General features: G+C 44.5%; 7 protein-coding genes and 3 non-coding genes across 15 annotated transcripts; 6 read left to right on the forward strand and 4 right to left on the reverse strand.

The window, feature by feature from the left end:
* The first annotated feature begins 22,484 nt into the window (after positions 1-22,484).
* On the forward strand, positions 22,485-25,717 carry NMUR1 (neuromedin U receptor 1). Its single transcript, XM_005142331.3, has 2 exons — positions 22,485-23,379; positions 24,643-25,717. The coding sequence occupies exons 1-2, from the start codon at positions 22,485-22,487 to the stop codon at positions 25,044-25,046; spliced, it is 1,299 nt and encodes a 432-aa protein (XP_005142388.2). The 3' UTR covers positions 25,047-25,717.
* Positions 25,718-42,644: 16,927 nt separating this feature from the next.
* NCL (nucleolin) lies at positions 42,645-50,368 on the forward strand. Its single transcript, XM_031043010.2, has 15 exons — positions 42,645-42,866; positions 43,533-43,640; positions 44,259-44,544; positions 44,871-45,017; positions 45,279-45,458; positions 45,678-45,761; positions 46,003-46,138; positions 46,384-46,520; positions 46,974-47,100; positions 47,245-47,378; positions 47,719-47,854; positions 47,954-48,105; positions 48,604-48,730; positions 49,145-49,374; positions 49,555-50,368. Exons 1-15 carry the CDS (start codon positions 42,849-42,851, stop codon positions 49,635-49,637), a joined length of 2,085 nt encoding a protein of 694 aa, XP_030898870.2. The 5' UTR covers positions 42,645-42,848; the 3' UTR covers positions 49,638-50,368.
* Positions 45,858-45,927, forward strand: LOC115945367 (small nucleolar RNA SNORD82). The gene has a single exon (XR_004079729.1). It is a non-coding gene; the product is annotated as a small nucleolar RNA SNORD82 (small nucleolar RNA).
* LOC115945368 (small nucleolar RNA SNORD20) lies at positions 48,211-48,287 on the forward strand. Its single transcript, XR_004079730.1, has one exon. It is a non-coding gene; the product is annotated as a small nucleolar RNA SNORD20 (small nucleolar RNA).
* LOC115945366 (small nucleolar RNA SNORA75) lies at positions 48,900-49,038 on the forward strand. The gene has a single exon (XR_004079728.1). It is a non-coding gene; the product is annotated as a small nucleolar RNA SNORA75 (small nucleolar RNA).
* A 1,915-nt stretch (positions 50,369-52,283) lies between the features above and the next one.
* Positions 52,284-60,121, reverse strand: B3GNT7 (UDP-GlcNAc:betaGal beta-1,3-N-acetylglucosaminyltransferase 7). The gene is made up of 2 exons (XM_005142305.3): positions 60,047-60,121; positions 52,284-55,728 (listed from the first exon to the last, which is right to left on the reverse strand). Exons 1-2 carry the CDS (start codon positions 60,055-60,057, stop codon positions 54,531-54,533), a joined length of 1,209 nt encoding a protein of 402 aa, XP_005142362.1. The 5' UTR covers positions 60,058-60,121; the 3' UTR covers positions 52,284-54,530.
* Positions 60,122-82,827: 22,706 nt separating this feature from the next.
* Positions 82,828-152,469, reverse strand: ARMC9 (armadillo repeat containing 9). Of its 6 annotated transcripts, none has more exons than XM_013131030.3 (26): positions 152,244-152,469; positions 152,047-152,135; positions 150,253-150,378; positions 149,666-149,836; positions 148,586-148,741; positions 145,810-145,896; positions 144,567-144,588; positions 136,934-137,091; positions 133,880-133,978; positions 126,465-126,500; positions 119,173-119,207; positions 117,872-117,983; positions 116,865-116,957; positions 115,518-115,608; positions 114,562-114,685; positions 112,712-112,851; positions 111,828-111,904; positions 109,788-109,862; positions 108,912-109,002; positions 107,921-107,979; positions 101,388-101,492; positions 100,076-100,191; positions 95,291-95,412; positions 92,099-92,231; positions 87,261-87,433; positions 82,828-83,960 (listed from the first exon to the last, which is right to left on the reverse strand). In XM_013131030.3, the coding sequence occupies exons 2-26, from the start codon at positions 152,095-152,097 to the stop codon at positions 83,938-83,940; spliced, it is 2,475 nt and encodes an 824-aa protein (XP_012986484.3). In that variant the 5' UTR covers positions 152,098-152,135; positions 152,244-152,469; the 3' UTR covers positions 82,828-83,937. The 6 variants fall into 6 exon arrangements, with proteins under 6 accessions (XP_012986484.3, XP_030898916.2, XP_030898915.2 ...); XM_031043056.2 differs by having other exon boundaries at positions 101,388-101,495; XM_031043055.2 differs by having other exon boundaries at positions 111,828-111,899; positions 112,662-112,851.
* Positions 152,470-160,249: 7,780 nt separating this feature from the next.
* Positions 160,250-231,117, reverse strand: PSMD1 (proteasome 26S subunit, non-ATPase 1). Its single transcript, XM_031042998.2, has 25 exons — positions 230,969-231,117; positions 228,637-228,680; positions 227,502-227,575; positions 227,086-227,255; positions 226,103-226,308; positions 224,694-224,837; positions 223,525-223,751; positions 221,855-221,915; positions 220,003-220,140; positions 218,754-218,842; positions 218,011-218,089; positions 217,054-217,227; positions 216,006-216,117; positions 215,439-215,635; positions 214,755-214,850; positions 214,142-214,206; positions 187,341-187,455; positions 184,486-184,602; positions 176,934-177,036; positions 171,546-171,715; positions 169,765-169,857; positions 168,128-168,220; positions 163,271-163,417; positions 161,293-161,447; positions 160,250-160,462 (listed from the first exon to the last, which is right to left on the reverse strand). The coding sequence occupies exons 1-24, from the start codon at positions 230,982-230,984 to the stop codon at positions 161,301-161,303; spliced, it is 2,877 nt and encodes a 958-aa protein (XP_030898858.1). The 5' UTR covers positions 230,985-231,117; the 3' UTR covers positions 160,250-160,462; positions 161,293-161,300.
* On the forward strand, positions 195,228-205,564 carry HTR2B (5-hydroxytryptamine receptor 2B). Its single transcript, XM_005142306.4, has 3 exons — positions 195,228-195,858; positions 202,159-202,359; positions 204,424-205,564. Exons 1-3 carry the CDS (start codon positions 195,549-195,551, stop codon positions 205,299-205,301), a joined length of 1,389 nt encoding a protein of 462 aa, XP_005142363.1. The 5' UTR covers positions 195,228-195,548; the 3' UTR covers positions 205,302-205,564.
* Positions 231,118-232,376: 1,259 nt separating the features above from the next.
* Positions 232,377-239,573, reverse strand: C6H2orf72 (chromosome 6 C2orf72 homolog). Its single transcript, XM_034064259.1, has 3 exons — positions 239,046-239,573; positions 235,923-236,039; positions 232,377-234,705 (listed from the first exon to the last, which is right to left on the reverse strand). Exons 1-3 carry the CDS (start codon positions 239,563-239,565, stop codon positions 234,614-234,616), a joined length of 729 nt encoding a protein of 242 aa, XP_033920150.1. The 5' UTR covers positions 239,566-239,573; the 3' UTR covers positions 232,377-234,613.
* Positions 239,574-244,446: the final 4,873 nt, after the last annotated feature.

Genomic DNA, 244,446 nt, shown 5'->3' on the forward strand with positions numbered 1-244,446 from the left:
GTGATCCCTCCCCAGCCAGCCAGCTGCATCCCACCGTCACTCGTATAGGAAGCTGGAGACCCGGGGACTGCTCTCACAGAGGCGTAGGGCAATTAATAACTCGCCTAATGACAAGCAGGAGGAACTGGTCATCCCTTCCCTCTGCTGCTCAAGTACCTGCTGCTCCCTACTGTCCTCGAGGCAGTCCCAGCATGTCCTTTCCTACACACTGTTTCACACAGGGGGTTTTACTGTGTGCCCCTCTCCCCCTCAGTGTTCTCTTGGTATCCTGCCCCACTCTTAGCTTGGGGTCCTGCCTGCTCTAGCTGCAGAGCCCCGGACGGAACAACCTCTCCCCTCAGCACAGATGGCCCGGGGGTTCCCTATTATTAGGGGAAAGGGAGGTGAAACCTACTTGGGAGGGGCAGAGAGTCCCGCTTCCCGGGGGGGGGGACGGGACACAACACGACACACACGAATGGGGCTGTATATCTGTGGTGCAACTGAATGCTGCTGCTGGGGCATTTATGGCAGGGTGTGTGTGTGTGTGTGTCATCTACATCTTGGAGAGGGGAGAGCTGGTGGGGCACCCTGTCAACAGCACCCCTGGAAGCAGAGACTGAAGGGCGGGTGGAAGAAATGGGTCTGGTAAGAGCAGAGCTGTGCCTTGTAGGTAGGTGGAGGGGGGTGCTGGGGAGCAGAGACAGGGGATACACGAGACAGCAGCACCAGGAGCAGAGCTTTGGGGTGGGTGGGAGAGTATTTCAGCGAGGGGGTATGAGACCCCATCTCCCACTGCAACAGGGATTGAGGACGGGGGGTTCAGAGTCCTCCTCCAGCCGCAGTCCTAGTCCCTGTCCCCCGGCAGCGGGGAGGGGAGCACGCAGGCCCCCCCGGCTGGGCCCCGAGGTGGCGGCCCGGGGGAGCTGGAGGCATCGGCGCAGGGCGGGCAGAAGCTGAGAGCAGCGGCGCCGAGACCGGCTCCGGCAGCCCTGCGGTGGATCAGTACCTGGCGGGCTCCGGCCGCTCCCGCACCGCGGAGGCTCCAGTACCTTTGGGCGACTCCGCACCCGTGCAGCACGGCACCTCTGATACCCCATGGCGGCTCCGCAGCCCAGGCGCCGGGCAGAGGCTAAGGAGGCAGCGGCCACAGCCAGGCAAGCGGGGGGTGGGGGGTGCCGGCCAGGGGCTCAGCTCCCCTCCGGCACCCCCTGCCCGTGACCCCGCCGAGGACAAGGGGGCACCCCGTAGGGGATTCAGGCGAGAGGGTGGTTCCCCCGGGTGGCAGGGAATGCATGCGACCCCTTTGCCAGGAAGGGGCCGGATCCGGGATTTGCAAAGAACAAAGGACCGGAGTGGTGGTGGAAAAATACCGCCGGGAGGGGAGGGCTGTTCGGCTGCAAACCGGGCTGGGGGCGGCCGTGCGTCGTTCGAGGTTTGTGGGGGTTTCAGGGCACCCCACCCTCAGCACCCCTCCGTGCTGGGGTGGTTGCTCGAAGTTGGGGGCTATGAAGGGGCTTGCAGCCATCCCGACGGGGTGGGGGGTGAGTGGGCTCTGCACCTCACCCCCAGCCATCCTGCCGCAAGTTGTGGGGTACAGAGGGGCTAAAATATTTGCACACGGGTTAGGTGGTGCAGAGTGTCTGGAGCGCAGCAGAGAGGGATGAATGTGTTTTGGCATGCAGGGCTTTGCAGGTCTCTATGGGGTGGATTTAGGGGTGTCATTGTAAAGGAAGGTGGGGGTAACACTGGGGAAAAAGGGTGCTTGGGGGTCAGATGGGGCATTCTTGGAGCTGGTATTACCCCTTCTATATGCTGGTGGCAGAAATGCTGCCGATGCTTGCCTACACAACAACCCACCCACCAGTCTGCCAACCATGTCTTTATCACAGTGCCCTCGCTGTGAACCTGGAGATGGGGAGACTCCAGAGAGCGGGCTGTGCTCTGAGGGTACCGATGCTGCAGAGGACATGCACGAGGGCAGCGCTTCCTCTTGCGTGATCTCTGCTGCCTGACCGAGCCTAGCAAAAGGAGATACTGTTGCTGCTCTGCTAGCCCGAGGTTTGCATGGCCTGAAACAGGACTGGGAGTTGCCACCATGCATCCAGAGCCATTTCCCCAGCGGGGCTGGGGTGGGTGGGAGCCTGCAGTGTTAAACGGGTTGCATGCAACATGCTGCGGCTTGCTGCCAGACTACAAGTCCCGGTGTGCTCTTCTGCCTGCATGCTGGTGCTGCAGAGGCCTCACAGGGAAGGTGTGGGGAGCAGCTTTTCCTTTAGCCTGAGACAGGCAAAGAAGCACAGTGCCATGCAAGGATGGGGATAAGGCGGAGAGGCCATGCTTTGGCTTTGCTATAAGATACAGATTGGCCAGAGCTATTGCAGGCTGAAGAAGAGGTGAGAAGACAGTCTAGGGTACATGTCTGGGAGTGTTTGCCACATGCTTTGTCTCTGTGGCTCCAACCACCACGTGTCCCCAGGTTCTAGCAAAGGGAAATGGGAGGTCTGGTAACTGCCCCAAGTCAATCCATGCCACTGCATGCTCCGTGTCTGGAACAGCCTTCTCTTAGGTCCTCCCTGAGCCACCAGCATGTGGGTATGGCCAGAGATGGAGCCATGCTCTTTCTTTGTGTCAGATGGTCCTACAGATGTGGTCCTCTCCTGATGAGGCATCTGCTCTGCTGATGTCTGTGGGCTTTTCCCTCCCCTGGCACAATGCCCTGCAGTATGTGGGGATGCCTCTGTGTGTGCCCCGGCTCCTCTCCCAGCCCCCCGATCTGCATGGTTCACACGTGCCAGCCAGATGCCATCACTGTGCTGCTGTTGCTGCCCCATCCCGGCCCCCCTCTCCCTCTTTTTTACCCCCTCCACCCTAGAAAGGCTGGCGCCAGGCTGGCAGCTGCTTTCTGCCCTCCTGCCATGCTCGCCAGGTGGGTGGCATCTGCTCACCCTTGGGTGGGGAGGAGGATTGGGGCAGGGCGAGGTGGGAGCAAGAGATCAAGGCGAGGGATAAAGCCAGGCCTATTTTTATACTGCAAAGTAATTACCAGAGCTTTCCAATCCTTAATCTGCCGAGAGCACCCCAGTGCGATTGGATCCCTCTCTGAGCCTGGCAACAGTTCTCCCATCACACGTCTCCTGCGTCAAAGCCCAGTAAACTCCCACACTTGGGCTCACACTGGGATGCGTGTGCTGTGGAGCTGCCAGCATGTCTGTCTCCACCCTCAGCATTCCCCAGCCCAGGAACAGGAATGGGGACCCCATTTTGGATCCTGATTTGCAGCTGGGAGGGGATGTGTCTCACTGCCAGCCCCAGTGCTATGTGGTGTATCCTTGATCACCCTTGCTCAAGTGCTGTGAACATCTCTGTTCCTACACCTTGCCTGGAACTGGTGGGTAGATTTGGGTCCCAATCCTGTGAATGCACTAAACCTCTGTTTTCCCCTACACCTGCTTCCCAAGGGATTTTGTCTGTGGTTAGCGGCCCCACACAGCACCCATCCAGCTTCGTTTCCTACTGGCAGAGCCAGGGTCTGCGGTGCTCCTCTCCCAGCCACTTGCAGGGCGGCTCTGACCAGCAGTGCCAAGTCTCGTCTGGCACCTTTCCCAGCCTCTCCCCATCCTGTCATCGTGCCAGGGGGTTGCTGAAGAACCTGTTCCATAGCTCCTGCCATGGGGGAGGAAATGGCAGGTGGTGGTTGCGGCAACACCTTTCATTGTGGGTCTGGGGACTGCTTAATCTCTGCCTGCCTGCAGCCAGCTCTGGGGTGAAGCACAGGAATTTGTCAGTCTGGGGAGGGAGGTGAGGGCTTGGGATGGGTCTCACCTTCCTCCATCACCCCATCCCTGGTGCCCATCAGCTCCCCAGCACCTCTCCCCAGAGCCAGGCTGGGTTGTTCAGCCATGCTCCACGGTGGAATGGAGAGTCTTTTTGTGCCACAATCCCTCCACTCAGACCCTGTGGAGTTCACAACACCTTTGTCAAATATTTGGGAGTATCCCTCAATCCATCTATCTCAGGGCACAGCAGCAGGCACAAAGTAAACTTCATAGTGTACCAGACGTGGTGTCCCCAAAGTGCTGCCGATTCATGCCATGTGGAGGGTAAGCTGCCCCCGGGGCATCCCCAAGTGACCCAACCAGTGTCCCTTCCCCCTGCCTGGCAGGACCCAGTGGGATGGAAAGCCACTCTGGCTGCAGTCCTGCCTGAGCCAATGGCCATAAAAGGCCCTGAAATGGAGGAGCTGGATGGGAGGCCGAGCTGTTCCTTAAGCCCAAGCAGGATTGTCCTGTCTGCCCACGCATGCAAAGCTTTCCAGGATGAGGGAATGGGAGGCTGGAATGGGGAGAGCAGCCCTGGCAGTCCAGAGCAAGGTCAGGGGGCTGGGGCACCCGGAGCTCCCCTCTGCTTCTCCTTGTTTCCTGGGGTGGCATATTTGTGCTCTGCCCTAAGGTGCTGGGGGTCCGCATCACCTCCCACTGGAGTTTGGGCAGGGATAAAACTGCCTTTTCATCGGGTACCTGAGCTGTGGGGTGGCAGGGACTGGGGAGGGCTAGGGGCACGCAGTGGGCTCCCCCGCTGTCCCCCTGCCACCTCTCCCCAGACAATGGCCACCCTTTGTTGGGGTTTTATGTGCCTGGCCCCCTTCCCCAGGGCCCAGCTGGTGACATTTTACCACCTCCACATTCACATGGGGATTCAAAGGGCATAGATGCGCTATGAAACCACAAAGCGCAGCTTCCCCCCACCGCCTTTCCTCAGCATCCCTAAGGAGGCAGGGTCGGGATTCAGGGACGGGATGCACCAGCTGGGAACCTCCCTCTGGGGCAGTTTCAAGTGCAACCTGCCAGTTCCTTGGGGATCCTTCCACCCTCCAGCTCTTCCCCTGCCATCAGACTTCTATCCCTTTGCGACCCTCTTGAGGTCCTTCCCCCCATCCCTGGCCCAAGCAGGGTTGGCGTGTTGGACGTCCACTGATGGCAGAAGGAGGGAGACAGAGTGGGCACCGTTTCCAGGCTGGTGATGCTTGACCTTTTGGAGCTTGAGCCATGTGGGTGGTACCCACCTCTGCCCCACGGGCATCTGGCTGCCAGTGATGCCCAGCAGGGTGGCGTGCCAGCCCTAGCATTGCCCTGCACTGCTGGGTGTAGCCACTTTGTGAGATATGCAGTGGCCTCTATTCCTTAAGAAGGGTCCCAGTGTGCAGGCATCCCTTCCTTGCCCTTTCCTTCCCACTCCCAGGCCTCTGGGGGTTTTTCCTCAAGGACCTGGGAAAGCAGCCCAGTTTCTCCTAACCCGTCATTGCTTCCACAGGGACAGTGGGAATACAGCCTGTAAACAGACAGGCAGAGAGCATGAGTCACAGTGACCGAGAGGGAAATAAATGCGCGAGGGGAATTTGCAGCATGTGTTGGGTCATGGGGATGAATCCAGCCTGTCCCAGTGATGGTGAGTGACTGGCACGTAGGTGCTTTCCTGTGAAACCGGCTGTCCCGGGAAGGTGTGGTTATCCCACTGACAGGGCTGTGTCCAAGCGAGCAGCAAAATGGAGATCCAGCTCTCTTCTCCCACCAAAAACATCCCCTGATCCTTGCTGCTGTCATTCCAAGAGATGAGCAGTCACTGTCCCAGAGACAGCTGTTTCAGCGAGCAGCACCCTACCCATAGAGCCATACGGATTGCATCCCTTCTGAAAGTCACCCTGCCATGGCTATTTTTGGCTGGCGGCGGGGCCGGAGGAGTTGGCTCTTTTCCAGCCGCTGCAGTGCACCCGTCTGGGATTACGTCCTTGGTGGTGGGTAGTGCTTGGGTGAACAGGCTGCCTTCAGCATCTCCTCTCCCTGCTGCCAAGTACCTGCCAGCTCCCTTGCCCGTGTGTAAAGCAAGAGTGCTATCTAGTGGCTAATCCCACTCGGGGATATCACTGACACTGGGAATTAACTTCTGCAAAGGCCTTCAGTGACACGGGGCACTTCCATGAGTGTAGCCTTATCATCTGAGTTTGTGAGCTGGTAGACCAAGGTGGTGAAAGGTACATCCACGGTAAAGAAAAACTGCTCTTTACCTTGGCTGCACTAGAGGCTGGAGGGACATCCAGGGCTCAGAGCCACGGGGGAGGGAACATGTTTGCCAGGGTGAGGGGTACCCACATGAGGTGGAGGAAGGATGCACCTTACGGAGGATGAAGGGTGCGCACAGTTTGCTGGGGGGGGGAAGACAGGAAGCACCTCATGCCAGATGCTTCATCCAGGACATGCTCCCATCCGGCTGCACCCCGAGGAGCCCCTGGCCTAAAACATTTTGTGCTTCTCGTTCAGGAGCCGCTGCCGCGATGTCCTCCACGGTGTATCAACCCCCCCAGCAGGGAAGGGGGGCAGTGCCGAGGTTAGTGCCCCCCGCCCGGGCAGAGCTGGGGTGTGTTTGAGCGATGCTTTGGAGGGTCGTGGGTGATGAACTGCCCCATCTTACCCCACAAACCGCCGTGGAGGCCAGTCGGACTCATTCCTCATAGGACCTCCCCCATGCGGTTGTCCAGCAGCTGACGTCACTAAGTTATGCAGATTTATGAGCGTTAACCCTTTCGCCGCGGGTCTCGGGGGGATGTGAGGGGGTCCTGCCTCCCGCCGTGCCCCGAGGGTTGCCGTGGGAACCGGACAGGGCTTCTGATGTCACCAAGACCGTTGCTACGCGACCGGTCGGCTCGCCCATCCCCGCGTGAGGTCACTGTCGCCATGGCGACCAGCCGGTGAGGCGGGGGGGGGGGGGGGGGGGGGCTGGGAGGAATGCGGGGCCGCGCAGAGGGCGGCGGGGGGGCGGCCCGGGGCCGGAGCCTGGCAGACCCTCTGCCCCTCTCCGCAGTCCCCGGCGGCAGACAGGGTGCTGCGTCCAGCCCGAGCGGGGGGTGGGGGTGCCCTCCCGCGGGAACAGCTTCACTTAAAAACAATGAAATAAAGGAAAATAAAGGTTGTTTTTTGGCTCGGCCTGAGTTACTATTTTTAGAAATCCTGGCGGAAAAGCTACCCGTGCCGGGAATAAACTTCCACGGGAAACGCACTTCCCCTGTGGAAACAGGCAGCGGGGGGGCTGTGCTCTATGGAGAGCAGAGCCAGGGTGGGGTTCGGCCGGGCCCGGGTGCTGAAGCTGAATGCCAGTTTCTGCTCTAGTCCCAGTCCCCGTCATTGGACTTGTAAAGCCTTGGGTCTTACATTTCTCACAATTTGCATTCCTTCTGGAGGCAATTTGTTCCTAAACCCTGACATCTCCTTCATGCAAAGGAACTGAGCTGCTCCTTCCGAGGCACAAATTCCTGCTTCCCTTCTGCCACTGGCTCTAGGACCCCAGCTGGGCCAGGCAGCATCGCAGTGGGTGGTTTTGCTCGGCTGGGTGGGCATGCCCCCTCACTGCTCCTTTTCCCTGAGAACATGTCCTACCCCTCCATTGTGCCACCGCTGACTTTGCTGCCCTATCCGGCGCTGCCGGCGATCCCGCTGTCCACAAAGTCATGGAGATCAGCAGCTTCCTCCACCTGGGGATTTAGCTAAAGCTACTTAGAGCCACAGAGAGTGGGCAGCAGCCAGCTTGGCTGGGTAGAGGAAGACAGAGAAAGATGGGATATGTGGCCTGAGCCCTCTTAAAGATGCTGAGTGGGAAAGGGGTTTCCTGGGGCTAATAGCTGAGCATCTCTTGGTGAAACCCTGGGTCTGGCCAAGCCGAGTATCCCACAGTGTCTTACCCCCAGCTTTCGTGCTATTTCCAAAGCCCCCTGGAGACCTTCGAGCCAAATCTCTGTTCTGTGCAGGCGAGGCAGAGTGACAGGACAAGGGCAGCCCCCGCTCGCAGGGTGCTGCCAGTCGAGATGTAGGACAGGAGCTGGCAGATGGAGGTGGGCAGACAGAGGAGCGTGAGGCTGCTCCCAGACTCTCTTTGCTGTGACGGGATCTTGGCTTGCTGCTGGTCAAACAGCAGCTGAGTTTAGTGGGGCTGGGGGTGCTGTGGGGCTGCTGTGGGAGGAAGGAGGTGTGGATGGGATGGGAACAGGGATGGGGAGCTTGTGTGACTCCCCAGTGCGAGGGGCAGCTAGGGACAGAGCAGGGATGGGCTCACCTGTTAAAATCACAGAGATGAGGGGGTTGGCTGGAGCTGTTGCTGGGGACGGAGCAGGGGGGAGAGGAGGCTCACAGTACATTCTGCAGTACATGTCTGTTCTGCCAATGGCTTGTGGAGCACTGCTGGAACACGCTGAAGCCCCTGGACTGCTGTGGAGACCAAAAAGTAAAATTCCCTACCGAGCCTACACAAATATCGCAGCAGGCAAAGCTGTGAGCAGCAGAAAGCCCCCTACCCTGATAAAGCACATGGGACAAGAGGGAGCTCCATTAGAGAGACCCTAAACCCACTCTGGACTCCCCAAAGTCCTCTCTGGAGGCCTAATCCTCTATTAATGCACATTGCCTTGTGGGGAGAGTCACAAGGGAAATTATGGCTGCAATGGGGGGAGAGGAAGAACCCCATACCCTTTGGGAAGAGTTCAGCAGATGTGTGTGTGTGTGTGGGCTGTGGTCAACAGCTCAATGTCCCAGTGGAGACCAGGGAAAAAATGCGTTCCTCAGGAGTCAGCATTGGGACTGGTGCTGTTCAACATCTTTGCTGGCAAAATAGACAGTGGGATCAATCACCCTCAGTAAGTTTGATGACAACAGGAAACTGTGTGGTGTGGTAAACAAACTGGAGGGAAGGGATGCCATCCAGAGAGACCTTGACAGGCTGGAGAGATGATCCCATGTGTATCTCATGAAATTCAACAAGGCCAAGTGCAAGATCCTACACCTGGGTCAGGGCAATCCCAGGCAGAAATACAGGCTGGGCAGAGACTGGATTGAGACCAGCCGTGATGAGAAAGATTTGGGGTGCTGGTTGACAAGAAGCTCAATATGAACCAACAGTATGTGCTCAGAGCCTGGAAAGCTAGCCATGTGCTGGGCTGCATCAAAGGGAGTGTGACCAGCAGGTTGAGCGAGATGATTCTCCTTCTCTACTCTGCTCTCATAAAACCCCACCTGAAATACAACGTTCAGCTCTGGGGTCCACAAGAAGGATGTGGAGCTGTTGCAGCAAGCCCAGAAGAGATCAGGAAGATGATCTGAGGGCTGGAACAGCTTTTCTATGAAGACAGGCTGGAGAAGAGAAGGCGCTTGGGAGACCTTAGAGCAACTTCCAGTAGCTAAAGGGGCTAGCAAGAAATCTGGAGAGGGACTTTTTACAAGGGCCTGTAGTGACAGGAAAAGTGGGAATGGCTTTAAACTGAAATAGAGTCGATCTGGATTAGATATTAGGAAGAAGTTCTTCATTATGATGATGGTGAGACACTGAAACAAGTTAACCAGAGAAGCTCTGGCTGCCTCATCCCTGACGGTGTTCAAGGCCAGGTTGGATGGGGCTTTGAACAACCTGATCTAGTGCAAGATGACCCTGTCTGTGACAGGAGAGATGGAACTAAATGATCCTTAAGGTCCCTTCCAACCCAAACCATTCTATGATTCTATGATATTCTTTGGAAAGAGTTCAGCAGATGGGGGAGAGGGGATCTTGGTCCATAGCCACCAGCACAGGGCTGTACTGGAGATGAATGAGAGCCTGGTTGACTGGTGAGAGGTGTGGGGTCCAGTAATGCTGGTGCTGAGCCTGTGCAGGATCAGCTGAAATCAGCATGTGGTTTAACCCAGGTGATTTACAGGAATATCATTATCACAGTCATTATGATCTCAAGCCCTCTGTGATAGCCTCCAGTCTGGCCCCTTTTTACACAGGCTATTGGGACGGGACAGGATGGACAGAGCCCTCACCTGCCAGACCTTGAGCAACAAAACCTGGTCCACACTGAGCCACCCCAATGTGTCCTGCCAGTGGTTCGAGGACCAGGCAGGATCCATCCCTCTGTCCCCTGCTCCCTTGCATCCACCTCACCTGCCACTTCCTCCCTGCTTTCTGGGGGAGCGGGCTGGGGTTTGTTTGGTGGGGAGGTGGGAGGTTCTGCCCTGTAGCAGGGAGGTGTGTGCCAGGCAGGGTGGCTCTGTGCACACGTGAGCCAGGTGGGGCTGGTACAGAGAGGTGGCAGAAGTTGAGAGCAGGGGATGAAGCAGAGAAACAAGCACCAGGTTTTAGACGCTTCCGTCTTGTTTTGCATCCAGAGTAAAAGCAGGAACATCCAAAGCTGGAGGGATGCTGAGAGGAGCTGCTGCCAAGGAGCTGTTGCACAACCCTTACCCTAAACCCCCTCCACGAGTGGAGCACTGCCAAAAAAGCCTTCGTCTCTTCTATGCATAGGGTCACACAGCCCTGAGGATGAGAAGGTCCTGCCATGCCACCCTGCCTGGGGACACCTCTCCGGGTCTGGTGCCATCGTGTGGACACACGACGCTTCCACAAATCCCTTATTCCCGTCCCTGCGCTTCACAGTCTTCCCTGGTGGCACGGACAGGGCTTGGCAGGGCAGCTTTCCCAGGCTGTCCTGAATATAGGGAGAATTTCTGTCCCTCTCCCAACACCCCATGTCCACCAAAACTTTCTTTTTCACATTCAGGTACCAGTAGTGCTCCCTCCCTCCCCACCCCATTACCCCCACTGTTGTACCCCACCTGCTCTGGCCACCCCCAAATCGTGACTTTGTTAAGGAGCCAAGCTCCTACTGACCAGGTGAGGACCACCCCCCGCCAACTCCCCTAGGCAAGGGAAAGAGGGCAGAAAATGGCACAAGTGGTCATACATGGAAGAATAGGATGGGGCTGAGAGGAACTGCTCTGCCCCCTCCTCCCTGAAAGAGGCTGTTCCCTGCAAGCTATCCCCTCTCTCCCCTTTTACACCCGTTATCCTCCCTTTGTCTGTTCCTTCTTCCCTGTTTTCCAGCAAATCCCACACACCTCTCCACGGACAAGACCAAACCTGCTCCAGGCTCCCCTTTGCCTAGGGGGGCAGGGTGCCAGCATGTACCCAGGGTGCCCCACTGCCGGCTGCACCCCTGCCTACCTGTGGGCATCACTACCCCGGTCCCTGGGGACTGCAGCGAGCGGTCACAGTCCGACTCCCCCAGCCCAGCCCGCGGTGGAACAAGGGTGCAGGCAAGTGCCTGCCCTGCCCGGGAGCCTCACACCGTCGTGGCCAGCTGGTGGCTGGTGATAGCCCGTGTCTGTGGGACACACAGAACTCCCGCGTGTTCCCACCAGAGGGAGCCAAACTGCCACGAATAGTGGTCACTGCCGCCCATCATTGCGGCGTCGGGTCGCCAGGCCACGCCACAGCCCTTGGAGAATAAACCGGAACTGTCACCCCTCCATGTGGCTTGCAAAGCCAACCTTCCAGGAAACCCCCTTTCAGCTGCCGCACAGCCCGGGGGAAAGCCCGTGTGTCAAACCCTCTGTGGCACTCGCAGCCCCTGGGCTGGGGGGGCTGTACCCCTCTGCCAGTGCTTTTCTCCAGCCCAGCTGCCTGTGCAATAAATCTGGGGCCGGTTCTGTCTGGAAACAGCAACTGCAGCAGCAAAGAGGATGTTCCCCACACCTTGGGGCAGCCCCAAACCAGAGTCCAAACAGAGTCCGACTCCTTGGGGTAGTCCAAACTCAGAGCAGGGATGAAGAAAACTCTGTTCATATCACTTTAGGGTGGATGGAATTAACCTGAATTAATGCAGATGTAAGTACCAGAAAGGGATGGTTTGAAACGAAGTTGTTGGTGATCTTGGAACAGCAACTCATGGTGTCACACCAGAAGCTCTTTCCCATTCACACCTCGTCATTTCCCAGGTTTGAGTAGCATCAGACATATTATTGGTGGGAAAAAGGAGCGGGATGGAAATAACCTGCCAGATGGGGATGGGAAGTGTGTGAAGGGAGAACTGGAGAAAAAATATTGCAGGCAATGTTGCATGGTGCCAGGGGAAAATCTCTCCCATTTGCCCAGCATTTGCTCGTTTATTTAAAGCCCATCATTAGTGGCAGCCATGTGGGATGGAATTCACGCCAGTACTGGACAAATCAGGTACCATGTTATGGCCATGTGTCTGATCTATCAAAGTACTCTCCAAATTCCTGTTTTCCACTGAGAAACGGTGCTTTCTGCAGCAGCCAGGAGGTCTGGGGGTCCCAGCCCCTCACCTGCATGAGGGAGATTCTGTGCACTTCAGTGAGTGGAGCTGAGAGCAGGGGCCTGCCATAGTTTTGGCAAGGAGAGGCTGTGGGCCAGGGCAAATCATGCATAAATGGGCTGCAGGCCAAATCCAGGCAGGTAGCACCAGGCTGCCAATCAGCATTGCTGCCAGAACAGCCTGGTGTGGCTGGGGAGAGGAAATCCTAGCCAGATTTGGCATTTAATCCTGTCTTCCTAGTGGAGCAGCTGGAAATGCCCAGCTTTTGTGGACTTCGGGGCATGGGAAGCAACCAGAGGCCAAGACACTTCTGGGAGGCCACCAAGCCTGGCTGGGAAGCCCCATTCAAGAGCTCCAGGGCCAGCAGGAGGGAAACTCTTTCATGGACTGAGTTTGTGCTCCAGACATATCCCACCAGCCCTAGAGGTGCCAGAAGCAGGGTGTGTGTGCCCCAAGTCTTGTGATGGGCTAGGTGGGATGGGAAAATAGGAAACACCTATGTGTGTTTGGGAAACACCTCATGGAGGGAAAAGAGAATGCAAGTATTTCCTTAGAACCACAGCAGCAGGTGGGGACACAGAGGGAAACTGAGGCATGTGAATGTGGACTGGTGGGATGGAGTGGGACAGGGCAGCTGAAATGTGTGGATGCACAGCTGTCCTCAACCCTCTCTAGAGCTGCTGGTGAGGGTGTTATTAGGTTAGTGGCTGGTGAATAGAGGGTTAACTTAGCCTGGCCCAGCTGCTGGTGATTCCCAGGGCTATAAAGGAGCTGATCGGTTGGTGTAGGGAGAGGTTGTAGGAAGGTTTAATAGGGTGTGAAGGGGTTCCTCAAGACTTGGCAAGGGGATGGTACTGGGGCTGTGCTGGGGTTTGGGCAGAAGTGAAGGTGCAGTCAATCATCCCAGAGCCTGTTGCCTAGTTTGGGAGCATATTGTATTGGACAGCACTGGGAGTTTTGCTGTGTGATAGGACTGTGCCAGCTTGATGGCTTTTACTCACTGCCCTGCTGTAGAGGGGAACTGGATGGGCTAGATCTGCTGTGATTGTGAGATATGAGTTTGGGGTTATTCTCAGTACTTGCAGGTGAGATGTTTAATTATGCATTTTGGTTTCTTTCTGAGCGTGAAAATCAGCCTGAGAGTCTCTCATCCCTATCCACTTAGAGGGAATTATCATCCCTAATCTTTTTTTATCCCCTGGGTGTCCCCAAGGTCTCCACTAATAGCAGGGTAACTTTGGTGCCTTGCTGTGGTCCCCCAGGGTGGGTGTCATCTGGATATGCCACCTGCACGTGTCTATTTAGCCTGTTAGTGCCTGTGTCCTCACCTCTGGCTTCATGACTGTACGTGTCACAGCATATAGGTGGGCAAGCCATGGAAAGAAGCATTAGCCAAAGGTAATTTCATCTTGGAGGGTTGATTAGCTGGCCTGAAATGTAGTAAGCTGTCACCCTTGTGGGCTGTTGACAGAGGCAACTCCTTCCTGTCCACCTTGGTGACCACTGCTCACTGCCGGAGAAGGCGAGGTGATACCAACAGCTCTGAGAAGTGCAGATGAGCCCTCTGCAAAGCCCAAGCCACGGCATTTCTACTTCTTGCATATGCTGATGTGATAAACTTCATCCATCCCAGAACAGAAATCAGATTGCCTGGATGCTTCAGTCCTCCCAGCCCCTGCAACAATCTCCCTCAAACAAAGGGCAGTCAGGCAGGCTATACAAGGAGTTGGGAGCTCACCCCAGAACTCTCCTCTTATCCCGGTCCAATTTCCTGTAGCAAAACACTACAAGTTTCTCAAGGGGCTGGGTCTGCCTCTCTCCTTGGTGCAGCCTGAGCACGCCCTGCTCTGCAGCACAGCAGCACTGCTGGCAGCTGTCTCTCAAAATTGTGCCTGTGCTCAGAGATGCACCCAGCCAGCTTCACCAATTCACTAGATCCCTTCTGCTCAGCAGGCAGGAGTATTTCAGGCTGTTTGCTCACATTTGGTTTTGGTTTGTTTTTTTTTTCCTCCTGGGTTCAGGCCACTTTCATTCATGCTAAAGTTGCTGCATTGGCATCCCTGAGAGTTCATGGTGTGCTCTCAGCTTTCATTCTGCCTAGCTGAAGCACACACTTTCTGCTGGAAAAATTTGGAAGTGTGTGCATGGTCCCACTGTTTTGGTTTGGTTTAGTTTAATTTATCTTTTGAATGAAGAACAATCCTGAAAAAGTTCAACTCTGAAGTTTATCAGTTCCTGGAAAGCAAGGCTTAGTGTAAAAATCTGTCCCAGGACCTGCAGCAGAGCATGGTACTTCTTGCATAGAGAAGATGCAGGGAAAGCATCTTGTCCCACACCTGGCAGCTGAGCTCTGTGGCTGTGTGAAAAGGGCTTTGAATGTGGCATGGTGGTTCTATGAGTCTGTATGTAGGATTGGCAGCACCCTTGGCTACCAGCTGGGTAGGTAGGTGCTGGGGCCTTACCGGGCACTCTGAGCCCACTGCTGCCAGGAGATCCCCCCACTTCACCATCAGCATCAGGATTCATACTTGGTTGGTTGAAATGCTGTGTCTGGGGTGTCTGTGGACATTTCAGGTGACTGAGTGGCCTGCTCAATGTGATCCTATCCAAAGCCTTCTCCCATCTCTCACCTGCTCCATGCAACTTTTCCTGTGCCCTGAGAGAGGATGCTGCTGATGTGGGAAGGGCTCCCTGCTCTTGTCCCTGAAGAAGCCACTCTTCTTATCCCCAGCCCTTTTTTTCTCCCACTGAAAAAGTAAAGGTGCTAGCAACCAGTGTATGATACTTCCACCCTCCTCAGTCGCCAACCAGCATGCTGCAAAAACATGAAGCAATAAGAAAAATTGTGGTGCTGTTACTGTGACAGTTAAGTTGGTTCTGGTGGTGATGGCATGAAGAATGAGGTGCTTTCAGCAGTCTCTGTACCTGCCACCCCTATGGCCCTGTCCCTGCTCTGTGCTGGACCTGGGAGATGCTCATTTGCAAATGACTTAAAGGCAAGCGCTGCAGACCCTGTTATGAGTTTCCCTCTTTCTAGCCTACATCTCAGTTTGCTACCCTGTTTGTGTTTCACTGGGATGTTGTAGCTGGTTGGGGTTTTTTATGGCTGGAAAATCTGATTTTGACTCAGAGAGTGAGTCACTATATGACAAATGGGACCCCACCACAGAGATGTTATTTCCTTGCCTGCTGTTCTTTGCAGACAGGGTTTTGTAGAACTTGAGCAGCAGTTTTTCCTTCCAGCTGAAAGCCTCTTTCCAGTCCCATTTAGAGGCTTATGAATTGGGTTCTGAGAGATACATGTAGGCAGGAATGAATACCTACCATGGGCTGGGTGGGAAAGGTAATAAGAGTTCTGGCAATCAATCCTCAGAGTCCTAGGGAGCACCTTAAATCAACCTGTGAATGCAAAGTGGCTCTGAACCAAGGGTAGGGGAGAGAGGCTGTCCCTGTGCTATGCCATATTTTTCTTGATAACTCACAAAGGAGAAGGCTTGGAAAGGAAGAAATAGAGCACACAAAGTGACTTCTTGATGCTTGGGAAGATGTCCTGTGGCCATACTTCATTCTTTTAGAGAAGGTCTTAGAATCATAGAATAGTTAGGGTTGGAAAGGACCTTAGGATCATCTAGTTCCAACCCCCCTGCCATGGGTAGGGACACCTCACACTAAACCATATCACCCAAGGTTCTGTCCAACCTGGCCTTGAACACTGCCAGGGATGGAGCATTCACAGCTTCCTTGGGCAACCCATTCCAGTACCTCACCACCCTAACAGTAAAGAATTTCTTCCTTATATCCAATCTAAATTTCCCCTTTTTAAGTTTTAACCCATTACCCCTTATCCTGTTACTCCAGTCCTTAATGAAGAGTCTGTCACCAGCATCCCTGTAGCCCCCCTTCAGATACAGGAAGGCTGCTCTGAGGTCTCCATGCAGCCTTCTCTTCTCCAGGCTGAACAGCTCTAACTTTCTCAGCCTGTCTTCATACGGGAGGTGCTCCAGTCCCCTGATCATCCTCGTGGCCTCCTCTGGACTTGTTCCAACAGTTCCATGTCCTTTTTATGTTGAGGACACCAGAACTGGACACAATACTCCAGGTGAGGTTTCACGAGAGCAGAGTAGAGGGGCAGGATCACTTCCTTTGACCTGCTGGTCACGCTCCTTTTGATGCAGCCCAGGATACGGTTGGCTTTCTGGGCTGTGAGTGCACACTGCAGCTGCCTCATGTTAAGTTTCTTGCTGTGGCTGAGGTGATCCCAAGTTCATCATGGGTAGCTGGGATATTTGCAGCTGGTGAAATGCTCCATTAGGTGTCCCCTGGCTTGGCTGTGTTGCTGAGCAAAGGCAGAACTGGTTTGACCAGGTGCTAAGTCCCTGCTGCCCATCAAGAGGGGCAGCCTTTTCCGTGGAGCAGATTTCAGCCAGAATAAGGTAATTCCATCACGGCTTGTACGCTGCCCCTTGGGCTCACAGAGCACTCTGCTATGGCCCTGGGACCTGCTGTGGGCTGCTTCTAGTTCTCTCCAAGCTGGGATTTTACAGGCAAAGAAAGATGTCACAGTAGCTGTGTCCTGAGTGTGGGGCTAGGGTCTGCAAGACACACACACATCTCTTTCTTGCAGCTGCATCTCTCCTGTCCAGGTACAAAATGCCATCTCCATCACTGGTGACAGTATCTGCTCTGCTGACACTACATGGAACCAGTGTCAGACAGGAGCTGAAGGAGGTGGTGAGGGGGAGGCAGGAAAATTTAATGTTACTAGCAAAGCCCTGGCTGACAGACACATCTACAACATCAGTAGCATCTTCTGCATCTCATGCTTTTTTGCCCTTGGGTGATTCATCCTGGCCTTGGTAGAAACACATGCTGTCCAGCATTGTGCTGGATGGGGGATGCAGTGCTGGGGCTGTGTGGCTTCTCATTGTAATGTCTGGCTGCAGCCAGCCCTCATCCTCCTCCATCACTATGAGCGGCACAGCCAAAGGAGCACCCCTGGGTGACACGGCCTGATGGGAACCTGCAAAATCCCAGTTCTCCTGCCAGGTGAAAAAGCATTTCAAGTCTGTGCTAGCCCTGATTAGCAGAATTATGGTTGCCATGGTGCCTGAATACCTGCTTAGAGAGTGCCTGCCTTCCCTGGACCTCCAGCAGACCTGGGGGGAACACGCTGTGGAGCAGAGGCCAATTTTGCTGTTCCCTAGAAAACTGATCACTTTTATCCCAGTGGATGTTGAAATGTGGTGTGTGGGTTTTGGGTTTGTTCTCCCAGCCCCACCTTTCCTTCTTTCTCCTTTTAGCTCAGTTTGTGGTGGAGGAAAAATGCCCTTTCCCACTTATTTCTCAGATGAACTGTGGGGCTTTAGGTGCAGCAGTTGCTGCAGGGAGAAATCCTGGGCTGTGAGCAGGGTGTCCAGGGTACCAGCCCTGCATCACCTAGGGATGCAATTAGCTGTCCTAGGGGAGCAAGGGCTCTTTCTGGCTCCTTTGCTGGCTACCTGCACCCTGGAAAGTGTGCTGGCAAGTTATGACCAGCTTAGAAAAAGGGACGTGGAGATCTAGAAAGAGCTGACACTACTGGGAGAGGTGAAGATGTCACCTGCTTGGGCTGTGCGAGAGGGGATTACAATGCTGACATGAGATTTTGGGAATGAGTACAGCTTTTATGCAGTGGAAAAAGGCCTCTTGGTAGTTAGTGACTGGAAAAGCACAGGGTAACAGTGGCCAAAAAATATTACTGGAGGAGGGTGTCCCTCACCGGACAAGGAAGTGTGGGTAGGCTCTGGGGCTTAAATGACAGCAGCACTGCTTTGGAAAGACCACCCTGCTGGTCTGCATTCACCTCTGCCTACGTTACTCCAGAATAACCCAGATCCAGGTCTGAGTGGCCCTTCCTTGCCTTGGGAAGATTTGCAATACCCTGTGAAGGGGCTGCTCATGTTTGCTTCAGTGACAGAGAGGGATGCACCCTGGGGGTTCTTTGCTATAAGATGGTATGGAGAGAATAAGTGACTGTGCCTCAGTTTCCCCTCTCAGATGCAGTATCACTCTGTGGCTTGGTGGTTTTTCTGTGCTCAGGACCAGAGGGTGTTAATTAAAATGGCAAAGCAGGGGAAGGAATGAGGAGCTGGGGCACAGACAGCTCTGTAAAAGGCTGTGCTGGTCTGCCCTGCAATTACAGTGAGTGATGTGCCCTTGAAAAGAGCTGGGAGTGGAAGCAGTTGGCTATTAAGACTGCAGCTCTCAAGCTTCAAAGTGTCTGGTTGTTTTTTTTTTTTTCTTTTGGCTTCTTCATTCTCCTGGCAATGCTGCAGAGCCAGCCTCGCTCAGCCACTGTGTTCCAGCCTTAACCCACATGTGGAGTGATCCACATGGCAGGGACCTCTGCACTGGCTGGCTTGCTGGGAGGGATGACTGCACAGCAGGGAGTGGGAGATTGGAGACATCCTTCAGGCTGGAGTTGCGCAGGGAACCTTGTGTGTGCCTCTGGCTTGCCTACATACTGCTAAAGTTTCCAGCCCAGAGAACCCTGCTGCCACCCTGGGCAGGGTTAATGTAATAAAGTACCTGATAAGGGTAATAGGCTAAAGGATCATGCTTTCATGTGCGGTTCACCCTCTTTAAACAGTAGAGGAGCAGCAGCAGAAGAGGGGTTGCCACCTCCTGGCTACTTGGTTTTTTAGAAAGTTGAAAACCAGATAGCACTGAAGCACTATCAGGCCTGCAGAGCCTTGGGGGAAGGGGCTGTAGGAAGAAACAGATGCTGAGCAAAAAATGTAATGTGCAGTCTCTGAGAACTATCAACTCTTCCCAAAAAATTATGACAGCAGGTAGTGTGGGAACAGTGATTGAGGCCCAAGTTATGTGGGATACTCCAGCAGGCTGATGTGAATGGTGAAGAAAAAGGGGAGGCGAATGGAGAAAGATCCCCAGTCCAGTGGTTCTGGTGTCCCAGCAAAGCAGAGGCTGGGAAAGCTGGACCTTGGGCAAGCAGGACAGAGACATCTCTGGCCACCTGACAGCCAGGGTCTGGCAACTTGGGGGGATGGATGGGCCCATGGTTCAGCTCTGAGAGAACCCAGCTCTGTTTGGTCCTTGCTCTTTGCAGACCAGGGGGGCCAGAAAGCAAGGGGAGGCAGATGAGAGATGGAAGAGAAAGGATGGCAATTCAGAGGTTTCCAGGAATGCTTAGTCCCCTAATGCAGTCCCTCAAGTGAGCTTTTGCTCAGGCTCCTGCTGCCTCAGCAGTACAGTACAACCTCTAGCACTACCGTACTGCCTGAGCACTAGCATGGATGCCCCTGCTTTGGGCATCCCCTGGGAAAAAAGCAACCTGTGCGCAATCCAGAGGCAGGGACAGAAAACCCTGCCCATCAGCTACTCTTTCTGGCTCCGCAACCCAGGGGTTGTGGCCTGCAATGTGCTGGCTCCCTGGCACTGTTGCCCAGGCCAATATCTGCTGAGCCAGCCCTCCTGAGCCCCTGCCAGCATTGCCCAGCTGCTGTCCTTGTATCCTGTCCCTGTGTTTTAGCTTGTGTCTCTCCCCGAAACAGGTGAGGTTTCATTACCTTTGTCACTGCCATAGCAGCATGCATCACCTCTTCTCCTTCCCAGTTTTAGATTCTATTTCCAGCTTGTTGGTTTCAAGTAGGGTGCACAGGGGCCAGGTCGGGTACTCTCAAGGCTTTCAAGATCTCAGTGTCATATCAAAATGGGTAGAAAAAATATCTCCAGGGCTTTGAGGGATCAGTTCCCACTGTGTGCATCACCCCTTTGGGCTGCTCCAAGGCACATTGTCCCCATCTGCCAGTCCCCTTCCCTTGTTACTCTCCTTTGGTTCTATTTCATGAGCCAATAGGGAAATGGAGTGCTGCATCCCCCTCAGCATGCAGCTGGAGCCCTGCAGCCCAAGGGTGCTCTGGAGCAGTATGTGCTGTTGACATGGGTGACTCCCAAGCAGGGGCTGTGGTGGGTGCCTTGCTCAGCCTGTGCCCAGTGGCTCTGGGGACATTTGCACCCAGACATATGTTGCCAACCATCTCTGCTTGCAAGCAGGCTCTATTTGCTTCTTTCTGCAACAGCAGTGAGGCAGGGATACTTCAGCAGGCACCCAGTTTCCTGGGAAAGAGGGCACCAGTGGGAACTTGATGCCTCAGTTTCCCCCTCGGGCTGTGGAAGGGAAGAGGAGTGACTGAACAGTGCTGCTCCCATCTGCTATGTGCCCTGGCATCAGGACGGGGATCTGGGTGTGCAGGATCTCAGGGGCAGCTGAAGGCCACCAAATCCAGGCAGCTCTTGGCAGTGCGATGCTGGGCTTAGTGGTGCAGTGAATTGTGCTGGGACTCAGCCTCGGTGGGAGGGGGGAGCACAGGGCTCTTTCTCTAAGATCCCTGTCCCACCTCATCAAATGCAGCCCCAACGGAGGCTCTTCCAGCTCTATCCTGCACGGCTCAACCAAAAACCTCCGAGGACAGAGCTGGGACAGCCCGAATGGAGGAGGGTCCTAGGCATGCCAGAGCCCTTCAAGATGTCAACCCTGGGAGAGCACAGGGTCCCCCTGAGCCCTGTCACCCTCGGAGGGGATGAAGGGACCGCTGCGGGTACCTGTGCCAGCGGTGCTGCCCATGCCGCGGGACGGCAGTGCCCTCTGCCGCCGCTCTGATCTGTGCGCCGCAGCCTTCCCGGTGTCACCCCCTTACCCTGACCCCCACCCGCAGCTTTTCCCCATCTCTGAGGGTCCGGGGCGGGCTACAGCGCCCGATCGCAGCGGAGCCGGACAGCCCCCGCACCGCAGCAGCCAGCCCGGCCGCTCGGCAGGCGGGGCGGAGCCGGGGGGGCCAGCGGGGTGCGAGCTCGGGGGAGCGCCGTCGGCTCTAGGCTGGGCTCGGACCGGTAAAGCACGTGTTAGAGGAGAGAGGAGCTGCGGGTGGAGCGGGGACACGCAGCCCTGCCGCTCGTCGTGGGACGCAGGCACGCGTGAGTTTGTGCATGCATGTATGTGTGCATGTGTGTGTGTGTGCATGGATTTGTGTGCATGTGTATGTGCACGCATGTGTTTGTGCATGCATGGGTCTGCATGCTGCTACAGAGCAGGAGTATTGCCCTGTGACCAAGGCGTATCAGCAGATGGGGTGCCAGCACAGAGGATGGGCAGGAGTGCAGACAGACTGACAAACAATGGGAACAGGGAGGAAGCAGATCCCAGTGCAGAGCTAGGGGCAGCAATGTGAGTGGAGCAACATACTTGCATGAAAGTGTGACAGAAGCTGTCTGGAGCCACCTGTTTCACAGGGGAGTGACTGGGTGACCCAGGGTTGCACATCTGCTTCTCCCTTGGATGAATCTGGACAACTGCACTGTGTGGGCCACGATTCCTGGCAGTGGGGCTGATCCATGCATTACTCACCACAAAGACCACACAAATGGCAAATACCTGTGTTGCAAAGGCTGCTGGTGGGGCTTGAGATGGCTGCACCACCGTCCACTGGGATTCTCTTAGAGGCAATGGAGTTTATTACATTAATGTTATTTCCTCCCTCTTTCTGAAGAGCATCTTCTTGCCAGTGCTGCTTTGCAAGCAGCGACTCAGCCCTCCATAGGGATAGGGTCTCAGCACCAGGTTTTGCTTGCCCAGTGGTGGGAGAGGAAGTCCCCAGCACCCCTGTAGCTTTCCTGCCAGCCTGTCGGCTGACTGAGGACGAAAGGCAGAAGGTGGGTAAGGGTAGGCGTCTGAGCTTGGAGGGGAGAGCAGCGGCAGGATTTCATTAGCCTGCCTCTTAAGGCAGTGAAGTATCCATTCCCTCCCACGCTCCCTCCCCAGCCCAACCTCATCCGGCGCACGGGTGGTGGGACCTGAGCCTTCATCTAGATCTGCCCAACAAGCTGTAAGTCCTTCTTGGGTTGGAAAATCAGTTTTTCCTTCTTGCAGTTTTATGGTTGCACTGTCAGCCCCTTTGCACAGCTGGTAGAGTTGGAGCTGGGATTGACTTTTGGGGTTGGCTTTGGGGCTGTGTTGTGCTTTGCTTCAGGAGCAGGGAGAGAGGACAGCCCTGCTGACATACCTCCAGCAACAGGGGAAAGGGGCCAAGGTGGGCTGGGGAGCTGCCAGTGTTACTTGTGCATGAGAAATGGGACAAGGAGTGCTTGGTGTCGTGGAAACCATGACATTTGGGAATCCTGGAGACAGGTTGCAGGGAGATTTTGGGTTGTTTTCCGAAGGAAAGGCTGAGGCTGGGACAGGATGGGAGTGAGGGTGCAGAGCTGTGGTGATCAGCAGCATCCTGACACCAATGGAGAGAGTGGCAGAGGGAGCTGGGGCAGCAGAGGGGTTGGGAAAGCGTCCTGCAGACCTCCCTGTCTCTCTTCAGCAATGAATCCCTACGTCAATTGCTCTGGCCCTGAGTTTTCCCTGTCTCAGCAAGACTTTCCCATGGAGCCTGTCAGCCCTCATCTCTGCAACAGGACTCACCCAGAGACCTTGTTTGACCCCAAGGATGCCAATCTGACAGAGGAGCAGCTGCGGGACAAGTACCTGGGACCTCGACGGTCCAGCTTCTTTGTCCCAGTGTGTGTCATCTACCTGTTGATCTTCATGGTGGGGGCTCTGGGCAACATGCTCACCTGCATTGTCATCCTCCGGCACCGGTTCATGAGAACACCCACCAACTACTACCTATTCAGCCTGGCCATGTCTGACCTGCTGGTGCTGCTGCTGGGGATGCCACTGGAACTGTATGACATGTGGAGCAACTACCCCTTCCTGCTGGGCGCCAGCGGCTGCTATTTCAAGACACTGCTCTTCGAGGCCGTCTGCTTCGCCTCTGTCCTCAATGTCACGGCCCTGAGTGTGGAGCGCTACATTGCCGTGGTGCACCCGCTCAAGGCCAAGTATGTGGTGACCAGGAACCATGCCAAGAGGGTCATCATCACCATCTGGGTCTTGTCTGTCATCTGCTCCATCCCCAACACCAGCCTCCATGGCCTGCAGTCTCTCTATGTGCCAGGACGGGGGAGAGTGCCTGATTCAGAGATCTGCACCCTGGTAAAGCCGCGCTTGACCTACAACCTCATCATCCAGATTACCACCATTGTCTTCTTCTTTCTGCCCATGGGGACCATCAGCATCCTCTACCTGCTCATTGGGCTGCAGCTCAAGAAAGAAAAAATGCTGGAGGCCCTGGGAGCCAAGTCTGGCAGCAGCCATGACTGCCACAACACCCAGGGACAGAAGAAAGTCAAGAGGAGGCAGGTCACGAAGATGCTGTGTGAGTTTGACACTGGGGAATCCAATTCTGGGGATGGGAAGAGATGGGGTATCTCCCAAAGCTGTGCTGGGAGGATGCTGAGGGGAAACTGAGGCATGGCCAGTCCAGAGTGCTGAGGCTGGGTCATCCCAGAGGAAGGCTGCAGTGCTCACCTGTGAGGTGTTGGGGCAAAGGCAGATCTGTTGGATCCATTTCAGTGGTGAGGATTGCTCATGCCCAGGGTGCATGCTACCTCCCAGCCATAAGACCTCCGTTCCTTAAGGACAATGTTGAGTAAGAAAGGAGGTGGGTTGGGATGGGGGAACCTGCTCCCTGTCCCCCAGTCCAGACCTTGCATGCTGGTGGTGGTGGTGGTATTTCCCAGAGGAGCACAATTCCTACCCAGCCCTGCAGCAATATCCCAGGGCCATGATGCACAGACCCATCGCTGGACTGGAGCATCCCTCCATCCCACTGCTTTGCACTCTTGCTCCCCTCCCCAGCACCATCCCTGCAGCCTCTGGCCCTCTTCCCAGCAGTGGGAGCTGCCGCTCATTGGTAGCTGTCTCTCCCTGGCATGCTGACCTCTGCATGCCCCCAGCCCCATGATGGCACAGCGATGGCAGGTTGCCTGACCCAGTCCATTGGCAGGGCCAGGGCTGCCTTTCTGCTGTACCTCAGACAAGTGGTGACTCCACTTCCCCCAGCACCATGTCTGGGAAGGGGACAAAGGAGGACTTGGCCCCACTGTGGCACAGAGGTGCTGTGTGGCATGAGTATGGCAGGACAGGGGAACCAGACACCACCCTACATCACCCTCTTTCCTCTCCATTGGAAAAGCTGGGTTATTAAAACAAACCAAAACCAGAGCTCAAGGGAAGGGCACAAATAGCTCTTTGCTCCTTGGACTTTGCCGGTGAAGGTGGCAGGGTTCCCGGAGACTCGATGCCCACAGGGGCATCCCTGACCTGTGCTGCATGTCCCTAGGACTACTGCAGGGCCAGCCACCTGCAACAGGGAGCAGAGACCCATGGCACAGCAGTGCCTGGAGCAGCCCTGGCAGGAGATAGAGAGGAGATCCTGTCCAGAGCTCTAGCCCCTCCACAGCAAGTCAAAAAGACACTGAAGGAGCCCTTCCCCTCTCCCCATTCCTTTCTCCTATGCTTTTTTGTGTGTTATTTGCTTTGGCCAAAGCTGAAATGGGGCACTGCTTGTCAGGGACTGGAGATCCCTGGCGGAGGAACTCCACTCTTCCAGTAACACTGGCTCCTCGGCTCCCCACAGTTGTGATCGTGGTGGTGTTTGGGATCTGCTGGGCCCCCTTCCACACTGACCGCCTTGTCTGGAGCTTCATCTCCACCTGGACGAGCCATATGCTCCATATGTTCCAGTACGTCCACATCATCTCTGGTGTCTTCTTCTACCTGAGCTCAGCTGCGAACCCCATCCTCTACAACCTGATGTCCACCCGCTTCCGGGAGATGTTCAAGGAGGTGATGTGCCACCCCCGCCACCGTTTGCTGTGGTCACGGAAATACTCTCCCAGCATCACCCATGCCACCACCCGCAGCACCGAATGTGAGCCCATGCCCAGCACCAATGGGCTGCCCCTCTCCGATGCTGAGGAGTATGAGCTGGAGGAGGTGGAGAGAGGCCAGCCTACCACCCATGCAATGTCCCTCTGCTGAAGAGTGTAAGGATAGAGGGGAGCTTGACCAGCTTTCCTCCGCACCAGCATCCATCTGACTCTGGTACCCATCTGGCAGTGGGGAGCAGGGTAGGAGTCATGCAGGGGTCCCCACCTCTCTGTGCTATCCTCCTTGTATGTGAAGGCTGGTTTTCTCAGCAATGCTGCTTGAGGATATGGCAGTGGTGGCTGTGCTGTGCCCTGGATGTATTGCACCCACTGCATTCAGCACCAGGGCTGGTTAAAGCCAGGGCATCACTGGTGGTGTGGGAATGGCTTCTACAGCAGGGATATACCAGCAATCCCCAAAACATCCCATCCCTCTCAGCCCAGTGAGGTGAACCCATGGATGCAGGTGTTGAGAGTCTCAGGCACCCCAGGCTGTTTTAGGACACCATGCTGGACAGGACCCCCAAGAGGCACTTGTGCTAAGGCTGACACTCATGGAGGTGGGAGAGGTTTGCATGGGAGGAAGTGGGTTAAAAATGGTCTGTGGGTACCTTCTCCCCCCAAGCCTCCTCAAGGGTCTCTGGCACTGATGCACCCCTGATTTTCTTGCACTTCAGTGATGCCAACCGGTGTCTGCCTGCAGTGTGCCAGTACAGCTCCCTGCTCCCAGCCTTCCTCTGGCCTCTCATCTGCAGCCCCAGAGGGCGAGAGAAGCAGCACAGCTGCTCCCTCCAGAGCTGGAGACTGCAGGGGAAAACACTGGACAAGAGGAGCCCCAGGCTGCCTGCAGTGCCCAGGCACATCTCCATGCCTGTCCCCCTGCCACATGAATACACCCTGTGCTTTCCTCTCTGACCTGCATCTGGTGGGTGCCCCCCTCCTCTTCCTCAGCCCGCCATGGCCCTCTGCAACCCTGGGGAATGCAGGGAGCCCTCCTCCATCCCTGCCTGCACGGACCTCATTGAGAATTAAAAGAAGCTGTTGGACTGATTTGTGTCCTGGTTGTGTCCCTCAGGACCCAGCTTTGCTACCAGAACAGGACTGAACCTGAGCCATCCTTCCAGGGGGTGATGGGCAGGCCATGTTACAGGGCTTTCTCACTGGCTTTGCCTGTGGGCTCTGCTGTCACAGTGTGTCTACAAGGCTGGGTGGGATCGGGGCATGGCAGGGAAGGTGTGAGTGAGATCCATGCACCCTTCCCCATCTCCAGGATGCTCAGGCTGAGCTGGGATTGGGAACATTGCAGAGTGGGAGCTGCCTCTGAAACAGTGACTATCACTCTGTCCCCCAATATGTGGCTTGGAAAATGTCACAAAAATGCCAGGGAGTGCAGGTTGGCTGGTCACGCTCTCCCAGGCTGGAAGGACCCATTGATTTACTGTCTGAAATCGATGTCACTGGCTTCCCAGCATATGCAAGGTCCTCCCACAGGATCAAATATTGAGTCTCTGAAATGCCGCCTGAGGGGCTGTCCAAACAGCTTGAGATCTTGCCTTACATGACTTCCCCAGCTCCAGTTCCAGCCAGCTGGGGAAGCTGCCCCAGGCTCGACATCCCATGGCTGTGCCTCCGAGCAGGACAGATGTGCCGTGGGACTTGCCCAGGGACCTGAGCAGAAATACTGGGGGAACAAGCTCTGGGCAGAGCGCTTGCAGCTGCTACTCTGCTTCCAGCCCCTCCAAAGCACATCACACAGGGCCACAGCCAGGCCAGCGACCAAGAACAGGCAGGATCTGGGGCTTGCAAACTCCCCCCCACCCCCATTGACCCAGTCCCTGGCTTGGGGGCAGTTTGGCCAGCTTCCCCACTCCCCATCCCCACAACAGGGTCTGCCGTGGGCAAAGCCATACCTCAGCTCTTGTGGGGTCCTGCTGGGTGATGCTGGGTGAGGGAGAGTGTGGGGCTGCTGTAACTCTGCCCTTCGGGGTCCTGCAGGCTGCTCACAGCCTCTCTCTGGAGGATGTCAGCGTGGCCAAGGGCATTGAATCCGTCTATTTCCTTCCCTCTCCAGCTCCCAGCATTGATGGTCCTGGCAGGGGACAGTCGTGCATGGCTTCTCATCACTGCTGCACGGTTGGACATGACTGATGCCTCCTTGGTGGCCATTATTGCCCCATCTCACTTCACCCAGACACTTCCCCGACTGCATATCTCCAGGGAATGGCTTTTTAATAGGAGGTCGATAGCATTCTATTATGTAGTGACAGCCACCTGCGTGAAGCTTCAGGGTCCCTTGTGCTGCCAGTTGAGAGGATGCATCCCCCTGCTCATGAGTATCTGGGCTGTGTGAGGATACAGCTGTAGCTGCTGCAGCTCAAGCTGTTTGGTCAGTGCCAGAGAAAAGTGTGTGTGTCCACAGGTGTTTTTTTTTGAGGGGAGGGAACCCTGGGGCTCAGCACAACTGGAGTGGAGTTCAGAACAGCCACTGGCTTTGCCTTTACCCACCTTTATGTCCCCCACTGCCATCCCATGATCTGGGACTTCTTATCCTCCTTAGCTACTTCAAATCCTCCTTGCTGAGATGCAGGAGGGGAGTGTGCAGCAGAGGCCCCAGGGTGTTGGACAGTGATGCTGGGCCTGAAAAGCACCACGAAGTCTTGCCAAAGCCACATCCAGTGATGCAGCATGGCTGGTGGCACCTCCTGGGTGCAGGCAAACTGCCTCCCTGCCCGGGGTTCTGCAACGGCATGTGGAGACAACCCAAGTCCCCTGGTACCACATGCCAGCCGAATTCATGAGAGATGCTGCAGTCCAAGGCTCCCAAGCAAATCCTTTAATCCCACAATTAATTTTAGTAACAGCTGCAGCCAGGGCATGAAACCTACTGAAAAAGGAGCTGATCTCCCCAGGGACAGTGGGTTCATTGAAAGAGTCTGACACCTCTGCCTCGCCAGGAAGGCAGTGGCTGCTGGCTCCTGCCTCCCTCAGGGTCGTTACAGCCCGCAGGAAGGGCATTACAGAGCCTGTTTGTTCCGATGCTCCTCACTGCTCTGCACCCCTGTGGTCAGCCTGGTCCCCTGCCACCTTCCCGGTGTCGAGAGGGATTACTCCTGCCTGGGAGGTGGTATGGAAGCAAAAAGCCCTGCAGGGGGAGGCAGCAGAAGGCACGGATGGAGTTGTTCCTGCTTCTCCAACCCATGTAACTGGCTGGGGTGATCAACCAGCACTCCAGGGTGGCTGTGGCAGAAGAAGGATCCCAAAACACTGCCTGGGAGTTCTCACCAACTAAATGATCTTTTCAGGACTCAAGAGAGCCCAGAGGGGACAGAGCAGAGGGACATATCAGAGCTGGGGAGCTGCTCAGGGCCTTCATTCGGAGCTGGATGAAGCATCTCTCTGTCCCTGCAACATGGAGCACGTGACAGGGTCAGGCTCCACGCCACCGTCTCCTCTCCAAACACTTAATTTCCAAAGAGCTGTTCCCCAAAAGCTGTCCATCTGTCCTCCCAGATTTATAGCAGTGTCTGTCCAACAGCCAGTTCCTGTCTAACTATCCGCTCCTGGCACCCAGGGGAACCCTCCTGACCTTGTTCCCACTCAGCACCCCCACAGTGAGCACCCATCTCTCTTCCATCACCCCCAGCTCTGCTACTGGAAGACTTCCTCTCTCCCAGCAGCTCCTGGAGCTGTTTTTCACCCTGCTAAATGCCCTGAGTGACACAGTACCTCTGGAGCTTCCAATGAAAAGATTTATCACTGTAGCTTTGAGGATTAAAAAGCAATCCATCTATGAGGCTGCTCCAGCCTTGTAAGGCGCTTTTTTTTGTGTGCTGTGGTTGTTTGCAACAGGCATGGGATGTTGTTTTTTTTCCTCCTTTACTGAGCCAAACTCAAGTTTTACAGCAATTGCCTTGTGTATTTGGAGTCATGATAGATGGCTCCAGAGAGCGCCAGCGGATTTTTTGCTGCCCCTCTTCAGTAAGCCAAGGGAAGGGTTGTTTTCAGTGTCCTTTGCACAGCCATGGTATGGGGCAAACTCATAAAGCATACATTTGTCAAAGCCCTTGAGTGCCTGGGAGCGAGTGATCCCTGTCTGGGGCCAGGTGGGGGGGTGCATTTGGGCTGCCTGGCCATGGATGTGGCACAGCAGCCTTTCCCACCAATATCCCAGCCTTTGTGAGGGGAGCAGGGAAGCAGGAAAATGTAAATGTCAGGAAACTGCAGGATGAGCTGGGTTTGAGCTCGGCACTGATCTAGGCTGTTTTTTGAACCGTATTTCAATTCTTCCTCTTACTCCAGTGGCAGCGAAAAGCTAACACCTAGTGCCTACTGGTGATGGGCAGCATAGAGATAGGCAGGAGCACAAATGGACAGCAAGAAAAATAGTTATGATTTTATTCTGCTGCTCAGGGATACCTGTGGGCTCAGGTTTTAGCCCAGTGCCAAAGACAGCCCATATTCCTGACTGGCTCCTCAGTGGCTTCCCAAAGAGGCAGGGCTCACATAAGAGCCAGCTTTCCAGGCAGCCAGGGAGGGTAGGAAGAGGTGGTGTAGGGAGCACAGCCCATCCCGAGGGTTTGGATGGAGTACCTCAGCAATGGCTCCAGTGCTTGGGTTGACTTGTCCATGGTGCACTGTGACTGTCACCTACACTTGGGATGGTCTTCTCCACATCACAGCAAATTCAACATCCCTGGAGGGGCCAGGCCATGTACAAGGAAGGGATGATCTCCCCGTATCCCACCTCTCCCCATAGTAGGGTACTCAGGGAAGGGACACACTGGGGTTACAGGGGCAAAGGGCATCTCCAAGAAGTGAAGGTCTCTGTGTTGTTTAAGGGCCTCCCTGCCCGAAATCCCACCGTTCTTATGGCAAGGTAATAGGAAGGACAGATGTGCAATGCACAGTGCCCTTCCCTACAGCCTAGCAGCAATATGCAGGGACAATTTCACGGGCAAAGTGGCCCACTGAAGCCACTGGGCACTTCCACAAGCATCACCTGGGGCAGGGTTAAAACTCCACTGCAACGGTTTAGAAGAGACAGTCTGTCTGGTTAGCCCATGCCTTCTGTCCTGATGTGTTGTTGCTACAGATGACAAAATTTACATCAGAGGAGCCTGCGTGATGCTTAATTTGGTTCATGGGAACACTTTGGTTAAGAATAAAAGTGATGCATAATTAGCACAGCAACAAGTGGATTAAAGCTGGATGGATGGCAGAACTCCCAGGGCAGGTAGGGACTACTAACAACTGGCTGTGAGGCTGGGGGATAAGGCGCAGCCCAGAGGTCCCCCATGATAGCTGAGCAGGTCCCTGGGGCTTGGGGAGTGCAGGTGGAGGATCCTCAGGGTGACCTGGAAGACAACAGTCTGCAAAGGGCTTCTCCACTGCCCACAGAAGCCATGCTTACTATCCCCAGCACACATGTCCTATGGGTCTGCCCTGATCCTCTGTGTGAGATGCAGAGGATGGAGGCACCAGCTCTCAGGTCCTCTCTGTGGTGGAACAAATTCCAGAATGAAGAGGAAAGCTAGGATGTCCAGACTGGAAAAAGCTAACTTTTATCTAGTTTTATGTATATTTAGGACCAGCAAAACATGAGCATAAGTTCTCAAGGGCAGTGGTGGAGTCCTTTGAGGAAAATGCCTCCCCACAGATTGGGTGCTTTTCCATAAGGTCAGCTGCTCTTCAAATGTGCTTTTGAGAGCATTTGCTTCTGCTAAGTACCTGGTCTGTGTTACAGAGTCAGGAAGGGAACAACAGCCCTTGCTCCTCCACTCCACTGTGCCCAGATGGCATCTTCCCCTCCCTGGCACACAAAGCATCCAGCAATACCTGCACTGACCCCCTCCAAACTGAGTTTACAATGAAAACAAGTAAAGACTCAAGACATGGACCAGTGCTCAAGGCTAGACCCCAGCTGTCTCTGCTGTAACATTATTATAGTGGCAGACTTTAATTACAGGGTTTTATCGCTCTTTGTGCTTATCACAGCAACCAGGACAAGTTTGTCTTCTCAGCTCAGGACTATTTAATGTGGCACATTGGAGAAAGCTGTTTGAGAGGCATTTGGAGGCCAAACACATCTTTCTTGTTATCTTTCTGGGGCAGGTAGAGCAACTGCCTCACATTAACAACCATCTCACACTGATGATGCTGAGACCAAGCATGAGACATCCCCTCCTGCCCCAAGAGTTAATGCGCAAGATGGTCCCAGCTGGCCCTGGGGATAAAAGCCAGGCCAAAATCTTGATTTCATAGAGGCATCAGCCGGGGGCTGGCAGGATGGGATGACACAGGGTCCCAACGGGTATTTGGCAGAGGCAGGGTTGAGTGGCTTCTCCAAGCAAGCCCCTCTCCATGCCCTGGCAGGGGGGCAGGTGCCTGCAGGCACAGGAGCTGCCATGAGGCAGCAGAAAATAAAGAGATGGAAATAAATCTGGTTTTCCTCAGCTCTTGTGCCTGACCTCTACAGGGACAGCTGATGGAAACCCATTGCTGCCTGACAGTTGCCTGCACATGCTGGGAAAGAAGCTCAGCAGCACTGCCCTCCTTCATCCACCAGCCAGATCCCAGCCCAGGAATGCTCCCAGGAGGGGGAAATCCCCAGGGAGCTACTGGTTTATGGCAAGTGGTGGACAAGATCCCGCTTTCCTCAGGGCTTTTGGCTTGCTCGTCAAAGTTGCTTTCAGGCAACTTTAACCCCCAAAAATAACCCTACAGGTTGCCTGTCTCTCTTGGCTGAGCCAGACCCTCCAATCCATCAGTCTCGTGTCCTCTCCCATGGCAGTGGCCTCAGCAGACACATGAGTGTCTCCTTCCCCACCAGATCCCACTGTGGCAAGCATGTGCTTTTCAGTATCCTGCTTACAGGTAGAAGTGTAAGCCCTGACTCCACTATCCCATCACTGCAGATCTCATGTTACCACCAGCCCCAAACACTCCCCTCCCCTGCACACCAACTCTCAGCTTGGTTTAATTCCTTTTATTTCACATCCCATGCTCAAAACAGCTGGGATTAATTTGCTGCTGCTGTCACCAGAAAGAAATCAAGTTAATGACAAGAAAGTCATTATCATTTAGGAGATCCATCAAGCCACGCTGCCATAGTAATGAGGAACAGGGGAAGGTATTGCTGCTGCCTGTCCTGGTCTTCTCTCCCACACCTACAGCTCTTAGTCATCCTAGGAGCCCATTAGCAATGCCAGGCTCAAGCTGCCTTTCTCCAGGTACTGCCTTACATTTGCACCATGGTCTGGGTCCCTCTATTTAAAAGCCCTTTGCTCCTCAAACGGTTTTCCAGAGATTTCTGCTCTGGTTAAAGGAAGATTCAAATCTCTCTCTAGCTCTTCAGTTGACAAACTCATCCTGGTTTCAACTCCAAACCTCTCTGCCTGGGCTGATTTAAACAACTGTCTTTGCACAGATGGAGAAACAAATGGTTTGAGCTGGGTTTCATTTCTATTTTTCTGTGGCAATCCCACTCACAGGCAGTGAGTCCATCTGGCAGGAGCCTGAAACTCAACAGCAGCAAGTGCCATGCAAAAGCATCGTCTGTATGAGCAGGGAGCCCCACAAGATGAGGGGTGGGTGAGGACTTCTTCAGCCCCCTGCCACAGAAGAAGGACAATAGATGAAAGGGATTTCTACTGACTGTGTGGTGGATAGTTGAATTAGATATACAGCAGGAAAAAAGCTGAAGAAAACGCAGTAAATTGTGTTAATGGGACTGAAAAGCACCTGTTTGCACCCAGTCGGGCTGGGTAAGTGTGGCAATTGAAACATTTAAAGGGGATTTGTGTCTCTCTGCTGATCATGTAACTGGTACACGTAATGGAGTTTAATCCTATTCCAGAAGCCATAGGTTGCAGTAGGAAACCACACACCCTTGGAGCTGAGATTGGTCTGATGGGTCATATCTGCAAGCATCTCCTCCCTTGCTTGGAGCACCAGCCTTCAAGAGGTGTCTGCATTCTTTTGCTATTCCTCCCAGCTCCTGGCCTGCTTCCTTACCCCAGAAGTTTAATATCCCCAGAGTGGAAAAGGGCCAGAGCTGAACAGAACCTTTGATTGATGCATGTGCCATTTTATTCTGCATGTGTAGACTGAGAGAGGATGGGGTCAGCACTAAGACACCCTGGGCAGCACTCATGATCTTCCCTCAGAACGTACTCAAAACACATTTGGGGATCTGCAGTACCATTCAGGAGGTCCCAACACCCGGCTTTTCTGTCCCAGTGATAAATTTGGTCACAAAGCCTGGCCGTGCTCAAGCCAGGAATTGGGACAATTGAAAACAATAGGAAAGACCAAGCCAAGCAAATCTGGTATCCTTTCAATTTAGCACACAGAGGGAGCTGGAGCGTTTCCAAGTACAAGCTGCAGGGATATGTGGTCCCACCACAGCCCTGCTCTTGCCAAAGGACTTGCTTTGGCCATGTCCCCTCCTTGCTGGTGAGAATGGGTCCTCTCCTGTGCTACATGTGAATTCACAGGTCGCCCCAGGGTAACTGGTTTTGGCAGCTGGGATGCTCTTGGGTGTGATGGGGCCAATGAGCACTTGCCGGCATTTTCAGGACCTTCTGGTTTGATTTTCTCCCATCCAAGAGGCTGCTCTGTGCCTGGTGCCAGCCCTGCAAATCCAGGCTCATCCCCCAAGAAAAGGATTTAATGGTTTTCTGCAGAAAAAAGACAGGCACTTTGCTGTGAACCATCACATTGCTGCTGGTGGCAGCAACTTTGCTCATGGCTGGCATGAGGAGTATCTTCTTTCCACAGCTGACAGCAAGGGCAAAAAGGTAGGAAAAAAGATCCTGATTTTGTGCAACCTGCCTTGGGTCTGAGGCAGTGGGAGGAAAGAGAGATGACTGAATATCAGTGAGCAAAGTGGGACTCTCCCTGCTTGGTGCATTTTTACAACCCTAATTCTTTCAGTGCTAAATGCATCTTTTAATACCTAGAAGGTGAAGGTTTAGGCTATGCAGCACTGCACAAATCCTGCATTAATGACAGCATGAGTACAGCTTAGTGCTCTTTCAGACTCATTAAGGTCTGCCTTTAGCTAGTTTTCAGCAAGGCTGGTGTCTGGGGCAGGGATGTGGGATATGCTTGTCTCTGCTGCCTTTGCCAGAAGTCAGAGCAGCTCTTAGCCCCCTGTGCTTGGCCAGTCTGCATGATCATTTCATTAGCGCAAGCACAGTTTTTGGCCAAGGCTTTGGCAGAAGGTTGATGGCGATACCATGTTAACCCCTGTGCTGCCACTGCCCCAGTTTGTGGGAGGGCTCGGGCCAGTCGCATACAGAGTCCACCTGTCTCCTCTCTGTGCACAGGCAGCCTTCACCTGCAATGTGATGGAGCTGCTTGAAAACTGAAGGCCAAGGAACACTAATTTAAATAAATAAAACTGGAACCACTGTTGCTAGAGACATTTGGGCTTTCCCTGAAAATTCCCCTTTTCCTTTTGGACCTTTCTCCCAACACACGCTCTCCTGCAAATGGATTTGCCCCAGCCCAAGCTATGGCTCATCCACCAGCAGCAGGACCAGTTCAGATTCTCCTCAGCCAAAAGACACGGGGCAATGCAGGAGCATCAGTTAATTACAGCAAGTTTAGGCACAAGGCTACAAGGCTCATGGCCCAGAGAGTGCTGTGTTTGGTACCTGTACCAGTGATGATTCATTTTGCCCCTGAAACAGGGTGCAGATCAAGCACAGCTACATGGCACAAACCCTGGCCTCTTCCCACTGCTGTATGGGAACATCCTGAAGCTTCAGAGCAAAGGGGTGTGAAGACCCTAGCAACACACTTCCCTTACCCTCGCAGCATCCTCAGGAAACACATTTCACTTCTAATATCCCAACAAACCCTTAACAAAGCTGTTATATGTGCATACATACCAACATAGGTATGTATTTAGGCTAACTTCGGTCCCAGAAGGGCTTTTCTAGATGAGATGTGGCAGCTCACCCAGTCAGGGCTTCCTTATCTGGTCAGGTGGGAGACTGGGAGCACCAGGCACTCCTCTTTCTCTGACTCAGTTTCCCCTTCAGCCATTTCCAAAGAGCTGGAAGCACCTTATTCATTTCTGTGGGGCTGTAGGAAAGCCTCTTCCTTCTCTTTCTTTCCACTTTTTAAGGCTGTATAAAGAAATACACTTAAAGAGGCTCAATTTCAAGCCGTGAATTCTTTGGGAGAACTGCAACTTCACAAAGTTAAATCAGGCTATAAACAGTGCTCAGAGGTTACTTATCCCGCTCAGACTAGTCATAAAAAAACCCTTTTCAAAGCAACAGGGTACCCAGGAAGCCCAATTTCCCAGGCCAGGCAGAAAGTGCCAACTACTTGTAAATTATATTAATGGACATTTTATTGGGCAGATGCTGCGTTAGTGGACTATGGCATGGGGCAGAGAAAGTAACAAAGGCAAACGGTGCAGAGCCACCAGAGAAACAAATCAAATAAGGGTTTGACAGTGTGATCTGCCCTTATATTTGCTCAGAGAAAATTGCAAGTGTTTTTGGTCTTCGCGCTGGAGGCCAGGAAGGGCTGTATAGCCTGCCATTATCCTTGGGTAGGGGGTTGCTGAACACAGATTTGAGAGCTTAGTTGGAAATTGTGCTTCTGGTGACATTTTAGGCCATGTCTGCTCTGTCCCTTGAAGTGGCTGCAGGTGAGCTGCTGGGTTAACACAGCCTGCCACGGCTGGAGGGGCGATGCCTCACTCGTGGGGAGGTGGAAAAAAACACCGTTAGAGGATGGAATTGAGGAGGATCCTCTCTCCCCATGCTGCTGCAAGTCCTTCCTTCCTCCACCTTCTGTAAACATGCCTTATCCAGCCTGCCTGGACATGGGACTCCTGCCATACTCCCAGCTCTCAAATCCCCACAGGTGGGATGCAGCCACCACAGCAATCTCCAACCTTACTGGGTGAGACCCCTTGGGCAGTGCACAGTACCTGTGGGCATACCATGCTCAACACCACCTTTCCCAGTGAGCAAAGAACCCTCTCCAGCTTAGAACAGTGCTCACTCAGCCATGTTTTGATGCAGTTAATTGCAGGCAATATGCAGGCTCTGCCCTGTGCTCCACATCTTCTGCATAATAAATATGCTAAAGCAGCCAGCTAATTATTGAGAATATAGAGCCCAGAAGGAGGTGGGCAGACCCTGCTCATGCCTGCACGTGGCTTGTTATAAAAGGGTTCTTCTGCTCAGATTTATCTTCTTCCTGATCCAATGGCTGACAACATCCCAGACCTGTGCCAAAGAGCAGCTCTGAGGCTCAGAGCCCAGACTCCCATTCTCATTGCCCATCCATTGTGTGGCCAAGGGGATTTCCCTAGGGTAGGAGCTGCCTGCTCTCTCCAAGGTCCTTCTGGTCCTTCCCTGCTCCCTGAGAGAGGCTCTTCCTCCTGCAGGTTGTTACAGCACTAATTCAGGCCCTAAGGGTTTTCACTGCAAGCTCCCATCCCACATAACTATTATGCTGCTCTGGAGCAGCTCCTGTCCCTTCCTTGCCATGATATAAGTGATTATTAAAGCATTAGTGTTGGGCTGCTGAACCATAATATCTTTATAGGCAATTGCATTAGACATTTAATTACCTAGTGGGATGAATCGATAGGCTTCTTTCTTTGCTCTACAATTAAAACTGAGCAGGAGAGATGCAGTGTAATTTCCAGTCTGCTCTAAGCTTTCCCTGCCATTTCGTGCACAGGGAGATGAGCTGATGGCTTGTAGAGGATGGGAAGGAGAGGACTTTTCTCTAAGAAACCATGTTCTCGTCGCCCTCCTAGGATGCAGACGTCATAATCACACACTCATCCAGCTTAATGAGACACTGCTGAATTGTTCAGAACCAGGTTTCAGGTCTGACAACACCAACAGTAGGAAAATTATTGCCCCAAGTCTTATTTTTAACTGCAGTCACAGGAGGTTTGAAAACAGTGGGTTCCACCCTGCCAGTGGAAATTTCTGCGGTGAGAGCCGGCAACTGACACAGCCTGATGTGCTGTTGGGACAAGGCACAAACAGCCCAAAAGTGGTCTATGCTGGGGATATACTTTCACCCCTTACTTTTAACCTCCTTTTGATGGAGCATGCTGTGGAGGGGAGACTAAGGCAGACAGAGGATGAAAATAGGGTAGGCTCAGCATCCCTGGCACTGCACTGGTGACTCATGATCTTTCATGTTCCTTGGGCTCTTGGGTGGTCTATACAGCTCAACGCCAGCCCAGGTCACTTGAGCTCTGCAGGTACAGTCAAGTGGAAAGTGGACCTTTCCAAAAAGCTTGGCTCATGGCTGGACATCCCAGTGCAACCATGGTGGTTGCACCAGGGTGGCTGGTCATTCTTGCTGGCAAGTGGGGACAGGAGCTTTGCAGGCCTTGTGCATGGGGCTCAGTAACAACTTTAGCTGGGACAATGCAGCTCCCTGGGGAAATGGAAGACCATTTCCCACTAAGCTAAAGAAGCCACAAGACACACTTTGTACCAGCCCCAGTGCCTGTTTCCTAGGGCAGTTTAGACTTGGCTCTGCTGTCTGGGACCTTCCAGCTCCCCATCAGAGGCTGTGACATATCAGGGAAAGGTTATAATGGGGACACGTGTATGTGTGCTGGGGGCTGCAAGGGGGCCTTGGGATCAGCAGCACACTGGCTTTGCTCTCCCTGGTGGCATTTGGCTCTGTTCTGGGTTTGAAGTAAGGATGTGTGGAAGCTTTGGGCTCACTACAGCCACATGGCTCACTGCCTTCACTGAGTGGATCCAAAAGCAGGGCTGAGCTCAATCCTCTCTTGGATACAAATATTAAAATAGGGGGAAGGGGGAGTAGAGGGAGACTCCTGCTTTTCCAGGTTGGACTCAACAAAGATTTTTTTTTATTGATAATAAAAATGAATTAAAAAAGATCTGCCTGGTTTGGGTTTGTTCCAGGCTGAGCATCTGTCTTCTGCTGGCCCCGTGCCTAGGAGCTGCCACAGAATGGAAATAGCCCAACACAAACCTGTGAGCAGAGGGAGCTTCCAACAGGTAAAATGTGAGCAAGCTGAGGCAAAGCTCCTGGTCATTGCACCGTGGGCCTGTGCCAAGGAGTGGTGTGCTGAGCCACAAGCAGTTTGCAGATGTTTTACTTGAGTCTCTGGAGAGTTATACTCAGGGACCTGGTGCTTGTCTGGATCCTGTTATCTATTGCCCCAGTTCTGGGAGGTGAATAGGATGCACAGAAATGCCTTGTGCAAAGAGGTGCTTCCCCCTGTGGGCTGTCCCCATAAGAGTGCTGCAAAACCTTCCTGAGCACTGTGGGGCAGTGCAGGGACATGTGCAGTTGTGTGGGGTTGTGACATATGCTGGCTGCTGGCCTCGGATCACTGAACTGGGATCACCTGTAACTTGTCCCCAGGCTGATTTTCCTGTGGGTTATAAAGGCATTTGCATGTATTGCTTTGAAATGCCTCCCTATTCCCATCTCACCAACTTTCCCCATCCCAATGGAGAGAAGAAAGCACTCTCAAGCTCCCCTCTCACCACCTGGATTGCTCCATGTTTCCCTAGTCTGGTTTCTCTTTTCTCTCTCACACCTAACACAAGCCCTCTTTGTCCCAGTCCCACTTCACTCCCTTGCACCATTTTTTTCAGGGCTGTACTTGCTCCTCCTGCTGGGCAGAGCCAGAGGGGAGTCCCACCTGGCCTGGAAGAGGCTCACAGGCAGGCAGCAAGGTCCTGCTGCCAGCTCCAGGCAGGGGGTGTTAGGGAGAAGAACTGTATTGCCAGAAGGCACATTTCAGGGAAACTGGCTACTTTGGGAAATATAAAAGCTCTTTTTCTCTACAGATACCAGGAATGATCACTTAGAGGAATAGTCGAGGTCATGGAGAGATTAAATGCTACATGCACAAAACTCCCCATGTGAGTCACTGGTAATTTTCCTTGTCATGAACCCCAGGAAATTGCACAGACTCACCCAGGAGGGGTGTTCTGGGGTATCACCCACCACCAGCCAGCACTGCAAAGGCTGTATATGGCTCCAGGGGTCCATGCCAATCCCTGCAGCATCCCACCTCAAGAAAGGATGCTCCCTAAAGAAGAAATCACATACTCTTGCCAGGCACCTTTGACACCCATTCCTGCAGCCCACTGTGTCGTGATCTGCCCGTTTCAAGGCATGAGACATGGGATGGTGTGTGGCTGCTTGAATTAAATGCCATTTTTCAGTCCTCACCCACTTCATGCTCATCATCTTCAAGGGCTCTCCTCTCAGCATGGCCACGTAATTAAAAAAAATACTTATTTAGGGTGCCACACAGGTGCATCTCATTTTATGCTTTGCATTAATTAAGGGTTTGGGAAGAGCTTTCTTCATGCACCAGGTATTTGAAGAGACTTGTGTGGTTATGAAGAGAGAGTCCTGTTTGCCTGAACCCGCTAAAAGGGGGTGCTCAAGAGGTTTTAAGCAGTGCCTCAATCTGCGATAGGTAAATTTGTATGTTGTTTTGCTGTTGGGGTTTTATGTGTGTGTGTGTTGTTTGTTTGGGTGTTTTATTTTTTTTGCTATCGTCTTTGCATGTCATGCCCACATTGGGCTCTGCTTGGACCATGTAGTAGATGAACTGGGATGCCAGAGAAACAAGGTGGGGGAAGTTGGATCACATTTGATGGCTTTTCTAGTTTGTTTTCCTCTCTCTGAGCACCTACAGGTGTTTGTTTGAAGGTCCCTGATGGTTTTCTGGCAGCAAATGCCTGCACAAGCCCCAGGTTAAAACTCCCTCTCTTTACTATGCTTGGTTGCTGCTTATATCTGGTGGGTACCAAAGGTGGGGCTCGGCTCAAACCCTCCGCTGTGTCCAGAGCTCTCCTGGGCGGGATGGAGCAAGCAGGACGGAAAGTCCCTTTCAGCGGCACCCACGGAGGCGTGTTTTGGGGAGCCAGGTACCCCCGTGGGCTCCCGCTCGGGACGGGCGTTGCGGCCTTTTGTCGCCATCTAGTGGAAACACGCGGCAGTGACCAGGCACCGGCTGACCGGGACGCTTGGGGACAGTCGCTCCCCTTCACCTACAGCCCCAGCGGGGGTGTCCCCCCCGGGCTGGGCTTGCCTGGCTTTTGTGGAACCACATCTGCTTCGCAGCCCAGCTCTCTGCCAGCCGTGGGCAGTGCAGCCGAGCAAGGTGTCCCCAAGTAAATTTCCCTTAACCATGGAGTTACATTAATGCTCCCAAGCTGCAGACATGCTACCAACAAGAGACAGTCATAAAAGCACCTAAAATACATTTACTCCACAAATAGAGCTGTTAAACCTGCCCTTTTGGCCAAATGATTCCTCACTGACGCTGCTCTGCAGACCTCCCTCTGTACCTGCAGAGAAGCAGGGCTGTACTGTGCCGCTAGGACAGTCTTGCAATGTGGTGTCCCCAGAAAAAGGCTGGCCTTGCTGCTGCTCTGGCGTCCTCCTGCACACTGCTAGGGCTGCCCGGAGGTCCTGACCACAGGTGGGATACAAGGAACAGCCCAGCCTAAATCTCAGCACCTGCAGTACCACAGCTACCTTCCTCCCCACAGCACCCCTGGTCCCTTATGGCCACAGGAGCAACTGGCAGGGTTGGGATGCATCTAGACCTGCTCAGCAGTGCATGGGTTAATGCAGCACTGCAGGAAGCATCGGTTCTTGCTCCTCCACACATGGGTGCTGTGCTCCTTCCTGCAAAGGCTGGGTCCTGATACAGCCTCAGAGGTACCATGGCCAAGTACAACCTGCCAGCACTGAGCACACTGCTGAGAGAAGAGATGGAGTGCAATCCATACCAAAGTGTCCCCTGCCAGGGCTGGGAACCAAAGCTGGCCAACTGCCAGTGCAACCCTTTGCTGTTCACACCACTGGCACTATGTTACTACACACATGTGGTGTCCTGGCTGCCAAAACTGCCTCTGGCTGAAGCAACAGTTGTCCTTTTCCCATGGAAAACCAGCCCTCCTGCAGCACAGAGAGAAATGAAGGCCAGCCCCAGCACTGGTTGCAGAGCTGTACAAGCAATGGTAATACAGGATTTTGTTGTACCATGTGCAGGCATTGTAAGGAGGGTGCAATCAACTCTTCAGTTAAAAATTCCTGCCAGGCTTCTACTTCTATCTCCATCACCCTGCATGGCCACAGGGCACCCCAGGTCTGTGATATTGCTCCTAGGCACCTGGGGACAGCTCTTGCAGCATGCAATGGGACATGAGCCATATGTTGCTACTTCACAGGCAGAGTCCACCTGCCAAGGTTTCCCCAGGTGGCATCCTCATCTGCCTGCATATGTGATCAGGGCTAGGATGCTGGCTGTGTTCCTCTGTGCCAGCTCTCTCCCTGTACTGGCTGATGATGGCAGTCTCTCCACATGCTGGCTTACTGCTGGGGAGGCTGACTGATCCCATCACCTTCCCGTGATTGGGTGCCCTCAGCTATGGCTCTGCCTGTCTGGAAACTGCCTTACCTTACCCAGCAGTGGAGAAAGAGGCACTAGGACAGTCTAAGAGCCAGCCACAGTGTGCCGCTTGCTCTCAGTTGGCACAGAGCCATCCAGAGGTGTCCCCTCAAGGCCATCAGGGCCCTGCAGGACTGCATACATTGAGAGTCATTGGTGATTTATATTCTTTAAGGCTCCCTAGAATCTTGTGTTTCCCAAGTTAGGAACTCCCCGCAGGCAGGTCTCAGAAGGGCAAACTGCTATATGTAAGTCGAGCACCCAGGAGCTGGCTGGATGCTCCTGGGATGGAGGTAAGGCAGTGGGGAAACCCCACTAATAGGGGACACTCAAGTCTTTGGGGAACAGGGGCAACGGAACAAGTGCAGGGGCAAGGCAGCACTCAGGCCTGCCAGCAGATCGGGAGGTTAAACAGTGGTGCTGCATTCTGCCCTGGCGTCATCCCTGACTCAACATCATAGCCACTGAGGCAAAATTCCACAGGGGGGAAAGTTGTTGTTTTCTTTCAATGACTAAATACAGAAGCAATCACCAAGAAATCACAGGTTTATTTTTCCCCCATCTTTGGGCCTTTCTTCCCCACCAGCAGCCCATGAAGGGTGGAAGCTGCAAGATGCTCTTGTGCGAGCTGCACAACAAGGTCCTGGGGATGCTTCTTCAAGCTGTCCATGAGGGCTGTTGCCTCCCGAGGGTGGGGGAGGGGATGACAGCGGGAGCAGAAAGGGGTGGCCAAAGCAGCGCTGCACAGGCCCCAGCCCTGTCCCTTAGCCAAGGCCAAAGAACGAGGCAGAGGCGTGCTCAGGAGTTCCACTCCCGGAGCCGAGCTGCTGCAGGACTAGGGTGTGCAGCCAGTCCCGGGGCTGTGCACAGCGACTGCCGCCCGCGCTCCCTGCCCCGGGACACCCGGTATACCCCTACCGGCCCGCGCCTAGCTCCACCACGTGGCCCGAAGACCACCACGTGCTCTCCCACCACCCCGGTCACGCCCACCCACCGCTAAGCCCCGCCGCCCAATCAAGGCGCAGGCGCCGAGCTGCCGCCATCTGTACCGATGGCTCCCGGGCGGCAGCGTGTCCCCCCGCTCTCGGCCCAGACCTCACGCACTCGCTCTCTGCGGCGGCTGTAACGCGCTTTCCCGTTGGCTGATCGCAAAGCGCCACAGATTGGCGGAGGGGTCTTGAGGGACGGGGGCGGTGATTGGCGGTGCGGCGCGCACGGCGATTGGCTGGAGAGGGGGCGGAGGGGGCGTGGCGTGGCGGAGGGCTAGGCAAGCGAGCGGAAGGGGCCTGTGTTCGCTCTTTCGTTTCAGTCCCCGGTCCGGGTCGCCAGCGCTTCGCTGCAGCTCCCGCCGACCGCCCGGGGCCCGCTCCTGTCCTTGCCGGTTCCCGCCGGACGTGATCACTCTTACACTGAGACAACTCGGCCGCCGCCCCTGCGCCGCCAAGCACCGCCGCCATCATGGTGAAGATCACCAAGGTGAGGATGGCGGGCGGGGCCGTGCTCTGCCGCCCGGCGGGAAGCGGGAGGCCTCCGCCATGTCGAGGTGGACGAATAGTGATGGGGAAAGGGGGGCGGAGAAAGAAGCGGGGAGAGGGAGACGGGCCGCTTTCCCGCTGGCGTCTCCGCGGGCCGCGCGACGGTTTCCAGGCCTCCCATCCCTCAGCCTGAAGATGGCGGCGAGGGGAGGGGCCTCGCGCTCCATGGGAGAGGTTTCGAGCTCTGTCCAGTCCTGTTCTCCTCCATGTTACCGCGCGCGGAGGCCCGGTCGCGGGAGGGGGAAACAGCGCAGAAGGGGGGTATGGAGAGGGAGAAGGGGGGTGGGGGCGCGCGCCGCGTGCGAGCGCGCTCAGGCCGAGGAGGGGCGGGGCTACTTCGCCGTGCGGACACGTGGTCCACCGGGACGGTGCAAGCACGTGGGAGCGCGGCCTCCTTCCCCCCCTCCCGTCTTGTCGGAACCCTGCGTCCCCGTTGTCCCCATTACATGCCTCCTCACCGCGGCGGGGCCGTCGGGAGCCGTGGGGGCAGGCGGGACAGCCACGTGGTTGGGACAGTTGTCCGTCGGGGCAGCCCCGGAGTGTAAACGTGGTATTCGGTGCCGGGAGGAGAAACAAATGCCGCCTAAGAGGTCGTTGTTTCTTTCAGACCCCAAAGAATCAGATCAAACAGAAAAAAATGGCTCCTCCCCCGAAAAAGGTCGAAGAAAGCGAGGAAGAGGAGTCCTCAGAGCTAGAGGAAAGCAGCGGAGAAGAGGTGATTAATCTAGAAATGGTGTCAAAAGGATGCACGTGTTACAAAAATGCCATGAGGGTGAAGGGGTGCATAGTGTGTGACACAGAATCGACATGAATGAGCAGTTGGTGTCAGTCAGCTGGATGTGACTAAAGAATAAGCTATATGTCAAAAGAGAAAAGTGATGTTGGAGAAAGTAGCTTTGCTGCCCAGTCTGTACTTCCAGGCTCTGGGAAGTGCTGCTGGGATCTGAAAGCTGTTCTGGGATGGATAAGCAAGTGGGCATTTAATTACCCTAGTAGATAGACAATTGGTAATAATAGGATTGTCACACCTAAGTAATATGCAAGACTAAAAATTTCAAGCTCTTTAATTCTACCAGGGCTATCACTGGTCTTGGTTCAGTACCAGGAAATTTAGAGATACGTTAATGTTCCATAAACAGTCTGTTAAGAGTCATTAAAAAGCTGGTTTTGACCTTTATTAATTCCATAGAATAGGCAGTTATGGTCATTCAGCAGAAACATTTGAGTTTGTTTCTAAATGCTGTAGATTGTGCTTGCTATATATTTGTCTGACAGTGATGTAATAACAGTTTAAAGGGCCAGTGTGAGAATCTTGCACTGATTTGTATTTCAGATGATCCCTCTGAAGAAACCACAAAAAGTAGCAGTAACACCAGCCAAGAAGGCTGCCACCCCTGCAAAGAAGGCTGCAACTCCTGCGAAGAAGGCAGTTACACCTGCCAAAAAGCCTGTGGCTACTCCAGCTAAAAAGGCTGTTGCTCCATTACCAAAAAAAGCTGCTGTCCCAGCCAAGGGAGCAAAAAATGGCAAGAATGCTAAGAAGGATGAGAGTGAGGAGGAAGATGAAGATGAGGAGGAAGATGATGATGAGGAAGATGAGGAAGATGATGAGGAATCTGGTACGTTATTTTTTAAATACTTGTTCATCCTTGCATAAGTTGACTAAAACTGGTCCAGTTGAGTTGCTGAATTTCAGTACTATTAGGATTGAAAGTTTAGCATTAATATGCATGAGAGGGGTTCACTAGTTAAAAGGTGGAAAAGAAGGAAAAGTGGGGAATTGGTGAAGTTTGCAGGAAGGAGAACTGGGCACTCCATGCAGCATTTGAAGCATCTTCTAGTTTTCTGATCATTCTTCCCTGAACTTTGCCAAAATCTTGTGCAAGTACTTTACTAGCAAACTTTGAATGCTGGATCGTATGGGTTAACACTTGTGTTGTTGCAGATGAGGAAGAGGAACCAGCAATGCCTGTGAAGCCTACAGCCAAAAAGCCTGCAGCAGTCCCAGCCAAAAAACCTGCAGTTGTGCCAGTGAAGCAAGAATCTGAAGATGATGATGAGGAGGAGGATGATGAGGAGGAAGAAGATGATGGTATGTGGGATTTTGGAAAACTGACTCGAAGCAAAAAAGGGGAAAGAGCTTTTAAATATGTTGAACTAATAAGCATTTCTAGGGGAGCTAGAGGGGTTGTGTGTAACTTAATTTAGTGGGAGTGATGATGAGTGTTACTCAACTCCTTTCCTGAGAACCTACAAATTTAAGGAAGCACAAAAGATGCTATTTCACTTTGTCTTAGTCTGAGAAGGAGCTTAATCTTGAGTATGTCTGAAATCTTGTACTGAAATTGTTCAGAATCTGAAGATGAAGCCATGGACACAACCCCTGTTCAAGTGAAGAAGCCTACTCCAGCAAAGGCTGCACCAGTGAAGTCCAAGGCAGACTCTGAAGATGAGGAAGATGAAGAGGATGATGAGGAAGATGAGGATGAAGAGGAGGATGAAGAGGATGCTGAGGAGGAAAGTGAGGATGAAAGTGAGTTTAAATGTTTTTTGAGGCTGTAACTCTTAACAAGAACGATGCTTTAGCAACTTTTTTTGTCCTATCATGGTCTTCTGGGCAGAGGAACCGTTGCTGTAGTGACAAGACAAGACCTTATGCATGATGTGTGTACAGATTAATACTTCAGTATCGGTCCAATATAGGAAAAGTTGGTTTGTACTTACCAGTGGTGGTGTTTTTTTCTTATCACAGAACCTGTCAAGGAAGCACCTGGAAAGAGGAAGAAAGAAATGGCCAATAAAAGTGCACCAGAGGCCAAGAAAAAGAAAACAGACGGTAGGTGTTACGGGCTCATCAGATAATGCTTGCTGATGGAGCTGTTACTGGTGGGTGAGGCCTGTAACTGTGAAGTGCTGAGTGGGGCTTTTTTCCAGCACAAGTGATGATAATAAGGGACTTAATACTGAAGTATGATGTCACTTTTGAGCAGAAACTGATGTGCTAAAGGTGTCTGTTTCAGTTCTTCACACAAAAAAAAAATTTTAAAGCCCAACCTGATACATCTTTTCCTTTAAAGGGCCCACTTCAGCATTCTCCATCTTCGTGGGAAATTTGGTCCCCACCAAGGACTATGATGAACTGAAGGCTGGCCTCAAAGAATTCTTCGGGAAGAAGAGTATTGAAGTTTTAGATGTCAGAATTGGTGCTTCCAAGTGAGTTAATCAGTAGAATTTTGGTGCTAATTTCTTATTGGCAGTAATCTGTTTGGAGAGGTATCTCCCTAAAGGAAGAGCTGCCACTTCAGTACAGAGCTGCTTTTCTGCACTGCTGTTAGTTATGTGGGTCAGTTAGCAGTTATTTACTGATGATCTAACTTGACCAGTGGGGACCTCTTCTTGTTCTGTGTTCTCTGCTACTAGAGGTAGATCAGTTTAAATAGTAAGGTTTCTTCTTTCAGGCGATTTGGTTATGTAGATTTTTCATCTGCTGAAGATCTGGATAAAGCTCTCCAACTGAATGGAAAGAAATTAATGGGTTCAGAAGTCAAACTGGAAAAAGCGAAGAGCAAGGAAACTATGAAAGAAAATAAGAAAGGTACAGCCTATAACTCCAAATACCTGTGCACATCAAAGAAAAGTTGTCATCAGGTCGAGCAGGCTTACAGTGTTACTGATGGCCACTGTTCACTCTTTTAAGGCAGATCTTCCTGTTTGGGCTCATCATAAACAGTTCTCAAATGCTGACATATGGCTACTCAAGTTCAAACTGGAATATTTGGAAATGTGATCACTAGAAATACACTGTATGCTGGGGGCGGGGGGCAGTGGCTGGCTGAGAAAGAAGTGTGGCCCTTTCTGATCTTGATGCCTTTAAGAGAAGTACAGTGGCAGCCTAATTTCCATCATAGTTGTTTTTTCAGCTTATGAAAGTGTGAAAGCTTAGAGCGTTTTTTTCTGCTGGGTCAACTCACTGATTCTCACTAAACTGGCAGTGTAAATGAGAAGGGATTTTTTTAGCTGGTAACGTGAAAGTAACCTTTCTTTGCAGAGAGAGATGCCAGAACACTGTTCGTGAAGAATCTACCCTACCGCTTAACTGAAGATGAAATGAGAGAGGTGTTTGAAAATGCACAAGAAATCCGAATAGTAATGAACAAGGAGGGGAACAGCAAAGGGTGTGTAGCTGTTGGGTATTTGATGTTCCTTTGCATTAGGAATATAATTTTTGAAGTATTTTTCTTTGACATCCTTCCTTGCATTTGCAAACTTTAATCATTCCTGGAAGGAGGCATTTGCTTATGTGCTTTTCTGTGCTGCAGGATGGCCTACATTGAGTTTAAAACAGAAGCTGAGGCAAACAAAGCTCTGGAGGAGAAGCAGGGCACAGAGATAGACGGTCGTGCCATGGTTATTGATTTCACTGGTGAGAAGAGCCATCAAGACCATCAGAAAGGTACCTTTCCAAACCAAAAATGTGCATACGCTTAAGGTTTCATTTCACTTGTTTAAGAAGTTTGCTAGAATAGAGCAACTTGAAGCGCTGCAGGAAAACTGTAAGATAGCAGGGAGAAGCCTTTTGCCTGTCTTGTGCTCTGCATTCTGTCTTTGCTGCATGTTTTAGACAGGGGCGGGCAAATAGATGACCAAAACAGTGCCGCACTTTGCCTTGTGCCTCACCTTGAGGTGAGAAGGGGGCAGCAACTACTTTCGTTCTAGAGAGAGGGTCCTGTGACTAGAGACAGAGCTTTCCTCCTCCAAACTCGCATGCTTATAGCACTGAATTTTCTCCATAGGAGGTGGAGAGAGAGAGTCAAAGACCTTAATTGTGAACAACCTCTCATACGCTGCTTCAGAAGAGACTCTCCAAGAACTGTTCAAGAAAGCTTCTTCCATCAAGATGCCACAGACCAACCAGGGCAGGCCAAAAGGGTGTGTTGTGCTGTTCTCTCCTGAATTGTCATTATAAAGTACTTGGCTGTCTGGATCCCTTGTGCTCCCAGGCTGACCTAAATCTTTCTCTCCAAATAGGTACGCATTTGTAGAATTCCCCACCACTGAGGATGCCAAAGAGGCATTGAATTCCTGTAACAACACAGAGATTGAAGGCAGAACAATCAGACTGGAATTCAGTTCACCAGGGTGGCAGAAAGGGAACACAAATGCAAGAGGAGGATTTAATCGTAAGTGTTTGGGTTTGATCTTGAGACAGCTGTGGCAGGAGTGCACCATTCATATGAATGTAGGGCAGCATATCTGGATTGAAAGGCATCAAAAAGTGAGTGTGCTGGATATGATGACTGACTGTCTGAAATGCTGATGAAACTACTGCCGAAGTCCTCTAGATAGTCAAGTGCTGATCCAGCAGCATCTGTTCAGTTAGTGTTCCTGTTGGTGAGATGCAAGCATCTACTTAAAAAAGAAAAAGGAGGGGGAAAAGGGGGGGAATATGTATTTTGACAGTACCAGGTTGGCTGATGGAGATACTTCTGATATCAGGCCCTAACTACAGTCCTGAAAAGTTTTGTAGGACTACTTTAAATGCCTGAGCTGTTCCTTCAAAACCAACCCCTCAGCCTTGCCAGCTGTTGTAGGAGCCTACATTGCAAGCTGGCTGCTATGTTAAGTGGTGGCTACCTTGCTAGGGTTTAGTGATCTCTGAATGTATTCTCTTTCCATAGAACAAAGCAAAACATTGTTTGTCAGAGGCCTTTCGGAGGACACCACAGAGGAGACGCTAAGAGAATCATTTGAAGGTTCTATAAGTGCTAGAATAGTCACAGACAGAGACACAGGATCATCTAAAGGGTATGTTAAAACACCATTGTGGATTAGCTGGGTTGTAGTGAAGTCTCACTTCAACTGGTAACTGCGGTGCAGGGTGATACTCATGCTCATGTGAGTGATTTTTGAAGCTAGTAAGTTGGAGGAAACCAGAAAACAAGCTAGCATATGTCTTTGGGTCTGTTCACAGACTCACTTCTCAATGAGCTCCTTCCTGCCAACAAATCCATGGCAGCCTATGGATTCGCACGAGAAGAATATTAACTGTTCAGTACTGGCAAATTCACAACAGGACTCCATCCGTTGTGATCAGCCACTGCTCTTCCACAAGTAACATTGCTACAGCAGTGCAGGTGTTTGTTTCCGAAGGGGTTGCTATCATGTAGGTGGTGATACAGCTTTCAGAGTTTGATCATCTTACCTTAACCTGTTCCCTAGGTTTGGGTTTGTGGACTTCAGCTCCCCAGAAGATGCCAAAGCAGCTAAAGAAGCCATGGAGGATGGAGAGATAGATGGAAACAAAGTGATCCTTGATTTTGCCAAGCCAAAGGGTGAATTTCAACGGGGTGGCGGATTTGGCGGTGGATTTGGCGGTCGTGGTGGCAGAGGAGGAGGCCGGGGAGGAAGAGGTGGATTTGGTGGCAGAGGTGGTGGCAGAGGATTTGGAGGTAAGAAGAGGCAAACAACTACTTTTCTAAGGGGGCTTGCTCAAAAGTTAAATGGAAGCTGTTGTTGGGCTTGTGGTGTAGTGCCACCAGGGAGTGTATCATGTGAATTTATTTCCTGTCCTGTGTCAAGGTGGGTTGGGCAACCTGTAACTCTGCTTCTTGTCTTAACTTACTTTCTAGGTAGAGGAGGTGGCTTCCGAGGAGGCAGAGGAGGAGGTGGTGGAGAGCACAAGCCACAAGGGAAGAAGATAAAGTTTGAATAAACTTCCCCTTTCCTTTCCCTTCTGCTCTCTGAGACTATCTGAAAGGACTCCGGGGGTTTTTATTCTCCTTTGATCTTGGCGGAGCCTTCGGAGGACATTCCAAGATGGGAAGCAGTACTGTGAGCCGCTTGGAAGATACAGTTTTCATTTCAAGGAAGAGAGAGCAAGCTATTTTGACTGCTTGCTTATTCAAACGAACTTTTTAAAAAAAATGAGCGCTAGATGTGGGAATTTAACCCTTGTCTGTGAGTTGTCTTGAATTTATAATGTTTTACCCATGTACAAAAGGTTTGGATTTTTTTTTCCTATAAACTTCTGTAGCATTTTTGCTGTAAAAATGCAAAATGTTTTATCATTTGTGCTTCAGCACCCTGTCTTGGACAGATTAAAGGACCTAAACTGGTTCGTGTTACTTCTGTGCCGCAAAATGAAACAGGGTTGTGAGAAATACTGTCCTGGATCTCCTCTCTCAAGTTCAGATCATTACCGTCAGAGATGGGACCTTCCTGCCCTGCCTTCTTCGAGCCTGCCTCAGTTCCCAGCAGTGTATGTGTGCAGGGAGGAGTTAGGAGAGAGGAAGGCAATGGCTGAGGAAACTTAGTGGCTGTAACCACTCTTTTCTTTTAACTGCAGATGTATGTAATGTTGCATGCTAGCCAATTACTTTTTTACTTTCTTTTTACATGAGTAAAACAATCTTCTACCAAGGCCCTGCAGCTCAGTCACGCTGATGTGCATTGCCTCTTGTCCTTCATTCTAGATTACTTTTCTTTATCTTGAGTTGTCCTGTTGTAAGAAGCAAATAGATTAAAATACGGGTTTGGGCGGTATTAACCCTTGCAACCCTTGGTGCGAGTGCTAGTCATCACTAGAGTGGGGTTGAAGGTGCTGGGTCCTGGCCCACTCCTGCCAGCATGTTACTGGCCATTGTTTTTCAGCCAGGCAGTTGGCTGGTGTCCTGCAATGGTGGCTGTTTGGAGCAGTGCTGCTCTTGGGTATTGAATCCCCAAGGGGCACAGAAGGTCTGGGGCAGCTGGTGTTGTGGCTGCAGGATTTGGGTAGTTGTCAGCTGAACCCTGCCTTGGGCACAGGGACTTGCCTGTGCCCTGCCCGAGGCTTGTGTTTGCAGGTGGGTACTGAGCTTGAGCTCCAGCCCTGTCGGGCACCTTCGCTCCCTTTGTGTACTGTAGCAACACTGGGAACTTCATGCCATGGGAAATCCTGGAAAGCCCTGCAGTGCTCATCGGCTGGTCTGTTTCTCCGTATGGATTCCCAAGACAACCCACGGAGGTGAAAGGGTTTCTCTAAGGACAGTGTTGAACGAGTGGCGGTATTACTTTCAGCTTGCGGTTTCCGCTCCTCCTGAGGCCTGAGGAGAGGTCTGTGTTTCCCGTTCCTTCAGCTGCTTTCCCGCCGGTTGGGCATCAGCCATTTTAGAGCCGCCACCCGGGACCCGGCGGCAAATGGTCGGAAGCCGGCGGCAGGGGCGGCCACCAGGGGGCAGCACCTGCCCGCGCTGGAGCTGGGGCCGCGGCTACTCCGGGATGCTCAGCGCCGTCCCAGCGCCATCCCCGCGCGGCCGGGCAGGGCCCCGACCGCACCTCACCCACGTTGAGCGAACGGCGCGGGGGCCTTCCCGCTCCTGTGGGAGGCGGTCAGCAAACTGGTCTGGGGCTGCCGAGCCCTGCCCACCCCTGTGTCCCTGCCCTAACTCGTCTCTTGGCCTGCATTCGACCTCAGCCCCACTTTCACATCAGAACCTGGACCCTGCAGGCACTGGGGGACCTTGGATCCCTGTGAAGGAGTCCTGGAGTGGGAGGACACAGCTGGAGAGGAAAAGGGTGAGAGCATCCACAAGTGCATCCATTTAGCATTTTGCCTTTTGTCCCCACATGGGATTTTTTGTGCCATTGGGAAGCTGGCCCTGGTGGTTGGTGGCCCAGCCTGCCAAGTGCAAAATGTCCTGGTGGCCTTTGCTGGCTTCTCCACTCTCCATCACCTTGTTGAGCCCTGGAAACTAAACCCTCAGGTCCCCAACACTGAGGTGAGACCCACAGGATCACCTATGGCTTTCCTCCTCTTGACCCCAGCCAGGCTCAAACCTGTTGAGAGCTTGACACTGCAGTTGTGTCTCACTCTGCTCTGGGATCACCATGCTGACCCATGATGACATGTATCCCATTATGCTACAGCCAGGGCATGTGTCACCCTTTGATAGTGCTTTGGTTCAGGGAAAAACAGTGAGTAAGGTCCTGCCATGGAGGGGGTGATAGGGACAGCATGGTGTCGATCTCCTTCAGGGTGAGCAGAGGGTGACAGACAAACCTGGCAAAGCAGCTCTTCCCATGGAGGGTGATGTAAGAAGTTCCTCACTGCAGAGTGCCAGGATGATAAAGTTTACCTAGGTTTGAAATGCAGCTGGAGGGTTCATGGAAGAGAGAAAATATCTACCAGCCCTTGTTAAACACCATACCAAGTTCCACAAGGAAGCTGTGCCAAGCTGGAACAGGGCAGCCACAGCCCCCAGATCCCACTCCAAGCAGTGGTTTTGCCACTGTAGTCCATTACCAAGATTTGTTCCCAACCAGCCAAGCTGTTTGGTCAGCAGAACCCCACTAGCAATGACACAAGGCAAGGGCTTGGGGATGTTTTTTCCCTTCTCTTTTAACCTTTATTTAGAAACTACATTATTCACCAAAGTCTACAAGGTTTCTCTGTACAGGTCCCACCAGGTGAAGAGCAACACTGAGAGATTTCTGCAGGCAGTCCTGGCTCCTTGTATGCATTGCTACAGAGACCAAGAGCTATCCCTGCACATAGGATAAATATATAGCCCAATGTACTGTACCTGACATAAATTACTGAGTCAATTTGAAAGTATTTCTGAACTCACTCCTGTTGGAAGGAAGGAGGGATGGAAAAGCGAAGGGCACTTGCCCCAGGGACATGGTGCTGCTTGGTGCATCATAAATCACAGTATCACTGCCAGCCCCAGTACCCACAGTTGAGCCCTGGCAGCAACAGGCTCTTTCTCAAATTTGCATCTCATCTGAGCAGATGAGGGACATTTGCTGAGAAGTGGCATAGTTTGGCATGAAGGTGCCTTTTTGGCTGGTTTATGCCCCTTTTTTGTTTGTTTTCAGACCTCGGGAACGTACAGACTTGGGATAAATGAAACAGGCCCATTTCCAAAGCACATTTAGGAGAGAAAAAAAAAGGCACTGCACAGGGGGATGTTTGAGGTAGTCTAAATTTTTTCCTTTCAATATCTGGCACCAGGGAGGGAGAGAGAGCGAGTGCACATGTGTCCATGTTTTGCTGTGTGCGCTCAGGGCCATGGCTCTGTGTGCCCCCCCCATGGCATGCAGGGACATCTGTGCGTGCAAGTCATAAGCATGGTGACATCCGCGTGTGCAGAGCCTGTGCCCAGAGCTGGCACAGCAGCACCCAGGCACACTTGTGGCTTTGCACATGTCTGTGTCTTTGCTCACACCTGCAGTTGGTGGCTGGAGAGCATCCATGGCCCCTGTGTGGCCAAGTGTCCCTCTGTGTTGGGGGGGTTTCCACCACAGCAGGTGGCTTGCGGCTCCTCTTGACAGCTCCAGTGGCCCTTTCAGCCCAAAGAAAAAGGGCCATGTCTTGTGATACCACTCCATCATGCTCCTGGGCCTCATCCTTCAGAACAAACACTGCAACACCTCTGAGATTAGCAGCTGTGGGGCAAAACACCAGCCCCCTTTCACCTTATGCCCTTGAACCCCTCTCCACATTCCAGGGCAGGACCGATGCTCTCCAACCTGCCCTGGAGCACACAGCTTCCTGTAAAACCAGGGCTGAGGCCAAGCAGCCACACATGGGGTCTTTGAGGGCTGTCATCCCTGTCTGAGGCAACCCCACCAGGACAGCCCTGCTGCAAGGAGAGGGTCTCCCTGCAGCAAGTCCCCAGGATGCCTGCACCCAAGCTGGGGTACCAGGTGAGATAAGCCCCTGTGCTGCTGCAGCTCGGGCTATGTTTGTCTGCCACTACCTTGGCCAGGGTCAAGGGCAGCCTGCCTTGTCCCTTTCCTGCCAGGAGGAACAAATCCCTGAGGAATTTCGGCTGGGTACATTCCTCCAGAGTGCACGAACAGCAAGGCCAGCAGAGAGGCTAGGGAGCAGAGCACAGCCCAGTCTGGTGCTGGGAGCCAGCATCATGTGGGACCCTCTACTGAGGACAAAGATCCCAATCCCCTGACCACCTGGCTGAAACCCTAATGGGGGCTCAGGGCTGGTGAGGTCCAGCCTCAGGGGAGAGCCCCTTTTTGCAGCTGCATAGTGGGGACACAAGAGAGGACTTCAGCAGGAGGGAACCCAATGGTCACAGGGTCAGTGTCACTAAAACCTTGCATGGAGGAGTAATTTGAGATAATAAATAAAATCCCCTTGACTTTTGAGCCATAGGGGGCTCACGCACTTGTAAACCACTCAACTCCCTTGGAGCAGCTTCCCTGGATAGCCAGACCCTGAACGTCTCCAAAAAATACCTGTGCTACATCCCTCCCTTCCTCCCCCCATCCCACAGTGCATCATGCTCCAGTGGAGGGGGTACCTAAACCAGAGCAAAAACCCCTCTGCCCTTTCCCTCTCTCAACTTTGTGCTAGATTTGTCGTGTTGTTTTTTTTATCTCTTCTTTTTCAGTAACCCCCAACCCAGCTGGAGATAAGTGAACCACATTCCAGTACAGGAGCAAACAGTATTGCAAACCCTGCCTGCGAGTGCAGTGTCTCTGCCCTCCTTGCCCAAGAAGGAGATGTCCCTGAAGGATTTGTGTGCCACCAGAAGACATTCTCCCCATTTCAGAGCAGGGATCAGATGTCCCAGACTTCCAGTCCCAGCTCTCCAGAGAGACTGAGCTAAAGGACATTGAGTTTTCTTGAACATGTCAAGTTACTGTGGACCAAGTCCCACATTTGGAGCAACTCTGGAGGCAGCAGTTTATGAACCACCAGCACGCTCCGGAAAAAACATGGCTCCTTGTTCATCTTGCTGTTCTTGTTCTTCACAATGCCAAAAGTTTTGAAGCCCTCATGCCCAACAGGTGCTACATTAAGGACTTCCAAGCACATCCCTAGGAAGACATCGTCGATGGGGTACAGCTCCAGCGTCTCTGAGGTTTTGTGTAGCCTCTTGGCCAGGGGTCCATCCATGATGAAGCCCCCACCTCCTACATAGGGTGGGTAGTTGCTTTTGTTGTAGAGGGCGCTGGGGATGTAGTACTTGTTCTCCTTCTTCCGAATAGGCTTGGCCTTGTAGAGGACATCCCCCACGAAGAGGTCCTCTCCCTCTTTCTTGTCCTCCAGGAACTCCAGGATGTTGCTGGGATTCACAAACACATCATCGTCACCTTTGAAGATGAAGCGAACATTGTCACAGTAGATGTTCAGCCACTTCAGAAAATGGACCTCTTTGAGGGTGAGGTTGAAAAAGGTGTCCAGGAAATCCCACTGCAAGATGTCCCCATAGATGAGGTTCTCATAATCCAGCAGTTTCTGGTAGTTGGCTCTCTCCTCCTCCTTGGAGGCCGTGCCCAGCAAGAACAGTGTCCTGATCCTCTTGCCATCCACGTCCTTCTCCTGTCCCCAGGTTCTGCGGATGGCCTCGCGGCGGTCATGCTGCGTGATAATAGACTTGACCACAATGAGCAGGTAGACATCCCCACTGCATTTTTCAGGGTGGTTGATCAGCATGGGAAAGTAGCGGCAATGCCGATAGAGCAGGAACTGCTGGAAGTTGGGCTCCAGCCCTTTGAACCAGTCCACCTTGCTTAAGTTCTGATTGGCTGAGCAGTTGGTAGTGGTGACATCCCAGGATTTTGCTTGCTCTGCAGTTATGCTCTCCTCCTTCCCAGGAGCTTTCTCCTTGCTGTTCCAGAAAGTGCTGGTGATGGAGAAGGCGTTGTCTCTCTTCTGCGTTTTAAGGGGCTCCAGCAGGGGCAGGTCTTTCTGCTGCTGGCCCTGCGTGAAATGGCTGGGTGCCATTCCCCGCTGCAGCACTGTCACTGTGATCACCAGCAAGAAGGAGAGGCAAATGGTTTTGTAGATGGTCTTCTTCCTAAAGGGACAAGACAGGGGGATTATGGAGAGGAAACTGCAGGCTGCAAGAGGCCTGTCTGCAAAAGCACTTCCTGGAGAGGTCATGGGATGCTCATAATCTGTGTCCCATCACCCTCTGACAGGCAGCAGTCTTGTGGGAAGAGCTGCAGGACACTTCCATGTGTGCTTTTCCCACCTGCATCCTGCTTGTGGGGCAGCTCTGGAGGACTGCAGGGACAGGCACAAGGCAAATGGCAGGTGGCTGCAGTGTCGTCTGGTAACCCTACAACTGCACAAAGAACTGGGAAGGATTCATGGGAAAGAAGTAAATGGGTTGAGAGAGAGAGAGAAGACAGGCTGAGAGCTTCAGCAAAGCAGCCATTTCGGAGGAAAGGCCCAAGGGAAACCCCTGTTTCAGCCATCTGGAAACTGCAGTTTAGTACAGAAGGGATTTATCGTATCTCCAAAACACAGACATACTGCCTGTGGCCCTAGACTGGCATCACAAGTTACACAACACTGGGGAACCAGAGCAGGGAAGACTACAGGAGTCGACATGAAACACACGTTGCAGTTTCATTTCAAAATGGTAGATCAGGAGCTAAAAAAATGCCATTTGAGACAAATTTAAAAGTTCAGTGTGGAAAAGACATTCCTGACCCTGCAACCACCTCGGGATCCAGCATTTCTGGGGGTACTGTTGGATATTCTGGCCATCTTTCAGGACCCATTACTTCACTTCGCAGTGATAATAAGGAGCAGTGGACACTGCAGTTTTGGGGGCAGATTTCTCAGCCTGCAGCAAACCAGGTATCTGCATGTGCAGGATGTGCGGGGGAGTAGGGATGGTAAATCAGACTTGCGGGACCAGGCTGCTTCTCTCAACTGCTGCAGACCCATCTATCACCTAGGGAAGCTGCTGGCTCAGGGGGCAGACCCTGAAGCTCACCAGGGGCTTGAGCAGGATCATCCTGTGGTCTTTGAGACAGTGGGAATGCTGCACTCAGGGATTACTAATGCATCAGATACCACCCCCCCCCTCCCCCCCCCCCCGCTCCCAACCTGCTTTTCACTCGCTCTGCTGCTGTGGAGGAGACAAAATGCTTGTTCCATCCTTCTGCACTGTGCTACCCTGCAGTGCCCTGCTCCCCTCCACAGCTGGCATATCTGCACCCATTTCTTCCTGCTGCAACTGAGCTCCATATGCCCACTGGGGTCCTGATGGCTTCCCAAGGGCAGCCTCATCTCTGGCTGCTCCTACGTGGACAAGACACAAGGTGCTTAGCAGTCCCTAGAGCGCCTTTCGTGGGTGAAAGGGACATCAGCCTGGAAGTCAAAGGAGACACATGTGGCACCAGCCACCTGGCTTCCCTGTGCCTGTCCTCTTGGTGACAGAAGCATGTCCCAGCCCTGGTGCCCTGTTAGGAGCCAGAAAGATCCAAGATCGTCTCTACTAGGCAGATGGCACCTTCATTTGGGATAGTCCAGGGAAGGAGCTTGGAGCTGAAATCTGAAACATTTAGCCAGTGTAATTTCCAGGTAGCCAGAAAAAAAAAAAAAACAAAAACAAACCAAGCATTGAAACGTTCTTGGCGCTGGGGACTGGATTGTAATCTGCTGGGACACTGGGAAGCTGCTGGGGTTTTGGGACACAGGCTGCCCCAAATCACCTGCTTTATGGGACACCCCATATGTAGTCCCAGGGCTTCCCATGGCAGATGACAGCACTGCTCCTGGAGACTCTGGCCACCCTGAAATGCAGGAGCCCCAACTGGGAGCTGGGAGAACCAGGAGCTTTTGGGGGCTCCTGTTTCTGTCTTCACCCTCATTTACATGTGAAAGCTGTGATCACTAGTGTGGACTGAGAGAACAAGCATGGAAATAAGTAATTACGAGTAAATGGATAGATATTCCCCATCCGGTTTTATATGTGGCCACTCATCTGAGACTGATGAGGGAGCAGTTCTGATTAGATCTCACCATTCCCTTAACCCTCTCCAGCCCTGACCAAACAGCTCTGAGCTTATTCTTAGAAACCCTTCTGTCCCAATCGAACTGTAACCCTGCATAGCCAAGCAATGTTTGAAACTTCAGAATAATAGCAGAAATAACCCCAGTCACCCCAGCAGCACCTATCCCATCCTGACACCCCACCCCATCCCAACCCATCCTATCCTTACACAACCTCCTGCCCCAAGGACAACCCGTGATGGGGTACCCAGCCCGAAGGACAGCCAGTGTTTCCCTACAAGCCATGGGCAGGGAATTACTGATATAATTAAAAAGAATTTACATAGGTAGGGCTGCTGCTCACTCACACCCTTGGCAGGCGCTGCCTGACAGAGCCAGGAGCTGCATGGAGCCACTCACCCCATCACCTTCCTTGGGCCACTGCTTTTTATTTCAGCCAGGCAGAAAACACTGCCCTGGGGCTGAGGGGAGAGCTCTGTCTTTCTGTAAGAGGTGGAAGGCTGGGGTAGCCTGGGTACACCTGGGTGTATCAGTGAGGTGTTGCACAACAGCACAGAAACTTCCTTCAGCAGACACCATTTCCCAGTTCTCACCGGTTCAACATGCAATTTTTGCTCTGTTATAAAAACCTGTTTAGGATTTTTCTTATAGGTCTGACTCTGGAAACCACAGAGGCACCACTGGGTCCAACAGGAACCAGGAACCCAGCGGCTGCCTTCTCCTCCCAGAAACCCCATCCCTGCCCTGGCAAGAAAGTGATGAGGACTGAGGGGACCCTGAGCCACAACTGCAGGTGGATTTGAGAGGCAAAAGATGTATGAATCTTTTCTGATCTCGAGTATTTCTTTTTTGTGATGTCCTCAGCTGTGAAGTACTTTAGGAGGGAGAAATCATGTCGTGCTCTCCAGAGACCCCAGGAACCCACTGCTTTGCAGGAGGTGAGGGTGAGGGAAGTGCTTAAGGTTTGCTGCTATCTGAGAAATCACCCTGCTGAGCCCCAGCCCCTCCTCTGGGCACAGCCCTGGCAGTGTCCTCAAGATCCCAGGATACAGGGCGCTGCAGAGCCCAAGGTCGCAGCAACCCGTGCCCATCCCGGCTTGGCTCCTACCAGTGCCAGTCGGGACTAGCTGCTCCAACCGCCGGTGTCAGTGCCATCAAGAGAGCTTTGAAAGGGTCCCAACCTGCTCCTCCTCTTCCTTTTCTCCACCAGGAAAAGCTCAAAAGCCTCCCTATGAGACAGCCAGGCCACTGCTGGCTGAGCCCCGGCAGTTAAACATAAACCCCCAAATTAGAGGTGGGCAGGCAGTTTCCCTTTCAGGTGGTGATGCTTTAGAGCAGCGAGGCCCCAGGAGACTGGGGCTCTCCATCCCCAGAGAGGCACACAGCGGCTTTTGATCCGCATGAAAACCTCTCTGATCAGCTAGGGCTATCTATTTATTTGGATTTTTCTGGCCTCTCAATTAGACCCAGTCACTGAGCCGGCAGAGGCACTGCCAACATAGAGCCCTTTCTGTTGGTAGTGCCCAGGGCTGGGGAGAAGCGATCTTGTCTAGAAGCAGATCCTGGGCAGAAAGCACCCAAATGTCTCCAAAAGCAGCTGGGTGCAAGCGCCAAGTGGGGCCCCAGCTCACGGCGGTTCTCCCCAATCCCGGGGTACCCAGGGATTATAAAACATGTCTGGTTTAAAGTATGAAAGATATCTGGTTTAAAGTAAAACCAGTAACGGTAGAAAGAGCGGGCTGGGGAAGAGGCAAGAGCCAAACCACTGGATGATTCCTCCCGCCGTGGGAATCTGTCCCCAGTCTGCAGGTCTGGGTGTCCGCAGGGCCCCTCTCTCCCTGGGCACGCCACGCAAACCAGCGCTTTGCAGAGAAAGGCTAGGAAAGGCATCCCGGGGAAGGGGGGAACTGACTGCCTGCGCCTGCCCGATGCCCCCTCCCCGGCTCCCGCCGGAGCTCCGGTGCGCCGGGATGGTACGAGGTTTGCGCCAGGACCGGACACCCCAGAAAGCCTTTCCCGGTATACCCCGGTCAGGAGGGTAACACGGGGGGACGGGATCCCCTCCTCGGAGCTCTCTGAAGAGCCGAGCGGGATGGGGGGGCGTCCATCCTGCGACGGGGACAGACGGACAGGGGACAAACGGCAGACGCGTCCTTTACCCGTTCCCATGAGCATCCTCCTCACCAAAGCTGCCCCTTCCCCTCCAGCCGCCCCTGCGACACCCTGGGGAAGGGACCCGGTGGGAACGTGACCTCGCAGTCCCCAGGCTTCGAGTAGGACACAGCGCCGGGGCGGAGGACGGCAGCATGGACCACAGGGTTCCAGACAGTGCCGGAGCGGGGCTCGGGCTCCCCGTAGTCACTCACCACTGGAACATGCTGGGGGTGGGACGGGGCGGCCGCTGCGCTGCTGGCCGGGACTGCCCGCGGTCCGGGCGCTTCTCTCTGTCCTCTTCCTCTTCCTCCTCCCCTTTTCTTCTCTTCCCCCCTCCCCTACTTTTTCACTTTTCCCTCCCCTCCCTCTCCGAGGTGGAGCCAAGAGGGATGGCAGAGCAGGTAGGTTAACTCTTGCCCTGCCCCTCCGTCACCCCCAGCCTCCTCAGCAGTCAGAGCTGCCATGGGAAGGGGTTTAAAGGCGACACCCCACGATTCCCCCTGGAAACCCTTCCCGCTGCTGGTGGGACACCCATCAGGAGCTGGGAGCTCAGGGTGGGGAATGTCCAATCCCGGCACCCTGCAGGGTCTTCTGCAGCCCGGGCATAGTGTTCTCTCTGGGGTGCTTATTCCTGCCCCACAGCCGTAAATTGCAAAAGATCCCAGCTATGGGAAGGGGATCTCAGTGGTCACCAGGAGAGGTGCTTTTGGCAGCTGGGATTTGATCTCTGGAAAATGAATGTGTGTCTTTTCCGTTCCCCCCTGCTTCTCCTAACACAGGCAGGTTACTTTGGGATGAATCCCAAAAGGGAGCTGAGGCCCAAGCGCAGTTTCTCTGAGATCCCAGCTTTGCCTCTATACAAAGCATGGTTGGGGATCCCTAGAGCAATGGAACCCCACATCTCCTGGGACCCACTTCTTACCCAGGATCCTCACCTCTCCTTGGACACCCATCTCTCCACCAACTCCATTTCTCCCAGGACCCACATCTCACTCAAGATCCACACCTTGTCAGGGAACAACATTCTGCCAGGGCTCCCACCTCGCTGGGCACCCATGCTCCCTCCAGGACCCACACATCTGCTGGGCCCACACTGCACCTGGGAGGACAGAGAGTCAAGATGAAGTATTGATACAGCAGGAAGATGCCTGCTTGGCATGCCAGGACCTGTCTCATGGGTCAGATTCCACCAGCACCACAGACAGGTGATGTGTCCTTCACACTCCTCTTTCAGGCCTGATTTGAAGCAGTGTTTCACCAGCTACTGCAGCCATAGCAACATGGGACATCTGATTGCCCATTGAGAAGCTGAGATCAGACCTTCCTTTCCTATTAAGTGTAGTATTTCAGTTGAGGGTCTTTTCCAGCCATGAAAATAAGTCTCCATCGTTTCTGTAATTTCTCCCTTTTTGCCATCTTCCCATCCCCACCAGCCACCCATGTCAACCATGAAGCCAGGCTGGGAAGACTCCAGGAAATCCTTTGGATATTTCCTTTCCTGGCCAGCAGAGATATCCCAGTCCCTTTCCCTGCAACCCCTCTGCATTTTACACTAGTCAGGCTCTTCCACAGTTCTCACAACCCCTGGGACACACTGTGCTTGTCCTGGCAAAGGCACTTCTGTTCCAAGGCTGAACACACAGTGAAACCCACACAACCTTCGGTACTCAAGCAGCATTTGGTCCTGCTCCAAGAAAACCCCAAGTGCAGCCCAGTTTGGGGAGGAAAGTTGCATAGCTTTCTCCAGACCTGCTTCTCAATCCTTATCTCAGATTATCACTTTCCCAGGTGGCCTGCAGCTCTGTGTCCTGGGGGCTGTGAAGGCTCCCCAGAAAACACTGCCCAAACAGGCTGCACCAGCTCTGCAGCACCCCACAACCTTGTCACCACTAAAGGTCCCTACACACCTTCCCTGATTTCTTTGTAGTCTGTTCCTGTTGCCCACGGGGAAGTCTGTATCTGCTGAACTCATGGCCACAAGAAAACCGTGGCTGTGAGAGACACAGAGAAAGGCTGCCAGGGCTATGCTGAAAAGCCGTCACACTGATATCTGCTTGACAAGAGTGGGATGTGAAAGGGACATGTCTAATCCCTGTAACACAGGGGTTGTAGGTGCACACTGGCCCATGGCTGGGAACTCACCCCACTCTGCAAAGAGGGCCTCCTTGTGGAGGGGGACTGCGTTGAAGAACCTCCCCTTCACAGTCACAAAGGAATGGGAAGCGAAGAACCAAAAGCACAGGTACCATCACCTCCTTGCAACATGCCCTGGAACCATGATGGGGACAGTGATGGCAGCAGCATCCCCACCATGGGGAGCACAGACTGGAGCACATGCTGCAGCTGCAGGGGACACCCAGATGCTGTTGGTGTACGACAGGCTCCTAGGGCTCTCTGATCCCCCAGCATCAGCACGTACAGCCAGTAAAGCCAGCACCAGCCATGGTGCAGTGTGCCTGATGAGCCCTGCTCTCTCTGCAGCAGAGCCACTTCCATGCCTGGTGCAGGGCTCATGACAGCCTGTGGCAGGGAGTTCTGATAGCCATGCTCCCAGGTTCCTGCCTTTCTGACGGCTGATTCCCTGCAGGAAAGTGGCCTGAGCATGAGGACTTCCCGGATGCTCCCGTGCTGATGCACAGGGTTTCAGCAGGCCCTGCTCCCACCTCCCTCTGTGTGGAGAGATGCACGTCCCACTGAGTGAGAGCACTTGCAGACCTAGGGCGTGCTGCCTGTGCTAAACCTTACTTCTGATAGTCATTAAAGACTCAAATAGTGTCAGATCTGGAGCTAATCATGACAGATAAGCATTGCCCTAGGCACCCCTGGCACCACTAGCTCCTGTTTTAAGGCTGACTCTTAAGATGAAGCAGCATTTTTTACATTTGTTTCATCTTTAGATAGAAAAGTTTTGGACAAACCTGTGTTTTCATGCTCCCCAGCTTCACCCTGGGAAAGCAGAAAGCAGCAGGAAGGTTAAAACCAGACTGAAAGTGTTTTCTTTTTAAAAAATGAAAAGAAGTCCTCCTCCACAGACCTTCCCCTTGCCTCTTTCCAGCACTTGGCCAGAGCAGGTTTTATCTGAGCAGCCACAACCCCTCTGCTGAGACTGAAACCTGAAAAACAGAAACCTGAATTTTGTTGTTAGCCCAAAATCAGAGCCAGGGGCAGCAGCACTTCACCAGGGGCAAACCAGACACCAGCAGACCTCTGCTGTTTCTGCCCATCCCTGAATCCATCGCCCTGCCCCTCCTTTGCTGCAGCACCCAGCACCCTTACTTCTTAGGTCTAAGCCATTAGACTGAAATTTGGAGGCACCAGGTGCCTCTCTGGCACAGTTGGCAGAGCTGCAGGTGTCTGGAGAAAGGTTTTTGTGTGGCCAGTGCTGGTCAGGCATGGAAAAGCTGAGCTCCTTTGCCTTCAGCAGCACTGGTGACACCATGATCCTGTAAAAGCTGGCAGGGGACCTGCAAGAAATAACACAACATCATTGCATTGTATGGGGATGCAGAAGGGAAAGTGATGCACAGATTCCATCATCAGATGATGACATCAGCTTCTGCTGGCACCAGCCACCCCTGTGGCCGCCAGTCCCAGGACCCATTTGGAGACAGTCAGTACCAGTGCCACACACTCACCTCCCACCTGAGCATCACTCCCAGTGCCACCACCAGAGATGGGGGCCAGCAACCTGTGGGGACGTGAGGCTCCGGAGCTGGCACATAACAGGGCCACGGGGCATCATTTGGGCAAAGGGAAAGGGTGAGGACTGGGACGATGCCAAAGCATCTCATTTAGATGTTCTCAAAGCAAACCACAATCCTTTTTTTTGTTGCAAGAAGCCTCTTTCCATTTCAAAGCAGACCTGGACTAAAATGTTATATATATACATATATATATATATATAATTACAAAGAAAGCAGTGAGCTTTTTTTCATGAAGTTTATGTAATCCCAGAGGACTGGCTAGTGGCAAGATGACCCAACCAGTATTTTCCCACTGATTGTTTGGGTTTTGTTCCACTGGGAAAAGCTGTCCTGGTTTCTTTGCTATGGGAGGGGTTTGTGTTGTTTTCTGATTTCTTTCCATTCCAGCAAATTACATGTACACAGAAAAAGGCTCATCTCTTCTCCTGGCAACTCTCATACATCCTGGCCCCTCATGCAGTGCCATAGTCCCCAGGCTGGGTTTCCCACACAAGCCAAGGTCCTGTTGCCCCATGACCTGTGGGGACACCCAAACGAGCCCTCTCCTCCCAGACCTTTGAGTGCCTGGGGCAGGACCAAGGTCTCAGCCTGACCCAAGACTGACAGCAAGGGGTGGTCACACATTTAGGTTTTAGTTCATTAAAGTGCTCCCCTGTGACGTACCTTGTGGTGGGGAGAGAGGACAAGGCTGCTGTTTGTTTAGCTGAGCCAGACTCAAGGCACGTCACTTGCAGGCAAACATCCTGGATGTGATAGGACATGGAAAGTTGCTTTATCCCTGCACAGTTGTTTTCTAAGTACCTTTTCTGATGCTGTTTGGGCTGTGCCAGCAGGTAGAGAATAAACCTGGGAGACTCACCCAGTCTTGCCACGTAGAATGCTAGGGAACACAATCAGGGACCAGCACTGCCTCTATCCCAGCCCTTGTTCCCCTGGGCAAATTAGGATTAATTATTATCCCAGTTTATTGCTGAGTGAATACCACCAGCTTGGGAGCTGGGGCAGATGACATGTACTGGCCAGATCTGATGTGGGAGGCCATGAAAGACAGGCACCCCACAGAAAGCTCCCTGGGCGTACCCATCCTTTACAGGGCCATAAACTAGACCCTGAGCACAGGGTGGGTTATTTTACCCAATAACCCAGGGCCTTGCAGCCATTTCCATCCCAGCGACTCTGCCAGATGGGGACTGTGCTGGCTCCTGGGTGGAGGCAGGAGGAGGTTTTCTGCCCTCCCAAAACTGAGGTCTCCCACCTGCTCCATTGGCCTCATCAGCCGTCACAGTAACAGTGGAGGCTGCTGAAACACCTGGAGCCATAGCTGAAAGCAACATTTGCTGCCCTGCTTGGAATCACCCCCCGGGGATTTACATGATTGCTTTGCAGGGCAATGGCAGGGCCAGATGCCCCTGCTAGGGGGTCCCCAAGCCATTGATGCCCTCTGCAGCCCCAGCCTGCCTCTGGACCACCCCATGAGAACACAATGCTCAGGGAAGTGGACACAGACCCCACAGCTGCAGTGCTGGGGAATAGGAGGGTGAGGTGAGACCCAAGTGACACGGGCTCAGGGAAAGGCAGGGGACAGGGTGGTGGCATGGCTGATGCTGTTGCAGCCATGTCTGCAGGTGGGATGTGAGCTGGGGTTGGCAAGGAAGTGCTGCCCTGGCCTTTGTGCCAGGAGCTGCAGGAGTAGGGCAGGGGGATGCACTCAACACACCTGGGTAAGCAAAACCCTGGGGCTGGATCCAGTCAAGGGTTTGCCTCCTTGGGCTGCCCTACCTCAGTTTCCCCTGCAAAAAAGCCACCCTCCAGCTTAGGGGCTGCTGCCTGGAATGGATGCTGCCTCCTCTCCCTGGAAGATCTGTGCCTCTGGGATGCCTGGGTCTCCTGGGGAGCCCGGTGTGGCCCTGCTGTTGCTTTAAATTAGCAGCTGGATCCAGCTGTGACTGCAAGTAACCCTCACCGCAGCTTTGCCCAGGCTTTTAATGCATTTTCCAGTGGTTCCAGAGGCACTTGGCGGCAGTGCACAGGGGAAACCAGACTCACACTGGCAAGCAGTGAAGGGAGGGGAAAGGGAAAACATTTCCCTTCCCAAAGGAGCAGGGGGAGCCCAATACTGTAGCTCTGGCAGAGGGCAGGGAGAAGACAGCTTGTGGTGCTGCCTCTATGGAGCAATGTGAACAATCTTGTGGTTGAACATAAGAGGTCCTGGCTTGTCTTTCCCTGCCCAGTGTGCCCTGTGAGCAGTGCTTACCCCAGTGTGCCTCAGTTTCTCTCTACTCACCCAATTCAGCCTCACACAGAAAGATCAAGGTCTGGGTTTGTCCCGTGAACCTGTGGCAGTGAAGAAAACAAGCCCATGAAGACACAGGATGGAGAAAGCCTAGAAGAATGGGAATGTGGGGCCAAGAAGGGAGATGCGTTTGTGCTGCCCAGATTCAGAAAGGTGGGAGGATGTTGGTGTGCTTGGCCCTGTGAAGGACCCGTCCTGCTGTCTGCATCCAGAACCCTCCCAGAGAGCAAAGATAAAAGAGAGGGAACCAGGAGGGAGACACGCTCAGGTTGCAGGGTTGGAAAAGGAATGATGTCATGCCAATGCTGAACCTGCCTCCAGAGATGCTCTTGCCCATTGCAGCGCCCATGAGCCTATCCTGCTCAGCCTTGCCACCCTGACCATCCTGCAAAGCCAGACACAGACACAAGCGCTGGTTGGGCATCAGCCCACAGAAGCTGCTCTCCCAGCTCCAGCCCGGGCTGGGCTCAGGGTGCTGGCACGCTGCGCTCGCAGCCCTGAGAAGCTGGGCTGCCTGGCACAGACCCAGGAGCCACGAGCTGCGAGCGACGTGTTTTCCATCGGGCAGGAGAGTGCTCACCATGTCTCCCATGAGTCAGATGAAAAGGGCGGCTCTGGAGTCACCTGAGCTCAGCGGCTCCCTGCCCGCGGCCCCTCTCCAGTCCAAGTGGAAAAATATGCGGCCCCTGCGCAGCGCCTGCCGAGACCCTGCGCTGTGCCCGGGCCCCCTCCTGTGCTGGCAGACACAGAAACGCTCACATTAGCCTTTTTTGGCCAAATTGGTCCAGGAGGGAGGCAGAGGCGACTCAGACATCCCTGGCCTGTGCCTCTGCTCGTCATTAATCATCACTTGGCTGCTGCTCACTGCCTGTGCCAAACCTGGCCTCTGCTACAGCCGCTGGTGGGTCCATGTCCAGTAAGAGAAAGAGGGCATGTGGAATACAAAATTTCCCTTATTTGGCTGGGGCTACTGGATGAAGGCCATGGCAAAGCTCCCTGCTTCTGCATGTGCAAGAAAGGAGGGAAGCACCCAGCACCCCCAGTGCCAGCCCCAGGCAGGCACCCACCCTGTACAGCAATGATCCTTGCATGGACGTTGCTTCCCAGCCCAACTCAGGGAGCTGGTGGGAGAGGTGGCAACAGCAGTTTGCTAGCCTGGGAGCATTTTAGCCATGCAAGAGCCCTCAGGAGAGGAGAATAGAGCCGGCACACCCAGCTGCATTCCTGAGGTTTGGTTTCCATGGTGGGATGTTCACCCAACGGTGAAGTCATGCTGTGGGCTGAGATGGCCACTGAGTTAATGCATGGATCCAGCTCCTTCCCTTATTCACAGCAAGCACAGCTACAGCCCTGTGCCATCTGTTGGGATAATGGTTCTGCCGTGACTCTGGTGTTTCTAGCATCTTGGTCCAGGGAGGCTCCAGACACTGCTGCTGGGTTGATCCCTGCCTCACCATGGGAAATTGGCTCCTGCTGCAGGGTGGAGGAACAAAGTGGTGGCTCTCAGGGGTCCTTCCAGCCCATTTGTGTCATCGTGCTGCGCACCCTGTAGTATTTTACTTTCCTTCATCCTACTGCTGCCGCTGGTGACAACAGAACAGAAAAGCACCACCCTAAGAGGTCACTCATATAGGGCCAAGGCCTTGAAGATCTGCCCAAAGTTCGGGAGAGGTGGCTAAAGATGGGAAGATGGACAGCATGGAAAGAGGAGAATGAAAAGGTCCTCGGGGTGAGGTGGCAGGGGCAATCCCTGGCACCAGCAGCAAACAGCGTCAACGCAGAATCATAGAATAGTTAGGGTTGGAAAGGACCTTAAGTTCATCCAGTCCCAACCCCCCTGCCATGGGCAGGGACACCTCACACTAAACCATGTCACCCAAGGCTTCGTCCAACCTGGCCTTGAACACTGCCAGGGATGGAGCATTCACAACCTCCCTGGGCAACCCATTCCAGTACCTCACCACCCTTACAGTAAAGAATTTCTTCCTTGTATCCAATCTAAACCTCTGCTGTTTAAGTTTCAACCCGTTACCCCTTGTCCTATCACTACAGTCCCTAATGAATAGTCCTTCCCCAGCATCCCTGTAGGCCCCCTTCAGATACTGGAAGGCTGCTATGAGGTCTCCATGCAGCCTTCTCTTCTGCAGGCTGAACAGCCCCAACTTTCTCAGCCTGTCTTCATATGGGAGGTGCTCCAGTCCCCTGATCATCCTCGTGGCCCTCCTCTGGACTTGTTCTAACAGTTCAATGTCCATCTTATGTCGAGGACACCAGAACTGCACACAGTACTCCAAGTGAGGTCTCACGAGAGCAGAGTAGAGGGGCAGGATCACCTCCTTTGACCTGCTGGTCACGCTTCTTTTGATGCAGCCCAGGATATGGTTGGCTTTCTGGGCTGTGAGTGCACACTGCTGGCTCATGTTCATTTTCTCATTGACCAACACCCCCAAATCCTTCTCCGCAGGGCTGCTCTGTGGTGTTCTGCTCTGGGGCCCCACAGGTCAATGAACCAGAGGTGTGGTGCAGGAACTGCCTCTGGGACAGCAGCCAACAAGCCAGCAAGGTTATTCCCAGCTCCTGGAGTGATTTTCTGCAGGTCTAGAGGCACAAGAGCTCTCTCACGGCTACCTGGAGCCGTCAGCTGCCCTCCCTATTTGCTCGGCTGGTGAGATCCTGTGCTTTTGGGCTGCGGTTACTTGTGCTAGCAGGGAATTTCTTAGTGTGGGTTAGCAGGGTCAGCAAGGGTTAGCTCCTTTACAGTTCAGCCAGATAAAAACCCATTGAAAAGCATCTCTGCTTTGGATGCACCTCTTCACCAGCCACCACTGGATTGCTTTGTGTGCTCACACTCTCTGTACTAGTCCCAGCTTCCTGCTGTCCTCAGCAGCTTGAGGACTGAGGCAAGCTGAACCCCACAGGGCCTCTACTCTTTTGTTCATATGCTGATGTCTTGCATGAGCACATGATGCCTCTTGAAGACAGTAGGATGCTGGTAAACCTTGGACAAATCACGAAGGATCTCTTTGGGTGTTGGCACCCCTATGCACAAAGCTGTTTGCTTTCGAGATGGACTCAAACCTTCCTATGCATGCTTGTGTTCAATCCAAACAAAAAAAATATCCCTACTTCACATACAGCCAGATGAGGAGGTCCTAACTGGGATGTCACCAAAAAGCCACCTTCCCTTTAGGGGATGGCACTGAACCACCAGCAATGTCAGACGCAGGAGATGGGACGGGCTGCCTCCAGGGTCTGCTACAGCAGGTGACATCCCTGGGGATCGGGAGATGATGCTGAGGAACCGTAAGTGGCTGGCACAGCCTGGCAGCTGCCCAGGTGTGCATCAGCCAGACCGGGAATCACACAGCCAAACAGCCCGAGTTACAGCCAAAGAAAACCAGCAGCTCCAGGGCTGCTTTGCACCAGCCAGGGTGGAGCACCAGCCTTGCAAGCCAGTGCTTAGGGCACCAGAGGGTGACACAAGGCAGTTCCCCATCTTGAGGACCTCACAAAGCTTTCCCGGGCTCACCCAGCCCTTTCCCAGGCTTTGTTTGCTTGGCACATGAAGGTTAAGTGACGTACCTGGGGCACAGGTGAACCCAGCCTTCTCTGCCCCCTCCCCAACGCCATGCACACGTGCAGATTTTGTCACCCAAATCCCTCTGCCCCAACCTCCTTCTTTCCTCGGGCCCTTCTGCCTCCACTCCACACTAATGATACTCATTTCAGCACCTTTCTGTGGGGCGCTGGCCCCTCCTGCAGCAGCTCCAGCTGCCCTCCAGCCCGGGTGACTCACACTCAGCACACACTGAGCCCTTTCAGCAGCCCGCAGCCCCAAACACTGCCCCAGTCTTCCCAGCGCCAGCGTGCCGAGCTCCCCCCCAGAGCCTGCTGCCGGCATAGGCTCCTGGCCAAGTGGAGACATCCACACCCTCGCTAAGAGAGCGGCTTTCATGGCCGAGGAGCCGAAGCTCTCACCAGCATGATCAGGGCCAGGATGAGGCACAAGCAAGCGGTCGACCAGTTGGGATGGCCTCAGCCTGGGTCCCTTTGAGCAAGGGCCAGCAGTCTAAAAAAATAAATAGATGTATTTGAAAAGAAAAACCAGGATCACAAGCTCCTAACAGGACCGTTCTTGGCTCTGAGAGACAAAACCTGCCACGAGCGTTTTCCTCCCTTCTGCCCTCACCAAACTTCCTCTGACCAACAGTGGGGCTCTGTCTGCTGCACAAGGACAGGGGCAGAGAAGGGGCTCCTCTGTTCTGTTCCCTGGCTGGCAGTGGGGTGGGCATCACTGTACAAACCACCCCTGCACCTGGAAACCCTGCAAAAGCCTCCCTCGGAGGAGCCACTGTAGAAACAGTGTTCATGAGTTCCCTGGGGCCAGGGCTGCAACAGAAAGCCGTTGAGAAGCATGCTGCCGGTGGAACAGCACCATCACCTGCACTGCACCGGGTCCTGCCTGTACAAGTGGACATGTCTCATGGCCTGGGGTGAAGCACTGGAGACTGTGGAAATCCACACATGTTGCTGCAGACTCAGGTGGGGCTCAGACACACCCCAGAAAGAGCCTTACCCACGTTCCACAGCCTAACACCAGGGCTTTTCACTGGCACAGTCTCTCCAGCAAGGTATGCAACACTCCAAGGGGCACAAACTGAAAGATGAACTCTCGTGACCGTGGGTGACACAGCAGGGATGTGCACAAACCCAGGGGAAACCCCATGCATGAGATTGCACAAGTACCTCCTGCTTCTCTTTCCTTCCTGCCTCTCACAGCCTTTTCCCCTTCTGATTTTCTGATCTGTTTGGCACAATACCTGAACTGCCTAAAAAAATGTCGCAAACTCCTCTACAGGAGAGGCAGAAATGTGTGTGCGTGTGTCCATCTGTGCAGGGAAGTCATCATTGTCACAGCTCTCACCACAGATCACCCTGGGCAGCATTGGAGGGTGTCTGAAGTTACTGAAGCTGCATTGATTTACACCTGTGAAGCACATGGACCTCATCAAACCCACCTCTGGGCTAGGGGACAGGGCTCAGAAAAGGAGAACAACTCTGACTCAAAACCTCTAAGATGCAGGTGTCCAGGCTCCAAGGGAATCCCTGCCCAGGATTTGCTACTGACTCTGACGAGCCTCTACTCTTGCGGAGGCATGTCTTCTGGCAGGGGACAGCAGAGGGATGCTGCCCACAGGGCAAGCTTGTTTGTTATCTTCCAGAAGTAGGGACAGAGATGGGAAGACAGGAAATCTCAGGAGGAATGCAGTGTCTGAAGGGCTGAGGTGTGCATCGCAGCCACCCTCCCCTTTGGGTGTTTGCCAGGTTTCAGTAGCAGTGAAGTCCCTCTTCAGCTCCCTACTCCAGTGAAACTTCCACAACAGAGTTTTATAAGCCCAGAGCGAGCCATGAGGGTTTTGCAAGCTGTGCTTAACATGGGAAAGGTCACCCAAAAGCTGTGTTCCTGGCCATTACATCAAGCCACAGGTGTGTGGACACCACCACCAGTTACCAGCAGCCTTCTAACCAGTGGAAATGGTCCCACCGCCCCAGTGCAGAAGGACATTCTGGGCTCATCACCAGCCCCCTGAATGGTGCAGTGGCCACAGGGCTGAACTGCCTTGGAGCAGAGATCAAGTGCTGCTGCATCAGGCTGTGGCAGAAAAAACACCTGGAAAACTTTTTTCCACTCCCTCCCTCCATCCCTGGTTGTCCTTCCACTATTGCCTGGTTTTGTTCAGGAGTTGGGGGGTGAATCCTATCACCCCCTTAGCACAGCCCAGGGAGCATTTTGGGGGGAGGAGACCCATTGTTGGGGGGGGGGGGGGGGGGTAATGGCAGCTCAGCCAGGCTGTTATGATGCCGAAGGAGGGTGATGGCAGCCACGGAGGAACAGCTGAAGGATAAGACTTAAATATACACAGACCAGTAGGCATCCCAGAGCCCACAGGGACGCGGTACCCAGGCCCAGTGCTGCAGAAGTAGGGAAGGGGCCGGTACACATTTCCCATTCCTGCAGGCAGTGGTTACTGGGGTGGACAGGGGAGGAGGGAAGCCCTGCTACTGCAGGCAGCTCCATCCTGGGCTGGTCCTGAATCCCAGGTGGGTTCCAGGCCACTGGAGCAAGCTGGAGGCACCCACCATCCACTTACAGGGCTGAGGCCAGTATCTCCCCAGCTCCTGCTGGCCTTTGGAATCAATCATTCAGCAGCAAGCCTTAGGCTGAGCTGCAGCGCTGCCAGCAAAATTGCCTTCTTCATTGCTTGCAAAGGGAGAACCAACACACTTCAGACCCAGTTGCTTTTCTCAATAATCTGGAAAAGCAACTGATACACGTGTGGAGGAAGGGCAGAAGAATGTACACTGTACTTAAGGAGCTTTTATTTGTCACTAGTTCCTCCACCACCAGGCCAGACAACTCTAACCTGCTCCCTCTCTTGTGCCGGAATAAGATACTAGAGTAATACTCCAGAAATGCACTGAAACAACAGAAAACTGACCAGATGCTGCCTGTAGAAGTGTGTCAGGATAAAACAAAATTCAGGCTGCAAGCAAAAGGTAGATGCATTGGTCCGTGCAAGGAGCAGACATGCTGCACTTTTACTTTGCCCCCCATTACCTGTGAGTGGAAAGACCTGGGCTGGGTTTATACAGCCCTGACCTTTGGCATGGGTTCCATGTTCAGTGAATGCGAAGGAAAAGCCAGGTGCTATGTAGCAGCTCTTAGCTGATGCAGGTACAGCATGGGCCCAGCTTATATAGATGCAGGATCAGAAGTTTTGCAATGTCACTGTGAGCCTAATAGGACGTAGGAGCTATCCCTCCCTGAACAACATGAGTGGGGAAGACATGCAGTTGTCCTGACAAACAAAATCTATTTCTGTTCTTCAGGGTCACAAACAGTAGCTTCAAACCGTGCTTGGAGAAGAAAATAACATGACCAGTAGTAGTTTATGTTTAACATTTTAAATTTCCAGGCAATCTGCAGCTGCAGCTCCACAAGCACAGCACTACAGGTCTCCTGCTGCACCCTCCCTGTGCAGAGAGCAACCCTTTGGGCCTTCATCCTGTTCAAACCACTTTACGTTGCTGTAAGAACACATATAACAACACTAAGGGATCACAAGTCACTCCTACCATCAACAAACGGGAACCTCAGATTAAATAACATGGAGTGAATTACAAGCAGGACTATCCCTAGAACTCATTCTCTACATTTATGCAGTGTTCCTACCCGGAACCCTGCCCAGTCCCAGTCTCAGCTGCTGCACTCCAGAGAGGCTCAGAGGCAGCACCCATCTCCCATGCTCTGTCTCTTGCAATCTCCCTGTCTACCCTGAGGCAGGTGCAAAGTTCTCTCCAGGTTGGAAGGAGTTAAAACAAGGAGACAGTAAAGCTAGTACATTTGCATTTGGGACAACCATCCTGAACTGGAGCCACAGGGGTATTTCTCAACATCTTTGTGATGTTCAAGGTCTGAAAGTGGGTGTGGTGGTGTAGTTTCCATTCCTGGTTCTTACCTTAACTGGAACAACCTCAGTTTTACATTGAGTGTAATAGAAACTGAATGGTGCCAATACTATTAAAGGTGTGCAGGTCAAACTGAAAATTTGAGCTTCTGTAAGAGAATCTGTGCATACAAATCACACTGGGTAATAAACCTGGCTGAAATGCAACTTCTTGTCTATTTATCTGGTGTTACATTAGCAAACCAGAGATGTTAAAATTTTTGTTTTCCCCCTTCCTTTTGTTTCAGAGCAGAAGTCTGCACAGAAAGCCAGGCATAGCAACAGTGCATTCATGATTAAAAACACTGATAATCCTGCTTGGAGTACAAAAGGAGCCTGCAACAGCTCAGACAGTCAGACAGTGACAGTCTGATTTGGAACTGTTGCTGCAGTAGCAGGAACCTTTGCTGAACCAGTGTGGTTTTGCTCGCTTTGATCCATCGCAGTGTACAAGGGAATCACCAAAACAGCAGAGATGTTGAGAGAAAATCTTTCTCAGGAGTCCCTCACAGCTGGAAGCACAAAGACCCCCATCCCTGGTAGCCAGTACTTCAGGGCTTTTGGGTATCTTTCCCTCCTGTCTGAACTGAGGGTTTAAAGGTGCCTGCCAGGAACCCCCTGGAGATGGAGCAGACAACCAACAGCCCTCACTCCTGTCAGGGTTGTATACCCCACATCCTCCCCCCACCAAGTGTTCAGGAACCCCCAGTTTCTACTCTGATGGGTCTGTGTCAAGTAACTGTATGCCAGCCCTAGAGCAGCCACTTCCACCATCCACCCAGTTCCTCTGGTGCACAGCTGGACTCAGAACAGCTACCACCTCTCCTGAGTCTCACTGTCCTGCTCATAGCAGGCTATGGCCAATTCTGTGCAAAGCCTAACAAACAGACATGCACCCTGTCCTAGCTGTGGCTGGCACAGAGTTAATTTTCTCCATAGAGGCTGGTAAGGCACTATGTTTTGGATTTGGAACCAAAACAGTGCTGATAAGGCAGGGATGCTTCAGCTGTTGCTTACATAGCATGAAGGGCATCTCTGTTTCTCATGCTGCCTGGCCAGCGAGTGGGCTGGGGGTGCACAGGGAGCTTGGAGGAGACAGAGCAGGGACAGATGATCCCAACTGACAAAAAGGATATCCCAGACAATGTGCCATCACACTAAGCAATAAAAACTGGGAGAAATAAAGAGTAATGTTGTCTCTTTCACAAGTAACAGTTATGCATGATGTAACTGTTTCTGCTTTCCTGGAAATGGCTAAACACCTGTCTGTCCGATGAGAAGCAGTGAATGAATTCTGTATTTTGCTTTGCTGGTGCAAACAGCTTTTGCTTTACCTATTAAACTGCCTTTCAATTCACAAGTTTTCTCACTTTTAGCTTCTGCTTCTCTCCCTATCCTACTTGAGGGGGTGTGTGGTGGTTCATCCCCCTCACTCTCTCCTGGACCCATCTGCTTCCCGAAGAATTCCTGTTAGCCTCCGCATACATGCATGGGATTGGATGGCTGGCTGCCCCCCTGACCATTAACTCTACTTGCCTAACAAAGGCAGGGAGTACCACAGATAACAGGAAGGCCTGCATACTCCCTTATTGTATCAGGAGTTCTTTTGAGATGGTAAATCATTCACTCCTCACAAAGATAGGTCACCAGGATGAAAATTTACACTGACTAAAGCCAATAATTTATTATTACCCTGTAAATAGTGGTCCCAAGAGAGAGCCCCTCTGAGCTCTCTGGACTGCAGCAGGATGTGACCCAGTGATCTCCCTCTGAGTGGGAAGCCTCTTAGAATCCATAAACTCTTGGAGTTTATGAAATAGGGGGATCACCTGCCTGGGCCGTTGCAGTTGCTCCTTGACTCTCAACCCTGTGCCCCTTGAGGAATGCTGAGAAAGCTGATGTGAAGATATTATTACAAATATTACTTTTCACTGCATCTGAGGGAAATTTTTGACATATGTATGTGTATATATGTAAAGACATCTATATATCCATGTATCCCCATCTTACCGTGCTGTGTGAGTTTAAATAATTGTAAGTATATATATATATTAGCTTCAATAATCAAGTGTCTTAGAAATCTTGTGATTCATTGTAACAATACAAATTGCTGTTAAATTGCATTTGTCATCCTTAGACATAAACCATTGACCAAGTCTGAGACTAAGTCTAGATCCAGCCAAAGCAAGGGGTCCAGACTGAACCTCATGACTCAACAGGAGGATTTACTTATTCCCTATATTTCTTTAATTAAACCTAAACAATTGACCAGGTCTGAGACTAAGACTGGATTCAGCTGTACCTAGACTCCTCCCTGAGGGGAAGTTTAAAGAGCAAGGGGGCCTGCTCTGAATCTTACGACTCAACAGATTAATATTCCCTTACCCTTTAACCCCTCTACACAACTTTCTTTTAAGGAATTTAAAGTTTAAAGTTAATTTCCATTAGACATAAACCGTTGTCCCAGTCTGAGACTAGGACTAGGTCCAACCTCATCAAGGCTCTGCCAGGAGTTTAGGAAGCGAGGAGATCTAATCTGAGCCTTGTGACTCAACAGGAACGTCCCCCTTATTCCCATTTACCTTCAGTTTCTGTAGGTATTATTTCAACTCTGCATAAATCACTTCAATCCTATATAAATCATTAGTGACACAGACATGATCTCCATTCGTATGTAAGAGTGAACCTTGCCATTGAATTCTGTTGAATCACACATTTATAAATTTCCATTAAAATTACTCTTATTAGTATCTCTGACAGCGATTTTTTTAGTAATCCTAAACAGTTTCACACCAGGGGGGAATGACCAAGTGGCTGTGCAGGGTGAGTTAACCCACAACACACCCCTAAGGCTGTGGCAATAACACCTCCTCCACCATCTCAAATGTGCCTAAGCAAGGACATATTTCCCCAGGAGCTGATTTTCAAGCAAGGACAGGGTATTCCTGGTACAAACCACACTCACAGCCCAGAGGAAGGTCATTCAAAGACACACGTGGGCAACACCAGTAACTATGCCAAGCCGGAGGACCAGCTTCACAGAAGATAAGGCAGCTTTGCCCAGAGCAGCTGCCAGTCTTGGAAGAAAGAAGCAAAATATTCTTACAGTTCATCTAGCAACACGCTGTCCCATTCCCATTGCACAGATCTGGTTTGAGAGGCCTCTAATGAAGCCCAGAAGTCTCACTGCTGGCAATGAAGTACTTCAGTAGCTGTCTTGCCCAAAACTGTTCTCATTAGGAAGTAAGTTTTGCATAAAGCATCAGGGTCAGAAGTCAGAAGGTAAAGCCAATGAGAGATTTTAATCAGAGCCAGCACAAAAGGAAGGAGATTCCTGCATAATACAGAGACAGAAAAAGCTCTCCTCTGGGATCAGGTCTGCTGCAGGAAGACACTGTGGTACAGGTGACAGGAAAGAGGCTACAACGAAGCAAGCACCAAAATCAAGCCAATTTTCAGAGTTCCAGCTTGGGATGAATTCCTTTCAAAGCCTCTTTCACCTCTGTAATGCACAAACACAATCCAGCCTACTGGAATAATTCCTCTTGCAGGAAGAAATAAGGCAAACCTCCACAAACGAAACAAAACATTAGAGCGAGGGAAGGAAGCAGAGACAGGAAACTACAAGGATGCTCTTCAGAGAGGTCACTGCTGCAGGATAAAGGGCCAGATTTTTATGCATGTGCTGAGGTTCCTTCTGAAACCCATTTAAGGCACCTGAACAAAACTATCAGCTTTCTACAAAGGCTCAAACCATCCCCTGCTGCCAGCAAGAAGAAAGTGCTTGCAGAAAGCTAGCTGCCTCCTCACAGCTGTGCAGGGGAAGCTGTTGATCTCACCAGTAACAAGTAGTAAAAATAATGAGACATACAGAAAATATATTTCTTTTTTTTTAGATTGGACTCTACAGATGCAAATGAATTATTGTCACCAGAAAGGTGTAACATCACCTGGGCTGTGTTTGGTTCAAAAGCCTTGACCTGTGCATGACAAGGACCCAGGAGCCAGAACACCCGGCTGAGACTTCATGAAATTGGTTCTCATTGCTGCCATTTCTGGGTGACTTGGGAAGTGACTTACAATTCATGTCACTGTCTTCTGCTTTAGCTGCCGTAAGTGTGGCTTCAGAGAACCTTGGAAGCCCCAACAAGGTTTGTGGAAGTTCACAGTGGCTTAGACCCACCTTCCTGCAATGCTCAGCAAGGCTTTGTGAAAACCTGCATCCTCACCACCTGCTTCTTCAGAGCCAGGAGAACAACAAGGGTTAGAGAGAAATACAGTCTTAGGATGCTCGCTCCTTGTACCTACCCACAGCACAGGGTTGTAATGTACAGTACAGGAAACAGCCGTTTAGCTACTCAAAATTTGTAAATTATTTCTCTCCCATCCTGCATAAATGGGGAGCCGTGCTCTGCAATGGTCAGGTCCTGAATGTGAGTGAGAAGATGACACTAAACTTCAGGTCAGCTCCACATACATGTGACTGGAACTCAACCTGACCAATTTTTAAGTTTTGGGATAAGCAAGCCAAATTCTTGCTGTTACTGTGTACCACTGTAGGGCCTAAAAGCTGTAGTTATGGCCTAAGCTGCTCATGTCTTCATGTCATGTAAGTACTGAGGATGACTATGAGCCATGGGACCAGTTGTGCTGGCTCATAATCCAGATTTTTTCCCCAGTTACAGCATGGCTACACTGGTGCAGTCACTCTGGACATTCCCAGCCCCTGGATGTGTGCAGAGACAGGACAGTGATGGCTGCTGTAGCCAGTATTGCTGGGGCATGGGGCGATGTGACTCTTGAGAACTGCTGCTGTGCTTTGCCAGTGGACCTCTCCCTAGGTGGTGGCTCGTGACTAGGAGCTCCCTGGCATGGAGCTTTCAGTACAGTTAGTCAGGATGGAAATTTTGGCTGTTTCAAACACCCCACTTTTCATCCAGGGCTTGAGGATGGAGAGGGCTTAATCAAAGCAACTGTTTTCCTCACGTCCTAGAGCTGCCTCATATCAGTTCTCAGCTGCTCACTAGGAAAAGGAGGAAAAAAGAAAGAAGCCAGTTTTGTGGAAAATCATGGTAGGCCACAATCTACTGAGTTAACAACAACAAACACAATAAACAAGTCAGCTGCTTAGCAGGAGCCAGTCCATCAGGACACTGCAAATTCAATCCAGAGGAAAGCAGTTGGAGAAAAGGGCAAAACTTTTAGTGAGACACACGGCTTGACAAACAATTCACTTGGTGTTGATGGCCCTGCTTCTTGCTACCAACATGAACCATGGTCCCAAAAGGCAGTGCATGAGCAAACATGAACAATAAAGTGATTTGTTCTCAGGAAGCATTCAACCTCTGCCAACAGTCAACCGGATCCAGACAACGGCTAGGGCAGTCAGACCGGCACATGGCAGACCAAATGAGGAACTGTATCATTTGGCACAGAGCTGCTATTTCCAGCACTTACATCCCTTCCTCACGCTAGCTCAACTTTCTCACTCTTTAGAGGAGAACGACTATTCATCTGTAATGAAATCTGAACCTACAAAGGCCAGATTTTTTTCCTTGAGATCAGTAGAGGAAGGTCCTCACCTCCTAAAATCCCCTAGTAGGTGGTTTGATTCTCAGATGGCCTCAGCATTCACAGCTGTGCACTACAGCTTAACATATAGGGTATGTTAAACATCTGCAGAATAAACCTTGATATTAAAGGTATACACTGAGTTTTATTTGTCCTGTTTAGTCTTTTACTCAGCAGAATTAGTTCTCAACATCATTAAAGGAAAAAGCAAATAAAATGAAGTAACACTTTTTAGACTTTTGAGCTGAAAACCAGCAAAGCATACTGGAAACCATTTTTTAAATTAAATGCAGTGCTTGGTTACTCACACTCAGAGAGAACAGAATAACTGACACTCCCAAAATCCGTGGACTTCAAATTGTATCAGAGCAGCATTTCCCACATTTGAAGAAGATAAGCACAAAACAAACTTAAAGCTGTCACCTGGATTTCTCACTGTTCGTGTGAAGTGTTTTCACTTTCACTGCAATAAATTACTACCTTAGTTTCTTGGAATCAGACCATATGCGAAGCACTGCGGAGAGAACTTGAAATAAAAGGCCATGCTCTAGAAAGCTGTTAGATGCCATAGGGTGTGCCATTCAGCCTGTTGTGCGGAGAGCATCAGATCCTTATGAGTGGAAATTTGGAGCATGATCCTGTAACTGAATACAATGCCCTTCCACTGCAGGGTAGAAAGCAGCCTGGAGTTGGGTAGAAACTTGCTTTGAAACATCAGATCCCAATCACTAACAAGGTGCCAGGCTAGAAGAATTACTGGTCTGATAACGTAGTAGGGCAATGTTCTACGTTCTGCACCCAGAAGCTGGCTTCTTTTTAAAATCTATTAGGGCAGCTTGGCCAGAACAGTCTGGTCTTAAAGGCTGTTTTGTTTGCCTTGAAACATCTTGCTGTTTCTTACCCACCAATAAATTATCAAAAGTCCCACTTTTATAATTCATATGAATAGCAGAGGTTAGGAAAGTGCAGCATAGCCTGGAGAAGCCCACATGGCTTAGTCACAGAGGTAATTTGGTAGTTAGTTGCCACCAGTGGAGCTTTGTAAGGCTGCCTCTACATCCTCTGTCAGCCATGCTCACACACCTACTTGCGCTCAGTGGTCCCACAGGGCTCACCTGCTCCTCGGTTAGATTACACTCATGAGCAAAGTGCACCTCACAGTTTTCCAACATTTCCTCTCCTTGGAAAGGGCTTGTTCCATTACTGAGAAGACTGCCAGCAAGTGTGAGGTGGTCCAAACTGCCAGGAAGCTGTGGCTCAAAGATTAATTCAAGCCCAAACTAAAAGGTAAGTCTGGATGTAGGTAATTACCTGGGAGGAAGGCAGCCCGTTTGCTTTTCTGCTACCACTACTCAAAGATGTGCATGAACGCAATGCATCACTTTTTGTCTCTACACTGTAACCTCACCATGATTTATAGAGACTACTGGAACTTTGTTTAAAGGAAACAACTCAAAGCCGAACCAAGGAACCACTGTCCCTCCACAGAAATGTTTTTCCTCTAGAGCACGTCATCACTTGTCTTCCCTAGACACTTAAATCCTCCAACAAATACTTCTGACACCAAATCAGTGTCACTGGTGGCATCCCACTTGCCTGGGCTCTCCTTGTGAGAAAACCACAAACAATGAGTGGTTCATGCCTGCTTTGCAACATTGAGTAAACATGCTACCTCTGTAGAGACAGGCTAGGCTGAACAGAAGGGAGCTGTGTTTTCAACTCAGGTAGATACAAAACTGTTGGGGACGGAATTTATTAACAATAAAGCAGAGTGAAATGTAAACAAATGCACACCCTAAAAGTTCACGAAACCCCAAACTAACCTATCAAAAAGGAAAAGAAAATCCTTTTAGAAGCATTTTCACTCAGTCATTGCCAATTTTAAAGCACTTGTACAGAATGAGCCCTCAATTTATGCATTTTATGTCTCATACAACACTGTATAAACAAAATTACACTGAATATAGAGAAGTTATATCCAAAAGGCAGGTTAGCACCACACAGCACTTTGGTCTCAGAAAAACTTCTCTTGCTGATCTGTGTCATATGCAATAACTGTATTTACTAATTGTAAGCAAAATCATAGCCACTCTAAGCACAATCACTCCCCTCTCATTCGGGCAGGCAATTTCCACTGCTCCCATTATGAGTTTACCAGGGCAGTGGTACATCTAGCAGCAGCCTCTACATGGTATACAAAAAAACCCCCTAACACCTGCTAGGAGAGAGGTGCAGAATTTGCTATGTATGTGTTACTGACCTCCATCTGGGAACCTTTCAACCCGGAATACTGGAATCCTACTAACAAAGGCAGAATCAACATTTTTCATTAGCTTCAAAACCTTCCAGCTGGCATCACAGGGGCTTTTTGTGAACAAGACAGAGAAAAGGAGGACACATTGCTTTGCTGGCCTCTCAAATTACTGCTCAGCTGAGAATTAATTTCTAAGCATATCCATAGTTCTTCTCTGCATTTGGAAAATGAAGTTTCTCAAGCATTACTATTTCAAACTCTATACTCACACTCCAAGACATCTAGGATTAGAATACGGAAAAACGTACATATAAAGTTCTGCATTGCAATAGGCCTTAGTAAAAAACAAACACACAAGTACATAAACTTCATCTTGCTCCTTTCAGTCCAGTTCTACAAGATGCATTTTGTTTTTCATGAGCCTGTATCTGCTGGAACAGTTGTAACCATAACGACCAACTACCTTCAGCTGACTCGGAAGGAGTGATGTGATTTAGACCTCAACTAATGGTAAAGCCAGTGAGGTTTGGTGTTGTGTCCTTCCCAATAAAGAAAATTAGTCTGCAATCAACACTTTTCAAGAGCTGCTGCTCTGCATCTCAGGGAATCACATTTGCTCCAACATGAAATTCAGCATTGCTCTAAAATAAATAAAACTCAACTACTGGAGCATTATGTGTTATCTGTGTATGCAAATGAATGTGCTTAGCACGTCAGTGTTAACAACCTGACCACTGCTATTACAATACTAGAAAAAAACAGCATTTCAAAGGAAAGAGAAAAGCTGCCTATGCTGGAAAACTACCAGGTAAGTTTTAATGGCTGCTTTCCATTACTGCCCTTTTGTGAACCATTTTTCCATTATTGTGTTTATCAACTCTGAGAGGAAGTGGATGAATTGAAGCACGGGTCAGAGATCTTCTGTGATTTCTTTGTTGTGCATGGAGATCTATGCAGCTGGGGCTATCAAGTGTCCATAATCCCTTTATGTCCTGTGTAGTTTAGGAGTTAAAGCAGCATTGCCTACTTTGTTTTAGGACCCTGAAGTTACTGAGCAGTAAATAGTCCCCACCACATGAATAAGACTAGATTTTAAACTGGGATCTGTCTTCTCCTACAGAATATCCCGATTTCAGTTTAAAATCTATTATCCAAAGAGGTTACCTGAACTTGCACATGGAAGCCCTTTCTGCAAACATCTGACACAATGTCAGTGACCTTGGTGGGTCTCATGGCAACCATATCACACAAGGAAATGGCGTTGGCTCTTCAGCTGCCACCACACACCAAGAGGCACAATGTAAGGTCTCATCAGAAGCATAAAGCTTTCTTCTGGTGCTATGGAAATGGTTGGTGGTTTTACATATCTTTACCCTAGGGGAATGTAGCATCACTATCAGAGTTGCTATACCTTTCAGGCTGTGTCCACTTGTTTGTTTCTCAAGGTGAAATTCCAAAACAAAAGCCTTACCTTCTCCCTTTTTGTATGTGTTAAAGCATTTGCTTTTGAAGTCTGCCTATGGCAAATACACTGCCTGTGTTACATGTATGTCTGCCTCAGCTGCAGCCAAGTTCCAAGGCAAACCACAGTTCTGGAAAGTAGTTGCTGTTGTCCTAACAGCTGTGTCACATGAGGTGATGTTACTGAAAAGCCAACCCCCAGTGAAGAATTCAGTGTTTCTTGGTCACTGTTACTTTTGAGAGAAAGAATAACAAACAGCACTAGCTTTGTAATTCACTGGTGGAACTAACTACTCTTTTTTTTTTTTATTTAGTGGAGGGCTTTCTGATCTCTCTTGTCTATTCAGCACTTCATATTCACTGAAGACTAGCACAGATTCCATGAAGTCATAACCAGTTATCACTCAGAAGTGAAGAACATAAAAAAGGCAGCAAAGACCAAAGAAGATTGTCCATAGCCATGTGTAAAGAGAAAGTTATTTCTGATGCATTCACATTCTCACGGTTTCTTTGAATGAAGAAACAAAGTTCTTCATTCCAGTGGGGAAAAAAAAACCAACAAACAATTATTCATTACACAAAAGTTTAACAGTAGAATTAAGAAAAAAAAACAGGAAGAAATACTAGGAGTGATTGCTGCAGATAAAGCTGCTGATCATGGTGGTGCGCATGGATGCTGCCTTGGCCACTGACACAGTTTTTGTCAACTGCCACAGATCAATCAGAAGTTGATGAAATACTTTCCAGTCTCTGGTAGCCAAACACAGAACTCGCTCCACACAAGACTACTCCAGGCAGTGAGGTTCTGCACACATGGCATACATTTTCCCTCCTAGTTCAGATCCTTTGAACACAGGTATCTCCCAACTAATTCACAAAGACATAAGAAGTTCAGTGAGAAGTGTAAAAAAGACAGTTGCTTGGTCAGTCTCCTCTGCTGAGCATTACATACTGTCTCCAAAGGCCATCTACTCTGACAGAGAAGGCAGAGAGCAAGAGTTTCTTCTCAAGGTGGCAATGTCACTTTAGAGTAAACTATCGGAGACATGAGGACTATATGCATCTTCCATATCAGTCCTAGGCTGCTGCCGAGACATCGAATTTTAATAACAAGGCTAGTGTCTTAGCCAGGTTTAGAGATGACAACAGATGCATCCCATCAGATAATCACTGAATCACTGTGCAAGGCATATGCCACACAATGTCAATAACCTTACTTTCTTCTCAGTAGGTCGCCAGTAAAGCTCATTACAGGAAGCTGGCTCTGTCCCTCAACAACGTGACAGGTGATTCTTGAGGAAAGGAACTGTTCTCACTTCCTGTAGGACTGGCTGCCTGCAGAAAAACAGCAAGAAAGGATCTGTCAGCTGAAAGCAGGATTTATTACAACACAGGAGCTGCCTGAGGGCAACACTTACACAACCTGTACAGTGACACAAACACCACAAAGAATATACAGAAAGGCACCTTAACCACTGATGTTGCAACTTAAAAAATGCAGAATGTATTTATGGCAACCACTTGGCAGGGGACACTGAAAGAACTCGTGAAGGAACAGGGGGTTATCAGGGCCCAGTGACACACCTGATAAAAATCATTCCTCATTCTTCTGGTAGAGATTTTTGTACTACTCTGGCTCCACTATGCCCTAGACAGAACTTGGTACACTGATTCAGCATCCCCACACAGAGTTGCTTGAACAGATGCAGAGTAAGGAACAGGGTAGATTAGACCATTCAATGGGGCACGTAAGCACAGTTGAAAAAGTCTAAATGTTCCAGCCATGCTGTCTGTGTTGTCCCTGCACCAGCTAGGAAGTAGAATCTGCAGAAAACCCCAGCATGGCTGATTTCGTTTGGAGGAGCTTGGTTTTGCTTTAATGTACAACTTCAGAGCTCAGCTAACAGCAGCAGGCTACATCTCAGGCAGGAATCTCGCCTCAGGACCATAGCTCCACTTGTACCTGTGCTTCCTCTGCATTCCTCAGGCATTCCACACACTCCAAGTGCCAAGAGGAACAGTCCAGCTGGGTTTATGTAAGAACAACTTATTTCCAGAAAACACATCCATAATAAATATTAAAAGCAAGCTAAACATGTGTCTCTCTAAGGCAAGTGAGCACATCAAGTAAGTACAATCAGAATTAATCCTTTTCTCATCATGTCTATCAACTATAAAAACTTGTATTTCTGGAGAAATACCAAGAAATCCACAAACTAAAGACAAGCTTTCACTAGGACAGAATTTCTTGATATGTAAAAACCTACATACCTATACAGCAGGCAAACAGGAGGCATCAACTGCTGAAATCTACTGATTGCTGATATCTAGGCATCAGATACAATTTTGACTTACAGATAAGTCAGCTAGGAAATTAAAGGAACAGCTGCACAGAGCTTTACTAGGGAAACATTAGGGGCTCACCTGCTTCAGATGCCTTCCCTGCATCTTTAAGTAATAGCTCAAAATTACCTTTGAGAGCTTAAAGCCCTTTTTAGTCCTTTGAAATCTGGTCCTTATCACCTTCCTCTCACTTTTTCCAATCACAAAAAGCCTGTGAAAGCCTGTGCAAGATGCACAGTAACTAGCAGGTGCTCTGTGACAGCAGAGAGCAATGCAGGACACATACACAGAGTTAATGGAAGACGATTTTTTTTTGCAACATAGTTTCTTTGCTATTTTTTTGGAGGAATATAAGAGGTTTACATTCAGTTGCTGACATCAAGTCTGTCTCATGGCACCTGTGGGCAGATAGTAAACAATTACCTGGAACCCCAATAGGAAACTCAGGAGAAAAGCTAAATGGACACATAGTAAGATGTGATGCCCATTATATGTTCAGCTTTAGAACAAACAGATACAGCTAAGAGGTGTGTTGTTGGACAAATCCTACCCAGTAGAAGTCAGAAGAGCCAAAGAGTCTGGACTTACATACTAAATTAGCAGAGAAACCCAAGTGATATGCAATCCTGATCATGCTCTGCTTTGATGCGATTTCAACATAAAATACATTAAGCACTGTGCCACTGGAAAAGGAACGTTCTCCAGAGCCCTCTGAGAGCAACCTATGTATGTTGCATCTTTCATAGGACATTGGCACCCAGGAGCGTTAAGCTGTCCTGGAGAAACTAGAATATGCAGAGGAGTATGTGCACACAAACACTATGCTTTCCCATTCTTCAGCAGAGCTTCTCCTTATCAATTGGCCAGTACTTTTCTAAATGAACTGAAAGAGGAAGCAGGGACACTCTTGGATGTTAACACCACATTCAATCAGGGCAGAACAGTGCTGCTATCACAGGAAACAGAAATGTCAGAAGTACACGGCATACGCAGCATAAGTAAATCCAAAAGAGCTGGCAATATTACCTAAGCATAAGACTGCTCAAGCAAGTACCCTGTAGGTCAAAACCTCCCTTCACCACCAAGGACATTCCCTACCATTGCCTCACCTGTACTCCCTGAATGTAAATCACCCCATCTTCGCACATGCAACTGTGTGGAACAACAATCAGTGAACAACACAGAAGACTTAGGAAGCTCTTTCCAGTTCTACTGCTTATTTACTAGGTTATTTCAATTCTCTATATTTCATTTTCCCTACCTGTAATGAGGAGCTAAGGATATATAAACACACCTCAAATTTCTTGCAAAGGTTTGTAAGGTACTATGAGTTACCATGGGTTTCTGAAATGTTTAAAGATAAGTTACATCTAAAGAATAGAGCTGACTTTGCATTATGATCAAATAATTATCAGTAAACCTCTTCAAATACATTTGGAATGAGACTATACAGCACACAGGTCCTGCCATTTTCATTGATGAATCCAGCTAGTCCTACCCACACTCCAAGGAAAAATCATCTTTCTTCTCTCTTCTTCCAAACCTCCCCCCAGCTTATATATCATACACGTTTACTGTTGTAAGAGCATCTGAGATAACATTTCTGCTTTCTTGGGCTGGTGTTGGCTGGCTTAAAGCAAGTGTCCATCCTTTCCCTCTGACCTCAAGTAACAGACCTCTTCTGAGCCCACTGGAAACTAGTACTGCTTGAACCTCTTCAGGCAATGAGAGATCCATGCGGTTCTTAAATATGAGCCTCCAGCAGAATGATGACTGTCACAGGCAACACACCAAGTTTTGGCTGTCTCCTTACTAGGCTGCCCTGCGCCTGTCTTCTGAACTGCCTGACATCTGGTCTACATTCAGTTGCAGTGCAGACACACCCAGGGATCCAAACTGAAGAACATTAAACATTTTACAAGAGTGGAGCAAACGTATCTAAAGATAAGGAAAAGGTCTAATGAAATCTAGAGGAAGTCTGAGACTAGAAGCTTTCCCCCCAAACTTCTGAGAATTCACAGAATCGTAGAAGCATAGAATTTGGGCCACTTTTCTCCACCTAGATACAGGAAAAAGCATGTCTTTTTAACTGCTTACACAACAGCCTGGAAATAGGAGTAGTGTTCAGCAGGATATAATTACATGGTTGTATATCCTGCAGATGACACATACAATGTCATATACTCCTGGCACATTTGTAGCATACAACTTCATTCCTGGAGAACTACTACAGTTCTCCCTCCATTCCCACCCCAAGGTCTGACACACAGAATGATGACTTTTTCCACTTACTCTGTCTGCTCTTTGTGGATGATCCTGAGGAGCTGGGACGGCTTGTGTGTTGGGGTCCAGACTGAGAGAACTGGGGAGCAATGGCTGGGACCTTTCCCTTTCTAGGGCTGGCACTCTGCACTTCGGGAGTGCAAGGGATCTTAGGTTTGCTGGTCAAGGCTGAGGGAAACTCACTGTAGGAGGAGATGGAAAGGGTTAGCAATGCATGGAGAATTATGTATGTATAATAAGTCTGCAACCAAGTGAAACCTGCAGTACATACTGTGACAGCATGACAGACTGCTCAAAATTCAGGGAGACTGCAAACGGAAAGGAACAGTGGCACTACAGGTACTGCCCTGGGGCATGTATTCACCGAGCTGCTTCTAAACTTGGCTCTATCGACCTGTGTATCCTACTCAAACATGGTTCTTTGGACAACAGGATTAAACAGGTTCAGTTAAGTCCCTTGTAAATAAGTAATAGATCTTTAGCTTGTTTTCCATTGTATTTATCACACACAGAGACTCAACCTGAGTTGCAAACAGGTACGCTACAGCACAGTAATGCATCCTTCTATGGCACTAACTATTATTTCTCCCAGGTATAGGTCACAATCTTGGCAGAGACAGGCATCCTCCCTGGCTCCCAGCTGTGGTAATATTTGTAGAACACCCTGAAGGCTTTGTCAAAAGAGCAAAAATCTGTGATGGCATCTATGAAATAAATTCCCTAAGCACACAGGTTCCTTGTTCACACTGAGGACATAAAACAGCTGCTGCTATTTCACAGTCTGCTTGTGCGGCAAGAATATCATTCTTTAAAATGTAGTCCATTACTGTGTGAAGATACTTTGTCCTTCCCTGCCCCCAATATCAGTATTCTTTCTCAGGTACAAAAATTGAGGGTACCAGGAAACAGCAAATCTCTAAGGTAATTCAGAATCTATACTCATGTTTGCTCTAGTGAGTCAATTTTCTCTCAAAAGGAGAAAAGGTTAAACTGAAATATTAGCTACATGAAAAAAGCTCACCGTATTTGAATAGAAAATAGAAGAGCCAAAGGCAGGAGATCAAAAAAGGTGCCATCTAAAGATGAGATTAAAATGGAAAGTCCCCGTGTTCTTAGTGCCATCAAAAGAACCTTTGTGACCATTAGAAAGGGTGATTAGGAGGATTTTCAAGACATTTAATCTTGCCTCCTCCCCTGGGAATGCTGTTTAGTCAGTGCTGATTAGCCCTTCCATACCCCTGCTTCACCTTGCAGGGAGATCTGAGCAAGTGCTCCTTTTGTATTTTAAATGAAATGAATTATCTTATTTTACATTTGTACAAGCTAACTATTGACAGAGAGATGCTAACTGGCATGTCTGCTAAGAGCCATCTCAGCAGCCCTCGACCTGTCTCTGAGTATTACAAGTATTACATTTGTCTCATTTCAAAGGAGGAGGTACTAGCAAAACAAAACCAAAAACCTAAGATCGGCTAGATAAAACCCCAAGCCTTGGGCCACAGACATATTTAAATATCTCCCACCATAAATCAGTCTCATTGTTACTGCTTTTTTGTCATTTTACTCACTTTAGTTCAAGAGCTGGGTTTTCAATTCACTTTTGCTTGTCATGGTAATCATATACATACTATAATATGCTAACACAGATAAAAAAGGAATAACCAACAGCTTCACCACAACAGCTTTTGAGCGATAAATGAGCTTTCCCTCTTCATTCAACAATAGGTAAGAAAGGTCTGGATCTGTATTCCCATACACTAAGAAGTGTTTTTATAGCCATCAGTAATCTTCACAGAGTTCCACTGCAGTAACCTGGGCAGATGGACTGTAAGCACTCCAGACACAAAGTAATGCAACCAGAGTCACTATACCAAAGAGTAGTCACTATACCAAAGAGTAGTCATTATACCAAAGAGTCACACAGTGGTCACACAGATGGCTCACATCTTTGCAAACTCTTCAGGAAAGGATTATATAAAATAAGCTGGTAGCACACACCATAAAATTAAAAAAAAAAAAAAGAAAACAACCCAACAAAAAACAACCCAAATCCCAGAGCAAAACAAAACTGCTGCTTTTCTAGCAGGGTGCAGAGTAGATCTTGGTCTCGATGTGCCCAGGTGCCACAGAACCACCTCATCTTTTACTACACCAATAAACAGGCTGAGATCAACAGAAAAGAACTAACCCTCAGAATAACACAGAAAACTGCTATTTGGCATCCTTTAGAAACTGATGAGATGAAGAAAGAAGCAGCAAAATCTAACTGTGGGAAAATGTTCCACAGTATTTGGTAAAGGAGTCATTTACAAGGTGTGGTAATTTGCGAACAAGTGCTCAAGCAAGGTAAAAAAAAACCCAAAACAACCAACCAAACAAAAAAACCCAACCTGCAACAAACTCACACAGAAACCTAAGTTTGCATTGAGAAGAAAGCAAACTGTTCACTTGCAAAACCAGACATAACTGTGTAAAATAGTGCACTACAGACTGACACTGGGAATATTCAACTAGGAGACATGACAGGACTTGAACATACAAAGGTGACTAGACCATTTTCTCCAATAGAAATACATTTGGATTTTGTGCGAGTTTTACCAGATTATCAGAAAACCAAGACCATTAGAGACCTAAGAAGGACCTGTAGAGTTTAAAACCTTTATGTCAAAATAAAAATATATGGGCTTTTTCAGCCAGCCACAATTGTAAACTCAAGTCTATTAAAATTTGGCCTCGATTAGCTAAAAAGCACAACAGATTTATATTCTTACATTATTAAAATGCAGCAGAGAATAGCAATTCAGGGTTAGCTGCCAGTCTGACATATATCAGCAATAACAATCATTTGTGCCTGTGGAAAGAACCACAATAAACATGCCACTACTAGGGTCTCATTCTTCTCTCAGACTGACTTAGCATAATTTCACTGATCTCTGTGCAGTTAAATTCCCAGTCTATACTGCTAAGGAAGAGGGGTATAGCAGTGACCACAATTCATCCCTCTTTTTCTCATACATACCTCTTCTAGGAAGGTCTTGGTATTTGCCTAGTAGGAAGGACACATCTCTTACAGTGGTAACTATGACCAAAGCAGTGATATATTTGCTCTATTTGTTTTGCAAACAAATTAAAGTATGCTTCCATGAATGAAAGAATGAAAAGGCACATCCAGCTATTGCAACACCAACACATTAACAAAAGACCTTGACACAGGAACCCCTGTGCTTGGACTGTGAATGGCTGTATTCCCATATCCGTAACTCGAGGCTGCATTTGTAAATACAAATTACTGTATGCATGCTAAGAAAGCACGTAATGAAAAGACACTGTCTTCTCTTGCAGGATACTGCACCTGTTTCTTCAGTTAGGGATCCATCTATTAGTGATATTTAGACATACATTTATGAAGAAAAATTAAAAATTACGGAAGACATATCTTCTTAATAATAGATTATGACTGTATAGAAGCAAAGCCTCAGAGCAAGGTGGGGGAAAGATGTTACCAATTTGGCTTCCTTCTTGCAAGCCAAAGCCTGAAAAATAATCTCTCCATCACAAAGCAAGCAATTTGACCGTAAAATTCTCATTTGTAATATGTGCTTGGCTTCTGTTAGGACAGGCAACAGAAACAAAACCACTAATGCTGGGATGGGGCCATGACTACTAGGCATTTCAGCTGCTAATCAGTGATAATTTGTTGACAATATATAACATCTCAGATGTCACCATGGAAACAGCACAACTGGGGGTAAAACAAAAACAAAAACAAAAATCCCCCCAAAAAACCCCAAACCAACCAACCAAAAAACCAACACACAGCCAAAACCCAACCAAAACCACACCAATCCCCCAAAACCAAAACACCCCCAAACCACACACAGGCATCTGTAGGCCAGAAGGAAACAAAACTCTAAGCAGACAGTCCAATTTTCAGAAGTGCTAAACACAATAGCTAAGCACTTTGAAAAATTAGATCCATAAAGAACTAGTAAAACTTTTTCTTAAACACATCTCCACCCATTCTGTGTTCTACTTCTGGAATGTACTTGCTTTTATTTCTCTACACTCACTGTTTAAAACTTGGCCCAATCAAATCAGCTATAGGAAAAAGCTGTTAATGTCTGAAGGATACATGTAAGCCCTGAAAAAGTTTGGTAAACCTTGAGCCAATTGCTAATGAATTCCTAGTTCACATCCAAGATATATCATCACAGTCCTACATATGACAAAGGCTTCAGAGGGGTCAAGGTATGAACAGGAGAAGGAGAGGAAGGATCTTTCATCTTCTTTTGACAGAAATTGTTTCAAAGAAGAGTTGAAACCCATTGCTGAGAGAACTCATAATATTGCTCCCCTCCTATACGTGTCTAGAGGATAGACTGGGGATTCTGGTCAGCCATGCTAGTAACTCAGCATGTTTAAACCCCCTGAACCCACTTAAATGCTTAATTTTTCTTCCTCCTGCAAGTTAATTCCTGCCCTGTTCCCACAGTCCTACCTATTTCTTTACTAATAAATGATTTTTCATGGGTTAGACTCAAGTCATCTAAGGAAGCAATCCGGAAGTTTTATTTGCAGAGCACTGTGTTGTGCATGCATGTGAAGTTCATTAATAATGTCTTGCTTGAAATTTCTCCCATTCTGGACCAGATGCTTAGGAATTGAACAGCTGCCTCTGGCACAATTACGGGTATTTTGTTTGGCAAGTACCATCACAGCTGTCTCAGACCAGACTACATCATACATCAAATGACTTAACAGATTGTCTTTACAGCAGCACGGAATTAGCTGGTAAGTCCTCTCAGACTCCTCTTGCACTTTTAGATACTCCTCTGGATAAATCATACCTATGTGATTGCCCATTTACTTCATCCTGGGTGAAGTCAGTAGATCGGGAAGACAAGATATTGTCACTAGCTGAGGTGCTTCGGTCCACTCTATGGCCTGAAGAAAATTCTCTAGGTGACTTAATTTCAACTGCTGTGAAAAAAAAAAAAAGAAAATCAAAACAAAAAACCCCAAAACACAGTCCAGTGAGGAGCTGCCTCTTTACCATTTTACTAAAGACACAATCAAACCACAGTTCCTGCTGTGTGAAGGAAACCTTGAGGTAATAGCAGGCTACTGCATTAGCGTGGCAGAGTGCATTATAGCTCATGAGCTGAGCCAAGTCAACTGCAAGTGTGCACATTTCCAGCCCTTTGTAGTTGGAAAGTAGAACACACTTGGATAATTTTCAAAGCATTCACAATAGGCTAGTAGCATGCAGACCATCAGTTAAGGTATATCAGCTAATGATTAGTATCTCATTAAAGCCACAGGAATGTAACCACTTGCAGTTGTCTGTACATATCCGTAGTAGGACAGGCAGTCGCTGTGAACAAAACCCAGTGTTTTACACTTCTGTCAGACTTCAGGTCTATTACATTTGCTCAAGATGCCTCACTTTTCTGCCTTGCACTAATGGAGAAGGGAAGGGCAGTCAGTCTGCTGAGAGACGAAAGGCTACCAAGGTGTGCAAGCTCAGTAAAAGTTTAGTGAAAATTCCTAGCTCCATTCCTCCCATGCTCAGGACAGGCTGACATCCTATCTGGTCTCACATGCTGATATGGATACAAATCAGGTCACTTTCAGGCAGGCATTTGGCTGCTCAGCACTTGTTCTGTCTGATATTCAGCATAGTAAGTGTAGTAAGATGACCAGAGTTCATCTTTAGTGCACAAATTTTCTGCTCACAGGAGACAAAACAGAAAGAGCCAGAATTATTCTTTACCAAAGTGATAAAAATCAGACAAAATCAGACTGACTCAAGAACAGCTGAATATATCCAGCTATGGAGGACATTAAGAACTGCTATCATTTTTATAAAACAAAAGAGGAACAAAGTTTCTTGAGCTAAACTTATCTTCTTTGAGATACGACCTCGATGATATTAACTGTTCACACAAAGCTTTTATTCTGCTTTTTCACTCTTGGTCTCTTATAATTCACTTCATGATGTGACTGCATGAAACTCTGAATCCCAAAGTATTCATGTGATGCTGGAAAACACATATTCTGAAGTGAGCAGGTTCCTAGTACTGCATAATCACCACCAGACTAAGATCAGAACTCAATAAACTGCATACTTATTGCACAGCAAATATGTTTGGAAGGGCACGATGACAGTCTCTTGACGCAGTACAATTATTTTTACACCTTTTTGTTATGTACTGTTCCTTGCCATATCTTAGGTGCTAGAAGAAAAAGGGCTCATTTTCAATTGTCTTAAATTAAAGCCTTTCCTATTTAAAAATTACAAAACCCACCACCTTTTGGAAAACAGGAGATGTCCAAAGATCCATTCCAATTATCATTATACAGAATGAAAGTACTGTCACTGATATGAACAACCAGGGATTCAGCAGTGCTGTCTCTCTTTATTTCTCGTACTCCTGATTTCTAAAACCCAAAAGCTAAGAAGGACAAGCATGTAGCTCACTGGCTGCTTGCAAAAACCTGAAACAAGCCTATGGCAATCTTTCAAGTAGTCCACTGTTGCCTTATAGCCTGGATTAGTGCTAGGAAGAATTGTCTCTGCCACACTCACAAATTATTTGTCTTTTTACATGTATAATGCACATAAACTTGCAATATGCTGTATATATATTCTTTTTTTTTCTACAAGAGTATAATCTAGTACTCTGATTAGTACTTATCGGCACATAATTTTGACTGAAAACAGGTAAACAGGCTGTCTACATAGCAAAACTGTCAAGTCAGCATGTTTTTGATTAGTTTAAAACCTCTCTTGTTCCAAGTTGCTGCTCCTGGCCAGTTAACTTCCCCATAAAATGGAATCAGCTATACTTGAGGTGCTACTGTGCAAAGGGAGGTTTGAGGAGAGGACCACAGCTCTCACTCCTATACAACAGTGAGAAACCAAGTGCCCATCTTGAACAAGACGTTCATCTGCTTCTATCATAACGGCTTTCATTCAGCATGTTATATTTATCAGCTCTAGGCATTATACAAACAAATTCCTGACTGTAAGACCTTGGTTACTTTTCTCAGAATCCTTTTCATTTCCTCTAGGAAATTTAAAAAAAATAAAAGAGAGTGAAAAGTATGCTATTCCTTTACTGCTTCAAAGCATATTTTTCAGCGAAGTAAAGGCATGCTTTGTCTGAACTTATTAATAATTCTGTACCGGATATACTGCAAGATCCTTTATCTAAGACTGCAGAACATTTTGCCTTAAATCCCTAATTGGAAATGTTAATTAATCCCTGCAAGAAGGCTGAAAATCCCACATCTGAAGTTCCATGATCCTGTGGATATCAGAAGTTCAGAAATAAAGTATATCAGAAGGCTATAACCTAGTAAATTCCATCATATTTCTGAGTTCTCAGGTCCAGCTGAGATTGTATTCATTTCAGTTTAAGTTGCAAGGACAGAAGCTTTAGCAGCATCACCCACAACATAGCTATACAGCACAGGGCTTCCCATCCTCCACAGCCTTTAACGGTTTGAATGTAACTGCAAATCTAAGCAGATAACTGCAGCTGCCTTCAACTTTAATATAGAGGTCTAGCCAACAGAGCCTGCAGGTGCCAGCAGACAGTGATTCATTTAGATCCAAACAAGGGTATATTTGATCAAGTAAGGGGCTTTGCCTGTTGTGAAGTGCACTGTCTCTGGGCTGGAGCTCTTTCCCTAGGCATAGGGCATCATGGAGATACAGTATCCTTTGCACACTGGAAGCCCTGGGTAGGATAGCTGGCATTTCCACAGGAAGCAAGATGGAGTGAGGCAAGTGAGACTATTGGTCTCTGTTGACCACACATTATCTTCTGTAGCCATTTATTTAGCTCAAGCCAAAATCCAACCATATGCCCCAAGGTCTTGCAGAATGCCTCAGGGTCGACAAATGGAAGGCCAATTCCAAGGCTGCATTTAAAAAAACAACAAATCTACAACACATAAGCTAAGCCCCAAATGCCTGTCCCAGTCAAGAAAGACAGCCACAGTTAACAGCAGCGTTCACAGAATATCCTTACATGAAGGGGAAACGCAGAGGTCAGAAATGCTGGATGTGCTCCCACAAGTGGAAGAATGATCACTTGGCAGGGATTGCAGCTTCTCATCCCTATCATGATAAGAACTGGTATAATTTTCTGGCCTGAGGAGAAAGGAGAAAGCAGGGTGATGAATGCTTGCAGCACAAAAAGTTACATGAGAGTAAATACTAATTTTTTCTAATTGTCTGCAATGACATAGAAATATTGACATTATTTTATATTTCATTTTGCAAACTAGTACTAAGGACATAATTTAACTGCATGACTGCAGGTCCCCCAAACCAGGTGATGCTAAACATATTTGAAATCAACACTTTTTTTCTGCTGCAATAAGAGTCAAAGAAAGGAAACTAACTCCTTGCAGCCTGAAGACCCAAAACACAGCAGGACACTTAAAAGAAAAAGCCTGTAGTAGTGTGGCTGAGAGGTCTTCAATACTCAGCTTTTTCAAGGATTTAAGATTTGCTCCTGAATATTCCAAGGATTTTGCTTTACAGAGCAGTATGCAATACAGATTTAAAACAAAGTAGATAAGAAATAGAACTGTTGATTTCCCAAGTGAGGCTGAGCAATGAAAAACTTAAGTAGCAGAAGGACAGAACAGGGTCAAGATTGCCTAGTAATAAGCAATAAAACACAGCAAGCGGGGTGTGAAAAGTGTGTGAAAATAAGTTGGCAGACACAGAAAGTCTCCCTGTCCAATATCAGGTTAGGGTGACTAAATCATATTTCTAGTTAGAAAGGACACAGTCCAATGAGGCACTTAATGATTTCAGAGCTAAATCAGTTTCTAAGGAAACAGCTTGCAGAATATTAAGTAGTTCAGTCCCCCTTGAGTGATCTCAGCCACGGAGTCTTTAAAGAGAAGGGGAAAAAAATAAAAAAACAGGAGAGAAAAAAAAAGGCATTTTTTCCAATATTTCCTGGCTCCCTCAGCTCCATACAGCAAGAGCTTGTCTATACTGGGATCCCATGACAATTCATTTGAAGTAACTAGAGCCTTGTCTGCACTGGGAAGTCATAGAAAAATTAGCATGGAATATCTGCTACATGTGCAGTGGCTATTCTGCATTAATTTTCTGTGTGAATACTTCTATTCAGCACTAGATATTCACCCTACCCCTTTTCTCCCCTCCTTTTGCAGGTATGAACCAACAACTCAAAGAGATACAGTATAGTATCTCCATCAACTGTTTCCTCTTTCAGATGTTTTTAAAACGCAGTATGTTACATCAAGTCTCACAAGAACTTCAAACAAGTTCTACTCTCTTAAATTCTGAATGCAAGCATTTATGCAAATTTTTAATGTAGTTTAACTACTGTGCTGAGTCCAAAACTTCAGATAATTCGGATCAACTGTCTTGGATTATCCCTGGGTACACAAGCTGTGTATGAGGCAAAAGTCTGCCATTTTCCATGCCATTTTATCCAACACAAACACAAGCCACTTAAATTATTTAGAATATTAAATACATACAGTTCAGGTACTGCTTTGAAACTAAGGCAGCTAAGATTTGGTCAGTTTATTGTTCTCCTCTTGCATGGTTTTCTAAGACAGTATTTCCTCATTTTAGCAAATGAATTCGTACTAAAATCAGAACAGCATAAAAGCCATCAAAACTTGTCCTTTTCTGTTGTAAAATCTAGTTCAAGAATGTCTTCATCTATTTACTGTAGTATTCTTGCACACAAATTAGATACAAAGTACAAACTTCTCATTCAGGGTCATATCTCATGTTTCCTCACAACATGGGAGCCCCCAAACAGTCATATTACTTCTACCATTAGGCCAGAGAAAGAAGGGAATTAATTTTCACGTATTTTCACTATGTTGGATTTCTGCTGCTTACCTGTTTCCTCACTAGTTTGCAGAGTGAAGCAATCTGTAAAGACTGCTTTATACCATCAATCTAACAAATCTCTTAGACACAAAGCTATCAGAACCAGTATGATTCTGAAGGAGGATAGGGAATTCCGATGTATACCTCAAGGGTACTTGACTTCAGGGTGAGAATAGCCAATGAATTAAATTGTATGACATCAATTGTTATATAACACTGAATACCATCACTTCTGTGGTGGCTACATGCACACCACTGTACCGGACACCTTGTAGCACTCCGGATTCAAGGACCTGAACCCAACTCCATTTTGATTGCTGTATCAAGGGTATTACAGTAAAAATCACCCAAATTAGTGAAGAATACATTTTGGTGAAACTTGATCAGAGTAGCAGTGATGGAATCAGAATTGGCTTCAGCATGTAACAATACAACACCATACACCATCTTTCTGCCCTGAAAGACTGTTATGAAAGATGGAGCCCAACTCATGGACTAAATGAACTCAACAGATGCTTTATAGGGACGGCCCATAGACTAAGGGAACAGTATCTGTGTATCTATATCAAAAGACCGGGAAAGGTGGTGGTGTATTGAAATGTGCGGGACCTGGGCATCATGGGTATGGAATAAGGGGTGGATACTATCCTAGTTTCAGTGGGATACAATTAATTTTCTTCCCAATAGCTGGTACAGTGCTGTGGTTTTGGATTTACTCTGAGAAAAATGCTGGTAACACACTGATGTTTTAGCTGCTGCTGAGCAGGGCTTACTCTAATCAAGGACTTTTCAGCTTCCCATGCTCTGCCAGCAAGGAGGGACATGAGAAGCTGTAAAGGAGCTGAGACAGGGCTCCTGACCTGAACTAGCCAAAGGGCTATTCCATACCATAGAACCTCATGCTCAGTATAGGAACTGCAGGGAATGAGTGAGTGGCTGTGTGGTACTTAGTTGCTGGCTGGAGTTAAACCCTGACAGTCCAGCAGTGACCTGAAGTCATCTTGCAGAGGCATGAACTGCACAGTTGTTCATAAGGAGATCCAAGTTTTGACAAAATATGGAACTAGCATCACTCAGTATCCCAGGATACTATTAAGTAAACTTACTGCCTGGGTAGATGGTGGTAGTAGAGATGCACACAATCTCTTCTAGAGATTATTTCTGACACATAAATTGCAGTATGCTACGTGGCACCAGGAAATAAAAGCCACTTCCCCAGGCTTGCTATTGTTTTTTTGACTTCCCACATGTGAGTCACTTCATTTTCACAAGCTTGTTTTTCCGTCCACTTATAGAGCAGTAGTGTAATGGTTAGACACTCTGATGCTAACTAAGATTTGCTCCTGAAAAATGCATTCTAAATAGACCTAAGGCTACCCTAACAGTCAATTCCACAGAATCAGTCCAGATTTCCTAACCCACCATGGGCAAAATACCGGCAGGTAAAGTGGGACCTTGAACTTGGTAACACTGACCCTGCAGTAAAGTGCAGTGATTAGATAATCACTGTGCTACTAATAAAAGGTTATATTAACTAGTTGCTGGGTTTTTCTTACACAAAACCAGACACATTTAATATACTGGGAGAGGCTTCCAAAAGTGGTAGACATTATAATAGTGCAAAAGTTGACCATTGTGAGGAAGGACACAAAGTAAAAACTCCAAATGTGCCCTGAGATAGCCAAATGCTCTTTTCTGAAAAAAAAATAATAAAATTCTGAAAGAATGAAAGAAAGAAAGAGAAAGAGAGAGATCTTCCACACTAAAATGAGGAAGAAATGTATTATAAGTAGAAAATATGAAAAAGCAAGGAGTGGCAGAGGGGATTGACATGGGACAGTCTTCAGGACTAATACATTCTTCTAAGAAATGCCTCCGCATTCCAACTTCATTACAATGTTGTATTTCAGGTTACCCATTCATTTTAATGTATTTGACTATACCAATACCATGACTTTGGAGTACTATTATCTATACTTGGTTAGAGTGGCTTGTAGTCTCTTAGCTTAAGTGTCTGCAGAAATGAAAACATTAAAACCTCATGATAAACTGCTGCCTGTATTGTAGCTGCCTGGATTTGATCAAATCCAAATCTGTATGCAACTGAAAGTAAAAAATAAATAAATTTAAATTTGAGCTCTCATTGGTATTTTATTTCCTCAGTCAGTACAGTGAAAAGGAAAAGCCTCATTTAAAAAATTAAGCTATATTTGTTGTAACAGAAGGCAGAGCATATTCAAGGACTCTATACTGTAAGATTTCTTTATTTTATTTTCAATCCAACCTTCTATCTATGACCCAAATCACACCAAGAGCAAGGTGTCACACACCCTCTTGCTGGAAAACAGATTTCTCCCAGAGAAGAAAATCCAACATGGGTTGCCTTCCCATTTTGTTTTTAATCTGTCCTCTTATGGGTGGCTAGCAACTCTCCCCAGAGATATATACTTTCTTGCTTATAAAGTAGAAGATCACAGGCAGTTTAGACACTCCATGCAATTTACCAGTAGAATATATTATCAGAAGATGAAAGGACTGTGAACACACAGGATATAAAGCAAATTTAAATAAAACTGATAAGTAAACATAAAAAAATAGTTAACTATTTTAAGTATTGACCTCAGCAAATGGACCTTTCTCTGCTTACAGAGATGATGGTCCCCATCACGGTGACACCATAGAGTTGATGGTCACCATCATGGGGACACCATAGAGATGATGGTCACCATGGGGACACCATAGAAATGATGTCCCTTTCTTTTCTTTTTTTGAAATTACCTTTCAGGAATGGCAATGGCAATGCACTTCTAGGTAGGGAAAGTGGATTGTGTATTTATCAGGCTTTTTTGTTGTGTTTTTGTTTTGTTTTGTTTTTTTTAATAGCTTAAAAGAATCCAACTTGGTCTCATTTGTTTGGACTTACAGCGGGTACACAGTTCTGTGATAACCAGGCGTCACAGGTCTCTGGAGAGGCTCATCTATACTTTGATGGACACCAGGAAACAGCTTCTTCTTGGTTTTTGGAGTATGAGTCATTATCTGATACACAGAAAATAAAGAAATGAGAGGGGAAGGGGGGCCCAAGAAGAGAATGCAGTTGAAAAACAGATAACCGGAGCCTTAGAGAAAATTCTATAGGAGCATTGCATCAGAAACTTAAGTTGCATTTTAATGTCACTCGATAAAGTGTTGCCTGGAATCACTGTAGGCCTTTCCATGACATCTCATCTTGGGTCACATTTCCATCATCAGCTTTGGCAGACCTGTGGATTCTGAGGTCCAGAAGACATACAGCCACATTTTTCACAGCATCATAGAATGGTTTCGGTTGGAAGGGGCCTTAAAGATCATCTAGTTCCACCCCCGCCCCTGCGCAGGCAGGTTGCTCCACTAGATCAGGTTGCTCAAAACTCCATCCAACCTGGCACTGAACACTGCCAGATATGGGTCATCCACAATTGCTTAGGGCAACTTGTTTTCTAGTGTCTCACCACCCTCACAGTAAGGAATTTCTTCCTAATATCTAATCTAAATGAACCCTCTTTCAGTTTAAAACCATTCTCCCTTGTCCTACCCCCATACGACCATGTAAAAATGTCCCTCTCCAGATTTCTTCTCAGCCCCTTTAGGCACTGTAAGTTGCTCTAAGGTATCCCTGGAGCCTTCTCTTCTCCAGGCTGAACAACCTCAGTTCTCTCAGCCTGTCTTCATAGGATAGGTGTTCCAGCCCTCTGAATATCTCAAACTAGTCACAGCACACTAAATGGCATTCATGCAAACTTTATGCTTTTTTTACTTAATGGCTTTTTGCTGCTTGAGGTACGACATACAATAGTTGATCTGGCTTAACACCTCCAGGAGCAGTTAACTCTTCAACTTTTTTTCTCTCCAACTTTTTGTCAAAATCATTTTAGACCAGCAGAGTGTTCCACTATTAACTTTCTCAGCACTTTGCTTTGTGTGCTCACAGCGTCACTGATGTAGCGCTAGAACCCTAAGGCTGCCTTTAGCTTATTATTAAGCCATAGACTTAACACCTCCTGTGAACCTTTCTCAAACTTATTCTACTTCATCTAAACAGCAGGTGTAAAAAGATCTGGACTGCTATGCAGGTAGAACCCAGCTCTTCTAGCAACAGATTGAAGAAATTGTTTTAGAAAGTGACGAAATTACTGAAATTAAACACTTAATCCAGCAAAAGAATTTATTTCAAGATCCTAATGAGTGGTACTCACTCCCAAGTACTCAGTTGTTAGCAGCTTCTCTCCTGTAAGCTCTCCCAGTTGAGGCTGCAAAACCTCATCTTTGTCCAGATCAGCCTCCATGATGTCATGGTCCTCCTGCTGGAGCAACATACATGTTATTTGAGCTCAGTTTACAGGAGTTTTTTAGTTCAAATTTAGTTCTCACTTCAGTAGTAATTTTGATGATATGCACTGCACTTGTAGGTGGTAACATACAAGCATTTTACACCAAAAAAAGCAGACATCTACAAGACACAGTCACCTAAATTTTTTATATAACCAGAAACTAAAGAATCCCAAGAGAAGAAAAAACACCACCACTTTTTCCACTAAGGCTATGCCAAAATGTATGGTAGGCATTTTAGAAATTGTTCTTCAAATTTCTGCTTCAGACAATTATTGCTTGCTTGACCTAATAGAGGCTCAGGAAAAATCTCGGTCATTAGTGTCTCTATTGAAAATTGCATGTTACTCTGAAGAGACACAATGCTCTGTCCTCAACAAGCAGCTGATAGGAAATTTGAAGTTTTATTTTTGCAGATCTGCCCAAGTCAATTTAGTCATAAAGCACAGGCAAAAAAAAAAAAAAAAGAAAAAAAGGCACAAGAAAGTTTTGAGTTATCACTCATGCAAAGAGGAAACTTGATAGAAAACTTATCTGGATTTTGTTATGCGTCAGCACTCTCTAAGTAATAAAAGCATAAATTTAAGTTAGACTGTAACAACTAGCAGTAAAAATAATGTAAGTGCACCTTAGTACGATTCATAGACATTCCTGAACATAATGCTAGCATTCCATGAGACCAAAATGTCCATATGGATATTCAGCACTTTGTGGTATATCCCTCTCCCTTGACAAAAACATTGAAATTATTTATTGCCTTTTGTTCCCCAAGAAGGAAAAAGCAAAATAAGAACACCCCCCCCCCAAAAAAAAACCCTTCAAACCCAAACCAAACAAAAAATACCAAAACAACCAAACCCCGAACATTTTTACTCATTTTCAAGAAACAGAGGCATAATACTGAATCACCTAAGACAAAAAAAAAACCAAAACAAACGTACTGAGGTTAATTCAGAATCACTCCTCAAGCAGTGGTTCCTGTAAGGTGAGACCATAGGTGTCCAACAGGAACTTTTCTAGAGCAATGTGAAGCAGCAGCAGCACCACCTACTCAGATTTGCAAGGAAGCTTTAAAGCTGACAGTATCAGGCTGGTACAAAATTCTTGGAATCAGTACTTTAGTATACAAATACTCTACAAGAAGGCAACAATCTTTGTTGACTTTGTTCCATAAAAACCAAATATAATTAACCAACTTCTCAAGTGAAAAGTACCAAGAATTCACTCTCTTGTGCCTATTTCTAGTTTAACTATGGGTAATTCATCTTTCATGGAAGTAATGTAGAGAGTCTGGCATAAGCTCCATTAAAAACAGTGGCCATTGAACTTTGATGAGCTCTGAAGCACAAACGAAATGAAAAGCACTTTCACTTTAGTGAGATTCAGACTCAAATAGCCAAATTAAGAAATGCCTTCTGCCACAAAGATTAGCCAATAATATGGATGCTTGGACAGTGCTCCACAAAAACAGCATGAGGAATAAAGACGTTGGAAATGTGTACAGGGAAGGTTTTTCCTGCAATGGAAATGCCTGACTGATTCCAGTCTTTGTCTGGTGTAAAATAACAGGACTGCCATTGCTCAGATGAAGTAGGTGTTGGCTTCCACACAGCTCTACAGGCTTGCCTTTTTTCAAGTTTAATGATCTCTGTAACAAATGGCTTAAACCCATAGTTTTTGTTCTGATGTAGTTATTGCTCACCACCTCCTTATTCACAGGCGCCAAGCAGAGGTAAAAAGTAGAGGCACAAGGGGCTCAATTCAGCAGCCCCCACCACCATCCAATTCTTTGAAATATCTTGCCTAGTCTTCCACTGTGGCTCTGAAAGGGCACAAGCCTCTCAGAGGTCCCAAGTCTTACCCATGAGCCTTGAGCAGGTGCTTCTGATGCTGCAGCTAAATTTAAGAGACATTAGATGCCTCTGTGTGAACACTTGAAGCAGTTACAGAAACACTGCCAATAATCCACAGTGTTCTATGGGATAGAGTAATTTTTTTCCGTAATTATTTGTTCACATACCTTTTTAATAAAAGTCTAGTTCTTCTGTTGGTGCCTTGAAGACACCAGATTGCTAATCCTCTGCATCCTCCTAAATATGTATTCTTTCAGTGCTCAGCTATACAAGATGAGGCTACACAGGACTTCAAGAAGATGTTCTAACTGCTTTTCTCTCCAATACAAGTTACATTCAGCTCCTAACTATCTGGGAAGCTGAGTAGGTGTGAAAAATAACCCAGATAATAGAAAACCACAGATAAACACTTGCAAACTAGTCAATAATCATCTGCATCGAGCTAAACAAAACAAAATCACACTCCAAAGCTCCACAATATATGGTATTTAAAAAAAAATAAAATGAAAAACTGCTAAGATGAGTTTTATAGTCTGGTAGATTTTTTTTTTTTAAATATGGTATGCTAACATATCATCCAAAGTTAACAGTTTTGTTTAAGGATGCTTTACAAGAGACTGCCTACACTGTGCCTGGGGAGAGTGTTACACATCACAGCCAGAATATCACCCTGTTCTTTCATCCTGCTCTCTGCATGCATGATGTATTTAACTTCTCCTCACAGTTGACCTAGGTTCCACCTCTTCCAGTATTCTGGTTGACACACCTTGTCAGATAGAGAACACCAGTTTCTAGTTTCTGGGAAGTATTTCCCACTGCAACCTTGCTTCCGGATGTTATTGAACATGCCAGGTAACTGAGCCTGAATGTGTCCTTCCCCTGCCTTTCTGTACTGAAAAAGGACTTTGACACATGCCATCATTCCACTGCTGAAATAACACAGTTGGTGCCCTGTTCACCATTGCTCACTGGCTGCAGCAGATGTTGGCAGCAAAGTTCTTTAATGTAATGGCTTGAAGTCCTGTGACTAGGTTTGTGATTAAGCTCTCTTTCTTTTGATTTACTCTCCAGCTGAAGTGTATTTTCACACCACCATTTACTGATTTTATTGCCAGGTGCTGAATGATGGGGGATCACAGGGTGTCGGATAAATTGTCACTGTACAATTACCTAACACGGCTCAAGTTTGTAACTAAACTTCTAAATTAAAGCTATGATATCACATACTCCCTTTCACAAGCAACTTTTAAAGATGGCCTAAGTCAAATAAAAAACAAATGTAAAGATCGAATACTGAAGACAAATTAAGTTAGTATTTAACAGAACAGTCAAGAGAATATTAAGCACCAGAAAATATGCACTGTGACTGTGGATGTCAACACACCCCAAACTGCTAATGTGGGTAGGTACTCCAGAAACTGCTGCATCCTGAGCTCTACACTAGTTAATGTAAAGTTCAGCACACAAACCCAAAAGTTAACTTATTTCTGAATAACATATACAGGAAACTTAGACATTTTTTATTCAGTTTAATTGCCCCAGTGTCACACATTACAGAATATTACATTTCTGAGTGTATAATGCCCTTGGAAGTCCCAGAATTATCCTTCAACAAGCTCAACCACATCTTGACAGCCATGTTTAGGAGAAAGTAGTCATTACAACACAATCTACTCAAAAGCAAGAGAGAATTGGACAACTCTAAATTAAACAGAAATAATAACAAAAAATAACCTATGAAAGGTAATAATAATAGCATGGTGATCCTTTGCATGTTCTTGGAAACAATAAAACCTGGGGCAAAAGCAGCAAACTAAGTCTGAATAAGAGTATCTTTTTGTTGCTTTTTAAATTGTGAAGGTACAAATACTGGTACTGAGTGAATAAGCAGCAAATTATAATATCAGTAAGCAGTCTGATTGCATGTCACTAAACTGGCAATATATGGCCATGTTCTGAAATACATTCAGTCTGTAGTAGTTTAAAAGTTACATAAAGGCAAGACTTTTGATAACGTTTTCCAAAACTTCCTGTTGCCAGATCACATCAGATGTTATCACAGAACCCCATCAAACAATAAACTGCATTTCCAAAATACAAAATGCTCAAGGCTTGAGGCAGTAAGTCAACAAATCCTTGCTTATTTAACAAAGTAACAATATTATGCATTTTGCTGCCATTTTGTTTGTAAATTATATTTTCTAAGCTGAGGAACTAAGAAACCAGGCATTCTTGCAGCAGAATGGAATTACAGTTCCCAGCAGCAGTAAGGATTTATAATGTGCCAGAATTAATGTTACGCTGGAAACAATTTTAAAATTGGCTTAATGAGACTTTTCTTACAGTGGCAAAGCTAATGACAACTGGAATCAGACACTTCTCTGATTCAAAATTTGAGTCAAGTAACAACAAACTACAGAACTTCGTTTTAATCACATAATGGTTCAGTGGTAAAAACGCATTCCAAAATTATATGATCTAGAGCCTTGGCTGGGATTGGGAGCAGCAGCAACTTGTGTAGGTGGTATGATTGAATAGGAGAATTCACCTTCCTTTAATTCCCAAGAGCAGGTAAATTAATGAAAGTGTTCAACACTATCATACAATTTAATGTCACAATTTTCACAAAGGAGCTCCTTATCTATGTGCTTTGCCAACAGAACACTGTATGCTTCAAAAAAGTATACTGTAGTACAAGTGAAAATATCACCACCTTGGATTCTCATGACACACCTGACACTTCAACCCTTGGAACATGAGTTAAAGGGTGTTAAGTAGCATATTAAACAAAGTTAAGTAACAATTATTAATTCCCAGAGAGCCCACCTTGCATATCCGGCATTGATTTTGGGTGTGATGAGTGGAAAAGAGTACTGAAAACTCACTACAGGACTGCAGAAGGTGGAACAAGTACACTAATCTAGTCCTATTAGGATAAAATAAAACAAAAAGCAACCAAAACTGTTTAATGTACCCCCCTGAAACAATATGGGGAGAGCCAATTGTTAAAAAAAACTTCCTTGTAGCTTCAAACTTAAGAATTTCCACATACCTCTAAACTTAGTCACACGGGTAATTATAATTAGTTCACGTGTTCACCACCTATTGTGCCACAACACAGAAACTGGGTAAATAACGCAAACAGTGCAAAACTTCCCAGGACACTGCCAGGCAAAGGCTAGATCCTGCAAGGTGCTGCACCCCACGGCAGCTGAGAGCACACCACACCCATCACAACTGGGATATTCACATTTTTCTCCGGTTTCAAAACAAAAGGCTCAACATGCACTTGAAAATGCATTCAGTCACTCTGGAGTAACAGTCAAGTTTTAGACTGTTGCACGGTTGTCGCTGTTCACTAGCATCTGTGTTCATGTGCAACAAGCTAGTACAATTCGGATGAAACTGACTTGGTAAGTTTTATGTATCTTATTCTTTGCTGGCTCAGGACAAAACCTTCCATTTTGTCTGAAAACTTGTTTTTCAGTAAATATTTCTAATACAGGTAGGTTTTGCAGAGATCATTAACTCTCAATGTCATTCACTTCTTCAGGGCAAATACATGATATATATAGATACACATATATGTGCACCTATACACCTGCATACGTTCAAACACTGCTCTTCTTTAAAATTTCTCATATAGGGCTTTCCAATAAAATAAAAATGGTATGTGGTAGACTTCTTTCAGTTAAAACTCCCATGTTAACTGCCTATACAGTATATTTTCTACTCCCTCCCTGCCCCTCCATGCACTTAGGTAATGTAGCAATGGCCAACATCACCAGTGAAGACTGGGTTTAACATTTCCCTGAAGTAATTTACACCTTGCTTTGCTTGCTAACTCAGATGATCAAATATGCTGTGCTGTCTACACCTGGGAACCCATTACTCTATGAAGACAGCTTCTTAAAAAATGCCGCAGTACTGGTATAAAACGCACTTATTAGCAGAGTTGGAAATCGGCAGCTAACCAGTTTATTACTACATAGTTTCTCATGCATGTTTTCTCAATTTTTAAAATTTTACTTTCTTATGGGACTTATTTTCTAATTTGTAATTACTCTTTTCCTTCATTACATATAGACAATTTTTAAATACATTTCAAAGCTCCTAAACAGCAAAAGAAGTCATCACGCCCCAAATGGATTATGACACCTTTAAAAGCAGTGACAACCTGCTTACAAACTATTTCCATAATATACTGGTTCATTTGCTTCCTTTCTTTTTAATTGCTGAAATGGGTGTACTTGAAAGCAAGATTTCTACTGCTACAGTAACTCATCTCTTTACTTATTTCAAGCTATAATCCTTTAGTTATCCAGTTATCAACAGGAGATTTGCCAAAATAAAAGAGTAGGGCTTCATGAAGAAAAGATAATGGAAACAGATCCAATTTTCTTGTTAATGCAAGAATAATTAAATAAAAGTAAAAAACAAAATCAAACTCCACCAAAATAAAAGAGTCTTATTTTACTGACACAAATATTTTCTGTTTAGAAGGCTAAGGATTTTCCTAAAAGGTGCCAGAAAGCCTTTATACTTACTTCCTTATTGTTCTCTTCCTCTTCATCATCAGACACAATACCATCATTTAATGGCTCTTCTAGAAAGAAGCAAAACAAAATGTTTTCAGAGTACATGTACAAATTTACAGAATCTCTAGTTATTACCCTCCCTTTAAAAGGGTAAGATTCATCTTGCTTCTTATATAGACATCCTGTTCTATTCAAGACAACTATTGAAATTATTTGCTCCTATAAAGCATTCTAGAAATCACTGAAATCAATTCATATTTGGGAAAATGGCAGAAACAGAAACACTGTGGAATAGCTCTTTCCTCATAAATCCCACTATGGTGTCTCAGTGTATTTACCGACAAGGCATGAATGAAAGTGTGTGTCTATTTCTCAACTAATTTTTACTAAAAGACTCTACTTTTCCCTACAGACTCTTCAGTATTATACTGCTTTTAGACATAAAAAGATAGTACTTGCATAGAATACTTCATAACTTTTGGAAAAACTTCTTTCCCTAGAAAAAAGCAGCCAGGCTTACACTGGAAATCTGTACACTCAACTTTTACTCACCAATCAGACAAAACCTATTAAAAATAGCATTCACAGATAGAAGAGGAGCAATTCTATAACCTTCGTGAACAACTTCACGTACAGTGGCAATGCAGTGCTTAACAAGCACTTTTAAAAAGAAATTGTATCACCTGTTTAATTTTTGCAGTTGACAGCAGTCTCTCATTACTGTGATGCCATTGGCAAGAAAACAAGCACTCAAGGTCATTCTATTTAGAGTCCCAAAGCTTTGGAATTGGACTTACTCATACTTTCATTTCTTCTTTATAATTGTAGCACAAAATGATATTTTAAAATACATCTGACATTCCAATCCTGACATTCACTATTCACCCTCTCTTAGGCCATCACACTATTATTATTCTTTGAGAGTTTCAATGCCAAGTAAAAACATGAGCTTTGTTAAGGCTTTTGTGAAAAATTTACAGCTCAGATCTGTTCTTCTGACCTGAATTGAGCTGCTTGATAATAAATTCAGTCTGACGGATCATCTCTGCATTTCCTTCCTTGATAAAGCAGCGCAGAATTTCTTCCATTCCCTGGATACAGCAGAAAACATTGCTAGTTTAGCATTTCATATTATCATAGAGAGAGGGTTTTGTTAGCTAAAACATTTATTTTTCTGTTAAGAAAAACAGAGGCAGTGTGAAACAAACCAATATGTCCAGCTCTAAGCTCTCCATTTTGTCCACACGCTTCCCAAAGAAATATGCTGTCTGGATTGCTTCTAGGTTCTTAAGATAAAAATATACACTGCTATCCCAAGAACAACTTCCTTAAATCCAGATGTTAAAACACATTCATTATCATTAGACTAACTTTCACAGGAGATAAGTTCCCAGTTTTGCTTACACCTCCCTCCTGTCACCTTCACCATCTAACTATGTCTACCACCAGGCAGAAAGAAAAGCAGCAAGAGGAACTCATCCTCTTAGTGATTATTTGCTAGTGCAGAATGAGTTAAATAAAAGGAAGATATGGCAGGTTACATGAAAGCATCTCCTAAGCCAGTCTATGAAATGCTAGATGGACAAGACTATTCTGAAAATAATGCCTTTAATTTATAATTTAGGCAGAATCCTTCACACTGTTGGGGCTATACTTCTGGGAAAAGACCAGCAAATATAGCAAAAGTGTTTGTGACCTACATTCATACCTGCCTAAATACTAGGTATGAAAAGTGGAGAGCTTCTTAGGGATTCCCTTCTCAAAACGCCATGGCTCCTACCTCACAACCCTGCTGCACACTGAGCAACAGGTACCTGTATACATGCCATCTGGTACACGCATTGATGTTTGTGCTATGCAAAGCAGCACTTCTTACCATTGCTCTGGCTTCTTCTCGGACAGAAGGGATGGCAAGAATGCTATAGAGTGCTCCATTCACATATGGTTGTATCTAAGAGGAAGAAATAATCATACCATAAGAAAAACTCTTACGTTCACCTTAGTTTTCTATAACCAAAATTTAAGAGAGAAGTGCAGAACTGCGTTCAAAGAATGTAATCAGGTTAGCCTGCACTTGCAAAAATTCCCACTTGGGAAGCAGTGAACTTTTAGGATGTAAATATACTGTCATATATTTGATTTAAATAGGTACTGCTGCATGCCGATTTCCTCCATACCCTTCTGAAGCTGTATCTTGTAAACTGACCTAGCCTTACAAAACAAAAAAAGAAAAAATGAAAAAAAAAATCGAAATGGAGAAGAAGGTTAGTTTCTGACAAACACTAGTGGCAGTACCAAAACAGAGAGGACAAAGAACAGGGACAAGATTGTCAGTGTTAACTCAAAACAAGCTTCAAGCACTGTAGCCTTAGGCAGAATAAAAGCTGTAACAGGTTCAAACATCCTCTCACTCTGCTGCCTGTATACTGCCCCTCAGTAGAGGCAGAAAAAGAGCCAGTTTGAAAGCTCTGTATTATGGCTAGTTAAAGCCATCAGATCTATCAAACTGGTTTTATCAGCACTTATGTGATCTTTTGTATCGGCCAGTTACTTTTGGAGCACTAAAATTTCCAGTCACCCTCCGTCTACATCCTTGGGAAACAAAGAATAAGCTAGGCAGGGGAGGCAAGGAAAGATAAGGGACTGGGATTTACACAGGGATTCCACAACTTCTCAGAAAGCTCTCTGGACAGCCTTCTACCCTTGACTTTTATAACAAAACTTCTATCAGCTGTGCTGGTGCAAACTAGGTTGTAAGAATGTACCTACCCTCTGAGAGAAATTTCAAGGTCATTCTACGGTAGAAACTTCAACAGTACTGTAACATCTCAGTCTAGAGACTGAGATGTTATTGTGTGTTAATATGTATTGTATTAAACTTTCATCAGTCATAAAAACAAAGCTAGTGGAAGAGTTCAATAAAGGTATGCCAAGTTTCACCTTATTCAAAACAGTGCTAGTAAAGAACTGGTCTACGTCATCTAATGATTTCATAGAACATGGACTAAACACTTGACTGTAATTCATTCACTATTTTCAAAATAAAAAACCTGATGATAGAATCATTGTGTTATAAACATAAGACACCTAAATTTACATTATTTGTATTCAAGTCCCCAGATACCTTGCACATTCATCGTAGAATACCCTGGTTAAAAAACTGCCTCCCTGTTTTCATCTTCATACAATATTTGCCTGCATTTTCTCCTGCCCTGAATTTTACTCCATGGTTAAAGCAGTGCCCCTCTGCAGAGACAGCTGAAGCAATGCTCTACATAGCAGACAGCAGATACCATAGTGATGTGCTGAAAAGCGTTAGGTAGAAATAAGTAATCTGTTTCAGTTTTTTCCTCTCTGGTAGTTTAATTTAACATCTAAGATGCAAGTGTGTCTGAAGATGGAAAAGAAACCTCAAAGGAGTTAAGTGGCAAGTTAAATGAAGTGGTAGATAAAAATGTATTACAGCTTGAATGTCACAAGTGTACTATCTTATAATATTCCTTAAAACTACTAAAAAAATTGCTTCTTTACACCTAATGTTTTGCATAATGGGCTTGCACCACTGCACCACACACTGTTCATCACGTGAAATAGTTAAGCTTGAGATGATTGGTGTGAGACAACATGTAAACAGCATCAGAAACTGATCAAGAAGGCACATGGATTGCATATTTACTATGCATCTAAAAGAATCATTCTTAGCTGCCAACATCTGTTAAAAGAAAACATAATTATGTCTAGAAAGACCGGTACCCAACGAAATAAAATTCACATAATTGTGAATTTCAGGAAAATTTCATGCAACTTAATTGCATGAGGGTCTGACAAGGGAAGCAAAACCAATTTACTTTCTTGCATTTCTTTCTTAATTTTTCTTTACACCTTTTCATTAACCCAAATGCAGTCATACAAATACCTCATGATTCTCGTGGCCAAGAAGATCAGAGAGAACTCTGAGCACGTGGTTTGCAATCCCTGCACACATATTCTTTCCTGCAAAGTGAGAAAACAAATATGCTTGAAAAAATATAAGACATCAGACCAAACTCTTTTCCTATTTTTTATAATCAGTACTAAGTACAATTTACATAGAGCAATACTATTCCTTGTTCCTGCCAAATGCTGCTCAGCAGAACTGAGGTGAAATCAGTGGAGTTACTCTGGATTTATACACTTGTAACCCTGGTCAGGAAGCAACACACAGGGATTTAAAAAATTTTAACAGAGGCATTATTTTTGCTTATGGCAAGGCGTTATTTTTTTACCCTTAAGTTACTTTATTTTATAAAAGAAAACTTACTTTAAGCTCCTTTTAAGTCTCTTGGACATAGGCAGGACCTTATTTTCGTAGAGGGAATCTCTGTGTTGTAGAAGTGAAGCATGCAAGTATTTACAATGTGAAGCTTAAGCTTCTTGCCATTGCTCATCAACTCAGTTCTGACTTTTGTTCTGACACACAAATATCTTACACAAGTATAAAGTGCCCTTTGAAAAGTGTGCCTGGAATATAGAAATGGCTCACATATGAATAAAAAACAAGAATCGAATCTTAGAGGTTTCTGGTGATTAACTGATTTCTTAATTTTTTAGATTTTGATGAAGCTGCTCTCCATAGTTTGGGATTCTTGGAAAAAAGATATGCTCCAAAGCATTGGTTATAACACTCAAATATCTCTGGTCATGTGAATCCTTGCAACTAATTATAGTAACTTGAAAGAAACCAGGTATATCATAAACACAGATTCAAAACCTTCCCTTTCCACTTCTTGGAATTATCTTGTAATTCAAAATGTAAGACACCTGCACTCCGCAGACAAAGATTCATGAGCAAGGCAACAGAATACGCCAGGGTGTAATCAGACAGGCAATCTGTATCCGTGAGAACATCAACCAGCCAGAAAATTAGCCCATCTTTGATCATTGCTGACTGCAGTGCACGCCTAGGATTAAAAAACCAAAACAAACAACAAACAAAACCCCAAAAATCAGACTGCAACATAAATAGCTTTCAAATACATCTATAGCTAATATAAGCACATTAAAACTCTACTTCATCCACCTGCCATACGCTATTCTGACAACAAAAAAAAAACCCAACAACCCACAACTACCCATTTTGGTAGAATCCTTAAACTAAGGAATTAAAGCCTAAACAAATTAAACATACAGATTCCCATAGGCATAGAGGACTGAAACATTATTGTGTGGGTGCAGTTTTTGTGTTTCGCTTTTTTAAATGTGCTAACTGCTAAGGTCAGTTTCTACATTGTTTTGTAAGGCTTCTAAGTCCTAAAACTGCATTTTCAATTGTCTTAAAATTGGTAAAAAAAAGGTCAGATGTACACAACAAACCCATAAAACAAATTAATTACTGTTTCTCCTACAGGTAACCATAGCACTATAGCATTTTTATACTGTTGATTTGAAAAATGAGATTCTTTTTTTCTTAAATCTATTTGCTCTTTTCTTTGAAGATTCTTAAACCACAAATTCTTTTAGCTCCTGAATGCATCAAAAGAAGCATGAGCAGCAGGTCAAAGGAGGTGGGTTTCCCCAACATAAGAAGGACATGAAGCTGCTGGAGCAAGTCCAGAGGATTATAAGGGCCAAGTATCTGGAATGAATGTTCTGTAAGACTAAAAGATTAACTGTTATTTTTTAAAATGTAAAAAACTTTCAATTTTCAGTAGCTTAGTGCCTAGGCCCCAAAATCCAACTAACTTGTACTATTGGCAACTGCCTTAACAGAAAAAACAATTTTCTCCAAGATTGGTTTAGGTTTTCGAGCAGTTGGATATGAAAGTTTATTCTCTTTTATTACAAAGATGTATAAGGTCTCATGTCAGGAAGCAGTGCAGAATATTACCCACAGCACATGTAAATGTGCTTCATCTACACATGTTCAATGTGAGGCAAATCCAAAAGCAGCCCTCATTCTTCAACAAGCACAAGCAAACAAAAACCTCAACCCCTTCTAAACCCAATACAGTCTTAATTTAGACAAAACATGACTGAAAATAACAAGAACTAAACACATCCATCTACCTTGTTACAATTAGTTAACTATTCAGGGCTGAATATTCCTCCTAAGTATTGTGAAAACAGAGTTCCTAGATCGTATTTATTTGATAAATGACAGCAACTTCATGCCCTTGACTGCTTTTGCATGACATTTATTTTATGATGGGCATTTAAGTCAGGCTTCTAATGCAAAAATAAGAAAAAAGCCCATACAAAGACAGCTCCAGGAAAGAGGATCAACAGGATGAAGATGAAATCCCTGAAAAATGTTTGCAGAAAGAATAATGAAAACTTTATGCTTTGGAATGTAATGCGACTCTTTTTTTCTATGTAGAATCTTCAGAACATTCTACATTAAGATTCTCACTTTGTTCAGTTAAGGAATACATATAAAGCACACAAGGCTATGGCAGGAGATGTACATTTACTTGAGTCTTGACAGGAAGTCAAGGTTAATTCAGTCAGCAAAATTATATGCTCCCTACTAAGTGACTCTGCTTTCAACAGTCACCAGAGGTTCTGATGATTGTTATAAGAAAATCAAGTGCTCTTCTTTCCTCCCTGAACAGAGCCTAGCTAGCCTGTATTTCCTCTCCAGCTGTCACCACTGTGTGCTGCACTTTCATCACCTGAGGCTGAATTTCTGCAGAGCCCCAAGAACATTCTCCCATGTAAGGGAGTCCTTGTCTTCAGCTTTCAGTCTCTCCTCCAGCATTTGCAGCAACGTTGGGTTCTGAGAAAGGTAGACACGACCTGGTGCAAAAAGTGATGAAAGAACAGATGCTATCAGCTTATGACAGAAAAGTTCCTTCTCCTTGAAAAAGTAAGCATATTGACCTCAGTTTCTTCTTGACAAACCACAATCTTGTGCCAAGACCCAAACAAACCTTCACAAATGAGTTGTCTAGCAGAGCAGTTGCATTTAATCCAGGTACTTGGGGCACCAGAAGCTCACACTGAATCCATTGCTCTTCTTTCAGTGCATGTTTTCCGTTATTATCACAGTTTTGTATACTCTTGCAAAAGAACAGATTATGTCCAAATTGCTCAAGAAACTAGGTGCCCTCCTGGTATTGACAGAAATGGCATTTCAGTTTCCTAGCAATAGTTAGCTCCTTAAGTTGCACCAAATCTTGGGCTAATTTGTGTCAGTTAGAGATATGAAGCTGCGTATATATGCAACCAAACAGCAGTGATGCACAAAGTTTATTCAGGTGAGGACGAGGAAGATGAAAGAGCAGCTGCACTATTGGTACATAGCCTGATAGCAGCTCTGCCTACAGGACCTTTAATTAATGGGGAATTATCTTTTTTTTAACTCTGATGAAGAGACTGAAGACTGTATCAAGAACAGCCCCTGGGTAAGTTCCCACATAGACCACAAATATTCAAAAGAAGTCAAAAATGCTGAACATACAGTGCCAAAATTAAACCTTTCCACATACTGAAAAACTGTATGTAACAAAAGACAGTGAATCCCTAGAAAAGTGGTACAAATAAGGCTCTAAATTTCCACATGCAGTGACACACACTTGTGAAGTACCTATAAGCCAGCATCATATGATTTTTTTAAGTAAATCTTTACCTTCTGACAGTGAAGCAAAAGCATTGATGAGCCTTGCCATATACTGCCTGACTACCACACTTGTAGATTGTAATAATTTGAGGACACTTCTCTGAAAAACAAAACAAGCATTAATAAAAAAAAAATCACCAAAGGAGGAAAAAACCCAGAGCAAGTCTTCATGTTTCAAAAGCTTTGTTAAATTTTCACAACAATCTTTGTATATATATTGATATCTTAAATACTCTCAATATGATTTAAAATTTCCCAGTTACTTTTTATTGATAGGGGCTGCAGGAAAGATGCAAAATGAAGAAATAAGAAAATTATAGCTCCTCAGCTCAATCTGGTTAAAACACCATTGAGGTGTAGGGAGGGAAAAAAAATGAACCAACACTGTTATCAGTTAAAGCTGATATCTAAAATGAGTCAGCGACAAGAAAAATCAACAAACTCCTAATTTCACTGATGAATGTAAATTCAGTAATGCTACCTGAATGCTTTTGTTTGACTACTAAAAGTGTGGGAAAGCAGCTCAGTAACTTACCAAGAATACCACATTGCAAGCTATTTATAATTTGTTTTACTTCAGGCATTACTTCTACATAACTCCCCTCTTACAGAAATTCACAGGGAGAAAACCAGATCATTCATTAAATAATCCTTTAAGTAATAGTACAAGTGACTGTTGCAATGACAATGAAGGCTACAACATAACAAGCAGGCCCGCTGCTTCCAACAACTGAAGAATTCAACCATGCACAAAATTCACTATTACAAGAGAAAAAAAGTCACACTTTTGTTAGCAACAGCATTGGTTTACCAGTGACTTAAATAACCTTTCAGAATCAACAGGCCAGCAATTCCCCTTTCTAAAGAAAGCTAACAATCCATTCTAAATTCATGGAAATACTGCTGAACATGTTATTAAATAGTGCATAATCAAATATTCTATAGAGGTATGGAGACTGAAGTCCTACTTTAGTTCTTATCCTAGATCAGTGAAATTGATTATGTTATCTGACAATACATAATCACTCAAAAAGAGACATAGCATCTGATAAGCAAGAGCTAACTCCTAAATAAGGACCTGGGTAGGCATCTGCTCAAACCCACAGACTTCAAGCAGCAGGTGAGGTAACAAACTTCTGCCTGTCTGCAAGAACTGTATCTACATTGAGAGCTCTTGTAACACAAAGCTTTGTCCATCATCATTTAAAGGCTGAGATGCTGAAGTTAAATGTATCACATGATTTTGGCACTTTTTTTAATCCCCTTCCCCCTTCCAGAGGGTGATGAATTTTCTGTTCAGTTTATAGAAACAAATGACCAGTATCACACAGGAGTTGGAAGCAAACCCTTGCTGACCTGACAGTTGTTGTGGCAATCTAGGAGGTCATTACTGATGTAGGCGTGCAAGACAGTGTCCCTCTGTTCTCCAGGATATGATTTTGTCAGGCGCTAAAATAAATAACATAAATAAGCCAGTCAAATAAATACTAACGTGAATGATGACCACTGAAGATTTTAAATGTGATGATACCCCATACCTGAGAAACCTATTCTCACAGGGAGAAGGAATTCAACCTCAATGACCTCAGAGACAAAGAAGTGAACTGACCTGACATCAGCTAAGTGATCCATTAAAAAACTGTTATGTGGGAGCTGTCATCACTGTGACAGGAAGGATACAGCATTACTTCCCATAAAGTTAAAAAGCCCCTCTAGCAGCTACAGATGTGGTGCTTTTCTAAAACACATGAGACAGAGTACTGGGGAAGAAGAATCATTGCTCTAGACCCAATGGATTTTTTTTTTTAACGAAAATGAACACTGAAGCTTGGTCACAAATCCTCTATTGAAGTCTTTCATGTCTGTCATTTTGAACCCATGAGCTTCCTTTTCAGCAGGAAAATGTAACTTCCTGTTGTCACCTTTTTTTTTTTATGAAACATCACTACATGATTCGAGTCAACCAAAAGGCAGGATCTTGTAGAATAACTTGATTATAAAGGAAAACTGGTGATTAAAGTATTTCTTAGATATAGCAATATTTATATAAACCTAAACAGGGGCAATACATGCTAAAAAGCAGCTCCCTAAAACAACAAAAATTTCTTTGAAAACACATAAAAAATTACTTTCACTTATAATCCCAGAAATTCCTATCTGTCTTTCCTTGGATGAGAATGACACAGTTACAAATAGATGTCTACTGCCTGGGTTTTCTTCATCATCTCAAGAGCCTTATTAAGCTTCACTGACCAAGAGACAAGTTGCCTATGATGACAATCATCTTACTTACAAAACAGATTTCAAATCTGGATTCCTACAGAAAGGACCTATTTCTTTTCTACAGAAGCCTTCTCCCTTACCCAGCGCAGAGCCTGCAGTAAGAAGGCCTTGAGACGATCATTCCCTGTAATCAAATCTCTCTTCACTTTCTCATAATCCAAAGAGGGCAACAAAGGCACATCCTGCATCTTCCTACAATGCAACAGGGAAAGACATTCATCAAAACTCTCTCTCCTTATTCAGTTCCGCTGATGTTACTGAAGTGAGAAGAGCCAAAACAGGAAGTCTGCTTCAGGAAAAGAGCTTCCACATTTTTACACCTTTATTACTTTTATTACCATTACCACTTTGGAACAACAGACTTTTTTAAACTTGGACTTACTTTTTCACCATGCATGCAGTTTATTTACTGTCATAACTTGCAGACACTAAATGCTGACAATGGATGATCTGAACTTTTTTTTGCAGCACCAAACAGTACAATAACATTTTTTTTTTCTCTCTGCAGACCACAAAGGCATGAGGGCAGCCACTTATGGCTGTTAGCTAGGTATAAACAGACACAGTAACAAGCTGCAGCTACAACTTCACCTCTAAACCCTCAAGCACACAGAAATGTCTTCTCCAAGGCAAAGGAGGGAGGCTGAATAGATTTTTACAGGTTGAATTATGCTGGCTTAACATAAAACTTAACACAGGACCAATTTCTATTCATCAGTACTATCTTGCTATTTTGAGTTTCACACTGTAATAGAAGTTTCCCTAAACAAAACTGCTTCCAGTCGATGCTTTAATTTTAGTATTTATATACCACTAAAAATTTTTAGTCCTAGCTTCCTGTCCTACCACTTCTAAAAACATATTTTGTGTTATATGTGTAATTATCCCTTTAGCTATCTTGTAAACAATAAAAGGATCAAAACAGCATATAAAAAATTAATAAAACCTTTAGCTCAGATATACCATCTCTATTTGATCTTATAAGTCAAAATGTATTAAGTTACAAAAAAAATTAAACTTGAAGTACCCCAAAATCCACATTACCAATTCCCCCTTTTCCTGGATTTGTGGATTTGCAAACCAATTACAAGAACAGGACTGTAATGTGTAGAAACAGTAAAGAAAACACAGCAACCAACTCACAGGTGTGGAGTGGCAGATTTACTCGATTAGCAAAATCCTGCTGAAATTAGAATGTTACTGAACCTGCTCTACAGAAGAATACAGACCACATATCTGTATTTACTGTTCGCTGAGATCAGAGGAAGCACACAGAGGATGAGTGGCTCCCATTTGCAGACAACTGGCAGTGCACTTCAGTTTACAAACAACTGCTCCTCTTCTCTATAGATATAAACGAAGCTAAGCAATAAATACTTACACAGGGGCTATAGATGCTCTTAACATAGTGGAAGCCTGGATCAGAAAAAGGAAATAGTAACAGATTAGTCCAAATTTCAAAACAGCAGTGTTACTAATGAACTTCATGCAGATAATTCTTTCACTGATGTGCTGCAATTCTTTTTCTATTAAACTTATGTTGTAAAATAGAAACACATCTAAAGAAAGAGAGGACTTCAGTGTTTATCTTTCTCTTACAGTGTTTCACAGGTAAATATCTCTTTTGTTATGATCTGGCTATGTTATCTTCACTGTTGGATTCTAAAAATTACCTACAGTTGAAGGGTTCAAAAAAAAGAAAAGAGGAAAAGGAAAAAAGTGAGTAGGAACTTCTACCTGAAGCCCACTGAGTAAACTGAGGAAGGTGAAGCACTCTTATTGACTTTTATTGTGTTTTATAAACACATTTATTGACTTAAAAAATGGTCATACCTTAAAGTTTCAGTAATTTCACTGGAGACCTATCACTGCATCCAAATTTGCTATAATTCTTTGTTTCAACACTAATGTTATCAGAGTACCTGTTACTACTAATATATAACCCATATATAACTATTAATATGTAGAGAAAATATATATTTTAGCATGGATAAAACCAATATGGAATAGCATACTATTTCTCAGTGGTTCTGTCTAGGATAAGTTCAGTGTAAGCCTGGATATTTCCTTTCTGATGCAGTATGACACAGAGTATATGCAGGTATCACTGCTGAATAAACCAAAATTTAAGAATATCACACCATATAAAATTTCCAGATAAAAGTTGTCTGATTCAGTAACATTCTTTTTCTAGAGCCAACTGTAGGTGAGCCAAGAAGCAGCAATACTGGCACAAGAGTGCTTCATATCATGCATTCTGATGTCAACTACATATCATATTTGCAAAATATTCAGTGTCATCTCTTTGTGTTGATGTTCCTACTCACTTTCTAAAAAATCTCTCATTACCACGTATGCCTTTAAAATTGGTCTTTTCTTCTAACCTAGCCTCTTTCAGTGGGAGCTATATAATCGAGGTCTATTGTCAGGTTTAAAACTGAGGGATTTAGGAGACAAAAAGCATGAAATACCATAGAGAATATTGAATTACACCAGCTGACATATTCTTGAACACACCACCTCATGGGTATCCTTCATAACACAAGGAACTGCTCTCTTAGATGTGAAACAAGCTTATACGCACATTGGAAAGCATATTATGTTTAAGTCAATGAATTACTTGTACACAATAGACAACAGGACATACACACCAAAATTAGCCTGTCTTGACAGCAGTTCTCAAATCATAGTTTATTTTACATAATAGAATGTCTTTCAAAGTATCATACCTAAACTGCTTTCCGCTTATTTACTTCTATTAATTTTCCTTAGCCTTTTTGATGAATATAAAAAGTTAACTTCTGTTGAAACAAACTGCTTTCCCAGTCAAAACCTTTCATCTTGTACTGGAGTGCTCAATGAAATCACAAATAATTTTCGTTGCCTTCCTCAGCGCCCTTCTTCATTAAAGGAAATGGGAAGGAAGTGACTACAGTCCATTAACACAAAAGAGAGAGCCCTTGTAGATGAGAAGGTGAGACAAAGAACAGTACTGAGAAAACAAATAGGCAGGTCACTAAGAGTAAATGGATGTATATAAAATACTCTCTGCTTCTCAACAAAGTCCTTTTTACCCACCACTTCTTTGCTGCCTTAAAAACACGCTCCAACTAAAATGAACTAAAAGATATAAAATTGGCAGATATTTAGTAGATATATAATTAGTACATGCATCACCCTTCCACACAAATAAAACTTTTTGGCAAGTGTAAGAGTTTGCAAGATGTTAAAAATTTCAAACTACAGAAACTTCAATTAGAAAAACATTTTTCTAAATTCAGAAATCCTGGATCAAGCAGGACAAAGTCCCATTAATTTCCAGATTACTTTGTAAGTTGGCAGATGGAGCACAGCAAACCATTTCATACGGTTTGGCTCTGTGATCTACCTGCACTAAAAAGGCACCACAGTGAGGCATATCCTCCACCAGAGCTCTGAGGGCAGGACCACCAAGAGAAAAAGCCTTCTTGTCTGGCATTTTTTCCTGATTGGACCCAAGTTTCTCAGTCTAGAACCTGCAGAGGGAGAAGGAAGCACTCACAGGCTTTTGGTGTTTCTGGAAAAACAAGGAAACACTTTGTATTACATCAGATTCAATGAGGCAAAACAGAAATGGGATCATTTTTTCAGGGTTACTTTATCTTTCACTGCACTTTCATTTCTGAATCTGATTGACTATGGGCAGCACCACTGATAAGCAGAAAGAATGTAACCCCATTACAGGAAGAGATTTCGTTTCTTCATTTTTATGATTGCAATTAGTCATTAGTAGCTAATCTGTATCCATCTAGTATGGCATACTGAGAGAGACATTAGTTTGGATCTCAGGAGATCTGCTTCTAGGCCTGATCCAGCTACCGACTGCAGACAAAATTGAAACGTCATTTCACATCTCTGGGACTCAACTTTTCTCATCTGAAAAGCAAACAGAGGCATAAATCTCTTGAATAAGCTGGGATTTGAGGTCTACCAATGAATGGCAGTATGCAAAAGCTAAAAATTATTCTTTTGCAATTAAACAATCAAATGCCTATGGCACAACCACCACACACAGAAAACCAACATATTTAACATTTGATCATGGCAGTATGATTCAGCAAAACAAGTTAACAGTAGCTGATACAACAACAGCTGATAGTAACAACTCTGGTTCAAATATTTTCCTGTTTTGGAATTTATCTAGGCCTCTATTTTTAAGAATTTTATGAGAATAAGAGTTGCAGTAAAATACTGCTGGAGAATTGTATCTCTGAGCATTTTTGGCCGTTACATAATCCAGCAGATCTCATGCGTCTTGTAGGCTACAATTTCAGGGTCTGCACTACTTCAGGTCAGACAGCTGAGCACCCTGTGAAGCACAGCCATGCAGCATGCTGACAGACAGCATTACACACCCTCCATCTATTGCTAAATGGGTCTGAAAAGACTTTCCATCAGTTTAATTTTCAAACAAGTGATCAAAGTGCAGTACCACCAAGTGCTGATCATTCAACACCCAGGCTACCTCTTGCCATAAACTCTCAACTTTTCATCTTTTTATTCTTGTTTTTAAAGAGGGAAGACATGTGCCACTCCAGACCCTCAGAGTCCTGCTACCATGCCAGCCTTTCTCCTCCTCATACCATAGCCTTTTCAGCTCTTGCTCCTAGACTACTGCCAGTCTGGCTGGCACAACCTATGCACCCCTTCCTTTGATGCTTTTACCACCTTCTGTAGCAGCATCAAGGAGTGCCTGTTCCAGCTCAGAGCTCAAGCCAATACCCCTGAAAGCCTGTAACAGTTAGCCCTGAGCCCCACACATCATTTTTAATGCTGGCAGATTTGACAGTTGGAAGCAGCAGTCTCAGCAGTAGGAAGCACTGTGTTAAGGAAGTGAATGGAAATTAAGCCTGGGTAATACAACCCATATTCTGCTGAAAAGTTCATTGCTTCCTTCACATTAGCATTTCTAATTAGAACACCAAAATACAGACCCAAACAAACATTTTATCTTGGTTTGATACTCTTATTCCTTAAGCAGGGTGCTCTTCTCCACCTCACAAAGTGCCTTGCCCCACACAAGCATGAAAGAGTAAATGCGCATTATTCTACTAGCAGGCGGCCCACCAAAGCAAATACACTGGCCTCAACACCTCCTTTGACATTTCACTAGGTAGTACCTGTTTGTTTGTTTCCATTTCTCCCCTTTGTATGGAATTAAGATATCCCAATCTCAGGATATTTACAGAGTTAAATATCTTTATGGAACCTAACTCCCAAAAGCTGTGTTAAGCTCTAGCTCTTGATTTGCGCATTAGCTTTAACAAAAGGAAAATCATGCCCCAAATATAGCTGGGTCCTACAAATCAGCTCTTGGGCTTACTTACATCAGTACACCTCATTTAAGATATATAATCAAGCCAGCGGAAAAACATCATTGTCTTCACCACTATCTTTGTATACAGAAGATCCAAAGCCGAGCTTCCACACCCACTACTTCTGGTGGGACCCTCTCACACTTTTCTACCACAGAAGGCAAGAGATTCTCAGGAACAAAACCTGCCCTATCACCAAATTAGTAACAAAACTCTTAAAGTTCTTCTCAAAACTTTAGCCATATGCTTTTATAAATGGACTTCTATGTTGCAGATACACATAAAAAGATGAAGTCTTGAAATTATTTTTAGGAACAAAGGGATACATTTAACTGATGAAAAGGTTAATAATGAAGTCTGGAAGTGGTCAGAACAGAGCTCATTTGGGCCTTCTGGGTTTTTTTTACCATCATAGACCTGTTCCCTGTCCTGGTGTTCATCCTCAAATCTAAGTGCTGAACTCTGGTAACTTCTTGTTCCTGTGGCAATAATGCAAAACTCCATGTGTACTATGCTTTTGGCAAAGTATTTGGATGCTGGAATTCTGGGACTTAAACAGCTGTATTCAAACAATTGGATAAGAGAAAGTAAAACCATCAGCACTGTGCATTCATAGCCCCCAAAGTTCTCCATAGAAAGTAAATTCTTCATATTCTTATAAGGTTAGTAGAAACATCTCCAGGTGATGAATCCAAGCCCACAGACTGAAGGCAGTCACGGACACTGCTGACAGGCAACTTCCTTATTGCACGTCCATCACATCAACTACCAAATGATGCCTCAATCAGCCAAGTTTACATAGCTCTTCTTTACTACCAGATTTCTTAGACTAAAAAGAATTTATTTCCTCAGCATTTTCTCCCAAGCCTTTTCCCCAATCTTACCTTTCCTGGAACACACTAAATATTAAATCAAGGTTTTGAGTAACAGGATTCCTTAAATTGACAGTGAACGAAACAGTGTGAAAAACATGGGGTGTACATGACACATCTGCAATAGATAACTCCCCACATTCACAGACTTAATCTTGAACAAAATACTTCCCATGCAAAGCCCATGTTCAGACAGAATAATTTGTCATAATTGAAACACATGCAGAAATTACGTATATTAAGGAAAGGAAGACAGACAAACACAAGAAAACAACAGCCCAAGCGTAGCTCATTGTGGTAGGATCATGGGGTATGACTTATGTTTGTGCTGGTTCTTGCCAAAGCCAAACCAGGTGCCATATTAAGTCCAATAATTCTGTCACGATGCAGATTAGCCACAGATGGCAGCCCTTCATTTTTGAATGAAGTGAGACATGAATACAAACAGCATGGAATAAAACAAAAAAGTTCAAAGGGAATACAAATAAAAACAATATTTATAAAAGAAAACAGATGCATTTCACATGCAAGCCAAAACCACAACTGATTTTATCAAATACTGTAGCCCAGTATCCAAACCAACTCCACTTTGCTATTTAATGTATATATTCATAATATGCTGAATAAAGCTGAAAACCAGATTCTGTCCTCAGTTACCAGTCTGAAAATGTGCTATAAAAATCCAATGTAATTCAGTGCAGATTCAGAAGTAATAATCAAAGATACAAGATGAACATGTGAAGAGTAAAACCAGAGATTGAGCAAATTTGCACATATAATTAGAACTGAAATTTCTGCTGAGCTCATTTGTTATATCTAATGACAACGAGGCTGCTACATGCGGCCTATGATGGATTACACTCTGAGCTTGTGTAAGCTGGCAGGTCTATGCAAACTTATTTCATAAGATCTGCAAATGTTTTTAAATTTTTTTACTTATGCTTTGGATATGCTGTTATGAAAACTTCCCACTTGCCATATAAGACAGATTTATGTACAGATTTCTGTACATAGAAAGAGTCACAATAATACTATGTGATCATGTAATGACAAGAAAAAATGTCAGAAAAAAGTATAAAGTACCACATATAAACAGTGAAGGGTGGCTGAAGGCTATCTCTGTATTCAAGAAATACCTCAGAATTAGTCAGTTAGCTTTACAGAACTTTATAAACTCTGTGCTGCAAGTTACTACATTTTACGTCATATGAAGTTACATTTAACTAAGGCTACCTGTATAAGTAAAAAACTTCTTCAGCAAAGAAGATTTAATAAATAATTTTCATCTGTAATAAACTTTTCTGTATCTCAAAACAGACCATTATGAGAGGGTACAAAATGCTAAATGTCAAGCAAAAGGTGTATGTTATGAACATTCACATCATCAAATGGAATGGATTGATTGATTGATACAGGTGATATTTTTAACATAGGTGAATGGGGTTAGTGTTCCCTACATAAAGATAAAAAGGAAGAGCCCACTGCATTAAGTAATTCTAGAAACATTTATTGAAACAAATGTTATTTTAAGCAGGAAGTTGTGTGTCTACAGGGATCACTTAATTCAAGGTGAGAAATAAATCTGAAAAAGAGTAGCTGCTCTTGAAAGATTAAATCTTGTTTTAACCAAAAAAGAGGTCAAAAATATAAATATAGATTATTTTGAGTAGAATACTCACTGACATTTTTCAGAATTGGTGTCAATCACCTTTATGAATTGACTACATACTGAATTACTCAGAAGTAGACTCATTTCCTCTCTTTGCAAAGAATGCACTGACTATGGACAAAATTAGATACTTATGGTGTACTTGTAATATTGCCAGAGTATAAACTCCCATCTGGGTTACAGAAGTCACAGGCTGTACACAGAATTCGATTTTGCTTGTCCAGTTTTCAATGGAAGAAAATAGATTTTAATTCTATGAAAAGATTTCATAATCTTTACTACAGAAGTTTTAATTTAGAAATTAAGAATGCAAACATGCAAAACATGACACACCTCTGAAGAGCACAACTCAATTTGCTCCATTACGTTAAGCGATAATGTTTATTTGCTTTGTCAAAGGTGTTGTGGGATCAGCTAGTGTTGGGCATATTTCAGAGACAGTGTATGCTATAGACCCTGATGCTCACATGGAAGAAACAATTGCTTTCTGAATGCTATATGCAGTTGTGTTTCATGGAGAAGTTGTAGACAAAGCTACTCTTTTGTTGACATGCTGTGTTACATGTATTATGAAGCTGTAAGGTTACTCAGAACTTCTATTCTGCTCATGCAGAAATTCCAAGCCTTCCACATTTTTTGGCTCTTCATAAACCATACAATTAATATCATGACAAGTTAAAATGCACAGAAAGTTGTTACACATTGTGAAATGAAGAGAAATATAGACTGTGACAGACTGGGCAGGCATGTGAAATGATATAAAGATATAGACACTTACATATCCGTCATCACAAGGGCTCATAGAGTAATATCCCTTTATGGACAAACAGGCACACATTAAAATAAAGAAGATTAAAAAAAAATAAGTTAACAGAAATTAATCACAGAGAAATACACAGTTTTTAAAAAAATAATCTAACAATTAAAAAAAAGTAACAAACTATTAGCTTTGAAAAGTATAAGCATCATTTCCCAACCCACATAACTGTATGTTTTCAGACTGAAATCAGTCTCTCTCATGATATATTTACATTAGAAATTCTCCTTTCAACACCTCACAAACATACCTAGTCTGCACAATATTCCATAATAACTGTCAGCTAGAATAGCTACATACAAGGCACTGACACGTTTATGTGAATATATGACTTCTATTGTTCACTACACTGACACAGCTAAGACAGAGATACCAACAAACAGATCAATCAGAAGACCTCGGCTTCTGAGCAAACAGCTGCACCTGTTCTCCCTAATTGTGTTGACTGGGAGTTTCTCACCAGTACATAATGAAAGCTGAGACAATTTAAAGTGTTTCAGCAATGTTAACAATTCCTCATCCTGAAAGGCTCCAAGGATAAGAGAAAAAAGAGCCTGAAAGGCTCCAAAAAAGTCTCTGGAAGAAAACCTAAGATTTAGTTACTAAAATAAAAAATTGTGGTAATTCATCATTTGAGGAGTTTAGTACAAAATATGCTATGTTCTCTTTAATTAGACTAAAATATTTAACTTAGAAAACTTGAAATAAAAGTGCACAGTTCAACACAATGAAATGAGACCAACTTTAATTATTCTGCTTTTAATATTTTTGTGCAAACCTGCCAATACTTACTTTCGAGGCATATAAACACACAAACACTGTGAAGAGCAGGTTTCTCTTTAACAGACATATACAGCTTTATACAGAAGGTATAAGAAACTTGCCACTCCTTACTGTGAGGAGAAAATAAAATTCTTTCTATTCTTTAAAATCTGATATGATTCTTTCTCTTACAATCACATTCAGAATTCCCCGTTGTCAATGAGTATTTTAACTTTCATGGTGCTATACACACACATAGACAGTTCTTGTCAAAGTCATTTTAAGATTAAAAAGAACAACATCAATAGAGACCAATAGGTGAGCAAAAGAAACCAGTATTATGACGAGAGGTCATTTCAACACATGCATGACCTGAGCCACTGAAAATGTACATAGGCATCAAGACAAAAATGACATTAAAGGAAAGTTTTAATATTACAAGAAACCAGATGGACCAGATGACCTGTAAGGTCCCTTCTAATCCGGGCTGTTCTACAATTTGAGGACAGTAAGAGGAAATGTTTGTGGAAACCACTACTGATGGCAACACTTTACCTTTAGAGATGAGGAATTTATGCAACTTGTGCAAAAAACATCATATACCGTAGCAGCAGGGAAAAAAAAAAGTACTTCTCTTTGTTTACATAAACAGGCAGGTTTGTTTCTTCCCATGGACAGGGATGGAGAAGACTGATACATTTCATCCGAAGAAATGTTTGCTTAGGATAGATGCTGTTTGCTGTATGTTATTTTTAAATGAAAGAGCACACATGCAGATGACACTCAATGAATCCACTCTGGATGGTTCAGAGAGATAAAAAAAAAAACAAAAAAAACAAAAAAAAAACTTGTTACCCTTCCTCCAGGGTTTCATGTGGCCTCCTGGTGTAGAAACACTTTCACAAGTGAAAAATAGAATATTTGCCAACTATTAGAGTTTGATGGCATGTTCACATCTGCAGTAAAAAGCAAGTTTGAGGAAAAAAAGCACAGAGCACAAGAGAAAAAAAAAAAAAACCAAAAAAACCCTTCTTGTTCAGTTTGTAAATGACAGCTTCACTTTATAGAAGAGCTTCTGTCCAGTGACAGATCTTAAGGAAAAAAAAAATGGAAAAGGATTGCACTTCAAAGCTTCAGGAATTGTGCCAAAAAAAAGACCTAAAACTTGCAAGGGACATTAATGCACTTAATCGTGGCTACAGGTAAATATAATCAGACTGAATAGTAGTAACAACATAATGGGCATTTATTCAATTACACAGGAACAATAGATGCAAACTACTATACAGCTTTCTAGTCAGAGAAAGATCCTCCAGTGGTTAACACACATCTTGGCTATTGCATCTGAAGAAGTAGTTCCTGTTTTCCCTTTAATCCAAAGTTTAGAGACTCTTACTATGTTATCCCTAATGCAAAGATATTCCAGGAAGGTGTATATCTTACCTGAGTTAGAAAATCTATCTGTGGGTTTTTAACTTAAGCCTATGCTACTGGATAAAAATCCATAATCCTCTTGGCTTCACAATGTGTATTAAATGTAAAATTGCATGCATCAAAAAACTACAACCAGTGCTTCTTACCCACCGGACAAATCACTGTTAGAAATAAAGACAACATACACACAGAAACAAACCAAACCCCTTAAGTTGCCTCAAGAACATTAAAAGATATAGAGGACTATGACAGATCACTGCATTTAAAACTATTCCTTTCAAATTTACCATTACCTACATCAGTCCCCTGTCTAAATGAACATTAGAAAGTCAGGAATTTTATTAAATCCTTAAATGAATGTTTTCTCAGCTTGTCAGAGCTGGTATTCTCACCTCTTATTCTTGGATCCAGACCTTTTGCTCTAACAGTTCTCTCAGGTTTCTCATCTCCCAAGTTTAGTACCACACATGTCAAATTAAAAGAGATGGCAATAACATTGAGCTGGAGATAGGAAAAAAGCTTTATGGTAAAACATGTCTTTAGAGAAGCCTTGGAAACATCTCCCAGCTGTAACACAGTAGTGTAGCCTCTCTCCCACTATATGCAGCAGATGCGCCCCGTTAACGGATTGTAGATCAAGCTCACAAGCTGACCCAGGAGGTCAGAGAGCTGGCAAGAGGCATGAAGTTGCTCTGCAAAAGGAGGAGATCCAAGCCATCTTACAAGAGAGCTCTTACAAGAGAGCACAAAAAACCAGCCAAAACCAGAAGCCTATGCTAAGTCAGATTTTGTGGGTATGATTACATAGGGAAAGTCTCTTGGTTAAAAGACATCAATGCCACAGGTCTTAAAGCCAGTTCTGGGATTTATTGCCTCAATACAAATTTATTCCAGTATGAAAGGACAGGCCTTCAGCCGTGGAGCAGCAAACCAGGAAGCTGATGTTTGTACAAAACCAGCACACATTCGTATAGAATACACATTACCTTGATTGTAATTTCAAAGTCTGAGACCTCAAGGCTTTATATTACACAATACTACTCTCCTGACATTAAAAATTGAGCACAGAGTACAATGCACTGGGAACAAAATCAAATTTGCACATACATAATGCTACCAAGGGTATAATCCAAGGCATACTCTTTAATTTCCTTGGGCAATACTTCATTTTGGTTACAGCACTAGCACAATGCTCCTTCCCAGTGGTACAGTGCTCCTTCCCGGTATAACTTAAGACTACCAGTGTAGTGTAGCTTATTTAACATAATATACTGTAGAGCTCAAGTAAACATCTCTGAGCATGATGCAGCTCTAACATTTTCTGTTCTTAGAACCTGCTTCAGAACCTGGATTGTCCCAAGTTGCACCAGTGTAGTGAACTCAAGCACCTCCTCTTTCCAAACTGTGTAATGCACATCCACTCATTCCCTAAGTAAAAGTGGTAGAAATTTAAGGCTGCATGTCAGTATAACAGAAAGCAACTTCCTTGCTAATGATTTTCTTTTCTGCTCATCTATTTCATGATATCGATCCACCAAAATTAGTTTGTTTCAGTCTGGTCCTGACATTGGTGGTGTCTGTGAGACAGTGTCAAATCCCGAAAACTCAAGGCAAAATGGGGGAAAAACCCCAACAAACCACCATAACCTCTCACCTTCCCTACACAGTGACCAAATGGTAAGGATGAGAAAAGGAGCTGCCCCCCCACTAGTCTCTTCCCCCTGCAACTCTACAGGTGACTGCCTCTATGGCAGAGGAATTTTATTAAATGGAGTAGCTGGAAAAAAAAACACACTCTAGTGTCTCTAATCAGATATGAGTAAAAAAGTGAAGGGATCTTCCAACACAAATCCAGCACAGATGCTGCAAGCTCATGTTACTACTTAGTCCAGGACACAGTGCCTCCAGCTTTATTCCAAAACTTATGCAAAAACCTGAAACTACTTAAGGATAGAACAAAAACATCTAAGTGTATAACAATGAGGTATTTGGAATCCTTAAAGTAATGGGATGCCTTAGCAGCCTAGTGGCAAACAGTCAGAATTTTGCTTTTAGCCCATCTTATCTGGCTTCTTGGATCAACAGAGTCAAAGAGTGGTTAGAAGTATTTTGGGATGATTAGGAAGGAGTATCATTTTACTTCTCAAAAGACTGGCTACATATATATTTTCTTCTTCCACTTACTTGTGTTTCTATGTGTTTGCTATTCACGTATAAAACCAGAACTCTCTACATGGGAAACAAACAAGAAAATATGATGAACCAAGTGTGGACAAAAGCATAAGATGAAGAAACCTGGTTATGATGCAGCAAAGGTCTGCAAGCAAAGACTGTGATTAGCCCTCCAAAACCTGGTTAACGCCTCAGACAGCCTGAGTGTGTGGGTCTGCTTATAGAAACATCAGATTTCAACCACAGTAGCTACTATAACCTCACTGTCAAGGAGCAACCTAAGGGAGTTGAGAAACCCTTAATCTAAACAGTCTCAGGGTTCTTACTGTTCGGGTCATTCACTAGAGAACTTTGCTGGCACAGCAACTACTACAAATAGTATGAGCAATGGAGACAAAGACACACAGAAATAGTTATGCTAGTAAAATTTAGTATAAACATAGATGTAACTCTGCCAAAAAAACACAGCTTTACTCATCTTAAACTGGCTAATTTGAGACAGAAAGGAGGCAAAAATTTAATTCTAGGAGGGGGAAAAAAAATCCACCACCACCAAATCCTCTTTCTCTGACCTACCTATATTGCTGGAGATTGCACTAGACTGGGGGGCATAAGTATTGCAATAGACCACAGGGGCATAAGTATGGTGGCAAAGGTGCTTCTGAAGCAGAAATAGTTTTTAAAATGCTTTTAGAAAAGCAGCAGTAAATAAATATGACACATAAGACTAACAGTCATTTCACAGTTGAGCATCTTTACTAGAAGGAAAATGAAGAAGTACGGCTGCAGGAGATTTTGGTCGCCTAATCTGTCCTGGAGGAAGAATCAAGCATCAGCCACAAGTGGTCCATTTGTCTACCTTGTCCTTAAAAACCCCCAGTGACAGAGATTCTGGCTGAAATACTGTGTTTATACACTGCTGCTAATCTACTTCTTCAATGATCACTTATTGTTCTTAAAACTTTTTAAAGTCTTTATTTCATAGAGAAGGAAACAGATGCCTATACCTAAAGGCTAAACCACACAAGGACAGATGTTTATGCTGAAAGTGCATCTGTGACACGGGCATAGCAAGCCATATGCAGTTTAGCAATAATCCATCCAGTTTTAATCAGTGAAGACACAGCTTCAGCCACTTCTGCACTTCCTGCAGAGTGGATAAAGAAAATCAGCAGCTGGTGTAAGGAGGACTCTTTGCCCAAAAGGGCTTCAGAGATCAGAGGATCAACTCATGACAGAAAGAAAAGAAATAACAAGAGTGGGCAAATTAATTATTTTCACAGGAGAAATTGAGAAGCCTTGATGCAAGCAGAGAGCAGGACCAGACAGAACAGGGAATGTGGCTGCACAGAATGAATGATCTCAGTACAGGGAAGGGAAGTTAGGAGACACATGCAACCGCAGCATCAGATGGTAAAAATACAGAAGACTACTGGGATACATACAGATGACCTTAGAAAGCCATTGGCAGGGAAAGAGGGAAGACCTCTGAGAACTGTTGGTCAGAAGAAAGATGGGGCAGGAGGTGCATTAGAGGGTGGGACATGGCATAACCACACACTACAGACAGGGTGTAAATCTGAAGAGAGAAAAGTTACGAGCAGACTCTGTTGCTGAGGTAGCAGATAAGCAGAGATCCTGGTAGCTTCCCAAAAGCCTGTAATAGCTGCTAAGAGTACACCTCTCAAATACACAGCAGGTCAGAGAAAGAAGATCAGACCATTAACAGGGAAGTGAAGGCATTTAAAAGTTTAAACAGAGCAATGAGGAATAATATTTATCACTGAAAATATCAGAATATAGAAAGAAAGCATTTTTATTATCTCCTCATATTTCTGTAATAATTTTCAAGAAGAACAAAATGTGCCCATAGCATCATTGTTATTAAAAACATTGTCTAGAATAATGAGCAAGAATCTTATTTTCTTCTGCTTTTCCTTTGATACTTCACAAAGCTCTCCTACTACAAAGTTACATATACATGAAAGTCTGCTGTAGCAAAAATAACAAGCATAGGTCATGACTTCAGTTTGTAAAGCACTGGCACACAATATTTTAATACTAAAATGTTTTAATGCAGTTTCAATGTTAATGCGTATTTGAAAAATTTAAACAAACTAGGTATTAAAAATGGTTGTACCACTGAACAGCTCTTACACTACCATTAAGTCATTTAAAATTTCACACCCCCAGGCACAGCTTCACAGACACTTAGAAACTATACTAAGATGGTTCAGATGGTTCTGCTCCTGGGACAAAAAGCTCCCTTTCCATTCAGGTAGAAGAGATTGAGCAGAACACTAATGGGCACAAGCAGCTCAGTATACTGCAGCCATCTGAAAAGGAATAAGAGGCTGGTGAAGTAAGAAGAAAAAACCTAGGGAGCGTAAGCTGCTTATCAGTAAGATCAAAGATCCTCAGATATGGGATTAAAGCTCATCACGTAAATCAACAAGCTGGCTTGGGTGTATCATCTAAATGCCCATCTAACAACTAGCTTTTACAAATAGGGGAAGTTCTTCTCTTCCCCTTATGTTCCCATGATCCTGTTTGATGCTTCTCCCTTAGCTGGCCAAGCCAAATCACTCTGGGTTATAAAAGCATCACTGACAGCAGAAAGGAACAGAACATGTGTCCAGAGCTGAACAGTAGCACCACCCCTTTTTAGCTAAATTATTAAACTGACTAAGATGTGCCATCAAACCACACTCAGGATATTAGTTTCAGTTTTTCAAATGTTCAGTTAGCATTTAAACAGATACACAGCTTACCTTTATCATAACAACAGAATTAGTCATAGTTATGCAGCTATGACCATGTAACCATGTCATTTCACCAGCATTTGAGATCAACAAAACCTTCTGCATTGCTATATTCTTATACAAGCTTGGACACATGACACATGATGTCTTGCCTTTACTATCTCACTTTTGTTGTTCAAATGTACAGTTTAAGTGGTATTGCCTCCTCAGATAGTTACTGTAAGAAAACCAAATATGAATACTTACAGTTCCAGGCCTTGTGAAGTCAATACTATGTGCTACCTTTTGTCTCATCTGATTGTTAAACAAGCGAACACAAACACTTTGAAGATACCCTGGTGTGATCTAAAATTAGGAAACAGAGAGGACAGGATTACAATAAAATTTACACTTTCTACCAGACAAAGGTTTCTATACTAAAGGTTGTTTGTTGCTTTGTTTTTCTCCACAGCACAAAAAAATCACACACCTGAGACTCACTGATGCAAGCATAAAGTATTTACTGCAACTACATTTCTGTTCAGAAATTCAGGACAGAACTAAAGTTCCATAAAGCATTTGACACTGTCCTGCATTACATCCTTATTACTAAACTGGAGAGACATGGATTTGATGGATGGACCACCTGGTGGATAAAGAATTGGCTGGAAGGTTGCACTCAAAAGTTACAGTCAACAACTCAATGTCCAAATGGAGATGAATGACAGATGGTGCTCCTCAGGGTTGGTATTGGGACTGGCGCTGTTTAACATCTTTGCTGGTGAAATGGACGGCAGGATCAAGCACTCTCAGCAAGTGTGGTGTGTGGTGTGGTTGACACACTGTTGATCCTCACAGGGATAGAGAAGTGTGCCAACACAGACCTCATGAAGTTCAACAAGTCCAAGAGCAACGTCCCACCACCTGGGTCAGGGCAATTCCAAGCACAGCTATAAGTAGGGTAGATACTGGACTGAGAGCATCCCTGAGGAGAAGGAATTGTGGATGTTCATTAATGAGAAGCTCCACACAAGCTGACAGTGTGCTGTCAGCAGTTTTGCAGCCCAGAAAGCCAACTGTATGTCAGGCTCCATCAAAAGGAATGTGACCAGCAGGTTGAAGGAGGTGATGCTCCTCCTCTACTCTGGTGAGACCACACCTGCAGTACTGCATCCAGCTCTGGAGCCCCCAACATAAGAAAGACTTGAACCTGATGTAGCAAGTCCAGAGAAGGCCATGCAGATGTTGAGAGGGCTGAAGCACCTCTTCTGTGAAGACAGGCTGAGAGACTGGGGTTCTTCAGCCTGGAGAAGGCTCCAGAGAAACATTACAGCAGCTTCCAGTATCTGAAGGGGGCCTACAAGAAATCTGGAGTGGACCTTTTGAAAAGGTCCTGTAGGGATAGGACAAGAGGGAATGGCCTTCAGATGAAAGAGGGTAAATTTAGATATTAGGAATAAATTCTTCACTGTGAAGGTGGTGAGCCACTGGAACAGGTTACCCAGGGAAGTTGTGGATGTCCCATTCCTGGCAGTGCTCAAGGCCAGGTTGGATGGGGCTCTGAGCTACCTGGTCTAGTGCAAGGGGTTCCTGCCCATGGCAGGGTTGCTGGAACTAGATGATCTCTAAGGTCCTTCCCAACCCTAATCATTCTGTGATTCTACAAAATTAAGAAAAACGTAAACCCTCTTCATCTGGGGGTAGCTACGGTATTCATGATACTAACACTAAACACTTTCAGAGAATCTAGAAGAAAAATAGAATTTGTCACATCTATGCTTTCATACAGGTTTTCCTCAATCAAAAGGTAAGTTGTCTAACAGTGAGTATGAAGCAGTTTTGTGCTTTAGACTTATGATATGCTGATGTGCTGTCTAGTTAAAAAGCAGAACCTACACGACTGTCTTGCATAGCAGAAAGAATAATTATGAGCTACACAGTAAAGCACTTTATGATTCAATGCAAAACATCTCAGTAGGCTTAGATTTTTTGTTTTACAAAATCTATGCCACAATAGAACTACTTGATTTCAGAACAATTATTAACTTCTGCAGAACAACTGAGAGGACCTAGATAACTGAAACGCGAATGGGGCACTTCTGATATTCTCAGACCTATGGCGAGATAATAAACCCCTTCAAATTCAGAATGCTGTAACTTCAACATTATTTTAGGCAGTACTCAACTCCGCTCTGTATTCAGAAATGACAGAAACCAAGATTCACAGCGAAAGGGCACCCTCTGCTGGACACTCTTGGGAAGCATCAAACGACTGCCGAGCACAAGGCTTACAAAGGAAACGAAATAAGCATTCACAACAAAAGATTTAAGTCCCTGGCTCCTCCAGAACATAAGGGTATATCACCTTGGAGAGCACTGAAGTGTGAAATGCAGGGCAGCAAATTAATGACTACGTACTTCTCATTGTTACCAGAGCTCATGTGAGCATACACCTTTCCTAATCTGCTCTAAAGCAGAGCTCACACCTACAGGCAAATTCTTTTAATGAAATATGACTTTCATGCTGACGAGTGGAGGAAGGTACATGCTGACTCTTCAGCATGCAGCACAGGAATTCCTACGTCATTCTCCCTGTTAATAATTCACAGCTCCTTTAAAAGCATCTAGAGGCCACAATCATCTGCCATAAGAGTAATTCTCAGGTTATACAGATGTTACAGTACTTCTTGCATGCTTGAAGAGAAGATAGCACAGAAGATGAAACAGAAAATCATCTTTGTATAAAAAATACTCATAAGAAAGTTGTACTTTCTACAGTCACGTGTATGGCCTGTTTCCCACATTGAGCAACTCATTCACTACTCCTACCCCAGCTCCCTTTACCAACTAAATGAAGAAGTTGAGCTCAGTAGAACAGAGAGCAAAGCTTTTCCTCACCAACATTTTGGATGACACAATTGCTTCCACCAGACTGCAACTTAAAACAGACCTGGCAGCAGTTTTAAATATACAACAACACCTAACAGGCTGGATTGCAGGCAGTAGTCACAGAAATGCCCTCTAATCACTGCTGGTGCCAAAGCAAAAAAGGGGGCTCTCAGAAGAGACCTGTCTCGTGTGACAGTGATATTTCTTTAAGATTTCTGAGCCAGAACAATTCAACCCATACTCTGCACTAACTTTATCCTAGTACACAGAGGCAACAGAAGACATCTCTCATCCAAAGTGCTGTGCTTCATTAGCAAAAAGACAGTACTTAAGAAATGCTCTTAACTACAAAGCTCAATTCACATTTTAGTGGCATTTTTTGCCATTTTACATGGCATGAGGAAGCAAGTACACACCTGAATCATATCTTACCATCTTGCCACTGACTGTGGCTTCTAAGGAATCCACCAGCTCTGCAGTGACTCCAATAAGGTTACGGTAGTCTGCCTGCATTTTGCTAAACTGTTTCAGGTAGGTCGTGGCTCTGCCCTCAGATTCCACTAACTGTTGTTGAAGATGTTGCAACCTTTCTGCCAAGAGAATAATAAAAAAAGAAATAACATCACCTTTTCAACCACAAGAACAAAAAACCCAGAGGCATTTTTACTGCTCTAAAGCAAAAACTTCAACTGCTGTTATGGAATTATTTTTATCCAAGGTATGGAATTACACTGCAAGGATAATTCCATACTACTAGTGTGATTTCATTTTGTCATAACAGCTACAAGTATTTATTTTGCCTTAATTGCCTAAAGAAACAACTGCTTCACAGTTACAGCAGTAATACAATTATTATACAGTAAACACCACTGAATACATTTGTGAATACCGTTTTAAATGTCTGTTAATACAAAAAGTTCCATGCTATCAGAGACAAGACAGTAGGCATCAACTCAGAAGAATATATGACAAAATGAAGCTCACACTTGCTATCTTCAGATGAGACTCGTGCACTGTCTGCTACATTAACTTAAGTATCAGTGGGTAAAAAGCAGTATCACACTGAGCAACACTTAGAGACACCAATTTGATAGGTGGATAACTCAGTGAGTAAAGAACTGGCTGGATGGTTGCACACAAAGAGTTGTGGTCAACGGCTCATTGTCCAGCTGGAGATCAGTAATGAGTGGTGTTCCTCAGGGATCGATGTTGGTACCGGTCTTGTTTAACATCTTTGTCAGTGACATGGACAGTGGGATTGAGTGCGCCCTCAGCAAGTTTGACGATGACACCAAGCTCTGTGGTTCTGTTGATAGGCTAGAGGGAAGGAATGCCATCCAGAGGGACACTGACACACTTGTGAGGTGGGCTGATGCCAATCTTATGGAGTTTAACCATGCCAAGTGCAAGGTCCTACACCTGGGTCAGAGCAATCCCAGGCACAGCTACAGGTTGGGCAAAAAGGAAATTCAGTGCAGCCCTGTGGAGAAGGACTTGGGGGTGTTGGTCAATGAGAAAATGAACATGAGCAGGCTTCAGTGTGTGCTTACAGCCCAGAAAGCAACCGTACCCTGGGCTGCATCAAAAGAAGCGTGACCAGCAGGTCAAAGGAGGTGATCCTGCCCCTCTACTCTGCTCTCGTGAGACCTCACTTGGAGTATTGTGTGCAGTTCTGGTGCCCTCAACATAAAAAAGGACATGGAAGTGTTAGAACAAGTCCAGAGGAGGGCCATGAGGATGATCAGGGGACTGAAGCACCTCCTGTATGAAGACAGGCTGAGAAAGTTGGGGCTGTTCAGCCTGGAGAAGAGAAGGCTGCATGGAGACCTCATAGCAGCCTTCCAGTATCTGAAGGGGGCCTACAGGGATGCTGGTGAGGGACTACTCATTAGGAACTGTAGTGACAGGGCAAGGGGTAATGGGTTGAAACTGAAACAGCAGAGGTTTAGATTGGATACAAGGAAGAAATTCTTTACTGTTAGGGTGGTGAGGTACTGGAATGGGTTGCCCAGGGAAGTTGTGAATGCTCCATCCCTGGTGGTGCTCAAGGCCAGGTTGGACAGAGCCTTGGGTGATATGGTTTAGTGTGAGGTGTCCCTGCCCATGGCAGGGGGGTTGGAACTAGATGATCTTAAGGTCCTTTCCAACACTAACTATTCTATGATTCTATAAAGGAACAAAATGGGAGAATGACAGTACCCAGAGGTTCATGCCAGTGCTTGACAGATTACACTACGAGGCTCGGTGTTTTCTCCAGTTATTTTATAGAAAGAGACCACTGATATTTAGGTTATGTAGTGCTTCACTTATTTTAAAGTAAATACTAAGTCTGCTATCTTTTAAGGAACACAACCTCAGACCTAGTCAAATTAGCATTCTGCATGGAAGACAGGCACAGAATCTGGAGCTGTGTATTGCAGTGCACATCTTCATAACTGGATAACTATGAAGGGAGGCACAATATTTCTATTGTTACTGCTGACGTCTACATAATTTGCTAGAACATTATGTTTTAAATTAGTTTGCTGAGAAGCCAGTATCACCCTAGTATCGCAAAAAAAGGCATCACACCCATCTGCAAACAGACTCAATATTTACCATAGGACTTCCTATTAAGCAATGGGCAGGAAGCAGCTTGATGACAAAGTTTCAGACAGAAGTAGGATTATTTTTCACAGATTTTAAAAAGTTTGGGGGTTATAGTAGAGCATTCCAAACAGCCCGATATGACCAAAACAGTTTAGGTCCAAACAGACCCAAAGGGAAGAAAAATAAATGAAGGACCTAAGATACAGAATTAGAAACTATAAAAACTATTTCCTGTTCCTGGCTTTGAACTGATTTTGCTCATAATCTTTAAGGAAACCATTATCCTCTTCCATAAAAATGGAGATCATATGTTCCTGTAACATAGAAGCATTGAGAAACATAACTGATACCACTGGAAATCTTCTGGATCTTCATTTGGAGAATGCTAAGCAGCACAAAGTTTCACTGCACTGTTATCCTTTGTGTTTAAAAAAATCCTAACATATACCTTACAGCTCAAATAAGCTCTGGAGAATTTAGGTGTACTTATTCAGAAACTGTCCCTTGACATTTGTTCCCTTGCTCTCTGAATACAGGCAAGAACCTCTTTGGAACCAAGGTGACTGGCACAGGGGGTGGTAATCTTCAGAGGGAAAAATGGGAAGTCCTGTATTAACACCATGGGTTATATGGTAGAGTCTTCACAAGTTCTCTTCTACAATGGTGATCAAGTTATATTGCAGGCAGTGATGTATTACTAATGCACAAATATCTGCCAAACAACTTCCAACAAAACACTTCAAAAAAGGCAATAAACACATGGGCATAAGAGACACAAAACTGTCAGAAACATACTATTCAAACAGAACTGTTCATAAAGCTTTCATTACAAATAAACAAGATCAAAGTCATCAGATAGTTCTATGACTTCAGATGTTGGAAACTGCTTTAAAAACTTGTCATATCATATGGATTTTAGGGTTTCTGAAATAGGCTTTTATCCCATTTATGTTAAAAGCAGTAGATGTCAGAACATCTTATTTTTACTTTCAGAAAATTTAGCAAAATCATCTTTTTAATTGGACTTTTACAGAAAATGTGCATTAACATTCTTTAGCTATAACCTTTAGCTATAAATTACCAGTCCTAAAGCATGGAATACAAAGAAGGTACATCTTCTTATTTCTAATCCATGGTTTTTCAAATATCTACGAGTTAAGGAAAAAAAAAAGACAAACTCCCAGACAGTTATGTCACTCTCACAGCCTTCACCCCTCTAAGAATGGCCACCTTCTGAAAACTATTCATGAATCACAGCATTTTGCACCTGCAGGATTTGTGACTGATACTCAAGATCCAACTGCAAATTAAGCCACCCTAATAATATTTTTCTTACACTTTCTAGGAGGGAGCACAATGTGAAATAACAACAGAAGCTGTGACAAGCCACAGATCCTGTTCAAATCCAGCAAAATGCACTTGGAAAGGAAACCTGAAAGAACACTTGAACAGCTCCCAGTAATATTAACCAATCTTGCTTAGAGCACCAAACTTTTTACAATTCTTTCAGCTGTTAAAACCATCTCAACTGCAATCAATATTCATCAACTTACAAATCAAAAGAGCTAAGATAACTTCCAAAGACAACCCAAATTATTCTCCTTTGACAATAATCATTTAACTTGAATTTTATTTTTATTCCACAACCATCACTGCTGAACTGCTGCCACAGCTTTAATGATACAGCTCCAAAACAAGAGTATTTTTCTAAACTAAAAGATTCTGAGAGCAATCATTGCACAAAACTAGCCACTTTTCAATGCTTTATTCCTTTGCCTAGATGAGCAATTGGAATACATTTTTATTTAACTGTGATAAAACACATTTGATTCAGAAATTTTCAGTGGATGTGCCTGGAGCATGACTTTACTCAGGAGATGGCTGGAAGCACCAAGCCACAAAATATAAACCTACTCATAATTTGCTTGCTTTTCATAGCCCAGTGGGGAAAGTTTCCAGTGATGAAAATCCATCTTTCAACTACAGTCAGCAGGAAGAACTGCAGAAACAGAACTTCATGCAGTTCATGAACGCTAGTCTTGTCAATCAAAGAAACAGGGTCCAATCCCTTGCATGTTAAATTTAGGGATTATCAATTACAAATAGTGGTCCTTACTGATAAAAGGAGTCAAAGAGAAGAATCACAGAGCCTTGACATATTGGGTTGTTTGGTTTTTTTTTAATCACTATCTTCTCACACATAAGTAATTTTACTAAAACAGGAAAAGTATTTCATTAAAGTTTCTTACTAAGAGAGCAGGAAGCTTTCATCATTCACATGTAGCTGACCCAGAGAGAGCTGTTGGAAGCGCTGGTCCTGTGCTACCTCATTTCCCCCTTGCATTCCAGCCACATCCCCACAATCAATAACACCATTTGTGCAGACAGATCAGGGAGCTACCAGTCCAGACAAAAATTAGTATTTAGTTGCTTGTTTAAAGTCATTGCCATCTTAGTCAGGATTGGTGAAAAGGAAACTGCCTTTCAGAAGCAGTTCACATTTATGTCACCTTGCAGAAGTGATCAAACCGCACCTGTAACAGGAATCAGAGTAACACAACACATTTCACTTATCTCTTTCCCTCCCCCAGACACAACTCCTATATGCTTTCTGCATATGGTAAGTTTAGGAAGGGGTGGGGGGAAGCTCTGGACCCAATATCTGCCAGACCATTATTCATATGTGGAGGAAAAGATTGGAAAATAAAGAACAGAAGACTAATCTCCTGGTTTAGGAGGATGCAGCATACAGTAAAGCTTGCTACTCTGCCAAATGAAGATGCTGGCAGTAGGCATCATCTGAACTACTGCATATTTCTACCAGTATTCTTGCCTGCTCCTTCATGTATGCAATTATCAAGTCTTTTTAATGTTTTGACTCCAGTTCTTATGAACAGCCAAAGAGTTACACATATGCACATATGCATAATTCCACAATAAGCGTTTCTCTTTAAGAGAGAGACTAGTTGTTATCCTTTATGACAACCCACCCACACCTCCCTGTCTCTCTAGTCTCAGTCCACCCCCACACACTTTGTTAGAAGCATTTAATCCAACCAGGTTGACTTCCTGCATGCAATGCAGCAGAGCTCTCAGGAGACGAGTTGCAGGTCCTAAGAGCTGCTGTGAGACACCAGAACCCCTTAGGTGACACCAAAGCTTTGCTCTTAGGAAAGGCAGCAGTTGCCTTGTCTCCTTCTTGTTAACCTCATTTCTATAAAAATTACTACCTATATTTTAAACTGCCATCTTTCCACATTAACAGTAATTCAGACTATAGCAACTCTTGACAGACAGACAGGTCACACTTCACCTTCTCTTGTGCTGCAGCCTGACACACTTCCCTACTCTCCCCTTCCCTGACGTAGAATCATAGAATAGTTAGGGTTGAAAAGGACCTTAAGATCACCTAGTTCCAACCCCCCTTGCCATGGGCAGGGACACCTCGCACTAACTCATGTCACCCAAGGCTCTGTCCAGCCTGGCCTTGAACACGGCCAGGGATGGAGCATTCACAACTTCCCTGGGCAATCCATTCCAGTGCCTCACCACCCTTACAGTAAAGAACTTCTTCCTTATACCCAATCTAAACTTCCCCTGCTTAAGTTTGAACCCATTATCCCTTGTCCTATCACTACAGTTCTTAATGAAGAGTTCCTCCCCAGCACCCTTATCAGCCCCCTTCAGATATTGGAAGGCTGCTCTAAGGACATATTGGAAGAACAGCTGTGAACTCATCCACAGATTTATACAAGGCAGTGAAGGGGACAGTAGCTGAACCCAGCTCCAAATACTTCATTCCCTCCACTCCTGTTAGCCTGAGGACACACAGAAGGCCTGAAGCAATCTGTGCAAAATGCCAACCATTCTGCCAAACTGAAGATATATGGGAGAACTGCAAGTTAAGCACAATTGCTACATAGCCAGCTTTGAAAAGCATACAGCTATTCATTTTTTTAATTTTTTTTTTAATGTGTAAAAAGCCAGAATGGAGCAGCTTAATCAGGCAATGCAAACACATTGAACTCTGCAGGACACTCTCAAGAGCATATGCACCACCCCACCTAAACTTCAAGTGCTTCAGTATGTCAGACTAATGACTGGCAACTATGCACAAAAGGTTGCTTCCAGGACTCTCTGCCATACTTCTCTTCGTTCAAGTGTTGCCTATGAATTTTCTCTGCTTTTCTCCTTCACTGATAAAGTAAATATTCTCCAACAGCAAGTATGTATTGTGGATCCCATGTGACCTGAGCAGCATACTGCAAAAATAACATCTCAGATCCAAAACTTTCATATGAGACAGCCCTCGAGTAACATTTATGAAAAATCCAAACCAACCCAATCTCCAAGGCACATAACAGATCTACAAATTAAAGCTGACATGCATGGATTCAATACCATGACATTCCCTGTACTTGTACAAGACACAGAACCTATGCAAATAAGAAGCAATTATACTCAAAATAATTCAGGTCCAATCACGTAGTCATTTCTTTTTAATCAGAGTACTGAATTATTGCCATAAGAAAAAAGTAACTTCTGGAAAATAAACATCCACAAAGATCTTTCTACTATTCAATGAAAGTCTAATGTTAGACAAATAACAAAGAAAATACATGAACTCACCCTGGGAGATAAGCCTAACTTTCTTCTTAATTCAATCTACAAGTAGTAAATCCTCAGTTTAAAATTACAGATTAAAATAACTCAAGAGGAGAAGTCATCTGAAGAAAGCAGCTGGACTCATACAAATCCCTACTAATAAGGTGAACACAGAGTCAGGTGAAAAAATAAATGCAGGATAGTTGGGAACCTTAGTTATATTTATTGAAGTGATTTTTAAAAGGCACACATTTCAAATGCCATCAGAATGTAACAGAATTCAGTGCTGAAATAATTTTTTTAAAGATCCCCAAGTCACTAGCACACTTAGGTGTGTATGAACAGCTTACCTAAAAATGCAACACACCAGAGTCATACTTAAACACACTCTTATTCAGGAGATAACAATATGTGCTATTTTAGGAGTTTAAACAGGATGAGTGAATAAGAACAAAAATCCAGTCTGTTGAAAATCATCAGACAGTGATCCAAATAACTGAACGAGATTTGAAATCTGGCAGATGCAGGTACGCATAAGCAAGTATGGGAAAGAAATCTGAGAACTTACTTTCACCATAACTAAAAACAGAGAGCTAGTATGCACTCTGTACAGAGTTCTCCATCTGTTTTTACCATATTTCAGGACAGAACAGACTTAAAATACAAACTCTACGACTAAGCCCTTTCCCATTTATAGCATTTCTATGTTCAACCCTACTGACCTCAACCAGCCTAGCAATGACTATTACCAAGACAGGGGTCTGGACTTAAGAGGATTTTTTGCCATGCATCACTAGTTTCTCTGTCATTGCAGGTGTATTTTCTACTACTAGTATAGCCCCCAATAATCTGACCACATCTCAGCATTTACCTTTGCTGAGTCCATTCTCCTTCTGTTGTTTGAGTAGGAGCAGTTCAGGAAAATGTGCATTCTTTCAGTACATGTTTGTTCCAGAGACACAGAATGAGAAACTCAACCAACTGGCAAACCCAGCCAAGTCAAATATTCCTACTGTTCCAGGCAACAGCCAATGCCTAATGCTTTACAGGAAAGCAATGAATGAATCAATAATAAATACATAAAAATCTTGTGTACAATGTACAGTGTTGCACAGAGACTTAAGACCTTTAAAGATACTAAATCCAGCCCTGAAGTATAAGATACAGTAACTCCAGTCTAAATATATTAACACCAAAATCATAAGTCAAGCCACTGATTTTACATATCAGCATACAAATACGCAACTGTTTAAGGGTAAGTAACATTTTATATCTAAGAAATATTCAGGGCTCAATAAGGATATGGTCAATTACTCCATAAAGAGAAATAAGGGGAGGGAAAATTTTCTTTAGCTGTTTTATGCCAGACTCCCACACAAACATCCTTAAGATAGAAGTGAAAACACCGTTTTGATCACTGTTCCCCACCCTGGCAAACAGGCAAGAATGGAACAGAAGGAATATATTCCCAGCTCATCATTCAGTACCACCATGGCAACATGCTGCTTCAAAATAAAATAAGATATTGCAGGAAAAGGACCTTTAACTTCTCCTGTTAAAAAACAAAACAAAATAACCCCACCCCTCCCCAAGCCCCCCAAAACCCTAGAAACAAAGACTTTGGTTATTTTTTACCCTGTGTGTAACTGTACTGATGAAAAACAGGGAAGAAAATTTGTCATATAGCTAGTGAGTTTGCAAATTAGGCCTGACAACACAGCTTAAATGATATTGTTAGAAAAATAAGTCTGGATCACAAGCCATTAATAATTTCTGGAACCCTGGAAAACTTTCAGCTAGCAAAGACTAAAAGCTTTTAGTTAGTTAATGCCGAGACAGAAATCAGCTCAGACTGGTGTCTTCAGGTATCCTGTACTTTCTACATGGAAGCAAAGAACGGTCATACAATAAATATGCAAGTCCATATGCATCTATCCATTGTCTTTACATAACTTTTTCAAAAGATTATAAACAAAGTTTCCTATCCTAAAAACATTGAACTGCAATATTACTGCAATTCTGCTGTAAATCTCAGCAGCACATTCTTCCAGTAAATTATACTGCCTCGTTGCAATAATTCTAATTATCTTCAAAGTGTTTTCTCAAAAGGATACAAATAAAGTGAGTAGCCGAGGAGTGTCTTTGAGGGTCAGACACAGGAACTTTTCCAGTCTTGTCCTTAAATCTGATGTCCAAGAATCCTTGAAAAGAAAACCAAATGGTGACAGTTTTCCACCAAATACACACACTCTGCTGATAGTACTGTTTTGATCATTTCCACCTTCCACTACTACTAAACAAGGCAGCCAGCATTGTACTGAAATGTTTTTTCCCCTCACTGTTGCTGAAGTGAATATGTTTGCTAGCTACCCATAACAATGTACAGAAGACAGAAGAGAGTTCAGTATTATCCCTAAATGAGTGTTCTAGAAACACAATGCAGCTTTAAAGTACCATATATTAGTGTCGCATATGACATGCAATAACTGACCCTAAATTAAAAGTACTTAAAAAATATAAGCATCTTGAAAAAAAAGATAAAAATATTAAAGTGAATTTTATGTTTATGAAATAGAGTATGAAATGAATAATTTCCCACCGCTCAGCTTTCTAAAAGTAACTGCTAGACATCTTTCACTTCTAACAACATCTGGAAACTGTTTTGTCCAATAACTACTGCAAGAGTCATGATATGACATCAGTGATTAGGGTACAACAGTTCTAAAATAAGGATTTGGAAAGAAACAACTCATATACAAAAAACAGACCAACATATCAGCCATTATCTGGAACGCTTTCTTCTGCCTGACATAATATCTCATAAGCACAAGAAAATAACAGTTAAGGAAGAAGGCCAAACTACAGCTAAGAATTCACTGAATAGTCATTTACTCTATTTCAAACCTTCAGTTAAGCTTCTTCCTGCTTGATGAAAAGCAAGCCAGCGGATGAAAAAGCAGTATCTTCCAACAAATAGCAGGAGCTTCCTAAATTTACTGCTGTATACATATATGCTGCAAGCTGTTCTCACAGCTCAGATCTGCCCTTATTTCACTATGCTGGAGAGCATACAGAGTTTACTTGCTGCATTTACCAATTCAGCATCCAGACAGTGATGCATAGCAGTATGCTGTATATTACCAAAGGAAACATGTCTCCTACAGAGAGAAGTGTATATTATTTTTCAAGATGTATTACACAAACAGACAGGAACTCAGCTATATAAAGCATCAGATGCCTGAGGAAAAAAAAATGCTAAGAACACTGCTTAGCAGACTAGTGACTCACTGCTGTTCTTTCTCAAACATAAAACAATCTGTATTTCAACACTAACATGGAATAAGCTGTACAATTCCCACAAGAAAATATGAGTGACTGAACTAAGAGCTTGGACACTGGGTTACTATGAATAAACCTGAGGATCTCGTCTCAGATAAGGCATTCAGGGGAAAAAGAGAGAAAAAAAAAAAAGCTGCTAATTAAAAAAAAGAGTAGTCACATCCCACCTCTGAGGTCAAACAGTACATCTCAGTATTCATATCTATTCCCAGAGGAAAATTGCTGTATATGCCTCTTTTTGGTGTTAAACTGGAGCTCCTCATTAGCTGGTACATCCAAAGTCAGCCCTAGGGCAAATATCACTTAAGCTTTGATGCAATATCAAAAAATGTGTGGCAGCAACACAGGGTGAAGATATCTCCTCCTACAACAATAACTGCCTGCAGCTGCTTATAAAAGCCAGCACAAATGTCTACGAGGTAGGATGATGAAGCATCTCAAGCATATATATATTCAAGCATATATAACCCTGCAAAATACTGTACATATTTTACAAAAAAAATTCTGTACCTGTGTGTGTGTACATAGGAGCTGTATATACACACATTCACAGGCAATAAAGCAGATCAGGTCCTTGATCCAGTCCAACCACATAACCAGCTGTTCCCAGCACAACCAAGAAGTTAAGGCACAGTTTTTCACCACATGGGAAATGGTGGCTGTACCTGAGGGTAAGGTACACCAATGCTTTGGAACATCAAATTGTCCTCTCTTAATCATCTACCTGCATGGTGCCCAGAAAGCAGTCAATGTCAGGATGTTTTGTTACACTTTCATCAATAGAATAACTGTAGATCATCATCAGTGCACCTGCAAATATGTTCAAGTTCAAACACACTAACTTTCACGCTCTCTTCTCACCTTGCACATGCAAACCTAAGAACTCAACTCTGAAACAGTCAAAGCAAAGGCTGAAACATAGTTAAGAAAACCAAAAAAAAAAACCAGAAAAAATGCCTGTGGTTAAGAGTCACCAAACCACTAAGCACAGCTGTGCTCTTCCAGTACTTTTTTTTTTGGGGGGGGGGGTGGATGCGCAGGCAACACTGCATCTTTTTTCATTACAGAAGGATTACCTATAAACTTGACTTCTTCTTTTCCACATTAAATGAAACCGCTTCAGTCTCCTCATACTTAGCCATCATGTTTTAAACCCAGCTGTATTTACACACAGATAGTGGGGCTGTATAACAACCACAAAACAAGTTAGGTGGACTTGAACTACTAAATAGTGATTCCCAGAAACATGTGTATTTCAGGCTTCTGTATTTCAGGCTTGTGTGGAAAGGAAGGAGAGGCAGCAATTATTGCTTATGGACATAAAGCTAGTGTACCATTTAGAACAAATGGAAAATACATGTTTAAGATGGTACTTTGTTATTGACAGTACTCTCACAACTCTTCCTCCACCAAATATTTATTTTTTTTATGATTGTATAGTTTCTTTTAAAGGAAACAATAAAAATGACTACCAAATTAAACATCATTCAATATCTATTACCCCATGAGAAAAATAATTATAAATACCATCTTTGCAAAACAGATACTTACCTGGAAAAGTTCTTTAAATGAAGGATGTACCATGGGGTTTGGAACAAAAGGTAAAGCATAGAAGGGAAGAAACTCTGTAGTCTGGCTCAGTGCAGCTCCTTTTGTTTCCAGGTATCCCTTAAAATGAGAAATCCTTTCCTCAAGTTCAGCTTTGTCCTAGGAAATAAAGTAGCATATTTATTTAGAAAACTACTACTCTGAACACACTAATGCCGGCAAATACAAATGGAGACCTAAACACATTAAATTTGAAATGCCATAATATCTGTTCTCTAAAAAGCAAGATTTATGTCACTAGGGAGCATTATATCTTGCTTTCGCCACTCAATAAAGAAAATTTAAACCAATGTTGTCTCTGTCCCCCAGGTCCAACAAAAGTGAGGTACAGTTGCTTTTTGACTGCAAATTATTCCTTCCTCTTCAGGCTAGATTTCTAAAGCAGAGTGCATTTCCATACTCAGGGCAGAGAGAAAACACCTACTTTAGATATGCTTCACTTCAATGGTAAGTGCAGAACCACAAAATCCACTCATACAGCACCAGGAAGGGGAGCTGGCACACAGAACAAAAGCTTCTTAGAGGCTGGAAAACAAACTGAAGGCATCCAAATGCTCCTGTAGCAGCTGACAGGTGTAAGGCAGGAGCTATTAAGCCCTGGCTGACTCCTGGCTACTTAAATTTCTCTTCATCATAAATGTCCCATGTAACAGGGATTTTATTTTATGACAGCTTGGAATTAGTTTTCAATATATCTTGAACTGATCAAGATTCAGCTTTCTCATTTTATCAGAAATGTTTGTATTTCAACAGACAGCTTCAGCCCAAACTGGAAGCAAAATAAGTGCTTTAAGCATCAACATGCTTTCCAAGTTAAAATACTTCAGGAGCTCCAGGAGAAAGACACTTCCAACTTCCATCTCTACACAACACAAGGGGTCTGGTTCAATTAAAATGCAGGCTGTGCCCGAAAGACTGTGAATTCTTCTTAGTAAATATCCCATCCTCACCCACATTGAAGACAAATAAATGAAGTAAACCAAGCAAAAGGCATGTAAAGTTTGAATTGTGAACTATACTTACAGGCTTTCCAATATTGTGTTTCAAGAGGTAGGTGGCAAAGTGTATGTGAAGATAAAACTCCAGCTTCTGAGCAACCGATTCATCATCCAGTACTGAAGATGAAATATGCTCCTCCCAGAGCTGGAAGAAAACTTTCTGTTCACCATTTTCAAATGCTGTAAGCAGATCTTTCTGTAAAGGCAAAAAACACTCAGTGAAAAAAAACACACAGAAGCACTACATTTTTTCCAACAGTGAATGAAGAATTCAAGTGCCATCTGAACCCTCAGAGGAAAAATAAATGCCTACAATGTGCAAAAATCAGTCTTGCTAAAGTATGGCAAGCTAAAAACCTAAAATAGTCAGAATCAAAACTACTGTCTCAGGTTCAAGAGGACTGGAGTCCCGAAAAAAAAACTATCAAAACCAATCAACCAATCAAAAAATTCAAAGTTGAAGGTTCCTGCACTGGAAGATGACTGCTAGCAGACGTCTTCAAATAATGAAGAATTTCTTCAGACAGCTAAGAGACGCTGTAATCTCACACAATGATTAGTAGCTTTTAACTGCTTTTAGTATTGCTGAAAGTAGTGTAAAATATGCATTACCTGAACAGCCAAAGCTTTTGAATCTCTTGAGAAAACACCTGCTGGTTTAGGTAGTGTCTTCCCTTTTGTTTGACATTCATTTGTAAATACTTTCACTGTTTCTTCAAATTCAGCAAAATCCAAATACTACAAGACAAAAACATAGGAATAGTACATTTTTAGATTATTAATGTTCCAATGAGTGACCCACGAATTGCCAAAGTCCTTTAATGTTTCTCTGTAGCAGGGTAGATAAATGCCAAAGACTGCACAGCAACAAACCAAGACCTTATGGCAGGGAAATACTGTCTCAGAACTAAATTTTCTCCTGTGTCCTGGAGAACAGTACTGACAACCAAGCACGTCCTCTCTGAAAAAATGATGCTCCTCCATTAGCCAGTAATTTCATTCAACCAAACAAAGAGAACTGAAATTCATTAATGCTATACCTTTGTTGAAGAAACAGGTGAGTAACTTCCTTGCAAACAGCATTCTTGGAGAGCAAAATTCTCAAGCATAACTCTTATCTCCACAGCAGGAGACAGATAGCTTGAATTCTAAGCTAGGTCACTCATTTGAAGCTATGCAAGCCAAATTAATCACCATCTAATGAAGCACTGTTCTTCTGAGAAAGAGATAAATAGCCCTACCTCTTCCTCCCACAATGCACAGTTATATCACACAGAACTTTTCCCTTCTTCCCCCATCTCAGAAGTCTTAGTTATTGGTTGCTGAGGCAAGACATCACACTTCATTTTGATCTATTCAAATCTATAGAAAATCTATTCATTTTGATTTGCTACAGAGAACAAGAATTGTTTACTTTCTCTGCTGTTAACATAAACAGTAATATAGTAATGATTAAGTACTTAAGCCTTTTTTTTAGATTTGTTTTCCGAGATTCACAAAAAAGATTTAGGTTGTGTATAACTTTGCCGTTTGGTAGACTCTCTGTCCAGGCTTTCAACAGACAGCCCAGTAAAACTGGGCACTGAATGCCTCTCCTGATTACCCCTCTGTAGCACTGGCATCTGTGGAACACTGCAATAGATGGATCACACTAAGCAAGGGGTCTAGGTTTTGTTGGTTTGGTGCTCGTTTAGGGCCCTAAACTAGTCTACCAACACAGTGTCAATTAAAGGAATGGAGCAGTAACAAGCAGCAGAGATCACAGTTTGTGCTCTTGTTCCAAATCATAAATATTCCATTTTAGCCAATTTATCCAGAAGCCTGAGGCACTTGCTCTTGAAAGCCAGCCTCTCTCTTTTTCACAGGACCATTCCACATTTTAGAATACATTCTGACTACCTCTACCCATATGGCCTATAAGAGGAGTGACTCGCTGGAAAATCCTGATTAGGCATTAAACCACAGAGATCAGCAGTCTCAGGACTTCAGCGTGGGCTTTGTCAGCTGTAGGGTTTTTATATGCTGCAGTGATTTTTATACACATACGGAACAAGGTGGTAGCTAAACAATGTTTTAAAAATGTCACTATTATCACAAGTTGGACCACAGCCCTAAAACTGTGGATCTAATCAACTTAACTGTTCCTTCAATGAAAGCCTAATTTGCAATGAACAACAGATAATTCTAGACCGATTTTATGTTTGACTGCTGGCATTTAATGAACTTTAAGCCCTTTGAATCTACAGAGCATGACAGGAGTCAATATGATTTCAGGGTGTAGCAAACACTTGTCCAGATAAATAACTCTAGAATTTAGACCACAGTTACAACGCCTGGCTCTGAACACAAGCATTATGAAATTTTTCTTTGCTCATGTCAACCAAAAAGAAAAAAGAGAAAACCAACCTCTCTCACTAGTCCAAGTAACTCAGGTTCACAAACTTGACCGTTACTCATCGTTAAGTGTTAACTGATATGGGTCATTGCTGATAAACCTAAAAATCGTAAAGAAGGAAGGGGTTCAAACAGCGGTTCAAACAACCCCAGCCACGCACAGCCCATCAGCCATCTCATCCCAAACAAACCTCGTGAGAGACACCTACCCCCCGTAAGGAAGCTCCGAGGACGGTCCTTGCCGACCTTCTCGCCAAGCCGCGGGGCCGTCACTTCGGCTCCTCACCCAGCACACCGCCAGTGCCGCCGGCCGCACCCCCACCCGGCCCGGGGAACTCCGGCCACACTCTCAAGAACCGCGAGCATGCGACCCTACCAGTCCGGGAGCGAACCGAGCATCACCACGGCACGGCCTACCCACAACCCCACACCGCCGCCTCCTGTCGCCCTGGCAACCGCGACCTCTCACCAGGCCACGCCTCCTCCCGCTGCACATGATCCCTCTCAGCCAATACCATGCTGGGAAGTGTGCGTCACGTGATGGAGGGTTTCACCATGCGGGCTGACGCGCCCCTGTAGCGCGGCGTGGAGAGTCGCCGGTTTCCGGTTCAGTCTCTCTGACAGCCCTGAGGCGAGTTTGGGGTCCCGTTCATTTGTTTAATTACCTACTGTCTTACGTTTCTGTACCCTCCTGCCGTGCTGAGCAGCCAGAAGCCTTCTAAAAGCGCAGCCTGTGGTGTGCCTACCTGTAGGCCCATAGCTTTCTGCTGCTCAGTTACATGCTTTTTTAATCATCCAGCACTATTTGCCCCCGCCAAGCTAGCTACAGAGCTGTGCGTGCTCTGAGGGCATGGAATCATAGAATAAGGTTGGAAAAGACCTTAAGATCATCCAGTTCCAACCCCCCTGCCAAGGGCAGAGACACCTCACACTAAACCATATCAGCCGAGGCACTGTCCAACCTGGCCTTGAACACAGCCAGGGGTGGAGCATTCACAGCTTCCTTGGGCAACAAAGGCTGGGAGTAATTCCCTCTGTGGTTAATACAGCCTGTGGCCATGGTCACCTGCATTACCTAACTGCCTGGAAGGTTCCTTTGGAAACAATGTCAGAAGATAAAATGAGAGCCCTGCCGAGGCTGAGCACTGCAATGAGCCCAAATCACAGCCCCAGGGCAGCCAGAGGGAGGGACACCGAGACCAGTCCCATGGGTTGGGCACGTATTGCACCAGCAGGCACACACCTGACATGTCATTACCTCATAGAATCGTGACCAAAATAAACAGGGGGACAGGCCAAGCCACCTATGAAGGCTTTGTCCCTTTTTTAATTAACACTGGTGTTAATGAACCTCTTGCCAGTAACAGCAAATTTCTAGCAAGCATTTGCAAGACACAGCACAATGACATTGTAGCACCAGTGATGTCCTGTGGAGTTTTGGTCTCACCCCAAAACCACAGTCCTGTTTTCCTTCCTTAATACCTAAGAAGACCTATGTCTTCTGCACATCCTACAACCAGATACAGCATAGCACCATCTTTCTTCATTTAAAAGGCTCATATGTGGACAGCTGAAACAGAATGCAGAAATTTGCATCTGACACACCCACACTTGGATTTTGACCCTCAGTAATATCACAAAACCCAAAAGCTAATCTGACCAGCCAGCTCAGGGGCACTGCTCTCCAAAGAGACCACTTCCCAGTCAAACTTTAATTTTCCAACACCAGTGTGAGTGAATACAGTTCAGGCTGCTATCCTCCCTTAGCCATGATCTATGGGTGGTCTTCTCCTTAACTAATTAAAACAAACAAACTAACAACCCTCCCCACAAAAAAAAAAACAAACAACAAATCAAAACCACAAACCCCTCCCCCAAAAAAACCAAGAACAACAAACATTTAAGGAACTGGGGAAAAAAAAAAAATAAAAATATCACCCTTGAACATTCTTGCAAGGTCTAAAATTACCAGCTTGACTGGTGACATGTTTGGAAAGGGTGAGGTGATGGGAAGCAGAGTTATGATGGATGGTGAACAAGAACTAGCACTCCATCCATAACCCGTGGGATTTATTTCACCTCTGGTTTGGTATCTGTGAATACTGAGGCAGACTGCTGCTCTTTGGGAAAGGGAGATGTTAAATATCTTACGAGGGGTAGAGGCAGCTTTGACAAATCTATGCCCTCTCCCATGCTTTGCTTCTTCAAGTTATGCTTGTCCCTATAAGGGACAGAGCAATTGTTTGAGCCAGAGTTGTGCCAAACTGCCCAGTTTTTACTTGTGTTTTATGTGATGGGTGAAAAGGTGCCAGAAATAGGTCACTTCACCTATCACCTCTGCCTTTGCCAGAGGCCCTTGAAAACATCTGATTCCCTAACTCAGTGTGCCTGCGAGATGTTCTTAGTGAAAGAAATCCTGCTAGGGATTTCCTGCTAGCTTCCCCAGCAAATCAGGAGAAACCTCACCTGTTTTCTTCAGGCTTCCTCCTTCCTCCAAACTCCCAGCAAGGACATCACAACACACAGGGCCAAGGGGACAGAAGAGCAGATTCCTGAAACGCCAGTGAAGACCACACCGCTCTGCAGGTCCCAGACTGGATTGTACCATTTTGCTGGATTAAAAAGACAGAAGGCTATTTTCCGTGCTCAAGTGGAAAGTTCTGCAGGAAATGTTTTCTCGCAGAAGCTTTTCCAAGTGGTTGCATTAAAACTACAAGCAGGCAAGAGAGGAACACTTTTTGAAGCTTTAACGTCCTGTAATTTTTGGAGTAAAACTTCAGCTTTTAGTTGTAAAAAAAGATTTTGGTTTGGGTTTTCAGTGCTCCTTTGAAGGAGCAATAAATAAATAAATAAGAAGTAATTTGAGTTTTCAGTTGATGATACATTATTGTTGATTGGGTTGGAGCATGGACTGCCTCCTACTGGGACTGGCTGGGAGACAGAGGGATTTGCCTGGACGTCCTGCACTCAGGCAGGGCACTTGCCCAGTAGTTCAGGCACTGCTCTCATACTGAATTACACAGCAGTGCTTCCCCAGGGCCCTCTGCAATGAAAACCAGTGCAATGGAATTGGAAAACCTCTCTGCTCTCTCCAGCTTCAGGCTATCATAAAGCCGCTCTTGTCTCCCATGGATGGGGCTTGTTTAGCTGCTGCCAAGCCTCAAGTTTCACCTCTCCCCAGAAAGATGCCATCAGCACATGCCAGGCTATTTATATGCAGCCCTTTCTTTAGTAATTTCCTGTAACCAAATTCCCTGACTAGGGAGAGGCACAATGGAGACTTTGATTTTGTGCCATGGGATGCATGAAGGAGGCAACAGGGTGAACTCAACTCTCCTTGAGATCCAGAAGCTTCTTGATCTGCTCACTGCAAAGCAGGAAAGAAGGAGGGACTGGCTGATGCATCCCCCAAATGCTCATTTCTGCTCAATAGCAAAATGGTGAAGGAGGCTCACAACAGATCACCCCATGGCACCTTTTCAGCTGTGACAGAGATCATCTTTTAGAGAACCTTACAGGGACAGAGCTGACAACCAGGAGAGACTGATCAACTAACTGCCTTTGCAGAGCTGGGTGTGCCTCCATGGGGAATGATGGCAGCTCAGTGTCCTGGGCCTAGAGGGGTCTCAGCGGGGCTTTCTGGCATGTGGTCATTTGAGGCATGGGTCATTAAGCCCCCAACCAAGGTGAACGCCAGTGTGGGAGAGGGCTTGGCTTCCAATAACAGTAAGGATTTCGAGCCAAAAATGGCAGGGAGCTGGGAGGAGGGAATTGCTACAGATGCTCTAGTTAAAAAAAAAAAACAAGTAGTATGTCGAAAATAGTGTAGGAGACCAAGTGCACAGAAACAGCAGAACAGAGAGCTTCATCATTAGGAGAAACACTCCCAGTCCCAGTACGGCTCACTGCTCTCATCTCATGGGCACAGTTTTGACACTGCCACTGGCACAGAGCAATGGCCACCACCCAATCACGTGGAGACAAATCACAAAACCTCTGGGCCTGCAAGAGAAGTGAGCAGCAGGTTTCATCTGTGAATGAGCCCATGAACTGTGCTGTCCAATGTAGATATTTCTAGCCAATTATTTCCAGCTGCTTCTTGTTCATCCCTGACCCCCGATTTCATGCTTAAAGATCTGTGTGAAGTTAAAGTAAACAGAGAATTTGTCCAGCCCTACAGAAGCTGTCTCAGCTTCTCCTCTGGGAGGACACTGGGGGGGAAAAAAAAAGTTAATCCATCTTTGTTCTCACTGACACGGAATGAAGAAAACAATTAAAGGGGTGAGCCAGCCTAAAACTAAGAACAAAGACACTGCACCAATATTTCAGGTCTTTTTCCTTCACTCTGAAGGGGAAAAATTTGCTCCGTGCTTTATCTTTTGCAGGTTATCTTTGGAGAAACTGTGTCCCCATCATTTCTGCTGATAATTAACCTTGCCTTTGCAGCAATTGTTCCCTGGCTCACCAGAGCAGCTATTTATATCCTTTGCCAGGGATGCTGTTGCCACCAAATGACTGCCCTTCCCCTTGACCAGCCTTGCACCAGGGTGGTGGGCAGCAAGCCCTAGGGTGTCCCCTCATGCTCGCCAGGACCCGCCTCACCTGGACCCTTACAGTATAGACCCTTCACTGTCCATTTTCTGCATACGCTTTGCAAACACGCAGAAAAAATCCCAGACATACATGCTGCTTGAACATACATGCACAGGGTTATCAGGCAGCAGGGTCCATCAGACCAAGGGCACAGGGCTCAGATGACAGAGGTTATGGTCTTTAGAACCTCTCATTAGCTGATCTCCAGTGGATTTGGGCAGAAGCAGGATTTGCCTCGAATCACTTCTCTGCAGTGCTGATTCTCCCCTGCTGGAGGAGACACCGATGGCTCACCTGAGTATCTGCACAGTCCTTCTGAGCGAAACCAGAGCTTTGGTTGTGCAGCCAGTGCCAGGTACAGACCTCACAGCAAAACTCCAGATCTGGGCCAATGACAGCTGGATCATTTGCCCACACAGAACAGAACTTCAGAGACTCAGTGAAGCCAGCCCTGAGCTGGAGACCAGCAGCCTGGGCTGGGGCAGCTTCTCCTCCCAAGATACAGAGCAAGGGCCAGTTCAGTTGCACCAGTGCTAGAGAAACACGTTGAGCCAGGTCTGCCAATACCAGTTATCTTCACTGAGGAAGCAAAAACCCTTGCTCCCATGTGAAGTCACATTGGGGAAAGATCAGCATCCGTGGGGGAAGGCCTTCACACCCACTGGTCCCATCAGAGGTTGCAAGTAAACACAAGCCTTGCACAGTGCCTGCAGTGTCTGTGCTCCCCATCTCCCTCATCCTGCTACTACTGCAGGGCTAAGGTGGGCTAAAAAAAACATTGCCAGCACTGAGAGCAGCGGGCAAGGAGGCACTGGGGCAGGCTGGGGTCTGGCAGGTACAAGGCTGTGTGGGATGTTCCAGCCTCCAGGATACAGGGAGATAAACAGTCAGTGTCATCATCATTATCAGCAGCACCCAACCTTTGTGTTGAACTAGGAGGAGCAAGACTTTCACCTGGCCCTGGAAAGAAAGGGAGAGGTGGGGATGGTGGCACTGTTGTAATGGGGAAGAGGTGGGAGGATGAGACCTACCGGGTGCCTGCTGGGGCAAAGGAGCAATGGTGCCTGTTGTCTCTCTCCTCAAAGATCCCTTGTCCTGGGAGCTTTACCTCCAACATACTCATCTCCCCAGCACAGTGCCAAGCAAGGGGCTTGTACCCAAGTTAATGAGTGGAAAGGGGAGACTGAGGGCATGTCCAGGGCCCTAGAGGGACTCTGGGATCTGTCAGAAGCAGTATGCTTTTGGAGTGATTTACTTCTCCCCAGGGTTAAGGGGGATGAGGCCCATTAGTCAGGAGGGACAGAAGCATGCTTCCTGCCACCTCAGCCTCTCCTGCTCCTCTGGCAAACCCAGGAGCATTAGGTCCAATTAGCCCCTGGCAAACAGCCCAAGGGTGGGTCCCTCTGCAGCATCCCCAGGCAGGCCCAGGAGGGCAGCACTTCTGAAGAAATCAGCACTCATGAGTCACTGGGGCTAAATGACATTATTTAAAGCAGCACCAAAGCTTTCCAGGCTCCCACCATACATCCTCCTAACTAGAGATCAAACAGACAGCAGTGACCTCCCAGTGATCCCCTAAGCACAGCAATGAGCTGGTCCTGCAGCTGCTGGCCCCATCTGTCCCCAGGGAAACTGGTCAGATGCCTTAGCAGGGGGGCAGGATCCAGCCCCCAGGCAGCTTTCCATAGCCTTCTCAGAGGTCTTCCAGCAACTTTCCAGATTTATGGAGGTTTCCTGGCCATCCTCTAGAATTTTCTCTTTCTAGGGGTATTCTGCTGTATCTTCAGAACATTTATAGAGGAAAACAGTGAGCAGCAGAGTTGGGGAAAACTCCCAGATGTCCCTCCTGGTGTCCCGAGCCTGGCACACATGGCCTTTTACTTTCACAGACATCAAAAGCTCCTCTAAAAATCCGACTGCCCAAGTGTAACCTTAGTGGCTGGCTCCAGAGTAGCGGCTCAGAAATCAGTCTGGGGCTATGTGAGGTTTCTATGTTTGTTTGTGCCAAGGGTGCTCTGGGAAACATCATTGCCAGAGGCAGGAGTGATCTTACAGGGACAAGAAAATCATTTAACAGAAGAATTAAGTCTTCTGGATGGTGCCCCAGGCAGTACACGGCTCAGTGGGAACTGCTCTGTGCATACAGATTTACACAGCCACACAGACCTAAACCTGTAGCAAGCACCAGGAACACTGGCTACTCTAAAAATGTCTGTTCTAGTATCAAAGGCTTAGCAAAAGGTCCATTGAATAGAAGCAGACTGCTCACAGCTTGGCCAAGGCACCAGTATAGGCCTTTAGGTCCTTCTGAGCCAGCTATTCCCAGCATTTCCACTCAGACTCTAGAGATCTCCCAGCGATAACTGGCAGGTTGCTGAGTGACCTGAAGTGAGGGTTTTTTTCTCCTCCCAACATCCTCCCCCCTACACAGTATTTTGTAAGAAGACGCAAGGCATTACTAACAAATTACCTGAAAAACTCCATGTACCGCACCATTTGGTACCAGTAGAATGTGCAGGAATAAGGGATCCAGGTGCCCATTCAGAAGGAAGGGATTACAGCACCTGAAAGACTTACACAATGTACATTTATCCAGTTTTCATTTCTTGCACCACAATACCAGGTCTCACTTTGAATGTCCATGGGATTGAAGCAGTGATCCCCTTTGTTTCCAGTTCTACTGACAGTAACAGTGTCTGTAGCTTTTTCAGGTTCATTCTTGGCTCTGTTCCATGGGAGAACAGATCTGAACCCTTACTGAGACATTTCAACTTCAGCGACTTCTGATTGAAGCCTAAGACTCAAAACTGGCTTTTGGCCCCACACCTCTGCTCTATATTGCTTAAGCTTTTTAGAGAACAATAGCAGACTATTCTATTGCTATAGTAACATTTGCCAAAATAAACCATTGGCTGACCACGGCTGCAGGCTCTGGCTCGCTGGTGTGCATCCTTTGAAGCATTCCAGCTGACCAGATGAAGGGCTGGCTGCAGAGTGAATGGTAGAACAGCATTCCTTCCTTCTTACTGCTGCTCATTCCATACCCCTGACTGTAAATCCCCCCTTGGCTAATGATGCACATCAGTGTAACAACCTGCATGTCCAAATTCACATCATTTAGGCCTGTAATGTTTTCTAGCTGTGCTCACATGAGCTATTATGCTCATACTTGGTGAAAGCACACAGGACAAAGAAAAGGGAGTCTGTGAAACAAAGAGAAATATGGCCTCATTTCCCCATCACTAACACCCACAACCCTTCTGTCAGCCCCACACTATCACATAAATACCAGGATGAACAAGGGGGAAAATCAGTGCAAAGTTAGTATCACAGAGGTAATTTGGATACAGACCTCATCTGGATAGCTGCTGTCAAGTAGAGACCTGCCCTCTCTGTAGCAGCACTGCTATGATTGGGCCAGCCCAGAGTTGGTGATCTTGCCTACCCTATGTGAGTGCTCAAGAAAGTAGAGATATGATCTGCACAGATCCTCACAACTCTACAGAAGAGCAGAGTCAGGCCAGCTTTGCTGGAGAAAGACACACAACTTGGGTCTAGTTTTTAACATCTGGAGTAAGCTGTTAGGCTTCTTTTTTCTTTTTTTAAAGCAGCAAGTTTTCTGTCAAGAATTTTTAATATATTTATTTGAAAACAAGATTTTGTGAAAGAGTACACTAAATAGCATATATCTGTTCTTCAGCCGTAAAACACAGACTATCAGTTTTAGCTCAGCACAGATTGGGGCTGCATGCACTGAACAGCAGATCTTGATAGGAAGGTCTTCATGTCTGTCTTTCTGGTATCAAGCATAGTGTCTTCTTTAGAGGCCATGACCCTGGAGGAGGGGGAAAGAGAAACCAGAAAGGCAAATGTATTTAACTAAGGCTTCTTATGGTTGACCCCAAACACTCACCCGAGCCTGCCACTGATGCAACATTTACAGTTTTTAACAAGATGTTTATTTTCCTCCTCATCCACCAATTCAAGTGCATAATCTCTGCTCTTGGGAGCACTGGGACATGCCAGCCCATATTTGGAAATAAAGTAACTGAGTTTCTGCTTCTCACTGAGAAACATGCACCCAGTTCAGGCACTTTAGCCAAGGAACCCGAGAACCACGCCATTCACTGCCTGGAGCAGATCTATGAGTCAGGTTTAGAGAGCTCCACAGAGCCCATGACTGGAGTGTCTTCAAATTCTTCCAAGAACTGCTGGGAAAACAAAACAACCCCAGAAAGGGGAATAGTAGTTTGATTTCAACCAATCCTGCCACACTGAGGTCAAGTAGATGACAGCTTTGTTACATAAACCACTCGCCCCTCTGGGATCGTTTTCATGAGCTGATTATTCCCAGGTCAACTGTTGCCTGTAAACCCATGTACGGCTCTAACTCTGCCTGGCAAGGCTCTACCCAAGAGCAGCCAGGCCTGAGAGATTAGAGACTAGGTCCAGTACAACCAGGTCAGGCATGACCCAGGAGAGTGGATTTCTCTTCTATTGCTGCCAAACTCTTCAAATCAGGATAAAGCATATTTCTGAACCTGGTGCAGAAGCTGTCAAAGAGGTAAAACAAGAGTGCTAGGTGTTGGTTATTGCTTTAGTTGATCCAAAGAGGCTTTTTCTTCACTGGGACTAATAAAGGTGACTCTGCACAATACACTGTACCTCAGGTCTTAATCATCAATGTACTCAAAGGGTTCTGGTGGTTCAGGTTCCTGCTCCTCTTCCTCAATCTTCGGACCGTGAGCTGCCACAGGTTCAACCAGCTCCTCCATATCCTCGCTGGTGTCCTTCAGAATGATGATGCCTCCAATGGAAAGCTGCAAGACAAACACAGTGAGCACTAGCGCTGCTTGCCTCTACCTCATGATGGAGTGTTTGTAGCCACAGTGTTTATCCTTGGTGTTGTAGTTTAAGCCCAGCTGGCAACTAAGTACCACACAGCTGCTTGCTCAATTACTCCTGCCCCCAGTGGGATGGGTAGGAGAACTGGAAAAAAGATAAAACCCGTGGGTTGAGATAAAAACAGTTTAAAAATTAAAATAAGTTACAATACTACTACTACTAATAATAAAAAAGGGAAACAACAAAAAGAGAGATAGATAAAAAAACCAAACCAACAAACAACAGTGATGCACGATACTCATCACCCGCTGATTGATACCCAGCTCATCCCTGAGCAGCAACCGACCCTTTCTGGCCAACTCTCTCCAGTTTATATACCAAACATGATGATCTATGGTATGATATATCCCTTTGGCTAGGGCACGTCAGCTGTCCTGTCTCTACTTCCTCCCAGCTTCTTGTGCCCCTTCTCACTGGCAGAGCATGAGAGACTGAAAAGTCCTTCATCAGGGTAAGCATTACTTAGCAACAACTAAAACACTGGTGTGTTATCAACATAATTCTCAAATGAAAGCCAAAACACAGCATTGTACCAGCTACTAGGAATAAAATTAACTCTATCCCAGCCAAAAGTGGGACAGTAGGCCTTATGAAACACCTCAGCATCAATGAGTTTCAGAGAGCAAAGCATCTGACACTCACCTGAATCCCTGCCTGGTAAGGGGATGGCACAGTCTATCCAGGCCACCTTTTGTATTTCCACTATCTAAGTCTCAGTTCAATAGAAAATGGCATCTGGATTCACAGCTTTACTCCAGTCGCAGTCTGGGGCTTTCCACATGTAAACTAATCCAACTATAATTGTTTTATAAGGCTCATCTTTTCAGGGCAACAAAGCTTAGTGAAGCTTCTATGTGTAGCTGCCTCCCAAGAGGCTATCTGAAACAGTATAATCTTATCACCAGCTTCCACCAACTGAGGAATGCTGTTTAGCAGAAACTCATAAAAAAAAAAAAGGAAATTAATTGCAAAGATCACAACCAAACATCCTGGCAGGCTGAAGCAAATTTGTGTGTCTCCAGGACTGAAACTCAAGGTGCAAAGTGGCAGTGCTGTGTCATGTCTGTCTGGAATCAGGGCTTTGACTACAGCAGGATTCCAGGCTATAAACAGCATTTCAAAGAGGCCTTTTACTCTGGCATTCCCCAAAGCAGAGCAAAGGTCTGGAACAGCTCCATTTCAAAAGCCTCCTTGGTTACACATCCTAATCCCAGAAAAACCCCACACTGTTCTGTTCTCTTCAAAACCTGTTTATGGGAATTTAAGGCTGGAAACTACACTTCCCTCACCAAGGACTTGACTTCTTTTGAAACTGAAGGAAATAGCTGTATTTCACTGCTTTGGCAATAAGTCTGTACAACTTCTCACCCCATTGTAAAAATCACGGCTCAATCTTTATGTCCCCAGCAATGTCATTAATACAGAGTATGTCCGATTGGTTTCCATATCACAGCATGTCATAGGTAGAAGAAGAAAGGAAAATAAAGCAGCATTAGCCTGGTGAAAAGGTCTGCAGCAGCTGTGTCTTTCCTACAACTAGAACTGCATGTAATCATTTGGAGAGAGAGACACTAAAAAGTGGGTATGACAACAGTGCAGTTGGAAATCTCTGTCAGACATTACAGTGATACCAACTGAGAGTAGCACTCTCATAGACACAGAGAACTTCTGGGTCCTGGCAGAAGCCCAGCCCTGGGAACATTCTGTCAAACACATGGACTAGGAAGATGACACTTACTGGTTTGAAAGGCTGGTATCGGCAGCTCTCTGTCATAGTGAGAACTTTGAGCTGAGCAGGCATGACTCTTGCTGGGTTGTCCAGAAGCTGGAAGTTGGGTTCAGGCTCTTTTTTCTTTTCTTTTTCATCCTTCTTTTCTGCCTCATCCTGCAAAGGGGGAGGAGAACATCAACATTATTTTAACAGTAATATCTAACCCTTTCATGGTTCAGGAGGGTAAAGGACAACCAGGCAGCAAATCCCAGACTGTGGTGAGAAACCATTCTGCTGAGGAACAAGCTAACACCTATCTATCAGCTGGCACACACAATGCCAGCATGGATCCAAGTGTTCTCATGAGGCAATGCCTCACTCTCAACTGCAGGTGACAGTAAGTTCAGCAAGAGGTGGCAATGGAACAGTTTACCCCTGGGTTCCCTTTCTAATACTTTTTCTGCAAGCTCACTCACCACTTTTTGGTCATAACTGAAGATTCTTCAATATTGTCACTGAGCACACGAAAATTGCTAAAAGCGGTCCTTGTATTTTTGCAGTTGGAAAACTATCACTGACATTTCACATTAGTGGTAGAGACGGGGACTCAACCAAAATGATCTGAGCTCAGTGACTCCCCTAAGGAGCTGCGGTTAACCCCTCCTTTACAAATGACTCAGCAGCTAGAGGGAAAAGTTCAGAAGGAACAAACACAGCATCCTTCATGTACTTAAGAACATGGATTGTGTTTTCTCCTTTGCTCAGGAACATCTGAGTGCAAACAAAAAGGCTGCAGAAAAGATGGAAACAAACAACAGGAAATAATCAGGACCCCCACTACATGCATGGCATGTCCTGCAAAACAGACAGGACTTTCTCTGTCATGGTGACTTCTCATTGCTGTGCAGATCTCTTGGAAGCTATGGATTACTTGTCATAGAACAGGCATAAGAGAAAAAACACGAAAGCAATTATACTTCTAAAACATTAGGATAACGGCAAAACTCTCAACTCAAACACAGCAGGTGGCAGCACGCTCCCTTTTTACTATCCTCATTTTCATGCTCCCTTCAACCAAAAAAACTTTTCAGACATCTGCAGTGTACAGACACAGACACGACACATGAATCTTGTAATATACTGCTTCCTCTCAACACCTGTACTTAACTGTATGTTGTAGCAATTTTAGAAGAAACATGCATCTGTTCAGCACATTTTCCTTAGCATATAGTGCTGCAAGAATAATTCAAAGGAAAGGAAATGTTTGGTGACAAGGACACTTTGATCCAGGAACATAATGAAAAAAACCCAGAGGTTCAACCTTGCATGCATGAGATGATTCATTTTCTGAGCCAAGTGGATGAAGTTCAGTGCCTACAACATGGCCACACTTAGCAGGTCTAGGAAGGTTATTTTACACATACACCTTTGAACTTACGCCACACTCCCTTTCCATACTGTTTGTGTATTTCTTTTTAAAATTAACGAGGCCAGAAATTCTCTGACCATTCTGCTTTTCTCACATAGATATTAAAGTGGAATCAGAAAAGTTTCTACTGAGCTTATCAGCTTTGGTAAAGCTTTTGACACCATTTCCACTGGAGACACTGGCTGCTTATGGCTTGGACAGGTGTACTGTTCTCAGCATGAAATCTGCCTGTGTAGTCAAGCCCAAAGAGTGCTGGTGAATGAAGTTAAACCCAGTTGGTGGCCAATCACAAGTGGTGTTTCCAAGGGCTCAGTACTGGGGCCACTTCTGTTTAATATCTGTACTGATCTGGATGAGGGGATCAATGACACTACATTGGCTGGGAGTGTTGATCAGATGGAGGGTAGGAAGGCTCTGCAGAGGGATCAGGACAGGCTGGATGAATAGACCAAGGCCAACTGCATGAGGTTCAAGCAAGCAAAATGCTGGGTCCTGCATTTGGGCCACCACAACCCCATGCAATGCTACAGGCTTGGGCAAGAGTGGCTGGAAAGCTGCTCAATGGAAAAGGACCTAGGGTTGTTGGTTCAGAGTGGCTGAATGTGAGCCAGCTTGTGCCCAGGTAGCCAAGAAGGCCAGTGGCATCCTATCCTGTATCAAAAATTGTGAGGCCAGCAGGGCCAGGGCAGTGATCATCCCCTGCAGTGGGCACTGGTGAGGCTGGCACCTGGAATACTGTGTTCAGTTCTGGGCCCCTCACTACAGGAGAGACATTGAAATGCTGGAGCACATACAGAGACAGACGACAAAGCACGTGAGGGGCCTAGAGCACAAGTCTTATGAGGAAAAGCTGAGGAAACTGGGGTTGTGAAGCCTGCAGAAAAGGAGTCTCAGGAGACACCTTATCACTCAAAAACTACCTGACAGTAGGTTGTAGTGAGATGGGAGTCATAGAATCATAGAATAGTTAGGGTTGGAAAGGACCTTAAGTTTATCCAGTTCCAACCCCCCTGCCATGGGCAGGGACACCTCACACTAAACCATATCACCCAAGGCTTCATCCAGCCTGGCCTTGAACACCACCAGGGATGAAGCATTCACAGTCTCCCTGTGCAACCCATTCCAGTGCCTCACCACCCTAACAGTAAAGAATTTCTTCCTTGTATCCAATCTAAACCTCTGCTGTTTAAGATTCAACCTGTTACCCCTTGTCCTATCACTACAGTTCCTAATGAATAGTCCCTCACCAGCATCCCTTTAGGCCCCCTTCAGACACTGGAAGGCTGCTATGAGGTCTCCATGCAGCCTTCTCTTCTCCAGGCTGAACAGCCCCAACTTTCTCAGCCTGTCTTCATACAGGAGGTGCTCCAGTCCCCTGATCATCCTCGTGGCCTCATCTGGACTTGTTCCAACAGTTCCATGTCCTTTTTATGTTGAGGACACCAGAACTGCACACAATACTCCAAGTGAGGTCTCACGAGAGCAGAGTAGAGGGGCAGGATCACCTCCTTTGACCTGCTGGTCACGCTCCTTTTGACGCAGCCCAGGGTACGGTTGCTTTCTGGGCTGTGAGTGCACACTGCTGGCTCATGTTCATTTTCTCATTGACCAACACCCCCAAGTCCTTCTCCACAGGGCTGCCCTGAATCTCTTCTCTGCCCAACCTGTAGCTGTGCCTGGGATTGCTCTGACCCAGGTGTAGGACCTTGCACTTGGCATGGTTAAACTTCATGAGGTTGGCATCAGCCCACCTCACAAGTGTGTCAGTGTCCCTCTGGATGGCATTCCTTCCCTCCAGCATATCAACTGAACCACACAGCTTGGTGTCATCGGCAAACTTGCTGAGGGCGCACTCAATCCCACTGTCCATGTCACTGACAAAGATGTTGAACAAGACCAGTTCCAACACTGATCCCTGAGGGACACCACTCATTACTGGACTCCAGCTGGACACTGAGCCATTGACCACAACTCTTTGCATGCGGACATCCAGCCAGTTCTTTATCCACCAAATGGTCCACCTATCAAATTGATGTCTCTGCAATTTAGAGACAAGGATGTTGTGTGGGACAGTGCTGAACACTTTGCACAAGTGCAGGTAGATGATGTCAACTGCTCTACCCCTTTCTATCATTTCCATAGCCCTGTCACAGAAGGCCACCAAATTGGTCAGGCAGGATTTCCCCTTAGTGAAGCCATGCTGGCTGTCACCAAGCACCTTGATGTTTTTCATGTGCCCCAGCATGCCTTCCAGGAGAACCTGCTCCCAGATTCTGCCAGGCTCTTCTCCCTAGTAACAGGAAATAGGACAAGAGGAAATGGCCTTGAGTTGCACCACTGGAGTTTTAGAATGGATATCAGGAAAAATTCCTTCACCAAAAGGGTTCTCAAGCACTGGAACAGGCTGTGCAGGCAGGTGGTGGAGTCACCATCCCTGGAGGTATTTAAAAGATATGCAGATGAGGCACTGAGGGACATGGTTTAGTGGTGGACTTGGCAGTGCTAGGTTAATGGTTGGACTTGCTCTTAAAGGTCTTTTCCAACCTAAATGATTCTATGATTCTGTAACACATTTTCAGCTTACAATTATTCTTGGCATATTTGCATATGTTTCAAGAGCACAAAAGGAAGGGTCCTTTGTTAGGGTACAGCAAGAATTTTAGCTGCCATATGTTTTCCAAATTACAGCAACCACCAAGAATACATTAACCAGCCATTTCTCCCTCAGATTGCTGCAGGATGACACATTACCGATAGATGAGGATGACAAGTTCTAGTGTCAGGTCTATGAGTTGAAAGAAATCATCAGAGAACTGAAGCAATCACCATAACTACTGAGCAGCATATGTGTTCTGTGATCAAGGCTCAGCTGGTTCTGAGCTGGGTGTGAATAAATGTTTGGCATTTTGATAGATGGGCAAAGTACATAAGAGATTGCTGCCAAAAAGGTGAACATTTCAGAACAGAGAGTTAAGCATGTGAAAACCAGAAAGTTTAAAACTCTTCAGTGCTCTCAACCGACTTAGACATCACCAAGCAACTGCTACAACACTAAGACCCAAGTACATAGAATTCTTAAGTCTTTTTCCACATTAATAACAAAAGTACATGGATAAGAGATAAAATTCCTTTCGTCTACAAACAGTTGGCAATGAAATAAAGCACAAAAGGTTCATGCAGTTAAAGGCACATAAATTTGTCAAAATAAGCTTCTGCCTTTAAGGAACTGAGTTACTTAACAATACTGAGGAAGTTTTATTTCTCAGAAATAATACCACCTCTCGCTTTTAACAGTGCACACACACAGTGGAAAGACACTAACCTGTATATGCAGTACACTGAAAAGCATGTTAATGCTTTGCTCAGAACTAACACAGGTGTAGGGGAGTGCCAGCTTTCATGACACACCTTCCAAATTTGTAAGGATACATTTCAATTTCAGTGTTTGCACTCACCACTTCCATCTTCTCCTCTTCCTTCTTCTCTTTCTCCTTCTCCTTTTCCTTCTTCTTGGCTTTTGCAGTGATGGACAGCACAGCAGTGGAAACCTGGATATTTCAACAGAGGAGGTATTCAGCATAACTGCAACACCATGCCCTATGCTTCAGCTTCCCAAATGGGGGAACAAAAGGAGATCAATGTTAGGTTAGTTCTGTTAGGTTAGTACAGGTGTCAGTGAGACCAATTCCACTTCCTACCCACTGCTCTTTTTAAAAGACAAATACACCAAAACAAATAAATGACACATATGGGGGAAAAAGAAATTGACATGAATGCAGACAGGCTCCAGCCACATAGGAAGGAGAACAAACTTCCTAATTTTGAGAAGAATCACTGCTGGTTTTGGTGTCTATATGAGGTTTTGTTATTAAACAGAGCAACAAACTGAATTTTTATTAGAGGAAAACCTATTGCTGGAGTCTCCAATATAAAGAAACATGTATATAATACTCTCTAGAAATGACCTAAAGCTGTTCCACTGTCCTAATCAGACAGCTTTGGTTCTCATTGATCTAAAGAAGTGGATATCCAAAACGTCCTACAAAGGAGCCCTCAGGAGGTTTTGGGACTCCTGAGCCAGAAGCAATACTCAAATACAAGAATTCAGCTTGTCTCCCCTCCAGTGAGCACATCTCTCTATGCATGGTAACCGTCTCTGTAAGGCAGTAACTTCCTAAGAGAGACAGGAAGCAACCACATTAGCCACATTGCTGGTAAACCTTTTTAGGCTGAGGCTCTTCACACATATTCATTGTGGCCAGGAAAGTTCAAAAGAGAAAGGATTTGTCAAATTCCCAGCCTATTCTAAAGGTTAGAAAACAGCTTTTGCTTTCTCAGAGCAGTGAGGTTTGCCTTTCATCAGAGTTCATTTCTTGGTGGTTCTGTCCTGCCCAGCACTCAATTCTAGCAAAATGCTTTACATTTTTCACACAATGTCATCCATCAGCATGACATACCTTAGGGCTCCACTGCTGCAATTGCTCCCTAAGGTCTGCTCTGCCTGCTGCTGTGGTCTGCTCAATATCTTTTACCATCCTGCACCAGGAGACAAATTGCTTCAACTATTGTCCTGCTTGTTACCCACAGGTCTCATCTCTTCCTTTTCAATACCTATTCTCAGTTCCATGTTCACCGTTTTGCAGTCCATGGTCCTAACAGCTACTATTCTAGTGCATGGGCCCACTCCTCCGAGACCAGGTACACTTCTGGCCCTTCCATCTGGGATTATTTGAGAAGTGTCACACCTAATATTCTTGATGTTTGTACGACAGTAGCACTTTGAAGCCCAACTCATCAACAAGAACCCTGCTGTGCTAGGCACTGTGCAAAGATGATACAAAGATGATCAGTACTTCTGGCTTAACCACTGGAGACAAGGGAAGTCCCAGCAACTGAGTAGCAAAGTACTTGTATGCCATGATCAGCAACAGTCCCAGGCACAGCAGGAAAAAATAGCTAGAATTCTCTTTCAGAGACAACAGTGCCTGCCAATTCTTCTTTTGCTCTTTAGATTCCCTGTTAGTGCCACTAAAGTCAATGTTTATACTAGGTGAGAAGGAGTCTTTACCACACAGAAAGCTAGCCCACATACCTTTTCTTTCTCCTTTTCCTTTGGTACCTCAAGAGGTGGGGGATATGCAAATGTGGACGGCTTACAGTTGGACTTGTACTGGACTTTTGGCATCTAAGACAAACAGTTAAAAACATTGTTAGAGACAAGAAAAGCAGGGAAAAATAATCTACAGCAGAATAATTACTTTAGCTTCATTTTCCTTCCAGCAGAGACAAACACAGATCCTCTAAAGAATACAAGCTTCCCCTTCTCCCCTCCGGAAGCTGAGTAACTGTTATCAGTGGCAACAGTTCAACTAGAACAATGTTATTTAATTATTCTATAATTCGACTCTGGCAAGCTCTCCTAGCCTTCTCCATAGACACTTCTCCACTCTATTCACACCATGCCTTGCTTTCACTGTTTCAAAGCTTTTGTGGTTTTAATGTTATTGCTGTGCCTGCTTGTATGAAGACAAAATTAGTTTAACATCTAAGACCTGCTTTGTCAGTGCACGCTAGAGCAAACTAATCATTGCTTGATATTCACCTCTTGCAAAAGGACAGTATGTTTTGGGGGTGGGTTACCAATGTCACATATTCTTTTACTCTCGACTATTTAAGTAAGCATCTTCTGACAGCCAATCCAAATTCTTAAACTGGATTAATTTCTGCAGTATCTCAACTCTCTTCCTTTGCAAAACATCAAGAAGGAACAACAAAACAGGGGCTGCTCTGAGGAAGCAAGGTGGGTGTGGTGCAGCCCATAATGTACGTCCAGCCTTGTAACTGGTTTTAGTGTGCAAGCAAAGTTTTAGAACATCACTTGACCTACAGCCATTTGGACTCCCTGGAAACTCTATGGAATGGGGAGAGGGAGTCAAAATGGCAGTTCAGCTTAACAGCCAAAAAAGTGCTGAGCCTATTACCACTGGGGAGGTGCAGCAATGCAAACACAGGGAAGTATTCAGGACAGAGAGGGGAAAGAAAAAACAACCCTCTCTCTTTAAACAGCAAGAATTGAGAGTGGTGTGTAATTTGACTTCATGCTCAGCCTGAGACAGTTGAAGAAGATCAACCTAGAACCCTGAGGTTTTGGTCCAGGGGCTGCAAGCCAGTATGCTTGCCCAGTCCCACAGAGGCACTCTGAGAGCAGCCCAGCCATACACATGCTCTGTGCATCACAGAATAAGGCTGCAGCAATGACAGGAGGGTGATGCACACCTCTCTGCCACCACATTCACAAGTTTTTTTTGTGGAAGTTGCTAACTCAGCTCTTCAGCACAGAAGACCCTGGATGGTACACAGCTTGCAGCAGCCATAACAAAGCTCATCAGCCGGAAAAGCAGATGCGTAAGAAAAGTGCAGTACCAATGGCTGCTTGGGTTAGTATTTATTCCCCAAGGAATACAAACAAATCCTGGTTTCCCACTGCTAGCTTTCCTAGGGGGGAATATAACATAATTTATTTGGGAGGGCAGAGGGGCAACACACTATTTTTTATTTAAATAACCTTGACCTTCTGGAGTGTTGATGAGGTAGTCTCTGCCCACATACACTGATTAGGGTTCCTTTCTTCATCAGCTACTTCGAAATAAAGAGGTCAAAGTCTACTCTCTACATTTTTCTTGTCCCTATTCCCACCACCAGCTCTGCAATTTAAACCTGCTTTTTCAGACTTCTTCCAGTTAGAGTCTTTTCTGACACAAACAAGCTGGAAACATGCAAAGAAAACTAACAAATCCATGCACACCCCTCTCAGACCACTCGAATCTTCCAAGCAGCTATCAGCACCTGTTCTCCTCTCTGCTCGTTACATACCTTAAGATCCTTGTTAAGGCCAATGACACAGGTTGGGGTGAAAGCCAGTGACAAGAAGTGTGACAGGGGGAACCAGAACCAGAACTGGGTGAAGACCAGAACCCCTACCACAGAAGGCATGTGAGTATGGCCTGTCCTCGACTGCAGTGAAATAGTTACGTTATGGCCTCCTGTAAAGAATCATAAATGAAGTAAGTTAATGAATGCATTCCTGGGTACTCCACAAAAACACCTGAATGCATTTCTAAAACAGCTGCTGTGAAGGGGCTGTTCACAGCACAAGCCAGGCCAGAGTGCTGTCAGCTTTGTCCTCTGGAACACAACTCCCTCCATCACCGTGATTTCAGCTTACAGAGCGAAACAGGTGGGTAGCTCTATCTGCTAGGTATGACCTAAACACAATCAATACAGCCTGCACACACTTATTTTGCCAGGATACAGGTTAAACAGAATTACAATGCAAAAGGCAGGGAGAGAGGAAGAAAAAGGCAAACCTTTGCTGTAAGCAGTTTTAAAACATAGCATATAGATCCTCAAGACAAGACTCACAAGGAAAATATTGCATACAAAGCAGTGCATACAGAAACTTTTCTTTCTGTGGCTGCCTCCCTAAACCATCAGTTATTCGGAAGAAATATGTCTAGGTTTTTATCCTACACCATCTCACTAGAAAAAAATGTAAACAGCAGCAGCTTCAGAAGTTGCTTCTACAGGTTATCAATCTAAGCAGCAGAGACAAGCTCCTGCAGTCTTTGCAGCAAAATTACATCTCTGCCAGACAACCAAGTCCTAGCTTTGTACTTTCAAAGCAGAGACCAGAACAGCTCCGTATGTTGATGTAGTGCAGAAACATCCAGCTAGAAACCAAACTGAAAGATTGGGTTTGCAGAGAGAGTGAGAAAGTGTTAACATTACCTTTAGTCTTCTGATTAACACAGTGACTTGGGTTGCAGAGAGCACCAGGTAAGTTTGTTACTGCTAACAAGACCAGGCGTAGGGAGGTTAACTTTGAAACACTCACTCCTTACAAAGTCAGGGCATTTTGCAGCTGAAAATCGCAAGCTGGAGTAACACTGCCCAGCCTCACACAGTTATCTACCTTGACAGGGCCAGGCAGCAATGGAGCTGATTTTAAAGACAAGCAAAATTAATTTCTGCTGCCAAAACTAACAAAAGCCCTGAATGAAGCAGTAATCTCATCTTGTGTATCTGGCAGTGTTAGTCCCAGGAGAAGCAATGGAAGATGGAGGATTTTGATGCTCTCCTGTAGGATACTCTGCATACATACTACCTCCTTGCTTTTTCCTTTTGTGGCAGCAATAGATCTCCTGCTGTTTGACTAGATAACTCCTTCCCACCACGTCTTTGAAAAAAGACAATGATACGGTCTCATCTCTTACTACTGCTAGGTCTGCTCTGCTTCTCATTATTTTCTCTGATAACAATCTCTTGCCCTTATATTTGACTTTGCCACAGCATTAAGGAGAGACTGCCTGAGGTCTTGTGCATGAACATGTTCTTTAACATGAACATGTCAAACACTCTGCACTCAAATTACTGGTCTTCTCCTCCATCTTTACTCTGAACTTTTCTTCACAGCATTGCTGTATATGGGCCAGGTCAGTAATCTGCAGATACTCTGGATCAAGTAGACCAGTGAATGTTGCACAAGCAGCTTAACTAGATTTTATCAAACTTTTGGACTTTAATTTTCAGAATTTATGTTAACCTTCAGAATGATATTATCCAATCTCTGGAATTTCCTGGATGAGTAACAGATTTCATATTCAAAAGATGCTGTAATGCTACTTCTTTCTGCTGTTTTACATCCACACAGCCCACCCTCTCTCCCTGGGTTTTGCAGGAAGCAGGAAAGGTGAGGAGATATGATATTGCTCAACTGTGATTTATCTTCACAATTAAGTATCAGCCCTGACATCCTGGAAGGGACCACATTCCAGGCTTTTGCCCAGATGGATGAAAGCTGTGACATGATGCCTGTAAAAAAAATTTCAAAAACCAAGAAAAATTTTCAAGGTTCCTTGGGTAATACTACAAAGTTCATCTCCCAGAATTTACACTGCAGCTATGGCAAGGTCTGATGAATTAAAGTGGCTGTTCTAAAGACTATGAAGATTTGCTGGCTCAAGTTTAATGTCAGTTAACAAGAGGGGGAGTACAGTAAGCAGACTGCACTCATCCCCACTGATGAAAAGTGAGCAAAGATGATTTATATACTTTGATGAACTCACTTTTTACATAGTCATGGTGGCACTTGGTAATACTCTGGCAGCGTAGCCTGGACAACACACCAGCACAACAGTCATTAATATGTGACTTTGTGGACTTTGGAAATTAGTTTCCAAACCTGGCCTAGGCAGCATCCCATTTTCAAACAGTATCATACTCTTTCTTTCTCTATCAGCAAACACAATCCATTTCATCTATTTAGTGAATGAAGACAACCAGGACAATTAGCAGCAGCACCAAGTCAAAATCTCACAGGATCAGCCATCAAGACACTGGCAGAGTTGACTGCAGCATGAGCCAGTAACCTGATTCGTATGGGCAATGAAACACAAGGTAGTTTTAATCTAACGGACAAAAACAAGATACTGGGATAATTGGATTTTTTCCTAACTACCAGAGACTCAGACCCAACTTTACATGAATGGTTCATGAACAGGGGAAGGCAGCAGAAAGGTATGGAATTCAAACCAAATTCAACACATGGGAGAGCAGATCTTATGCATCAATTTATATTTTGTAATAAAAGTTTTTAACATACAAAATATAACATGTCATGCAAGATGCATATTTGGAGAGACAGCAATGAGGAGACATGCAACTCTTTCCTCTGTAATTTGGATGACACTTTTTTTTTTTTCATCACTCATTAAAAATGTCTCCAAACTGTGGAAAATCCAGTACATTCACCATCAGGTTGTCAACACCTTCTCTGGCTTCAGTCTGCACTGCCCAATGCCACACTGTTCACAAGCCACTGCACTGCTGAAACAACCCAAACCTTTCCTAGACATGAAGAAACGATTTTCCACATATACTACGTGGGTATTTGTGTAATGACTGTTGCTCCTTTTTTTTTCTCACTGATTGAGAAATGTGGCATTAAGAACTAGAGAAGATACCTGGAGTCCAGAGGGCAATAGTTTTCAAGCAGGTAAAATGCTGATATGTATTTAAGCTCGGTATATCCTTTCTATAGCTTACATTTACAAATACATAGTCCAGAAAATAAAGCATAATGATTTTGCAAAGAACAGACAGGGATTCATCAGCTTGGAACAAAAGAGCATGCTTGTACACAAAGGGGCTCATTATAAAAGTTCAGAGGAAAAAAAAAAACCCAACAAAAAAAAACCCTTAAATTAAATTTAGAGTGTCTACATTTTTCTTATTTTATTAAAGAAGCAAAAATGTAGCTGCTGGGGCCTAACAATTAGATAATAACCAAATTCTTAATTTCTACTTCAGTGCTCCCAAGGTACCCTGCCCCAGTACTAAAATCACTGGTCTAATGACTGCCTGATTGTCCGAGCAGAAACCCCACCTCCTGTGCATCAGTTCCCAATTGTGCACTGGAAATTTTGCACTTTTAATCAAAACCTGTCACTGGAAAAGAACTAAGACTTCTCTCCCCCCACAAAAAAGAAGAAAAAAAACTCCAAGAAAAAAAAACACCTAAACTCAATTGTCCCAGCTATGGCAGATGACATGAAGACCCTTTTCTTCCTCGTGATAATTAAATTCTATAGCTCATTGTTTCAGATAAGCATGGAATATGTATGGGAGAGATAAGGAGAATTTATTTCAGAAGGCTCTAATGAAAGTGGCAATAGGTTAAGAAAGGGTAGTTCACAGCCTTCCCTCAGCAACTCAGCAAGAAATAAAACGGTTAAAGTTGGCACAAATTCACATGTAGTTTATTAAAACTGAATGCTTCTGGTTTCCAAGTCATTGTATAATACATGAGTGACACAGGAAGCAAATAAGGTTTTAGCTGCATTTTGATGAATTAATCTTAAAAGTTGGAATTTGAAGCAAGTCGGTACTGCTGAGAGAAAAATCTAAGCCAGCTGGGCTCTGATTTCCCAGCAACACAGTATGAGTATGGGCATGACCAAAATTCTATTATTAATTTATTCTAACAGTTGTTAATTTATTTTAACAGTCTTGTGCCAAGAATACTGCTCAGTCTGAGCTCCAGGAAGGGTACCTGACAGGCAAGAAAGACAAAAAGGGAGGTTCCTATTGATGTCTCCTCTAAGTAGCCCTCGTTGTAGGGCCCAGAGCAACCTGACTGACACATGGCCACCAGGAAGAAAGATTTTTAAGCATGCTTCCATGCTGTATGGCTTGGAGATGTAGTAATTTCATACAGACACTGTGTAACCACAGTGCATGGTGCTGTGCTTAAGCCATACACAGAGACAAATGTATGGAGACAACTTCGCTATGTACCTTCATAACTAACCTTGGTCTCAGAGGATAGGCAAAATCAGTTTGTTTCCATCTACCACAAGGAATAAGGAGATGCATGGCAAGAAAAGGCCAGAGCACAAGACACCAGAAGGGAAAAACTGCATTTGGAATCTTAGAAAGGGGGTACTATTGACAGGCACAGCACTGCTCAAGTCTTGACTCTAGCAGGAAGAAAAAATTCACAGCAAAACTGCCTGTCCTCTTTGCTTAAGGAAACCTTCCTCGATAGGTCCTGCAATTCAGTCCTTGTGAAATGCTAATGCCTTTAGAGAATCGTATCTCTCACTCAACATTTAGTCATGAAATTGATGTTTCCTCCCTAAAAGAAGGTAGCAGTTTGTGAAACTAACTGGGTCTTCTGAAGTAACAGAGGCAGTTTACTCTGCTTCCCTCTTTGTGCAATGCCTCTCAATCAGGAAAGAGGCAAAACGTAGTTATTAAAAACATATTTAATACATACATATATGTTTTTTAAAAATGGCTATATCAAGTTTTAACAGAAAAAGCAAAATATGAGTACTGGATACCACAAGGTTTCCAAATTTCTGGAGCAAGTGCTTACTTAGAAAAATAAAGGAGCAACCTATCAAAGTATATATCCATGTTCAGGGTTACAACAAACTTAGAGCAAAAAGACTTATGGACATCAATTCTACCCCCATGACTGGGTTAAGTCTCTCCTAAAAGAAGCACACTGATAGAAGTTGAAACTATAAAATAGGGTTTATTTAATTAGCTAAATAACTTGAAATTTGAGATGTCTTCTGTTATTATATGACAGACATAAATCCAGCACTTCATCTCCCAAATGAAATTTGCAATTACAGCTATTGTAGCCAAGTAAGTTTAAGAAATTTTGATAGCTTTAAATGTTTGGGGAATTACCTGCATCCAAAATGCCTTGTGCCAGGATTGCTCCGAACTTTGCCATAACATCATCATGCTTATCATTGATCACTTTGGAATAGAGTTGTCTGAACTGGCTGACCTGGGTAAAAATGAGAAAAAAAGAAAGATTATAAAACTGACTGCATGGGTCAAATATTCTGTCTTTAGTGGAAGCATCCTAAATTTCTGCATCCTAGAACGACATTGTTTTTCCAACAGCTTTAGTCACTGTTGTTACAAGTCATCCCACTATTAATTATTTTATAATTTATTTTAATTGATAATAATACATCATTAAGTTGTTTTCCCCACTTGAAGATACCCACACAGCAATTTTAAAATTGTCAGGATGAACATGTGTATCCAAACCACATTTTGTAAGCCTTACAGGAACAGCCTGAGAACTTCTGGAGTACCACTGGAAGACCAACTGGTAAGTTTATAGCAAGAACTATTACATGTTCTTAGGTGCGTGACATTGCAACTGTATTCAATCTTCTTCAATTCTTACTGCTGAAAATCTCAACTGTATTCCATTTTTCCTGTACAATATTTCCACTGTACTGATAACACCTCTATGGTGATTCATCAGCAAACTGTGTTACTTTTAAATGAAAATCATTAATGAAAATATTTAGTAAATTAACACCTTATGCCTTCATATGTTCACCACATTATCTTAAGTACACATTAGTAAGGGAAATTGCTACATTTTTGCTCATACTATTATCACAGCTTCATCTTTCACTGGTTCACTAAGTGTTGAGGAAACAGAACAGTATCACATCCAGCAATACCTAAGGCTTTATCTCAAATTAGTAACTTATTCTCTTAATATATACTGTGAAGCAACAATATAGCTCAATTAACTTCTATAGCTGAAAAATCAGACCAGAAAATCCCAGTCAGCCAAAACGTGGGAAGCTGCATGACATTCACAGCATGTCTGGAAGAATCTTTATACCTCTTCCCTAAATTCATTTTAATCAAAATACCACTTGACTTTCTGTTCTCTTTTTTTCTGTTTTAATACCAAGCCTTCACTTGACATGCTAAAAAGTAAAGGACATCTTCCAAAAAGGCTTGAACAAGCTTCTCCCCATTAGTAGTCTACTTTGATGCTGGTATTTCAGGTCCTCTTCCTACACTTGCAGCCATAGATGAGAGGACAAATTTCTAGCTTAAGGCAGTAGGGCCAGACAGAGCAGTACCTAGTACTGAAAATGTAGTTAAAGTTTCCAAGTATAAAACTCCAACACCACACAACCCCCTAGCCACTTTTCACATCCAAAGACCATGTGCCTCTCCAGGGGACACCAGTGGTATTTGCTCAGTGACAAGCGTCTAAAGAAATGTCCTACTTTTCAGCTGTGAAACATGCTTGGTGTCTGCTGTAGGCAAAGGGGCCAAGCTCCAACGCTGCCATTAGGAATGTTCTCCTGCACAGGCTCTGATGCTTCCAGTGAAGGGAGGCTTAAACATTGACGACAATACTTGGGAGGTCCTTCTGGCTTATAACAGCACCTGGCAAAGAGGTGGTACCCCTCCATGCAGAACACCACAAGCTCCAGAGCTGTGCTAAGGTTGAGCAGCACTGAGCACCAGGAGCAGCCTTCAGGCATCAGTCCAGCACATGTGGTCTGTCTTGGGTTGCACTGGGAATCTCAAACTACTTAGAGAAAGAGTTTTTGCACTCATGAAAAACACTTTCATACAACTGAGTCAATGACATGAGAACTGTGCTGGGAATAACATTTTGTTACACTGGAATTCATCAAGGTCAACAACAACAATAAAAAAAGATCAAAACAGAAGAAAGATCTGACTGAGGGCATAAATTAGACTGCAGAGGTTTCTCAGCAAAGCATGAGATCAAGTTCCCAAGTAAAAGCACATTAGACTCATGAGGTAATCCTGCAGCTGAGGTAATGCTAGCAATAAATTTCACCACGTTTTATGTGTGAATTTTTTTACTAGAGGCAGTCTGAAGTTGAGACCATACCTTTGAGAGATTATGTCCAGTGTCTGGGATGGAAAGAAAACAGAGGTTGCCTCTCAAACCTACCAGCTGCCTGGCTGTTCTACATACTTAGTGAACAGTTGAGATGAAAACTGCATATTTTCAGCAAAATAGTTCTCAATTCTTGTTAACTCACCACACTGCCTAAAACACAAGCAGTCTTAAAAGAACAAACACACTCCAATTAATAACTTTCCTGCCTTCATTCTCAATCACTGTAACCCAGCTGTAGTGTTACCTCAACTCATTCAGCCCCTATGGCATCTAACCTGATGAAATTTAAATCAGTCCGTAGCAGCAGAAGGCATTAACATTCATATATCGTGACCTGCTAAACATGACTGTATTGAAATTACTTTGTTTCACACAAATGGACAGTCTCACAACCATGAAGCACCATAGTAGTAAGCCACTTTTAAACAGGGTCAGCAAAGCTTAACAAAACTTCTCCAGTACAGGACAAGCCATTTATTAAAACCAACAGGGAAAAAACAGCATGTGTTTCCATTTTTCAGGCTAAGTCCAACAGTTTGTGTGCTAACAATAGTTTTCTGTTCACCAGTTTCCCTTTGCTTTAAAAAGATTTTAGTTACTAGTTCATGTACCCAGAAGGAGCTGACTTAAAATCTCTTTGCATTTATTAAAGCTAAGAAAAAGGAGCAATGTACATTTTCAGGGCAGCCACAGACAAATGTGTGGAAGTGAGATACTGCATGCACAATAAAGGGTTTATTCTGGATATACTGACCACACTCTGCTCTTGCTTCACCCCATTTATGCTTTTGCATGCTCTCCTGGATTTTATTTATAAAAGCTTACTCTGAGGTTCACACATTTAATATAAATAGTCTGTTTCTTACGCCTGACCTCATGTACATTGCAAAAATACATTAGTTTGCATTTGCAACTTGGAACAGGGCCTCATCCAGTATCAAGGGCAACCACATGCAGACTAGGTAAACCAAAGCCTTCAGATATTATTTGTGACAGACACAGAGACACTAAAATATCATGTAAAACTCTGGGTGAGATGAGCAGTACAATTCCAGTGCTTCTGTTTATATCACATCATTCCTGTGACTCTGGGCTCAGCTTCTTGATTTGTAATATTTATAAAAACAGAGAGATGTTACAAAGCTCGTTTAGTGGCCAGTAATCTGTAATTTACACTGTAATCAAATCTGCAGAGTTCTTGCTGGGTGAAGCAAGAAGACATCCAGCAGAACTGCTAATGTTCACGCTGCCGTCTAAAATCTGATAGAGCAGCACCTGGAAACGGAGGGCAGAAATGCCTTGCTCAGGAATGGCAAGGTAGGTCTAGCAGAGGAAGTCATCTACCTCCCCTGGTCATGGCATGCTGCCCCTGTGAGCACCCTTTCCTAATATGCCTTCCACAGCTCTTACTCATATGGGCATTAGTCCAGAGCAGATGAACAAAACACCTGGGCAACAAGTCCACCAGGAACACCAGTGGAAGCAAAATAGTTCTGTGAAAGGCTGGGAGACTGCCCCTCCTGAACTTACGGACCAGGAAAACCCAGACTGAAAGACCGCCTCAACACTCGAATGCACAGCAGACCTGCAGGTTTATTCAGGCTGTTCCTATAAAGCAAATGCTTCACAGGGATGGTATTTTTGACCAGATCATATCCCAGCTGAAAAACTTCTTTGCTGCTGGGGAAAGCCTGCTTTGGTAGCTCTAGCTGGAGTGGTTCAGGAAGGTATCATCCTCACATGGAGTCACTGCTCCATTTCTTTGGAGAAAGCAAGAGCAGTAGGGACAAAAGCTCAGTTCTGCCTCTGCTGTTGGGGCACTCACCTCCTACAGAAAGGAGCAAGATGTCAACAGACAGTAATTTCTTAAGCTGTTGAAGCAAAATCTGCTTGAGTTCATCTAGTACAGCCCTTTAATCTGCTATTATTTTTCCTTCAGACCACAGCAACAAGCACATCCCAAACTACTGAATGAGTTTATTTAATAAGCTACTAAATCCACAAACTCTGTTTCTCCCTTGAAATCTTCAAGCACTTTAAAAATTTTATAGCATTTGGAAATGCTACCAAGAAATTTATTTCAGTGACTTCCAGCAGGAACATTAAAAACATAGGCAGTGACTCATTTTGTCTTTACTAACAATACACACACACACCATTCTGGTAATCAATGCTGGCCAAAACAATACACCAGATTTCAAATGAAGTCAAATGTGCAACCTTGGAAACATTGAGGAAACAACACAGGCTTTAAGATGTGAGAATGGTACAACACCATTTCATAACACAGACCTGAGGGACCTGTCTTTTATCAGGTTATTTAGCACTTCTCTCTCCACCAGTCAACATTCACGCACATGAAGCCTGTGATATTGTGAAGACCTAGTAAACAGCTAAGGGAAACAGTGACAGATGATGTGCCCAATGTGGTTTTTGTAAATGCAAGTTCTTAAGAACAAGTGTATTTATCCGTTATCAATAAATCCGTTATCCGTTATCAATAAACCAGGTCTTAGACTCCTTGCATGTTCTGTCCACCTTCTTCAAAAGTTGAAGTTATTCTGTATACATTTGTTCTCTTGAAAGAGTATAGAGTATGCAGTAGCATCTTAACAGTAACAAGCTTACAAGAAGGAATGTGAAGGTGCTAACAGAACATAGCAAAAAACCATTCTTGCATCCTACAAAACCTAATATTTAATCTAAATGAAAGCAAAAAAAAAAAAGGCAATCTGGTTCTAGTTTCTTTACATCTTAAAGACAGTAGGCCAAGATGATCAAAGAGGATGGAGGAAAAGCCTTGATCCTGCTTATTATCTTCTCATTTTGCCGATGACTATCCTAACACAAAACCAGGAAAAAGTAAATTAAATTCAAGATGTCGGACATGTAATTTGTCTCCAAAATTGCTGTCTTAATTGCTCTGCAGGTCACAGATACATAATGAAGTTGTCATTGATTTTTGTTACAATGACCTCATCACATCTGTAATTTAGGATTCCATTTCACAAAATGAGCTTGTTATTGTTCTGTGTCCTGCACTATTATGGTTCTTAAATGTATCAAGAGGTCAGGAAAAATCATGCTGGTGGCATATGGAGGAACTGCATTTCCACTCCAAAGAGTCCAAATCAGCGTTACACAAGATTTGCTGCCCCTTTTGACACTTAAGCAACTTGCAAATTTGAGGAACCTCCATACAATGAAACTTTTAACTGAAACTCTTTAAATTGTTTTGTGAAATAAAAAGTGAATAATATCACAAAGAGGAAAACGAATACAAAGGAAATCACAGCAAAGGTGATTCAAAAGCATACACCTACATTCTCTCACAACAAAAATGTTTTATTTTAAACCAAATTACTTAGATTCTTTAATCTCTGTTTATTGATGGCATTTCAGCACCACAACACTCAGCTCTCAAAACTCTGAAGCTATTTTATTCCTGAAAAATCTAAATCTATTCAAGGAAGACTGTTTGCTTCCATCTTCATCCCAAATTATCCCTAGAGAATTTAAAGTCTTTCTAAACCAAAAATCACAAATAGGAAGTTAAAAAAATTTAAAAAAAATCTCAGAACAGAAAGAACAGAAAAGTATGAGAGGAAGCTGGTCAAACTATGTCACAATCTTTATTAAAATCACCATCTCTCACATGCAAAGCATCATGAAGTATTTAGCAGCAGTGAGATGATGACATGTAAAATTCAGCATCTCTGTATCCCTACCAAGACCACAGGTACAGACTGTGGGATATGAAACCATCCTGCTCTTCTTACTAGCTGCTTATCCAGCAATGCAAATACTCACATACATCAGGTTAGACACTTTGTCACACAGTGCACCAGCATGCCACTTAATAATCTAATCAGATCAAAATATGTCACTGTAATCCAAAAATGGCTGGGTTTCTGAACTCACCCTTTCACATCAGAGTAAAATATTTTTTTTTTCAGACTGGCAGAGCGCTCCAAAAAAAGTTTCCCATGGATAATAAATAATTTAATTGGCAGCACAGCCTTCAAAATATTCCCCTTACTTTTGAGCAAGAAGCTATGTTTGTAACTAACTTCTGGGGTGTTCAAAACAAGTAAAACATCTATATGCTATGCTTAGTTCCTAAATTATCAGAATATTTTAAGGATTACTTACTATTTTATAATCTGTGGGTTTGGGGGGTTTGTTTGTTTTTTAATATCTGCTGTGTTTCTATGACTGGGTAATGAACTGCTGTTTGTATTATGTAACAAATCCTGGCTGAAACAAGGCTTTGGCATAAAGCTTTTTCAGGTCCTCTGCCCATTTTTGAACAAGTAACTGAACCCCACACTATCCATCTCATCCCATACTTGCAGTTTCATGCATAGAAAGGCAATTTAGCTTCACATTACTAAGACTCTGTCTCTTGGAAGATTAGGGGATCCAACATAACTCTAATGTTCTCCACTGGCTTATCCAGTTGAACAATTCTGATAATATAAGCAATGCTCCCAGATGCTGATCAGTAAAAAGTAACTGACTGGTTTTTAACTTTTAACTTAAAAAAACAAAAACAAAAAAATAAAAGGAACAAACTGTCTGCCAGCAAATCTTCATCTTCCATGACTTGGAAATACCCAAACACCACTAATTGCAGATTTCCTTTGCTGACTTTCCCAAGTAACATCTTCCATTAGAAAAAAAAGAGTTTTTTTCTTTCTCCCCATCCAAATGCAATAAAAAAGTGGCTGTTTTTATCACAGCTCAGTTTCTAAAATGACATCAATAAAAGCAATCCATATATGACAGATGAGTAGCAAAGTACCAGCTACTGCTCTACCCCAGCCACTCACCAGAGCCTATGAAATATGGAACCTCAGAGCTTCTATTAATGTGGACTTTTAGTCTGTACAAATGTTTGCATATCATCATCTGTCATATATTCACATGGCAATCTATTTTTAAAAGCTAGACACAGCATATGCAAACCTTTTTGCCTTCTGAGCTGAAAGAAAAACTCCATTAAAAACTAGGAGTATTTGCAACAAAGCCACTAAGCCAGTTCTGACAGCAGCAACTGTTTCTCCTGAGGAGCCTGAAGAAACTGTTTCACCTAATGGCTACAAAAGAAACATAATTATAACAGGACTTTCTGGCTTGGTGACTACATCCAAGTTTACCGTCATCAAAACCAATTTCTTTACTAAGTAATTGTTTTCACATAAATCATGAGCGTACAGGCCTCAGTGCATGTCAGCGGATGACAGTCACTTTCATATCATTACAAGATGCTTTTAGATCTTGTAAAAACGAGCATTTATTCTTGTAACACCTGGAGTTAAAATCAGTGTGTTTTGATAAGCATGGATCACTCCCCCATTCAAAAGTGCATGTTCTGCACCATGCAGGAGCATCCTGCTGTGAATTCAGCTCTGGCTTTTTACAAGACACATGCACTCTCTTGACAATGCTTGCATGGAGTGCAAAGCACTAAAGATTCACATCTGAGACCATTTTTCCACCTAATAACCCGGTATGTAAAGTATGCCATGATACCTTTGGGCAGGTAATCTCAGTCTGCTGGATCATGATAAGGGCAGAGGCAATCAGAGCTCCTTGACGTACATAGTTCACAGGATCATTTGTCATTGGCTCAAGCAAATTAATTGCTTCCTAGAAAAATAAAGAAAGAAGCAGTCACAAAATTAATACTATTCTTTTCAGTATCCCAGGATTCAGTGCTCTGATGGAAGGTTATGAGATTGATGCCATCAAATATATTTTAATATATTTTGCCTGTTCTTAGTAAATGAAGCAGAAAACTTTATTTCTGTGGACTTTAATGTAAAAATCAGGAAGGAAAAATCCCACCAAAACCAAGTGATGGATGATACAAGACCAACCTGCAGAAATAGGGCAACAAATAAACAATAGTTATGTTAAGCAACAGATGCATCCATTACATTAAAACTACTGACATGCCTTAAACAGGACACAGAAATTATTTGTACACTCTCTTTGCCATTCTTCAAAACAAAATATATCAGCATTACCTTCATTTTCTACATAAGAACAAGTGAACCAGAGATATCAATAATATGCTGGAGGTTAGAAAATGAGATGGTAAAACAATCCAGATCCCAAATTCTTGGCCATTCACTTTATTGTTAGAATCTGTAACTTTTAGCATCACATGAATGCATTCATCTCAAATCTATGCGTAGGCTGCCGCTGAGTCCTCAAATAGTAAATCTAGGATTTTAAAATATTTCAAAATGTTCTACTGCTTCTTTAAATTCAGTAACTTCCCAGCTAGGCACAAGAGGAACATGATCCATAATGATCTATCAGTAAGTATTCCTTTCAGTTCAGTCATTGATTATGAAAAGCTTCAAGAGAGTCCTTTGAAATAAATGCTGCTCAGATGTACCCAAGACCAGAATGGGGAATTTACAGCCACCTCTGACTAAATCATCTCTGTAGGCACATTTTTTGATCTCCATTTACAGTTCTGCCACTTTGCAAGCCATGACTTAAATATACACAGAATTATTACACGCACAAATTTATTTCTAAATGTGCACATTATTCTGGACAAGTGAGCTCATCTTAACTCACTGTTATCAAAATGAGATCCCTCTCCCTTGTCAGTTTTCGTCCAGCTATCCATCTCTTCCCCTTTCCCTGTGCTAGCTTCGGCCTTTTTCTCATCTCTCTGTGAGCTTTTCCAACTTGACAATTCAAGGGAGAACTGTTCTCTTTTTTGCTGTTGCTATCTGGGTCAGCTTTCTGTGAGCTTGTGTCTGAACCAGCTCACCAGGGAGCTGGACATGAGACAGAACAAAAGATGGCAGGAGAGACCAAGACCACCAGTTTCAACAGCAACAAGCTGTTAGTGGGCTCAGCCAGCCTTCAGCAATCATGCTTTTCAGATCTAAGCAGAATAAAACTAAGATAGTAGTTTGTACAGCAATAGCCTGCACAGATAAATTTGGTTTGTGGCAAAACAGGGGCTTTCTAAAAGTACTCTGAAATGGTATGTGAAGCAAGCTGTTACACACTCTTTGGAACAGGAGAGGTAACAGCCAGACCTCCACCCTAAGAAGCTCAAAGAGTTCTTTTAATCTGTTACATGATCTTCTCATTTACAGAAGTCAGACAGAATCACTTGGCAATCCCTTTTATGGAGCTCTCTCCTGTCCATACTTAAACTGAGGACATGAGCAAATGAGCTGAGTGCTTTAGTCTCTCACCACAGAGCTCTCCCAGTGTTACTTCTGTCAGAACAAGGCCTCTAAGGAGAAGCTGATTTCACACAAAACACTATTTCTAAGAACCAATTCCAGAATATCATGCCTTCACTTAGACTGCTTTTGCCAACTGAGCTATCTTGGAGACTGTGCTTCTCCAAGTCACTCTCTAAGTCACCTGAAGGTGACTTATTCATTCTTTGGCACATATTCAATACTACATATGAAACATTCTTTATGACAAAAAGCTGAATTTTCCAGTCTCCAAAGTTGAACATACTTGGGCCTTCAAAACATACTAATATAAGCTCTGGAAGACATTTCTTCATGTAATCAGGTGTTTTATGTCTTTATCACGCAGTGTGTCTGGAAATAAAACAGTTATTTGTGTGATTAAAAAGCATTTCCACTTAAATGAACTTGTCAGATGCAGCATGTTAAAAATAATTAGCTCTTGGATTCCACCTTTGACTTGAGAATAAAGCAACCTGGACAAAAAAATAGCACTTCCAATTTGCTTTCAAGTCTGCATGATTTAGATACTAAAGATGGCAGTCAGAGCATGTCAGCATCCTGTGCATTTCACAACACAAGTGACGTGCTATGGAATGCTCACTTTCAAGAGCCACAGACCAAGTGCTTAATACTAGCTGAGGAAGGGATGATACAGATGAGCATGAGATTTATCAAATACTACATGGATATTCCATGAACTGTGTATCACAGGACAGAATAAAAGAGCTAGAAATTATGCAAAACACCTGATGTTTTTCTGACACTTGGACCCCCTTGTTCCCCATAAAGTAATCTCTAAAAGATCACCTCCAAGGGCATAGAAGTATTGATTTTGAAGTACTGAACATACATTTAAAGCATAGTGGCATCTTCACAGTATGAAAACTTTAAGGAAAGCCTTGAAGACAAAATTCCAAGAATCTGGCAATAATGTATAAAAACATTCCTCTACTTTATCTATTCTGTACAAGCAAGAAAAAAATATCTATGCCCAGGATAGTTAAAGAATTCAAAGAAGTACTGCTCTACTCTAGCTGGCTAACAGTGTACATGTGTAAGAAATCTGTATGTGTGCATGACATTTCCACACAAATGTGTCAGGAGGGAGCAGAAACAGTACTGGCAACGGATGCTTCTAGTCCTCACCTTGTTTCCAGTGCCCGCACAGCAGATACCCAAAGCCATGGCAGCTCCATAACGCACATGGGGATTGTAGCTCTCCGACAGCAAAGAAACCACACTCGGACACTGCTCAGGAGTCCTAGAGAAAGGGGGGCAGAGGGGGGAAGTTATTATTATTGTTCTTCAAAATACGGAGACTTCACTCTGTTCACACTGGAAAATTTAAAATTGTCCTTCCACACTATATATTTTTCATTTCTTAAAACCAGTGGAGTGGAACAAATGGATTAAGAGGAGAACAGGGAAGTGCAAATGAATACACTTCTCTATCGCTGCAGATACCACACACAGCTCTCACTACTAAAGTCTTCCTTTTGAGTGTATATTTTCTGCCTTTAAAAGATGATCCAACAGAATTATGTATCTATTGAGACTGAGGTCTTTATCTCTAGAAATCATGCTGTTGTGAGACAATCCACTAGCAGAGATTTACACTGAATGAGACACACAGTACTAAACCTCCCATCAACAGCCACAAACCTGAACTCCAGTATTCAACCAGCCTTCAAGGCTGGTGAGTCCCAAAATCCTTTCCACAATCACTGCTTTTGCTATCTCCTCCTCACACCACCTACTGCTATAAATCTAACCATGTGAAGAAACGCTGGTACAACACATATTGATCAGTTTATCAGTGCTGTCTACTGTTGCCTCCTTACAATATCATGCTGTGATGTTGCTACCTTTTAAGAGATCTTCATTCCTTGCCAGCTGGGAACTGGTGTGCTATTTGGTCATTACAGCAACAAAAGTTCTAGCCCAGTGCTGGGGGAGACTAAGGAGATTAAGGAACCCTTAATTTCCTATAACAAGAAGCACATGTTGCTAATGCAAACAGTCTTGTGAATATTGATTATTTCTGAAGTCAGGCAGAACTCATTTACAGGTGAATATATTTATTCCCCTCCTGTCTTTGTAAGTCATATTTATCACTCCACTGATTTTGACACCACGCAAACCACTTTATAATATTGTATGCTACCAATTTCAGCATTTCTAATGCTGCAAAAGCAAAATTCTTTGTAAAATAAGCATCTCTGCATGAGACAAGTCTGCATTCTGAACTCTGTCACAGCTAATCAGTTAAATTCACCCAATCTCATGACACCATGAACACAAAGGCAATGCAGGAATGAGGCTGGCAAGTACATGCTCATGAAAAAGAAATATAAGGAACTACAAATTGTGAGTGATTGCATCTGTTTTCAAAGTGCACATCACCTGGTTATCCCCTCCATCTCACTTTGTGTTGAAGCCCAGACTAGCTTTTTAATTGCCATATTTACAATCCTAAAAGCAGCCTTGCAAGCCATTTTTTTTGACTACAAACTGATTTCAGACTGAAACATACAAAGGAAAGCCAAGAACACCTTCTTATGTTTGCTATACTGAAAGACAGAGGTTGGAGGGTGGCAGCAGTACCTGTTGTAATTACAGCACCATGTAGAATCATTAAGTGTCTATTAAAGCACTCAACAACTCAAGAGGTCGAAAACCCATTACAGAGTATGCCCCAGTACTGGTTTTACTTAAATGAATACCTGAATCATAGAAAACAGAAACAAAGAAGATCTTAAGCAATAATCTATTTAATTTTCTTCTTTCATTGTGCCTAGGGACAGAAGACATGCTCACACACACTTGTATTTCAGTTTTACTTTACACAGAAAATCAGTTAACTTCAGCTCAAATTATCTCTTCCTATAGTCTCCTCTGACAACCAGTCCTAAACTCCTCTTTAAATTCCTCTCCCCTGCTCCAGTTGATCACAGACAGGCAGCACCACACAGGCTCCAGTACTCCAACCAAATTGCTGAAGGGAACCAAAGGCACACAGTTTTCAAAGATTACTCAACCCCCCAGCAGTAATGGCAGCAAGTACCCAGATTTCTGCCCTCACCCCTGCTTCCAACAGTCTGTTTCTTCATGAGTTTTCCTAAAACACCTATATGTTTTAAGAAAAGAATCCCATCTACTACCACTACCAACTTATGAAAAAAAAACCTGAGCACAAAGGCAGAAAAGAACTCCAACAGATAAAAGAAGAAAGGAACAAACACAAATTTCCTAGAAACTACTGCCTCTAAGATGCAGCCGTGATGACAAATATTAAGGGGGAAGAGCTGAGAAACAGAACAATTCTGTCTTGCAAGCAAGCAGAAGTGAAGACTATAAAATAAAAGACACATTTAAAACTCTCTGTCAGCCTCTTGCTCAAATAACATCTTGGATGCTGACAATGTGGTGGGTGTTCTGCATTGTTCTGGTTTTCTTTTAATGAGCTGATGTGAAGACCAGGAGTCACAAATCCTGTAATAAATAAGCCCAAACATTCAGCTGCACAGAAGACTTTCAGCTCTTGCACAAAGATTTTTAACACCTTTGGGTTTGCGATAAACAGGCAGACTACGACCCAAAGAAGAGAAAAAAACATTTTCTGGCAAAGACATGGTTATGCACTTTGAAGCATGAGTCATTAAATTCCTATTCAGAAAACTGGCTTTTATAGTATCACTGACTTGGACACATCCTTGTGTCTGCAGGCTCAGACATTCCAAAACAGTTTTTATTATAAAATCAGGATTAATGTACACTAATAGATTCAGGAATCCTTAGCAAGGCTTAAATTATTTGTGGCCATTATTTTTAAATGCTTTGATCTCAAATATACCCATAAAACAGTTGAGTATTTTGACAGGGGACCTTCTGTAAATCCACTCTGGGAGTTAAAGCTACTTAACAGGGCCCCACCACTTTCCTCAGAAAGTATCTTCCCACATAATAGAGAACAAGAAGGCAGAAACTCAGGTGGCTTGAGGATGCAAGAGTCTTGTAAAAATGATTACTATAGGAACAAAACTTCAGTACACAAAACAAGATTGTTTCACATTTTATTGATTTTATTAATTGTGGGTTGGGATTTATATGGGCTAACCTTTGGCAACAGTGTGTAAGACTTTGTAATGCTTTCAGCAATGAAGTGAGCAAGGAAGTGTTATTGCTTAAGCATTGATGCCAAGAGTGCTAAGTGATCAAATGGACACAGAATGTGGTCAGTTTTCCTTTCAATCCATAATGTGGACCATGGGAGGTTCTCCATACTTTGCAGAGAACCCTGAAATTGTATGTCCTTTTCACCACAAAACATTTCTCACAGCAGCTTTATTAGATATCTGTAAGGAGCTCGAACCGTTTTGTTTTTCTGAAGGTAATTATAACTGCACTTATAATTCCACTTGATCTCTTAGCTCACAGCCCCATTAGAATCACATCCAAATACCTTTGTGCAGTTTATCTCCAACCGTGTGAGTTGCACATCTTGAAGGCCCAATAGAGAGATATTGCCATTTCTCTTTCTATTCTAGCAGTATTTAAACATGAAACCCTGTATATGTATATAAGGTAGCATCAATAAGTAAATAAACAGAACACTGAAAATGAACCATCATACTGGTCTTGTGACTGAGACTAAAAATGGAAGCATCTGAAGCATCACTAACATACACTGATTATTTTAATCTAAATATTTAAGGACTTAACTCATTGAAAAATGAAATGTCAGAGAATTAAAGAACAATGCCAAATATATCTTTTAAAATTCTCATCAAGTCTCCCGGTCGTATCTCAAAAGATTCTAAATATTTATGACTTTCTAAACTATTGGTCATGAAATAATCATTTGGTACACAGCTATTTCCACAAGTTGCTTTGGCAGTGCAGTGACAGATAAAAAAAAAAACCAAAACAAAACACAAACTTAACAGAAGTTTCATTTCATCTATGAATGAGTTAACAAAGGAGGAATGCAGATATCTTACTGCACAATTTGCAGTCATTTCTGAAAGTGGTGTGTGAAGCAGAGCAGAGAAAACCTGCACAGAAAAATGCATCAAACTGACATATTTTGGAGTAGACTAAGCTCGGGTGTAAACCCCATCTCTTTCCCTCTCAACAAAAAGACTCTGAGCTGTTCCCATGCCAGGAATTTCCTGCAAATATCTCATGTGATACACAGCCTCCTTCTTCACAGTATTTTTCTCTGAAATACCTCCTGGTTGTCTAAACTAGACTTGCTAAAGAATGAGAAATCCTAGGAGGCCTCCTGCTGTTGGGAGGGTGAGTCTGAGTACGGCCAACCAGCAGAGGTGAACTTGAATGATACAAGTTGACTGAACAGTACTGTCAACAGTGTCAGCTCACATCCAACATAGACCTGGCTCCATTCAAATAACACAGTATTGGCAATTTGAAAGCAGAAATACCAGCAAGGGGTGGGGAAAAAATAATACCTATGCATGGTTCAACTCTTCTGGTTACACTGGATCAGGAGTGGGGTCTAGCATGGTTTAAGGTTTATCATTATCATTATCACTGGTGAGGAGCTGAATATGGGGGCAGGACAGATACCTGAACAAAAAACCTGGCTAGAAGCATGAAGTAAAGAACCTGCTGCAGATCTGTAATAGATATAAGGGAGGATGTGTTTCTTAGACATTATTAAAACCTGAGAAAGTTCAGAAAACATCACAAAAGGTAAATACATTTTCTAGTCATGTGAAGTGAAAAAAAAAAGCCCCAAGCAGGTACATATGCCATGCAAGCCTACATGCGACTAAACCTGTATTACCTTCCTCTGCAAGTTTCTAAGAAATCTCTTTTTAACCATGTTAAAAAAAAGATTCTTTTCAATTAGATATGAATGTATTTATACAGCTTTTATTAGAGCAATTTGCAGGCAATAGCACATCCTTTGGCTGGTGCTTCATCAAGGTATCTCCCCCTTCCCAATTTATCAGATTTAGTAATTCTAAGCAACTAAAGGTATTATTTTGTCATATAAATGACATTGTAACATCCACTGCAGCATTCCAGAAGGGGGAACACTTGATTTTAATTTTGACCGAAACAACTCTGTACTGCAATAGTTGACAGTGATGCTTCTCAGATGGTAAGATCCGTGAAGAAAATTTATAAAACCGCTAATACAGAACTTATGTCAACAAAATTACAGTTCTAGCACTCTGACAATTGCCCCACACTGAAGTGATTGAGGGATTGTCTCTATCGTGCTGTGAAAAAAATAAAAAAGCAACATAAAAAACCCAACAAAAACCCTTTCAAAAATAATGCTTCAGCTCCAACACAGGCTTGCATGAGTGACTGATGCTGATGAGTAGCAGACAGTTCTGTCAGAGGCACTGCCTATTTTTTTCCCTAGAAGTTTTAATTCTGTTCTTTAAATTCAGAGATTAAATTCAGAAATTCAGAGATGTGACATGAAGATCTGAATGTGACACATACCCACAAGTAAACCACCGAAGTTAAAGGATTAATCTGTCTTTTACTATACTTTAGTGGTTTTACTTCAGAACATTTTTATGATGCAACCATATTGACAATAGCTCCATCTCCAGAAAGTGGTAATAATTCCAGCCACCTTTTAACAAGGGAAAAGAAACAGCGCTAATGATGAAAGAAAACAAGCTTCATCTGTACAATCAGAAAGAGTGAATACTGTTTAATCCAATGGAAATTTTGGTAAAGACTTAACGTACACCTAGATTAATGCCAGAAGAGCCTTCAAGATTTATTTTACAAACCAGAAGTTGATTAGGCATAGTTGAGCTTAAGGAAATCTGAACCCAAATGCTCATTGGCCCAATACAGTATTGTTCTGTCTTGATTTTTGCTTTTTATATGTTTTCATGTGCTCTATTCTCAGTACAGTCAGAGGTGACAACAGGGAGCTGGTCAGATAAAGAAACAGAAACACCACAGCTGGATTAACCTTTATTTCCTAATATCTACTTTTCTGAAGAATAAAGATATCAAAAGTCAATTGCAATGAATACAACATGGAATCTTACCGAAGGAAAGGAAAAATAAGGAACAAATGAAAACTACTTTGCTGGAAATTCTATTGCATCTGAACATACTTTAAGTCAAGTATTTCTATTAATTACTGGCAGCAGCTTTTCCCCTTTGGCCACAGAGTAGCTGTATTATAAAGATATGAATGTTTGTGTTTGGGGGTTTTTGTTTGTTCTTTGGTTTGATTTTTTTTTAATTAGCAAATATAAATCGATTCACACTTCAACGAGGACCCGATTCCCAGCTCAAGTGTGGTAAGCACCAGCAATTCATGGAATGTAATGGCCAGTGATGTACAGGGGGTCAGTCCATGATCTCATGGTCTCTTTTGGCCCTAAGCTCAAGGTCTCTATTACACACTTGTCCTGCTAATGTCCTCAGAAGTGAACTTTATTTCCATTTTAATGCAGAACTACAAGATTTTGTTAGAGACCATACACACATCTGACAAAGTTGGATGGTAACAAAAGAGAACACTCATCATAATAAAATGCAGCTGCATGAAGAAATATTTAAAGTAACAGTGCACACTATTAAAATAGTGTGGTAGACAGTCCTTCTATTAAATTAGTCAAGAAAAAATTGGAGCCTTTTACAAGGCAGCAGAACATTTTAGGGTTAATCTTATTTCCGTCCAGAGAGAGAGCAAGAGCAAGCATGTGCGCAGGCATACACACGCTATGGTGCATACAGCTACAATATTGTATCATGAAGGGTCATTTACAAGATCTGCACATCCTGATGCAGCTACAGGGAGCACACATTACAGTACCGGAGCACTGAATCAACTAACCCTCTCTGGCTGCTTTCCAGCCAAACCCCCACTCATTTACTTCCCTGCTTTTCAAACACTGGAGCTGAAAACACTGAAATGAGTCAATCAGCAAACAAGGGTAGCAGCAGCCTGGGAGCTTCGCTAATGAAAATATAAAACTGCACACAGACTCTGCTAGTCATTTAACTAAAATCGTCAAAATGATGGAAGAGAAAGGACAGCAAAAAAAGAACACAAACTTATTTCTATCTTTTTTAAATGTGGCAGGAATTACTATTCTCCTCCATTCAAGAGCTGGAGAAAATACCTGGGTAAGAAATACAGTTTTCCCAAAATAGAGATTCTTCATCTTGGTATTAGAAGAAACAAGTGCTAAACAAAAGTACACAAAAAGACAAGTTTTAGAAAAATTATAAAAAACAAAACCAAATCAACAACTTGTTTTCCAGGAAGTAATGAAAAATCTCATCTTAAAACCCACCAGGTGATGAAAAGGATTACAAAGGATCTTCCTGGATACAAAGTGAACTCTACTAAAATGCAAAAGAAAGAGGTAAGGCTTTCTTCACCTGAAAATTGCAGTACATAACATCTTCTCAGTAACTGAGCATTTGTTCAGCTTAACGTCGTGATAGTTGTTATAGTCTCAACGCTTCAGCAGAGTTGAGAGAGACAGAGAAAGGGAGAGAAAAGGCTGTACTTTAAAGAAAGCCCTGCTCAGATTACAAAAACAAGTGGTTTACTCACTTCCCCCCTTCAAGTAACGGGTAAATTTAGATGTCTCAGTTTCATAAATCTCTATGGTCCCCTTGAGACTGTCACCAGTGTTTTATTGTCTATGGCTTCCTGACCCTCATCTGATAAATCAGGAACCATAGAGATTAAAATGGAAACTTCATACATAATTTCTGAAGATATTTTTGAGGTGACCCTCTGTGAAGAAACAGGATTCTTAATAAGGGGAAATATGGGAACTGCCGTCTGCCTACGCACACACTGCTGGAAAGTAGACACTCGGGAGAGGAGGAGTTGCATATACACAATGTGAGCATCTGTCTTTGAATCAGTTTGTGCTTACAAAGAGCAGATCTACATGCACTGTACCTAAAGGGAACCATTTGGCATCCAAATTAATCTATTACTTTTTACTGCTGTAGAAAGAAAAGGGGGGGGGGGGGGGGGAGCTAATGGATTGCTTGCTTTTCACAGCTACTGAATTGTCTCTTATGATCTGAAACCTGAACCTGGGAGACCAGACCACTGAACCTGCCAAGCAGAGATGGACATAAAACAAGACTTTAATTTTTAAGACTTAATTGCACCTAGCAAGGCACATGACAGAAAAGTTGGAAACCAGCTCAAAGATGGTTACAGTACCTCAAAACAGCCGATGACTAGTTTACCATACTGACCATGCTGGCCTTTCTGCAGGACCATCCTGGACCAGAGAGGAACAGTGAACTCCTACACCGTACGCAATTCCTTTGCAAAATACAGCTCCTGAGTACATTCTGCTGGACACAAAAATGTCCTATCCTTCACATTTCCTGAACGGGTCTGGAGCCAGCAATGAATCTTTGTCACCTCTCTCAGTAACGGGAGAACCCAAGCAGGACTACCCAAGTGAGGAACAAGGAAGCAAAGTGCGTTGGGCAGCTTTATTGATCCTCCTGGTGATAATCCCTACAATTGGGGGAAACATACTCGTCATACTGGCAGTGTCTCTGGAGAAGAAGTTACAATATGCTACCAACTACTTTTTGATGTCCTTGGCAGTGGCAGATTTGCTCGTGGGTCTGTTTGTGATGCCGATTGCCCTTCTCATGATCTTATTTGGTAAGTACAGCATGTTTATTTCACCAGGCTAGCATATGGGGTACAGTTTGGGGAGGTCTAATTTAAAGAGAAAAACTGTTTGCTTTCCACCGTTACCATTTTTAAAATCCCTCAAATGAGGGCTGCTAAATCTCCTCTTCTGCCCAACTTCATACAGCTTAATGTCTTTATGGGAAGTATAGCCACTCTGGATATTCTTTCCTTTGAAACAAACAATTCAAAAATCACCTGAGACTTAAGCTGGACATGGGAGACCACATTGTGTACAGTGCAATATTATTTTTAGCAACATCAGCACAATCTTGGCATCTGTTCTATTCAATATTACACCAATTGCAGGCAGTTTTCTGTTAAAAAAATGCTAAATAGAAACTAGGTATCTGTTCAGTACACTGAACAGGTTTTGAACTTTTTATGAATCAGACACCTGATTTTACCTTAGTATTGACTCCAAGCTCCCTGAGCAGCCAGAGACTGCTCCTGGCAGCATCAGTGACAACAAACTTTACCAGTACCACTTTCAGGTAAATCAATTTTCTCCCACCCTGGGGAAAGTGGCAAGATCATAAAGCATCCCAAAGAATTAACTTATCTGTCAAGCCAAGGAAGCTTCAATCTGTAAACCTAACGTTTCAGGCTTAGATTTATCATCCAGTCTGGCTCATATGGAATAAAGTAAGTATATTTTTTAATATGAGCATACATCATCTGTGACATTTTCTCTCTGGTTAGTCATTACAGAACAAGCATGACTTTTCATATTCTCTCATGGCCAGCTTTATTTCAGATATTGCTTCTGACAACTAACCAGAGGCAGCTCCACGAGAAAGTCTCTTCTACTCCTAAACTTGCTTTAAGAATACACTTTGAGTAGTCTATTTTCATACCATACAACTAAACAAAAAAATCAACTAGACTGTTTTTTAAATAAACTTAGGGATTTACACAATTATCTTTAAAGTACAGCTACCACTGGACTCTAAATAATGAAAGGCTGCAGCAGTTCATTTCTAATATGCTGGATCTCTAAGAGTTACCCAAGTAACAAGCAAACACAGTAAGAACCTTTATTTCAGAAAGGCTTTTGTTTGCTGCAGAAGACTGGTATAACTTTATTAACAAATGTGATTATTCAGTAAATGACTTCTGAGACTGAATTTCTGTATATTACAGACTGCTCTTCCCTAAACAGAAGTATGAAGTGGAGGTCAGAATTCAGTGTTGAAATAAAAAAATAGTCTTTTTTTCAAGCAACAGTTTCTAAAAAGAAAAATTAACATACATAAGCAGGACAGTGATTTATAATTTGAAAAAACAGTCACTTATTAGAAAACCTTGGTATGTCAGGTATGTGTATTTGCGTGTAGAGGCAAGAAATAGATATGTATAGACATACACACTGACAGTTTAACTGCTTAGTTCCTGCCAAAGGCCTCATTAATAACAAAATAACTATAAAAAGTAGTAGTATTGGACTAGCAACCAATATAAGGAGAAGGCAAGTTCTAGATTTTTCTGGAGTTAATTTTTTGTGGTGATCGAGGTTTTTGGTTTGGATTTTTTAAACTATTTTCGTTTTGCTAGACTAATGAATCTTTTTAACTTTATAAAGGGGCTATTGCTCCTTAATCTCTCAATTAATCCCATGCTAAACCCTCGTTACAACAGTTTAAAGCATGCTAGGAATCTTAATTTAAAAGTAAAACAAAGGTATCTTTCATCTTGCAGGAAATTTACTGGAGAGTAGCAAAATTAGTTATAACTAAGACTGCAACCAGCCTTTCACAGAGCAGTGGTTAAAACTGAAATTTCTTGCATACAAGTCTCTTTTTGGCAGCTAACCAAAGAAATTGCTTTGCTTCTTCACTGACTGGGAGAAGATGCTGAGGTGTTTATAGAAGTTCAAAGCATGAGCAAAACATGAGGATTTACTGGAATGAAGCTAGAACAGATACTTAAATACATAACAAGTCTAAATCTTGAAGCTACATTAGGCAGCTAACCACTTGAATGTAAAAAAAAAAAAAAAATCCCTGATACCCAGAGAGCAAACTACACCCAGCCTCCTGGCACTTCAACACAGGAATGTCTCCATAATAATGAAATAGCTAGATGCAGCTTCTAGATACATAATATAAATATTATGCTTCTGATTTGGGACTGATATCTAATTATGTGGACAATATGAGGGAAAAAGTGTGAACCAAAGTGCAGTCATATTAAATGATCTTGACTGTTAAAAGTAAGCACAATGCATTCAAATTCAAAGCTTACTGCAGATATTGGCTCCATAACCTCACGGTACGCTTGAAGAAAAATCTTCAGAAATAGTCAGACTGTCTCTGTAATAAAGAGCTGCCCCTTTTAAAGAGAAATAAACCTGTAACTCACACTCACAGGTATCATACCATGAGCAGAATATTTATTTTCAGCGGAGTGACTGAAATGTACTCTGGTACAAATATACACTGCAATTTTCATTTAGGAGTGTGAGTGTCAGGATACACAAACAGTTCACTGTTTTTATTGCTTGCTAAATTCTCATTTCTTCCAAAAAAAAGAGAGCATGTTAGGAAATAATTGCATCCTCTGAAACCTAGCTTTCAAGAGTTACCCACAATTCTAACACTAAGAACTACTGATCGCATAGCAAAATTAGCAAATAAATTGGAGAGACACTCTCATTTGCAAAGCCTGCAGCAGGAAGAAGTCTGTTGTCCACAACTTGGAGGGCAATGGGTTCCTTGGACACAGTGCATGTACCATACTTTAAAATAGAAATTTTTAAAATATAAAATATTCCTGATATTCATCCACTTAAAAATCAGGAGGTGATGCTGATCATCCTAAGTCGAAAGCCATCATTTTTAAAATCTGTCACATGCAATCATCGTTTTAATCTTCACCCATTACATGAACCATAGCAAATCTTCCCTTCTTGCTTGTGCAAACTACCAGAGAAAACTTCCTTACTGCTGGCTAATTTCCAAAATCTCAAATCTAAAGATAACTAATAAAACAAAGGTTGGCTTGTCACAAAGCACCTCTAATAAAAAAAAAAAAAAAAAAAAGAAAAGAAAAAAAAAGAAAATACTTCAGCTAAATTTAAAAAACTACATGACAGTGAACAACTGTTGAAAATGTAATGGTAACAGAGAAGCAAAGGCAGGCAGCCACAGGGGTGAAGCAAGACAATAGCCTGGAAACACCAGGCCTGCGCAGTCCACAAAGCAGAATACTGACCCGAGGATGAACACCACACATGCATGATGCAGACACACAACCCCCAGTCTGAAGACTGAAGCCTAGGCTTAAGTCAGCTAGTGATTAAAAATACCCGATTTCAGTAAAAGCATCATTATATAACAGCAACAAAATCCTACAGAGGAAACATGCTTCAGCAGCCTATAACAAAATCATAGAATGGTTGGGTCAGAAGGGGCATTAAGGATTATATAGCCCTGTGAGGATATGAGGCAATGTTTGTGGGAAGGAGGAATATCTTTCTATCTTACACTATGTGACAGTTGGAGAACCCAGACAAGCTTTCAGGCAGGCATGTCTGTCAAGTAACTATGGCATTTAAAAAATATTTACTAAAAAAAACCCAAAATCCAACCCACTAGCTTGCTTAAATGAGCATTTAAATTTTGAAGGAAAAAGGTGGAGAAGCTCAGCCCAGTAAGTGCTCTGGTCTGCTCCAACAGTGTGGATCTATACTAGGAGAATCAGAACTTGTAACTATCCAAACTAAGCATGACCTGCTAATGGCTTTCTATTGCCACCTGGCAGGACATACTCATTTTATCTTCCCTCTGAATTATAAAGTAAGCCAACAAACAAGCAGGTCATCATCATGTTCAAGGGTCAGAGATGCTCTGAGTTCTGAGAGGGGAAATCAATATTCTAACTGCCAAAGTAACAGAACAGGCCAACAGCGATACACACCACTATTGCCAGAAAAGCACAAATTCTCAGCCCAGAGCAGTCCCACAAGCACTAGGCACAGAGCTAACACAGGCTTAACCAACCTGTGTAAAATCAAAATAAATAAAAAAAGTAAGTAAAATCAAAATAAGTAAAATCAAAATACACCACAGGATGAATCCTAAATAACTATGTGGCTTTCTGGACTTCAAGGTACCAGTTTCACAATATTTAGTTGAAATAATAACTGTATTCTTCAATTCTTATTAGCTACTGCATTTAAAGTCTACTCTGATTTTGTTTGGATAAAAAACATGATCGCAGACACAAGTATAATAGTACAGAATGCTATAATCATTAATGTGATAATCTACTGCCTTCTGCACCCTGTTCAAAACAACAGAAAAATAAAGACAAAACCTTCTCTCTTCAGTTGCACTTACCAACTAATGAAAGCTCTTAAAACTCATAAAAACATACAAGGTTGCTTTGCACCAGACTGCTGTTTACATGCATCTATATTTAAAAGAAGGAAAAGAGCTTTTTGTTGCAAAATATTTGAGGGTTTTCTTCTGAAAAGAGTAAATTAATAGGGAAAAAAATAATAATTTATCACTGCAATTCATGAAGAAGCAAAGCAGTTATAATCCCGGGAGCAGCATGTAAGTACTCTCCAACAGAAATACTGGATGCTTATTTGAAATCCAGCTATTAACCTGCCATATTATTAAATATGAGTAGGGGTTTCATAATATACTGATTACAACTTCCTACCTGTCTGGCACAACAATTCTTTGAAGCACAGTTTCAACCATGATACCTATTTTGGGAAATATGCAGCTAGAACTATAATTTACTAGTTAATGCTTTGAGCATAGAATGCCTCTTTCCCTTCTGCCTCACTGCTTATGCCATCCTCCCCTGCTTTGGGGGTGGATGAGGTTTGGTTCAGGGCTCCATCCATCCATTTTCTTTGGTTTTACAGGTGAGGTTTCCCAACATAGGGAAGAATGCAGACAAGCATGTGCTATGTCTGACTTCATAAAATTTTCCATTCTCTGGAGTTTTTAATTCAAGTCAAGGCAGCATCATTATAATTTTCACCTATCAGTTATACCATGTTTTAATCTCAAACTACTGCTTACCACATTGATAAGACTGGGCATTAAACAGTCCAGCTCGTTTCGCACTCGCAGCATGCAGATCTATTTATTCAGAGCAAGATTAAAAACTATCAAATTCATTAGAAATATTGTTTTGGTTTGTTTTTTTTGTCCTTTAACCGTCATTCAGCTAAGAACTGATTTCTCTGGCAATATTATTACCGTGCTTACTGATGGAGTACAGCTGAATTTTAACAGGAAGGAGAACATAGTACCTCAATTTCTACCATTAGAAACACAAAAAACTATGTTCATACTTTCTTCCCTAGGACTATACAACATTCTTACAGACACACAACACTAACGTGCATCTCAAACTGAACACTGCTAGCACTGGACTGCAATAAAAACTACTTGTGAATTAATATAAAGCAGTTAAACCCAACCAGAGTTCCATTAAAGTTCACTTTGTTTGGTCTTGTAAACTTTGGCAGGGGAGACCCAGCTCCCAAATCTAGAAGCTTTTTGAAAAGTTTAACACCACAAAACCACAATGCAGTTGACAGATGCTAGGTTCACTATAGATTAACATTGAAGACAGATAACTACTATAAGAAGCAGTATGCCATACTGAAAATCCAAGCCATCGCTTTGGCAATGGGGAGGGAGAAGATGCACAAGAAAGCCCTTCAGTTTTTATAAAATCATTACTGGGACAGAATAGCACTGCTTTGCCACATTACTGCTCAACTGAAGCTGGTCAAAGGACACAGCAAACTCATTTTAAAACTATGTGAACTAGATTCTCCAAGATCACCAACTAAGATTCAACCAAGTTTCTACAATAATTGAGTAATACGTTGGTTATGACCCATTACCTCCTTCATCTAATACAACCCTGAATCATAGGACTATCAAAGAGACAGCTGAAAATAATATCTTAACAGCAGGGCACAAGGACCAAGCACAGTCATAATTCACTTTTTAAAAACTTTTTTATCCAAAGTCCTTGCCACAAATACCTTATGATCTAAAAAGGACAAAAAGACAGGAAAAGGCTTATTACACAAGGAGCCTGATTAATATGATGGCAGCAGTCATGCCAGTTAGGAGCTAACTAAAATGTAAGACAGAATGCAGCCGAGGCAGTGGCAAAGCTCATCTCCCGTAGTATTGTAAACTTCTCAAAACCACTAATAGCCAAGGGAAAACCACACACTGAAAACTCTCAAAAAGCTTAGATTCTAACGTGTTTTCTGTTTTCTTTCAGACAACGCCTGGCCTTTACCAACTGCCTTGTGTCCTATCTGGCTGTTCCTTGATGTCCTCTTTTCCACAGCTTCCATCATGCACCTCTGTGCCATCTCACTTGACCGCTACATTGCAATTAAGAAGCCAATCCAGGCTAGTCAGTACAATTCATGGGCTACAACAATCATCAAAATCGTCGTGGTTTGGCTCATTTCAATAGGTGAGACTCAGAAACTGGAAAAGGAACGCAGAAGCTTTTCACATCTAAAACAATGGGTGACTGCTGGTTAAAATGGAAACTCTGGCCAAGTACTATTGATTAGCAGACACTAACACCTGGGCTGGCCTAAGTCCACCTCTCAGATCATGCATAGCTACACCATAAGAATTTGCTTCAACCACTGCTTCTTATCAGGCTTACCCTACACTCAACCATACCTTTTCTGTATGGTCTTAAAAGTCCAAAAATCAGAAGACAATAACCGCAAGCATAGTATGTCTTCTGGGAGAGCAAGAGTTTATGTTCCTGTGGTAGTATATTCTGTCCCAAACACAGTTTAAAGACTTGAGTAGATGCTGCTAAAATCTGTACTTCACAATTTTCCCATGAAGCAAGTAAAAAAAGGTTAATTACTTACATCAAAGACTGAAAGATAAATGAGTGGCTGGTAACATTCACATTGAAGACTGAGATGTACTGGCAATACAGCATATAGAAAAGCTAACTTCTAAGCAAAAAAAAAAAAAATCCCAACAAAAAAAACCCAAAACCAAACACACCCTGAAGAGTTTATATAACGGAAGCCAATGAATAAGCTTTTAAATTAGCACCTCTGTGATGTGCACCTGCCTTTAAGGATTGAAAATAATAATTAAAAAAAAAACTGTTAAATGAGCTAAGGAGGTGAAAACATTTAATTCAAATAACCTAATGTACACTGCAGGCAGCCATAGGCACAGTTCTGTATGCTCTGTGTGCAAGAGAAAAAATAAAATTATTCTGTGTTATTAAGGCCAATGACTCATGGTAGAATCCACCATCTTCGCTAAGGTATACATGCCTAAACCCAAAAAAGTCCAACTTCAAGAAAAATTCAGGAAGAACTGTGATGATAGGAGAAAAGATGCTATCTTTATCATAAAAAAAACGTCCAAACAACCAACTAACCAACCAAACAAAAACCTGTTATCATGACAAGAAACTTACAAATTGACCTTTTAATGCCTGGTTTGTTGTTAGTAATCAGTGCTGTACTTTTTCATTTCCTTTTTATCTGACACAAAAGCATTCTGCAGTTGAGCCAGGCTTCTCCAAATCAAAGGTTAATTTGGTTCAATCCTCACTTTAAATCTTTGCTGTATCTGAAGGTGTGCCTCTTATTAAGAAAGGGATCAAGTGGCTGAAGAGTTGTTTTTTTTTTTCACTCTTGCTGCCTTCAACCAACTTCAGTAAGCAGAGTAGCAGAGGAATGCAGTAAATGCCTACATCTCATTAAGCAGTATCAGGAAATATAGCACAATAACCTTCACTGGGCAGTAAAGAAGCTGTTTTTGTTGCAATGTCAGACTGCTGGCAAACAAAGTGCTGACTGCAATTTAGTGGTTATAAAAAATTCATTTAAAAAACAGGACTGATAACTTTTTTATATTTTTATAAAGAGTGAATTACAGAGGTAGCTGGTCTCATTTAAACACTCTTAAATATGTAAGAGACTTTAAACAACAAATCCATCTTAAACACACACTGCATAATTCTGGCAACTATTTAACTACTTGTATATATAAGTAAGAGTCAAGGCAGGGTGGAAAAAAAAAAATCAGCTGTGTCCAGTAACTTGATGGGGTTAAGATAAGAAGCAAAGACAAGATTCATGTGTTTACCAAACTGACCTTCAAAAAGTGCAAAGGGTTACCCCAGGGGAAGGGGGGGTGGAAGCAGGTGACAGGGAAACACATTTCACTGGAGGAAAAGCCATACTAATTCTAACAACTACAGTCAAAACAATTAATGTTTTTTACACTTGAGAAGTTGCAACTTAATACCGCTTCCTCAATCAGTAAAGGTATTAATCTCCTTAGAAAAGGCACTCTGTTATAGCTGAGGTAGCCAAGTCTTAAAGAGTACTATTTGCCCAACTACACACATGATGCTCTCAGTTCTCTGTCACCCTGTGCCAGCTCCAGAGCTCAGGAACTATCTTTCTTTAGAGGCCCTGAAGCTTCAGGTCCAAAAAAGATTGTAAGTGATTACTATATGCTGAAGTACTTTGTCCTTCTCCTATAGGAATTGCTATTCCAGTCCCTATCAGAGGCATTGAAGATGGAAATGGCAACTCTACAAACATTACATGTGCCCTGATGCCTGATCGTTTTCATTACTTCATTCTGTACGGATCAGTGGCTTCATTCTTCATTCCCCTCGCTATCATGATAGTCACTTATTTTCTGACAATCCAAGTGCTACGCAAGAAGGCCTACTTGATCAACAAGCCACCTAACCATTTCACTTGGTCAACAGTGTCCACAGTATTTCAGCGTGACACAACATCTGCCTCATCAACAGAAAAAGTGGCCATGCTAAACGGCTCCAGAAAAGACAAGACTTTATCCAATGACATGCCAGTCTGCAGAACATCCACAATAGGGAGGAAATCCATGCAAACAATAACCAATGAACAAAGGGCATCAAAAGTTCTGGGGATTGTATTTTTTCTTTTCTTGTTGATGTGGTGCCCATTCTTCATAACAAACATAAGTTCAGTTCTGTGTAACTCCTGCAACCAAGAGATTTTTCAAAAGCTTATGGAGATATTTGTTTGGATAGGATATGTATCCTCAGGAGTGAACCCTCTTGTTTATACACTATTCAACAAAACATTTAGAGAGGCTTTCACCAGGTATATCACTTGCAACTATCGAACCACAAAGCCTATCAAGGCCCTTAGAAAACGGTCCAGCAGGATCTCTTTCAGAAGCTCTGTGACAGAGAATTCCAAGTTCTTTGTCATGCATGGGATGAAAAATGGGATTAACCCCATTATATATCAGAGCCCAATGAGGCTGAGGAGCTCATCCATCCAAGCATCAACTGTTCTGCTGGATACATTGCTGCTCACAGACAATGAAGTTGATAAAACAGAAGGTCAAGTCAGCTATGTATAGTGGAATGGCAGCTATGTCTATATCATAGTGTTACTGTATGTATTGTTCTAGGTAACAACACAATTGTGCTGTAAGATGGTATAAATACTATTGTTTTCTGTTATTTATGCAAGCAACACCTTACAAATTTCTGTTAATTCCTCTCCTCCAAAGTCTCCCCTATTTTAACCCCAACCCCATGGTGGCACTCACAGCTTCATTCATTCCTGATAAATGACTGATGCAGAACTGTAGCCGACAGGAAAAGGGAAATAAATAAAAGCTAAACCAATCTGCATATCTGACTTCAATTCTCACCACCCCCAGTCTCTTAAAAGTACATTTTCATAAGAAAAGCATCTCTATACAAACACTAACGTTTACTCTGGCAAGAAGACAGAACATTCTGTAGGTTGATGCTTTATGATGAAATTAGCAAGGGGATACAAGCATGCTTGTTTTAATTTAAATCTACCTTTACTCTGTGTAAACAGAACAGCACATACACTCACTGCATTACCTCCTACAGATACATTTCTTTGCTGAGATTGTGTATCCAAGTATGAGCTTTTCTTGTTCTCTATGTATATCAGAAGCAGAATCACTTGCTCCAAAGACCAAAAGGTGTCCATTCCACAACAGGTGAAACTGTTTCTTAGCAGGGTGAGTAAAAATTCCAAGTGCTGAAATTGTCCCTTTGTTGTTTTACTGTAGGGGTATGTAGAATCTTTTACCCACCTGAATTTCATCTCCATTACTCTTGCACATACAAATATATCTGGTATGGTTAGATTTGTCAGATGTTCTTTTCATACTAAGAAAGTGAGAGCACTTAACCAAAATAGGACAACACCACATCAGTGATCATGAGTAAACCAGGACAGGCAGTGCCTGGAACTTCCCTTTAATTTAGATGGACAAACTTCCTTTTTTACGACCATTGGAACTTCAGTGAAAGCCTTCCCTTATCTTATATAGTTCACACAAAGTCGAAAAATCACAGATAGAATAGCTATTGCACTTGAAAATAAGAGCAAGTGTTTAAGAGACAACAGAGATGGCAGTACTATCCAGACCTGCACACATTTGCAGTTTAGCTTAGCTCATAATAATTTCACTGAACTAATGGCATAAGACTGTAGGTCCCAATCTGCACTCTCTCAAACATGCTCAAGCCTTTCATCAGAGCATAAAATTCACACAAAGAATCACTCATAACAATCCATAAAATTTATCAGTCTAGCATCTATGAAACAAGGAACTTCTGACAGTTCCAGAATATCTTTCTTTGGGAAAGATAATCAGATTTCCCCAAAGTACTGGAGTTGTCACAGTAAGCAACCAGCTCACCATTTTTTCCCAATAGTTCCCATTTACAGTAACATTTTTAGCTGGGTCTTTGTTTTCATTTTTAGTGTTTTCAGAACCCTCTAGTTACACACTAAAATTATGTACAGAAAAAGGCTTAGTTTTTTTCCTCCTCAGAACAGAAAGTACGAAAGATAACCCATCCTTCCAACATTTATTTGCATATATTTAATTTAGAACACATACACATCTGAAATGGAGCCTAATGTAAAAACTACCATGGAGTCCCAGAAGAAATTACTAAAAATACTTCTGTGTTACTTACTGTAAGTTGTCTTCTTCCTACCCTTTTTGGTGATAGCCACTAGCCACTTAAGTTAGAAAAACCTCTAACTGCTCTTACTCCTCTTTTTGTCAAAATTTGTTTAAGGGGATCCTGTAGTTAAAGCCAGAATCGATGGACTGCTATACTTGTAAAAGATACCTACGTCTAAAAATATTTGAGAATCGAAAGCCTTATTAAGACCTAGACTTCTTGAAGCTCAAGGGGTGAGGGAGTAGGAGTAAAATGAATCCCCCCAAAGCAAGGCCTCTTAGTAATCAGTGGTTAGACTACACTAACAGGAAACGACCCTTGAAAAAGTCTCACTTGGCAAAGATCTATTTTGTCAAGCCGGCATATAGATTTCTCAGTTTTAGTAACCATGTAAAGAAACATGTTCCAGTTATTGAATATAGTCAGCAATAATAAACCTCAATCAAAAGGACTAGTGACTCATCAAAAATCCAGTCTTCCTACAAAGAAAGGAAATTTCTCCATAGACAGAAAAACATGCACATTCCATTTAACATGCCAAGTGCAAAAAGAAATTGCTTGTCCACTGAGAAAGCAAACAAGTGAAGAATTCAGGTAACAGTCTTGGAAAGCATAAGGAGAGAGGGAGAAGAAAGATGATGAGCAGATGCAGAGCTATGAAGTAAAAAGACTATAACAGACAGCAGAGATCTTGTTTTAGCAACTGTATCTACAAGAACAGATTTGAGCAAAGACATTACCTTCATTAGCAAGACATGACTGAAAATAAGAGAGTCACTGCAAGCTACTGTAAGAAAGCACAAGTTTGTTGTACAGTAACTAAGGACAACACTGCTCCTGTGGTACTGACAAGCAAGATGGGAAGCTCAGCACTACATCCACGGGCATCATCTTTAAGCAACACAAATTTATAAGGCATTCCTTTCTCTGAAGTAAGATGCTCTCAATTCTTTCAGAACCTGACCCATGACAAACCAATCATGTGGCCAGCTCTGTGGCCTCTGTGTACTACATAAAAATAACTTATACAGTTACCTAGTTTAACTTTCCTCATTATCATAGAATGTTTTATCTGGCATATTTCATTTCTGTTTAAACTACTAGAGAAGCAAGACAGACAAAAGTAAAAGCTGATCTGCAACATACAAGTACTATGAGAAGAAATACATTTTAGAAGAGCAAAGGACAAGTATGAGGGTTTTTTTTGTTGTTGTTGCTTCATTAATACATTAGGAGATATTTAGTTAATGTTCTGGCTGTCTATCTAATTAAAAATTACAGCACAGACATGGACATAAGGACTACCTATAAATATACCCACCTTAGCAGCCCTGAAGAGAGGAAAACACTAGAGTTTGAAGCCTAACAGAATAAGTGCCTTGAAATGCAAATAAAGGGAATATCATAAAGAAAACAAACAAACAAAAAAACCCAAAAAACCAACCCAGACAAAACAAAACAAAATCCCAACCTTTAAACCACTCTACGAAACAGAGAAGCAAGAAATTCAGCTAATCTCAACTGTGCTGATATAAAACACGTTTTGTGGAGCCAGTCCCAAATCATCTGGGAGATTAAACTGCAAGCCCCTTGGGTGGTATGGTTTAGTGTGAGGTGTCCCTGCCCATGGCAGGGCGTTGGAACTAGATGATCTTAAGGTCCTTTCCAACCCTAACTATTCTATGACTCTAAGAAAATTTTCAGGCAGCCAGAAAAATTTATTCGTCACTTATCTTGCATTCTCCAAGTGTAAAACTTTCCTAACCACATCACATCTGGCCATACTCATAATGATTTCAAATGCAGCAAAATACAATTAAAAAATCCAGTGTTAAGCAGAGGACAAAGCACTGAGAAGAGAGACTGATGCTATAAAGCTGTTCACTAGCACACAAGAGGCATGCTGATTTTTTTATGCTGCTTCATAGAAAATGTAATTTTCCTACATCATTTTCTTACAGTGGAAAAATCCACAGCACTGCAGGCTGGTATGAGAAAGCAAAAGGATTACTCCCCTAAACCTTTTTCTAGGCTGTCATATGTAACTTCAGCCTTAAAAGGTAAAGTAATGCAAGCACAGTAAACCTGGTGAAAGCATACTGAACCTGGTACTTTGGAGCCAAAAGAGACAGGACATTCACCAGAGCTTCTCTGGCTCTGCAATTGGAAGCTGGAGGCAGGAGTCCCAGAGTTCTGGCCAGTTCTCAGCACTGACTTAATACTACCATGAAGCATCAATTTCTTTCATGACATTGATAAAAATGCCTACGTACAACTGCTAAGAAGACTTCTTCCTTTTACTTCCCCTTTGGCTCTCTAGGTAACTATCAACAGGGTAAAAACAGCAGTCAGGAGAGAAGGAACTTCCATATTTTTGCTTCGTTATTTGACACCATGTTGTTTACTGTCACTGTCCGCTCTCCTGGGACACACTGTTTTCTCCAGCACCAAAGGAAGGCTTTTGTCCTACAGGAGAGGAAGCTTTTTAGTTTTTAAATGGGAAGCCAGCTACAAAATAGGAAAGATGGCTTGCTGAAATGTCCCTATTTACTCTTTTTTACAAAAAGTTATGCCAAACCCTGTCTGTCTAGCCACACCTAAGATTCCTTGCATCCAGGTACTGAGATCCTTTCCAACCTCTGAAAAACAGTATCATGCTCTTAAAAGTTAGGAGCTTTTTGCTTTCTGAAGGATCCTCTTCACAAATGCTCTAGACAGCTGACAGCAACTCATTTTTAAATTCATTAAACACTGCACAACAAATAAGTCTTTTATTCTGCAAGATGCACATCAATATACCTTAATAAAATCCAACAGGAGTTTCTGCCATAAAAAAAAAAATCATCAACTTACGTTAATGTCTCAAAAAATCTCAGCATTTTTTATGACTTAATTTGAAACTTCAGCTGCTGAACAGTAGTTTTAAAGCAAATTCAAGGATTTGGTCAGACAACCAAATAAATTGTACTGCTTAAAATGTTTAGCTACTCAGTTAAAAAGCTTTAGTGTGTATAACCTGGGAATCTGAAAATATCTTTCTGGAATGAGAGGTGGGGACAAATACTGGATTGGTTTCTGCCACTCTTCCCACGCATGCTGTGATTTAGTGATATGAAAATCATTATATATAAACTTATAGGCTTTGTATAGACACTACAGGCAGTGCTTATAAGCCTATCATTTTTACGATGTAAGGACCGAGTGACTAATTAGAATCATAGAATAGGTAGGGTTGGAAAGGACCTTAAGATCATCTAGTTCCAACCCCCCTGCCATGGGCAGGGACACCTCGCACTAAACCATATCACCCAAGGCTTCATCCAACCTGGCCTTGAACACTGCCAGGGATGGAGCATTCACAGCTTCCCTGGGCAACCCATTCCAGTACCTCACCACACTTACAGTAAAGAACTTCTTCCTTATATCCAGTCTAAACCTCCTCTGTTTAGATTTGAATCTGTTACCCCTTGTCCTATCACTACAGTCCCTAATGAAAAGTCCCTCACAAGCATCCCTGTAGGCCCCCTTTAGATACTGGAAGGCTGCTATGAGGTCTCCACGCAGCCTCTGGAGATTTCAGCAGGTTTCTTCAGCCTACCTTGCACCTATCTCACATTTAAACCCAATCATATTGCTTATCTGTGTAGACATTCTACTTTACAGTAGGAAGTTAAAACACTTGCAGAGATTTTCAAATGCTCTCAAGCAACACACAGCTCTGAGCTCTATTTCCTGAAGTAGAACCTCATGAATACAAAGTGGTCTAGAATAATGATAAAACAATAGCAAGGAAGAATTAATGCAAGATGTCATAGTGTACTGATTGCACAAACACATTTATTGTTTCAATCTGATTGTACAGCTACAATTTTCATTAGAATTTAGATTAGTTTTGCTAGAGATGCCAAGGGAATTCTCTGGTGCACAATAGTTTGGTCAGTGAAGACACACAGCTGTTTCCAGTTTCAAACCTACAGATAAAAGCACTTTCAAATCTGAAAATACTTCCATGAAAGTCTGAAGCTCTGGTTATAGGAAGATTTCTGTCACTGTTAACCTTTCACTAAAAGGGACCCTCATATTCCTTCCTCAGGAGGACAAAATAAGACAAAAATGGGTTGGAGGTAAACAAAACCCTTTCACCTTTCCCATGCAAGAATCAACAAGCAGGTATGTTTCACTAAATTCCTCTTCTTCACAGTTAATGAACTGAAAAAGTGACTGCTACAGATCACATTAGAGTGACTGTTAGCCTATTACTCAATTACCCAGATTTGCCATCTGCCTACTGGATAAAGGTAGGTTGTAGGGGTTAAAACAAATTGTCCAAGTATTCCTGGAAGAAAATCTAAGTATCTGACCTATGTTTGCCTCAAAACAAATATATAGTGTTAATATACCAAAGACTATGTAAACACAAAGAATACAAAAGCAGGACACATTACTATCGCACTTGCCTAATCCTAAAATGGAGACTGAACATAAGCCATACAGAGTTCTCTGGTTTTGGGTAGCTCACACTTATCAGTTGAGACTACATCTTTCTTTTGAGACTCTCTAGAGGCTGCTCCCTCTCCTGCCCTTAGCCTTTTCCCAACAATAATGCACCAAGGCAGAAGCAGTATCTCACAATTTAAGTCCTTCTTCCCCATGGCTCTTAACACTGCTATGAGAGTATTAAACCCTTTTAGTTCACAGTTTCACAAGTATTGCTGCCTCCCACATTGAAGCTTCCTCCCCAGCCATATTTGTTATATCTATAAAACATCTACCTCGTTTTGTACATAAACTACAGTGTTTAGATACACTGCTGCACTGCTCTAACATATAGCAATATTAAAAAAAGCTGACTATATAAACCAATTACATCTCACTTGGCAATATAAACAAAGATCAATTCCTGATCTGAATTGGTAAAAAATAAGATAAAAATAATTCTATACAATTTTAAAAAGTAAAGCACTTTAAATTTGTGTTTTCCGTTTCATCATGAGTCTTAAAAACCAAAAAAGCTTTTTTTGCATTAAACAAACTTATTCTCTTATTTGAATCCTGACTTCACTGTTCTCTTTCTGCAACCACATGCAGAGAATTCAACAACATCTCTTCTCACAGGAGCTTCAGTCACGTTCTTCCACCTAAGACAAGATTAATTTCTGGGGCTTAGCCCACAGTGTTAGAGGCCTGCTCAGCTCCCATCCCAAAACACTTTGTTCAAAAGCTCTGTATACCTAGCAGCTGACAGATTACTGACTCTTGACAGCATTCAATGCTGCATTAGGGGCTTTTAACCCAAGTAAATCTAGACAGACTTCAACAAGCAACAGCCCAAAGAGATGTCATTTTACGCATGAAATCTGACAAACGCATAGCCCACTTGTTCCTTATGGGCTATAGAACACAATTAGCTCTAACTAGCAGTTTCAGCAAACAGGAAATGAAAATGTAAAACCTCCTTTTAGATCACTACAGTGAGGTACATTATTTATTTCCAGAAACTGAGACACAGCTTTTGGTTTATAATTAAAGAGAATAATGTGGGGGGTAACCTGTGTGGCCCACTTAGCAGAAAATCCCTTCCATTGCTGCATGTGGATGCAGGAGTCTGGGCTAAACAAACCAAGGGCTCCCTCCAGAACTGTGTCTTAAAGCAAAACAACTGATCATGTACTTTATGAAAGTTTATCAAGTGAAAAATATTAGCAGCTACAACAGCTTGACACAAGTCTTCAGTCTCCAGAAGCCAATGATAATGAGGTAAAAAGTTTTAGTCCTTTGCTACCAAGTCAGGTGGACACTGGAATTTACAAGTTCTTCCTTGCTGTGCAAGCAGGTTTTGGACTGTACCCTTTCAGAAGAAGAGGCAGGATAAAATATGAACCACTGCAGAGTGGGTGAAAGAGTCAAAGGTCATGTTACTCATTTCCTTGTTGCTGGATATGGGGAGAACAGGCCCAGAAGTACCTTGCTCCAATAAGATGCAAGCACATAGTAAATGGTTTAGCTCAGAACCTTGAAAGCTTCTCATTTCAGAGGAAGCTACTGATGTCTAACTACATTTTACATTTATTGAGAAGAAAAATTCACATTGAAATCAGAGATCAAAAGTGATTTGTCACAACCTGTTTGGAAAAAAGATGCCTGAAAATATGGAAGGCTTGCATGGAATTTCCCTTCTGTACACAGATGCAGAAGCCAGTTAAACAGATCCTTTTGACTTCAGGAGACTATTGTTATGCAGCAAGAAACAATGCAACAGAGCAGAAGCTCTTTAGAGACACCTACTGCTCACCTAGAAAATTTGTTCGTTAATGACGAACTTGACTCATCATATCAGTAACCCATTTTTTTAATACCACCTTTAAGCACCTCTTATCCAGCTTTTAGGGATGACTTTACAAACTGCCACTGTCCAAGGAAGATGTAATGTAAAAATCTTTGTTCACAAGTGCTGGACCCATGTATGCACTACCTCCTCTCAGACACACCCAAAGGCTGCAACTTAACACAGTGCTAAAATTACACAGACTTCTGTATTAACAGATGAAGGGAAGACTTTTAATTCTCCAATCTAATAAAAAAAAAACAACCAACCAAGCAGAAAACCAGCAACCACCGAACAAGCAGACACCAATCAAGCCCAGCACCTCTAACCTAGGGAACTATCCATAGAGCACGAGAAAACACCAGATCAGTAACTAATATCACTTCAGAGAACCAAAGCAAACATGACTATTTTGTGATGGGCTCTACATTATTACAATGCAACTTCAGTAACCTATCAGGGTTTAGCACTGGATACTTAAAAACAAAAATTATTTCAACATTCTTCTTCAGATTATTTTTGCTAAAATCATGGCCTCCAAGAACATTGTAGACAGCAATCAGGCAGACCTATTCGTCTGAGTACTGCTGCCTTTAAGAGGCCTGGCATAAGCCCCTTATATTTAGTTTTTCATTAAGTCTCAATCCTGCAAATACTGATTTTTCATCTAACTCTATTCAGACAATTAAGCCATAAGTCCGGAAACCAACAGAAAGAGGCTCATTAAGCATCTGCTGAACATTAAGGAAGGCTTCTAATTCTGCATGAAGTTTTATTCTCTCTCAATTTTTTGACTTTTCAACCTCCGCTCAGCAATGATGTAATTTTGTGAAAGCAATAGCATACATAATTCCTGAAAATGCAACGGACATCAAATTGAAGGCTGTAGAATGACCAAGTAAGATACTGTACCTGAACAGAATGAAACCAAGCGACTCAACAGCTGCCCGCCTCACATCATCATTCACATCACTCACCTACAAAAGGGAGAACGGGACATTCAGAATGTAGTTAAAACACTTCAGGACTCTGCAACATTTCAAGCCAGGTTAATCAGGAAGATACAATAATTAACAAGTTAATCAGGAAGATACAAAAATGGAGAAAGTTAAAAATTATGTTCAGCCTTAGCTGAAATGGCCTCACCCTTGTTCATATGCTGTAACTGCAAGCCAATCAAGGAGCAGACAGACCTCATCTTTTATAGCTTAAGTTGCTTTTTCCCAGCCCATTGTTACACAGACTATCCACTCCAAAGCCATTACCAACTATTTTGGGATTGTATTTATTTTTAAACAGGTTCCTTTTTGTGGTATCAGGCTGAATATTCTCTTGCTGAAAGTCTAGTTATCCTAATGTCAGAAGACAGTGTTATTTCTACTCATAGTATTAAGGAAAGCTTTCATCATTTCACAATCTGTTTTAGACTAGAACATTAACACCATAGACACAAAACCTGTCAGTGATGCGCTTACTCTCACACCACGTACTTCTTGCTGTGTGCTTCTAAGCCCACAGTACTTACAGCCACATGCAGTAAGCGCCTGATAGCCTTGTTGTTCCCTGAGCCACAGTATGCCATGGCAACAGTGTACATGCCAGAACGACGGAGAATTGGATCCTGGAAGAGAAAACAGCAATATTTAATATCCACCTAAAGAGTGGCTTACTAATTCTTTTTTTAAAATCTGCTCCACTTTTGGGCCTGGAATCTGCAAAAAGGCAGCCTTGTTGCTTAATTGTTCATTAGGGATGAGTTACAAGACAATCACCAAAGCAGGGCTGTCATTACCAATTTCAGGGGGACAGAAAGTTGCTACACCACAGGCTGCCAAAGACAGTATCTGGCAGATGTGTTATTTTGCTTCTTGTTCAGTACCTGCTATTGAACCACTACTAGATCCTCAAGAATGAATCACCTACAGCAAACCTCGTCCATTTTTAATCATTACAACCTGTTTTGCTCCTTGTTGCTGCTCACAGAACTATAGAAGAGTAAGTATGAGACTAAAAAATACACAGCTAAGCATTTTTGTTCTTGTACTGTTGATCAGGATTATTGAAGCAAGCTGTGAAAGTGCCTCGCTTGAGACTTATGTAAGAACTTCCCTGGCTTGAAACAGCCAACCTACCACAGACTAGAGATTTCAAAAGAGAACAGGAAGGTCATATGTGTAACAAAAGGGCCAGGGATTAATTCACAACTAACCTTATCTCTGCAGAGACTCTCAATGAGAGCATCTGCCTCCTCCATTCTCCCATACATGACCAGAGCAATTCCAACTGCAAGGCCCCGCAAAATCTTCTCATGCTGGGTTTCCTGTGCATAGCCAACCATGTCCTCAATAGCTTGAGCATTTTTAGATCCCAACATAACCAGTCCCAGTGCCAAGCCAGCTGCCTCACCTGCACAGCACAGAAAAGCAAAAAAATCAAGCAAACTCTGCTCCCAAAAGCTGTAAATATTCTATCTAGAAAATCACACAAGAAGTAGGCAAACAGATCAAACAGGAGACTGTTTTAAAGACATAGCATGTCTTACGAATATTTGGTATAATGCCACAGACCAGTCCTGACAGGACCTCTGAATATTACTGCCATATAACTAAAAAACCATGCTGATCAGGAAAAGTTCAGTAAATAAAACACAGCTAAGGTAACCTATGCTCCTAATAGAAAACCTGAAAAAAAAAACCAAACCACCCCACACCAAAAAAAAAAACAGATTCCTGATAAGGCCTCAGATAGTTATTTGCTTTGAAAGCAGAACATTTACCTGTCACTGCATCATCCTGGTATAGATTTGTTTTCAGCAAATCGTACACATCTTGACGTGCTGTCCCCATGGCAGCCAGACCTAAACCCAGGCTGCCACCATGTCGGACAATCTAGAGAAGCATATGCAAGTTTAGTCATCATAAAATCAGGAAAAATACGGCTTCAGCTGAAGTAGACATTTTTCCATTAACATAAAGCTGCAAACTTTCAGTCTCAAACCACCCAAAATTAGAAATACCTGTTAGAAATACCATTTTCACCATCTCAGGCAGTAATTCTGATGAAAGAGGCAGAAAACTATAGAAATAGTGGTTCAAAAGCCCATAAACAATGAGTACTGGAAGCTTTACACATAGCACAAGACACTTTCTAGTATCTTTAAGGTCTTTTTACCCACTGAGTGACTTATGTAAAACCATAAAACTGTGCCATGTGTAAAAACTGCTGCCCAATAACACCTTTTAAGTAGAAACGTGAATCAGTAACCCACTTTAACTGTCTACATCCTCTTTTGTCCTAACAATGGATACAGGAAAAACAATACATCTGCAACAAGATAAGTTAAATCCTTTCATAAAATTTTGAAAGCAGTGTGAAATTCCCCAACGAGAAGAAGGGAACATGCTGGAAAAACACTAATCGGTTCCTGACTTGAAAATGAGACTTTTTGTAGAGGTTTACAGTGAGTGGTGAAGTAAAATAGGTTTTTTTTAATAAGTTGCATTAAATCTATAGGGCAGCAGAATCATTTTGTGGCTTATTCTTTTGATAGCTAAGCCATAAGCAGTAACAGTCCCTGAATACTGCAGGCCTACTAGTAAAACTAAGTAGATACACAAGGAGTAAGGAAGATGAAGTTAGATTTACTATCAATTCAAAGAATTTCCTAAAAATCTTACCTAAACCTTGAGCAATAGGTTGTTAAAACCAAACTTTATATTTAAGGCCCAAAGAAAGTGTAAGTGCCACACTACTGCCACCTCTAACCTTAAACAAGCTGGATACTTCCAACAAAACAAAGGTTCATCATTGAACCCAGTACATACATCATTACTGGCATTCTTCAGCTGGTTCAGCAAATAGTCAATGATGTCCCCACCATGGTTAGCATGAATGAGACCCAAGGCATAGAGGCCCCCGCCTTCCTGGTATGCTGACCCTGGCGAGGTGTCCTTGGGTAGGTAAGTTGCCATTAGCTGCAATGCTTCTTTCTCATGACCCTGTGTGTCCAGTGTCCAGCAGGAAGAGAAGACAGTGGGAAGTGAAAGGTGAAAAACCAGCATATGCACATAGTTCACAAAGATATTTAAACACGTCAGGAGAAAGCAAGTTATAGCCATTACTTTCTCCACAAAAAATCAGCCTTTCAGTGCTGTACAATCAGAAAAGAATCCTTCTGTACTGCGGTTTTATTAACCACAGTACACAAGTATTCATCAATCTTGGTTACTGATTCATGACAAATTTGGCCTGAAGCTAACACTAGTTCATTCACTAGACCACCTTAATGAGGGCTGAGACACACAACACAATTACAAAGACTTCTTGCTATTTCAAAACAACTCTAAACATGCCCTTTTTGTGCATGAATTTGAAGAAAACACCTATTCAGGTCACCATTCAAACTTATTGAAGCTTACTACAGTAAGGACAGTACTGTTCTAAAACCACTTAAGAAATGTACACCTGCAGTTTTAATAGCTAGAAACTATTGACTCTGTTCAACTCACAAAGGAAAAGAACATCTAGGAAGAAGACTCCTTGAGCTGTGTTACACTAACACCTTTTTGATGCTCAATAAAACATGTCATAAACTATATCCGGTATCAGACAAGACAGACTTGATAAAGCACAGCTTTTCCTTTAGTGCAAAGACACCATTTGTTACAACTGTGCCTTGCAATAGAGTAGGTAAACTGGAGTGCAAGCATCTTTCAGAATCCCTATTTCAGTGTTTTCAGTGCTCACAAGTCAAGCATTTATATTGAACAGAAGGACATTACCTTATGTATAACACCCAAGCTGGCAGTAGCAGTAAATTTAGCCCAGTTAGTGGCCCTGGCCAGCCACTCCAAATTGTCTCTAGAAGATGAAAGGAGAAAGGTTAGACAAAGTTTTTCATACAGTCTGCTCCTCGTTCTGCAAGCAAGGTTTCACAGACTAAAGACCTCTTTCAAAATAGAAAAGCAGCTCCAGAAGGCAAGAAGACTAACCATACTTCCACTTCACGCCTCTCTTCCCTTCATCAGCCCTGATTTTTGGGTGGTCATAATCAATCTCCTTGATACTGGTCATCTCAGTGAAAGATGAGAACAACTGCCCAACATGCAGCCCATCAACTCTCTGGGAGAAACTCTAGCAGTTTCTGAAGCCTTCCTCAAGTCTCTGGTAAGGTCAACCCTGACATCTGCCTTCCAGGAATCATTCAGCATTGTCAGTGTCTACCAAAAAAAGATACACCATCTCAGAAATCCTCCAACTAGCAAACAGAACAAACATTCCAGATCTCTACCCTCCAAACTGCTCACATGGTTAGCAGTCAAATCAAGTCAGTTTGTAAAGAGAGAGAAAAGGAAACAATTCCAGCTTCTTCCCTCTGCCTGCTCATTAATCTTCAGACCCTTTGTGTATTCTTCTGTAAGCCTAGAGTTTCACAGACACCCTTTTAACAGTATCAAGTTAAGCAGAGCAACAATGCTCTTCAAAGACCTCTAAATGACATTAAAGCTTCCTTGCCCAAATTTACCTAAGGAACTGGTCACTGGTTGTACCACAATGCATAAAGGAGTTTGCTATAACCGTTGCTGTATGACACACAGAATTCCGAACTGCATCCTGAAAGAACAAAAACAATCAGTATTACCAGTCAGCAAAACGTATGCCCTAGGCCACTTAGCATGCTTACCAGTACACCAGAAAAATGGATTATAATTGTGCTTAATTTAACTGGCAATTTACCTTTAATCAAACTAATAAATTGTTAATACATTTTAATATATCCTCAATCCATCTTTCTAGTGCAAATCAATCCTTTTGATGAGTTTCCGTTAGAGATGTGATTACTTCAATTGCAGCTTAACTGGAAAACCCCTCCTTGTGGTTCCAACAACAGAGCACTGCAGTGCGTGTGCTGTTGACATTTTCAAGCCACCCCTGGAATGCCATGCAGGATCATTCCCAAGACTTGACCAGTAGATGGAAAAAGATTTTCCAACACATTTGAAGTGCCTCCTGAAATAGATGAACCTGTTGACAAGCATCCCCTACCATTTTTGCTGACAATGTGCATCTCATTTCACATATAAAAAATTTCTCCTATGGTTTCTAATAACCATTTAGCTTAAGAGAGTTTAATTTACCTGTAAGTTTTCATTTACTCACCCCTGAGTAACACCTTCCAAAACAAAACAAGTTAGTTCATTAGCACTGCCTACAGTAGTTGATCAGTTTTATCTTCAATAAGGAAGTATTAGTCTCTCAGCATGTATCAGGACTTCTTTAGCCAAGCTGAAAGTATGGTCTCATGAACACCTCTCAACAAAGATACCAACGTACTGTAACCTATAGTCCTGGCTGACTCCATCACTACCCAACCAGCAGCATTTGCAACGGATCAGTCGTGGACCTGGAGGGTGAGTTCATCCATCTTACTGACCAGATGAAAATAAACCCACAAAAAAACAAAAAAGGGGAGGACTGTGAAGAAAAGGATTAGTTTCTATACCAACTGGAAGAAAAAAAAAAAAAACAAACCAAAACAACATGTTAATAGCAGCCTGTCACAAGATCATGCTAGCTGTCAGTTCAAACAATGATTATATGGCCTTCTTTGGGTGCAATCAGCTCTTCTTCAGCCTCACATGTTCAAGTTTTACATGTACCCAGGGAGGTCATGCTAAAACATAAGATGATGATGTAAAAATAGCAACATGGTCAAAACAAACACAGAATGAAACAGATGAATCCAAGACAACCATATCCAAAAAGCCTCTTACCTTTGTGTTTTTGAGAATCATGAGGTCTGTATTGTTGTTGCGTATTAAAAACTGCAGATGTAACTCAATGGCCATTTCCCCACTTAAAATTTTAATCATTTTTGAGATCTGGTCCTTAGGCTCTGGGTTCTTCACATACTAGCAAAAAGAAGAAAAAGCATGAGAAACCAACTATGGCTCTGTTACAATTTAGTTCACGAGAAGCCACTCTGATATGTTCCCATCACCATATTCCAAAATCTATCAGGTTTTAGGACTAAAAGGACATTGTTTCTGCCCTTGCTGCACAAGCCCAAACCTCCCAAGTCCCTTTGTGCACAACAGTGCAGGTGGGAGAGTCTTTGAAGTAAATGTATTGTTTCATTGAAAGCAAAAGGATATGAGTGACATCTGATGTTCTACAGGCTACTGTTTGGCCCTATAGATACAGTGAGTCTCCTGCAAGAGGCAGCCACTTTTGTAGATGTGAACCTGTATTTCCATATAAGTTTTAATGGAGAGGACCACAAAGCCACAACACTTTACATGACCCTGCTGAGCTGCAGCACCATTCTTATGAGCTATAGGCTTTATTTAGAACAACACCTAGTAGAACTAGGAATCTCCAATACCTTGATCTTTCAAAGCTCTTTGAGAAGGCCTCCTTCATGATGGAATAGTTTCCACAGATTAAGTTCCAACTTAAGTCCCTTCTGAGCAGGGTGAGAAGTACACTGTAGCATTTTCTACTGACACCATTAGCTGGTCAGAGACCAGCCAAGCATGAGCAGTTCAGCCCTTAAATTGATCCCCTCAATTATTTCTTTATAGTCATCATTCTGAATTGTAGAAGATAAAGCTCAAGAATATTTCTAGTCACAGAACTGTTTTTATGTACTGGTCCCTTGGCACAGTCAGCAATGCCAGTGCAGCAGAAACTAATTTAAGACCTTTCCCGTGCAAAACCACTGTTTACAGGTTCTTTAATGGAGGAAGAAATTCAACCCCTTTTGTTTTCTTTGTGGAATATAATTTCAAGAAAACACTTCTGTTTGTCCATGATGAATTTTGAAATGATCTGGAAGAATTGCTCAAGGATTCCCAAGTGTAGTTTGTAAACATGCACCATGAGGAAACAACGAAAACTCCACACTCATCTTGGGTTTCACCTTCACTCATCTTGGGTTTTGCTTTCCTCCCTAGAAATATTACCTTTCTTCAGCATTAGAAATGTCAGAATTGCATTAGTCATTCTATATGCTGAAATGCAATTTTATGTGCATGTTAGAAATGAACTCACTTTCTCCACTACTTGGGGGAACAAACTAAACAAAAAGATTCTAACCAGCTGGACCAGCAATAGAGCCACCATGCTAGCTCAAAACAAACTGTGTTACATCAGCAACCCCTCTTGCCATTCCTGCGGAACAGCGTCAGCTCTATACAGCCAGAACTACAGTTGGATTTCAGAAGGAAAAAAGTTTAAAAAGTTAAAAAATGCGTTAAGCTAAGTCATCAGCTTAGGTTCTCAGCAGCAAATTTCAGGCCCCTTCTTCTAGAATTAGTTAGTTTAATATGAACAAAAAGCAAACACATGAGCCAGATCCCTCTGACCCCTTCTTCAGTGACTGAGTACTGTAATTCCTACTGAAATCTACCCACTTTCTACTCTACCCCAGCTTTCAGTATCTGAACTGCTGGACTTCCAGACTGTCAGATATTTGGTCCTCAGAGATCATCTGTCACCTTGGAGACAAGTAAGACAGAAGTGGAATTCCATTCTTTGTTAGCCAAACGAGTTCAGAAACCCCAGAAATCCAAAGAGAACATGTAAGAAAAACTAAGCAAGGCATATATTGGAAAGGACACTCACAATTTCTGCAGATTTCCCTGCACAAGTGCTTCCTGGTTTCTCTTCCGCTTCCATAGCATCACTGAAATAAAATGAAAATTAAAAATGTAACCTAGTTCACCACTCCTAACTAATCAAGCACTGAAATTATGGCTGAATACTGTCCCAAAAAGTAGCCTATGATATGGAGATGATGACTGGAAACAGGACTATGAGAGGACAAGGGCTGACTATCTGCAGGTCACTGCTGAGAAGGAAACTCCTCCTAATTTAATTTTCAGGGAACTTTAAGAAAAAGGCCTAGAAAACACCACACTCTCATTCCATCTATAGAGACAACAAAACCAGAGATCCTTGTAGGGAATGAACAAGCAGAGACTGGTGAGAAAACAAGGTCAACAAACAAGTCAGCAAGGATAATTAGATCCTCACCCAGAAGCACTGAGCTCATCACTATTAGGATGGATATTAAGAGTGTTGAAATGGAAATGAAACATGTTAAGCTGTTGTTAGCATCTTGTCCTAATGCTTCACAGGCTGACTTATAATTTATTCTGTGCCTTTCCTTTTATTTCACTGGGAGAGGAAAATGCTTGCTATGCCCGTATCACTTAAGCATTTAGATGCAGTTCCTCACAGCTCTGTAAGCTCTTATAGTTAACTAGTCTTAATCCAGGCAGCATTCTCCATCACACAATATCAAAGACAGTGCAGGCATGAGGTTCTGTACAGGCATGACAGCTGTAGTGATTAAAGAGCTGATGGGGCACAAACTTCCTCCATGCTGCCCCTGAGCTGGACAGCAGCCTTTGCATGGGTTGGTCAATCCTCTAAAAACAGAAGTTTGAAACAAAACTATCTGTTAATTAACTTAAAGCCATCAAAACAAGAAATAAAGAAGATGGAATAGCTAGTGACAACCTTGGCTTTCTTAACAGCTGCTTCCTGCAGCTATGATCCAGTGATGTAGGGTAGATTTAGAATAGATAAAAGGAGGAAGTTCATTTGCTGCACAGTGGTGATGCACTGGAACAAGATGCCTAGAGAAGTTGCGCTGCCCCATCCCTGAACTGCTCAAAGCCAAGTTGCCCTCCGTGACAGGAGGGTTGGAACTGGGTGATCTCTATGGTCCCTTCCAACCCAAGCCATTCTATGATTCTATGTCAACCACTAAAGAAGTTTTAAATGTCAGGACTTTAACAAAACTCAGACTAGATTTGAACTAGAGCTTTTTAACTGCAAGTATAAAAGGGTCTATAACATTACAGTATCATCTGAGCTCATTTTTCCAACAAGCTATGATGCGAAACCAAACTTGCATATAGCTGCGATAAGCTTTTTACTTGAACTCTCCCCTTCCTTAGCTTTACAAGATGTTGCAAAGACCACACAACATCAGAGTGCCCCCAAGCACTTCACACTATGGCTTAATGAATTATTGCTCACTAGCTGAGCCACAGTAACTGCACCGTGCTTACCTCAGCTGCAGTGGAAAATGCTTTCTACCAAACAGTGAGTTCTAGTAATATGCAATTTTGCCCTGAGCAAAATAGCATGTTTTGTCTATTGCCCCGACTTAAATGAAGGGGAGCAATATGACTGCTTGTAATGAGCATCTATACACAGAACAGGAAGCTTCATCAGAGCAAGACTGTAACCAATTGCACCCCTGCTCAAGCCAATCTCCGCACCTGTCTTTCTCCGACCCAGGGACGGTGCCAGTGTTGGTGGATCCAGGCACAGATGCAATGGGAGTGCCAACTGTGCGGAGATTCTGGATCACAGAAGACAGGAACTGCTGGCTAGCACTTTCATACAGATCAAAGCAAATTTGGTAGGCCATGAGAAGGTTATCCTCCTTCACCAGTTTTTCCAAGATGTCACTCACAGCCTGTGGGTCATCCAGGAATATCAGGCACTGAGTGGGAAAAACAGGAAGAAGACAAAAAAAAAAGGCATTAGATACTTCAGAATGAAAAAGCAACACTATATACTCCATTTTCACCATTCCTTCATCTGCTGCTTCCACAGAACATCCTTTCAAAGAAAGAAAAAATTCTCTCACTGAGTGGGAAAAACAGGAAGAAGACAAAAAAAAAAGGCATTAGATATTTCAGAATGAAAAAGCAACACTATATACTCCATTTTCACCATTCCTTCATCTGCTGCTTCCACAGAACATCCTTTCAAAGAAAGAAAAAATTCTCTCTCTCTCACAGGAGGTAACAGAAATCTTTGAAGTTTTCTTAGGTCAGTTTAAAAACAAGACCAAGTACTACAAATTCAAGACATCTTTCTGCAGTTTGGATACTGACAACACTGTCTTACTAAACACAGAAATTTCAAAAGCAGATTAAAGAAAAATCAGTCATTTTGTAGGGATATCTCAGCTAAAATGGAACTGGTGTAACAGTCCTGAGTCACATGTACCTGGCATAACAAGTATGGCAGAGGTCTGAGAACATCTGAGTAACTTCATAACTGATTGTCTAAACACTTTCAAACAATGGCTCACCAAAAAAAACAAAGCACTGTCAATGTTCTTTGGAGAAATAAATACAATTCAAAGCTGTGAACCTCCCATCTGATACTCCGTACACAGGCTTGAAATATTCTGTCAGAGCCATCTACATCCTCAAGCTGCCTTTGAACATGCTTCTTTCTCTATAAATTGAGCAATGTGCAATATTTACATCTCTTTTTCAATTTGATCTCATTTTGATATATATTTGAAGCACTCAACCAGGAAAGGGTACTTCATTTCACTGATTAAGGAAGAGGTCAAGTAGATGTCAAGTCAAATACATCTAAAGAAGAGTAACTTTTGATTGATCTTTGAGCATCACTCCGAGAAGCTTACCTGGCACACATTGATGAAATCTGGTTTCTCCAGATTCATGTAGATTTTAACTAGAACTCTCAAGACTTTATTACGGAACTGTTTATTCTGCATCAAAGACATACAGAGCTTCAAGCTGTAGGCTAGCATCCCAGGAACATCATTCTGAAATAAAATTCAGGGATATCAATTCTGAGTTTGGACTAACAAATAGGATTTAGAAATTAAAACAAAGCTATCTCCTTTCTATCTTAAAAAGAAGAGCAAAATATGTGGACACATAAATCTTCACAGTTTCCTTTTAGATTTTCAGAAAGGCTTATATTTATTATAAAATACTACCAAAAATGTACAGGATCAAAATTTAATTCAATAGTTAAAACATGCAACATACTAATTTAAAAGTTCAACAGCTATTTCCCCTTCTTCACATCCCCTGTTCAATCATTCTTGACTGCAGTGAAAATCACTCTACTAACATGAAATGTCAACAAAACAAACCATGTGCCAAGAAAAGATCCCAAACATGCCTATTTCTTCCTAGTGACCAAAAAACAGATTTGGTTATTAAACTTCAGAAAGGTAATTTGAGATGAGAAATGCATAATGGACAATTAAGTTAGTAAATGCAAAGGACAGAAAACAGAACGTAGAAAGCAAAATGAATGTCATATGATTCTCATTCCCATATACAAAAATGGGAGGCATTCAAAAATATGGGAAAGCTGTAAACTGAAAGGGCTAGAATTTAAGATTTAAACCACATGTCTGGCATACGACTGAGATACTACAGACTAATCAGATTACACACAACTGTTGAGCTACTATAAATGACTACAGCCATGCTTCTCTTAGTGCTACTACTAGGTAATACAACTTACCTTAAACCCTGAGTGAAAGATGTTAAGGCCAGTATGTACCTACCATCTTGCAGTCAGGGCAGGCTAATACTGCACACAGCCATTTACTGAAAATTAGAGCCACTCACACAATTACTGGATTATTTTCTTTTGCCTGCCATACATAAATGACCTAGCCCTAACAACCCCCTCCCAGGGAGTTAGAGCAAATGACAAGCACACCAAAATAAAATACACCAGACCTAAAGTCTGCCTAGTCCAGCATCGTGTCTCTGCTAATAGCTGACAGGGAATACCTTAAGAAGAGGGTACATGGCCAAGGTTCCTGGGAATACTCCCCCAGGAACTTGCAGCTTGGGGATTTCTTAAAGTTAGGGGTCTCTCTATACTCAACAGCCCTGAGTGGCTCTGCCTTCCATGAACATGATGAACCAAACACCTTGATTTTCATCTTTTATTCTGTTCATACAAAGCAGGGTGAGTTTCATAGCAACATGGATTGTGCACTTCACTTCTGAATCCACACCTGGAAGAGACCAGCTACCTGCCCCTCCTGGCTCTTGCACATACCGATTCAAGGATGGTTTTCTCAAAGATGTCCAGCCTGCGTGTTTCTAGAGCTATGCCGATGGCCTGCTTGTATTTGTGGTCGTCCAAGCACCGCTGGAACATTTTGTTCACTATCCCTTCTAGCCTTTCATCAACAGGCTTCTTCTCCCCTTCTGGCAGCTCTGCATTCTCCACACACTGCTTGGTATAGTGGTCGATACATTTTGCTGAGAAGATATTGAATAAATATGGAAGGGAGTCAGCTTTCAAGATGTTTGCTGATGAAAAGACCAGTATGTGCACACAGACATCCTACCAGCAAATACAGCATATGGGAAACTAACAAAGGTCAGGCACTACTTCAAGAACTACTTGTGTACTCATATACATGTAGTAGTGGAAGATCCTAATACTCTCTTCTAACAAACTAATGTTAGTGCTCAAACCAAGCAGATATTTTTAAAATGAAAGCAAGGACAATCTTTGTTCAAGTGGAATATTTTAAATAAATAAGGAAATAGCAGTAAGAGATTATTCCCTCCTGACAGCTCTACTATAAGCACTAGCTGGGGAGACCAAAAGCCAGTCCTGGTCCATAATGTCCTGTACAAAGTAAATGACACCAGCAGACAAAACTTCCAAAAGACACTCAAATTATACATGCATTCAGCATCTCACTGATGGATGGATAAAAAAAAGTTGTATACCTCAGTCAGGTCTACAGCTACACTTATTAGCTGATTATTTCCAAAATTATGAAGAATATTAAGAAATTAAGAAATTAAAATTATTAAGAATAGGAAAAAAATGCCAGAACTCCCATGTCAGTTCCATTACAGAATCCCAAAGCAGAAGAAAGCAAGCACAAATAAACTCAGTAAAATTAGCTGCAACATCACTTTAAACAAATACAAGGGGAAAAAACGGAATATGGAGAAAAGCAGCTAAATCAAGGAAAATCTCAAAGGCACAAGAGCTTTTCTTTTGCAGCAACAATTTTTTACCAATGATCGTCTCCACATATTCCGAGTTGTCGTTGACATTGAAGAGGTCACCTGCTCCCAGGGCATAGTTCAGCGATTCCTCAAAAGCTCCCAGGTGGTAAAAAACTTTAGAAGCAACTAGAGCAGCAAACTGCCGACTCCGAAAGCCCTCATCTTCATAGAGAACTTCGCTGTAAAGGAGAGAGAGAGAGGAGGATCAGCTCTGTGTGCTCAGTTCTCTTTAAGGCCACATCACAGCTTGATCAAACTTGCAAGTTTGGGACTATAGCTCCAACCCCACATCCTCTTGTATTAGTGCTTTCTAGAATATATGGAGACAGATGCCATACTAGCTAGTATCAAGCAACCAGAACTACATTTACTTCATATCTCATGTTCTTTTTAAGCAGCATGCCCTCAAGTAGTAAGTGGCTTACATTTTGTCCACTGACTCAGAGATTTCTGCCCAGAAGTCATTGACAACAGCATTCAACTTGTGAAGAGCAAACTCCTACAAAACATAATAAAATGTTACATTACATAAAAAATGCATTTATTACCTTTCCCCAGTAAAAATGAAGTACCACCTAAGACCGATACCATAAACACTGACTCATTTCAACAGCAAATTCTATTCTAAAAGACCTTAGCAAGCATTCACCAAACCTTCCAAGTCCTTTGCAAACAGAGGGCTGTTCATTTAACAGGTAAGACAACCTTGATGCTCCCTCCCAAAGCCCCTCTCTGTGATGAACGACTGGCTACAATTTCTTAAAATATAGAGTTTTTAAGGAATACTTAATCCTTAAAATACAAAGTTTTCAAATCTTTGTGGCAAACTTCACATAGCACATAGAATTGGCCTGTGGTCTATACCAGCTAACTCTATGTATTTGTTTGGACACAGTACTTTAGCCTATGAACAATATCCAGACTAGAATCAGCCCACTTGTAATCAGTACAGAGCAAAAGCAGGCCTCTCTCAAATCCATCACCACCTATGCCTGTTTCCAAACAAAACATTTAGGGGATTACCAACACTACAAGATACACATCCGCCTCCTAAAAGGAACTATGTTAACTGTTCAAGTAACTAGCAAGCATCATCAATATACCACCACTTTGAGTGTTTCGTGATATCCTATGGATTCATAGTCTGTGAACTGTAAAGTTTCTGTGGTTATTTTTTTCCTCCTAGTACTATTGTGATTCCACCCCTATCCCCAGTGAAAACTGTAACTGTGATTTTGTTTTACATCACTTAAATTATGTAAAAAAACTTGAGATGTTCTTGAGCTTTGAATTTTTTGTAGTCAAAATGCAGTCTCTGGAACACTTAATTAACAAAGCCCCATTATCAACAGAGAGCTAGAAGCTTTGATGACTAGAGATCTTTGCATGCAAAGCTCCATTTTGATCCTTGTTCAAAACAAGGAATTTCCCTAAATCTAGATATGATTTAGGGCCCACCTGTTGCTATCCAACCATTAATTATGGAGATCTACTTATTTCGATTTCAAGCTCTCAACATAATGCATTTGCTGTCATTTTCTCACAGATGTAACAGCTTACCTTGAGCTGTGGCTCTTCTTCATCCAGAAGAGAGATAATTCCAGCTGCAAAACAAGATCATAGTCAGTTTTGGACTCACTCTGTTTTAAAAGTGAACACGTTATGTAGTTCAAAACCAACAGAACAGGGAAGAAGACTGTCTTTGGAATGCAGGTTTAAAAATCTTCAGTATTAAAATTCAATTATCAGATCCAAGTTTGTATTAAACATGATATAAAATAGTTGAAAATGTATAACTGAAAAGGTACACTGTTCATAAAAGATGATCTTTCTTAGAGGAAAACAGACAGGAACTCAGAGAATCTGAGATTTACTTCCAGCTTCGTCACTGGTTTGCTGACTGCTTTCTAGCAAGCCACTTCCCACTTCACCAAGGGGCGTAAAGATCATGTCAAATCACCTGGGATGCTGTCCCAGAACATTATACACACACCTACAGAAATATTGTTTATCTGATGTAAGTGGAAGAGCTCAATCTTAAGATGGCTTTACCATCAGACTGAAAGGTTGCAACTGAAAACGTTGGAATAGCATCGGATTGAAGTCCAACACAATTCACTGCTTTTAATCTTTCATCTGTTATATAGACTGATAACCTTTTAAAACTAAATAAGACATCATACTGGAAAGGCCAGCAAGCCTATTAGAGGGCTGAACTTGCCTTTCAAAAGTTCTTGACAAATCTAAAAGGAGAGTGTGCAGGTCAAAACTAAAATGTACAAAAATAGAAAGGAATCTAAACAGTACATTGGACTGAGATGAAACATGATCAATAGTATCATATAGCTGCAGTGGAAGGAAGAGAACACAAACTTCACAGGGAGTTGTGTAAGCGAGAGTGTTTCTTGGCAGGTATATGAGGGAATCCTTCATTCTGCTTGGCACTGACACACATATGTCAGACCACTGTGTCCAGTCCTGACACATGGTGTCCAGAGCACCATGTTTTAAGAGTTATGAGCAAACTTGGGTGTTCAGAGCTCAGCAATAAGAACAAAAAGGTCCAACAGTCAGGACTTAGGCAGGTTAACTGGTCAGTCTAAGGTTACAGAGGTCACGCATGTACAGGGCAGCTGCCAACACGAAGGGAATAATCTGATCTTTGTGCCAGATACAAAGAGGAACAGCAAGACAAAGCTTTATTTGGAGCTTCAAAGATCAGGGTTTGATGGTAAGTTTTCTGACAGTAAGACAATTACCCACTTTGCCTAACAAGGTCATAGAACCTCCAGTATCAAATTTTTTTAAAATCAGGCTAGACACACGTCTGTAACAACAACTGAGGAAGCACTAATGTGGCCCTTCAGCGAGGAAGCCAGGTTCTGTAGCCCAGCCCACATTGCTCCATTCAGCAACTCCACTCCAACCATATGATTTCATTTATTTACTTAAAAAAGCTCCTGTACTTACCTGATCTATCAGGAACAAATCTTACTTCTATTCAACATAACTTATTTAGCTTTTTTAAGCCCTTTTGAAACTAATTCCTACCTCTCAATTAAAATAAGACTGAAACATACAGCAGAGTTCGGAAAGATGACACTTTTTGCAGACTATTACCCTCTGCACTATTTCTCTCACAAAGGCACACCTGTTACACATTAATTTCTGGCCTGAGTACTTTTAAAAATACCTCTCATGTTTTTTTAGTGTTTAACATCTAGCTCCTCACACATTTCATTAGCCTGGACTCTTTAAGCTGGCTTTTCACCTGCTAGGCATTTGAATTTCTGACCTCCTGTAAAACTCAAGTCTGCCTCTTCCCCTTTTCTCATTCCCTACTGCACTCCTACAGAACCCACTGCCTAGGTGTGATACCTCCTATGGGTTATCTGCTTTAAGCAGCTGAGGCCCTTCACCTCACTGCTGCGGCACACCACGGTCTACCAGGGTGCCCGAGAAGCTACCACGCTGCCCTCACGAAGTACCGACAGGAAGAGGACGCGGTACCGAGGCGGGCAGCACCCACGTCTGCCTCCCGCGCGTCCCCACTGAGCCCGAAAGAGGGCCTGCCCGCTCCGGCCGCTGTAGCACCAAAGCGGCACCACAGCGGCAGGGAGACCGCCGCAGGGCAAGGGCGGGCACAGGGCAGCCCCCGCGCGGCTCAGGCTTAAAACGCCGGTTGTGGCGAACCGCCGGGAACCTGACCGGTCTCCAGCTCCCGCCGAGGGGCACGGCGGAGACCAGCCAGGGGTGCCGGGGGAAGGCCCCGGTGATAGGTGGCCCGACGAAGCGCCGCGGCAGGAGCCGCCGCGGCCTGCGGCGGTGCCCAGTCACGGCCCTGACTCAGCGAAACCCCATCGGGCAGCACTACCCCGCGCCGCTCCCTCACCGGCCGAGGTGATCATGGTGCCGCCCGCCCGGCCCAGGTACGGAGGGAGGTGGGATCCACTCCGGCCCAGGTGCGGTGCTGCTACCGCCGCCGCACGGGGTCCGCGCCGCTGAAGCTCCGCCGCCGCCCGGCCCGGAAGTGCCGCGAAGGGCCCCTTCCGGCAGAACCCCGCTGCCCCCGGAAAGTGTGCCCATAGCGAGCGCCTGCGCCGGGAGGTGAAAAAAGCAGACAGGCACGAGTGGGACAGCTCTAATTCTCGGGGCCTCGCACTTTGCGTGAGCCCGCTCAAGAGGCGTCCTGCTCGCAGGCGTCCCGTGGATCACATACCACGGGAGTCTACCCTCAAGGGCTGTAGGATCCCCACGGGTGACTCCGTGAATGCCCACGTTTGCGTTGTGATCAGACAAATGTCTGCCTCTGTCTGACCCGTACAGATGGCATCTCCCACATGCTTGCAATGGGGTGGCATGTTTTGGGGCAGGCGTTGCCCATCTCTTGCAGGCCGCCTCTCGGGGCCTTGACTCCTCTCACGTCCCTTGTAGCCTTGAGGAAAGGCTTCACCCAAGCCCATCCCCCCTTGCAAGGAAAGCACATGTACTGATGCACCTGACAAGCCCTAACCAGAACCCTTTCCTTGTCCGTCACTTGGCAGCACAGGGTGGTGGCCAGATCTCCCACGCACAGGTGTACCTGAAGGGCCCCAAGTTGCAGAGGAACATGGAGTTATTTCTGCTCTTGTTTTGGTTCCAGTACAGGCAGATAGGAAAAATCAGGCTTGTGAAGTTTTCCTTTCACCAAGGAAAACCCAGCTCAGCAGCAATGGTGCTGCACAAGAGATGAAAGCACCCAGACTTCAGCAGCATTGCTGTCTATCTGTTTCTGCTAAATAGGAAAAAATACTTTATGAAGGACTTTAATTCCTCAAGGAAACCTTATGGCCTCAGTTAGTGAATGTTATTAATGACATAACACGACAAAGCCCTACTCACAATGCCGAGAGGGTCAGCTCTGCTTTTCTCAGACAACTGAGAAGATCTCCAGCTTTCCCCACTGCCCACAGGTGAGCAGCCTACTTGGGCTCCACACAGACCAATTCCAATGATCTTCTGGATCCATCTACTGGGGTCACTTCCAGTCCCTCCCAATATATCTTTTATTTTAATCAAGAGAAACATCAGTCAAACCACACATAATGTTGCTTTACAGATAACACCATGGCAAACAAAAACCTAACTGAAGCACGTTTCAGTTCAGAAATTAAATGTCTTTATTTTTACAGCAATCCTGTAAGATCACAGTACCCTTCAATTATTAAATCAATTAAACATGAAAGACTATCTGCTGAAAGACTATCCACATGCCCAGCTATTAAAGAAAAAAGAAAAAAAAAGGAAAAGAAAAAAAATTAAAAATTCAAATCACTTTTATTCCTCAGTCAAAGGAAAACAATACTTTTGATCAACTGGATTCTCACACCTTCTAAACCCCACACAGTTCACCTGCTTCCACAAAAGTCTCACTGCAAGGGTAAACTTGAATGATTTACTTAAAAATTACCAATAAATAAATCCATTAGATTTGTAGCACTAAGATAGATTTAACTGGAAGTCTCTTGGGCAACCCCTTCACTCATAAATTCTAACTGGCAAAGGCCAAATACTGCAAGAAAACAAAGATTCACCTGATCGTACTGTGAAGTCCTACTGGACTCACCTAACCAAGGAAAGTATGTAACTGTGCAGTGACCTGGGCTCTACTGTGAATACAAGCAAGAGGGAATCTGTTGCACAGCACACATATACACTCATGCCAGGGACAGAGCAGGAGGATACCTTCATCTTCCTAAGATGCACTCACTATTAGGTGCTGAAGCCCAGAGTCATAAACACAGCCACCCACACCGCATTACTTTATTGAGACTTGGTTACATTTCTATTTTCCACCTGGTTGTAAGCAAAGAAATCCTACAGAAATCCCACAGGCTGGAAGGAGAACTGGTTTTGGTGCCATATCTGCTGACATCAGCTGCCTCCTAGGTTCGCTCTCCCCAGCCCACACCCACACAGGAAAGTGTTTCTGCTGTGAAGAGATCTGACACACACTTCACCAAATGCTTGGCATCCACCTGCCCCTTCCCACCACCTTATGGCAGCAACAGCATGTTACAGCTGCATTTCAGGTGAAGCTTTCCTACTCAGACCAAGCTTTCCCATGTAACCAATCCTAACTATCACAACACATTCAAAAAAGCAGCATGATAATGCAGAGACTTGCTGAGCACACCTGGAAATGCTCCCCATCTCTCCCACTCGATGCTACCAACATGTTCCAGGCACCCTTCATTGCTCCCTCCCAGCCAAAAGGGCAAAGCAGCACCATCTCTAAAGGGACCAATTCTAAATGCAAGAGCTGCTAAGCTCTGCTCCAGCATCACCATCATAACACCAGAGAAGTGGGTAGGCACTTCTGTCCCCATCCTACTGATAGGGAAACTGAAGCATGGAAAAATGGTTTATTAAAAAATGTTGATGATCATGGTGATAGGCAGAGCTGGGTACAAACCCCATCCCCTGCTCCAGGTAGAGCTAGGGAGATGCCAAAGGCACACTGCTGGCCAGAGCTGGCAGGACTGCAGACACTTCAGTTGCCACTGTGAAAAAAGGAGCCAGAGAGAGACCAGACATGTAATGAGAACGTACTGACGTAATTCAGCAGCTAACTCAGAGGAGAGGTAGGCAAGAGGTGACAGGCTGAAGTTTCTGGTCTGAGCTAGATGAAACTCCAAAAGGACAGCTAGCCCCAAACAAAACCCAGAGTTTGTGCTAAAAATAATACAAAACCCATTTTATGTTGCATTTAAGTAAGAATAAAAAAGGTATTCTTAGCATTATAGTAATACTCCTCATAAACCAAGGATTTGTAATTAATTGTGTTGCCCCACAGGCTACAAGCATCCTTTTGGAACAACTTAAATAGATTATTTTTCTATTTTTATATTTATTTATGAAGCAGCCACAGTTTGTTGTGCTTCAGGCCACTTCCAATACCTGCTACTGCATGGCTGTGGAGATGCCCAAAGATGCACCTCTCCCATAACCCCATATAACATCAGCCACACCTTAGTGTCCATCTGCCACCCACTCCAACCCAGGCAAACCATCAGTCAGTCTGTGAGCACCACACACAAGCCAGAGGGATGGATCCTGCTTCCAAATCACACTTTGCTCCATCTGCCCTTAATATCAGGATCTTCTGAGTTATTCTTACTGCCCAGTAGGCTGTTACTGCATTCTTCATATTATAAAGTTACATTCAAGCCTCTTCTGTAGCCATTGCAGTCTCCACACCACCATGCTATTAGTCTTCTTTTTTGGTTTGGTTTTTTTTTTTTCCCTGATCAGAGAAAGGGTGAGAACTTCCAGCAGCAGCTCCAGGCATCCGCTGGCAGCAGGTGTCGTCTCTCTGGCATAGACATCAGGCTGTCCACAGCTACAAAAGACGCTGGGAGTTAAGCCAAGCAGCTTCTCTCATTAGTGGTGGGTCCTCAGTGGAGAAGGTGAGTGGGCACACACCAGCTCCTCCTCCCACTGCTCCAAATCCACTGGGCAGATGAGGGACATGGACTATGTTAAGCACACAGCAGTCCTAAGTCCCTGTGCCTCCAGCAGCTTCTTCATAGTTCCCATTGGGGGACAGGCTGGTCAGAGCCACTTCTTCCTCAGGGTCCTGCAGGTCATCTGCAAAGAGCAGAGTGAGATCAAGGGAGATCTAAATGGGAAACCTTTATTAATGCAAAATGCAACTTAAGATGAAAAGAACACATGGGACAAAGCCATTGATATATACTCACAACCTAAGCACAGCTGATTTTTTTCATAACTGATTTTCATTTTGGTTTACAAACTCCACATTGCTTCAACAAATGGGTTATCTATGAGCAAAGAAGCTCACTGCCCAGATCCCTGGCCTCCTGCTGTCTCAGAAATCTCAGAATAAACTGCATGGCCACCTGCCAGAAAGGAAAGATCAGGCACTAAATTTTCTGACCCTAGAGGACAAGTCTCAAAGTTTGTTTCTCAGTTGTTTTCTCCAAGCCTTATTTTTTTAAGCATTTAATGTGTTTAAGAGGCACTTGGGCAATGCCCTCAATGACATGCTTTATCTTTTGGTCAGCACAGAAGTGGTGAGGCAGTTGGGCTAGGTAATTATCATAGATTCCTTCCAACTGAAAATATTCTATTCTACTCCAGTCTATTCTGTTCTAGTCACACTAGGCTAGCCTAGCCTATTCTATTTACAGTGAAGGCACTTCCTCTCTTCTGTGTGCTCTGTGGAGCAGTCCGGATCTCCATACCACACACCTTACAGCTTCCTGCTTGGAGGCACTTCTGCAAAAAGAAAATCACTGCTGGGAAAGGCAAGCAGCAGTGCCAGCAGTACAGCAAAGGCTGAACACTAGGCTATTTGCTACATGAAAATTCTCCTTTAGAATCAGGGAATCCAAGGCTGACTGCTCTCTTCACAGCCAGCCTCAAATGCAAGTGGTTTGGGAACATTCCTTCCAGCCATGTTTGCAGAAAACATCACGTAAGATAAGGGTGATGCTTCCAATTCTTTGTTTAGACAGACAGCAGTTCTGCTGCCAGAAACTCTGGTAAAATACATCTGAGTTCAGCAGTGCTCTCAGGGGTGTAGTTGGGCACTGGACCTCACATGATTTCATTTAGACACACAAAAGGCCAGAAAACAGGGAAATGGCAACACAGCAGCCAGATGTGCACAAGTTGTCTTCAGTTTCTGGCCGAACTACAGCCAGAAAAGAGACATCAGCTGCAGACCTGGAAATAGTTTCAGGAGGCCACCAGCAAGGGCTTTGGCCATCAGGACAACCAAGGAGTCAGTGAGGAACCTCTGACAGTCACAGCAGGAGTACAAGTGAGGGAGCTGGGCATACCTTCATGAATGTTGTTTGCAGCTTTTGCTTTGTGATCTTTTCTCCATCTCCTCCGGCTCCAAGAAATGCACCGCAGGAAGGATGGGAGCCTCCACCTCTCCCTGTCTTTCACCTCTTCTGGATAAATGAGAGATGAGTTCAGACCAGCAGTGGGTCAGCCCTACTGCTTCTCCACCTCCCTGGGGCAGACTCACAACATCTCCCTTCCTCAAGTCCAATGCTTCATGGCAAAACCAGGTGCGCTCCACAGAGCCCATCCCCAGAAAGCAGCTGCTGGCAATCCTTATTTCAGGCAGACACCTCTCTGCTACCACTGAAATTTGTCCCCAGCATCAGTTTCTACTTTGTTGCCTCACTAACAAAACAATCCTGAATGCAGCAGCCCAGAGCGAAAACCTGGCAGGAGCTCAGCAGGCACACGCTGAGGACTGACACAGTTAGGGCTCTCCTGCAGAAGGAAGTTTTTCTTTTGTATTATCACACACCTTTTGCCACATCAGCCTATTCATTGCTCCCTGCCTTAATAAGCAATTCTTCCCTCCTAGGAAGACCTACTGAACATGCAGACTTGCAACACACTGAAAACTACTGCTGTAACTGCTCACAGAATGCAAAGAGCATGTAGCCTCCATCGATGTATTTATTCTGGAGTACAATGAAGATCTCAAGTTACTACAGGCTTTCAAACCATTACAGTAAAACACTACAGCAGCTTGTAAAACTCTACATCATGTCTCCAACAGCAGCAGTTTCCATTGAAATATGATAGGAGCCTTTCACCTCCTAATCAGATAACGAATTATAAACCACTTCAGTGTCCTTCAGCTTATCAAACCATTGCAACATGAGAGGGTTCACAGTGGCAGGCTTTCCTGTCAGTCAATAAACCAAAACCTCCAGCTGTAAAGACATCCTCTCCTCACAGTGTATGGGGACTCTGGCCACCATTGAAACATGGCAGGAGAGCAGCCCAACACACTCCTCCTTAGACGAGGATACAGGAACCCCACTGCCATTGCTGTCCCGGATCTACTGCACAAATGACAGTGTTCAGGACGTTACCAGCACAAAAAGGAGGGCTGCAGCTTCAGAGCAATTGTCTTAGGCAGAGCTGAGCAGCAATGTGGGTAGAAGAGGAAGCTGGGCTGAAATAAAACAGGCATAAGCACAGGTACACAGAGCCTTACATTCTGTACACCTTGCAGCATCCTTATCCAAATGCATCTGAATAAGCCCTTTTTTCAGCTTAGCACAAGCCCCTTTGAAAGTCAAGAGGGAAAAAAGACAAGCTCAGCACTGACTGAGGACATCCTTAAGATGACATCCCTAGAACCTGCCTTGCAGGGTGCTCTGGAGCCCACGCCCGTCTCTTCCACAGTCCTCCCTCACATTACATTAAATGTATTATTCCCCTTGTGCCTTTCTTGTGGGGAAAGCCATGGGTGGAAGGAAACCAAGCTGCAATGAAGCTGGTGCCTGGCACTGCCAGGTCCCCACCTCCCTGGAGGCACATTTGCAAGCTCTCTGGCCATGTGGAGATTCTGGAATGCAGGGCTCACACGGGCATGGAAAGAAGCTACCCATGCCTAAGGTTGAACCCTACAGCTGATGAATGTCCTCATTACACATGCAAGTCCTGAGACACTTACATGACCAGGCAGAGCATCAGTGGTGAACTAAAGCAATACACTGAGTCCTTCTACACACCACACTTATAAAGCACACACAGACAGGCTCCAATGCCTGCTCCAGCTCCTGTTCCTCTTTCCCTACAGGTGACTGCTATGCTGCTTCCATGTCTGTCTCAAGGACAAATCCACAGCTAGTCACAAAAATACATGTTCTGAGCCAAGCACCAGCAATGTGCAGAGGTAGAGAAAGGTCACTCATGCAGGGATGTTTTTCTGCCTCTGCAGCTGCTGTCCCACCAGGCTACTGTGACCAGAACTGAAGGGCTCACTGGCATCTGGGAGCACACCAGAAATTCTTGCAGTGGGAGCAATCTGAGGAGGACAAAAGCATGTGAAAAAAAGATGGAAAGGACATCATGCATACTTCGTAGAAAGAGTTGGCAGAAGACAACCCTGAACACTCACAGTGAGTCCCAACCACTTCAAAGTTACTCAACATTCACATCCAGGATTCTGGACTGAGCTGATGGAAAGAAGCACCTGAGCTGCTGCTGACCATCCCCATGTCCAGGCATCCTAGAGGACCTGGTCAATGTAGTGCTGCAGGCAAGTGCCAGGATTCCTCAAGGTAAAGGCAGTGAGACAGCAAAGCACCTAGAAATGATGGGGAGCAAGGGAAAACTGGGGAAAAAAGTTAAAGAAGGAAGTAAGAAAGAGAAACAGTCCAAGACAAGCAGTGCCAAAGATTAAAGTGAGCCCAGGCAAGTTTGTGTGGCTGCTATGACAGCAGAGCCTGCCCAGCCACCCATCACCCTGAGTTTGCACACAAACATAACTCACCTTTCACCCCAGGGCAAATGCTGTTCCTCAAAGCCCTGCTTAACACCAGCTTTCATCCTGCCCTGCTCACCTTGTTTAAACTGACCACCAACAGACGCAAAGACTTACTGTTCTTATTCATTGTGCAAAGTCAGCACGAGCATCTTCCTTCCTGCAGGAAGGTCAGGACCTGCCTGCACCCTACAGCAAGGGCCACACCCCAGTCCTGCATCCCCAGGAACACACATCCATAAGCACGGATGTCCCATTGTGTCACAGCCATCAGCTGCCACATCCCTGCTATCTGTGATGCCTGTTATCTGCTTTAGTGCTTCTCAGCCTGCTGGGAAGTTTGTCCTCCCCAGCTGCCAGGGTTGGGAAGTCAACCAGAAAGAGACAGAATCCATTGGGAAGGCTCTGATCCCACCAGCCTGAAAGAGAATTCACTGGGAAAAGCAGATCTGACTGGGTGCGTGGAAGATCCTATCAGGGCTGATTAGATTCCAATGGGAAAAGCCAGATCCCATTGTGGGGAAGGAAGTTACCATCAGAAGTGGTAAGATCCCATTAGGATGGGGTAGGTCCCACCGGAAAATGGAACAAATCAACTGTAAAAGCCCCCGGCCCCAGCGTAAGGCCATCTGCTGTCCCCCGGCCGGTCCCCCCCAGGTACCTGCGGGATGCTGCAGGGCGGCCCGCAGGGCGCGGCAGGCGGCGGCGCGGCAGTCGCGCAGGTCTGAGGGGCTGCCGGGGCTGTACCGGGCTGCCTGCACCGTGCCGGGCGCCGGGAAGTGCCGCCGCAGCGTGGCGTCCAGCACCGCCGCGTCCTCCGCTTCCCCGCCGGGCAGGAGAACACCGACGACGGCGGGCGGCGGCGCTGGGGGCAGGCGGCCGCGCACATCCCGCACCACCTCCCGCAGGCGGACACGGGCCCCTTGGCCCCGCGCCGCCCCGCCGCGGCACAGCACCAGCAGCAGCCGCGCACCCAGCGCCCGCCGCCCGCCGACAACCCGCCGCCGCGACCGGCAGCCCGGCCCCGGCGGAGCCTCCTCCCCCAGGAGGTCGCGGGCGAAGGCGGTCAACGTGGCTGCAGCCGGGGCTCCCTCCGCCACCTCGGCCACCAGCAGCACAGCCCGCCGGCCACCCGCCAGCTCCACCAGCGCCAGCAACTCCTGAAGCTCCTCCACCGCCATCCCCACCGTTGTAGCGCACCCTGCCCGGTCCCACACCGTCCCCGGGACCGCACCGCCCCCGGTCCCGCCCCCCGGCTCCGCGCACCATTCCCTCGCACCCTGCATCACTGCCGGCCCCGTGTCCGGGCATCAGCTTTGCACCCCCCGCGTCAAGCACAGCCCAGTAGACTCCCCGCTCCATGAGAGGCGTCCCCCAGCATCTCCTGCCGCGTACCCGGACCGGCACACCCCCTCCAGTGAACAGCCCCTGCCTGCTGCCGGGTGGGCAGAGCAGGGAGGGTACTAGAGGGCACCCGGGGCCCCCATATCTGCCACGCAACCAGCCTCAGAGCCCTTGCACGGGCCTCTTGCGAGGCTGGTCTTGTTTCCAGTGGGGAGGTGATAAACTTCAGGCAAAACACATGCTGTGGAGGGGCTGGGAAGCTGAGAGAGGGATGAACAGAGGCTGTGGTAACTGCAAAGTGGGGTACACACAAGGCCACAATAGAGAAGTAGCTGATTGTGCACCCCCGAGGATTTAACATGCTCCCCAGGGTATAACAGCCCTTACCCGAGGGCAGTGCTGGAGTGGCCTCCTTGGTATTGCCTGCCATTACACTGCTGCACAGCCTGGCCAGGCTATAGCCACATTTGGGAAACAATTTCACTTTGGGAAACAATTACCCCTTCACAGACCATACCCACCCCACTAGTTGCAAGTTCTCCAATTTGTGCACAAGTGCACAGCTGCACTGCAGCCCACACTCTGCACCTCCAAGTCCCTTCCTAAGCCAGTCCCCTTTGGCTTCTCCTCTGCAAACACCACATCTATCACTCATCACGCAAAACACAGTCCATAGTCACAGCCACCAGCACTGGCAGTGCTCCACAGTGACACACACATCCCATGAAAGCATATAACCCAAGGAAGGGTTTGGGTGCTGGCATGTGTTACACAGCCCCAGCACAGAGAATGGCCCATATCCCATGAGCTGGCTCTGCTAGCTGACAGTGAATGACAACCACGTCACAGCAGTGCCCACCCCTGACATTTGTGTGGTGTTGGTGTGTCTGTCATATGAACCAGGAAACTCTATGCCACATGGTAAATACTTCCCCTGTGCCGTATCAGAACAGGATCCATCAAATAGCTCATGTCCTATCACAAGAACACAGGAAGTGATAAACAGCTCAAAGGAGTCACCTTGGGCAGTTGCTCTTTGAGGCCATTTGGAGCCAAACCATCTCTGTGGGATGAGCAGAGTTGGCTCCAAGAGCATGGCAGGCAAAAGCAGAGCTGAAATCCATGTGCCTGCCCTGTATCAGTGGCTCCCAGCAGCACACTGGGGCACACTCATGCCACAAAGGCAGCTGAGCCAGTACGCCTGCTTCCTGCCCATACTCATGAGCACTCTTCACAGATCAGCAGGCACTAAGTGGGGGATATGCCACAGGCTAGTGCTCAGGCACAGTGGAGGTGCGTCAGGTTGGGAAGGTCACTGTTTGCCACCAATTTTCAGCCAGGAAAACATTTTCCCCAGCTATGGCAGACAGGCTTAGCAAACACTGCCCCATGCCAGCATCACTGGCGCCAGACAGCATAGGCAAGGGCTTCAGAGAGACTTTCTGTCCTGGGTCCTTGCAAAAGCAACTTACTCATTGACAAGTGCTGATAAGCAAATCAGGGGGAGATAAAATAGAAGGATTAGGCTTCTCTTCCAAAGATCAGGGTCTATTGTTGCAAGAGCCCATGTTACCATGCCAGATAGCCCTGAGAGCAGCTGTCAATATGGCAGGGCTACAAAGTCAGTCGTAATTCAACAGCCAGGTCTGGCTATAGTGTTGGCCAGATTTTGTATTTATGAGGATTTTTTTAGCTCATCTGTTCAGAGTCCTGCTCCTGCGAAGAAAAACCCTGGGTGTAACCAGCACCGTGAGCAGCACCTAGAGAGAACAGGAGCAGGTGCTGGTTCACAAGGAGCCCTCATCTTGAGGTTTCTCTGCTGATACTTTACCCCACTACAGATTTGTGGCTACAGACACAGACTGGATCATAAGCAAGTCACAACCAGAAAGACTCTGGGAAGAGGGACCAGCAGCTTTGGCTGCTCCCTGCAAGGAACAAACCAAAGACAGACACTTGCTTTGGCCAGTTTGACTGCAAAAGGCACGTCTCTTGGAGGTTGCTCTAAGGAGGCAGCATGCCCCCTGCAAACCTCCACAAGATGACCCACATATTTAAATTCTACATGAGCTGCCAGCACAGCCTGGTGTGTGGTGGTGCCAGCTATACCCTGCCTGATGTGCCAAGACCACTACAGCATGGGTCTCACAGGGCTTTTTTCAAGCAGTGCTGTGCCAGTGACTTGCACAGAAACACCAGACTCCATCAGAAAGTGGGAGATTCCCCAAATTAATGAATATTATTCCTGCAGAGAAGGTATAGAAAAAGCTTAAATTATCTTCCTAACTCAGCTCAGAAGGAACACCACTGGCTATTTCTCTGCAGTGGCCCCAGTGTTTAAACTGCCAGCACACCCTCTAAAAACTAATATTTGGGACCAGACAGAGCTGTTCTTCATGGCCACTGCAATTCTTTAGTTAATTTTTGGGTACACACATACCATTGCCAGCAGAAGCTGACTGGACTGGTGAATGTCACCCACAATACCCAAACAACCTTGTTTACATTTCTTTACTCATTAACAGAGGTAAGATCTAACAACATATACAACTTTATCTTCCTTTGTGTCACTTAAAGGGGTACAGCTCAAACAGTTCAGAGGGTGTCAGGAGCTCAGCAAGATCTGTGGTCCCTGACAAAGTGACTTCAGAGCTCTGGCAGGCATCTGAGCAAAACATAGATGTATTTACAAGGCCTGACACTCCTTCAAACACCCACCTGACAGTCACATTTGTAGAAAACCTCTACAGATAGTCCCAAATGAGGGTAATCACATCTCTTACATATGGCTGTTCAGAGTAAACACAGCATCTGCTCATTCTGGACTTCAGAGGAAGAGAGGATGCTTTGTTCAGAGAAATAAATTTATAATGTGTAGTAGTAGTAGTACCTTCAAGCCTAAACAAAATCAAAAGTCCATTGGATTAGGCCCCTTAAGAGATGCATTTACCAAAACTGACCTCTCTTCTGAAGAGAGTAGAAAGAGGACAAGGAAAAGATTCTCATGCCGATTTTGATGATAGGACTGCAGAAAAGCCAAACAGGAGGGAATCTGAGAGCAGCTGTGAGCCTCTGTGTGCAGTGATGCATCCCAGGTTCTTACAAACTCTTCTGTTCAACAGCCTTGGTGCTCATGGGGGCACTTTGAACCAGCAAGGAGCTGAGCTGATAGCTGATAAGTGCTCTTTCACACACCTGTTCTCCAAAAACCTGCTTTCCACTTTCTGCTTTGGAAAAACACATCGGTAGGAGATGCTAGAAAGAAAGCACCGGTTTTACTTGTGCATCGCTCCTGACTGCCACCAGGGGCATTGCTGTGGTGCACCAGCACGTGCTGAGCTTTCCCCCAACGGACAGATCTTGGCTGCCACAAAGCAGTAGCACAGGTAATGTCAAGTGAAGAAATCTCACCTATCCCTTTGCCCTGAACATCCCAATTGCACTGATCCCCTCCTAGCCCCTGTCTCCTATTCAGTCTTCCCATCTCCTCCACTGACCTTCTTCAAGACTCCTTTTAACCCTTCTAGCCCCTGAACTCTACGCTTTTCACCTGCTGAAGTGTACCAAACCAGACACAGATCCTTCCGTGGCAAATTCAGTCACCACCGAATTAAAAAACTGGATGGTCACTTTGTTCTGTCTCAGCAGCCCACATCCAGATACTTCCAGGGTTGGCTGAGAGTCCCAATTTTGGTCCCTTGGCAGCCTGTGCTGACTCAGCCCTGGCCTGGATCCATCCAATTCACCACATCCAAGTACTCCTCGGAGCTCCACTGAACATAGGTTACACCCTATAAACAAATTATAGAATCATGGAATAGTGAGGGTTGGAAAGGACATTAAGAACATCCAGTCGTTGTGTGTCAGCCCGCCCTCCCCCTGGGCAGAGGCAGCTCACACTAAAGCATGTCACTCAAGACTCCTTTCATTTGGCCTTGAACACTGCCAGGGATGGTGCATTCACAACTTCTTTGGGCAACCCATTCCAGTGCCTCCCCACCCTCACAGTGAAGAACCTCTTCTTTACATCTAGCCTAAACTTCCCCTGTTTAAGTTTGAACCCATTGCCCCTTGTCCTGTCATTACAGTTCCTAATGAATAGTCCCTCCCCAGCATCCCTGTAGGCCCCCTTCAGATACTGGAAGGCTGCTATGAGGTCTCCATGCAGCCTCATCTTCTCCAGGCTGAACAGCCCCAACTTTCTCAACCTGTCTTCATACGGGAGGTGCTCCAGTCCCCTGATCATCCTCATGGCCCTCCTCTGGACTTGCTCCAACAGCTCCATGCCCTTGTTATGTTGTGGCCTCAGAACTGTACACAGTGCTCCAAATAAGGTGTCATGAGAGCAGAGCAGCGTGGCAGGATCACCTCCTTCACCTGCTGGTAATGCTTCTTTTGATGCAGCCCATGATATGGTTCGCTTTCTGCACTGCAAGCACACATTGCAGGCTCATGTTCAGTTTCTCATCAACCAACAGCCCCAACTCCTTCTCTGCAGGGTTGCTCTGAATCTCTTCTCCACTCAACCTGTGCCTGGGGTTGCTCCAACCCAGGTGTAAAACCTTGCATTTAGCTTGGCTGAACTTCACACAGGGCAATCTGCTTCAGCACCTGGAGCACCTCCTCCTTCCTGCACTGACCTTAGTGTCTGCAGGGCTGTTTATCCCACACATTATCACTCCTCTCTCCATCTGCAATTGCTGCTGCACAGTAACTTC

The sequence above is a fragment of the Melopsittacus undulatus genome, chromosome 6 (assembly GCF_012275295.1).
Source record: "Melopsittacus undulatus isolate bMelUnd1 chromosome 6, bMelUnd1.mat.Z, whole genome shotgun sequence".
In the NCBI taxonomy this organism is placed as follows: domain Eukaryota; kingdom Metazoa; phylum Chordata; class Aves; order Psittaciformes; family Psittaculidae; genus Melopsittacus; species Melopsittacus undulatus.

What these genes read in the sequence shown, in the direction of transcription:
- NMUR1 (XM_005142331.3), top strand. Translation starts at nt 22,485, where the DNA reads ATGAATCCCTACGTCAATTGCTCTGGCCCTGAGTTTTCCCTGTCTCAG. An exon ending in GCAGGTCACGAAGATGCTGT is followed by an intron (nt 23,380 to 24,642) that starts GTGAGTTTGACA and finishes GGCTCCCCACAG; the next exon opens with TTGTGATCGTGGTGGTGTTT.
- ARMC9 (XM_031043054.2), bottom strand. Translation starts at nt 152,097, where the DNA reads ATGAGTAACGGTCAAGTTTGTGAACCTGAGTTACTTGGACTAGTGAGA. An exon ending in TACTGCAGGCTCTGCGCTGG is followed by an intron (nt 116,958 to 117,871) that starts GTAAGGGAGAAG and finishes TATTTATTTTAG; the next exon opens with CGCCTGACAAAATCATATCC. An exon ending in TAACAACTGAGTACTTGGGA is followed by an intron (nt 100,192 to 101,387) that starts GTGAGTACCACT and finishes TCTGTGTATCAG; the next exon opens with ATAATGACTCATACTCCAAA.
- HTR2B (XM_005142306.4), top strand. Translation starts at nt 195,549, where the DNA reads ATGTCCTATCCTTCACATTTCCTGAACGGGTCTGGAGCCAGCAATGAA. An exon ending in CCTTCTCATGATCTTATTTG is followed by an intron (nt 195,859 to 202,158) that starts GTAAGTACAGCA and finishes GTTTTCTTTCAG; the next exon opens with ACAACGCCTGGCCTTTACCA. An exon ending in GGTTTGGCTCATTTCAATAG is followed by an intron (nt 202,360 to 204,423) that starts GTGAGACTCAGA and finishes CTTCTCCTATAG; the next exon opens with GAATTGCTATTCCAGTCCCT.
- C6H2orf72 (XM_034064259.1), bottom strand. Translation starts at nt 239,565, where the DNA reads ATGGCGGTGGAGGAGCTTCAGGAGTTGCTGGCGCTGGTGGAGCTGGCG. An exon ending in CGCCCTGCAGCATCCCGCAG is followed by an intron (nt 236,040 to 239,045) that starts GTACCTGGGGGG and finishes TCATTTATCCAG; the next exon opens with AAGAGGTGAAAGACAGGGAG. An exon ending in TGCAAACAACATTCATGAAG is followed by an intron (nt 234,706 to 235,922) that starts GTATGCCCAGCT and finishes TGCTCTTTGCAG; the next exon opens with ATGACCTGCAGGACCCTGAG.
- PSMD1 (XM_031042998.2), bottom strand. An exon ending in TGATTCTCAAAAACACAAAG is followed by an intron (nt 218,843 to 220,002) that starts GTAAGAGGCTTT and finishes TTGTTCTTTCAG; the next exon opens with GATGCAGTTCGGAATTCTGT. An exon ending in AGAGTCTCTGCAGAGATAAG is followed by an intron (nt 214,851 to 215,438) that starts GTTAGTTGTGAA and finishes TTTCTCTTCCAG; the next exon opens with GATCCAATTCTCCGTCGTTC.
- NCL (XM_031043010.2), top strand. An exon ending in GTCAGAATTGGTGCTTCCAA is followed by an intron (nt 46,139 to 46,383) that starts GTGAGTTAATCA and finishes TTCTTCTTTCAG; the next exon opens with GCGATTTGGTTATGTAGATT. An exon ending in TATGAAAGAAAATAAGAAAG is followed by an intron (nt 46,521 to 46,973) that starts GTACAGCCTATA and finishes CTTTCTTTGCAG; the next exon opens with AGAGAGATGCCAGAACACTG.